Below are 284,804 nucleotides of genomic sequence, written 5' to 3'. Positions count from 1 at the left end.
TGATGCTGTATATCCAAATCTGAAGTTAAATACGAAACTCGTTTATGGATATCGCCCTAAAGAAAAAATCCGAAGTTACACAAACACAGCTGATGAATGCAGTCGTCATTATAAGTAGTTGCTGTACCAGCACTTCCAAGTACAGCAGTAACATTAATATGTGTCAAACCGCTATGCCTTTATATCCATCCCTGAGAAATATTTATATTGTACTGTAGGTTGAGAAGAAAGTGAAAATGGGCAGTTACATACACAGTATTAAGAAATTGCTTCATGCAGCTACTGGCAAAGCAGCTGAATTAAATATCCTTGACATTATGAGAAACAAGCTTATATGAGGGTCTGCAATGCAATCAACAATGGGACACCGCGCCTTTAAACTGCCAAGCGTGCAGTGTGTCAAGGTATTGCATCAGACGCAGCGCTTTGCACCGGCTGTGTGATGCAGTGTAGCACAGCTCCATATTTTGTGCGAATCAATAATTCCGGTGGCTTGCCAGAGCGGAACTGACCTGCTGTTGAATTCGGGACGTGTATTCAGCGATAAGGTCTGCCATTCTCTAGATTCAGCCGCACTCACAACTCACTCCCCTCTGAATCAACACACCGCTTAGCGTGGACTTTGATTTCCTCGACCGGCTCGACACTTCCTGCTCACAGTAAGCCAAAAAAGAGAAAGAGCTTTCCCCCCTCCAAACAAAGGAACAGAGCTCCACACTCTGCCCTCTTGTGGCATTTATGTGTACTTGCAGTGACTATACCTGTGCTATACTGCTGTCTAGCCTGATCATAACAAGTACTTACTCTAGTAAAATCTATTGCTCGGCATATTTAGAATATATTATTGCTGGTATTTAATATTAGGATGTATAATAGTTTTATACACTTAGACACGTATATATGTTAAGAAAATTATGTTTATGGTAACCTAGTCGCCAAGGCTATCTGAGGAAATATTTTCATGTTTATTATTAGTAAGACTAGGGAGCAGAAATATGAAGATATTTAAAACAGACCTCATCATCTTGTGCACTGCAAATCCGTGCTGCTCTTACACTGGTGCTGTCCACAAGCTTGTCTCGCAGGATTCGTATTATACAGACCCTTCTACTCCATGATAAAAGAAGAATCATTTCTTACTGGACTTAAAGTAAGGGATCTAGATCGGTTCTAATCAATACAACCTTTTACCAACAAAGGAGTACAAAGAAAACAGAACATACAGGAAAACAATTTATATATTTTTATTGGGTTTTTTTAACTACAAAACATTGTTTGTGCTGCTGGTGAAGTATTATTTACAGGATTGGTGAACGTACCAAAATTCACAGCTTCTACAAGTCATCAAAACAAAATCAGGACACTGAAATCCAAAAAGTGCAAGAAATCCAGCCTGGATCTGAGAGGAACAAGAAAATCCCTGGTTTAGTACTTTAGTTTAAAGAGGAAACAGAAGTTATACAAAGATGTCTCACATTAAGAATGAAACACACAAAAAACATTAGTACTGTAAAACCCAAAACATGAGACATGATTTACCAGTAAGAGGAAACTGCTCCTGTGAAACACATGGGTGCAAGTGGTCTGTTCACATGCTGTACCTCTGCATTACTGATTGGCTGCTGAAGATCATGTGTATTCCTTATGAAAACACAGAACACACAGGAAACAGCAGCAGCAGTTTTAAAAATTAAAAAAAAAGATTAGAAAATATATGTATTAAAGAAAAAGAGCCGCTCTGGTTGCTTAGCAGCAATGTAAGAGTCAGGAGCATTCCAAGTGTCTACCTAGGAGAGCTCTAGTGGCAGTAATCCTCTCCACAGCAGAGCTGAAGCAGAGTAAGAGAGGACAGTGCCCCCTCTCTGAGGGTCTGGCTCAGCTCCAGTATAAAGGTGTGGAGGGGAGAAGCATGCAGCTGAATCTGTTTGCACTCGGAAGGGCATCCTGGTTTACAAGGGGAACTCGTTTCATGAACTGTAAAGTTATTAGCACAGCACAGCTAGGCAAACAGACTGATGTGAAGACAAATACAAATGTGGGCTTAAGGCAATCACATGCTTGAGGAACAGCTGACATGAGGTTTATTACAAAAATAACATGTACATAAATACAGTGTCAAACAAACACACAAAATCAAGAAGGAGTACATCACAAAATTCAAGTGTAGCTTATATTTCAATATCTATATATATATATATAATATATAAACCCTATATATATTTATATTAACAGGGTGGAGGCTGGGAGCGAACCAGCGACCCTGCACACCACAAGTGCCTTAACCACAATGCAAAAGAGCAGTGCTCATCTGCATTCCTAGACTCAGTAGTGATTCACACACTGTTTAAGATTCACAGTAACCCCCGCTCCCCCGTTCCCATGCTCTAGTTCTGTAGCACTGCCTCTTCGATAAGAATGAGCAATTCGTTTGGAACGCAATGCTGGCGAAACAAAGCATTATTGTGCTTAGACTCTTATTATTGAAATATTATCGTCCTTCATTGGGAAAAGGCATACAAATTACAGGGGTAAAAACAAATGTCACACACATAGCTTGATAGAAAAGAAAACTGTGTCTTTGTGAAAGGGGCACGTAGGAAATAATACAAAAGTGAAACACTGACAAGGAATCAATCGAGTCCTACAACTTCAAAATCAAATCAACACAAAAACTAAATACACATGTTAAGAACACACAAAGATCATACTTCCTATCAGCACAGACACTCTGCTGGTACCAATAAAAGTGTTTTTCTTTGGAAAGCTTTCCCGTGGAGAATTTACCCAAATGAAACCGTAAAAGCGAGCCTCTGTAAAAGGTGCTTTTGTTCTGACACATGAACAGCAACACGAGGAAACTAACATTGAAAAAGTGCACGTCTGTTACTTCACAGTACCTGAGGTATACTGGTGTCCAAAAAACTAAACAACTACCTAATAAAAACAACTAGAAGAGAAACGGCTCTACAGTACAGTACTGAAGGAAATAAAACGCTAGGCACCTGTGATTCCCTTTAGAAAAGGGGTGATTCAATACCTAATAGCTTGTCCTGGCTTTTCACTAAATGCAATCAGGGATGGCAATACGACTACTATTGCACGACAGTTTCACCCATTCCAAGTTTTAATACAATCAGACACCGTGTATAGGTAACAAGCTGAGGTGTGTCGGATTAAACCAGGAGTGGATCAAACCGCCATGCAATGGGAGTATTATTTCTAGCCCAATGAAACACAGCTTTTATACCTACATACATGCAATATCGATAGCAAAGGCAATTCTGTATTTGTTGTGGTGCTGTACAGCAGTGTGATCATCACAGAGTCTTGTGCTTGCCAGTAGTTGGGGATTGAGAATGGTTGCTCCCTATTGGAACACTTGTGTATAGTTTTGCAATGGCTCAGTTTCATACTGTCCTGTAAGAAATTCCACAACACTGCAGATGCTGCAGCTCACTTCTCTCTCCTCTCAATTGAGATGCACATCACTGCTGCAGCTCACTTATCCCTCCTCTCAATTGAGATGCACATCGCTGCTGCAGCTCACTTATCCCTCCTCTCAATTGAGATGCACATCGCTGCTGCAGCTCACTTATCCCTCCTCTCAATTGAGAAGCATATCGCTGCTGCAGCTCACTTCTCCCTCCTCTCACTTGAGATGCACATCGCTGCTGCAGCTCACTTCTCTCTCCTCTCAATTGTTGTTCAAATGAGTTGGTACCAGTTTCACTTTTTTCTACAGTTAAATAAGACAGTGTGTAACTCTACCAATAATGTTAAAATAACATAAAAACACACAATAAAATAATTAGTACAAGTGACAAAAAGTAGTTCAAACTGGTTTTTGTTCTTCATGCATTTTAAACAAAAACTATACACAGTCTAACAAATGACAAATAAAATTATAACAAATCTGTACATTCAAAGGGTGAGCCTCGATTTCCAATGTACACATATTCTTTTCTTCATAAAACCACCACAAACAAAATCAGTCTGGGTATCTATGAAATAGAGCAGTTGAACTTTGAAACACAAAGAGTTTTAAACATCCTCCACAGGTAGATTGGGTATATTAATCTTCGCTCGGGTGAAAAATGCCATCTTCTCTCTAAAGCAGACAAGAAGAAAAGAAAACACACAAAAACAAATGAAAGTCTTCTCTGATTTGGGTAGTGTCTGCACAAACCAGTCTGCTGATACGCTGTGGTGTGCGCAGACAGCACCCAAACCAGTCTAATGATACGCTGTGGTGTGCGCAGACAGCACCCAAACCAGTCTGCTGATACACTGTGGTGTGCACAGACAGCACCCAAACCAGTCTAATGATACGCTGTGGTGTGCGCAGACAGCACCCAAACCAGTCTAATGATACGCTGTGGTGTGCGCAGACAGCACCCAAACCAGTCTGCTGATAAACTGTGGTGTGCGCAGACAGCACCCAAACCAGTCTAATGATACGCTGTGGTGTGCACAGACAGCACCCAAACCAGTCTAATGATACGCTGTGGTGTGCGCAGACAGCACCCAAACCAGTCTAATGATACGCTGTGGTGTGCGCAGACAGCACCCAAACCAGTCTAATGATACGCTGTGGTGTGCGCAGACAGCACCCAAACCAGTCTAATGATACGCTGTGGTGTGCGCAGACAGCACCCAAACCAGTCTGCTGATAAACTGTGGTGTGCGCAGACAGCACCCAAACCAGTCTAATGATACACTGTGGTTTGTGCTTTTCATTTTGAATAGAATGGCAGCGATGGAAGAGTTTGCACAGTGTTGATTGAAATACAGTTGTGTGCAAATGTCACTGATGTCCTTTATATACCTACCTGCACGAAAACCTTTTTCAACTTTCAACGAAAATTTCAACTTTCGTTCAGTAATCAGTGATATAGAAACAATAGGCACTAGTGTGTGAAAATGTTAGACCACTTTGTGCTTTAATTAGGCATCTTAACTTCTAGGCAACTTACTTCTACAAAGTATCAAGCATTTGATCATTTGAGGCTGTGTGTTAATTGTCTTACTATATTAAATGAATTGCATGTGCAGCCTATTAAAGTCATCAATGAAATTATCACTATTACCCCAGATTTTCAGCTTCCAGTGTTTTGATTTCATATGCACAACAAATCAAAACTGCGGAAGCAATGGGGGCGTTCTAATAACTGTATGAATTTTCATGATGTTAGAATGGGGTGAATGTGTATAAAAAGCACTCCAGATGCGCTAGAAGAAGAGAAGTCTTCTGAGTCTCTCCTGTGGGCTGGTTTTGAACACAACACACCCGTAGTCTTACCCCAGAGAGTCCCTGGCCTTACCGGAAACTCTGCACCTCCAGATCCCCCTTGTGGCTCTGTCCTCGTATCCTGTGCACGTCCTTAGCTGCAGTCTTCATCATCCTCTCCACTCGCTGCTCCTGCGTGTGCTCTCCTGGAGTCTGTGCCAATCAGAGCGCAGGGAATAAGTGCAGTGCTGTCACATTCACTTATAAGCACGTGAGGAGTGAAACGCAAACTAAAAGAAGGGCAGATCCACCTTCACACTGTCACCAAACAGCAAACAGAAAAACAGAAAACAGAAAGCAGGGGAACTGGTTTGATACTGTCACAAGGACGAAGTGCTCTGGGGGATCAGTATATATGTATAGAACTACATACTGAAACCTACACACTGCAAACATTCATGCTTAGATTTTGCCACTCAATATGTAATGCACACCGACACCAGTGTATCTACTAAATACAGTAATTATATAAGGGCTAAGGGTAAGGTGAGCCTCTCCCACCTGTTTCTCTGCTTATCGGAAGGTTAGGGGGAGGGGGAGGGGGAGGGGTAGCGTGGGGTACGATGAGCCTCTCCCACCTGTTTCTCTGCTTGTCGCAGCAGCAGTTTGAACCTCTCGTCCTCGTTGAACCACTCGGGCAGCTCCGTGTGCCCCCGCTCCTTCGCCTGCTCCAACTGCTCCTTCAGCTCCCGCAGCACTAGGATTTCCTGGCTGAGCCGGCTCTCCCTGGTCCGGGATGCCTGCAGGTCCAGCTCCAAATCCAGGGATGTGCGCATCAGTCTGCCCTCCAGAGCCTTCGCTTCAAGCAGAGGCTGGGGAAAAAAAATAAAGGAATGCTATTGGACCTTTGCAAAGTTTCATGTGGAAAAATCCTTTATCTTATAGCTTGTACATTCCCAGTTTGACTAGCTCAACACTGCAGACCTCTAAAGAGATACCAGACACAGAAGTGACTTGACAAATCAGACCCTGTCTCAGGTCCTGGCAATGTCTCTGTGTGCTTGCTGTGCCCCTGTGTGCTTTCTGTGCCCCTGTGTGCTTTCTGTGCCCCTGTGTGCTTTCTGTGTGATTCATTAACAGACATTGCCACTGTTTGTTCACTAATAGCAGGGTTTGCATTTGTTTTGCAGTCAGTTGGTGCTGAAAGAGGAAGGTATTGGAGGTGTAATAGAAAGTTCTTTATACAGTGAGCGACGGCCTCACCTTCTTCACCCGGACGCTGCGTCTCTCGGAAGCGTTTCGAACAAAAGCACCCTTCTTGGACAGGGTGGAGCTGTCGCTGTCGCTTCTGTTTATCTGGGAAACAATGAAGAAAAGAAAAAAGTCAGAAAAGTGTTGAATATTTCCCAGATATTTACCTCCTGTGTTTACACAGGATACATCCAAATAGCAAGGTAACAAATATACAGAAAAAGATATTCTAGAATAAGTTTTCTCTTTTAATTTATATTGAGGGGGGTATTGTATATCTCCAATTTGGTGGGCCAATTGCATGCGCTTACCTACTGCTACAAATTGTCTGTCAAACCAATCAGATTTATAGTCATATGTGCTTTCTCACTCAAACCAGCATATTGGTGCTCAGTTGGGATCTTACCCTGCATACATATCGACTCTGGGCCCCGGGAGAGAATGTTTTTGAGCGGATGATTGTGCTTCCTCTAACGAAGGGGTTCTGCTGGGCAATGGGGGCTCGTCTCTCCTTGGGGCGCACCACCGAAGCAGCCTGTGCAATGCTGTCAGTGTTGGTCTCTTTATCCACCTGAAGAAATCACACCCATACTGCTAATTACACACCAAATACCAGAAATGAGCACCCGGCAGTCGTTCAGCATTATCTAGCTTGTTGATTTAGCACTTGAACCATTTCAGACTCTTTCCTGACAGGCTTGCAAACGTGCAAAAGTTGAACTTGCCTTTTCTGAAGCTGTTTCTGCGCCAGACTCCTCCTCCTCTTGTCCCTCTTCTTCCTCCTCCTCCTCCTCACTGCAGCCTCCATCCTCCCAGAATTCAGCCTCCAAGTGCTGCCGGCGCCTGTGGAGAAGAAGGGACTCGTTATGAGATCTCTCTGGACAACGATTCTGTTCTTACTGCCATTAACACTTCATTCCCTCAGTCCTGAACCTCAGCAGTGTGACCACTCTACACAGACATGTGTACAGTCGCCCTCCCATTTCATAGCAGTTCCATTCCTCGTGTAATAAGACACACCTGAGCATGACGCCTAAACACTATGACTACTCAAGCTTGCATTAAAACCCGGAATGGGCGAAACTGCTATGCAATAGGAGTCTTATTTCCATCCCTGAATGGTCTTTATTTAACTCTGAAATACTGACCACTCCTCCTGTGCAGTCGGTGTGTTTTCTGGATCGTCCGCCCTTTTCTCTACAGCTTCCAGCTCTGCTGCAGTTTCCTCCAGGAGATCAGAGACAGAATCCTGCAATAAAGGGGCGAGGATCAATGCCTCCCGGAATGCACGATAATACAAATCAAGGTTAGAGCAGCATTGTCATGAAACACAGCCGTGGATCCAAGGTTTTTACAAGGTAGAACCACTACCAGCATGGCATAAAAACAATACATACAGATACAGGTACTGTGCCACACTGATCCAAGTGTCAAACCGCTGCATAATGCACTGCATTATCAAACAGCAGCAATTTGCAACATTTCACAAGAAAGGGATTCATTCTTGTGCAATAAATAGATAAACAGCAGTAACCATTAAATATGCAAAGAACAACAGTTAAAATCGGGGATGAACACCATTACCAGTCATGGCAGTTTTGAAACCCAACTTTGAAATGCGCTACCTTTCCCTCCGTGTCTGTGAGCTGCTTGCTGAGCTCCTTCACATCCTTGTAGTTGAGAAGGTTGTACCAGCTTGTAGACCTCTCCCCAAGGCTGCTCACTTCAGCAAGACTAATCTGAGCCCCAGCCTTTAAGAGACGGAGCACAAAGAGAATGTTAGTGGAACACCAAACCGGATGAAAAGCGTCTCAAATTGCAGTGCCCTCAGTCAGGCAAGCGGCTGAGCAACTACACGGCAGCGCAGGTACGAACCAGACAGTCCTCCCGATGAGATCGAGTCGTGCAGCAGACGTCCACTCGAAGAGTTTTCTGAAGCAGAGTACTGTGCGACAAAGAGACCCAGAACACCTCACTGAACTTCAGGTTCTCGCAGGGGAATACAGGCCTGCTTCGGAAGAGACAGCTGGTGGTTTCGGAACAGGGCAGCACCGCGGCACGGACATACCTGCACAGGGGCGACAGCAGCCAGTTTTAGGAGGAGATTACCGGACGAGCCTCATCTTGTCTCTTGGTTCAAGTTGTGTTTAAAAAGCTACAGGAAGGATCTACAGGTATGTATGTGTATATATATATATATATATATATATATATATATATATATATATATATATATATATATATATATATATATATATATATATATATAAACAAACATTTGATTGTGCGGTTATGTGTTTTGCACTAAGCACGCTTTTTACTTACACTTTCTCCTCCGGAGGCACTGCCAGCGCCTCGGCACTGCGAATCTGAATTAGAAGCAGTGCGAATCTCTTCTCTTTAGTGTCGTACTGCATTCCCAGTTGGATCTGCGCAGTGCCCCAAGATCCTCCTTCTTCACCACCGTGAAACACATTGGATGCCTGGCTGGGTCTAAGAAACAGGTAAGGGACGGCTTTAATCCAATTCGCACAGCGCTGTAATGGAAAGTATCAGTGGGCTTTGTCTTTTTAACAAGCTACTGCTGTTAAGTACCGTGTCTCTGACGGCTCACACACTCCACTGTCTCCGACCACTGATTCGTCAGCCACTGATGAAAAAACCCCTGGCTTTCTCAACACGGGCCCCAGCACCTTCGCTGGGGCCCTGGCTTCTGGAAATAAGAATAACAACATATAAAAACAAAAACAATAAAAAAAATAGTAAAGATGATTTCTAAAACAATTTTACATTAGACGTGCATATTTTATTGGGTGGCTTTTTAACAGAACAACCACTTACTTGAACACAAAAACACTGACCACTAAAGCACTGTTTGCAGAAGAGCGAGAACCATACAATAGTCGTGCAAGAGAGAAGCATGCAATAACCGTGCAGCACCTTTCAGTTGTTCTCGATGGACAGCATGCTGTTTGACCCCGGGCTCCTGGCCACTGCAGTGATCCAGGGGGATAGGTCCTGCATCTCCTCCCCGGCTCTCGTGGTTTTCCAAGCAAAGCTCTGCAAGTCTGCTCTGTGCTTCCTGACTGAGCCCAACGCCGCCCTGGCAGAGGAAGGCATCTCCAGACAAGAAGTGAGAGTCCGTCACCAGCGGGGAGCAGGGTGGGGACAGGGAGGACAGGGAGGACCTCGGAGACAACGAGCTCATCGACAGACGCAGAGCCTGAACCTGGGAGCTGGGGTCCAGGCTGGGGGTCTTTATCACCTCATTCTCAAGGATGGTTGTGATGGAGCTGGACGGACGGAAGCCAGCGGTCCCCTCCTGCAGCATGAAGTCTAGCTTGTACTGGTTGTCCCAGTCAGCTGGCTCCAGCTGCTCCAAGTACAGATCTGTGAAGCTGAGCGAGGAAGAGGAGCCCTGGCTTGAGGTGGCGAGGGAACCTCTGCTGGAGCTCAGAGACCCCCGACTGCTGCCCGAGGAACAGGACAGAGTGCTGGCAGAGAGGCTGTGAACAGATACCAGGAGAGTCAAACTCAGCAATCGCTACTCAGACAACAACTGCTCAATAAGAAGGCAAAACCCCCTGACCCACATCATTGAAAACAAATTATTAGAGCCTTTAGTTGCACAGCAGGGATGGGAATAAGACCCCTATTGCATAGCAGTTTCACCCATTCCAGGTTTTACTACGAGCTGGATTAGCTAGAGAGTATAGGCAGCAAACTCATGGCATGTCTTATGGTGAAAACCAGGAATGGATCAAACTGCTATGCAATGGGAGTCTTATTTCCATAACTGCACAGGAATGTTTTTCATTTGTTTGACTGAGAAAGTATGTATAAAAGAAAGTAATATAAATAAAATCTAAAAGGATGCGAGTGTTTCTCCTTGTGATACTGTCATGTTCCAGCCCCTGTGAAACCTTATCAGGGCTTTGTAACACTAACCCCCCAGATTCAATTAGACATGCATCAGACCAGTCCACCTTCAAGGGCTCCACAGGGACTACATCCACCATGTGAAAGACAGCAGGATAGCCGCACTCAAGAGTTTCTCCAAGTGGCACAGAACCCCTGGATTTATAATGATTTTATGGCTCACTTTCTCAAACCTAGAGATTATGAAGAATGCATTGTCGTTCAAATGGCTTTGGCATTCGCTGCAATTTGAATCCATTTATGTACAAGCACAGACACCATCACCTTTTCAGCTGGGAGTGGAGCGAGGAGGCGAGCCGCGCAGTTTCTTCCAGTTCTCTGACTAATTTACTCCTCTGGGAATGCAACTTCAATCTAAAAAAATACAAGAAAAATGAAGACGCTTTAAATCCTGATTCATTCTTTTAGTATTTCTTAATCTCGTCCTATTGAGTGTTTCATAGTCCTGGATCATGTTGATTTCATGCAAAGCTTGGCAGAACCCACAAATATTTAACACATTGAAATTCAAAGAGAACAGCAACAATAAGAAATGCCTTACACATTTTTTTGTTGTAATCAAAAGACAGAGGCAACCATTTGTGTCCAAACTGACCCCATGTTCCACAAACACAGACACACAGAGACACACAGACAGACAAACAGACAGACAGACACACACAAACCTTTCCGTCAGTGCTTTGCTCTGATTGGCCCTGGCTGTCTGCAGGTCCTTCTCCAGCCTCTTTCTCTCTGTTTGGAGCCACGCAGCGTCACACGGAGCTCGCTGGCGAGGCTTGGTGTACTGCAGCTCTTTCAGCAGCTCCTCTTTCTCGTTTATTAAGATCAGCCGGTCTCTCTCGGGATCCATTAAGCCAGGCCAAGCCTCGCTGTCCAGCTTTGCTATCTGCAACTCAATGTTAGCTATCCTACAAACCCACACAGAAACACACCTCGTCAGGTACAAGGCAGCACTCTAGGCAATCACAAGATGGGCACGATTGCAGACGCACAGGTTTTCCTACAGATTGCTACGCACATTTCAGAGATGATCTTGAGATGCGAAAGTAAACAGCACACACAAAATCCACCCACCTCGGACTCAAATATGAACTATGACTCCTACTGCATAGCTGCTTCTCCCATTCCAGGTTTTATTATGAGCTGGATTAGCCACAGTGTAGAAGTAACAAGCTCAGGTGTGTTTTATTAAACTGATAGCCGAAACTAGGAATGGATCAAACTGCTATGCAGCCAGGCCAGGGTATGGTCCTGAACAAACACATAACACAGCAAGGACACATGCACCAAATAACAGGGGTTTGTATCTTTACCTCCTCTTAGCATCTTCATACTTCAGACTTACTCGGACCTTCTCAGCCAGCTTATTGTTATTGACAGACACAAACTGCAACACAAACAAACAGCAGTTAGGAAGAACACACAAACACAATTCCTACTTTGCTTCAGGAACTGGACTATTTCTATTGAACAACTGCTGCTTGAAAATCATTGCTAACTGCAATTCCCATACTTTGAGTGTTTGGGGTAGCTTTCTGTGGTACGTACAGTTAGGCTGATAAAGAACCCCATGAAGCCATTCCCAGCGAGTCCCTCCCTCAGCACACACAACAACTCACATCTCCTGCGATGTCAGTCTGTGACCCTGCATCCGAGCAGAGTGCAGGAATGCACAGCTTGGAATCAGCTAGGGAAGAGCTGCTGGCCCAGAGGTGTGACTGAGACCCAGAGTCGATCTGGAATCCATGCTTGAGCCTGGCAAGGGTCTGAAACAATAAGAGGTTCAACAGCCTGGATCAGGGGTAAACCATGACAGCAAAGGGTTACAATCACAGACAGCAGTGTGGTTACTGTGCTGCAATATTACAAACGTCATTGCTTTGAAGGGTGTCACTGCTCAACAGACTGCAGCATTGTGAGGGTTAACGTTATCTTGTCAATGAAAGCTCTCTTTGTGGTGAGTGCTGGCTGTATTGATCAGTAAATTCAGTAAGACAGAGTCTTGTTACTCTGTGCCACGTTTCATTTCTTTACCTGCATGAGTTCATGCTTCTCTTTCTCCCCTGAACGGATTGCCTTGTTGATAGTTTTCACCTCGTTCAGAATGGCCTGCGCTTCGTCTAGTTGATAGCCACATGGAGCGCCGGACATCTTCTCATCAATCCTGTCAATGGGGGGAAAAAAGGAAATTGTGTTCTGAGGAAAGGGGGGTGGGGGTGTGGAATGAGAATGGCGGTTCATACGAACTGTGAAACAAGAGAGTGGAAAAAAGTGACTCTGGATGCCCTGTTTGCTGCTCTTGATGTGAATATAACAATGAATCCCACAGTAACTGAAGCAACAGGTTTGTCTGCATTCGCAGCAGGGAGAGCAGACAATGGACAAGCACTCCAGCATGAGGAAACAAGCTCTCCGTGCATTCCTCTTGAACCCCACAACATCTCCGCTATGCTTCACAATAGCGGAGATGAATTTGCAGAATTTTCGGGGGGGGGGGGGGGGGGGGGGCTAAATTCAAAGGAAAACCAGGTGTATCACTTACCCTTTCAGTGTTTCATAGCCCTGCTCTTTATACTGGAGTTCCTGACGCATACTGGACAGATCTCTCTTAAGCTTATTAACCTAGAAAGCAAGAAAAAAAATACAATCATCCTGTGCACGAGACTAGAAGATACAACAGTTAAGAATCACAAAGCTAATCGTTATTAATACAAAAAAAATATATAAACATTTAAAAAGGTACCAAAAACAGAAATAAACAGAAATAAACAACTCATGCATTTAATTCTGGGCCTTGTAAGAAGTCGAACGCTGTTCATTATTTGCTTTATATTGTAATTGATTGGAATTTTTGTACCTTTGAGAATATGCAGTGGACTTGTGGACAGTTATTAATTCGGCAGTCTAATTGAAGCCTGCATAAAAAGGTCCACACACTTTCATTGCAAAAATGGCCCAACTGAAGTGAGTGCAGGTTTAATCCTTACCCTGATTTTTGCCGTCACTATCTCAGCTTTGAGGATCTCAGGGTCGTACTTACTGCTGGAGGATGATCCTGAATTTACTGCAAGAAACATTTACATTTCTGATCAGCTGCACCTGATTAGAACATTTACATTTCTGATCAGCTGCACCTGATTAGAACATTTACATTTCTCATCAGCTGCACCTGATTAGAACATTTACATTTCTCATCAGCTGCACCTGATTAGAACATTTACATTTCTCATCAGCTGCACCTGATTAGAACATTTACATTTCTCATCAGCTGCACCTGATTAGAACATTTACATTTCTCATCAGCTGCATCTGACTGGGCAATATGTTTTTTTCTGCTTACATAGTGTTTGTGGTTTACAGAGAAGCTTACTTGCCAGTCCATGTTTTGGTTGGTTCTTGATTATTAATTCTCTCTGTACTTACAGCTGGTCCGGGAGGCTGATTTGTCCCTCCATGCCTCACTGAGCTGCCTGTACTCCTGCTGGGCGAGCTGCAGCCTCTGCTCCTTCACCTGGCAGATCTGCTTCTGAGCCACCAGGGAGTCCTGAGCCACGCCCAGGTAAGCCTTCAGCATGCTCTCCTGCTCCCTCTGCCATTGCAACCGTGGGTCCTCTATCTGAGTGCGCTCTGAGGACCAACAATAACCTTTATCATATACAAGCACACACAGCAGAGACACTGAAATCACAACGCAATCCCCTTCCAATCTGCAAGGAGTCCGCTATGCAAACACATTCTACAGCAGCACGTCAGCACTCACGAGTATTGTGGTCCACGTAATAGCTTCCGACTTGTGGGTCGTAGGCTTCTTCCCAGCCCACTGGCAATTCATCTCCGATGCAGTCGGCAAATGATAGAGGCTTGGTGTTCCTGTTGAGGGAAGAGAGATTACATAATGTCTTTATAAATATGAACAAAAAATGCCTTTGATTAAAATCTCATGAAACTTTTAGAGCACGTTCGGCAGTTTCAGTGTTGAAGAGCACAGTTTCAGCGTTGAAGAGCACATTGATGGCTTTTACTACACAAGTCAGTTTTCAAGTTGTTATCTACTGCATTCTTAAGCAAATGTTTTGCAGCACATCCATGTACCGGTATACATTTTGTTTGCCTTTTGACAGTGTGCATATAGCCTCTAGGGGGTCCCTCTCCCCTGACACCACACAGTTAAGCTTTTATTAGAACACTAAGCCGATCTACTGGAACACTTTCAATTTGCTGCAGGCGACCCACTTTTCAAACCACTGCCTGAGCCCTGGCATCAGGGAGCCCCACGCTGACAGTCTGGGCATGTCCTGGAGGACCCCAGACAATATTTGCAGAGCAAAGACAAGACAGGGAAATGAAACAGCAACAAGCAAGCAAACAAGCAAGCAGGCAAGCAGGCAAGCAAGCAAGCAGCACAACAGAGTAAAAGAAGTATTGCAGATGCTTTTCTTTTTTTCCGCCCCTTCACACTTCTTTTTTCCATTTTATCATTTAATATATGCTTTGATGGCTGAACAGTTTATTAGCCGTTGGTTTAATTTACAGTCGTTTAATTACTTATTGAAATGAGAGTCATTTAATGGATAGTAAGTAGTGCATTATAGACACAGTCAGAGATTTATTGATCTCCTTCAAATAAAAAAATATTTAATTACAAGATGCATCAGACTGTACCCTGCAAATTGCACTGTGGTTCAAGCTTCCTGGAAGACGTCATTGCCAAGGGGAGTGAAACTTACAAAGGGACAAAATCAACAACGATGCCTTTCTATAGAAAAGCATTAAATAAATGATACACACACATGCATGCACGAACGCGCACACACACAGACACACACACACTCACTCACTCACTCCCCAACACTTGCTACTTGAGACAATGCCAACTATATGACATTCCAATTGCAAGAAGAATCCAGCCGCAGCAGTCCTGCGAGAGAGTCAGTGCGAGTGTATTGTTATTTCATTGATTTATGTGGTGCCGAGGGTTATTCTGACACAAAGCATGTGCAGGTCCCTCCTGAGCGCCCAGTGTGCTGTGCCCAAGGTGATTCACGTGCATTCTCTCATGCCTGCCATTGCTTAAGGAACCACAGAATGCACTCCTTTCACCCGAGGGCGGCTCCACACAATACAGAGCTCTGCCCAGCATGTGCTAGGAAATAAAGGCATGCATTCCAGCAGTCATGCCTCCATATCTCCTGGAGATTGCAGAAGCGACAGCATTTCAAAACCCACACTGCCGATCCCTCCACAGCAAAGAAGAAACGATAACCGCTTATGTGTTTTTATTCTTTTTTATCTCAAAGACTAGAAGCCTATTTTAAGACTACTTAATAACTGAAATCAACAGAAAAGTGGTGGGAACGTTCCTGGTGCCTGGTGAACACTGGAGCTGGTATCAACGGCTACTGTACAACACCAGATATAGGGGATTTACAGTGGAGGTTCAGAGATCGAATAAGACTCCCATTGCACAGCGGTTTGATCCATTCCTGGCTTTGCTATGCGGTTAATAAGACACACCTAGCTTGTTACCTATATACACTGTGACTAATCAAGCTTGCAGTTAAACCTGGAATGGGTGACACTGCTATGCAATAAGTGTCTTATTTCCAGGCTTGCTGAAATGTCACTTTGCTAGTGTAATCCATTGCGGGTGGTTGTAAATACAGTAAGAGGTTTGTCATTTGTACAGATGTGCTGATCTTCCTCCCAAGGCTCAGATACAAGACATGCTGTAGCTCCAGCAGCTCCAGCACACAGTCCGGCTCTGCTGATCACATCCCATTGCTCTGACTGCTCGGGGCGGTCGTGACGGGGAAGAGACGGCAACACTCCCTGCGCTGTGCGCAAACATTTTAAAAGCCTTTCCAGGACCTATTGCAGGAGCATGTCCAGCATTAATACAAACTGATGCCATTACAGATCCCCTTTAAGAATGTCCACTTCACACAACTTCATCCTATCTTTTTTTTTTTTTTGCAGACAACCAAATATTTCTCCTCCACCTTTTCAAGGGGCAACCAAAAAAAATGATAAAAATTATAACAGTAACGCACGCCTGCCTACCTCGCTCTCTGTCTGCCTGCCTGCCTGCCTGCCTGCCTGTCTCTCTGCTTTACCTCTCCTGTAATACAGTTTGATGGACGTTCAACAGGACCAGGTTTAAAGAACACAGCACCACGCTGGCACACTGGAAAACAGGAGGAGCTGCAAAATCACAGACCCTGAACATGGCATCTACTGTAGATCTGGACCTGGCAGCGCCCGGAAGGATTACAGAATTATTTGATTCGCTCTGAACTTCTATCAAGGAACAATGGCGCACTGTGCTGTTACGATAAGCCAGGACTTATTTTAGCTTAGCAATGTCAAAACTGATGCTATAATCCCTCTTTCTGCACATTTCCCCTTTAAACTTCACAGTGTGCATCTCTAACACTTAGTCATTTAACTTCTGCAAAGGGCACTATTCCAGGGGAAGCCAGAAGCACAGTCCAGTGTTATTATGAATGCTGATTCTTATTACAAATTACACTGAGTGAAGTAAGAGACGGTTATCCCAATATAAACCACGTGCTGGGGTCTCATGTAATGACAGCTTCAGACAGTGAACAGTTATGTTTTTGTAATTGACTCTGTGCATTTGTCTTTCAGATCGCTCCTCATTCAAAGAAGATGCAAAGTGTAACTCACACAGCCATTAGACTAGATCTATGCAAACCCATTCAGGGAAGACACACAGCACATATTCAAAGTGGTTCCAGAGTGCTTACTGTTAATCCAGGGCAGGCAGGCTCTTCCAGTCCATGTCCTCAATTGCTTAACTGATTGCAATGTTACCAAATTGAACCTGAAATGGAACTGGCCATTCATTCTCAGCCTATTCCTTTGCAAACTAGATTCAAAGCCTGCCAAGCATGCGTGTGCAGCTCCCTCTGCACTCAAGCCCACTGCACTAGCATGTCCCTTTCTATGTTTCCTTCTTACTACTTCAAGCACACATCTGTGTCGGTGTGCAGGGACTCCTGTAAATACACACAGTGCACCCATGGAAGCGTTGCACAGACGCTGTATACTGGTAATGCAATATCAGAAACATGTCCAGCAGTTCAGCTTTCAATTCAGCATTATTTTTCCCCCCAATGTGAAATTGAGTAGACTGGGCCATTCCGTGATAATGGTACACTTGTCATGAACTGCATGCCTACGATATTTGTGGTCGTGGGTTTGTCCTTGTGATAAGATAGGAGTCTGATGATGACTAATTTAATGCAACAAACACTGCATTTTCATGGAATGCCCCTGAATGTGTCTGCCATGTTCCTTTTCAATTTTTCACCTACAACTTAACGAGTGTCGTTCCTTTGCCTGTAAATGATGCCGAGAAGCAAACACTGTGACCATCATTCCAATGCAGAGCAAGTGTTTCAATCATTCATGAGCCAAAGCTAGTGGAGGATTCTATGTGGAATGACAATAAAATCAACAGACTTGTCCGCTACAGTTCCTCAGGAGACTGAAAACAAGGACATCCAGTCCGCAGGACAAGTTCAGCTTTAAACTTCACAAATGATCATGACAAGTACTGGCCACAGTCCAAAACCTGCATGTCTTTCTAGGACTCCTACAGTGTTGATATGAAGCCACTTTATTATAATCTCACAGTGTCTCAGATAACTTGCATTCAATCTGAAAGAAAATCTAACCAAATAAAGATGCATTGCTGAGCACACAGCACAGTAATGAAACCTGCTTGTCAGATTATTACTGACCCCAGCACTGCACTGGAAACCCTTCTATCCAGCACAGTGCTGTCCCTGCTCATTCACACCGTTGTGTTTGTATTATTACTGACCCCAGCACTGCACTGGAAACCCTTCTATCCAGCACAGTGCTGTCCCTGCTCATTCACACCGTTATGTTTGTATTATTACTGACCCCAGCACTGGAAACCCTTCTATCCAGCACCGTTCTGTTTGTTTTGCTATGTTGTCATGCTCTGCTTCCTAGTTACCTGTAATGAAGGAGATGCTGTTCACATACCAGGCATATCTGGAGTTCACCTATAATACAGTCATTAAATGAATTACAGTACCACAGGAGGTATAACAGGTTAAGGCACAAAGCTCAAAGTCCCGCTGCCTGCCTCCTACACTGTAATACATTCCAGGAATGCAGCGCTGGTGTCTTGTTTATCCTTTTCACCTCTTCGTATCCAGGATACCAAGGTGACCTGCCACATTCCACCGAGCCAATACAAGCCAGTCTGTGTGCGTGTGTGTGTGCATGCATCTGTGTGAGCGTATCAGTGTGTGCGTGTGTGTGTGTGTGCGTGCAAGCATCCATGTGTGCGTGTGTGTCTGTGTGTGTGCGTGTCAGCTTGGTTTAAACTTCTCATTAATGAATACCAGACGTTTATGACCTTGGTTGAAATTGTTCAGGGGTTCTCCTTCACTAAGCAGGCAGGCAGACTCTGGAATTTGCTCATGATTTTAAGAATTCAGGTCTACAGTAAGCTCTTAAGCTGATCGGTCTGTGGGCACACAGAACAAGCATCCACGGTCATCTTTGCCAACTGGATTACACTGTGCAACTTCCTAACATTACTGCATGAACACTTAACAACTGTTACCACCAGCTGAGATCTACCTTATACACAGCACACGCTACCCAGAGCTGGGCAGATACATGAAGTACTGGGGTGGAAAGAAGACTCTTATTGCATAGCAGCTTCACCCATTCCAGGTTTTACTAGGCGCTTGATTAGCCCCAGTGTACAGGTAGCATTGATGTTGTTGCTTGGGTATTCCATACAGATGCATTAGGACAACGTGTCCAGTCTTTTAAAGTAATCATAACCCTTGAAGCTGTTCATGGGCACAGTGCGTTGCTACTCCCCCAAGACTTTGCATCCCTGCTCCAGATCCTAACTGAGAATTTTCTATCAGCACTGCTTTGATGTGCATGCACGAGGCAGGCTGGTGGGCACTATTCTATGCACGTCACACTATAATACACATTTATATTATTATTATTATTATTATTATTATTATGGAATTCCCTTTTGTTTTACAGCCTATAAAACAGGAATTAAAATGACCTTTTAAATCACCATCTCGATCAAACCCAGTTCGATTTCCAAACAGCGACGCTGAAAGAGGACGCTGATGCAGTCCGCTGTAGAGCGGTTTGGATCATCATTCCTGAGCAAGGTGGGGTATTACAATGAAAGATAAAGAGAAAGGGCACTTGGTATAAACCCAGTCCGACATGACAATAAAGCCGGTGATGACAACGTCATTACCCCGTGTCAGTTTCACCTGGCATTAACCTTGTCCACTGAAGTGAGACAGAGAGCTCTGTGTCTATTCAGAACTGCTGTCCAATAAAATCCACATTCTTAACTCACTCACCTCTGAGTCAAATGCAAATGAAATTTTTAAGACTCAGTTTTTAGTTAAAAAATTTCTGTATATAATATAATATATTATTATATATATATATATATACGATATATATATATATATATATAACACATACACATAAAGTGTAAGGTTTCCAAACAGCTGTGTCAATGCAGTCTCAGTGCGGTGGGGTCGAGGTTGCATATCAACACGCTTTCCCGATATTAGTGACGTCATCGCTTCGACCTGATTGGTCGATCATCGCTTTCGATATTCGTGACGTCATCGCTCCTACCTGTCTCTCGGGTCGATCCAGCTGGTGGCTTTGGTCTTGTGGTCTATGTAATAAAGTTTCCCGTCGAAATCCAGGGCCTCTTCCCAACCCTCTGGCAATGGCAACTCCTCCCTTGGCATTTCAGGAAAGTGCCCACATAGTCTCCTCTCTACTGCATCAGTGATATTACTTATACAGTCAGATCAGATCAGCAGCGGAGGGTACCAACCAGTTACAAATAGTGCCGGACAGCAACGGTCCCAGTTTGAAAGTGTGAATAACTTTCCCGTTTCATGAGACAAGCGATAACCGCTCTGCTTCACCACGACAGCTTGCTACTTTAAAATAATAATAATAATAATAATAATAATATCCAAAAAACTCCTTTTCTTCAGTGTATGTCTTCTGTTATGCTTTAAAAGTAGTGTTATTAATTTTTATTTTTTGAAGTGAATGTTTCTCGACTCCACGTCATGAAATCAGACACACACGTTTTTTACATGTAAATATTTTTAAAAATCCATGATCTTCCTCCATAATTTATTTTTTATTATTTCTTATTTCCTTAAAAAATGTGTTTTTACAAAGCATTGCTTCATATAAACGTATGTTCGCTCTTGTAGCAAGTAGATTGTGTTTCCTTTGTTACCCGCTTTTTTATATATATATAATGATTAAAAAAAAAAATTCTGAAATGCGTAAAAAAAAAAAAAAAAAAAAAAAATTAAAAATTAAAAATAACTTTCCTTCTGGTTTCTTTCAATGCATTTCTTGCTCGACTGTGACCTGCGTTGCTTGTGTTCAGCCCGCCCGTCTTGTCATTCATTCAGCCTCCCGTTCGTAATAAACTCGTTGATACAAACAACCGCTAAGCCACTGACAGTCTCACGGTGTGAAATGTTTGCCTTCAAAAGCGAGAAGGAGCTTACAATGTCTTAGCTTTCCCCCCACAGCGTCCACCATATTTATCATGCTCCCTCACGACCCAAATTCAACCATTCCAGATCAAAATCGGATTACAGGACTTTGCAAGCTAGCTAGACTTTGCACCAGCAACGAAATTCCTCAAATCCTTAATCGAGGGCTTTTTTTGCGTTTTATTTTTCTTTCTTTCTTTTTTCTTTTCTTTTTTTTTGGGGGGGGTTAAATGTTTTTCTTAAAGGGACAGCGTCTGTCGCTCTTTTGTCTCTGTGCCGGTTGCTTAGTCGTCGTGATGCGGCTGATACAATTACGTCATCCAGGTGATTACCGTAATTCGCATAAGAGTCTGGATTTAAATATTACTGTAAATAATGTAACAGAGCGGCAAGCGTGTTGGCGCTGTACAGCAGTATTATATTCGGTATTTTCCTAAGTAAGTATGCTTCTGAACAGGGAGTCAATAGTAAAACAAGCCCCTGTACATTCAGAGGTAATATAAACCAGCACTGGAATTGTATGTTATTATAAGGCTGGTCAATTATACCAAGGTTCATGGTAGGGGCGTGGCTTTAAACACTACCTCATTAATATTGAATAAGATAGTCCCTAACTAACACAACAGAATGACATCAGATTAGTAGCATTTTCTTCCTTTCTTTCTTTCTTTCTTTCTTTCTTTCTTTCAACACTTTTTTTTTGCATGGCACCACCTCCTGGTCACATATCGGAATTGCACCAAAAGAAAACCCATCTATGCAACTTTGAATGTGCTGAACAAATAATGTGTATACATAGTCCAAAGATATCACTTTCAATAGCTTAGCCAGTCGAGTACCAGTACTGATAAACACATACGATTAACCCGTTCTGCTTCGTGATTACAGCATGTCGCTTCATTCCACTCGAACTAAACCGCAAGTATGGTGCGTGCATACACTTCCCCTTTAAAAGGCATGTTCGCCGACACCAGCCCGAGGGGGCGGGGGAATGGGCGTGTGTGTGTGCGCGGTTCTGAATGGACAGTGCGGATATCACATGACGCGGTGGGTGGGTTGCATTGTTTTCCAAACAGAAGCTAGTCGGCTTGCCACATGAGTGTTTTGGTGGCCCGGGCGTTGATGACACACATGGTCCTGCTCCGGCAATTCACGCTGGCTCCCTGCTGTTCATCGGCTGGAACTACTTCTACACCAGGCGGTTACCGATATGTGACTCGGGGCCCCACTGCTCCGCAGTCAGACAGACGAGGAAGTCGGAGCCGGGGAGCGGGGTTGTTGGCTGAGGCAGTGGCTACTTTTCCATCAGCCGAGGCTGGAACTGATATACTAGCATATACGTCATTAAACTGTGGACCTTTTGACCCGAACTCGCTTTGGAATAGATACAACATGTCCGTATTCGTTCATGCAACAGGGGTTCTAACTGACCGTGTCAAAAAAGGTATCATGCGAAGGAACCCAAGACATGCAGAGATCTGAAAATAAATAACACCCATTCATTCCATCTGCGTTTGTTAACAGATCGTTTGATAGGGGAGTTTTTTTAAAGGTATGAATTACGCTTTCCTGCTTATTAAAAATTACCTTTATTTCACGATCTAAAAGGCATAGCATATGTGAATTAGTGAAGGGCGTATTACCGGAAAATAAAGGACTTTTACAACTGTTAACATTACACGGCCTGACCGTGAAATAATCAAATTAAGTCAATTATTGAACGGTGAAACTGGGATAGAAATAAGTGCTGAGTGCTGATTCCAGTGTGCAGGGTTTATGCAGTGTGTGTGAGTGCTGATTCCTGTGTGCAGGGTTCATGCAGTGTGTGTGAGTGCTGATTCCTGTGTGCAGGGTTCGTGCAGTGTGTGTGAGTGCTGATTCCTGTGTACAGGGTTCATGCAGTGTGAGTGAGAGAGTGCTGATTCCTGTGTGTAGGGTTCATGCATTGTGTGTGTGTGAGTGCTGATTCCAGTGTGCAGGGTTTATGCAGTGTGTGTGAGTGCTGATTCCTGTGTGCAGGGTTTATGCAGTGTGTGTGAGTGCTGATTCCAGTGTGCAGGGTTTATGCAGTGTGTGTGAGTGCTGATTCCTGTGTGCAGGGTTCATGCAGTGTGTGTGAGTGCTGATTCCTGTGTGCAGGGTTTATGCAGTGTGTGTGAGTGCTGATTCCTGTGTGCAGGGTTCCAGTGTGCAGGGTTCATGAAGTGTGTGTGAGTACTGATTCCTGTGTGCAGGGTTCATGCAGTGTGTGTGAGAGAGTGCTGATTCCTGTGTGTAGGGTTCATGCATTGTGTGTGTGTGAGTGCTGATTCCTGTGTGCAGGGTTCATGCAGTGTGTGTGAGTGCTGATTCCTGTGTGCAGGGTTCATGCAGTGTGTGTGAGAGAGTGCTGATTCCTGTGTGCAGGGTTTATGCAGTGTGTGTGAGTGCTGATTCCTGTGTGCAGGGTTCATGCAGTGTGTGTGAGTGCTGATTCCTGTGTGCAGGGTTCATGAAGTGTGTGTGAGTGCTGATTCCTGTGTGCAGGGTTCATGCAGTGTGCGTGATTGTGATTCCTGTGCACAGGGTTCATGCAGTGTGTGTGAGAGAGTGCTGATTCCTGTGTGCAGGGTTCATGCAATATGTGTGCTTGCTTGTTTGGCAGTTGGCGGCAGTGTGAACCTGCGCACCTACTGGACGCATTACCTGCAGCGCGCGCATGTCCTGGTCTACGTGGTGGACTCCGCTGATAGAGCGCCTCCCCTGGCCAAGGCAGAACTGCACCGTGGTGATGCTTTATTCTCTTCAAGCGTGATGACTTCTATAAAAAATATATTACTTAAAAAAAAGAGTTATTTAAAATAGCTTTAACAACATAACTGAGTTTGAGGAAATAAAGATATTGAATGTAATAAATCTAGAACACTATATAGTGTGCAGTGCAATAGAAACGGACATCCACTCAGACAGGTGCCCTCTAGTGGGTTCACAGGCCACTCTGACCTTGAGACTGATTCCTGTGTGTTTATATAATATATGGTGAAATCAGCATGCTTAAACAGTACAGCTCATTGTAATGTGACATTCCCATCTGATACAAAAAACAGTCACTCATTGAAAACAGTATTTGGTGCAAACTCTTTTTAATCGCAGTTGTGGATCCTGTTACTGATTATCCCTCCCCAAGATAGACGTGCAGCCCTCTGTGTCCCTGGGCGCTGTGAGGGACGAGAGGAAGTGCTTCCTGCTGGCTGTGCAGCTGGACTGGGACGGTGTGGAGCTTCCTCGTAGACTGAGGGAGCCACAGGAGCTGCTGCTGCAGCTGGTCTCCCTGCGCTGAGGTCAGGGGGCAGGGGGAGAATGAGTTTTCGGAGTTGTTCTCTGAATAGTTCGATACATAACTTGAAGCATCAAGTCACTGGCTGTTTTTAAACTGGACTTTCAACGCCCCGATTCGTGCATGTTGGAGTTAAGAAAATTACATTTTTAAATAATTTCACTTTTTTTCCCCTCAGATATTTATTTTAAACTTCAGAGCACAGCTTGTATGTGCAATGCTTTGTAGATCTAGCAGTGGGGGCTAGAGTGCCCCAGGGAGACTTGAGCTGAGCCCCTCCTAGCAAAGGAAACTGTTTCAGAACAGCCACACTTGCACGAAGCAGCCTGTGTTTAAGATGAAGAAACACATTCAAAATGTTAATTAAGGACTGCAAGTTTTTTTTGTTGTTTTGTTTTGCACATTTCAAAGTGAGTATGTAATTCGTTTTAGACACTGTGTTTAAACAGTTGTTTTAGACACTCGCAGGGACCCCATGGTGAATGTGTGAAATGTGTTTTTAATGTGTTATTCAAACTCGTGCCTATTGCTAGATCCCCATTAATATGCTATTCAGCTGCCCTAATATCTTCTTGCAACACAGTCTTTAAAGTACAATTCTGGGAAATCGATCGGCATTACATTATCATGTCTTTGTAAGACACATGGGCTACCTGATTAAACACAACTAGAAACTTCAACTGAGCAGAAATCTACCATCAGAAAAGATCTGCAAAATGTAAGATATTACTCTGAATTAACAGAGGGACTGGGACAGTGAACTGCATATCATTACTGAGAACTAGATACACACCAAATGACGTTCTACACAAAGAAAAAATCATCTATATTCCTCTCGTCGCACTCTCAAGTTATTTTACTTTTCAACTTTAATCACTGAATACATTGTATCGGTCTGTCTCAGTTATTCCACAGAACATCCCTTTTTCCCCAGTACCTGTCAGAAGTTTTCCGCGTTGGTAGCTAATTCATGTGTTGGTTGTTTTTGTCTGCTATGTATACTGTATACACTCCTTATTACTAACAAAGACTGAATGTCTAAAATCTTGTTTTTTATCTTGGTACATGTTGTCTTAACACTGTACTAACAATTTGGGGCTTCATAACAGTTGCAGCCAGGGCCGTTGCTGTACTTTGTAACGACCAACAAACGTGCCAAAGTCTTTCTGGTTGAATCCAAGCCACGGTCTGTTCAACAGCACACCAGGCAGAGTTCAACCTGTAACCAATTCCAGTCCAGGATATAGGCTGCGCTTTTGTTAACACTAATGCTCTGTATTTTTTATTTTTTTATTTGAGTATTTGTTTAAATTGTGTAGAGGGCATTTTTACGTGAATCACTGTATTTCAATCAGAATGCACTTTTCAAACTGTGTTATTTAATGATTTTAAGAACTCTATCCTACATTACCATGTTCCACTGCTTTGTTCAAATTGTTTTTATTGCCATTATTCTGTTTAAGTGTCAAAATATGAAACCGCTTCTACCTCAAACTTGGTGATGTACTACTTTAAAAAAAAAAGCATACATTGCTGTATGACTAACAGAAATTAAAATGAATTATTGAACGCAGTGTGTGTTTATTACTGGGTGTTGAAGCTATGTAACCTTGCAGGATCAATACTGACAGGAAGCACCATCTAGAATGGACAAGGCTTGTTTAATCAAAGGAGTCCTGTGCTGCTGTGGTCTGTTAGCAGAAACAGCACATTTATTTGGGGGGTTGGTGGAGCTTTTGCTTCTTGGTTGAGTTCCACGGTGAGTATCCAAAGGGAACCCCTCTAAGATGACCTTCTGAACACAGCAGAGAAGCACTTTGTGCAACACTGCAGGGAGAATAGCCACAGCCCCGGGCAGTGGAGACCAGGCCAGCGCCACAGCCCCGGGCAGTGGAGACCAGGCCAGCGCCACAGCCCCGGGCAGTGGAGACCAGGACAGGTCCATTTTCTTTTGTTTCAGGGACTGCATGAATGCCTCGTACTCCTGGGGGTGGTAGCGTCTGTACAGCTCCACTTTCCTCTGGGTCTGTCTTGGTAGTAATTCTTCTCATTCTTTGCCATTTCCTTCAAATCACAGAGAGAGAGAGAGAGAGGATGCATTAGCACATCAGGGTGCAATAAAACTGATTGAAGACACTGAGAAAAACTTCTTGTCAAAATGTTTGTCATTGAGGTTTCTTTGGTAGTTCTACAATAAAAAAAAAATATCATAACACATTAAAAAAAACTACAGCTACAGCACTGTGCAGTTTACTTACTAGGGGCATAACAATTCACTGTGTATCGATGAATCGTGATACTTTCTTTACATGATATTCGTACCATAACAGAGGTAACATTTGTATTGTGATCCAAGACTGCAAGCAAAGTATAGCTCATTGTAATTCTCCAAATGTTTCGTGAATGAAGAATAAGTGTGTTTTATAGTTGGTATGAATACAGCTCCTGATCTCATTTATTTTTTGTCTCTTAAAAACAGTCCAGCACTAAATGACCATTTGAAATGAGTGTGCTAACAGGATGATCACCCTCATACCTTGTACACTCAATCATGTCTCTGGATTTCGATTTTGGCTTCTTCTTTGGGAGACTGGCCTCCATGACAAGGGCTGTGGAACAGAAAGAACCATTAGGAAAGGGCATGAACGCTTCATAAGAGGCTGTGTGTATTGAAGAGCAGTACTAAACATTGCAGACACCGTGAACAACACACTATAGACTTCACACACCATGCACAACACACTATAGACTTCACACACCGAGCACAACACACTATAGACTTCACACACCGAGCACAACACACTATAGACTTCACACACCGAGCACAACACACTATAGACTTCACACACCGAGCACAACACACTATAGACTTCACACACCATGCACAACACACTATAGACTTCACACACCGAGCACAACACACTATAGACTTCACACACTGAGCACAACACACTATAGACTTCACACACTGAGCACAACACACTATAGACTTCACACACCGAGCACAACACACTATAGACTTCACACACCGAGCACAACACACTATAGACTTCACACACCATGCACAACACACTATAGACTTCACACACCGAGCACAACACACTATAGACTTCACACACCATGCACAACACACTATAGACTTCACACACCAAGCACAACACACTATAGACTTCACACACGGAGCACAACACACTATAGACTTCAAACACCAAGCACAACACACTATAGACTTCACACACCGAGCACAACACACTATAGACTTCACACACCGAGCACAACACACTATAGACTTCACACACCGAGCACAACACACTATAGACTTCACACACCGAGCACAACACACTATAGACTTCACACACCGAGCACAACACACTATAGACTTCACACACCGAGCACAACACACTATAGACTTCACACACCATGCACAACACACTATAGACTTCACACACCGAGCACAACACACTATAGACTTCACACACCGAGCACAACACACTATAGACTTCACACACCGAGCACAACACACTATAGACTTCACACACCATGCACAACACACTATAGACTTCACACACCGAGCACAACACACTATAGACTTCACACACCGAGCACAACACACTATAGACTTCACACACTGAGCACAACACACTATAGACTTCACACACTGAGCACAACACACTATAGACTTCACACACTGAGCACAACACACTATAGACTTCACACACTGAGCACAACACACTATAGACTTCAAACACCGAGCACAACACACTATAGACTTCACACACCATGCACAACACACTATAGACTTCACACACCGAGCACAACACACTATAGACTTCACACACCGAGCACAACACACTATAGACTTCACACACCGAGCACAACACACTATAGACTTCACACACCGAGCACAACACACTATAGACTTCACACACCGAGCACAACACACTATAGACTTCACACACCGAGCACAACACACTATAGACTTCACACACCGAGCACAACACACTATAGACTTCACACACCGAGCACAACACACTATAGACTTCACACACCGAGCACAACACACTATAGACTTCACACACCGAGCACAACACACTATAGACTTCACACACCATGCACAACACACTATAGACTTCACACACCATGCACAACACACTATAGACTTCACACACCGAGCACAACACACTATAGATTTCACAAACTGAGCACAACACACTATAGGCTTCACACACCATGCACAACGCACTGTAGACTTAAAATACACTTGGTTTAATAATGCAATTCCTTGTTCTTACCATTCACAACATAAGGTTTCTTCACTAGTGCTCCTCCATCGCCTCCGCGGTATTGATCTCCATTGCTGCCGCCTGCAAACAAAAGACACAATGGATCACAGCCACAGCATAACCCGTGCTTCCTGTAGCTCCACAATACATAGTCTAAATGAGGCATTACTGTACTGGGGTGGAGACCAGACTCCTATTGCATAGCAGATTTACCCATTCTAGGATTCAATACGAGGTTGATTAGCAACAGTGTGTAGGTAACAACTTCAGGTGTGTCTTATTAAACTCATAGTAAAAGCAGGAGTGGATCAAACGCAATAATATGTTTACACTACTCTATAATGAAGAGTCGGATTGAGCAGATATAAGTGGACGAAATGCGTGTGAAATAAGGACTACTGTACTGACATCGGCCGGAAGAGCCAGTTTGTAATCCAACACGTTGCGGTGGGCATTGGTTCGGTTGCCCAAAGTACTGTGTACGGAGACCTCGTTAGAGGAGCTGTAGCTGGACTCCGTAGAAGAGTAACGTGGAGCGCCTTATTCGGGTCAAACGCCAGGCCCATTTCTGCCAGGTTCTGAGCAACCGACTTCTTCTCATTCCAGGCATTCCTGATCTGGGCACTGAACAGAGAAAACGACAAGCAGTGAAACATGGTCAACTCATTGATAAACATTTACAGGCACCAGTATAAAAAAGAAAAAAAACTGTCGTCCTTATAAAATCAATTCAAGGAGCTTTCCTCGGTATCTGCGTTAGCCACCGCATCGCTGTCTGCCTCGTCAGTCTGAACAGCTTCCTCGACCCCTTGGTGTATTACTTTCATTCTAATGGCATTAGGAGGAACCTGGCGCTCTGTTGCAAACAAGCAGTTAATGAAGCTACAGAAAGCTCTCTGCAAAACGTGTTCCTTGCTGTGGCTGACAGGTTTTCCAGGAGGCTAGCGGTGAAAACTGTCTATGTCTATGCAGTTGCCTTTTTTTTTTTTTAAATGATTAGTAAAAAAAGAAAAACTATTCGATTAAATATTATCTTCTAAAACAAACAATATTTACATTTGTCTTTTTGTTTTTACAGGAATGTCTTTTTTTATGTAGCCTGTTAAAATATTTTTAATAAAGTTTTATAGCTCTGGTTTGTGATATAGTGTGGTAAAGGTGTTATATATTTGCTTGACACCGGAATAGACAGAAACCAACACTAGAGCTGTGAGTGAACCTTCCACTGCTTCATTGAGAATCAGGCGGCTGTGTCCACCTTTTTCAGATGATACCGAGGTACGATATAAAAACAGGTTTAGATGCAGGACTATTTGACCACAACTAGGAACTGAAAATGTGCAGCTTTGATGAAGAATGCAGTTCTGTTACATTTGGGTTCACTCTTTTTTAAATATCTTTAATAATTCTTGTTAATAAGGGACAGTAATTGTGTCGATTGATTGCTTTCTAGCTCATCCCTGTTTCCTGCAGATATCAGATTCATTCCAGCTTTAATACAGCCTATGCTCCATTGAAACGTGTACCTCCTTCATAGAGTGAACGTGTCTCTTTCACTTCTCATAAGGACGTCTTGTTGACTCAGACAAAAATCAGACCAGGTAAATATATATCTTATATATATTATATCTATATATATATATATATATTATATATATATATATATATAACTATATATATAATTTGCATAGCGAAATCACACTACGACAAATGTCATATAGTAGAGGACTAACCTGTACTTTCCGCAGATGTATATCCCAGTGGCCGTTTCGGGGGGAGGGGCAAAAGTGAAATTTCCCTCCATAATACCCCTCTCTCTCCCTCCCTCCCCTCTCTTTCCTTTATACAGTCCTTGCTATCAGTGTTTACCAGCATTTCCGAAGACGTCGCGCAGTAGCCGCAGCCGCTCAATGATCCCGAGTCGAGGGCGAGGCGGACACTGCTAAAACCCCACTGAAGAGTAAGTCCTCTCTCTATCTGATCTTTAACCGAGAAGCGTTTGAGTGGGGGGCTCGGCGCAGGGAGACAATCATTGGAATGTGCTTTATGGCGAGTGGAGTGGGCGGTATTATAATTTCTTGTCTGGTGTATTGGGAAGAAGAACAGGGCAGATAGATACATTGTGTGTGATGGTGCTGCCGAGCATGTATCTGAAAACACGTACAGCTAGAGATAATCTGCGAATTTATAACGGAATGCGCTTATTTTCAAAGACGTACTGCAAACATATACATAACTGACAGAAAAGAAAAACCGGCTGTTGATTTCGCTGGAAAATTTGCTTTACTAAGGAGGACGGTCTGATATTACATTCACACTGATATATTTATATATCTGTTTCAAATAGAAATACAATGCATGTTCACATTTAAATGGTTTTATAGATTTCTGGGGGGGGGGGGGGGGGGGGGTATTTATTTATTTATTTAGTGCGTATCTTCCAAACACCTTATCGTGGAAGCTGCGCGTAATACTAGTGTGACACGGTGTCCGCAACGAGAACCCGAAGGACAGGTGTGTCACGACGCTGCTGGTAACAGATCGTTATGGATGGGAGGCTGGAAAGATGGAGGGTGTATGCAGTGGGGAAGACAGCATGGACTCACGCTGGGGCAGGGAGGGGGGTCTTCGTCTTTCCTTTCCCAGGTGTGTTTTATCTCAGCGACTCCAAGTTATCGACGAGAAGCGCCATGGTGATTGTTAACGTGAAACGTTATTAATGTTAATAATTGTCAACTAAAGCAGTACCCATCATTGTCGAACAACGCTGGAAGACGGCACGAGGGGAATGTGATATGGTGATAAGCACATTCACATAGAGACAGGACGCAGGGGTGAGATAGAGGAGAGGATTAGAGGTGACGGGACTGTATTACACAAGTCACTTTGTGCTTTACACTAATTGAATGTATCAGTGCGTCTTTACATCCCGGTTTGTGCGCCCTTATTTATCAGCAACATACTTTAATGATTACCTCATTTGTTTACATCGCCTCATGTTTTTTATTTTTTTACATTTTTTTTTTTTTTTTTTTTGTTATTTTGTTCAGGTGAATAAAACGTAATAAATAAAATTCCCCACCCCACTGCCTATTCCCAGATCGCTCTTGCAACTGCTTGCATGAGTGGGAGGTTATAGCTCTGGAAACGAAGACTGCATTTTAATCTCCAATGGCAATTTTGTTAAATCTTTAACCTTTTCTAAGGGTTATGGTATTATACCGTAAGTCAGCAAACACGGTATTAAATAATAAATATATTAAATATGTTGCTATATGTGACACATATACTATTTAACTATACTACAGCTACTGCAGTAATAATAATAAATAATAATAATAATAATAATATAATAATAATAATAAATAATAATAATAATATAACTAATAATAATAATAATAATAATAATCAATAATAATAATAATAATAATAATGTGAAGAAGAGACAGACTGCCAGGGAAACCAGTAAACTAAAATGACAAGCATATGAAATGTACAGTTTAGTGTGCTGTACATATTGATCTCTTACACACTGCAGTCCTGCTTTTAGATCTCACAATAGAGGACAGACCTTGCCATGACCACCTGAGGGTGTTTCCTGCACGGCTGCACAGAGCTGGGCTGTGTGGTTCTGATAGGGAGAGCCTACACAAGGGTGAAGAGTCTGTGTCACTTACAGGGACCCTGTGTTTTTGCACAGCTGCACAGAGCTGATAGGGAGAGCCTACACAAGGGTGAATAGTGCTTTACCAGACCTCTCTGTGCTTTACAGTGTTTATCAATGCTTTACCAGACCTCTCTGTGCTTTACAATACCTCCCAATGCTTTACACCCCCCCCCGAATAATTTGAGAGGAGCTGCACAGCAGAGTGGGTTTGAATACATTGCATGCTTTAGATGTTTCTATGAGTGAGTGCACTGGACTGGACATTGCTACTCCCATTCAGGCCAAATCCCTTGTTATTACCAGGCAGCACCCAGCCACAGCACTGCAGTGAGGGGACGAACCACAGCACTACTGTGTCTGAGGGGATGATCCACAGCACTGCAGTGAGGGGATGAACCACAGCACTGCAGTGAGGGGATGAACCACAGCACTACTGTGTCTGAGGGGATGATCCACAGCACTGCTGTGTCTGAGGGGATGAACCACAGCACTGCAGTGAGGGGATGAACCACAGCACTACTGTGTCTGAGGGGATGATCCACAGCACTGCTGTGTCTGAGGGGATGATCCACAGCACTGCAGTGAGGGAATGATCCCCAACAGTGCTGTGAGGGGATGATCCACAGCACTGCTGTGTCTGAGGGGATGATCCACAGCACTGCTGTGAGGGGATGATCCACAGCACTGCTGTGAGGGGATGATCCACAGCACTGCTGTGTCTGAGGGGATGATCCACAGCACTGCTGTGAGGGGATGAACCACAGCACTGCTGTGAGGGGATGAACCACAGCACTACTGTGTCTGAGGGGATGATCCACAGCACTGCTGTGTCTGAGGGGATGAACCACAGCACTGCAGTGAGGGGATGAACCACAGCACTACTGTGTCTGAGGGGAAAATCCACAGCACTGCTGTGTCTGAGGGGATGATCCACAGCACTGCAGTGAGGGAATGATCCCCAACAGTGCTGTGAGGGGATGATCCACAGCACTGCTGTGTCTGAGGGGATGATCCACAGCACTGCTGTGAGGGGATGATCCACAGCACTGCTGTGAGGGGATGATCCCCAGCACTGCTGTGTCTGAGGGGATGATCCCCAGCACTGCTGTGAGGGGATGATCCCCAGCACTGCTGTGAGGGGATGATCCACAGCACTGCTGTGAGGGGATGATCCACAGCGCTGCTGTTTCTGAGGGGATGATCCACAGCACTGCTGTTTCTGAGGGGATGATCCACAGTACTGCTGTGAGGGGATGATCCACAGCGCTACTGTTTCTGAGGGGATGATCCACAGCACTGCTGTGAGGAGAGGATCCACAGCGCTGTTGTGTCTGAGGGGATGATCCACAGCATGTGTGAAAGCTTTAGTAAAGCCCTGGTTATTGTTATTTCTGTATACCTTTCTATAATAATATATTTTGATCTGTTTTGTATGTGTATTTATTGACTCGTAATACCTCTCATTGAGAGTGTGCTTCCTCCTGCACTTCTTTGCATGATGGACCCAGCTAAGAGTGAGTGAACACTCTCCACTTGACTGGAGGTAGCAGCAGAACACTTCTACACATACAATGCATGCAGTGTGAGCCTTGGAGTGGTGGAGTGATGGGATCGGCTGGAGGGCAGTGGCAGATTCACTCTGTTTGTTTACATGATAATATTCTCACAGGGTTTCCAAGGAGGCGGTCTGGGGAAACATCCTGTGAACTTCACTAGGGAGCTGCTGTCAGCACAGCAACGACTTCCAGATGATCTCTAAAGCTGAAGGGGGAACACGGAGACACTCTTACTGGAACAGTGGCTTGAAACCTGGGTCTAGGAGACCACTGGGAGGCCTAGTTTGAGGCAACTTTGCTGTATTAAACCCTAAGTCTCCCCTGGTTGGCCAGGTAGTGGCCTGAAACCTAGTCTCTTGAAACCAAGTTCCAAGTGTCCTCGTGTTCCCTCAGCTTCAGAACGTTGGCGGGATTGTGGGTTCTCTGCTGATTCAGTGCAGTTATCAGAACAGTTCCCCGACAGTGTTACTGGAGAGGTGGTAGATGGAGCAGCAGGGTCAGCTCTTCCCTATTCCCTGCTCCCTGCCCCAGTTCTTCCCTATTCCCTATATTGATGCTCCATGCCCCAGCTCTTCCCTATTCCCTGTATTGATGCTCCCTGCCCCAGCTCTTCCCTATTCCCTGTATTGATGCTCCCTGCTCCCTGCCCCAGCTCTTCCCTATTCCCTGTGTTGATGCTCTGCTCCATGCCCCAGCTCTTCCCTATATTGATGCTCCCTGCCCCAGCTCTTCCCTATTCCCTGTATTGATGCTCCCTGCTCTAGCTCTTCCCTGTATTGATGCTCCCTGCCCCAGCTCTTCCCTAGTCCCTGTATTGATGCTCCCTGCTCTAGCTCTTCCCTGTATTAATGCTCCCTGCCCCTGCTCTTCCCTAGTCCCTGTATTGATGTTCTCTGTTCCAGGGCTGCAGGTCTCTGGAGAGAGGGATGGCGGACGAGGAGAGCACTCCACAGGGGGAGGCCCCGGACCACACCCCCTCCTACATGATCTTCCTCCTGGTCCTGTTCTTCTTCCTCACCGGCTTGCTGGGCTTCCTCATCTGCCATGTCCTGAAGAAGAAGGGGTACCGCTGCCGGACAGGGGAGCCTGAGGAGGAGGAGAGCGAGGGCAAGCTGACCCGAGAGGACACTGGGGGTGGGTACAGGACATTCAAACAAGAAAGAACAATTCGAAATACTACAATGAGCAGTGATGTATCACTGTACTATATCATGAAAAGAGAGAATTCTGATTCACTGATACAAGTAATGCTATAGAGCTCTTCATGTCCTGATTCACTGATACACAGTAATGCTATAGGGCTCTTCCTGTGTCCTGATTCACTGATACACAGTAATGCTATAGGGCTGTCTTCCTATGTCCTGATTCCAGATTGTGTTCCAGATGATCAGGCAGAGGACCAGGACACAGTGGAGCAGATAGTGAAGTGCATCATTGAGAATGAAGGTAGGAGACCAGCCTTCATCACACCATTCCAGCCTCATGGAACTGCAAAGCAGGGTGTTGAAATGCAGCATTAGTCCTGTTGCGTTTCTCTCTCCAGCGAATGCAGAAGCCCTGAAGGAGATGCTGGTGAACCAGGAGCCAGTGGAGCGGACGGACCCGCGGTGAGGACTGTAACTTTACTTATGTGTGTCTGTCCATCTGTCTTTCAACATATCAGTGTGTTCAACAGGGAGGGGAGGAGCTGCAGACAAGTGTGTTCAGCAGGGAGGGGAGGAGCTGCAGACAAGTGTGTTCAGCAGGGAGGGGAGGGGAGGGGTGGGGCTGCAGACCAGTGTGTTCAGCAGAGAGGGGAGGGGAGGGGAGGGGCTGCAGTGATCCTTAACCATGGCTGCTGATCCCCGGATTAGAGCCCCAGCCTGACCTCAAGCTGCAGACAGGTATCGGTGTGCTGTCATTCATTAAAGTGACTGATTGAAATCTTCAGTCAAGTTCATAGCTGCCCGGGTGTGCTGGAGCAAAGCTGTTTATCAATAGATCAATTTGATTGTAAGGCTGCTGCATTAGGTTGTGTTGAAGTGTCCTCAGAAACACAGACGATGTAACCGTGGAGCACGCTTCCTGTGCATCCGTGAGCAAGCTGCTGGAGCATGACAACATTCTGGCAAGCTTCCAGGAGGATTAAGGGATTATCTACAAATTACCAAATTTAAGAAAACAATAAATTAATTCAAACTTTACAAAGAATTTTTCCTGTGACTTCATTTAGCACCCTCTGTCTCCTGCATTCCCAGAGCTAGACCTGCAGCGAGCCCTCCTCCCTTCCTCCAGTCTCTCCAGCTCTTCTCTCACCGGCTCTGTCACAGAGACAGGGAATCACCCTGGGGGAAGCAACTGGGATTAGGATTCAGTGTTGCCATGGCAGGGATTCAGTAGATTTTCCCATGCCACTTTGCTCTCTACTCACTCCATGAAGATGAGATGAAGAGAGGAGGGCATTGTCTGCGCAGGCACAGATACAGAATGCACTTCCTGCACCGTGAACCGTGTGACCAACTCTAAACCTCTGTCTCTGTCTGTCTCTATGTCTCTCTCTCTCTCTCTCTCTCCTCCCAGGTTTCCTCGACAGGACAGCGCTGGCAGCTTGCCACCCCATCACCACACGGTGCACTCCGGCAGTGACCGTACGGCCTGCCACCACTGCAACCAGAGCCGGGCCAAGAGAGCACGGGGGCGAGCGAGGGCTCCCCGGGGCAAGACACGCCCGAGAGAGACCACCGTCTTCTCAGTGGGGAGGTAACAGCACTGGGGGTTACTGCTAAGACAGAAATGACATCATAATAAACTAGCTATACTGTGTATCTCATTTAACTATATATGAGAGATTATAGTCTGTACTGTACATATTATAAACTAGGTTAATAAGATCTGGTGTCCAGTGTTGCTAACAGCAGAGTCTCTTCCCCATCCCCGCCCCGCCCCGCAGGTTCAGGGTGACCCACGTTGGGAAAAAGTCTGGCAATCTGGAGAAAACCGGCCAATCAGAACAAGCCGAGGGTGACACCCTGCAGAAGGACGACAAAGTCGGCCAATCAGAGACAGAGTTGCATGAGAAATGCAGCCTTCGAGAAATGTTCAAAGACACGCCCACTGATGACACAAATGGTGCGTTCCAGAGAGGGACTGAGCCAATGGGCGCAGAAGTCAGCATGGAGACAGGGGGAGGCAATGATGGGAAATCCCATGTGGAGGGGCTAAAGAATGGCACAGTCCAAGCAGAGAGCACAGACAAAGGCACATCACAAACAGACAGCATCCATAATGGCACAGCTCAAAAAGAAGACCCCAATAATGGCACAGCCCCAACCAAGGACACTAATAATGGCACTGCCCAAACAGAGCACATTGGTGGTGATGGTGCAGCACAAAGCAAGAGCCTTCATCATGGTACAGTTGTGATTGGTGGACCAGCCGGCAGGGAGTTCCGTTACAGCAGAGTCCAAACAGAGGACGAGGAGGTGGCACAGACAGAGGATTCGAAAGATGACATGGTTCAGATGGAGGACATTAAAGACTGTAAGGTGAGCCAGGAGGAAGGGGGGGAGGAGCCCCAGCGAGGCCAGTGTGTGGAGAGCAACAACCGCAAGAGGGGCGCCGCCCACGCCCCCCACAAGTGGTGAGGGCCCAGGTGTTCAGACTGCATGCAGCCTCCTCTCCCTCCCTCTCCGTCACTGAGGAAGGCAGCTCCAACACCAGCATCCCCACTTCACGGGAATGCACCATTCGGAATCTGCAGTTCATCTGCAGACTTTTCTCAAATGCAGATATGTCATCATGTAGATCGAAGTGACCGTTTCAGACAATCCTGTAGGTGCTGCCATGACTCTGAATCGGCGAGGTACCCCGAAAATAAACCCAAAACAAAACGAAACAAACATCCAGTCAGAGGCTGCTGTGATCCCAGCTTTTCTACCACACTGCAACGCTGGTCTGAGTTCATTACCCCTGTGCCTCTCCTCTGTGATAAACAGACAGCCAGGACATTCCAAAGCCCCCCTCTTAGAAGACCCTGTGAATCAGCTAGCTGTTAGCACTGAGCCGGCCGTGCTATCTGTCTGGAGTGCATCCCCTCTGCTATACCAGAGGTTCCCATTCCTTCAGCTGGCCTGGCACTGAGTTCATCACAGTGCCAGTGTGTCTGCTCTACCTGCCATGTGGCTTAAATTCTCTCTGGTCCCTTTGCTTTCAACAATAACAAAATGCAGCAGCTGTGAACCACGCTGTCTGGATTTCAAGGTTTAAGCCAACTTTGGTCCTGCTGAACAATGAAAGCTGAAAGCCACGTAGTCTGTTCTGTATCTGTCACTGCAGATAACAAACAAACAGCCCTGCACACCTGCCCTGGATTTACTTTGTTAGTGAAAGAACATCGCCACCTGCTGTGTGTGTTCACTATTCCATGGGCTGCACCAACCCTGCAGAGCTGAACTGCACGGACAGTCCTCTGTGGGTTTCAGCTCAGGAGCTCTGTCGGTCTGGGAGATTTTTGTTTTCTTACCATGGGTCTGGTCCTTCGCCTGTGCCACAGCAGACAGTTACCAGTAAGGGAAAGGATCAAACAACACCAGCTGTACAGACCCTCCGCTCCTGGTCTGAGCAAGTGGAAGGTTCAGTCCTGGGTTGAAGTTCATGTAACAGTCTTAGGGTCCTGGCATCAGTCAATAGGCCAGGTGCTGGACACCAGGCAAGCCTGTGTTGAAGCTGGTGGAAATTCTTACACACTAGCATTCTACTCACTCAAGGTGTTTTTCAATGTGCTGCAGCATCACACATTCTCAGAGGGGTAGAACACTGGTCCTCCTGCAGTTGGTTCCTTTTTCACCCAGATGGCATTGCTGTGCGCATGTGCATTGGGTTACCTGGGAGTAGACAGGGGGACCCCTGCAACAAGGCAGTTTTATAAATCATTAACGGCTGGTTTCACAGCCCCAGATTAGCACTAAACGAACTGCTATACCTAAAGAACAATCAAGATTCTCAAGATTAGTGGTAATCAGGGTCTATGGAAGCAGGAGTAAATCACTCAGGCGGGTCAGTTAATCCAGAAACGACAGCTCACTCTCGGACCAGAGCTGCCCGTCCTCTATCTGCCCTTAATAATGGCTTATAGGGTTCTAGAAAGAGAACAAAGAGTCGAGCATGACGGAGAGAGATATAGGAGGCTTTGAAGGAACGGCTTTTTAACTTCCACTCATCCTCAGCTCTGACTGTATGGTCAAGTCAAGCCGGTCCCATTCTGTTCCCTCAGCACTGGCTGTATGGTCAAGTCAAGCCGGTCCCATTGTGTGTGTAGTGGGCAGCAGAGCAGTCTGTCTATTGTGGCCTTACAATGAATAAGGATGTTCTTCTTGCATGTATTTATATTGATCTGAAACTATGGAAGCATAGGACTAAGATATTGGTTGAAAAATGAACTCTAATGATAATAACAATGGGTTGGATATACAAATCCTAGAAACCAAAACTGTGCACCCGAGAACATGGGAATTCCACCTGAGAAGATGCTGGACTGTTCCATTTTAAATTATACCAGATTTTAAAAGACAAGTTAAAAAGATAAAGCTATGCATTTTAACAGAACTTCACTCTGTTTTGGGTCTTGTGTTTGTATTAAAATAATGGCTTTATTTTTTATTTTTTTTGGCCCTCATATTCACAAACATTCCCACTCTGTACTTCAGCAAGAAGCCAACAACTGACAAAAAAAGCGTGATCCAGTCTCCCCAGACATGAAGAAACACACGAGAGTTCTGAAGTTGTCCAGCAGGTGTCACTGAAGAGCAGTACTGACAAAGGCTTCCTGTATAAATCAGAGCACAGGCTGAGATCGGGTCCATAAGTGAACATTGCAAAAACACGTCCACGGTTCACAGTACCAGGGTACGCAGGCATGTGCGCAGTGCAACAATTTGAAATGAGACAGACCCATTGACAACACACAGGGGAAACATTCAAATGAAAAAAAAAAATTCAATAAAACTGCAAACAAAATTAAAATAATTTCATTTAAAAATAATAACAACAACAACAACAACAACAACAACAACAACAACAACATGACCAAGTTCTGGTAGAGCACTATGTGTAGGTTTGCATTTCAATTGCTTACTATTTATGCCAATAAAATAAATAAAACTGCGAGACAAGTGTGGCAGCCGCCCCACAGAGCTACACATGCACATCCAGCTGCAAGGGACTGGTATGATTGTGCCAGGAGGTCAAAACTACACTGCAAGAATAAAGATGGAACAGAAAATACAATAAATAAACTGATAATAATAATAATAATAATAATAATAAAGTAGAATCTTCTTTTAACTATATTAAACGTGATTCCTAAGAAAAAGAAAATCCCCCAAAGAAAACTGAGCGGGGAATTTCTCTTCTAGATTTTCTAGTTCTCTAGTTCCAGGGTTGGAACGACTATCCAGCGCACACAGGAGATGAGAGGCATGGTGTGCAGCGCAGCCCAGGGAGAGGTGGATGTGTGGCTGCGCTGTGGCAGGCAGGTTCTACTCAGACAAAGTGCTCGTCAGAGCTGGGGCTGGGGGAGTGGCGCTGTCCGGGGGGGTGAGGGGGCGCACGAACCTGGAGAGAGAGGGAGAGAGAGAGAGAGAGAGAGAGAGAGAGAGAGAGAGAGATGTTAGGAGACCCAGCTCAATGATGCTTATGTAAAAGACAAAAAAAGAAAAAAGATCCAAAACAAGATACAAGCATCTTTCAAACTTAAAAAATAAGTACAAATCAAGAAACAGAAAAATAACATATAGAGTGCAGTGACACAGGAAGACTAACAGGAGGGCTTGTTTACAGCATGTATATATGCTGTGTTCAGAATTACTCTCCATTTAGTTGTTCAGTGCTCTTAGTCTTCGGTCAGCTCTGTGAATTTCGGGCATCACTGACTGCAGCTGCCTGAGCGTTCTGGAACTGGTCAGCTGTATGCTACACTGCCTGGGACACTTCCCCTGTTATGATTTTATTCCAAGCTGTCCAACTTGAGTATAGCCAGCAATGGACACACCACCTGGATGGAAAGAAAAGCACACGTACCGGCCTGGCCCGCCGGGGAGAGTGATCGGGGGAGCTGTGGGCACTGCTGCCGCTGCCTGGAGAGGGAAGAAAAAAGAGGCGCAGTCATTAAAAACCTTCAGAGCAAGAACAAGACACACACACTCACACACACAAACACAGGCACTTTCCCATCCCTCCCTCGCTAACCACACTCCTACCTGCTCTGCTGTCAGGCCGCCTGAGCAACCCCAGCGGAATCCCCTGCAGCCTGTCCTCCACTCCCCTGGGTGGCGTACTCCCCGGGACTGGCAGTGATGAGGCTCCAAGGATGGGGACCGGGGGGGAGAAGGGAGGAGGGCCAGGGGACAGCAGCTCCTGAAACCAGAACAGACACTTTACTTTTTTTATTATTATTTTTTTTAAGTCATGATTTTTGGTACCATGAAAAACTCTGCAATAAAAATGGTTGCTGTGTGTGCTCACCTTCGCCCCCTCCTTCTCCTCCTCCTCCTCCTCCCCCTCTCCCAGCAGCTCCACCACGAGAGAGGGGAAGACCCCGACTCTTCCGTTCAGCTCCCCCTCCCAGAAGCCGTCGTCCACCTGGACGTCTCGACAGCGCAGCAGCCGGATCACGGCCCCTTCCGGGAAGGACAGCTCCTCCACACTCTGCCCACAGTATGGGTAGAGCGCCCGGGCCAGGCCTGCGGGGCAGAGAGAGAGAGGAGCTATCAACAACACTGATACAATACAATACAATACAGCACCCGGGCCAGGCCTGCAGAGGAGCAGAGAGAGAGGAGCAGCCATCACCAACACAATACAATACAATACAGCTTGCTTTTATAAAGCACTCTTCAAGCACAATATCCCAGGATGCTTTACAATAAAATAAAACATTAAAAAGCCACCGGCCAATCCAAACAAGCCCACACCAACACACACGTTTTAAATTAGATTTCCATGGCTTGGGACGGATGGCATCTCTTTACCCCTCCTGATTTTATACAGCAGAGAGCAGTCGTTTGACTCTACAAGGAACTGATGAACCATCAGGCCAGCCTCATCTCTTCAGTTCTTTCATTCAAATTTAAAAGCACCACCAGCATCATGGTCTCGGCAGAATTTCAACAGGACTGGCTTCTATTTAGACAGAGATGTGGTGTCCCGACCGCAGATCTCCCAGTCTTTCAAAACTGTGCCTAAAGAAAACGGCTGCCACAGTCCTTCGAAGCTCAGGATGCAGCGACAGCAAGTGACGTGCTTGCACTAGAAACAAATTCTCACCTCCTGTGCGTGCCTGCGTGCCTCTCCCCCGGGACCCCAGCAAGCTCCCGGAGGGGGGGCTCCCCGGGACTCTCTGTGACACACCATCCCCTGCTGACAAGCACAGGAACTGCAGGTACCTCTCGGGCACGTACCCCACCTGCCCTGAAGCATTCCGAGCCTGAGGGAGAAATACAGACACGCACACAGAGAGTCAGACACAGACAAATATGCATACAAAGACAAGTAGAGAAGTGTCAAACCTTGAGCCAGTCCTCCATGTCTCCGTCCTCTATCACCTCCAGCTCTTCATCCTCCGTGATGGACAGCTCGTCCGCCTGGCAGGCCTGCGGACGGGACAGAAATGAGGAAGGAGAGAGGAGGGTGTGGATCTAGAGGAGGGCATCACTGCAGAGGAACAGTGGAGGGGTTCAGGGGAGAGGAGGGTGTGGATCTAGAAGAGGGCATCACTGCAGAGGGTCTGCACACAGAGCCGCTCTCTCACCTGGTAGCTGTAAAGGACCCGGCAGGGCAGGGGGTAGCTGCGGGGGCAGGGGCTCGGCGCAGACTCTGTGAAAATCTCACCGTCATCGAAATCGTCGAAATCAAACTCATCCCCCTGAGAGCAAACACACACTTCAATTATACATCAACACATTCATGATATAATGTAATAATACTCTCCCTGATTATACTGGTACTCACCAGGGGCGAGACGTCTCCATTGGAGAGCCGTGCCTCACTCAGCCGCCGCTCACTCTCCAGCTCCTCGCTGGCCTGGCTCATGGCGCTCGTCACCCAGGCATCCGTCTCCACGCCGGCCAATCGCAGGAGAGCCAGACGAGAGTCCGCCTTCACCCGGCTCACCTTGGGACAGGACATGGCAAGGGAACCCAACTGAGAGCCTCGACCCACTCTGCGCAACACCTCACCTTCACCTCACCTCACCTCGCCTTCACAGCATCTCACCTCAACTCACCTCGCCTTCACAGCACCTCACCCCACCTTCACAACATGCAATGTTAAGTGTCTGGGTAGAGCTTGCTCACACATGGGTATAAAAGCCACAAGAGGTTAGCGTGTCTCTCACTCTGGTTTGTGTGTCTCTGGTCTGCCCGGGAGGTTAGCGTGTCTTGTGCCTGATATATACCTCAGCCTTGCGGATGCTCTCCTTCACCTCCTCAATCTTAAGCTCCACGCCTGCCAACTCGTCTTCAGAGACCAACTTCCTGTGCTTCTCCAGCTTCTGCAGAACCTGACACACGGACACACAGACTTTGAGAAGGGAGCCTCCGAGAACCGTCGGGCCACCTTTCTGTTTGAGTTTAAAGGATCTTGCAGGATGGGACGGGGGTCCATCATACCATTGAAGACAGACAGACAGACAGACAGAAAGCAGGTATCTGACTGAGGGGGACTCTGGCTTGGATGCTAAAGATCTTGATTCAAGATGCTTTACTTAGAAAGCATGATTTAATTAAAGCTCTTCATGGTGTATTAAGATGCGATGGCGAGGTGTCTGTTTTACTGGACTCACCCTTTCCCCATGGGTTTTGATTTTATAGTCCTTGGCTGCTTTGGTCGCCCATTTCCGCGCCTCCTTCTCCAGACAGCTCTCCCCCCCACGGGCACTGTCCTGATGGACCAGACCGCATGCCTGCAACGGAAGCACAACATGAAAAAAGACGTCTCTGATCAAGGAAACAAAAGACTCCTATTAGTTAAACATGAAATCACCATTTACTAAAAACAGAGTTCTGTACATAGGACCCACCCAGTACAATTTCAGCCTCTGACCAGCAGATGGCGCTGTGCATCATATTAAACTCTCACAAGGGGAGCATTATTAAAAAAAAAAAAAAAAGTCCCCTAACATTTACATGATGTGTGCAAAAGTGCATTGAAACGAAAGACAGTCCTTCTGTGTCAGTTTTACTGAACGAACATGTGGAGTGTGAAGGACGCAGGGGTCCTCTAGGCGGGTACCTTGTCGCTGGATGCCCCCTGGAACAGGAAGACAGGTGCCTTTGTGAAGACAGGGTTCTCCTGAAGAAAGAGCTGGAGGTTGTGCTCTCGGGACACCTGCACACAGAATCACAGGAATCCTCCACCAATCAGTCACACCGACACAGAGCAATTCTTTTATCTCAGGTAGAGTTAACACAACCCCCGTTTCATCATTCCACAACTCATAGATATGTCAATAAGCAAGAAAAGTTTATTCATACCATACACCATATCACACCATACAAAAAAAAAAATCCCCCTTCAAATGAGTTGTGAAGGAAATGGACTGGGTGAAGCTGCTGTGCAGGGTGATCCTCTTTCCCTCTGTATTGGGTACCTGGCAGGAATCCTGCAGGACCCTGACGAAGGCGCTCTGCGTCGCCTGACAGCTGTCGATCTCAGTCTGGCTCAGTAGGGTGAAGTGCTCCCTCAGCCGCTCGTACAGATCCCCATCCAGGTCCTGAAACACAGCGAGTGGAGCAGCAAGTCAGCCACGTGGGGGCAACAAAGCATGCTGCGAGGAGTCCTGGGAGGAGAGGCAGACCCGGAGCACCCTGTGCTGAGGGCTGAACCCAGCCAGTGTTACTGAAACCAGAGATCTCTCGCTTTCAAGAAAGTGCGACTTACTAAGTATACTTGCACTCCGCTAACACTGCGAGAGACCTCTCTGACCTTGAGGAGTGAGAAATCTTGTTTGGATTGTTAAAATAAGACTCTCAACTGTAGCTAATTTGCTACATGCAGCACCACCTTTCAAATGCTGCATTTCCACGAGAAAATGCCACAGAAAACAAATTAATTGTAGCGTCAGGCTAATGGTCTCATCAGCAGATCGTGCAGAATCGCCAGCAACAGAATTTCCTGGAAACTAGGGCCCCTGTTCAAACACAGTAAGGGTTTTAGCAGAGGAGGGACAGATTCCAGAGTGACTGACTCAGCCCCATGGAGGTAAACACTTCAATGGAGAGAGGGCGCGCAAGAGGGAGGAGGATGGAGAGACAGAGGAGCAAAGGGAGAGAGCAAGAGGGAGGGAGGCAGAGAGTGAGGTGGGAGAGAGAGGAGAGTGAGAGAGGGAATGAGAGTGAGAGGGGAGGAGACACACACAAATGCAAACAAGCAGCCAGAGGGTCTGCCAAACCATAGGATGTTATACACAGCTAGAGGTACTAAAGGATCGGTTTATCGCCTTTAAAAAACAGACCTGCTCCTGCTGCTGTATGTACAGCACCATCAAAATACTTTAATGATAACATTTCACAGGAAATATCTAGGACAAGGAGCTCATATGTCAACACGGGTCACAAGGTGGCGCAATATCTGGGTTCCTTGATCACAGTGCAGGGTGCTCGTTAGCTGAATCATGTGCTGTGGTTCTCCCACGCTTGGTTTCTCTTCTCTTACAGAAACATGACAGCCACAGCCAGTCTCCAGCTACACAGGAAGCTGCTGAGCCATGTGACTCATCTGCTCATCGGGGAACGCTCCCACACTGACCACTGTCAGCAAAGCCATTTCCGCCTAAACCTCAACTTGAGTGTGGAGACATTTCGAAAAGGAGTTGTTAATACGAGGCCGTGCACAGTGTTGTGGGAGAGAGAGGAGACAGTTATACTGGTCCAGCAGACATGCTTGTTTCATAACAGTCACACAGAGGTACAAATAAACAAAAAACACTCCATTGATTTGTTCAAAGCACCAAGACTCAGACTCCCTCTCCCTTTATTTAATGTAGATCATATCAAGAAGAACCTGTTTATTTATACAGTTATTAATAAACTGTGAACTGTACTTGTCTGCCAGTTTGAAATAATAATAAAAAAAACTTTTCAAAATACATGTTAAAAGTCCTTAAGGTTTTGTGATTAGGACCCAAGTCAGACTGTTTTGGCGAATTCAACAAAGTTCATATGTATTAAATTGTTCCAGTCCAACAGCAGTTTATAAAAGTCTCAAGACTTTTTTTTTTTTTTTTTTTTTTTTTTTTTAAACAAATCAAAACAGTTTTTCCAGCTAGTCAGTGAAAACAAGAAGACAGCCTTCCTTTCTACCGCCGCTGGGGAAAAAAGTAGCACTGCAGCTGAGAGCAGAGACAAAGAGCCAGTTTATTAAAGTTACCAAGTGTTCGTTTATTTCTTTGAGCTGACTGGCTCGATAGAGGACTTCAGCATGTGTGTAAACAGCTTGCCTGGTGAGCCAATAAAGAAAACGGCTCCCAAGTAAAACAGCAGATGTGTTTGTTACTCAACTGCAATTCAAATTACTACAGAATTAGATTCTAAAAAGTTCCCTTTTTTAAAATGAAAGATAGAAAATACATACAGATGCCCATCAACAAGGATATAAAACATAATCGAAGGGAGCTTTTCTTGTGTTCCGTAGAAACTTTACAAAATTCAATGAAAATGATAACGTGCACCCCACCAATCACCAGCCTTAGCATTTGAAAATACTGCTGATCAACCGAATGAGAGGAGAGAGGGCTGAGAGCGTGACCTTGAGAGGGCTGACAGCGTTACCTTGATATAAAACACCCGAATGAGATCGGCGGTGAGAGCATTACCTTGATGAGAGCGGAGGCGAGTGTGTTACCTTGATGAGAGCCGGCAGGTCCTTGCTGTGATAGTGCTCGTGGTGCGAGTTCACAGCGGCCAGGGTCAGCAGATACTCGTTACGAGCCTCAGTGAGCTGCAAGTTGCAATCAGACAGCCGATTGCTCAGCTGCACGGGGTGGGGGAGGAGAGAGAGAGAAATTGTGATTTATTTGCAGCTTTTTCGCTAGACCAGTGTTTATACTGGGGACATGGTTAACTTACACAACCTGGACTCAAAGGGAAGCATACCTTTGTGTTTAACTTCTGCAGGTTTGTTCTGAAATGGAAAATCCCGTAGTCATTCTTTTTGGCTCTGAAAGAAGAAATGAATTCTATGAAAATGTAAATAAGATTGCTGGATCAATCATTGTGTTTTTATATATATATATATATATATATATATATATATATATATATATATATATATATATATATATATATATATATATATATATATTAGTTTTTTGTTTCTTTGCCAGTCTCCAGTGCCGGCTTTGCCCCGTCTCTCACTCACTTATCCCGGGTGAGCTCAGTGATGCGCTCCAGTTGGCAATATCGCTTCTTCACCTTGCTGAGTTCTCGCACCGCCTCCACCAGCTCACCCTGCATGCACAGCAGCTGCTCCGAGCTCTAAGGGACAGAGAGAGGGGTGTGAAACACTGGACAGGGGGATTCAAGGGAGATGTGTCTGAAAGCCCCCGCTCCCTCCCGGAGCCCCCACCTTCTTGGCGCGCTGCTCCTTGGCCGCTCGCAGGGTCCTGGCGGTCTCGCTGGTCAGGGCGCGGTAGTTCTCAGACGCAGCGACTCTGGACAGACTGGTGTGGACAGTGGCTTCAATCAGGGACCTCCACACTGTGAACACACTTCTGCGGGGGGGGGGGGGGGGGGGGAGCGCAGTTAAGTAGTTTAAATAAGGTTTGGTCTTCATGAACTATTGTGTCTACTGTCAAAGTCAAAGATTTCCTTTTTTATTTTATAAATAACAACTCGCAGCTCTACAGCTGGTCACTGACATGCAGGCTGAAATGTTTTGTTAAAAAAATTGAAATTTCAGATCCGCTCTTGATTATGAACACCCACTCACGTCTGCCGTATGGAACGATGCGGCCAAGTTATTGTACTAATAAAACATTGAAATGAGCCTGCGGAGCATGGAAGTCATGACAAAGACATCCTCAATGCTGTGGATCAGAGGGTACAGTACCTGCTATCACTGGGCTCCCCTTTCCCACGGAGCCCGTCCCTCTTCATGTACTGGGAGGCCAGTCTGTGCAGAGCCTGTGAGGAGACACCATTATTCCACAATGTAAACAGGGGGGTCCTGCAGGAGCGCTATTCTCAACACAGGTATTCCCATGCATTTACTTGAGGTAAAACCAGAACGACCAGGGCACATTTTCAAAGGATATGATCCTGTCTTATAACACGGATAGAAATGAGGCTCCCATTGCATTGATCCATTCCTGGTTTTATGGTGAGTTTTAGATGTCACATCTGAGCTTGTTATCTTCACCCAGTGGCTAATCAAGCTCTATCAATGCCTGAAATGCTGTGCATCAGGAGTCTTATTTGCAAAAGGTCTCAACTTAAGCACTCTTATATTATACAGTGGAGTAAGCTATGAAAAAAGTACTGGAGACTAACATGCCAACAGTGTTGATAACACACAATTAAAAACCTGTAGTACTGATCTCTCCCCATTAGGACAGGATTCAGAGCAGCTGAGATCCAGCACTGCTCAGAGCCACTATTCAGATCTACCAGTCAAATCTACCGCTTGCACTACTTGCATGGACACAGACCCTGTGAGAACTGACCCCAGCTGGATGTACAGTCTCTGCTAACACCGAGTTCCTGGTTTGCGGACAGTGAGGAGAGTGCATTGACCCCAGCTGGATGTACAGTTTCTGCTCACACTGAGCTCCTGGTTTGCCTACAGTGAGGAGAACGCACAGCAGCAACAGAAAACAAACAGCTAAACAAAGTGGCTTCAGTTTCCAAGCTGTCCGGCAAGATCCATCCCAAGTACTCGGTCACACATTGAGCCTGTCCGCTACATTCCAGTGACATCAGTCCAGGTGAGCAAACACTCTGTGTGTGTGTGTGCATGTGCAAACTAAAGTGAAACGGAACACCACCCCCTCGTTTAATCAAGCCAGTTTTGTCCAGGGTAAACCATGTTCATTTCAGCACTTGGGTTCCCATTCGAATTGTTACTAGCAGTTCTCCATTTCTTGGAATGCATGGGATGTTTACAAAGTTTCAAGTCAGATTCTTGAATACAGTTTTGTACAACTCACCTTTTCCCAAAGCTGTGTTGAAACCCCAGTTGCAGCCTAAACCACAACTATGACTTCCATCCCCAGATATGCAAGTGAAAGCAGCTGCCAGGCCAAGCCTGAGTTCAGCACACACACACACAGCTTTATTCATGTATAGTAACATTTCTATAGCTCAGCTTCATGAGTCTATAAGAAATGGGGAAACCAGTCACCCCTTTCCATCTTTCCATTCAGGGATAGTCAGCGTAGAGAAGTCTGGTTAGTGGGTGAAATCTGACAGGCGCCTCGCCCCCCCAGGCTATTCTATTGCTGACTGTAGACGGGAGCTCCCAAGGGGCGGCGCACAATTGGCCGAGCGTCACCCGGGCTGAAATAAGTATTCAAATTTAAAATCCACTACAGATTGCCAGCTGCAAACTGCCAGTGCTTTAACAGCAGTCTGTTCAAGAGAGTCTCAAATTCCAAGAGCTGCACAGTGTCAGGCAGAGGCCCTGCTCAGTCGCAGTGCTTACCTGGCCATAGTCTTTCTCAATTGCAGCTCTCTGTTTACTGAAGGACCTGCAAGACAAGCAATGAAACAGCTTCAGAGAGGCAGAGACCTACCCTTTAAAATGAAAACTGCATGAAGTACTATAATTTCACAACCTCTTATCTTCAGCTGTGTGCACCCTGCGCCTCTGTTCCCCATCAACCCTGCACCCCAGCACCTCTGCACAACAGCATCTCATCACCTCTGTACCTCCTCACCCCAGCATCCCATCACATTCATGATAAAGATACCATCGATACTGCAGGAATCACAGATTATACAGGGAACTGGATGGGGGAGCATCATTCACAGCAAACAAACAGCCACTGCAATCGAAAATAAGAAGAGGTTCCTTGTGCTTCGGGCACTAATGCTTTTTGGGTGGGGTACCACTCGATTAATTAAACACAAACAAACAAAAAAAGTTTTAAAAAATAACAAATAATGCCCAGAGTATCGCAGCAGAACTACCTGACTGCTCAAATATTTCCACAAATTCAGAGCCCAGCACTGACCTCAGAGGAATACTCCATTCATCCTTGGAATTGAATTGAAAGTCAAACTGCCTCCACCTCACTCACATGCTAGCAAAACTCTGACTCATGGACTACAGGTGCACAGTGTTTCTCCGAGATGTACAGCTGACTGGCAGCACTGTTCTTCACTCTGCCCACTATTCACCGAGATCTGTGTTGAGACCACCAGACTCACTGCACTGGTGACCAGAACCATTGTCAAACCCCAGTCCAGTGAATTAGCCGGCTGCACAGCCCACCCCCCTAAAGCCAGCATTGCAAGCCTGCTGCTCTCACCGGATCTCCTCCAGGAGCTCACTCTCCTGCTGCTGCTTGCTCTGAAGTTTGGCCGCTTGTTCAGCAAAGGTCACCTTCACCTCCTGGGTCACCTTCATCTGGTAAATAAAGGAAGAAACATCCACTCAATTCAGGTTAGCTCTTATAGCGTTACAAGGATGCAATAAAAACAAATAAAAAAAAAACACTGCCTTGACACTTCATTAGGATCCTTCAACCCGATTGGATCTGGCATCGCCCGGGTCTGTGACAAGGCTGGGATCAGGGAGAAGGATGATCGCCCTGGTGTGCGACAAGGCTGGGATCAGCACGAAGGACGATCGCCCTGGTGTGCGACAAGGCTGGGATCAGCACGAAGGACGATCGCCCTGGTGTGCGACAAGGCTGGGATCAGGGCGAAGGACGTCAGGGTCCGATATTAGGTAATTAAAGTGATCAGGCAGAATATAATAGAATCCACCCTCGCTAGAACACCCTTCATTATAACGAACCTGGCCCCTGGACCCCAAATAAAAAGAATTAAGAAAAGATTATGTAAACACACAACATCAAACACTGTCAACATCTTGGTCTGTATGCACAGGAAACAACTCTGCAGTGAAGTCAACTCTTCTGTCTTAATAAAAAGCATGTGCTGTGTACCTGTGCCTCCGAAATGAAAATCAATTCATGTTGCAACAAAGCTGGAAACTATATTGATCATTTGAAAAAAGCAGTAACGCAGGCATATCTCTGTCATGAATATAGGTTGTCAAAAACACTCTGTTTTTTGGCTTGTTCAGCAACCACGTGGCAAAGGAAAATCGATCAAAAAAAAAAAAAAACAACAAAAAGAACTTGTGCATTCGATACACTTTTCATGTCAGTTGATTTAGAATAAAAACTCAGTTTGGGATTCTTGCGTGTTGGATTAAGATTTGGTGCAGTTCGAAACAATTCATGTTAGATTGATTTTGAATAAAAGTTCAGCTTCAATTTGGGATTGCTGCTTTTTGTACTGCTTTCAATTCTTTAACAAATAGGATAAAGCAAAGGCAGAATACTGCATACATGAGAAGAATATGGAATTACTGTTTATTTTGATTGTCCTTTCGCTAGAACGAACCATTCAATATAACAAACAAGATGCTTGGACCCCAGCAGGTTAATTCGAGCAAGAGTGTACAGTGTATATAATTGAGAGGACTCCAGTGTTCAGTATTGAGATTGTGCTGTGTATATAATTGAGAGGACTCCAGTGTTCAGTATTCACGGTTCTGTTGTCATCATGTACTGTAGAGATGTGCCTGCAAGCCTCCTAATAGTTTATACAGACTGTGCTCGATTGTTTTTTAAGTTTCTTCTTCCAGTCTGAAGGAAGTCATTAGATAATTGCACAGCGGCCTCTCAGAGCACAGACTAAACCCCGAATGGATTTACAATGCAAGTAGGGCCATTATAATACAGAGTTCAAGAAATAAGATAGAGTCTTACAAACTCACTTTAAGATACATTTTACAAAATGCAATCAATACATTTTCAATTGAAGTCTGGATACCCAGATTTACGAATGTGCTGAGTGAGACATGCACACAGTATTGTAAAATAAACTGCAATACTATAAATCAGAGCAGGCGTGTCAGTGCCTTTCTTAAACATTATAAAAAGAATGCTTACCTAACAGAGTCTGCGTGCAACAGTGCAGCCCAGCACTGTCATCACTGAGCTGCTCAAACACACTGCCTTCCACACTGCAGCCCAGCACTCTCACCACTGAGCTGCTCAAACACACTGCCTTCCACACTGCAGCCCAGCACTCTAACCACTGAGCTGCTCAAACACACTGCCTTCCACACTGCAGCCCAGCACTCTCACCACTGAGCTGCTCAAACACACTGCCTTCCACACTGCAGCCCAGCACTCTCACCACTGAGCTGCTCAAACACACTGCCTTCCACACTGCAGCCCAGCACTCTCACCACTGAGCTGCTCAAACACACTGCCTTCCACACTGCAGCCCAGCACTCTCACCACTGAGCTGCTCAAACACACTGCCTTCCACACTGCAGCGCAGCACTCCAACCACTGAGCTGCTCAAACACACTGCCTTCCACACTGCAGCCCAGCACTCCAACAACTGAGCTACTCGAACACACTGCCTCCCACACTGCAGCCCAGCACTCCAACCACTGAGCTGCTCAAACACACTGCCTTCCACACTGCAGCCCAGCACTCTCACCACTGAGCTGCTCAAACACACTGCCTTCCACACTGCAGCCCAGCACTCTCACCACTGAGCTGCTCAAACACACTGCCTTCCACACTGCAGCCCAGCACTCTCACCACTGAGCTGCTCAAACACACTGCCTTCCACACTGCAGCCCAGCACTCTCACCACTGAGCTACTCAAACACACTGCCTTCCACACTGCAGCCCAGCACTCTCACCACTGAGCTACTCAAACACACTGCCTTCCACACTGCAGCCCAGCACACTAACCACTGAGCTACTCAAACACACTGCCTTCCACACTGCAGCCCAGCACTCTCAACCACTGAGCTACTCAAACACACTGCCTTCCACACTGCAGCCCAGCACTCTCACCACTGAGCTGCTCAAACACACTGCCTTCCACACTGCAGCCCAGCACTCTCACCACTGAGCTACTCAAACACACTGCCTTCCACACTGCAGCCCAGCACTCTAACCACTGAGCTACTCAAACACACTGCCTTCCACACTGCAGCCCAGCACTCTCAACCACTGAGCTGCTCAAACACACTGCCTTCCACACTGCAGCCCAGCACTCTCACCACTGAGCTGCTCAAACACACTGCCTTCCACACTGCAGCCCAGCACTCTCACCACTGAGCTGCTCAAACACACTGCCTTCCACACTGCAGCCCAGCACTCTCACCACTGAGCTGCTCAAACACACTGCCTTCCACACTGCAGCCCAGCACTCTCACCACTGAGCTGCTCAAACACACTGCCTTCCACACTGCAGCCCAGCACTCTCACCACTGAGCTGCTCAAACACACTGCCTTCCACACTGCAGCCCAGCACTCTCAACCACTGAGCTACTCAAACACACTGCCTTCCACACTGCAGCCCAGCACTCTCACCACTGAGCTGCTCAAACACACTGCCTTCCACACTGCAGCCCAGCACTCTAACCACTGAGCTACTCAAACACACTGCCTTCCACACTGCAGCCCAGCACTCTCACCACTGAGCTACTCAAACACACTGCCTTCCACACTGCAGCCCAGCACTCTCACCACTGAGCTACTCAAACACACTGCCTTCCACACTGCAGCCCAGCACACTAACCACTGAGCTACTCAAACACACTGCCTTCCACACTGCAGCCCAGCACTCTCACCACTGAGCTACTCAAACACACTGCCTTCCACACTGCAGCCCAGCACTCTCACCACTGAGCTGCTCAAACACACTGCCTTCCACACTGCAGCCCAGCACTCTAACCACTGAGCTACTCAAACACACTGCCTTCCACACTGCAGCCCAGCACTCTCACCACTGAGCTACTCAAACACACTGCCTTCCACACTGCAGCCCAGCACTCTAACCACTGAGCTACTCAAACACACTGCCTTCCACACTGCAGCCCAGCACTCTCACCACTGAGCTGCTCAAACACACTGCCTTCCACACTGCAGCCCAGCACTCTCACCACTGAGCTACTCAAACACACTGCCTTCCACACTGCTGCAGCCCAGCACTCTCACCACTGAGCTACTCAAACACACTGCCTTCCACACTGCAGCCCAGCACTCTAACCACTGAGCTACTCAAACACACTGCCTTCCACACTGCAGCCCAGCACTCTCACCACTGAGCTGCTCAAACACACTGCCTTCCACACTGCAGCCCAGCACTCTCACCACTGAGCTGCTCAAACACACTGCCTTCCACACTGCAGCCCAGCACTCTCAACCACTGAGCTACTCAAACACACTGCCTTCCACACTGCAGCCCAGCACTCTCACCACTGAGCTGCTCAAACACACTGCCTTCCACACTGCAGCCCAGCACTCTCACCACTGAGCTGCTCAAACACACTGCCTTCCACACTGCAGCCCAGCACTCTCACCACTGAGCTGCTCAAACACACTGCCTTCCACACTGCAGCCCAGCACTCAAAGTACATGTATTTCCTGCCACGCTACAATTCTGGCACAACGTTAAGAAACGGGATAAACCTAAGCCACCTTGTTTCTATATAAATATATCACACTTGCTCTGCGACCAATTAATCTATATGCACAACTCAGAGCGATGAATGTTTCTGGGCGATTCCTGCCAACTTCCACTTCCAATTCTTCAATCTATCCATACACTTGATTAATTTGTTTATTTATTTATTTATTTAATGTTCTACTCTATTTCTTAAGGATTCTCGACTCACGTTTTAACCTAAAGAATAGTTCATTCGCGAGCATAACAGAAGAAGTGTCCCATTCTTCCGCGAGTCTCGTTGCTTTTCTTTATGTATTTATTTTGCTCTGGTGTGGAGTCTCACAGCAGGCCGCTCGTAGTGAGGCGGAGTTGTATTTTCCTGGTAGAAAATGAGAAATGAAGAACTGTCTGTACCGCATCATAACTATATCAGTGTCATCATCGTCAACAATGTGAAAAGAACAAAAATGAATTCAGTGCGTCTGCTTAAAAAAAATAAACCATAAACTAACAGCAGCACTAACTTAGTAAGTTACATATCGATAAAGTATCCCGTTCGCACAGACCAGGACGCTGTGACAGAGTCAGTATCCGGCAGCAATACCTCTGAGAGTCTGCGCGTATTTATTTATTCAACTCCCGGTACCTTTCTCGGTGGAGGCTGCATTCTCCGTTTCTGTTCTGCTCTCCCCGGCGCAGTGTTAACTCCAGTTTCTGTTTCTGTTTCTGCCTCTTCCTCTCTCTCGTTTCTCGGTATCGAGGCAACACCTCCCCTGTTTCCGAATTTCTTTCGCTCTCTCCAACGCTCTGTTAAAATAAATGGTCTCTCACGGAGGCGGTGCCGCGGACTCACCTGTCAGGGCTCACCTGCAGAACAGCAGTGCCGACCTGTGGCCAGGACTCAAACGACTACTGAGAAGAATGCACTGAAAACACTGTGTCTGCCTTTCAGAGACAACGCCAAAGACTAAGATTACTCGTTAAAGTTACAAAACTCAGATCAGGTAGCAGGTATTTAATTCAAGGCAGATTCATTAAGATAGGTAGTTTACATTTTCTTTATTTTATTTATTTATTAAATTCCAGAAATATGTTTTATTTTAGTTTAGTTTACTGGTCATAAGTTTAGAGAAAGGAAAATGGGTAATTATTGTATATTAAGAATTCGTTTTGTGCAGCTAATCGTTCAACTAACTGCAAGACAATGCATAAGCAATTAGGGCGAATGTGCTGTACGTGTGAGTGAGGTTATTAATATTCAATTAGGTGGAATGTGCTGCATGTGGTGAGTGAGGTTTTTAATTTTCAAGTACAGTATAGTTCTGGAACTATGTAGAAAAAAACTTGTCCCAGCAAGCATGCGACCTCTAGCGGCAACTTACAGTCCAGAAACACAGCCCGAGCTTCCAGGTATGAAGCACTTCTGAGAAACTACGCAAGAAGGTTTTTTTTTGTTGTTTGTTTGTTTTTCGTGGTTGTCTTATCAAAGGTTTATTACAGCACTGCACTGAGACCAGGGTCAGCGGCACTATATCCAAGTCATAGCGTTGCTTTTTGGAGGCGTGCATGTTCTTGATCTGCGATCAGGTTGAAATCTGCTGTGGGCTGCAGTATATTATTAGTTGCGGTACTTTGGTGCGATGCACAAAGTCATGCCCATATCGGGGTCTCGTCCCTGAACGGCCTGTAACACTGTCATCCTGCAGGAGCATAAACATACCCTCTGCGTGCGGTGCTTGGGCGTTCCTCATGCCACTACTGCCCTTGAAAGGGACGTGGCATGTAGTGCCTGTGCCGCCCTTCAGCCTCAGCTGAAAGAGACCCGCTTGGAGAGAGCCAGGTGGGCGAGCTCCATGTCCTCTACAGCCGGACCGTCAGCGGCTCTGATTGCCACAGACAGCATGTCCCAGGACTTCCTGCTGGACGTTGCCAATGCGCAGGCCTCCCGCAGTCGCCCCCCATCTCCACAGTCGAGATTTCCATACTCCCCTGTCCCCTATGGGAGTGCAGAGTGGTTGGGGAGAGTCGCCTCAGCTGGAACAGGAGGATATGCTTTCCATAGCGGCCTCGGGGGACGTGGCTTCTTTCTCAGAGACTGGTTCCACCCCGTTGTCCAGCTCGGTCTCGGCTCTCATGGGAAGTGCTGCAGGCTGGCGACCTCAGACCACATTTTCGGCACAACAGCTGCAGTACTACCGCGCTTGCACCTCAGACTCCTGGGTGCTCTCCACCGTGCAAAACGGCTATGCTCTACAGTTCCGCTTGGGATCTCCTCCCTTTCAAGGTGTCACAAATACTTTTGTGACAGAACCGCTATTTCAGAAAGAAGTGGCTGCCTTGCTGTGCAGCCATTTGTCTCGTAGACCCCATCTCCCATGGAGAGGGGTACTACTCAAGGTACTTTGTGGTACCCAAGAAAGAAGACTGCTTTCGCCCCATCTTAGACTCGAGGCTCCTGAATGGGTTCTTAAAAGAAATGAGGTTTCGAATGCTGATGTACCGTCGCATCCTCCAGTCTGTCCGACCAGGCGACTGGTTCACCACCGTGGACTTACGGGACGCATATTTTCATGTTCCCATTCGTCCAGAGCACAGAAAGTATCTGTGCTTTTCCTTTCTACGAAGTGTGTACGAGTTTGTTGTGCTGCCATTCGGCCTCTCCCTGGCTCACCGTATGTTTTCAAAGTGCGTGGACGCTATCCTGGCTCCCCTGCGGCTGCAGGGTATCAGAGTAATAAACTATTCGACGACTGGTTGATCTGTTCCCAGTCGCGAGAGGGAACACTGGCCCACGCGGCGGTTGTGACGGATCATCTGGTCAGGCTGGGCCTCACCATAAACAATGCAAAGAGTCGGCCCACACCAGTGCAGTGCACCGCGTACCTGGGGCTCCGGCTGTACTCCACTATGATGCGCGCATACCTGTCAGACGACAGAGTTGCAGCTATCCAGGGCTGCCTCTCCCTGTTTCAACAGGGATCACAGGTCGCCCTCAGATTGTGCCAGAAACTACTGGGTCTGATGGCCGCAGCAATCTCAACCATTTAGCTGGGTTTGCTTTGCATGTGCCAGCTGCAAACGTGGCTTAATGCGTTTCACCTCAATGCCAAACGTGACAGACACTGTCGGCTGACTGTGTCTTGCACATGCTCAGCAGCCCTACCCTGGTGGAGGGTTCCCTCTCACCTGCGCAAAGGTGTGCAAATGGGAGTAGTACTGAACCGCCAAGTGGTGACGACAGACGCGTCCAACCTGGGTTGGGGAGTGGTCTGGGAAGGCAGACAAGTACACGGATCCTGGTCGGACCGCTGGTCATCCCTGCACATAAACATGCTGGAGCTGCAAGCGGTGTCCCTTGCTCTCCACCACTTTCTCCCAGTGCTGAGCGGCACACGTGCTGATCCGGACGGACAGCACAATGGTGGTGGCGTATGTCAACCATCAGAGTGGCCTATAGTCGCCGGGGTTGCATTACATAGTTTTCAAGCTACTGATATGGGCTCAAAGGAATCTGCTGTCCCTATGGGCGATGCACATTCCCGGCTCAGTGAATTGCGCAGCGGACCTCCTCTACAGGAGTTGCCTGCATCTGTCGGTTTGGCGACTCCACCCTCAGGTGGTGGAGTGCATTTGGGAATGGTTTGGGAAGGCGCAGGCGATCGCTTCGACAGAGACGTCGCATTGCCCCCTGTGGTACTTCCTCCACCACTTAGATGGTCGACTCAGTGCAGATACACTAGCGCACGAATGGCCAAAAGCAATTTTATACGCTTTCCCGCCCATACCACTGCTCCCAGCTTTTCTCGAAAAAGTCTGGTTGGAGAAGGTGTCAGTTCTCCTAGTGGCTCCCAAGTGGCCCAGGAGAATATGGTTTTCGACGCTGTGCCAGCTGTTGCACGGCCAGCCCTGGGAGATTCCACTTCGTTGGATCTCCTCAGTCAGGTGAAAGGCTCCTGCTATGGGTCTGGCCCCTGAAACGGACCGCTGGCTAGCCCTAGGGCTGTGAAACGAGGTTGTAGAAATGATACAGAGTGCTAGGGCAGACTCCACTAGGTTATTGTATACCTGTAAGAGGAAGTATTTTCAAACTTGATGTCTGGCTGGGAACCATGACCCCTTTACTTGCCCTATGCCAGTCATTTTACAGTTTCTGCAAGAACTGCTCCATGCTGGAAGATCGTCTTCCACCTTGAAGGTGTATTTAGTGGCTATCTCTGCTTGCCATGCCCCCATAGATTCTATTTCTCTGGGTGCACATTTTTTGGCTACCCGTTTCCTTAAAGGTGCACAGCTATTACGCCCTCCTAGGAGGACTGTTCTCCCCGAATGGAGCCTTAATATTGTCCTAGAGGCTCTCACGAAGGCCCCGTTTGAGCCCTTACACTCCATAGAGCTGAACTATCTGTCTATGAAGACAGCCTTCCTCTTGGCTGTCACCTCCACTAAGCGGATCAGTCAGCTGCAGACACTGTCTGTACACAGCTTCTGCATGCCCTCTTCCCAAATATGCAGTAGGGTGTCGCTGCACACCAACCCCGTTTTCAGCCTTCCACATCATCCAATCTGTGGAACTGGAGTCTTTTCATCCCCCTCTGTTTGCTTCTACGGAGGATGAGAGATTACTACCTAGTGCAGGCAATGAGATGGTGCGTGCATAGGACAAGAGCTCTACGTTAATCTGACCAGCTCTTTGTCTGTCACGGGACACGGACCCTAGGACAGCCCCTCTCTAAGCAGCGTCTGTCACGCTGGATTGTGGACACAGCCTCAATTGCGTATGATGGTCCTGGCTTGCCCCCTCCGAGTAGGGTAGCCGCACACTCCACTAGAGGGTTGGCCTCACTGGGTCCTTGTGGCTGCTGTGTGGGGAGCAGAGCGAGTGGTGAGAGTGTGGAGGGTTCCAGTCCTGTGTGACTGTTTCTCCCTCACTGGGTCCTTGTGGCTCCTGTGTGGGAAGCTGTGTTGAAAGCATTACTGCGTGGAGGGTTTCAATCCTGCTTGAGAAAGCTCACTGCAAACAGCGACCCCTGCTGGTCAGACACCACACGAGTCCAGGAGGAGACTTCCAGGCTGGGCCTCGTCTCCAGGGTTCCAGAGGGTTCAAAGAGTCTAGTTTCAGTGAGTGGGGCTGCAGTGAACTGAGGGGATATGAATTGAATCAGTGCTGTTGAATTATTCTCATCATGTTCGCTGTATCATGCATTGCAGTCTGCTGCTCTCTGATTGTTTGGTCTTGTTTTATTCAATGCAAAACCAAATAAGAGCAGAAGATTTACGCGCGGCTTGCATAAGGAGTGTGCTCTGGAAATGATTCATTTCCGCCGGGAGTGGGGCTCAGAGATAACGCTTGTTGTGCTTGACTCATCTGATGAAAGGCAGTCGTTTCTGACCTGCCGTCTCCGCGGTGCAGGCACCAGTTTTGTCCAACAGGGCTATTGTTTGTTTGCACTCTTGGCCTGTCCTACTTTGTCTCACAAACAATGCAATAAAAATAATTGTTTTGAGAAAATCACCTTGCACCTGATAAACATCACATATGAGTGTGACATTGTTGCTCTCTGCACCAGGCTGGAAGGAAATCTTTATCTGATCACCGCCCCTGATAGCCTTAAAACAGCCTTATCTGCTCAAGAGATGTTCCACTGCTAATAAAAGCTAACACCTGTGTCACTGCGACTATTAATACAACAGTGCCAAATTGTTCTAAAGTGCAGACTCATTGGAAAGAAGTCCTACTCATTAAGACAAACACACACACACACACACACACACACACACACACACAATTATACAGCCCACTGGAATTGCAGTGGGTAACACTCTACACTGTGTCTCTAATTATTGTGTATTTGCATAGTACTTACTTAATAAATGCATGTGTACTTATACATAATTGCAATGTTATTATGCAATATACTATTTGTGAACATCTTTTGCATGATATAACCCTAACCCTAACCCTAACCCTAACCCTAACCCTAGTCCCTCCTAACCCTAACCCTAACCCTAACCCTAGTCCCTCCTAACCCTAACCCTTTTCTGAAACAATTGTGCAAAAAGATATGCAAAGGAAGCCCATTGTAACCATGCCTAACAAAGTGGGTTTGTGAGTGTGAGTGCCTGCTTGTCCTGTATAAGTGTGTGGATCTCCAGGGAGAGAGGGAACTGCAACAGCAAGAAGCATCAAGGCCAGGCTGGTATGCAAAATATTTATTCATAAAAGTGAACTACATTTCTCTTTAGATGCAACTATAGATAGATATATAACTTACAAATGAATAAATAGAATAAATTATATAAATAACAACAAGTGCAATAGTTTATTGTCATAAAAAATCCACAGCCTAATTGTTTAAAAGAAGGAAGAACAGGAAGAATTGATCCATGAAGCCATTGGGACTGCGCTTCGGGAAGCTTGTGCAAGTGCAATTGTCTACTTCAATGGGAAATCTTTCCTGGAAAAAAGACAGAGTGTTTCTCAGTGGATGTGCTGCAGAGTCACTTCATTTCAATGCAAGCCTTCTTGTAGGGTGGATATCATCCATTATTTTTTCCCCTTCCCCTATCTGCCCTGGACTGAAAGACTTCCTTGTTCTATTCCAGTCATGTGATAAAATTACCTTTCACTCCTCACTCTATTTAAAATGCAGAGGCGGTTTGAAAAGTAACAGTGTCACGTGGTTTGAATAGAATGGGGTAGTCGGTTTAGTGCTAGGCAGTTAGGATTCTCCAGACAAGCACCCAGCAGGTTCAAAGACACATATAAAGAGAAATGGTAATAATTGACAACTGGTATTGGAGCTCCAGATCCCAGACCCACCCTGGAGGATGCAGCACTCCAGAACCCAGACCCACCCTGGAGGATGCAGCACTCCAGAACCCAGACCCACCCTGGAGGATGCAGCACTCCAGAACCCAGACTCATCCTGGAGGATGCAGCACTCCAGAACCCAGACCCACCCTCCAGGATGCAATGTGTTGTGTTGATTTCAAAACAAGAAAAGCTGTCCTCCCCTCACCTTTACAACTAGGGTAATTTCTATTTGAATCTCTGCGCTGGTGTGTATATTAAGTAGAGAATGCAATGAACATTTTTTTTTTGATTAAATGTATATTTCAACTGCACATGTTGGAAAAATGACTAAAAAAACTTAGTGAGAAGAAAAAGAACAGAACGGTGACAGCAGGACTATAATAACAAAAGATAAGGAGTGCAGAGAAACACCCACAGGGCACAGAAACAGAAGCAAGGGAAACTCATGATACAGCGCCAGACAGCAAGGCTGAAAACAAAGCACTTTTAAATGTACTCGGGCAGCTCACAACACAGCGTGAACTGCTGTCTCCTCAATCTGCTGAAACTGAACTACACTCACTATGCTGTTCTGTGGTTGCAATTAGTTAAGAATTGCACAGTTACAGTTGGAATTGACCTCAGGGCTGCTGGCTGCTGTGTGGTATATCCCCTGCAGACAGACCCAAGAAATGATCTGCTGTCATTCCCATGTCTTCCACTGCTTTTCATCAAACTTCTCCCCAACTTAAGCACCCCTTCCAAAACGTGTGTTTCCATTATTTATTTTCTAAATTCTTAGCATATTGTCCCCCGGCTACATTGTCTTTGATTGGTGATGCTGTGTGAATCACGTGGGTCCGGTCCACGTGGACAGAGGAAGGCTACAAAATCAGAGACTTACCACCTGCCTGTCCCTAATGAACACATTCAGTCTTTTGGTCGTTTTTTGCAAAACTCGCAAAACTTTTGCAGACACTCGGAGAGATGCCAGTCCTTGTTTAAAGCAGCTTAAAGTGCAATTTGCCTGCATAAAACAAAAAAAATGATAAAATTGAGGGATAAAGAAGACATGGGTGAAAATCTTTCTTTTTTGACACAACTAAACTGAAGCAAGCGGTAAAGGAGTGTGCTGTCTTCTCATTACATCTTATCAGAACACTGCTTCCAGAAAGAGGAGTCCAGAGCTTCTAGCTAAAATATTTGTGAACGCAAACTCTCCAACTATGTTATCAACAGCCACTGTTGCTATCCCTGTGTCTGGTTTGACTTCTCTAGCTATTGGATAATACTACATTGTTTTGTTTTGGTTTTTTTTGTCGTAAATGACAAATTAATAAAGTGCAATGCTGTCTGGTGTGACTGGACAGACACATTGTTGAAGATGGACTCGGAGGGGAACGATTAGATTGGTGTAACTTGGCACAGCCTTCTCCCTGTCAGTCTTTGTCTCTCACTGAACCAAGTGAACCATTAGCAATGGAAACAGGAAACAGATGAAGAATGCTGTTCGCTCTGTACTCCAATGCTTCATAGCTGGGGTCTCCTTTCTTTGTCCAAATCTCCTACTCTTAAACCCAGGTCAATCCAAATGTTTAGTCCAACCATATTGGTCTGTCCGGGGTGACTTCAAATGAACTTCTAGTTTTCTGTTGTTTGGCTCCTGGCATTCTTAACATGTTTTACCAGGAAGGCCCACATGATGCACAAAGACATACACAGCAATGTAACAACACGGTAATAGCAGGGTAATAACAACACAGTGGCATGCTATCAGTTGTATAGTAAATGTGTAATAACATGATCACAACTGGTTAATAACTACCCAGGGTCACTGCACTTACATGGCAACTACTATTGAAATACATGTCAAATTACCTGTGCCATGTTGCTGCAGTGTCATTACATTAACAGTATACAGCAGTATATTGTTACAATATGTTTACATGTACAACAGTAGTTACATGTGGGTAAATGTCAGTAATTTCCTTGTTATTACAAGCTGGTAATTGTTGGTAATTACCTCGTTATTATAAGTCGGTAACTGTTGGCAATTACCTATGTAGTACACATTTGTAATTACCTCATTGTTACATGTTGGTAACTGTTGTTAACTATCTCGTTATTACATGTTAGTAGCGGTTAGTATTTATGTCATTATTACACGCTGGTAAATGTTGTAATTGCCTTGTTATTACATGCTGGTAGCTGTTGGAAATGACCTTGTTATTAAAGCCACTACCTTTTTTGTGAATGTTTGACAAAAGTGGGTAAATATGACAGCACAGGTATAAAATGAAAGGATTTGTCAAAATGTTGTTACAAATACAGCTTTTCATTGAGAGGATTGGAATTGAAGCACTCTATTAGTGGAGAAAGCAAAGTGTGGGTGAGATGAAAAGTAACATGCACTTACATAAGCAGGCCCAGTCTCCGGCAAGCTGTCCGGTGTGTGTAAAGGCTCATTCTGTACAGAAGAACAAGAAAAAAAGAAAAAGGTTCATTAGTGTACACTGAGCGATTGTCAGCATGTCACCAATCATTTTCAATGTCCTTAGTTACATGCACAGACGCTCCCTGTTTGAGGAAACCATTCCCAGATCCTCACTCTATATATCCTGGATCTGGAATGGGGGTTTCATGGGATTCAATTGCACACAGATTCCGGATCACAGAGTCCCCAACCCCAAATAAACTCTGCACTTGTATTCAAAACAGACAACAACAAAAGCATCAATTCTCTATGCATGTAAAAGGAACAGTTGAAAGTTTTGAACAGTTGAAAGTTTTGGGTTAGGGTTAATATACTGCAATACCCTTATACAGCAATACTCTTTACAAAGACTGTAAAGGGTTAGTGTTAATATACTGGAATGCACTTATACAGCAATACTCTTTACAAAGACTGGAAAGGGTTAGTGTTAATATACTGGAATGCACTTATACAGCAATACTCTTTACAAAGACTGGAAAGGGTCTTTCTTTTTTGTTTCCATTCTTTTGTATGTTCAGCTTAACACCCACAAAACATTAGCATGCTATAGATGTTTGTTTTCTTTTTTAAACTGCAGTAATAGAATTAAACACACACACACACACACACACACACACACACACATATATATAAAACACTTACCTCTAGCATCCCTTTTATGATTTTTTTAATGTCTATTAAAGTTTCATAGATGTTGCTGTTCAGCGATGCAGCGCACTGTTGTACAATCAGGAAGGTGAGGAGGAAAGTCAGTGTGCACCTAATCATTGCTGCAGGAAGCTGAAGAGTACTTGAGTGAGCTCGTCTCTGTCAGGAGCAAGAGTGTGTGAGAATGTGCAAGGACTTGGAAACATCGCTTTAAAAAGACTTGAGTATAAAAATCCCAGCGAGTGGGAAACCCCATTGTACAGGTGAGAGCCCCGGCCGCGCACACACACACACACACACACACACACACACACGCCCTGAGAAGGAAGCACTCCCTGTGGCTAATGCTTTATCTCGGTGTCCTCTTGGAGGAAAAGTCTTTAGGATTCCTTAGAGAAAATATTTCGGTGGTCTTGATTTCGTTGTACCTCCTCAGAAACTCAGAAACTATGACAGCTAGGGCTGACAAATATACAGTATAAGTATTTGTTATATCAGTTAATATGCACAGCTGACCCTGTCTCATATCAGTTAATATGCACAGCTGACCCTGTCTCTCATATCAGTTAATATGCACAGCTGATACTGTCTTGCATATCAGTTAATATGCACCTGACCCTGTCTCTCATATCAGTTAATATGCACAGATAACCCTGTCTCATATCAGTTAATATGCATAGCTGACCCTGTCTCTCATATCAGTTAATATGCACAGCTGACCCTGTCTCTCATATCAGTTAATATGCACAGCTGACCCTGTCTCATATCAGTTCATACAGTATGTACAGCTGACCATGTCTCTCATACCAGTTAATATATACAGCTGACCCTCTCTCTTATATCAATTATATATACAGTGAGTTGACCCTGTGCCTTATATGTTAATATGTACGGTTGACCCTGTCTCTTATATCAGTTAACATGTCCAGCTGAGCATTCCTGTTAGTGTCTTCTCATGAACATTTTGGGAGGGGAAGGGCCAACTGATTATATATCCATATAACAGTACAGAATACATAGTTTACACGTATTCTTAAACATTTTTTACAGTACAGAATAAATCGTTTACACGTCCATGTCTTACATGTTTTATTGTACAGAATGCATATTTTACACATCCATGTCTTACAGATGTTTTACAGTACAGAATACATAGTTTACACGTCCATGTCTTACAGATGTTTTACAGTACAGAATACAGAGATGACTAATAACAAATACCGATGCCAACGATTTTCTCACAATTCATTCAGCAATAAAATGAAGTATGGAGCCTGGAAGCCATGCCAGTGATTCCATTAACACCATTCCAGCTTTTACTAAGAGCTTCATTAGCCACACTGTAAAGGTAACAAGCTCAGGGGTGTCTTATTAAACTCATAGTAAAACCAGGAATGGATCACTGCTATGCAATAGGACTTATATTTCCATACCTGAGACTGTAAAGTCTGTGGCTGATTTGTATTTATTTATGTAAGGAAAAGCAACCCTGGTCCTGGAGAGCCACAATCCTACAGGGTTTCTGGGCATCTTTAAATCGTCAATGTCTAAAGACCTGGAAACCAGTGTTGACCAATTCAGAAAATAATTGGTTCAATGAAGTAAATGAGAAGTGGTGTGGAACGAATATCAGAAGACGCTGCGGCTCTCTGGGAGCAGGGCTGGGGTATTGGAACTTTATTAATCAGTAATGAAAGAAGAAGGAAAGCGTAATGAGAGAGGCTTTGTGACTCATTGATTTCTATCAGTGTCACTTCTGACTTGGAGAGGTCACCAAACACTCTTCCAAGAACTGCCTGCCTCCTGAAACCTGGTTATCTGAGTGGGAAGGCAAGCTTCCCTGCTCTTTGTCACCACTGCTTTTTAATTCCCCTCTGGTTGTTCCCTCTGCTTATTTGTTCCTTGCCTCCGGAGGTAAGAACCTTATCTGATTTCTACTTTCCTAGAATTTCTCGGGAGGTTTCCGGGGTTAGTCTGGTGATTGATTCACTGATACAATCAAGCAACATTATGGGTTTGTGAATGTGATAAGATCAAAATGAGTAACTAAGCATGTATCACTAGTAAGTGGGGCATGCCTGCCTGATCAATCACCAACAGGACAGCGTTCACAAGTTGCTAAATCTGGCTAAATAAAGATATAGGAGCAGAATTGTGTGGCCCTGATGTATGTGTTGACTGTATTAAACACTCCATTTCCAATGTTGTCAGTGAAATTAACTTCAAGGAACTTCAGTATTTGTTTTCCACATAAACACATCTCCCCACACTTAAATATCTTGAAGCCCAGAAAACGCAGAATAAAACCAAGGAAGGAGTCGCATTTAAAATATTTTTTTATCATCATGCACTGAAATCAGTAGCAAAGCAATGGACAATGTAAATATGTATTCTGTCAATATATATTGAAAGAAATATGGTAAATGATATCCATGTATTTGTATTTCTTGCCTAGATGAGATGAAAAGCCTGTTCACGTGCAGGGTTTCACTTGGGCAGTACAAGCTGTCATCTGTTTCCATGTAATGGTTGACCTGTTTTACCTTTTTTCAATGTAATGAAAAGTAACATAGTTCTATTTGATGTTACCCATTACTTCCCAATGGTGGACACTGCATATGCTTTATATAGTCCAGTGGATCTCAACCCTGGTCCTGGGGACCCCAGTGTCTGCTCTCAATCATCTAATTAAACCCTTTAACCTTTGAACTGATCATCTGCTTAATTAGACCTTTTTAATTGTTCTCAGCTCTGAAAAAAATGCAGATTAAAGATATTACAACTAACTTGAAATCTTCAGCTGCTTAGAAAACAAGTAAAAAGGTCTAATTAAGTAAATGATCAGTTCAATCAAGAGTTCAGTTAAGTAATTGGGAGCTCAGTTGGAATATACAGGGGATCCCCAGGACCAGGTTTGAGGAGCCCTGATGTAGTGTAACAGGGCTCAGGCTTGGTGCGAACCCGCAACCCGCGCACAGCAAGCGAGCGTCTCAACCACAATGCAAAAGAGACAGGATTGTCTGCATTTGTGTTTATAGAGCTTTTAACCTCCACCTTACCGACAGGGGACAGGGTTCATAATGACAGTGCATCACGCAACACTGCCTGTTACAAATGATTTTCGTGTGTTAGGAAGCAGGTGAGAAGAAACAGTAATTTTGCTTGAGAAATGATTTTCCCCTGTTCTGAGCCCTGCTTCCATTTCTGTTCGATAGATCATACATCTCTCTGGCGGTGGCTGGATTTGGAAGTCAGAGTATTTTTTGTACTTTTATCTTCCAGACCATGACTCAGGTGGTGGAGCTACATTTAGAATTGTGCACAATTATTCTGCTTATTAAAATGATTCAAGGTTCAGTTAATCAAGCTAGATAGCCTTACTGCTTCATTCAAGCCCCCGGTTTGGAATTTTCTGGCAGCAGAGTTCTTGCCTGTCACAAACAGATGTGTGGCTGATGCTATTATTGTACAGCTAGTTCCCTGAAGTTAGGAGTGTGGGCTTGAGGGCCCGAGGAACTAAGAGCCCTGTTGGAAGCGGCTGTGAGGACCGGAGAGGAGGAGAGTCAGGGGAGACTGTCCAGGGTCTGCTCTCTGCTTTGGATTCAAAGTAACCTGCAATGGGCTTTCACAGTGCCACCAAGGAGCATCGCAGCTCCCCTGACTGTGCGAGAGGAGACCCTGGCAGGCATGGGACTCTGTTCTGGTCTGTTTGAGGGCTGAAGTGGCGAGCATGAAGGAGGGCAGCGGAGAGGTAGGATGCAGGAGCGACAGCACTGCCACCTGGGGCGAGAATTCTGCAGTGACTGAAGCCACCAAGACGAAAGAAGAGCCTGCGGTGTGCGCCGGCACCAATCCATCGTACAAGGGGTACTGGAGCTGGGAGAGCCGCAGTCTGGGAGAGGAGCAGACTACGAAGAGGAGGAGACAGACACCAATGAGCAGCCTGGGAGAGGAGCGGTCCATGAAGAGGAGGAGACAGACACCAATGAGCAGCCTGTGAGAGGAGCGGTCCACGAAGAGGTGGAGCAGACACCGATGAGCAGCCTAGGAGAGGAGCAAACTATGAAGAGGAGGAGACAGACACCAATGAGCAGCCTGGGAGAGGAGCAGTCCATGAAGAGGAGGAGACAGACACCAATGAGCAGCCTGGGAGAGGAGTGGTCCATGAAGAGGAGGAGCAGACACCGATGAGCAGCCTGGGAGAGGAGCGGTCTACAAAGAGGAGGAGACAGACACCAATGAGATAAAGGAGCAGGTCAGGTTCTCGGAAAGCGAGGGCAGCGAGTTCATCAACTGAGACAGACAGAAAACGCGAAGAAAGGCTAAGCCTAGCAAAATGCATTGAACCAGACTCCAGAATGATTCAGGAATGAATAGATGGACAGCCCTTAAACAACATCAACAAACAAACCTGAAGGAACATGTGACCAACAGGAATTAAACTGAGACTGCTCAGCTTCTCTGCCAAGGGCATAACATGAAGAGTTGAAATAGTGCTTCTCATTGATAGTGGTTACATTATTGCAAGGTCTGTGTCCTTCTAAATGTAAAATAGCATGGTCATATTCTTTTAGAACTGTGCACAGTAGTGCAGTAATAATACTATAAAAGTATGGAGCTTAGCTAACACAACCCTAACTCAAGTGCATGGAAGCCAGTGGTGAAGGAGCAGTGATGTGTCCATTGAAGTGCAGCATGTGTTAACGACAATAGGAGCACTGGCTTGTTGATCTTTTAAAAGTACTGACTTTTTATCTTTGTGCATAGCTGGTATTAGCTTAATATTTTTACCTTTTAAAAATTCGGAGTGAGTAAAATAATCTGAAAATATCTTGGTTTTCTTGGTTTGATCTGCTAATTTTTTTACATTTTTTATCTGGCTTCAATATCTCGTTTTTAATATTTGGTTTTCTCATTCACAGATTGGCAGAGTTGTTCAGGTCAGTTTCCTAGATGTTTTCTTTCAAAGAATAAAAAGAATAAGAGTCCCAGAAGTTGTGTTGAATAATACAGACGCGTTTCTCTTTGCGTTCATGCATACTTTGTTTGGCAGAGCCAGCTGGTTTCTAGTAACACAGACGTTGTGCTGATTTCATTTCCATTTGTCATTGGAAATGCATGGGGACACCTGGGATGCTGTAGTTAACAGCGAGGCTATCCACAAATCTCAAGTGAGGACCGTGCACACTGCGCACTATATACAGCATATATGAGACTGAAATCCCTTTTATACGAACATCTTTCACTCTGTTCAAGCCTCTTTCTTGTCCCTGAGGGATGTGTAAGAAGGCAGTCTGTTTCATTACCCCCATTCACTCTTCTTGAGATCAAAGGTACAGGTAGTCTCTAAACAGCCCCTCCCCCCAACACACACACAGCACAATAGGGGGCAGCAGATGGACTGGGTTCAGTTTATCAGTGTCTGATCCAAGTAAAAGCACTGCCATATGGGGTGCTGGCTGAGTCTTGCCAGCATGGTTCCAATCCTGGTGGTTCCCAGTTGGTGGGCTTGTCTGGGGATAGGGTTGGGGTCGAAAGCAAGATGGGAACCTCTTTGCCACGTGGAGTTCCAGAGAACACGACTGGGCGCGTTCTATCTAGGTTCAGTTTGGCGATATCCGTTGCTTGTGTTTGCATGACAGAATGCAGATTATCTAGACACAGGGAGTGTGGGCTGCATGTTGATCTGCAGTTCTCTCCTGCAGTAAGTGAGTTGTAGTGATAAGGCTATTGGTAAAATCTCTAACCAGCACAGAGTCCCCTTCCCCACACTCTAGCAGCTATCTACCAATCTATCACAACGCTATCAGCAAACTACTTGTTTTTACTCTGCCTCATGTTTATGGGGTTTTTTTATTCTTTTTTCCTTTCGTAACGAACCGCAAAGATGACTTGGTACTTTTCTATTGAAAGTGCAGAAGAAGAAGAACCAATAATAAGAGTCTAAATACGCTTTCATGTCCAACTCAGAAGACGCTGGGACATTGCTTTGGCTCATGAGTCTGACTTCAGATTATCGAAACACCTCCATTCATTTGGTTTTGACTTCAGTGTAATTAACATGCCCAGTGCCAGTGTTACCATGTTATTAACATCAGGCAAAATCAGCAAGTAGAATCTAAGCTGCCCCTCCTTGCGTTCCGACACAGGCAGGTGATATTGGGGCTGAAATCGAACAAGCACAAGTCTCAGTGGTCCTGGAAAAATACAGCAGCCTTGCCTCAGAACTAACACTTTACATTGTTTCTAATCGCTGTGTCAGTGGGAGATGAGATGAGGTGAACACTGCACAGCTGTCAGTGGGTCAGTGGGAGATGAGATGAGGTGAACACTGCACAGCTGTCAGTGGGTCAGTGGGAGATGAGATGAGGTTAACACTGTCCAGCTGTCAGTGGGTCAGTGGGATATGAGATGAAGTGAACACTTTTGCATAGTGGTTAAGGTACCAGGGTGTGGGGTGCAGGTCACTGGTTCGTGTCCAGCCTGCGCCCCGTTACACTTACAAATTAAGTGCTGGCTCTGACAGGGAGGGCTTGCCTGGGTTTCCCTGGGCTTGCCTGGCCGAGTCTGTGAGCGTAAGTGCAAGACAGATACACAGGCTCCGGAGAATGGTATGGTAACACAAGGCGTGCCTTAACTCACAGGAGATATCCGGCAGATTGTAACTTTCAGATTTATTAAGACTGTCATTTTTGTTTTCCATTGTTTCAAGCCAAACTCCTACATAGCGATGTTATCTGCGCTTGCAGTCATTTTTATTCACAATTGTCAGGTCGCTTATCTGATCGAGGCCCTTACTCTTTTTTTTTCCGCACATTGATCAAAACGTTTCATAGTGAAACAATGAGAAATATTACACCTGCTGCTGTTACTGAACAGGGACTTCCTCCTTTGTCTTTTGCTTCTTTCCCCAATGCCTATCTCGAGCATACAGATTAACCCTTCGACTCCGGCAGTTCTTCACTAGGAAGCTACACCACCGCCACACCTGGCTCACTCTTGCATTACAAACAGCAGATGCATGGGGCGGGGGGGTGGATGTTGTTCAAGCCCCTTATTGACCGCACTGCATGAAAATATAACAGAAGATGACACATTTTAAACCTGTCTATACAGGGAATCATTAGAGCCCAACCCCTGGCGCACTGGGGTTTATTGAGTTACAGGAGAAGCACAGGTTCATTATTACTGTGATTAAAGACAATACAAGTACAGTGGAAATATTGACATTAGGATCCACTGAGCTGATCACACTGTTTCATTAAACCAGGAGAGATCTCCATGTGTTCCTCTGGGCCGCACTGTGTAAGCAGAACAAGCCCCTTTGCGTTCCTGAGCTGTGGGTGGGTTACCCCCTCTGGGATGCCCTGGTAATTGGGATTGTTGTGATGCGCAGGGGATTCCCCAAGTAATCTACACAGCGGGCTTATCTACAATGCAGAGACAAGCAGGGGGACAGGACCTGCTTGTAACCTTTTTCTAAATGAGTGTACAGTCTTTGAGGGCTACTCTGCTGAAATACCTGCACCCCAGCATGTGGACACGGCTTCGCATGAACTGAAAACCAGTACTCAGAAGGGCTACCTTGCACACATGTAGTACAGCGCCTCGCTTCCCCACCTTTGCAATGCACACTGCGGGGAAGACAGGGCCTCTTCTGGAGAGCAACATTCATGCTGGGGCTTTCCTCAGCATGCTCAGCAATGAGAACAGCACATCCTTCCGTTTCCACGGTGATCGTTTCCAATTGGCAGTTTCAGAGAGTTGCTGCAGTACCAGCAGCAGAGCTCCTCAGTTCCTTGATTCACAAGCACAGAGGCACCGGCTCCAACCCGGTTTATCTCCTGATCAGGAACGCCGCGGCAAGCGGAAAGCAGATCACGTAGGTTTCCATCTCTCTCTTACTCACTCGTCTCCCAGCCACCAGGATGATTGCCATCACTGACGCTGACGTCATGGAGAACTTGAATCCAGCAAACAGCCCTCGCAACAACGACTTAGGATATGGAAATCATATATTGGAACCCATTAAGTACCAAATACATCTCTCTTTGAATAAATGAGAAAACACGCTGTATTTATTTATGTAAGTTTGATGCATTACATTTAGATTATAAGCAATGATATTGAAGGCACCGTATTACTATCATTATTGTGTGTGTGTATATATATATATATATATATATATATATATATATATATATATATGTGTGTATATACACAGTGCCTATAGAAAGTCTACACCCCTTTGAACTTTTTTTCACATTTTGTTGTGTCAGTCCCTCAGAGTTTCATGCTTAAATGAGGATTTTTTTACACACCACACTCCACACTGTTGACGGGGAAAAAAATTTATTGAGAAAAAGATTATATATTAAAAATACAAAACTGAAAGATCATAATTGGATAAGTCTCCACCCTCCTGAATTAATACTTTTTGGAAGCAGCTTTGGCAGCAATTATAGCTGTGCATTTGTTGGGATAGGTCTCTACCAACTTTGCACACCTAGATTTGGCAATATTTGCCCTTTTTTCTTTACAAAACTGTTCAAGCTCTGTCAAGTGTTTTTTTTGCGTACTTCAAACGGGATTCAAGGTGGGCTTTCTTGAGTAAAATACAGGCCAGATTTGTGGAGTGCTTGGGATATTGTTGTCACATGCACACTTTGACCAGTCTTGGCCATAAAAGTCTGTAGCTCTTGAAAAGTTGCCATTGGCCTCTTGGTAGCCTCCCTGATCAGTCATCTTCTTACTCGGTCATCCAGTTTGGATGGATGGCCTGATCTAGGCAGGGTCTTGGTGGTGCCACACACCTTCCACTTCTTAATAATCGTCTTGACCGTGCTCAAAGGGATATTCAAGGCCTTTGATATTTTTTTATACCCATCCCCTGATCTGTGCCTTTCAACAACTTTGTCCCAGAGTTCTTTTGAAAGCTCCTTGGTGTTCATGGTTGAGTCTTTCCTTTGAAATGCAATACCAAGCAGAGCGAACCTACAGGAACTGCTGAATTTATCCTGAAATCATGTGAATCACTACAATTTAACATCGGTGGAGGTCACTTAACTTGGTATGTGATTTTGAAGACAACTGGCTACACCTGAGCTAATTTAAGATTGCCATTACAAGGGGGGGTGGACACTTATCCAACCAAGCTATTTCAGTTTTTATTTTTAATTAATTTTCTACAGATTTCTAGAATTTTTTTTTTCGCTTGGAAGTTGTGGGGTAGGATGTGCAGATAAATGAAAAAAGAAAACTATTGTAATGCATTTTAATTCCAGGCTATAAGGCAACAAAAGGTAAACATTTGAAAGGGGGTGTAGACATTCTATAGGCACTGTAAATATATATATATATATATATATATATATATATATATATATATATATATATATATATATATATATATATATATAACACACACACACACACACTGAGTCTACAAAACATAAGGAACACCTTCCTAACATTGCACACCCTTTTGCCCTCAGAACAGCCTCAATTCATCAGGGCATGGACTGTACAAGGTGTCAAAAGCGTTTCACAGGGATGCGGGCCCATTTTGTCTGCAATGCTTCCCACAGTTGTGTCAAGTTGGCTGGTAATGGATCTCTACTCCGAATAGCTCATTCCATCTCATTCCACAGATGCTCAGTTGGATTGAGATCTCGTGACTGGGCAGGCCACTGCAGTAAGCTGAATTCACTGTCATGTTTGTGGAACCATTCCTGCACAATTCTAGTCTTGTGGCATGAAAACACACCCCATACCATCACACCACCACCACCAGCCTGCAATATTGACATGTGGCATGATGGATGCATGTACTCATGTCGTTTTCTCTATACCCTAGTCCTCCCATCAGTGTGAAACAGCAGGAACCGGGATTGATCAGACCAGGCAATATTTTTCCAATCCTCCAGTGTCAATCCCATTCGTGTCAAGGTACGACGAGTTGTGCATTCCTTTATGGGTCTTTAGGCACAAATGTTGTACTGGACTGTCAGTTGACTAACTGTAGTCTGTCTGTTGCTCTGCACAATTTGTGTCAGCCTCCTTTGGTCTCTTTCATCAATGAGCTGTTTTCGACCACTGGCCTGCCATTGGCTGGATGTCCTTTGGGTGGTGGACCATCCTTGAGACACACGGGAAACTGTTGAGCATGAAAAACCCAGCAGCGTTGCAGTTCTTGACACATTCAAACCGGCGCGCCTGGCACCTACTACCATACCCTGTTCAAAGGCACTTAAATCTTTTGTCTTGCCCATTTACCCTCTGAATGGCACACATACACAATCCATGTCTCAATTGTGTCAAGGATTAAAAATCCTTCTATAACCTGTCTCCCCTTCATCTACACTGATTGAAGTGGATTTAACAGGTTACATCAATAAGGGATCATAGCTTTCACCTGGATTCACCTTGTCAGTCTATTTCATGGAAAGAGCAGGTATTTCTAATGTTTTGTACACTCAGTGTATATATGTATATAGTATATTATTTATATATCACAGATATCAAATGTGTTCTCCTTCTGGCTGAAATTCATTATGCATCGTTTTGTGTTTCAGTCATTGGTTTATGATGATTTTTCAAAACTCAGAAGTCTTAAGCACCGCTGGTCTCAGAATCATTCTCAAATTATAATGTCATCATCATATACACCAGTATACCCCTGCCCCTGCAACGCCACACTGCCCCCGGTGGATGTAACACATACTACATCAGCTCTGAGCTCTCTTCTTAGCCAGGGTAAGGACCCCTTTATGAACACTTAGAAACACCAGGACGTGGGGACCACGTGTAAGACGTTACCTTTTTTTACTTTGTTTTTCTTGGTCTAGCTACCTCAAATAAGACTATTGAACAAAAAATGAAAACATTGTGTAACTTTTGATGGACAACTGCAAAACATACACCTTTAATTATAATGGATGCACTACTAATTTTATATTTTACAAGTGTATATACAAAACGCTAAGCCATGCCCACTACTGCAACATGCAAACTCATCACCACAACTGGAGGAGCGACTGGATCTCCCTGATGTAACTCCCGGGCAACTTGCCCTCTTTTATTCATGACCTTCAGGGCGACGTGTTTTATCAGGGCCCGGGTTGACCGTAAATGCGCCATACAAAAAAAATGACTCGGAAAATTAAATTACGAAATGGTAAACAACGATTGCCACTCTTTGGGATAGCAGTTATCCCTGAGCGTGTAAATGAATGCGTGCAAGTAATTGGACATGCTGTTTAAAATCCTGCGCGCAGTTCGGCTCAGGCGTCTCTCGAGCTCCCCGGGCGGGTCCTGTCAGCTGTGCATGTTGCAGGCCCATGTGGTTCAGATAGTTCCAGAAGCAGAGCGACTCATAGGGTTGTTTCAGTAAGGTTTAAAAACCGTTAAGAAACATTAACAGCCGGGGTGCTTCCTCATTCACAGACAGTAGTTGTTATTAAAAATTTTACAAGAAAACCAGAATCGTATTTATATGCTGTTCTGTATTGTTCTTTTGTTACGACACAGAATAATAACGCATCTGTCGCAAAGAGTCAAACGAGTGACGTTCTGCAACCTGCCGTTTCCCTTGCTCTTTTCAGCTAACCCGCAGACATGATGCTAAATGCGGCCAGGACTGCCTCCCAAACTCTCCTGCTGACCCGGGCAGGCTGCACTAGGAGCGTCGCCTGTCTCGCCAAGAACAAGGTAAGGGGGGCAGTTTTTCCGAATGAAAGTGTTGAAAACGGCTCCATGGCAGCCAGGAGTCGAGGACAGGACTTAGAGAAGCTCAGCAGTAGTTGTCATTTTTGAAGAATAGCAAGTAGTCGTGATGACAGCGTCCTTTATAAAAAAAAAAAAAAGTATAGTAATTGAATTGAAACGCGAAAGTCTGTTCATTATAACTTGTTTAATGTTTTGGCAAAGAGAATAAAACGGGGGTGGGGGGGGGCATTGCTGTCGATTGAGTGAAGCGTGTAGGCTTATTAAAATAGTACTTTATCCCACTACAAGCTAAATTAATGATCAGTTTAAAAAAAAAAAAATAATAATAACGAAATACAGTGAATGTCGGTGAGGCCTCGCAGGAGGCTGGTTTAACACAACGTGACGTTTTAGTTCTGACGTACCGGACTGTACGTATTCGGGGTTGTTTGCCATTATGTCTGTAGGCCTTAACAGTAATTTCTGACTATTGACAATAAAAACACTTGTGTCGTTTTGAATGAATGTGTACACCGTTCGTCTGTTTTTTTTTTTTGTTTTTTTAAACCGTGTGTACTAGCAAGCGCCCCTATCAGTGTTACATATCTCGTAGTGGATTGTGTAACTTGCGCTACCTGCGTAGTAGTCATAAAACGAGCAACGCTGCGGATCACTGTTTCTTTATATAAACCAGCTTGCTTAAAACTTTGTTTGGTTGTAGTGTTTTCTTTTTTGGGGGGGGGGTATTTATTCATTCATTCATTTTTTTGCAATGCGTTTTGAGGGGTTGGACAATTGCGGCTAGCTGTGCAGAGTCTGTGTGACCTTCACGGCGTGTCCCCGAATGTTCCCTGAAAGAACCGTCTTCCTTTATCGTGATGTATTGGGTGGTCTTTGATGCCAAGGTTAAAACCCAGCGCCTTGTCTGACGCACTACATGCACACAGTGTAACCTATGATTATGTATGTATGTACTGTAGTAAAACAAAAAGGGAGGGAGGGGAATGGGAGCAGAAGGACGGGCCAATTTAGAACTGTACTACATTCAGTCCGTTAGGGTTAGGGGTCATTTCAATCTTAAACTCCGCAGTTGAATTCTCTCAGCTGGTCTGTCTTTCTACACCTATGAAAAAAAAACAAAAACGTTCAATTGCAAAACCAGAGCGCCCGCCCAGTTTTACTCAACGACATACCTTACCTGCTGAAAAGAATTTGTTGGAGAACCTGTGTTACGGGCAGGCTCGATAATGTGTATGCCTGTATTTTTTATTTTGATGATGAAACGTAAAGTCTTGGGAATTTAAATTACGTGTGTTGCCGTGGTAGTTCATTTATTTTGGTGTTTTCATGTATTTTTATATTTTAGGGATGTTGGAAGGCACTGAGTCAAGATGTCCTCAGAACAGTAACCAGACGTGATTATGCGTAAGTATATATTGTCTTTAGGGTAGCTTTTTAATTTACTTGTAATTTTATGTATAGATTGCATATGTTCTGTTTAGTTTAACAATTAAATACCATTGGGTATTGTTTTTGTTATACATGTTTCCATCGTTCAGCATTCTTTACATGCTTTGCTTTTATCAGAAAGTAGACGTTGACAGGCCACTTTGTTTACATTCTCCAGTGTGGGTGTGTAGAGTGTCCAGCCTCCCTGTGCCGCTCCACTAGCATTGCATTTAGCTTCTCATTCTAACAGAGTAGAGTCTGAGGCTGCAGTTGTCTCTCTTCCTGTGTTGCAGGTCAGAAGCAGTCAAAGGGTCGGTTATAGGCATCGATCTGGGAACCACCAACTCCTGCGTGGCAGTGATGGAAGGCAAACAGGCAAAGGTAAGTGCTGAGGAACAATTACAGGGTTGGCAACAAGACTCCCATTGCATAGCAGTTTGAACCATTCCCGGATTTACTATGTGTTTAAGACATACCTGAGCATGTTACCTATACACACTGGGGCTAATCAAGCTGGCAGTAAAACCTGGAATGGGTGAAACTGCTGTGCAATAAGTCTTATTTCCATCCCTGAATTAGAAAAAAAGAATAGCAGCTTCATTCACTCAGTATGCGACCTGTTTAGTCCTTGAGCAATGCTAATAAAAACAGTCCATGTAGACAAACTTCAGAAGTTCTTTTTTAGTGTCAGCCCATCCTCGATTTGCTCTAACCCTGGACCCCCAATATCTCTGTCCTATCTCTGTACTCTGATCGGACCCCCAGTATCTCTGTCCTTTCTCTGTGCTCTCTGATCGGACCCCCAGTATCTCTGTCCTTTCTCTGTACTCTCTGATCGGACCCCCTCTATCTCTGTTCTGTCTCTGTGCTCTCTGATTGGACCGCCTGCCCTTTTCCCCACAGGTTCTGGAGAACGCAGAGGGTGCCCGCACCACGCCCTCCGTTGTGGCGTTCACTGCTGACGGCGAGAGGCTGGTGGGGATGCCAGCTAAGCGCCAGGCTGTCACCAACCCCAACAACACCCTGTATGCCACCAAGCGCCTCATCGGACGCCGCTTTGACGACGCAGAAGTGCAGAAAGACCTGTAAGTGCAGAGCCGCTTCCTCTCTGTGGAGAATAATATTGTGTCAGCGATGGAAGTAAGACTCCTGTTACATAGCAGTGTCACCCATTCCAGGTTGTGCTACAAGCTTGATTAGCCCTAGTGTATAGGTAACAAGCTTGGGTGTATCTATTTGAACTCCTCGTAAAACCAGGAATGGATCAAACTGCTATGCAATGGGATGCTTATTTCCATCCCTATAGATTAACGTTAAGAACAGTGCTGTTTAACCTTGCCCTCTCGTCCACAGTAAGAACGTACCCTATAAGATAGTCCGTGCTTCTAACGGAGATGCCTGGGTGGAGGCTCATGGGAAGCTGTACTCCCCCAGCCAGGTGGGCGCCTTCATCCTCATGAAGATGAAAGAGACAGCAGGTGGGTGCGTCGCAGCTACTCGCATGTCTGGCAGATATTTTGCTGTGATTCCTCTTAAGCTGAGGGCGTGTTGTTGTTGTTTCCCTCTTCAGAAAGCTACATGGGTCACAGTGTGAAGAATGCTGTGGTGACGGTCCCTGCTTACTTCAACGACTCCCAGCGACAGGTGAGGAACACGCTGCTTACAACCAATAGGCTGGCCTTAGGCCAGTGTCTGTCTGTCTGTCTCTCTCTCTCTCTCTCTCTCTCTCTGTCTATTCCTGATGGTGTGGTAAATTTAAACTTTGTAAATTTACTTGGTAAATTAAATTTTGTTTTATCTTAATATAAATATGCTTCAAAGTCTTAAACCATACACAGTCATGTGCTGTAGCAAGTTCTGAAAACTGAAGCAGATTGCTGCAATGCAGAAAATGAATTGTCATCCTTAGCTGGATAGTAGTAGCAATATGATTGTTTTAGCAATGGTATTCATATATTTAACGTTTACAGCAGAATGGGATAAGGTTAGTAATCTGTTGCACTAAACCTCTCTCTCTCTCCTTTTTCTTCCAGGCCACCAAGGATGCTGGCCAGATCTCCGGGCTCAATGTGCTGCGTGTCATCAATGAGCCCACGGCTGCTGCTCTGGCCTACGGGCTGGATAAGTCCCAGGACAAAATGTAAGTGTGGCGAACAGGACCCTGTTGTGTTGCTGGGTGCACAGTGAATACTACAACGGGACTGCAAACGAACCACACCGGCCGAATGCTGGGAACTGTAACCACACTATTTAATATCATGCCTTTCTGTTCCAGAATCCATGAACTTGATAGAAGTTGTGGGTGTTCTAGAATAGGGGTGGAGCAAGGGCTGTTGGGTATTCTGGTTGACAGTGATGCTGTTCTAGTTTCTTGTGTGTGTCTTTGGTACCTGGTTGACCCTGCCTCGCACTTTTCTTGCCTCTATGCAGCATTGCTGTGTATGATCTGGGAGGTGGGACCTTCGATATCTCTATCCTGGAGATCCAGAAGGGTGTGTTCGAGGTCAAGTCCACCAATGGAGACACCTTCCTGGGAGGGGAGGACTTCGACCAGGCCCTGCTGAGACACATTGTCAAGGAGTTCAAGAGAGAGGTCCGGTTGGCAGACACGCTGTTTGGTGTTTTTTGTGCTTTCCTTGTTCGCTTTGGGGCTTAATCAGAATAAAGCTGATTTATCAGTTTGCACGCAAGCAGAGATAACGAGCACAGAGTTGTACACTGTAATGATTTTATTTCCCCTACCCATTTTGCCAGTACCTATACCATATTACAGTTAATTCTAGATTCCATATATATATATTATAGATTATATATATATATATATATATATAGATATATATATCTATATATATATATATATATGTTATGTGTGTGTGTGTGTATCATATACATATATTATATATACACACACACATATCTATATATATATATTATATTTGTGTATATAATATATTTATATTTTTTTTATGTTGGGTTCTTTTGTCATTGCATCTAATTCATGTAAAACTGTAAGTGTATCTGTAACAGCTAACTTGGCCATTTGCATTGTGTTTTTTCAAAACTTTGTAGGTTTTACTATAAAGCTGTTCTGTTCTATTTCTCGTTAGTTTGAAGGAGACAACAGAAGCAGTAGCAGACACACAAGTGAGTTTGTGTGGTAAACAGATTTACTGTCTGCTCACTTTCTTTCTCTCTTGCAGTCCGGTGTCGACCTCACCAAGGACAACATGGCCTTGCAGAGAGTCCGGGAGGCTGCTGAGAAAGCCAAGTGTGAGCTGTCCTCCTCCCTGCAGGTACGGCACCACAAAGGCACGTGTAGAGTAGCTGTGGCCGGACCACCAGTGCCTGCTGCTGCAACAGCCTTCCCAGCCCCTTCCATCCAGACAATGATTTATCATCCAGGAGGACTCCCTTAGTTCTTGTGGACCACACCCCAGCGGTAGTCAACTGTCCAGGCAGCTCCCCGTGCCTGTGCCAGTGTTACACTGCAGGGAGAGGAAGGCGCGGCCCGGTAGCCTGGCTGTGGGAGACACTGTTTTAGTGGCTGCTGAAGCCGGGCTGTGGCCGCTCTGTGCACCCTCTGAGAGTGGACTGAACCAGCTCCCCTGGAGCAGCCCTTGTTGGGGTGCAGAGCTGCAGATAGTGACTTGTGTGGGTGTCAACTTAAAAGTCAAAGTTTACTTAAAACCTGTGCTTGAGTATACAATGTTTTAAATATTCTAGTATATTATTGCATATGTATTGCATCTAAAAAGTGTGTGTTTGATTGAAAAAGTATAATCTGATTCATTATTAAAGTTAGATGCATTAAACTCCTACTCCGTATCTGCTTTTGATAAACATTCCTCGGCCGCAGCACTGCATAGTCAGCAGCGAGTGTGGCTGTAGCAGCGCTTCTGTGTGTCTCCTGAACTCTTATGGTGTATTCCCCATGCTGAGCTCTCTCTCCTTTCCCCCGCGCAGACTGACATCAACCTGCCCTACCTGACGATGGACGCATCGGGTCCCAAGCACTTGAACATGAAGCTGACCCGCTCGCAGTTCGAGGGCATTGTGGGTGATCTGATCCGCAGGACCGTGGCTCCCTGCCAGAAAGCCATGCAGGACGCCGAAGTCACCAAGAGTGAGATCGGGGAGGTGCTGCTGGTCGGGGGCATGTCCCGCATGCCAAAGGTAACGTCCTACTGCCAGCGCCATTCAGTGCCTAAGCTACCTGCACTGCGCACGCTTTACAGGTGTGTGGGTATAGAGAGAGAATTTAAAAACAGCAAGCAGCTTTATATCCAAGGAGAATCAGGATCCAACAGTATTACTCCTCGATCGCTAGAAATACTTAATGAAGAAAGAAAGTAACTGATAAATTAAAAACTCACTATCTTAATTATTACAGTAGTTAATTTTCAACATATTTACTTTTTTATATATCAATCAGAAATTTTACACTATCAGTTGGAACTCTCACTGTTTGCAGTTGACACCAGTTGTTCCCTGTTCCACTGGCTGGTGTGTGCGTTTGTGAATGTTTCTGTGCGCTGTACTCCCCCAGGTGCAGCAGACCGTGCAGGACCTGTTCGGACGCGCCCCCAGCAAGTCTGTAAACCCAGACGAGGCCGTGGCCATCGGAGCCGCCATCCAGGGGGGCGTGCTGGCCGGGGACGTGACGGACGTGCTGCTGCTGGACGTCACCCCCCTGTCCCTGGGCATCGAAACTCTGGGGGGGGTCTTCACCAAGCTCATCAACCGCAACACCACCATCCCCACCAAGAAGAGCCAGGTGAATGAAGTGTCTGATTTATATAGTGTAATGAAGCCTGCTGGAAACTCAACAGTGTTTTTTGTGATGTGCATTAACACTGAGAGGGGCTGTAGAGCTGCCTTGTGATTGCATTGGCATACTGAGAGGGGATGTAGAGCTGCCCTGTGATTGCCCTGTAACGAGTTCCCTGTTTGTAGGTGTTCTCCACAGCAGCTGATGGACAGACACAGGTGGAGATCAAGGTGTGCCAGGGAGAGAGAGAGATGGCTGCAGACAACAAGGTCCTGGGGCAGTTCACTCTGGTAAGTTGCCCTGTGACTCTGAGCCATGATAATACCAGCTTAGCCCTTATCGGAACAGATAGGGAGGGTCTGCTAGAAAACTGCAAACAAATCACTGTAGTTGCTGTATTAGTATTCTGTTCATCTTCGTAGGTCCCTGTTTGCTGTGCTGCTGTGGCCAAAATGCCCTATTAAATGCTTTTTAAATCATATAGTCAGCAGGGATTAAAATCAGCCCACCCCCTTTTTTGTAATGGTATTAACAATTGTTACCTTTCCCACAGGTTGGGGTCCCCCCTGCACCCCGCGGAGTCCCCCAGATCGAGGTGACCTTTGACATCGATGCCAACGGGATCGTCCACGTGTCAGCCAAGGACAAGGGCACCGGCCGCGAGCAGCAGAGTAAGCAGGAGATTCTGCACGGCAGACTAAAGTAGATAGTGAGAGCTCTGGAAAGAGAACCCCACTCAACACCGCAGATTTGAAGGAATTTGAATGTATTGAGACGGAATGGGAAATTGAAGCGACAGTGTCTGGTTCTTCGTGGCTCAGCCGCCTTCCTTTTTTTCCCCAGTTATAATCCAGTCATCTGGCGGCCTTAGCAAGGATGACATCGAGAACATGGTGAAGAACGCAGAGAAGTACGCTGAGGAGGACAGGAGGAGAAAGGTATGAGAGCAGGGGGCTCTAGACAGTTTGCTAAACTTGAACTGCATAGATTTCATTACAAAGCCATGATGCATTCAGCTCTACCTTGCCACGTCACTGAAAACCCAATCCATTTCTGCATGCTGAGTAACTGATTTGTGTAAGGTGTAATTTAATGTTTGTTTGTTTGTTTGTTCATTTATTTTTATTTTTTTTTGGGGGGGGTGTTTGCCATATTGAAACAGGATTGGGTGGGTGGGGTGGTAGCAGTGAGCCGATCTGGTCTGACACTGTTATTCTCCACAGGAGCGTGTCGAAGCTGTGAACATGGCTGAGGGGATTGTTCATGACACAGAATCTAAGATGGAGGAGTTCAAGGAACAGCTCCCTGCCGATGAGGTGTGTATGCCTCGCCCACTCAGCTGCTGTGGGGTGAATACAGGGATGGAAACAAGACTCCTATTGCACAGCAGTTTGATCCATTGCTGGTTTTACTATGAGTTTAATAACTCACACTTGACCTTGTTACCTATACAGTGTGGCTAATCAGGCTTTTAGTAAAACCTGGAGTGGGTGAAACTGATGTGCAATAGGAGTTGTATTTCTTTCCCAGCTGTGCAGTGGAATTCTTCTATGCCTTGCAGTGTGTTCAGTGCTGGCAGTGATTGGAATGGGGTCCCTTTCTAGACTGTGCTCCTATATATTCCTATTAAAGCAACTATTCCAGCTGCATTTCCTGATTCGTATACATTACATTGAGATCTGACTTCAGGTAGATTATGGGAACCAGTGCACTCCTCCTGTAATTACTGAAGGCCCTTGCTGTTGTAACTGTAGTAACGACGCCTCCTCCTCCTCCTCTCAGTGCAACAAACTGAAAGAAGAGATCGCCAAAGTGAGAGAGCTGCTGGCCAGGAAGGACTCTGAGACTGGTGAAAACATCAAGCAGGCTGCGAGCACCCTGCAGCAGGCATCGCTCAAACTCTTCGAGATGGCCTACAAGAAGGTAGGTACCCTGGGTCCCCTTGACGTCTCTCCTCGAGCTGTGTGGTTACTCTTTCTGTGGCACAGCCTTGGGGTTTTGCAGTGCCCTTCCGGATTGCTTTGTGTCATTGTCGAGCCTCTCCGGGAGCACTGTATAAGTACTTAAACTTGTTTGAACAATGTGATTTTTAATATTGTTTTGTATTTCCAGATGGCATCTGATCGGGAGGGCAGTAGTGGCAGTGGTGGTAGCAGCGGTTCTGGCAGTGAAGAGAAGAAGGAGGGGCAGCAGTAGAGCCCCGCACCACGCTGAATTGCCCTGGGGCATCCACACCTGGGGCAGGGGGCTGAAGAAGCTTGGGAAGGCAACGCTCATCTACTCTCCTGAGCGAATAACACGCACAAGTCATTCTTGTATACTGTGTTTTTGCAGTATTCTATACATGGCTGGTTTTTCTGTTCTCTCATAATTTTGTAATTTAATAGTTCAGAAGTATATCTTGTCAGCATTTTTAAAGATGTGTTTTTTGTTTTGTTTTTTTTGTCATGTTGTAAAAATGATAAAGGTGATAATTATGATACGTTATCTGGAATGGCATTTGGCTGCTTTTCAGTGAGGATAGACCTTGCTTTGTCTGGTCCTGTATTTTGCATACCTTTTGATTGAACTTAACTTATTTAAAACCACCAAAAAGGACTGTACTGGAGACAGTGTCAGTAGCATCATAAGGTGTGTACATTTCTGACACTGTCCAGGTCTGAGTCTGCAGCAGCAGCACCATCATAGTTACAAAGAAACAAGAAAAACTTCCAGATTTCTGCCACATTCACACTTGAGCACTCTCAGCTGCTGGAGGACTGCCCTGTATTTAAATATGCAGTTCAGGTCTATTACAACCAAGTGTTCCTCTTGACCCGTCTCAGTTACAACACTCTTATTTATTGTACAGTGTAAGAAATTGGATTTATTAAAATGATTGTAATGTATGAACATCTGTCCACTATATTAATACTGGTGGGGTCTTTATGCAAAAGTTTTGCTTAGTGTCTGGCTTTTACTAAAGCAGGGCTTGCCATGTCACAGTTTGGTGGGACGGTGTCTGGGATGCCTGTTGTGGTTTGTGCACAGTCTGGCCTGTGATCAGTTAATGTTCTTGTACTTGTGGTGTGTTTGTAAATTGCCAGGTAGAAAAAAAGGGGTTCTGTGTGTTAATCTCAACACAGAATAATATTCTTTACTTTCCTGTGATCCCTCTATCTACAACATTTTATAAAGACAAAGCATGTGACCGCATTTAACATGAAAGTGAAGCTTGTATCTGCGACAAGAATCTGTTTAAAAAATCCATGTATATAATGTGCCGTTTTCAAAATACAGAAATCACTACTCAGAAGAAAGTGTTTTTCAAGTGCTAAAATAATTCCGATGTGAGTGTTTAAAGTTAAAGATGAGCAAAAATAGTACCTGATCTCTTGAGTTTTAGTCCCTGCTGCACACTCTACGGGACCCTGAGCTGCTAAAGGTTCAGAGAGGGGTTGCTGGCTGAGCTAATGGCTCTGGTTATACATTAACATTGACGAGGGTGTCTGGGAGTTCAGCAGTCAGAGTCACATCGTATTCTTGTGCAACATAAAATAGTAAGTTTTTTTTTTTTTAAAATAAAATCTGAGATTCAAACTCTTGATTGTTTGTGTGTTACTTTCTTTCAAGAGGCCTGTCTCAAAGAATCCAGTCACACCTGCAAGCACGAGCTGTCCTTTCATAGGCAAGTTAAAATATGGGGAAAATGGGCTTGTTTATTTAGAAACGGATCAATATTAATCTCACACTACCTTAACAAAATTCACATCAGGGGCTCTAAATAAGTTCCACTGAACTCTACCAGTGGCATTGTAGTCCAGGGCATCAGGGCCCAGTGTTATAATGATGGCTTATAAATATAAATAACGTGATAAATACGGTGAATATACACTGGGGCTGACAACAGACCAGAGGCGACTGTGCTGTTACAGTATAGCTGTTATATATTAAAATGTGATATCCAGTGAGTACAGAAGATATTTATTTAAGGCTACTGTAGAAATCCGGTGTGCATTGCAAACTCCAGCAGCTGTTTAATATTGATTAGTTCATGCACATGTGCTCATATGAGCCTGTGTGTATGAAAGAGTGCTTCCTTCTCACCGCTGTGTAGTACTAGCTCGCAACGGCTCAGAGCACTGCAGTTATCACGCTGAGGACAAGAATAACGCAACTGCACCGCTGGAGTTTTTACATTGACATAGAGATCTCTTCCAACAAACCTCCGGTGGAGAAGACAACGCTCTGAGCGTATCCCACAATGCATCAGCGCTGTGCACATCCCGAGAGAGAACTCGATGGTGCAAGCTGGAAGTATAAAACAGGCTTCCGACGCGCTTGCTAGGTCTTGCTGATACTGGCGGATGGAGGTTGGTAGGAGGTTAGTATTTATGAAAGTCAATCCGCTTCAATCTTGGTTTCAAACGCATGTTGTTTATCGTCCATCTATTAAATGCAACGAGTAATTATATCCTCTTGTGACTGCGGCTTACCCGATGCGAGTTTGGGGATGTTTTGCCGCATTGTTAAGGAGGCACGTCGACTGCTAGGAATCAAAGCGTGTGTCCGTGTTACGATTATTCGAGACGTTTTTCGCTTGGGCAATGCCGTTTTACTTATCTGATTTTAGAAACTCAGTTAATACGAGTTGCTTTTATTTTTAAAATTTGGTTTACGGAGGCGGTCGAAAATTATACCCGCTAAAATGGACACTGGAGTGCGGCCAGCGGTGTTGCGTTGGGCTTAGTTTAGTTATGACCCCAAACCAGTTGTGATGATTCCCACAGAAATGTGGACCTATCTCTCGAATCGTGTTGTCGCCCCAGCGGTAGTCAGCTGTCCAGGCGGCTCCCCGTGCCTGTGCCGGTGTTACACTGCTGGGAGAGAAAGGCGCGGCCCGGTAGCCTGGCTGTGGGAGACGCTGTTTTAGTGTCTGCTGAAGCCGGGCTGTGGCCGTGCTTTGCACCCTCTGAGAGTGGACTGAACCAGCTCCCCTGGAGCAGTCCTAGTGTGGGTGCACACAGATACAGGCTGATAAATACAGGTTTGAAGGATTACATGCAATAGCAACCTTACGGCAGTTAATACTCTGATCTGGAATAATTGTCAGTGTCCACCAATTTAATTGACTGAAATTTAGTGTGAAGTATAGAATTTCACGTTATCCTGTTGCATCCAGTCGGTATCCGTTTCTGTTTAGTTCATTATAATCACATTTACAACAGGATGGATGGATGGCTGCATTAGTTGGCTTGTGCACAGTTATATCCATGCCATCAATATATTGAACAAGTTGTGCAAGTCTGTACCTGGACAATACCACTTCCCAAGTTCTTGTAGAGTCTATGGGTAACATGGTGTTTTGTTGCTGTATGCTTTTGTAAACCATTTCTGAAGCTAGTTTACAAGCTGAGGTCTCTTCTCTCCACACAGACTGGTGAATGTGACGCTGCCTCGTGCAGTGACCCGGTCCCTTGCCATGCTGACAGGGATGTCCCCTGGTGATCACTCCCATCCGCATGCATGCAGTATTCCATACGCTCTACATCACCAAACCGGTCATGGTTCACATTGACTGCTTGTGTGAGGCATGAGAAGACTGAATTTATAGATGGACTGTCTTGTTAAACAGATGGGGAGGGTATGTATTCATAGCTAGAAAGCTCTTACCAGAATAATCGTTTGAGCTACAATGCGCTCTGTTGTATTGCATGCCTTGAGTGTGATGGATGTAAAGAAAGCATCTCCGTTCATCAATGTACAAAGTTGTTGCACCCCAGCGGTAGTCAGCTGTCCAGGCGGCTCCCCGTGCCTGTGCCGGTGTTACACTGCTGGGAGAGGAAGGCGCGGCCCGGTAGCCTGGCTGTGGGAGACACTGTTTTAGTGGCTGCTGAAGCCGGGCTGTGGCCGTGCTTTGCACCCTCTGAGAGTGGACTGAACCAGCTCCCCTGGAGTAGCCCTAGTCTGGGTGCACACAGATGCATAGATGAAAAGATTTGCAGGACTAGTTGTCTTTCACAGAAACCTCGATGGCAGTAACAGTGGTGCCTTACCTGCATGCTTAGTTTTTTATATTTATGAACTCCAGGAAAACCCTCATTGTATTTGCAAGGGAGCTCTCCACATTAACTTTTAAACTTGGGCATAATGGATTGAGTGATAATAAAAATATGAAATGTCTTTTAAAAACTTAACTGCATGTTTCATGCATTGGACATAATGCAGAAACAGAATGAACACCCAGTTTCATCGTTTGTTTTCATGTATTCATCAGGCATGGAATGTGTTGGTGAATCTCTTGAGTAATGAGACGGCTGCCTGGATGCCCAGGTATAGTATTGTCAGAATTTCAAGAGCAGCTCTGTGTGACCGGAAGCTTCATCACTAAACCAAGTCTGTACTATCATAGCAGAGGGCACTTCCTCGCTGTTATTCTTTAATCTTGGGATATTACTTGGCAGGAATTTAGCACAGGTTTACTCGGCTCCTTTCCACTCTGACCTGACTAGAAGACCTGGGACACGGGTGCTATTGGGGACATTTTAAATTGTTTTACTGCAAACAAATCCATATATTTTGGTTTTATTAAACCCTTAATACTTTAAGAGTTGGAGTCTGTCTTGGTCTACATGAACTGAGAGTAGATGTCTGTCTTTCCATTATGGAGCTTCATGTGTTAAGTTCCCGTTCCTCTCTTCCTTCTGATTTTTAGGAACTCTGTTACTGAAAGGGAGCGATGCTGCTGCATATGGCTATTGACTGGGCTGACCAGTTCCAGGTGAGTCTTTAATCCCAGGTGTGAAGGGGCCTCTCGTTTACTTTGAGTCTCTTTCACCAGCCCTGCTTGAATGCCTTCAGCAGAGAAGGCAGTTCACATGTTGCAATGTAACAGAGTCTCCTGTGCATTGAATTCAACCATGCTGCTCCTGGAAGTGTATCTGACTGTATGAGGTGCAGAATGCATTCAGACTGGGCTGGGCTGATCTGTGCTATGATGATGCAAATTCAACACATCATTCTGATATTGCTGTGATGAGAGCACTTTCCAAGCACTGAGCACAGAGCTATACCAGGACATTTGGGAGGGGCGCATATGAATAGTTGCTCACAAAAATGATTAGCAGCAAATGTAGATTTATACACTAAAGTCTGCACTTCAAATGTGTTCATCAGGCACTGAATCTTCTGTAGAATGTGTGGAGATGACATGACTGCACAGTGATGGAGCTGCTCCCTGTCCTCTCAGCCTTCCTGATTAGGTATTGTGATCTTATAATATAAAGAATAGCTGCATGACTCCTGTATGACCAGAGTTCAGTGTGATTGAAGATTCAGATCCAATAACCAAGTCTGTACTATCATAGCAGAGGGCACTTCCTCGCTGTGATCCTTTAATCTTGGGATATTAATCGGCAGGACTTTGGCACAGGTTTACCCGGCTCCTTTCCGCTCTGACCTGACTAGAAGACCTGGGACATTAAAACTCTTGCCGCAAACAAATTGTGCAATTGCAGCATGGTACCATCTCTACATAATTGATGTAATATGACTTGCCTAATGTTGAGGCAGCCAGGGTTAGGCTGTGTTTGTGTTCATTTTAAAATCATTTGAGGATGTAATGTTATGAGAATAGTCTACTATTACAATATAACCCTAACCAATCTGTTTGTCTTGTCTGCAGTTGATCAAGAGACACAGAGGCTGAAGAGCGCCCCCTTGCTACACATGTAGCTGCTGCTGTGAAACCATTCCATGTGTAGTGCTGGCTTTGGTGCATAATCCAATATGAAACCATGACATGTGTAGTGCTACGCTACATAATTGTAGCGCAAAGCAAATTTAATGTGAATGTTAAACATTAAAGCTACCGATTACAGCATTGTGACTTGTGTTCTGTTTTGAGTGATGGTGGTATCCTTGTTTGTAATGTATTTGTAATATGTAGGTTAACATTGGATCTGAGCAGGCATGCTGTTTGCTGCTGTCTGGCTTCAATATAAGCAGTGTGCATTGATGTGGTGGCCTGACTTGATCTGAAGGGTTTAGTCCTCTCCTTGTCAGTGCATTGTTCAGTGTATTGCATTCACCCCAGTTGGTATTGCTTGGAAATCTGCAACTTCATCAATGAAAACAAAATTTTAATTAAATATAAGAGTTGTGAATACTGCTGATTCCATTGCAATGGGCCTAGCAGTGAAAGAGACTATTTCTTGCATATACAGTATTTATTTCAACAGGGAATGTTAATGTCGAACTATTTCATTAGTCTTAATCCTTATACCTAGATACGGGTTTACACTTTTTCTGAAAAGCTGTATAATGTTTTTACATAGCCCTTCCAGTCTGGCCTGCTTGACTCTTTACAGGTCTTAGGCAGGCTTTATCGGGAGACCTCATTGAGATTAAGTGGATTGTGTCATCGTGTACTTGCTTGTACAGCACACTTGTAAACTGAGTCATTTTTAATTGGACCTGGCAGTTGAAAGGGAGTGCGCCAGGATGGCACAGAAGCACGCACGCACCAGGACAAGCCTGCAGCAGCTGCTGTTCTCTGTGTCTAATGGAGTTTGTCTATAAAACAGCTTGCCCTTGAACGAGGGTGTAAATAAACTGCTGGGAAAGAAAGTGATGTGTTTCAGTTTTGTTTTTGAATGAGGTATTTTTATACTATTCAAGTGTGTTTGGAAGCTGGGTTTTTTGGAAAGAATGAAGATCTCAGCCAAAGTAATGACTACCAGAGAAGTGGAATGTTGTTGTTTTATTTTTCCTATTTCATCTCGAAATGGAAAGAAGTGAAATCCGATGCTGTTCATCAATTGTGGTTATGAAAATATACTAATGAAACGTTACAGCAGATTTGAATCGCGTCTTGGGGTTTATTTTAGTTTGTTGAGAAAGCACTGCCAGTACCAAAGCTGTCCCATTGCACTGTAAACTAGTTTATGTAGAAATAAACTTACGTGTTTCAAAATCTTCCAGATGATTTGTGCTTCAGCTTAAACTATTCACTATAAACTATTAGTTTATCCAACGTAATAACAAACATAATAATAAGGACAATAAGTAATATTAATAAAGAGAAATGTGAAATAATGTTGACCATTAGCAAATGAAAGTATATATATATATATATATATATATATATATATATATATATATATATATATATATATATGATTTTGATTATGTAATTTGCGCATTCTTTTTTCAAATATAAAACATAGGTAGGCCCTGCATGATCCATTTAATAATAGGTCTCAAGAAGTAAACTCGACAGCCTTCACATGTGAACTTGTCTTCAGCAGATGAGTGTAGTACGTTAATCGTATAGGTCGCGTGTTTAAACCCTGCGATGAAAGCATGGTGCAATGGGAAACAGCAGCAGCAGTGCACGCTGTCTCGGCTGTTCTGCTTTATTCAGTGACCAGTTCAAAGCAAATCGTTTGGACGTGAGCCACATTTACATTTCAATGTGAACAATAAAAGCGTAGTGGTGTGTTTGAAGTATTTCGAAATACCAAATTAGTGTGACAAGGCTGTCAGGCGTTCTTCAGACTGATTAATTCATCTTTGCATGTTGAGAGGGGGGGGGGGGGGGGGGGGGGGGTACAGCTTTAAAGGTGAGACGAGAGAGAGGGAGTGCAGCCTGTGTTTTCATCATTGTGTATTGATGGTGGAAACAATTAAAGCATGGAGCGATATCGAGATGATTGCTAAGAAGCCACGTTAAAAGAAACGGACAGATGTCAGCAATATTTCTACTGTAAATTAAAAAGGGAAAAAACAACAACATAAAGCACACACAGCATAGAAGTGTTTGAGGTTTTGCAGAAAATAAGACAATTATACTACATATACCACTAGTAAAAATGATGCAAATTATAATAGGAATTAAAAGTATTGGATCAACCTACAATATTTCTTATAACTTTACAATTGAGTGTTTCATACCACGCATTTGAAACACTGTAATGCAGCCTTTAAAGAAAGGCACTGTTCTATATTTGCCACGAATCTAAGTTCCATTCGGGCTGTTCGGTGTATTTAAGGAATGTCAATGCGGATCTTGTTCCTTGCGGTTGTTGGAAGTTGAGATTGCTAATGTGTGCTCGCAGCTCAATGCAGACTTCTTTTTTTACGCAGCCTATCCGCCCACAGGGGGCGATCACGCTGCATGGCGCTGCAGAGGCCAATGAGCTTGAAGACTTTTCCTCTAGCCGGGCTGTGATTGGCCGGAAGCTGCCTACAGCTGCGAAACTTTTGAGGCAAAGTTTTTAGCTTGAAAAGGATGCGAGTGTGTATTGTGAGGTCAGAGGAGAATCGCGAGGGACCGGTTCGCAGTCAACATCATTAGCCCAATCAGCAATTGGCTTGCACAGCTAACCAGCTCGACTACCTACCCCGTGGACAACCGAGTGATAGACCAGCAGCCGAACAGGCGAGCACCTTATTTCAACTTGACCAGCGCTTTCTGAAACCACAAAACAGAAAAAGTTCTTAGGTATAGCAGACAGCACGCGTGTGGTAAATTCTCTATACAATATCAGTATATTATGATAGGCTTCTTTATTGCTTAGGAGTACTTTGTTTCAGAGTAAAGAAAGTGCGTTGCGGCTGTTGATGTTTTGAACAGCGGGTTCAGCATTAAACAGGTGAATTTGGATGTTTGGAGTTTGGGTTTTGGATTGCTTCTTGATATTACTGGACTCTCTCTCTCTCTCTCTCTCTCTCTCTCTCTCTCTCTCTCTCTCTCTCTCTCTCTCTCTCTCTCTCTCCTATATATATATATATATATATATATATATATATATATATATATATATATATATATATATATATATATAATGTGTGTGTACAGAATATTGACCGTTTTACATTTGCTGCTAATGGAGCTATTTGTCATGTTTACTGCCGGGATCAGAGTTTGTCCGCAATATTAATATATTTATTATGATGAACCAAGTATTCCATCGCATTTAAACACGGACAGTTCTGCACATTTATATATTTTTCTGGCTTAAAAATACACTTTAAAAAGTTTACTTTTCAAAACCCCCGACCAACGCATCAGCCAAATACAAATTGATATCGCGTGTGTCAGCTATGTCAACATGCTATATGCATATGAAAAGGGCATAACTCTAATAAGAGATTTCTTTTTTCTTTGCAGTTTAACAAGTCGAGTTTGTGAATTACTGTAACATGGGGATCACCTTGCACGTCTGTATGACTGCGTTCATTCTGCTGCTGACGTGCGAGGCCAGGGGTAAGTGTACTGCGACGAGTTCTGATTGTTTTAACAGAGTTAAGAAAACACATCCAACAAAACTAGCCCCGTGTTTCTAGCGACCCGCTCGGTTACAGTCTATGCTTTTAAAGCTCGGTGCTGAACAAGCGGCCGTTGTATAGGCGCTATAATAAGAACCAGCCGTACCGGCAGATCAAAGGTGTCTGAACTGTGCGTGGTGTGGGATCTACACGTTCACGGTTTTAACAATGGCCCCCTTATGTCTCACCTCAGTGCTGTGGTCAGAACGGTATATATGTTGGGGGGGGGGGGGGGGGGGGGGGTTGTAAAAATAAAGCAAGGGTTTTGATTGCATCGAGTAACACAAGCGATTACGTGAATACACACATCTGTATGCGTTTATACAATGAGTCCTTTAACGTTCTCCTACAATATAATATGCTTTTCATCCGCCGAAAAGTGGACTACAAATGAAAATTTTTTTCGTTATTATTATTATTATTATTATTATTATTATTATTATTAATAATAATAATAATAATAATAATAATAATAATAATAATAATAATACATATATGCGGGTGTGTGGTTCATTTAAACATTACAATCATTTAAAATGAAAATAAAAACTATTCTCTTCCTCTTTGGTGTTTGGTCCTGATTTTTCATCAGTGGAGAAGCTGTAGATTATTCAGCCTACATTGTTAAATGGGCAATTTGTGGGAGTAAGTGTTAGTGTAATACTCCACACTGTAACTGGAGCGGCAGGTTAGTGTTTCCGTGGTTCAGCACAGGAGGTGTAAATTGCGAATTGATTAGATTATGTTATTTAATGTAAATGCATATTCGCTGAATCCACAAACGTGATTGCAGCTATTTTGAGTCTTTTTTTATTGCACTGTCGGTCCTTGGGTGTCGTTTGTTGTCTGATGTAAATAAACACATGAATAAGAAATAAAAAAAGCCTTTATTAGCTGTGTGCCCCTCCTCTTTGGTGCGTTTCTTATAATTTGCGTTTCTATGTGTACACTAGTTTTTTTCTGTCACATTTAGTGGATTTCTGGATGATTATCATTTTTTCAATCGAGGAGTTTATTTTATTTAGTTGCATTCTTGAAGTTAGTTTACTGGTATATGTTGTTTTTACATAGACACTGACGACTTTGAATAAGACTTCTAGTGGAATGGATGTGGTTCTGACAGGGTGAAAGAAATGTTTCTTTGCATACTCTGATGAAAAGTTCGTTTGTCGCACATGACCTGTTCTGTTAAAGCCTGCCCTGTTTGCTGTCAAAATATACAAATCCAACTTCGTGAAAGTCAGGACCTTTTTAAAAATCACGAATAAACAAACAAAATGAAATGAAGCTTTGGATGGAAATCTCTCAAATTCACTGGTCTTGCAAAATAACAGTAAGAGCGGGTCAAAGAGAACTCGAGGGCTCCCTGGTGCACTCTGCCCTTTCCAATGGTCTCCTCACATTCCTCATCTCCTGGCTTCATGTGATCTTGTTCTGGTATTGAGCTGCACTGTTATCCCAGGGGCTCCAGCACTCTACCTTACAGTTCATTTTCGCTTGCATTTATTTTAAGGTGTTTCTTAAGAATATGCTGACAGTGGATTGCCAGCCCCCAGTTTGCTAGTTTAAGAGTCACTTGTATTGTAAGCTGAATGTGTGTGTGAATTCTGAATTGTACACACATCAGGAAACCACCAGGACCAAAACCTTCATGCCTGTATCGCGATGACCAACAGGGATGGAAATAAGATTCTTATTGCATAGCAGTGCCACCCATTCCAGGTTTTACTAAGAGCTTGATTAGCCCCAGTGTATAGGTAACAAGCTCAGGTGTGTCTGATTAAACTCATAGTGAAACCAGGAATGGATCAGGCTGCTATGCAATGAGTCGCATTTCCACCCCTGCAGTGGAAAAGGAGCTTTAAAAACCGACACATCAGTAAAACCGGCAACGACACAGGACGTTTCACAAGGAGTTGTGAGAGATTCACAGCTTGCCATGCATCAGGCCCTTATTGTGTGTGTCTGCAATGTGCGAGCTAAGGGCTTCCAGCAGACTTCATTAGCACTCTATAAATCAGACACTTCATTCCAGGGACCTTGCCTTTGTCTTCATGACCTTACACCCTGTATTGTATCCTCTATTTACAGAGGCACTGACAGTGTTTGCACTCTCTGAGATAGTGGCTCTGCATTTGTGAGTCAAACGCGCACACACACACACTCACACACACACTTTATTGTGCTTGAATTGCCCCTGTTGTAAATACTTTGGGGCCTAGCGAGTGTACTCCACTGCTTGATCACATGTTTCTGTGTCATGTTTATCATCCAGCCCCCGCCTTGGAATATGTGAAGGAGCCCCTATGTGTAACTCGTCACACAGCCCGTTATAACAGGAACGTGCCTGTTGATAGAGCAGGCTGCAGGAGGAATGGAGGGGTCACTCCGGGTCTCGTTCTTCTGATCCCAGACTGCTCTTACCGGCTAGCTTGGAGTACTGGGACTTCTATTATGATGACCTGCCTGCTGGCCACAGCAGCCCAAGAGACCTCCAAACATTCCCAGTGTGTTTCACATGCCTCTTCTAAAAGCATCTCATAGCAAAAGCATAGCAAAGTGTAACAGCACAGTGAAAGCATGGGCAAGCATTGCAAAACACAGAGAGGCATGGGGAAGCATAGGCAAGCATTGTAAAACACAGAGCGGCATAGGAAAGCATATTACAAAATATGCATTTAAAACCATAGGAAAGGCATGGTAAAACATGCAGAAATACTGATAGCACTCACTTTTGTCCAGGGCTTAGGATGAGTCGTTGTCATGCTGAAAGGTGAACTTCTGTCCCAGCTTCAGCTTTCTTGCAGAGGGCAGCAGGTTTTCCTTAAGGACTTCTCTATACTTTGCTCCATTCATTTTCCCTTCTATTCTGACAAGTGCCCCAGTCCCTGTTGATGAGAAACATCCCCATAACATGATGCTGCCACCACCATGCTTAACAGTAGGGATGGTGTTCTTTGGGTGATGTGCTGTGTTGGGTTTGCGTCAAACATAACGCTTTGCATTTAGGTCAAAAAGCTCCATTTTAGTTTCTTCAGACCACAAAACTTTTTGCCACATGGCTACAGAATCTCCTGAGTGTTTTCTGCATACTTCAAACGGGATTCAAGGTGGGCTTTTTTTAGTAAAATACAGACAAGATTTGTGCAGTGCTTGGGTTATTGTTGTCACGTGCACTCTTTGACCAGTCTTGGCCATAAAAGCCTGTAGCTCTTGAAAAGTTGCCATTGGCCTCTTTAGCCTCTCTGATCAGTCTTCTTCTTGCTCGATCATCCAGTTTGGAGGGACGGTCTGATCTAGGCAGGGTCTTGGGGATGCCATACACTGGAACTCAGACAGTGAGAACAAAAAATAGGATACATTGCAAGCTTTAGGGAGTCCACCATGAAATCCTCTCTTTTGTGCCATCGTTCTTGTTTAGAAGGTATAATTCTTCATGGGTTAGAGTAGCTCAGTGATTAGAGTTCTTGGCTGCAGTGTGGAAGGCAGTGTGTTTGGGTTGCTCAGTGGTTAGAGTACTGGGCTGCAGTGTGGAAAGCAATGGGTTTGGGTGTTAGAACAGTTCCGAAAGAGACCTCCCTAGTAATAGTAAGGATGCGAATGTGTTGAGTAACACTAACCCTACAAGCCCTAAAATGACATTTGTGAGCGTTTGGTTTTGCTTTGTAAGTTTCTAGGATAGCGTAGGGTGTCACAGTCCTTGTCAGAGGGTAGTGTGTCTGCCTGTATGTAAATGTGCAGTCCACATGCCTGGTTGTGTTTTCCAGTATTGTGTAATGCTGGATTTAGTGTTGTCATGCATGCGATGAAGGCTGCTCCTTAGAAGTCTCTCTGGTCTGAAATACCCTCGAGATTATTTTCAGCTGCAGAAAAAAAAACTGTTTTGTTTTGCCTGTTTTAATTGTATTGAAGCACGCAATCAGCAGCTTTGTTGTTGGCGCTTTGTTCATCTGGCAATATGTGCCAGAGTGACGGTGACATGCTCAACATGCCTCCTCCGAGTGCCAGTACCAGCAAACAGCCTTCCACAAGAAAACATGCATTATTCCACCTGCCAAAATGGATTTACCATTTAGAGTTTTGAATCATGAAAAAAAAAAATCCTGTTAAGTAAACTTTACGCTAGAATGAGAGTGAGTTAATTTGAACACGTTGTTAGTTTATTTGACATCAAATGCAGACCTGCCTGGAACAAGGCTTTCCGTTCTATTGGAAGCAATGTTAGCTGGATCTCAGAGACTCAGGCACAGGTTCTTTGGTTGGAGGGAGGGGCTGTTGTGTCTGTCTGGGTGTTGTGTAGCTGGGCGGTTGTTAATGTCCTTCCACCTGTACAGGACAGCACAGCGCTGGCTGGGGCCCAGGCAGAGGAGTGGATAGAACCAATTGGAGCGAGCAAAAGAACAAGAAATAACAAGAGCAGCTTGTTCACGGAATTTCGAACCCCTCCGATGGGAGCCGTCAGAATGCCATCAGTCTCGCTCTGTCTCCCCCTCCCCTCGTCCTGTTTGCACAGCTGGGGTGAGGTTCTGGGTGGGGGAGTAAGGTAGCTCGGAGACTGCATTGTTCTCTATCCCCTGTAGACACAGCGGAGAGGCGGGACCCCTCAGTGATACACAGGCAGAGGACATGGGAGATTTAACCTGTATGCGGGGGCCCTTTACTTTTACTCAGGGAGTCTCAATCCCCGGCAGCTCTTTGTCTCTCAGTAACGAGGATTACTGACCCCGGATAGGGATCACACAGCCCCCATTAGCAAGAAGAGCAGCTGCCTCTTTCACATTACAGGGGAAAGAGCTTCACAGGCCAGGGCCTTCAGCACTCATGATAAAGTGCCTTGTGGAAACATCTCCCAGCCGTCCGACTGGTCCTGAAACTCCCCCACTCCTCTGCATTCCAGAGTTCTGTGTGTTTTCATTGGGAGACTCCTCCATGTCCCAGGCCAGCGTTGAAACAATCCCATTTCCAATCAGGACTCTCTTGAAAGGAGATGTGTTAGGGTTCGGGTTAGGGTTAGGGTTAGGACTCTCTTGGAGATGTTGTCAGCTGTTCATCTGTTCAGTGTTCCATAGTGTTTGGCTGTGTTGACAGTAAAATTGTAAACGTTATATTTTACTGTAGAAGGGCCCTTTATTAATTCGCTGGGTTTTCGTTTTTTTTTTATTTAGATTGTTTTTATGTGCAAGTCAGATTGCGAAATAAAGACTGAACTGTTCATTACAAAACTATAAATCTCTTTGTTTTGTTTTCAGTAGCGTGTGGCCAGCTAACTGCCTTGCTTTGGCTCCTGAAGAGGCATGGCTTCCATTATTGTCAAGCACACCCACCAAACCAGCAATTAGAAACTCCCGAAACAGCTGGGTGACACCATTAGAAATGGCTCTTAGTGCTTGTAATAGTATCTGCGGTAATTAAGTTGTGTTTGAAAGCCATGTGAGTGATTCCCAGTCACTGGCTGTCCATTAGGGATGGCTGTGCTGTGTGAGCTTGATGTTGTCATTAGAGGGTTCTGATTGTGTTAATAATGGGAGAGTTGCCTGTGTGTGGAGATTGTACTTACTATGGTGTAGCTTTTTATTTATTCCTTGAGACCGAGGCCTCTTACAAGAGGGTCCTGGAAACAATTTAAAAAGACATACCACTTTGTAGTTTTCCAGATACGTAATGAAAAACTGTCAACAATTTAAAAAATGTGACATTTTGAAATCTAACATGAAATACTGTACCACTATTATGGCTTCCGGTAGACTTTTGCGAATTTTGTAGTATCTTTGATTACATTAAATAAAAGATCTAAATCATGTTCTTATCGTCTCAACCGTAACATTGTAGGCGATGCTAAACGCTTGCCTGTAGCTTTGTATTTCATAGGTTCTATCCTGGTTTAAATTAAAAAATCTGAATTTGGAAAAAAAGCCAGACTAAAAGAAAATCATAGCTTTCTGAGCTGCAAGCCTCTTTCATCACCAGCCACTGTATCAAAAGAGTGAATTGTGAAGGTTCTGTCAGAGATCACTGGCTCCTGTCTTGCAGAGAGCTTTTTCAGACACAGCGCTAGAAAATGAGTAGCAAAAACACGTCAGTCAAGGAGCAGGCTGGAGGATGAGCAGCAAAAACATTTGAACTGAAGTGTGCTGAGGTTCGCCCCTCTCGATCTCAGCATGGTTTTGTTGCTGTACACGTGCTTGCTCTGGCAGGAGGAGTGTCACTGTTAACTCTGCCCTTTTGCTCTCAAAGTTCCTGCTGCTGCTTCCAGCCCCTTTAGTAGCCAGGCTTGGGGTTTGTGGTTTCCGAGCCAAGCAAAAGACTGAAACAAGCTGGTCTTCGAGCCGAGCTCAAGACAGGAACAAGCTGCCCTTTGTGAGCCCCCCCCCCCCCCCTGCAGCTGTATGCAGCAAGCAACAGACTGAAGCGGTACAGCTGAGCTCCCTCCCCCAGCTCCCCCTGCAGCTTTATCCAGCGAGCAGCAGACTGAAGCAGAGCTCTGCAAGTGCAGAACATGAAGACACTTCAGTGCTGTCCTGTACCCATTGCAGACCCTCACTCATCGCAGCTATTGGAGTCCTCGCCCCTGTGGGCTCGTGTGAGCTGTGTGACGGCAGGTAATCCCCAGCCCGTCGGCGGGAGTTTATAGCAGTCCCCTACAGGCCTGTGACACACACACCCCCTGGTCGTCCTTGAACTTCCCCTCCCCTTGTTAATTGAGGGCCCTCTCCCTGTGTGCGGACTGCTGAAAGAACCAGTCTCCCTGTTAACAGCTGGGAGTCTATCTGCCCTGCCCTATCCCCTCCTCTCCACACCGTGTTTATCTGTCATCGCGAGCGCTGTGCTCTCAGACTCCACCAGGGTGACTTCAAAGCAAAAGGGGAGTGCTGCTTTCTTTCAGACAGCCAACCTGATCGCTTTCCTTTTTCTGTGGAAAGAGAAGCACTTGTGTACATGCGAGGGAGAGGGTGCTGTGCAGAGGGAGGAGAAAGGTCTTCGTTTATACTGGCTTCTCCTGGTTCGGTTTTGGTCTTCATTCCAGCAAGGTTGTTTCAATAAGTCTTTTAAAAAGCTGTATTGATCGGCTACCTTTTTTTTTTTTTTTTAGGTCTGGTTAGAGTTATGTGATGAAATGGTAATCTGATATTGAGCTCTGTGCTTGTCAATACTCACCTTTACTTTATTAAAACAAGGTTTCTGTGAAGTTGCTCCCCTGCAGAGCCTGTGATATCCCTGTAATGTTCTTCACAGTCAAGTTCAACACCTTGTGAAGGGGCTCCAAACTTTATACAGGGCGGCACATAAAGCCATAATACATGTTTACAAAAAACAAGACTCCCGTATTCACATACTTTGAACCTGTGCTGGCCTGGGCTGCTCCATCTGCAGCCGTCACATTGGAGTAGGGCTGTCACGATGCACTGATCTCATGATATGATTCCTATCACGATATGCAGCTCGCAATGCATCATGCATAAGACCAAATGGACATTTAATCAAATGGAATGAGCCCAGGAGAGCATGTATCCATACCAACTATAAAATACTGTAGTAAACGTATATTTTTGCTGCAAGCCTCCATTGTTAAAAATAAAGGGTTTTATTAAGTAAACACACTGTGTTATTGTCAGGGTCAAGTCAGCTGCAGTCAGCATGTAGTCTCAATTCTTTTAGAATCACGATGTTCCGTTTGAAGACTCACAGAACACGCTTTTTTATTCATGCTGTCATCTGTCATTGAAAGATCATTTTATTTTCGCTCCAGAATCACCAAATTCAACCCTTCCCCATGCTTTCTGTACAGGAGAACAGAGACAGAGAATCCACACTTTCTGTACAAGAGGGCATTAGAGACAGAGAATCCACACTTTCTGTATAAGAGGACATTAGATACAGGGAATCCACGCTTTCAGTACAGGAGGGCATTAGAGACAGAGAACCCATGCTTTCTATACAGGAGGACATTAGAGACAGAGAACCCACACTTTCTGTACAGGAGGACATTAGAGACAGAGAACCCACACTTTCTGTACAGGAGGACATTAGAGACAGAGAACTCATGCTTTCTGTACAGGAGGACAGAGAAGAATCAAATGGTTTGTTCTGTTTTTATTTTGAAAGTCTTGGCTATGATTTCTTTGACTGGCTGATACTGCGACAGGATGTGACAATAGCAAGTATGAACTAAAGCAGGGTTCCAATGTACACAATGAGTCGGCGCTGTGGCAGGGGGGCAGTGGCCAAAGTAAATGGAAAGAGTAGCTCTCCAGGAAGGCTGTCAGGGAAAAAGAGCTGCGTGCACGCAAGGAAGGCTGCGGAAAAAAAAGCTTCCAAAAAAATGAATAAAGCCTAGTTTCCATCTTTAGTTATTTGACAAATTCTCTAGTTGCCCCAGCTTGGAGTCCTGTAAACACTACCCCCACCCCCCTCCTCTGCCAACGTAAACAAGGTTTTCCTTCCTCCCCCCCCGGGATGGAAAACTGAAAAGCAGCTCCCTTTACTCAGAGCGGCAGTAAATCACGGCAGGAATGAGCTGCTGCTGCTGCTGTTTAAACTGGAGCAGTGCGGGCACACCTTGGCTGGAAGGGTTCAAACATAGAGACCTTCCTCTGAGATTTCCAGTCTCATTAGCAGCTCCCTTGTACTGCGTGTCTTACTCACTGTATGGTTTTTTGTTTCAATGATAACGCCGATGTTACAGGATAATCCACACCTCCAAGTCTGAGTGAGAAATAGCCTAGGCTGATCTTCACCCTGTCAGGCAGCCTGTAATGCCGGCTCTCTTGTTGTATACTGCGTCTCCTGATGTTTCAATACTAACACCGACTCTGTTGTTGTATATTGTGTCTCCTGATGCTTCAATGCTAACGCTGGCACTCCTGTTGTATATTGTAACTCCTGATGTTTCAATGCTAACGCCAGCTCTCTTGTTCCAGGACCCCCGCGGGTGACTCGCTGGGTGGAGGAGAGGCAGGCGGTCAGGCTGGGCAGGACGATCCGGCTGTCCTGCCCGGTGGAGGGAGACCCCCCTCCCCTGACAATGTGGTTGAAGGACGGCCGCACGGTGCACAGCGGCTGGAGCCGCCACCGCATCCTGCAGCAAGGACTCAAGATCAAGGAGGCGGAGCCGGGCGACGCCGGGGTCTACATGTGCAGAGCTACCAACGGCTTCGGCAGCATCACACTCAACTACACCCTGACCGTCGTCTGTGAGTACCACATGCACACACACACACACACGTTCACGCATGCATGCACACACAGGACTGTGCTCTGCTTTTGTTCTTCCAGTAATACAGGGTAGGTAGAGTACGCCCAGCAGCTAATTCACTAAGGGGCTCAATTTCATAGAAAAACGTTTAGTCCAGCCAGATTATAAGGCACCAGGGTGTGCAGGATTTCTCCAGGAATCCTGAACTTCCTTCCCTTGTGCTCTGTAGGCTAGGATCACAGAGCTGAGCAGAGCAGCTTCAGAGGCGTCTAAACTAGCACCCGGGCTACACATCAAACCTCAGCTTCTGAGTCCTCCTTCTAATAGAAACACAACCTGCCAAAAGAACACAAATTCTCCAAGATGAGCTTGCAGGAGTGTGGCACGGGCTTGCCATTCAGTTTGACTAGGTGGGAGTGGAGCAAGATGAGCCTGAGATCAATCTGTGTGTGTGTGCATGTGTGTGTGTGTGTGTGTGTGTCTTGAGTCTTGTAGTGACATAGCATTTGTATCTGTGCAGTACAGTTTGATGTGAATGGTGTTTCTGCCCCCAGCCCTCTCCTTAAAGAAAGTTTTAATTTAATCATATTAATGAGGGGGGGGTGGGGGGTTTGAAGGCAAAGGGACGGCTCTCGGAGTCCCAGTAACCCCCCAATAAGCTGTTTCCTGAGTGCTCCACTTTCTGCTCCTGAGTGCTGCACTGTCTGCTCCTGAGTGCTCCACTGTCTGCTCCTGAGTGCTCCACTGTCTGCTGCTCTGCTCCTGAGTGCTCCACTGTCTGCTGCTCTGCTCCTGAGTGCTCCGCTGCCTGTTCCCGAGTGCTCCGCTGTCTGTTCCCGAGTGCTCCGCTGCTTGTTCCCGAGTGCTCCACTGTCTGCTGCTCTGTTCCCGAGTGCTCCGCTGCCTGTTCCCGAGTGCTCCGCTGCCTGTTCCTCATGTATCCCTGGTGGTCTGGTTGATTTCAGTGCTCTGTAAACCTGCTGTTTTAAAAGCTAAAAATACACAGACCACATTGTTAGTGTGAGCGCCATACAGAGCCTGTCTGCCAGGAGAGCACATCTACTTCCTTCCCCTGTAACTATAAGTGGTTTCCAGCAGACCAGCTTCCAATCGGAGGCTGTGTCAGAGCAAAGAGCCCTGGAAGGAGGGTGGGGTGCAGAAGCAACCCTGTATCTGAGAGCGGTGCCTTAGAGTGAAGGGGGAGGGAATCCCACACTAATATCAGGGATGAGATGAGAAGTTCTCAGAGTGAGAGCAGAGAGAGATAGAGCCTGAGTGGATTGGTAAACAGCATGATGACTACAGACAGGATGAGAGCGGGACTGGAACCCTGCAACTAGGGGTGCGCTGCAGATAGGATGAGAGCGGGACAGGAACCCTGCAACTAGGGGTGTGCTGCAGACAGGATGAGAGCGGGACAGGAACCCTGCAACTAGGGGTGTGCTGCAGACAGGATGAGAGTGGGACAGGAACCTTGCAACTAGGCACAGCCCTGCCTACAACTCAGGGGCTTTGCTGGAGCCTTTGTGTGAAAGCAAGGGGCAGCGAATCACTCATGCTTTCTCAAGCACAGTAGCAGGGTCCCTTCAGCAACAGCAGCACAGGGGAGTTGAGATCTGGAGGCTGGGGATTCGGGTTAGACAGAGATCAGGACCGGCGGAACTTTCTAATTGTATAGGTTTGCTTGTGCATGAGCGGAAGCCAAGTGTTGTACTTTAATGTGGGGCGTCCTCAACACCAGCGCGCATGCACACAAATTCTACAAGCCCTTTGATTTGAGGAATACATGGCAGCGTGCCTTCGAGCTAGCAGGGAGTGATCACTGACACGGGGAGAGTGCTTAACTGCATGGTTAAAGGGTGTGAGAGGCTCAGTGCTGGAGCGCTGACTGGAAAAGGTAGAAAATCACATCCAAAAGAACTTGGAGGAGCTGCAGCTCAGTCCATTTGTGTCTCAGCCTCCTGTTGCCAGAGAAGCAGCTTGTTTTGAAACTCCATTCTGAAGAGCTCGGAGCCACTGTGCAAACCATGCTGTCAAAAACAAGGGACTTTTATTTAAAGGGGAATAAGTGACGGAAGTTCAAAGCACACACACACATATGGACGTAAATGAATCCATGCCGGAGCATGAGGGAAGAAAGGGGCTTATTAATACAAGTGAAAGATGAAAGGGAGCTTTTGTTTCAATATTTCAAACCGTTTCTCTCTGTTTTTTAACTTGACCCCAATTAAAAGACAAGCAAAACATTAGTGTGCCGTGATCACTGCAAAGATTAGGCTCTTGCACAAATGACTCCCCCGTTTGACCTCTGTCTTACCTTGAATTGAGTGCGTTGACTTCTTTGGCTCCTAGATGGCATGACCCCCAAAGTGTAGTCTCCCTTCTTCGCTTTTACTCCCACTGTCCCATCTGTAATTAGGGAGGGCACATACACGCACACACACACACACACTCTCACACTCACACACACATTCTCTCACACACACTCACACAGTCACACACGCTCATACACTCTCTCACAAACACCCACGTACACACACACTCTTTCTCACTTACTCACACACTCACACACACACACATGCAGTTTATTTCATCTCCAGGGTGGTTTTAATTGAACTCAGAGCATGCTAATCATCCACCTTCACTCTCTCCCCACATTACAGATCCCTCCAATTAGAGTTTAATACACATGTTCTCCACACTGCTTGTCACAGTGGCTTTTTCTTTTGTTTTTAATTCAAGTTTTCTCTGCTCGTCTGCTGCTCTGAGCCATTTATGGGGCAGTGAAAGAGCTGCTAAAGTAGTAATTACAGGTCTGTGCTTTATCCCTCTGCTCTGAAACTGCACTTATGTTAAAGCTCTTTCATTTCCACTGCTGAAGCTACAATTCAGCAATACCCAGTGTGAAGCACTTTCCCCAAAATAGATTGATTTTCTTTTTCTGTACATTGATCTATAAACCCTAAACGACCACAGAGATCAAATAGAACGAATCTTCAATACAGCCTTCAAAGTTCATTCAAATATATACATTTTAGTAAGTATTGATCTAGATATTAGAGTTATTAACTGTTATTTGGTCATTTGTACTACTTCTTGATGCTGCGTGCTTTAGTTCTGTTTCATCGACTGAGACAGAGTGGTATGCAAGGCTCTGTATGAAGAACATGTAAAGTGGAAAGATTGTGCTTTGGTAAAATCAGATTTCCAGATTGCACGATTATGTATATATTCAACCCCCCTCCCCAGCATGATAAAGGTCTTTGTATATTAGTACTTGGGAATGAATGGAGAATGAAGCTTTTGAGAAAACCCTTTAATGATGTCACAGTAGGACAAAAATAATCAGCTGTTGCTGGTAACCAGCAGCTCCGAGAACTGAGGGTTAGCACTCCGTCCCTGTGGGTTACTCTCGAGAGTTTCCTTTCAGTACAGAACCCTTGCAATGTGGATGAGAACCCCAGGAATCTCTCTCCATTCTGGGGGACTGGCTGTCTGGCACCGCATGCTCTTTCTATCAGCAACACTGAACACGTCCACCTAGCTCTGATCATCTGAAACTCAAGACCCGCCTAGCTGATAGGACGTGGAAATGGTTGTTTGAGATTCCTTAGTGTGTGTGCTGGAGAGAGGCGAGGCCCCGGGTAAGGTGCAGCACGGAGAGATTAACACTCAGGTGTGTGGAGTCAGGCTGCTTAATGAAGCCAGACTCTGCAAAGGGAATCTTCCTGGATTCCAGCCCTGCACCTGCTCTGGGAATGAGACCCTGCTAACACCACTTAGGACAGAGGATTTGCCTTCAATTCCACCTCACCGGCTCTGAATAGCCCCCGCTAGCCAGGATCAAGGAAGCCTATTTGAACCAGCAGTGCAGACTTACTCCAAAAGACTAAAGAGCCCAAAACCAACAGTAGAATCATGGTGATTTTCATCTCTGCCAATCCCTCTGTGTCCCGTCCCCACCCTCACCTCCTTTGTTTGGGGCCGTGGGTGTGTCATGCCAGTGATTACGCAGATTTTGGAGAAAACTGGGCTCGGGTTGCAGTCATCCATTCACAGCATTTTCATCCTGTTTACAGATTTCCATTGGTATATAGTGTGCATGTTACAGACAGGCTCAGTTAAGGGTTGCACCTCTAGAGCACTCTGGAGGGATGCTCTTCTATTGAAACAGCAGACATACTGTAGAGGAATACGCCCCCTAGTGGTTACATAGAAGTGACTGGGAGGAGTCACTTCAGAAACACATTCATCGCTTATGTATTATTATTATTCCTGAACTTGTTTGTGTGCTTTGTGTGTGAATGTGGGTTCAGACACCAACAAGCAAGTACCAACAGCATAAGGTCTGTGTGCTCATTGAAACGTGGGGCTCACAGCAGTGCACAGTATTAGTACCAGCAAGGGGAACAGCTTCAGTAACAAGGACACACAGAAGGAGGTGAAATGTATCTGTGCGGCTGCATGGAGTGCTAGAACAGAGACTCGGTGTGTTTCAACATTCATCTTCATAGCAGTAATGTTATCTTTGGGCGTGTATTCAGAGTTCAAGCGCAATTGCAAAACAAGCTGCACTCTATTCATAGCACAGTGCTGCTCGCTGCCAGCCTGCAGCATGAAAAAATCCAAATAGGATCAAATGGGAATTTGTTGAAGTGTCTGTATAAACAGCAGTAAATCTGCACCGTGCTTTTACAAAACCATACCCTGCTAGTCTTAACACCTTGGTAGAATATGCTAGAAACCACGCTTAGTTAATGTTTGCTAGGAGACGAAACTAACGAGAAAGAAAGATATTGGTGATCAGATATTGCACTGCCTATTACTTTTAAAAGATCAGTTTATCTTAAAAGACATGACAGTCATCTGCCTTAATTTAGTGCTCGTTTTTTTTATATCCTGCAGAATGAAGCCAGTGGACAGTCTGCAATAGTCTTGCACATGAATGGCTGAGCTCCGGGTGTAACCGTTGTGTTTGTGCTTCTCTCCAGATGACTCTGCAGTAAGGGGCAGCAGTGAGCCAGTCCCTGAGGACCCGAACCCTGAGCCGGCCAGCAAGGACCCCACCGGCATGCCCTTTGGTGAGTACCGGGTTCCCAGACACACATGGACACACACGCACACACACACATAATGTCTCTCATTTATCACAACAGGCTTTTACAGCAGCTCAGGGTTTGGGAATTAAGGCCCATTTTATTTCTTAAAAGCAAAGACAAAATTTAAGATTCCGATGAAATAACATAATTTATTGGACTGTCAGATATGATGCATTTAGAAAAATAGTACCCCTCTCCTCTCCTCAGTGAAGCCGCGGTTCACTCAGCCCACCAAGATGAGGCAGCGGGTCCTGGCCCGGCCGCTAGGCAGCTCGGTGCGACTCAAGTGCCTGGCTAGCGGCAGCCCACGGCCCGACATCGCCTGGGCCAAGGACGATCGACGCCTCCCCACCCCGCGGGACAGCCAGCGGCCGCAGTGGACACTGACCCTCAAGAACCTGAGGCCAGAGGACAGCGGCTGCTACACCTGCCACGTGTCCAACCGCGCCGGCCAGATCAACGCGACGTACAAAGTGGACGTCGTCGGTAAGAGCAGCCGCCACACAGATTTATAATGGGAGGCGTGTGGAGAAACAGTCACCACACAACGGGAAAAGTTTAGCACAGTGTTCTAAAACACAGGCAAGCATCGTAAAAGCACAGAGAGGTATACTGAATAGATTGTAGTGCCGTAAAAACATGCCTTTTCAAATAGAGTATTCTGATTTTTACTGAAAAAACTGTCTGGGTAACAAAATGCAATTGTAAATTAAATGTTACTTCATTTTCACTTGAAACGTGCTCCCAATGTGAATGAACAGAGTGAAAGCTGCCTGCTAAACTGTTCAAATTTATCAGAATACATCATTCCAGACAAGCATGTAGTACAACTACAGGGAACTCAGGGAAGTCAAGTGCTAGTGCTTCGGTACAAATATGACTAATCAACACCCCTCCCTCCTCTCCCTCTCCCTCTCTCCTCCTCCCTGTCCCTCTACAGAGCGGACCAAGTCCAAGCCGATCCTGACCGGCAGTCACCCTGTTAACACCACAGTGGAGTTCGGAGGCACCACCTCGTTCCAGTGCAAGGTGCGCAGCGACGTCAAGCCTGTGATACAGTGGCTAAAGAGGGTGGACCCAGGGACCGAGGGGCGCTACAACTCAACGCTGGAGGTGGGGGGCCAGCGCTTCGTGGTGCTGCCCACGGGGGATGTGTGGTCCCGCCCCGACGGCTCCTACCTCAACAAGCTGATGATTGTTCGGGCAAAAGAGGAGGATGCCGGCATGTACATCTGCCTGGGAGCCAACACCATGGGCTACAGCTTCAGGAGCGCCTTCCTCACTGTGCTACCAGGTGGGAGAGACAAGGAGCCCTCGCAGGGCAGTGGCAGGGGTAGGGGTAAGGGTAGGGGTAGGGGTAGGGTTTGGTTATCGGTTTATCCAGATGCATTCTCATTTACAATGACAGCCTGGCCAGAGGCTCACACCACCACAGCAAACACAATAAAAGGAGTACAAAAAAAACCCACAAAATCAATCATGAAACATAAAGCGTTTGTGTGCTGGACTCTGTGCTTTCTGCACTGGTACCTTTCTGACTGTGTTTTACAGTAATGGGAGATCACTCATTAATCCGGTGCCCCATTGTGTTCCCTGCAGACCCCCGCCGCGTGGAGAAACCGGTGACGCCGACCCACCTGAGCCCCGGCCTGCCCTGGCCCGTCATCATCGGAGTCCCAGCCACAGCACTCCTTATTGTGGGCGCCATCGTCCTATGGCTGTGCCACACCCGCCGCCGGCACAGCACTCTCCCCCCCCGGCCCCACCGGGACCCCCCTGCAGCCACGCCCGACTACCCCACACAGAGACTGCTCAGCACCACCCCCCCCACCCCGGGACTCCCAAGCAAGACCTACTCCAAGGTTTACACAGACGTGCACACTCACACACACTGCCACACAGACGGAAAGGTGCACCAGCACCAGCATTTCCACTACCAGTGTTAACCTGGGCTGCCCTGCACAGACCCTCCCCGCTCCCCAGGGCAGCTCCACAGCTTCACAGTCAGGGGGCGGTGTCTCGGATCTCCGCAGAGCTCAGGGTCACATTTTTTGTTCATTTCTACTGGTGTGAGAAGAACTCTAAAGACTAAAAAAGCATCAGATTGATTCAAGACTGGAACGGGTTTACCTCTAATCGAAAAACAAACAAACAAACAAAGACAGACAGACAGACAGGCGTTTATTTTGTTTAGAAGCCTGTAAATATTTTTTAATTTTTTTTTTTAACGGTGCCAATTAATTAATTAATATTCTTTGGGAATATCTATCGTAGATATATATAGTATATATAAAATTTTACAGCGCTCCCGTTTAAAACTGGAAATTAAACTGTGACGACCGCGCTGAGCCGAAGGCAGAATGTTTCTAAGCCAGCGTTCCTTTCCCCTCAGTGACTCTGCAGTGCTGTGTCTGCTGCGGTGCATCTTCGTGATGGGAATTAGCTTCACAGTGTTCAGGGAGGGAGGAGCTTCTCTGTGCTCTGCATATACTCCCTGTTGTGTTGATAAGTGAAGGGATATGAAATTAAAGGAAATGGACTGACCCTATATGGGTCAGACTTGTGAAAATGGGACAAAAGCCATAAGCTTGTACGTAAAGGAGAGCAACTTTATAATGCTTTCATTTCGAGTAAGGTGTCTCTGTGTGTGTGTGTGTGTGTGTGTGTGTGTGTGTGTGTGTGTGTGTGTGTGTGTATATATATATATATATATATATATATATATATATATATATATATATATATATATATATATATGTGTGTGTGTGTGTGTGTATATATATATATATATATATATATATATATATATATATATACACACATAGATATATATATATACTTACAGTATGGCACAAATTATGGAAACAAATGATTTACAGCACGACTAGGGCTGGGGATTGTATTGCACATTTTTACTAACTAAATACCCTGGTATCTCTGAACAGATAATCATCTCCTTTTTAAAAATATGTGAATATTTTAATGAGCAAGACACCTCCCAAGTAGAACGGTCTCCCGAAATGATGTTCTCATTCTAGGAAAGTAGTAGAACTGGGGACGGGGAGTTTGTTGCCCGATAACTTCACTCAGACTGCTTGCTCACTAAATATCTTGGTGTCATTGATTAGATATATATGTTATTTAAAATATTAAAGAAAGCTGGATTGTATTTTTATACATATTGTTTTGTACCTGTGATTTAATACAGCTGGGAGCAAACAGATCACCACTGGAGTCTGTTTTAATTGTGATGTAATTTCCTCTGTAAAATGTACAGAACAATCCCATTGAAGAATTGCTGCATGCAACATGTAGAATTCAGGAGGTACGTTTAGAAAAAAATTAAAAAATATATCTCAAATGTTTTATCTTGCGCTTCGAGTCTTGTGTGTGTTAACACTCTTCTCAGTACATTAGAGATTAACTGACAGACCCATGACACTTCATGCTGCCCCTGTTCAGTTCACTGTGTTTGTATCTACTGGAACAAGCCCCCAGTCCACATGCTGGTCCATGGTTCAGTTCCCTGAAGTCTTCAATTGAATTGAAATTTATTACAGCCATTCATTCATGTTGGCTCCATGGAGTCTGTAGCAATGTGCTGCACTGGGTTAATATTTATTCTACATACACTCCAGATCAGGGGTAGTCCTACTGTTGTCTAGCAGGACCCTATTGAAAATGCTTTATAAAAACATGGCTGTGTCTTTTTGAAGCACTGTTATTACTGAAACATGAACTTGTGAAAACAAGGCAAAACCCAAGTGAATCTTTGTATGCACTCTCTGCCCCCTGCAAACGATGCATCTCTAACATAGAGTGCAGTCCTGGACTTGCAGGTGTGTGTGTGGCAGGCTTTTGGGCCGGGTCAGCGGCTTTGCTCTTCAGAAATGTGCTCTTGACCCCTGCAGTGTAGGGGTCACTTAGCATCCAGGGTTCACTACAGCAGGCGTACTGTCTCTGCATGTTGGTTTAACAGTCCCGAATGCAGAGGAAAAAGCAATGATGCAGTATACAGGGATTCAGTGAGGCCTCTGAGCGTGCAGGCAGAGCTGGGGAGGCTGTCACGCAAGCATCCTGCGTGCCTGAACGAGATAAACACAAAGCTATACTGTATACATATATACATATAGACCACTGCAGCTGAACATCCTGGAAAACTGTCAAAATAGGCAATGGGTGATTGTTAAGATGCCTAATTAAAGCACAAAGTGGTCCAGCATTTTCACACGAGTACCTATTGTTTCTTTACTGAGTAAAAATTGAAATTCTCACCCCCAGAGGTTTTCATGCAGGTAGGTATATAAATGACAAAACTTGAGGTGTTCTAATAAATCCGCACACTGTTGGAAATAGTGTATATATGGATATGCATTTGGTTGTTTTAAATTATCCTGAAAAAAAAAACAATTCAGTCTATTACCCGCTGGTCATTTTGACCCTGTCCAGCTGAGGTTTCTCTCGAGCCCCGCCTTCACCGGAGGTGAGCGTGACGTAGCGGGGCGGGGTGGAAAGATGGCGGAAGTGCGTCCCTGAGTTGCAGCAGGAGAGAGCAGAGGCACACAGGTTTGCTTAAATTTTCTTCCGATGCTTTTGAAATGTGAGCCAGGGCGAACCATTGGAGACGTGGCAAGGGGTCTCTGTGCGCGCCTCCGGAGCGGGACAGGGGTCTTGCACCAGCCCGTGTGGTTTGATAAGCCGGTACCAGCCGCACGGTAGCGGGGAAAGGCCTTGTATGTTGAATTAAACACAGGGGTGCATCTGCTTGAGCCACCGGGGTTGCTTTTTAGTTTTCCACAAAGAAAAAACTCCACAAATCTAGTTTCAGTAAACAGTTTAGCAGCTCGGAACCGAACTGCAGTTTGCTAATATATAATTATCCCGCGTGTATCCTTAGACTTGGCCCCGTTTTGTTGAGCCCGGAATGTGATGAGTTTGTTTTGGGTGTTGGGTTTGTTGTGTTGTGTCGTTGTCATTGTATTGTCGTAGGAAAGACTGCTAGTGCTGGCGAGATTGTTTTGAAAATAAAGAACGATGTTCTTATTTTATAACGTGTCGGCTTTGTTTTATAGAGGCTGGGTTTCATTTAAAATAAAATACTGACCATACTGATCTCCAATACTACTGCTAGCTAAAAATGAAATGAACTAGCAGTAATCAACTTAAGCAAAGATTGAACCTGCATCGCATAATGGCAATAATGTGACATACGCGTTGTGGAAGCACGTAAGCGGAGTACTTCACTAAATTGGTTTAAATTCCTTATATGCGCAACAAAGCCTATGCCATAAAATGAATTGGAGTCAATAAATGCGAAATGGAAAAAAATCAATTAAACCCAGCCCTGGCTGTGCGGTCATGCGTTTTCTTCAATGGTGCCGCTGTGTACTTGTGCTAGTCCTTTATTTCGAATTTCATTTCCATTTAGTATGGATGGACTGTACGACTTGGATCGTCCTACTCAGTTTTAGTTTTTCTTCAATAAAAAGCATGCCTGTAGAAAGGTATAGCTGCAGCTGTATGTGCAGTCACTCCTTAACCAGTTTCATAGAATTTATTTTGTGTCATCAACCTCAATTCCAGTGTGTCAATTACCCCCCAAATAACGCATACAGAAAACAGCATAGCCTAAACCTACACAAAATGCATGCATGTTTAAACACAACCCAAATGTGTATTCCAGTGGCCAAGCTTAATCCAAGCCAGGGATGGAAATAATACTTCTATTGCATAGCAGTTCCACCCATTCCAGGTTTTAATACAACCTTGATTGACAGCAGTGTAACACACCCAGGTGTATCTTATTATTATAATCATAGTGAAACCAGGAATGGATAAAGCCGCTATGCAATGGGAGGTCTTATTTCCATCCCTGCAAGTACAGGCCATAAAAAGCAAGTTGATCTGTTTTTATTTCCCTATAATTGGGAACAGGACATCCTAGGGAATTGGATCTCGGCAGATCTTTATTGCACAGCTATATTTAAAAAAAAAAAAACTTTTACAGCACAGCCAAGTTGAATCGCTTACAGCATGCATTGTGCCCCCTTTTTGTTGCAGAAGTGACGAGTGTGTGATTGGGTGCGAGCGAGTGAAAAGCTCGGATAGTGATAGAAACAGAGCGTGCGGAGGAGCACAGCCTTTCCTGGGGAGAGTCTCTTCCAGCCCCCTGCCATGATGGTCCCCCGCCGGAAATCCACCAAGCCCCAGTGCGCAGGAGGGCCGGCCGACATGCGAAAGCAGGAGGAGCCCAAGGACTACATCAACGAACTCTCCCACGAGGTGCTCTGCCACATATTTAAGTGAGTTTCCTATAGTGGCGGATTGTAGTGAGATCAGATATTCAGGATACAGGGTTTGCAAAACTGCGTGCCATTGTTCCACGCTGAACATGATCACGATTCTCACCCTTTTTACACATGTCTACAAGTAGGCTAGTGTTCTTTTTTTGAAATCAAATAGTAATTGTGTAGGGCTGTTGATCTGTGACCCTGTCCTCTCTCTCAGGTACCTGCCTCTGCTGGATATCATGTGCATGGAGTGCTTGTCTCGGAAGCTGCGGGAGGCGGTTATGCTGTACCTGCGGGTGATGAAGGTGGTGGACCTGTGTGCCGGGCGCTGGTGGGAGTACATGCCCTCAGGTAGGCAGAGCCAGGCAGGTCCTTCTCTCTATCAATCCACCGTCCACCTGAACGTAAGCTGCAAAGACAGAAGCTGTTATAAAAAAAAGAATACATAAGTGAACAGATCTTGTTAGTTCTGCTCACACGGTTTGTATTTGCACAGCTAGCCTGGGCACAGACAGCCAAAACAAAAGTGAGCGCTGCAAACAACCGCTTGAGGGGAGCATCAGAAAGAGAGGTTTATACACAGAGGGTCTTTATATACAGGTAATTACAGTACACCTGGGAAATGCATTACACATGGGGATACGTCACAGTGGGCAGGCTTTTGAGTTGTTTTGTTTTAAAGAATGTTTTTTTTTTAAACATAAGACTAAAGAATTACTAAAACAAAGCCAGCCCCTCTCCCCTTCCCTCCTCCCCAGGCTTCACAGACTCCAGCTTCCTGATGCTGCTGAAGAAGATGCCAGACCTGGAGCAGCTGTACGGCCTGCACCCCCGATACCTGGAGCGACGACGGGTTCGAGGACACGAGGCGTTCAGCATCCCCGGAGTCCTGGAGGCTCTGCAGACCTGCCCCACACTGCTGGTATAAACACACACGCACACAGTGCATATACACACAGACACAGACACACACACACAGCACATAGACAGACAAACATACACACTGACAGACACACACAGTGCATAGACACGTGCACAGGCACATAGCGCATAGACAGATAGAGAGGACAGACGCACAGTTTGTTTAACTAGTAGATAAATGTTTCTCCAGAATTTTTTTTTTTTTTTAAATGTATTGCACATTTATGGCTGCTTATAGCCCAGTAATGGCTTCCATTGTTTTCTAGTGCATGTGTAAGTCCCTAATGGAAGCACAGTTTTTGCACTGCATGTGTGATCGAGTGAGGGGTGAGTCGTAACGAGCTGCGTTTCCTCGGCAGGGAGTAGAGACCTCCCACTTGGAGCTGGTGGAGGCCATCTGGAACTACATGCCTCAGGTGCACATTCTGGGAAAATTCAGGAACCGGAACGGGGCGTTTCCGATTCCTCCGGAAAACAAGCTCACCATTCCCATCGGTGCCAAGATCCAGACTCTCCACCTCGTAGGTAGGAGGCGAGCAGCAAAGTGAGGGAAGGCTCCCTCTGTCGTATTGGAGACCTTGAAATTGAGAACGCCATCTCTTGTTGCTGCTATTCTTAAAGTTTGTGTCTTCATTGAAAAAACCGCTAAGCATGCAGTAAAGAGAGTGTCTTTCACACTGGCTATCCAGTACGAACGCAGAGGGAATGTCTTGCACTCCCTCTGCAAATGCAGAATTGAGAGAGGCTGGCACAAGCCTGTAGCCTGCAGCACAGTCAGCTGTCAGGACCCTGCAGCAGGGCCAGTGTTTGCAGTGCCGCGTAGGTGACTGGTGCTGTTGTGTGTTTCCTGTGTGCTCCAGGAGTGAATGTGCCAGAGATCCCCTGTGTTCCTTTGCTGAGACACCTCTATCTGAAGTGGGTCCGCCTCACCAAGCCCCAGCCCTTCAAGGACTTCCTCTGCATCAGCCTGCGCACCTTCGTCATGAGGAACTGTGCAGGTGAGCCGTGCCTAAAATAAAAATACCGGGGCTGTGTCTTCTACAGGGGGAAACAAACTAGGAGTCTGGGATTCAGTGTGTGTGTGGGTAGAGATACAGTGGCTCTCAAAGGTATTCACCCCCACTTGGACTTTTCCACTTTTTATTGTGTTACAACATGGAATCAGAATTGATTTAACTGAGTTTTTGCCACTGATCAACGCAAAAAAAGTCCATAATGTCAAAGTGAAAAATAAAATCTACAAATTGTTCTAAATTAATTACAAATATAAAACAGAAAATAATTGATTGCATAAGTATTCACCCCCTTTGCTATGACACACCTAAATAAGCTCTGGTGCAACCAATTGTCTTTAGAAGTCACATAATTAGTTAAATGGAGTCCACCTGTGTGCAATTAAGGTGTTTCACATGATTTAAGGTTAACTCTGGGAGGTCCCACAGTTGGTTAGTACATTACCTAACCAAAACTACATCATGAAGATGAAGGAACATTCAAAGCAAATCCGGAATAAGGTTCTTCAAAAGCACCAATCAGGAGTAGGATATAAGAACATTTCCAGAGCACAGTAAGTCCATTATTAAGAAATGGAGAGAATATGGCACAACTGTGAATCTGTCTAGAACAGGCAGTTCTCAAAAACTGAGTATCTGGACGAGAAGGGCACTAGTCAGGGAGGCCAACAAGGGGCCTATGGCAACTCTAAATGAGCTACAGTCTTCCACGGCTGAGCTGGGAGACACTGTGTAGCCTGGGTGCTTCACAAAACTGGCCTTTATGAGAGCGTGGCAAAAAGAAAGCCATTGTTGAAAAAAACTCGCATCAAATCTCAGCTAGAGTTTGCCAGAAGGCATGTGGGAGACTCTGAGACCAAGTGGAAGAAGATTCTATGGTCTGATGAGACCAAAATAGAGCTTTTTGGCCTCAACGCTAAGTGATATGTTTGGTGCAAGCCTAACACCGCACATCATCCTGAGAACACCATCCCTACCGTGAAGCATGGTGGTGGCAGCATCATGCTATGGGGATACTTCTGTGCGGCAGGGCCTGGAAACTTCATGAAGATAGAGGGCAAAATAGATGCAGCAAAGTACAGAGAAATCCTGGTGGAAAACCTGCTGAAGTATGCAAGAGACCTGGGACTTGGGAGAGGATTCATCTTCCTGCAGGACAATGACCCCAAACATACAGCCAAAGCCACACTGGAGTGGCTTAAAAACAAAAAGTTCAATGTCCTGGAGTGGCCCAGTAAAAGCCAAGACCTCAATCCAATTGAGAATATGTGGAAAGAGTTGAAAATTGCTGTTCACCAAAGGTCCCCATCCAACTTGACAAAGCTTGAGCAATTTTGCAAAGAAGAATGGGCAAAAATTGCAGTGTCCAGATGTGCAAAGCAAAGAGACTTCTCCAGATAGACTCATGGCTGTAATTGCTGCCAAAGGTGCCTCTACCAAATATTGACTCAAGGGGGTGAATACTTATGCAACCAATTATTTTCTGTCTTGTATTTGTAATTAATTTAGAACAATTTGTAGATTTAATTTTTCACTTTGACATTATGGACTTTTTTGTGTTGATCAGTGGCAAAAACTCCTAATTAAATCCATTTTGATTCCATGTTGTAACACAATAAAATGTGGAAAAGTCCAAGGGGGGTGAATACTTTTGAGAGCCACTGTATATAGTCTGTAAAGCCTATCTATAGAGGGATAGAGATAGGTCGAGTAATATATTGATCTATTATATATGTATATACAAGCCATGTGATACAGACACGCTTCAGTTCTATTGTATTCCCATATCGATGGATGTCTAACGATGCCCTCCTGCTCTCCCCCTCAGGCCCCACTAACTCCCTGAAGTACGTGCCCCTGGTGACGGGCCTGGCCTCGGCGAGGAACCTGGAGCAGCTGGAGCTGGTGAGGGTGCCCTTCCTGGGGGGGCTGATTCAGCATGTGGTGGAGGACAGCTGGAGATCAGGTGAGAGGGCTGCTCTGGTGCCTTCCAAACTTCATTTCATTCATTCATTGATTTAACTTTTTTAAAATCTGAAGTCATTGGTCTTGTTTTTTTTTTTTTTTGGCTAGCTCAGGGTCATGCATTAAAGAGACATTTTAATCTAAAATTGTTTCTCTAAATTATCAAAAATAAATGTTTTATAGTTACAATATGTAGCCATGAAACACAGTTGTGCTAAATGTAGAAATACTAAAAAAAACTTTAATAAATTCAATGAGAAATGTTTAATCCCCCAAAAAGTGTTTTTCAGTGTCAGGGGGTATTTTATAGCTCTGGATGAGGATTGTTTTTGTAAAATCCCTTTTTTTGAGAGTCAACTCTATATGGAGAAATCCCTCTCCTGTGTATCAGTGTGTGCTGTACAAAGAAGTGCCTGTGCAATGGTTGTGACATTATTGAAAGAGCAACAAAACTACCAAGCATTTGTTGTTCTGTATTGAAGAACATGGAATTACTAGCCTGATTCCGTCTGTGTTCCAGGAGGGTTCCGGAACCTGCATACCATTGTGTTCGGAGCCTGTAAGAATGCACTTGAAGTTGACCTGGGCTACCTCATCATTACTGCTGCCCGAAGGTGAGAGAGAGAAAGGGGTAAAAGATTGACACTGCTGGAGGCAGTGCAGATGAATGATCCCTTTGTGCTGATTTCACATATTCTGCTAGCACTCTGGCATAAGGCAAACTGCACATGGCAGCACAGCGATTTTCAGAAGAACCAACGTGCCTCCTGTTTCACACCCAGTAAATGTAGAACCTTGTGCGTACCTTGTGCAGCAAGACGTATATAAATAAGGCAGGTAGGAAGTGCTGTGTTTTCCAGGCTGCATGAAGTCCGAATCCAGCCTTCCCTCACCAAAGACGGGGTGTTCTCTGCGTTGAAGATGGCTGAGCTGGAGTTCCCCCAGTTTGAGACTCTGCATTTGGGATACGTCGATGAGTTTCTGTTACAGTGTAAGCACTCGCAGTTATCCAACATAGTCAGCAAACCCATTCTTTATTAAACATCTGCTTGGTGGGGTGGCTGCGTCAGCAAGCTATTCAGTAATTGTAATTGCAGCCTGTGTAATGTTAGGTCATTTTAGAGTAGTGCTGTTCAGGGCCTGTGGAACCAGCCGTTAATGAGCTATGATATATTCCAGTTGACACGGCACTCTCCAAAATGTTGGTCACCTTGAGGTTTTTATGTGTAGCTGACATTGACATGATTAAGTAAAGATAACCGTAGCAGAGAGGGGTGGGCTCCCAATCTGTAGGGTGGTTACTGCTATTCTATATATGGCTTTACTGTTCCCATGCCTGGTCTGAACATGTTAGTTGATTGTTGGGTGATCATATTAATCCAGCCCTAAATCTACAAGGGGCTATTATGTTTTTCTTTCTCCGTTCTCAGGTAAAATGAGCCATTCTGACCTAGTGAAGTACGGCTTGGCAGACGTGACAGAGAACCCTGGCATCATCACAGACATAGGAATGAAAGCAGTCAACGAGGTCTTCACCTCTATCAAGTACCTCGGCATCTACAACTGCCCCCACCTCCACACCCCACACACCTGGATCACAGGTACACGCACACACACACACCCCACATACCTGGATCACAGGTACCCCTGCACACGCACACAGACAGACACACACGCACCTTGATCACAGTTATCCCCCTCCCCCCCCCCCCCCCCCACACACACACACACACACACACACACCTGGATCACAAATACCCCCTCCCCACTCACACAGTCTTCAGAAAGCAGACCTATGGTAATCCAAAGATTTATGTAATACACACAAGTCTTGGCTTCTCATAGTGTCTGCTACTGATGACATATCCATTGCAACAAAAGCGCAGGGTGCTTTAAAAAACACTTTGATATTTTTCAATTTTGAAGGTTGCCATTAAATGACAAAGTGCACAGGTTAGGACTGTAACCGGTGCGTGAGGCGAGTGCATCTTGTTTGAGTCGGGATGGGCATTAAGGATGCTCCCTGTTCCCAGATCACTCCCGCTGGAGCCGGCTGGTGGACCTCACCCTGGTGCGCTGCCATGCCATTAAACTGGAATCCTTCAGCCAATTCATCGAGACACTGCCCAGCCTGGAGTTCATCTCCCTGGACCAGATGTTCAGGGAGCCGCCCAAGGTGAGCTGCCCGCTCTGCCTCCTGCTCTAGGGCACGGGCTTCTGTATTGGGGTTCATCCATATCTGTTAGACTCAACAGTGTTGAATTTAGAAATACTTAAAGAAAGTTCAATTCAATGGTATTGTGCTTTTTGTTTTGTTTTTGGGAGAGAAAGACTTGTCATTTAAGTTTCTTTTTGTATTTCGAAATGTATTTCTGTTGGACAATAATGAAAATTTCAGTTGCCGATTATCGCAAAGGTTTCCCAATAGTAAAAGCGTAGCATAGTGTAATAAAGCACAGTGAAAGCATGGTAAAGCATGGAGATGTAGTGAAGCATATTTAAAAACGTGGCTAACCGTGGGTAAATGCTAAATGTACCAACCCTAGTATGTATTCTACTCTCGGAGGCACGTGATGTCTTCATTCCAGGTGTAATGAGTTGCGCTGGTTCTCTCTGCATTTCCGGGTGTAATGAATTGTGCTGGTTCTCTCTGCAGGGCTGTGCCCGCGTGGGTTTGAGTGCCGGCACAGGGATCGGAGTCTCCTCGGCTCTCGTCAGCAACCAGAACTCCAACAACAACGACAACAACAACAACAACCATCAGAACAACAACGGCAACATTGCGCCGCCCGGGAACGACGAGCCAAGAGAGGAGGAGGGTGCCCCCGAGCAGCAGCTCCACGCCGAGGGTACGGCACGGGGCCCGGGCACTTCAGTTCTCCTAGCTGTTTTTATTTTTTTAAACTAGAAATTGATTTTTCATTAAAGACAATATGCAGCTGTGTTCCTTTTTGCTGACGTTTCTTTTTCTTTTCTGGGTAAAGAGGTGCCCAGTTTGTGCTGGGTCAGAAGATGTGTGTGTGTCAGTCAGTGTCAGGTTTGAAACGCCCCCCTCACACTCTCTCTCTCCCCCTCGTCCTGCTGCACTCTTTCCAGAGCTCAATGGCATGGAGGAAGCCGTGCAGGAGAACATGGAAGCCGAGGCAGGGGTTGTAGCAGGCAGTCCACAGGACACCCCGGGACCCACACAGGCTGTCAAACCCATGGAGGTGGACGAGGAACAAGCAGGTACGACATTTCTGATTGTACAACAGCAAGGATTGTCACCTCGTAGCCAGAGCTCAAGCAGCCGTATATCAAATGAATGGGCAGTGTTATGCAATGCCCTGTCCACCTTTAAATCCAGGCATAAAACATATGTGTGTGTTTGTTAATAGCTAGCAGTCTAGGGCTTTGGTAGTTTGTTAGTGTTCCAAAGCTGTGTGTCTCCCTCAGGCCCCAGTGGAGTGCAGCCCGCAGTGAAGAAGCTGCCCATAGTGGTGCCCGATTCAGACAGTGAAGACGAGGAGGACGGGGAGAGGCCAGCCGGCACTGAGGAGCGGGCGGCTTCAGGATACACTGAGGAGCCAGGGAAATACAGCAGTGAGTTCACACACACAGATCCGAAAGCACAGCAGTCACTCCAGTCCTGGTTTTTGTTCCAAACCTGTTCTAAATTCTTTACTTGACCCAAATAAACCTCCATCCAAACCCTGAAGTAGTTAATGATGTCACTGTTAAACCTGGAGTGGCCCTCCTGGACACCCCTGCTCTAGAGCCAAGTCATTGTGTTACACTGTAATGGCGCAATGCCCCCCTTTCTCCCCCAGGTAAAGGGAAGACCCCCCTGCGGCGACGAGGGGCCCCCGTTCTGGAGCAGTGCTGTGAGAAGGGCTGCCAGGTGACCAGCGAGCAAATCAAGGCCGACATGAAGGCTGCTGTCGAGACCCCCGAGCGGGGAGGCAGGGGGGCGAATTCAAACATGGGTCGCACGGGGGACGGGCGATGCACGTGCTCCATGCGCTGGAGGGATGCCTCTGCTGCTAGTCGAGTGCAGCCAGGGGCAGGAGGCAGCAACGAGGGAGTGGTGCGCTGCACTTGCAGCAGGACTCGGCCCACTGTAGAGGGCAGGACTCGAGCCGGCGCAAACGAGCCTCCTGGCTGCATGGCCAGAGAGCAGGGGACAGGCCCTGGAACACTGCCCGGGGGGGCCAATGAGACCCCTCCCAGGACTCAAGGTGGTCCAGTGCCGCAGGGCAGCAGTAGGACTAGTAGGCACTCCTCTGAGGAAGGGGCAGGGGGCAGGGGGCAGGACAGGAGGCTGTGCGATGGTTACCCACACCGACCCGTCACCAGAGCCAGGAGCAGGCTGTCCCTCGTGCCTCTGGTCTCCGAGACAGGTAGGGTTCATCGGTACCTCTGTATTGCTGCTGTAGGACAACCAACCCACCGATGGCATCACATTTTACTTACTAAAATGCCTGGCTGCGGTGTGGAAGGCAGTGTGATTGAGTAGCTCATTGTTTAACTTTCCCAAAGTTGTTATATTCCTCCAAACTTTTAAACACCAAAACACCAAAGTTTGAACTCTTCCCTCGCAGAGCTCTCCAAACCAAAGCCGCGGGCCTCTGTGAAACGGAAACGAACCGCAGACAAATCCACGAGCACCAGCGACCCTGTCACTGAGGACGACCATGTGCAGGTACGAGAGCACTGACAAAATACAAAGTGATTGAAGATGAAAAAGAACTGAGACTACTGTGGGCTACAAGCTACTCAGCGCTAGCCAGGATGTTGTTATGAACCTCACAATGGAAATCCTATTGTGCACTTGAATCAGCTCTGTTTAAAAGAAGATGTTCTAGCATTGTGTGTCGTATTGTCCTGCCCCATTTTGTTGAATCAGAGGCAACCCCTGAAATCGGTGTACAAAGTTAAGCAGTACTGCTCTTAGCCACTGGGTGGCAGTGCATCAGCAGTATGCTCTGCTAATTTGTGTCTCTGTGCTTTGCAGGTGCTGACTCTAAAATCCAAAAACCTGGTGGGGATCACGTTAACAAACTGCGGAATAACGGACTTAGTGTTGAAAGACTGCCCCAAAATGATGTTCATTCACGGTAAGGTGGGCACGTATGTCTCGTGCAGCATTTCTGCATTTTTGTGTTTTCTTGGCCTGATCTCTTCTCCCTCTTCCCAGCTACCAGGTGCCGCGTGCTGAAGCACCTGAGGATAGAGAATGCCCCCATTGTGAACCGCTTTGATTACGCACAGTGCAAAAAGCTGAACATGGATCAGGTGCTGGACCAGATACTGCGCATGCCCCCCGAGAGGAACCGCATCATCTACCTGCGCCCCATGCAGCAGGTGGGCTTCAGACGAGCTGGCTAGCACAGAGAGTCTGGCATGGGCTTGTGTTGTGGAACGTTTTATTACAACGAGACTGTATTACAACAAAGTTTCGATTGGCATTAACACCTGTTTCTTACGGTGAGGTGGCAGCTGCACGTCTTCATTTATAAAACCTATAAAGAAATCTTGCTGCAGACTCCTCACACTGATGATGCAGGTATTATGCTGAAATGTTGACTTGACATTGCAGGGGTGCACACATCTTGTCCTTGGGGTCCAGACTGCTCCTTGTTTTATCTGTGTCTTTAAACAATGAAAGACCTGGAAGGAGGTTGAATTGGATCATTTCAGTAATTCGGGGTGCAGGTGGAACAAAGTGCATGGGTGCTCCGGACGCCTCCAGGACTGGGACTGTGATCCCCTCTCCCCAGACATTCTGCTCTTACCTCTCGCTGGTGTTCTCTGCAGGTGGACACGCTAGCCTTGGAGAAGAAGATCTTCTGCGGACCCTATCCCTACCACGTGTGCATCATCCACGAGTTCAGCAACCCCCCCAACGTGAGGAACAAGGTGCGCATCCGCAGCTGGATGGACACCATCGCCAACATCAACCAGTGAGTCCTGTGAGGGGCGAGGCAGCACAGGAGAGCCAGCAGCACGAGGCTGTGGCTGCTACTGTTCACATAGGTAGATAGGGCTGCATTGTCATGTGCTGGCTTCTGTTCTATTGGATTGTATTGTAATGCGTGCTTTAAAAATGCAAAGTTCTCAGTAAGTGCAAGAGTCTCAATGGACATGTACACTAGTAAGTGCAGTGAATAATAAAGAACATGCCGCACATTTAAAGTCTTGCAGTTACTGTACTTTCCCTCAGGTTCCCCTAATTTTGTTTTTTATAAAAATAACAAAAATTAAAAATCCCAACTTTACAGAGATTTTAGGATTTGTCGTATTTAATTGATACATTAATACAAATTTAAAATGTATTTACCAAAAAAAAATTAAATCAGCCGAACATATATTTTAGTAAACTATGAAATTGTTTTAATCCATTTGCTCACGCATTATACTTTTCATAAAGACAGACGTCAGGGCTCGTGTTTAACAGTGAACGCTGGCTTTGACATGAGTGTGTGTTCAGCCAACCAGCAGATGGCAGTGTCCTCTCAGCAGTTTTCTGAGATGTCCACCATGTGGAGGTGTGTGCTTTCTGTTACCATTCTTAACTGTTTTTGGCATTAAAAGCAATGGCAAAACTCAGTGCACCAATAGTGCACTACTGTCACATTGTCACAGAATGGATAAATTTGTTAATAACATTTGACATGCTCACATTTGACATGCTCTTAAAGGGTTTAAAGATTCTTGCTGGGGGTATTGTCTAGCTGTCTCTGCATTGCTGCTGTGACCTGCAGTGCTTGTTAGTTTGGATGCTCCAGAGCTGCCCTTGCTGTGGCCTCTGTTTCATTCCTGTCCTTTTCTCTTTGCTCTTCACAGAGAGCTCATCAAGTACGAGTTTTTTCCAGAAGCCTCCCGGACGGAGGAGGATGTAAAGAGGCACCCGCACTACCCCTGGGGGCGGGACATCTACACTCTGGAGGGTGAGTGACAGCCTGCCTTCCAATCAGATTCCAATCAGCCCTTCATGTGCAGTCCCTGGACTGGTTAATGCTGGCTGTGCAGTTAAACAATTAGCATGTGTATTTCTCAAGTATAAATCTGCATCGTGGGCTTGGTCAACAGAAACAGTCGCTCCTGACTTCAGCCTCTCAGCAATCATTTCTAGTGAGAAACTAGAAGAAACTAAATCAAGCAGAAAACAACTAGAAGGGCATTTGCCCAAAACAATTCTCAAACTTCACTACTACTACTAGCTATTGTTGTTTTTAAACCTATAAACAAACTAAGTTTCCTTTAAAGACAATGTGCAGCCAAGTTCCCTTTCTTTTTCTTTTCTGGGTAAAGAGGTGCCCAGCTTGTGCTGGGTTAGATGTGTGTGCCACAGTGTCAGGTTTGAAATACCCCCCCCCCCCCCCCCCCCCCCTCCCTCCCTCTCTGTCTGCAGGATGGTGGACGGTGCCCCCTACTCGATGATCACAGACTTCCCGTGGCTACGATCGCTTCGCACTGCAGAGCCCAACAGCTACGCACGATATGACTTCGAGGATGACGAGAGCAGTGAGTCTGCCAATCCCAACACTTCCTCCCAGGGCCAGTCTGCAGGCTTGCTGAGAGAGCTGCAGTGTGGAAGACAGTGGGTTTGATAAGCTCAGTTCTTAGAGAAAGCGCTGGGCTGCAGCTTGGAAGGCAGTGGGTTTGAGTAGCTCAGTGCTTAGAGAAAGGTCTGAGCTGCAACGTGGAAGGCAGTGGGTTTGAGTAGCTAGAATTGTATTCATTTAATGCCCTGTAGAGAGATGAATTGCCGTTTTGCACTGCTTGTGCGTCCCTCTTTCTCCTAACCCCTCTCTCTCTCCGATGTAGCCACCATCTACGCCCCGCGGCGGAAGGGCCAGCTGTCTGCAGATATCTGCATGGAGACAATCGGGGAGGAGATCTCGGAGGTGCGGCAGAGCAGGCGGGGCGTGTTCCAGAGAGTGGTAGCCATCTTCATCCACTACTGTGACGTGCGGGGCGAGCCGGTGGAGGACGATTACATATAGCCAGCTGCAGGACCCTCCGAGAGCGGGGGAAGACTTGCCGAGGACACCACCCCCCTACCCAGTCAGTGGAGCGTCTCTACAAAGCTAAACAAAGGGAACACACACATACACACACACACACACACACCCGAGTATCTAATGCTGCTCTTCACAGTCACACCTGCACGTGTTTCAACCGCCTTCCTGAGGTACTTTTCTATCTACAGCAATGGTGTGCTCAAGTCTGCCTTCCCCTTCACCCCCTGCTAAAACTGGGTTGTGCCTGCATGCTTTCTGAATGAAGCGTGCCCTACGAAGGCATTGGCCTTGTTGCGTTGTTCAGGAAACAGCGCATGCGTGTGTGCATGCATGCATCCAAACAAGAAGAGTGAGTGTGTGGATTATGCTGCTTTTAATGTGTATGGAAAATGCTGCTCAGTGGTTCTGCTGAAGAGGACAGGATAGTGATGTACGGTGAATGCACTGCTGTTGTAGATTGAAACTTGTGGAGCAGCGCACTTTCCTAAGAGCAGGGGACATAGAGCAGGAGGCCAATACAGTGTTGCTATGGGATGTCTGAATGTGAGAGTGACGACATGTTGTTTTCTTGCCTCCTACCTCTGGTGCTCACAGATCGAGTCAAGCTTTCGAAAAGCACCCAGTTCCAGTGCTAGGAGCACACGAGCCTCAGATCTTCCAGTGTCTCTGCTTGTTGTGATGATTTACTGTCAACCTGCATGTTTCACTGGGGTTTAAAGTTGCGTGTTTTTTTTTTTTTTTGTTGTTGTTGTTGTTGTTGTTTTTTTGTTATTGAGTGCTTTACTGTTTTTCATGTCCCTTTTCTTTTCAGACAGGAAGGTGATGTCAGACCTCCCCTTTAAACCCCAGCCCTGTAAAGTCCTTCACTCGAATGCTTGTCCCAGTGACCCCTAGATTTCACTGTAGAAACCAGTGAGAGCACTGCCTAGAACCGGGTCCAGGTGACATCCCCTTCCAGCCTGGAAACGAAGGTTATGTCTGAGTGGAGAGAGAGTAAAAAATGATGTGTGTGTGTGTGATTAGCAGCACATAAAACATCACAATAAAGTCAAGGCATTAATGAATGATGATAATACAAATGAAAAAGCCATTAACTTTTCTGTGCTTCTTGCTCGTAAGCATCTAACTATGCCTGGGTGTGACTCATCCCCTTCAGCCCCCAGTCACAGCTAGGCTGCTGGGAGACAGTCTCCCTTGCCCCCCCCCCCTTTCCCCCCCACTGACCACTTAAGCTGCACAGATATACAGATATATGCATTATGACTAGCCGCTGGGATTTTGTATTATTTTTTGCTCTTGTACGTTTTATAAGAAAAAATACATAAACGATTTGAGTTATTGATAAAAAGGAGAAGAAAATGAATGAATGAGTGAGGAAATGCGTCTTGATTGTACTTGTTAGCCTGACTTGCGAGCAGATAACTCCTCTTAGTGTTCTTCTAGTAGGGACGACAGTTTACCTTCAGCCTTTGAGATCAGAGGCATCATTTACTCCTCGTTTCTGTACCTTTTTTTTCTTTAAAACTAGAAAGTGTTTTTTTTTTTTTTTTTTTCCCCCCCCACCTAGCGCTTGGGAAAGACGTCATCCCCAGAAGGTGATTTTTCCAGTTTATAATGGGGAAGTAACCTTCGTGATGATAATGACATGCCCAGGGTGACTGGGACATTATTGAGGTCCAGCTGCATTTACTGCTAGTTAACCACACGCTCCTGCTTGCCTTGTCTGAGTGCATCGAGAGAGACCCTCTGATTGGGTCATTGTTCTCTATAGAGACTTCAGAAGAAGCGACCACGGGAATGAGAACATAGCGGGCTTGGCTGTGCTCTTCTCATGAGGTCAGGCACGTGGACGCACACACTAAAAGAGAGCTTTCTGTACACTTGCAGCCCAGCAAACTGCTCAAGATCATTCAGAGACCACCTGTCTGTCACCAGAACTTAGAACAGACCCACAAGGCTACGGTCGAGTAGAACTGACCTGGATCAGGTACCGACTTGGGGGGAGTGTGTGCTCAGAACTCCTGGTGTCTCTGTCCCTCTCAGCCGTGAAACTGGAGAAGCAGCAGCAGAGCAGTCCAAGGAAAAAGAAGGGGCTCCTGAAAATATTGTCCAGTTAACAGTGAAATAAATGATAATGCTATATATCTGCAGGCCCTGGTTCAGAGGATTTAGATCATTCCGGTGAAGGTTCTAAGCAGGACACAGAAGGGGCTTGCAGACTGAAGAATTGTTCTATTGCACAGTGAGGTTTCTTGTTTCGGAAGGGAGTTTCAGACCCTGAAGTTGAGTCTTTTGACCGTGTTTTACTGAGTTCTTGCAGAGAAGCAAATAGGAATTACTTTCTGTTTAGTTTTTTTGTTGTTGTTCTGTTGGTTTTTTTTTACACAAAATTGAGAAATTTGTTTGGAGTGACTGTTTAATACCATGTGATGCTAGGAAATTTCTAAAAATAAAACATATTTATTTCTACATTATATGTTATATTTGTTATTTCTCAAGGAAATAAACATTTACAAGAAAATATTTCCTTCCAAGTACTTTTTTTTGTCTGGGTTCAAATAATCTCATTTCCAACACAGTAAAATTTTACAAAATTAACTTAGTGCACACCCCCAAATAGTTTACAAAGATTACAATGGGACCGCACTGTCCCAGTCTCTCCACTCTGAACACTGGACCACACTGTCCAAGTCTCTCCACTCTGAACACTGGACCACACTGTCCCAGTCTCCATTCTGAACACTGGAGCACACTGCCTCCCTCACTCCTCAGAAACGCTTCCTTGTGAGAGAGTCAAGATTATATATGGGTATGGTTGATTGTATCTTTGAGGGATTGGTTAAAATTAATAAATACAAATGAATCCCTTGGAACCCTGACCGATGGCGCGCTAAGTATTCTCTCGGAGTTTTAGTGTAGTACAATGCTTTGTAGCTCAGAATCTCACAGCTGTACCTTTGTATGTGACATAAAGGGAGAGTATACAATGTATTAATCCACATAGTCAATTGTGTGCCTAGGATTTTGCAAGGGAACATTGAACAAAGTGTTGCATGTAACCCTGCCTGGGCCACCGCAGTTGCTATGGCAATAACCTGTTGTTCTCTTATCAAAACTGGCCCCAATGTTTTTATTTATTAATTTTTTTACTAAGAGTGCGTTTCCCTTTTCACCAAAAAAGATGAAAACCTTGTAATTGGCCGCAGTGGTAACATACCTCTTAACTGCGTTCATGTGTAAACATCATTTCCTATTGCTGATAGAATCCAGACGTGAACCACAGTGAAATATCTCAGGCATTCTCTAAACTGAGATTACCAAAACAGGCCGGGTAGAGCAGGAGGCTATTTTTAAATGGAAGGGGACGATAAACCTTCTGACAAAAAAAAAAAAACACTAGCTGTGTGCATGACAGATTTAGCAGGTTATTTAAACTAAGCAGTGCATTAAATAACAGATGGGGGTTGCAGTTTTCCATCACAGCGAGTTAGTTGGCGACCCTTTACTTTTCCTAGCTTGTTAGAGCAAGCTCCTTCATGGATCTCTGCTCGCTCTCTTCACTGTTTCCGTCTGAAAGGCAGGACTGCCACGTGGTGCTTACCCAGCCATAATCCTGCTGTCTTCATAGAAATAAAGAATTGCCTTTTTTGGGTAAAATGTAAGAAAGGATGCATACAAAAACATTGCTGCTTCAGAATGTCAAAACTCCCAGGAAAGTCAATAGGCAAACAACTCGCTGGTTGAAATAGATTAGCCAATTCAGTAAATACTGTCATAAAATGAGCACTGTGCAGATACACAGAGAATTGGAAGAGTGTACACAAGTCTAGTGTAAGCCGCTCCACTGCCAGGGCTGGAGTTTCTGGCTTTGATTGGAATACCAGCGTGCAGGAGGGGAATTACATCAGGCAGAAAGTATTGCGATTATTAGGCAATGCATATATTTCCCTGGAAAATGAATTATGCACACAGCATACAGGCTTGGACAAACAGCACGGCGTGACATTTAAAGAGGGCAAAGCTACTATAAACAACCAGAAATAAAAAATGAAAAGCATCTGACACCTTAACAATGCTCTTAGACCTGATTTCTACCTTCCTGAAGGAGGTTGCAGGTCATGATTTTAAATCTTTCAGAAAGTTTTCCTGCACCTGTTCCATCAGCCGCTCAGTCTCTCAGGGTACTTACAGAGGGATAGTGAACGCCAAGCAAGCCTTGGATCTGATTGGCTGAAACAGTCCTCTGAGTTTATGAATAAGTATACTACAGCCAGTCTACAGTGCTTTAAAAAGAAACAAGACAAAAGGGCTGACATGATAGTGACTAAATTCAGTCAGGTTTAAAAATAAGCAGTGAAGGAGCAGCATTTGCAAGACATAAGAAATCTATAGAATACTTCAAAGTGCCGTAGGCCCAGCAGTGAGCGTATAGAAATATGTAGCGGTAATATCCTCCATAGCACTGACCTCAACACTGTATTGTGACTGCATATGCATCACATCTATCAGGGTGTACAGTTGTTGACACTGCAGTGTAAATCATATCCACTTAAAAAAGACTGTAGGTAAGTAGACAGCCAGTTCGTTACCATAGCTACTGGATCAGAGATTTGCATCGATTTACAATGCTATGTTTATTTTATTTTTTAATGTATGCTATGAATTACATCCTAGCTGTAAATGTTTTCTATGTGTTTTTTTTAAAAAAAGGAACCATTTGTATTTGATAAGATAAAGAAACAGACTATTTTCAGAACCGTAACAGTTAACCAGCAGGCCTGGACTCAAACAAAGGGAATTTAAAAAAAAATAAATAAAAAAACACACAATCTGACTCCAAGGCAAGTTTATTAGAACTGTCGCTATTTCCAAATAAGGGCTGGGTTTGCTCCCGCTGTAGTGGGAGGCAGGCAGGGAGTCTACTGGAAACTCAGGATAGTTCTCGTAGACAGCCAGGGCTTGAGTGCAAAAGACAAAGGGCGCTCCATCACCCTGACATTCTAATCCTGGGCTGCTAGACAGCAGAGATTTAGCAAGGTAGAGCTGCATGCTTGAGAGCTCTATATCAGGGCAGGCAGCCTTGCCATTTCCAGCCCTGGGCTTTTGTTCCGAACACATTCTTAACCCATGTGTGGAAGGGGTGTCCAGCACAGGACCCTGCTTAGTGTACAAATATAGGGGCTTGTTTGAATTGAACGGCTCATTAAAAGACAAGGTGCTGCATTAACATTTACTACGCAATACAACAAACACAAATAACACACACACACACACACACACACACACACACACACACACACACAAGGCCTTTTTCTTAGCAGGCTTCTGAAGGAGTTTCACATCTTCTACATACCTGCAGCAGAGTGAATAGCTGCTGAGGGCTGCTAATATGGTGGAGCTGAGCGGACAGTTACTGTGGCATTGCAGCGGGGCTTTGTGGAAGTGTTGATCTGAACACAGGACAGCTACAGCGCTGCACTGTTACCTCATTGGAAACATGTCCACGTTTGACATGACGAGCCATTGCAACCCAGTTTTGTTTGCAATCTTGTTGATATTCACAGGAAAGAGATTTCAGCTCAGCAGTAACATCGCAGACCTGTACAGAGAACATGGGCATAGGAAAGACGACCAGCTACCAAAAGCTGCAGAGGAGGAAGAGATAACATGGAGTCCAAAGAAGGACAAGTAAGACTCAATTACAAAAATAAAGAGGAATCTACTTAGTTATTAATGCTGTGGCCAGCCAGGCTCTGAGATACTCGCTGACAGCTGTTTTTTCTTTCTTTCTTTTTTTTCAACAGCCCCAGTCTGCAGGAGATGTAAACAGAGATTCTTCCCCAAACATTGCCTTTTTAAGGCTTCTCAGGGAGGGAGAGCTTTGACCTTCCTGGATCAGCGAGCTAACCAGTGGCCCAGTTAATGAACAGCTACACTAACATTGCCTCGCTCGTTTGTATCACCTCCCACCCTCCTCTAAATGTAGTTTCTCTTTAAGTCTGGCAGCGGTTTTGAGCAGGAGACAGTACCTTTAAACACAGAGAGGATGGGCTGATGAGACTGCACAGACACTGAGGAGGAAGGAGAGGAAGAGAGGGGGGCAGGGGGAGAGAGGGACAGGGGGAGAGGGGGCAAAAAGGCAGTGGTAAACTTTACATAGAAGTGTGATTTTCCCCTATCAGCATGCATTTCATTATGATAGCACAGACTAGCATGCATTTCAAACTGCAGCATCGCCCAAGCGTTCAGACAACCTTGAACTTCATCACAAGTCTTACTGCAAGTGCAAGGCAGGTATCCAGCTGAACTCTTACTATAACTTAAACAATCAGCTCAGAGTCGTCGTTACTGATCTTGTAATGTGTGGTTTTTCTTTTCACATTTGCACTCTGTCGTATTTCCCTATTGTTCTGTCAGGAGCACATGCTTCTCTTTCCTCTTCTCTCTGTATTCTGAATCAAAGGGTTCCCTTCAGGAAAGGGTTAACAGGACCTGGTCTGGCTCCCATGGTTTTTTTTCTCCCCCCCCATTCAAAAATAAACATAACGAGACCTTTTCTTTTTTTCTTCTCTTTCTTTGTATACTAATCCCAGCCTGCCGTGAGCAAGCGCTTTCCCATATGGGTCAGTCGAGCTGGGAGAGGAAGTTGCTTATTCCAGATAACTGTGTCTGAGCAACCTTGTCATGTTCCCAAGCCCGGTGCTGCCAGGAATCCCAAAGCTCTCAGTCTTTAATGGTTTCCACATGGGCATCTGGGGGGGGTGGGGGAGGCAGCCAAGACTCCAGCCTAGGCAGAAATCTCCAAATTTAGAAGAAATATGAAAATTGTCAAAGGCGGCTTCCTTTGCTCCCCCTTCCCTCCTCCCCTCCCCTTTTGACAGGTCACAGGGTGGGGGTCGCAGGGGCCCCCCCTCCAGCCAATCACATGGCTCTGTGGGCTTTCCCAAACATGCCGCTCTGTCGCTAGGCCTGCCTCTGAGCTCATATAAGGGAAAAGAAAAGTTTGCGCCCCGTGCTGCCCAGGCTTCAAAAGGGAGCCTCGTCTCAGGAAAGACATCCAGATTGTGAGGCTCCGGAGGGGTGCCCAGAAAAAGAGCTGCCCCCGTCCTCATCCCCCACTCCCAAAACCCACCTACCTGCCCCATGAGTGCGGGGAGACAGCTGGAGCAAAGGAAACAGGTAAGTCATTTATTTTTTATTTTTTTAATAAAGATTTTTTATATTAAATACAAGACAGCACCTGTAGATGAGTGTGTGTGTCTGTCTGGGTGTGTGTGTTTGTCTGTCTGGGTGTCTGGGTGGCTATCCTCTAAGTATAGTACATGAATCAAATGAAAGCATAGGGAATGGCAGCCCTTGGGGACTTCAGTCCTGCTGGTAATGTGAAAACCATGATAGTGGAGCAAAAGATCAAAGCGTGGTTCCTGCAGTTCATTAACTTACAAAGCAGCTTCGGTGACAGCGAGGCTGAGCGGCAGGTATAGGACAGGTAAACAGCAGCCTGGAGGTTTGGTTTCGGTGACAGCGAGGCTGAGCTGCAGGTATAGGACAGGTAAACAGCAGCCTGGAGGTTTGGTTTCGGTGACAGCGAGGCTGAGCTGCAGGTATAGGACAGGTAAACAGCAGCCTGGAGGTTTGGTTTCGGTGACAGCGAGGCTGAGCTGCAGGTATAGGACAGGTAAACAGCAGCCTGGAGGTTTGGTTTCGGTGACAGCGAGGCTGAGCTGCAGGTATAGGACAGGTAAACAGCAGCCTGGAGGTTTGGTTTCGGTGACAGCGAGGCTGAGCGGCAGGTATAGGACAGGTAAACAGCAGCCTGGAGGTTTGGTTTCGGTGACAGCGAGGCTGAGCTGCAGGTATAGGACAGGTAAACAGCAGCCTGGAGGTTTGGTTTCGGTGACAGCGAGGCTGAGCGGCAGGTATAGGACAGGTAAACAGCAGCCTGGAGGTTTGGTTTCGGTGACAGCGAGGCTGAGTTGCAGGTATAGGACAGGTAAACAGCAGCCTGGAGGTTTGGTTTCGGTGACAGCGAGGCTGAGCGGCAGGTATAGGACAGGTAAACAGCAGCCTGGAGGTTTGGTTTCGGTGACAGCGAGACTGAGCGGCAGGTATAGGACAGGTAACCAGCAGCCTGGAGGTTTGGTTTAGGTGACAGCGAAGCTGAGCTGCAGGTATAGGACAGGTAACCAGCAGCCTGGAGGTTTGGTTTCGGTGACAGCGAGGCTGAGTTGCAGGTATAGGACAGGTAAACAGCAGCCTGGAGGTTTGGTTCTCAAGGCACCTCTGCTCCTCAATGCCCTGAAGAGGAGGCCTCTAGGGTTAAAGGGGAACTTGGGGTACAGTAGCTAAAGCACAGGGCCTCAGTTTAAGAGAAAAGGGCATCTTTGGTTTGCAGTTGAAGAGTGAATGAGTAGCTCTTTTCTGCTCCGAATCAGAGACATTGTTTTATTGTCATTTCGACTTCTTGATACTGCAGGCTTTTTTTCTGTTTGAACCGACATGTGAAGCGCTTTGAGATGTTCTGGGATGAAAGGCTCTGTGTAAATAAAATCCAAGTTGGAAGTTCGCAACGCTGCGGTATTAGGCCACACTGTATCCACAGAGTTTCTTTTCTTTTTCATTTGTTTTTTTATTTAAAGGCTGTTTTAAGATTTCTGTACTGCTGTACTGTACTGGTCCTGTGTGTGTACACAGCTCTGCTCCGCTGTACTGGTCCTGTGTGTGGACACAGCTCTGCTCCGCTGTACTGGTCCTGTGTGTGTACACAGCTCAGCTGTACTGGTCCTGTGTGTGTACACAGCTCTGCTCAGCTGTACTGGTCCTGTGTGTGTACACAGCTCTGCTCAGCTGTACTGGTCCTGTGTGTGTACACAGCTCTGTTGTACTGGTCCTGTGTGTGTACACAGCTCTGCTCAGCTGTACTGGTCCTGTGTGTGTACACAGCTCAGCTGTACTGGTCCTGTGTGTGTACACAGCTCTGCTCAGCTGTACTGGTCCTGTGTGTGTACACAGCTCAGCTGTACTGGTCCTGTGTGTGTACACAGCTCTGCTCCGCTGTACTGGTCCTGTGTGTGTACACAGCTCTGCTCCGCTGTACTGGACCTGTGTGTGTACACAGCTCAGCTGTACTGGTCCTGTGTGTGTACACAGCTCTGCTCTGCTGTACCTGTCGTGTGTTTTTGAAGACTGCCTTTCTAGTTTTTATTTTCAGGTCAAATTATAAAAAATACAACATATAGGATCAAAACATTCAAATGAACAGAACTTAAAGGGAACTGTAAATCACCAGCGATGTTACAAAGAAACAATAGCACTCAATAATAACAATAATGTCATTCTAAACAATAATGCATAGATTTTAAAACAATTGGGGGGGGGGGGATAAACACAAAAGGTTTAAATGATGAAATCATTATTAAAACACCTTCTCATTTCTTTACTTTTGTGCTCTGCATTTATACCTCTTTCCTTTTTGAAAAAAAACATATATATATATAAAACAAAAATCTGATCTCTCTCTCTATATATATATATATATATATATATATACACACACAACTAAATTAAGCAATGTCATTCAATAACGTTAATGTTTTAATTACCAGTAAATATTCCTGTTTCTAGATGAGCTGAAATCAATCAATACTATACAGCAATGAAAACCTGTTCCTATGCTTTCTTTTAGAGCGGATTAGATCGTGTAGTAAGTGGGCTGTTTTTCTTTCTAACATGGGAAAGTTCCAGAGTGACCAAGGCATGGTTAACTTGTCCAGTTCCCCTCTGTGAGCGTGCGCAGGAAATGTGACCCCTCTGTCAAGCCGGGCTTGCTGCCGCTCCGCTCTTTCTTCCTGGGAATTTAAAGAGCGGGAGGGCCGGGGCTCCAGATGTGCCCAGCTGTTGTGAGCATAGCGCGGTCTGACGGAAATGCCAGGTCCAGAATTGAAAATGACCCTCTAATACCCCTCTAATAGTCTTAATGTAAAGCACTGGGGGTCCAGGCAGTGTAAAACATAGGTCAGGAGTCTGGGTAACGGTAAAACTGTAAGTTTTTTGTGGCTGTAAAACTGATAGATTATCATGTCAAGGGCTTGGCTTTAAAACTCTGAAGAACTCCAGGGATTAGAACTAAGGGACAGGGAGGGAGGTAGTGTGGTCTAGTGGTTAGAGCTGAGGGACTGGGAGGGAGGCAATGTGACCATATATTTTGAGCTGAGAGAGTGTTAAGTTCTCTGGTGTTTTTATTTATCATGAAAAAATAGTTCGAAATTTATGTTTCAAATTATAGATATATGAATCTATATTATATATAAAATGAACAGTTTACACATACCAAATAGATAGATAAATAAATAGAGAGATGGGGGATAAGGAAACAGTTTATTTTTTAAAGACCAGGGTGTCTGGAAGCCATCAAGTTAGCGTTCTTTCACATGACCCCACACTGCCCCTCCAGCCAGCAGCCTCTTTATCTGGCTCTGTCTGGAGTGGTCCCTCATCTCTCTCTCTCCCCTCTCCCCTCTCTTCCCTCACTCCCAGGCTCTCAGGCTCCGCTCTCAGATCTGCTGTCTCACAGGACCAGGCAGCAGGGTGTTCCCAGGACCCGGACCACACAGCGCAATGAGGCTGCCACTCACACAAACACACACAGCATTAACATAAATAAAAACACACACAAACACAGCATAACAACAAATACAAAAATACACACACAGCATAAACACAAATCCAAAAATATAAACACAAATGCAAACACATGCATATACACGATGCACACACACAAAGAAATAATGACAGCTCTATCAGGGCTTCCTGTTAAATATCATTAGTATAGTTATATAGTATTGTCTGTACTGAGACAGGACCAGCTGATGACTACAAAAGATTTAGAAGTGAGTAGTTTTTCGAGATTTACAATTATACTGTATTTACACCTCACCTAAATCTCACCTAAATCTTTTGTAGTCATCTTTGTATTACTTTAGTATAAATACATGTTAATTTGGATTCATATGTTGTTTTTTTCTGACTTTATGTGAACGAAAAGACATACATTTGCCCATTTTCCCATTGGAAACAGTGATATTTTGAAATATCACTGTCCTGGTCACAAAAGCAAAGTTTGTGGGGAATAATAGCCATGTTCTATACTTTTGAGGCATAAGCAATTAGGAAATAACACTTACTACCCAGGAACAAAAAAAAAATAAATAAATTGTTACACAGTGTAATCATAGCATGGAAACTGGGAGAGAACAAGAGCATCAACAAGCTGTCTGTGGAATGTGAAACTTTCCGAAATGGAATTCAGACCAAGAGGACTGAATACAGGGACTGCTGTAGAGCTGTAACTCTGAATACAGGGACTGCTGTAGAACTGTGACTCTGAATACAGGGACTGCTGCAGAGCTGTAACTCTGAATAAAGGGACTGCTGTAGAACTGTGACTCTGAATACAGGGACTGCTGCAGAGCTGTAACTCTGAATACAGGGACTGCTGTAGAACTGTGACTCTGAATACAGGGACTGCTGTAGAGCTGTAACTCTGAATACAGGGACTGCTGTAGAACTGTGACTCTGAATACAGGGACTGCTGTAGAGCTGTAACTCTGAATACAGGGACTGCTGTAGAACTGTGACTCTGAATACAGGGGCTGCTGTAGAACTGTAACTCTGAATACAGGGACTGCTGTAGAGCTGTAACTCTGAATACAGGGACTGCTGTAGAACTGTGACTCTGAATACAGGGACTGCTGTAGAGCTGTGACTCTGAATACAGGGACTGCTGTAGAGCTGTAACTCTGAATACAGGGACTGCTGTAGCACTGTGACTCTGAATACAGGGACTGCTGTAGAGCTGTAACTCTAAATACAGGGACTGCTGTAGAGCTGTAACTCTGAATACAGGGACTGCTGTAGAACTGTGACTCTGAATACAGGGACTGCTGTAGAGCTATAACTCTGAATACAGGGACTGCTGTAGAACTGTGACTCTGAATACAGGGACTGCTGTAGAACTGTGACTCTGAATACAGGGACTGCTGTAGAGCTGAGACTCTGAATACAGGGGCTGCTGTAGAACTGAGACTCTGAATACAAGGCCTGCTGTAGAACTGTAACTCTGAACACAAGGACTGCAGTAGAACTGTATCTCTGAATACAGGGGCTGCTGTACAACTGTGACCCTGAATACAGGAGCTGCTGTAGAACTGTAACTCGAAATGCAGGAGCTTCTGTAGGGTTGGGGGGGGGGGTTGGGGGGGACAGAGAGACAGAGAGATGGAGAGAGGCGTGGGTGTAGGGGGTGGGGAGAGAAAGAGACAGAGCCCCCGCCCCTGCCTCACGTCCTGTTTTTCAGTAAGATGAGGGAGACCTTAAAAGGCAATGTTTAGCAGCTCCAGAGGCCCCCCCCCCGCAAATCACTAAATGTAAAGATTTATTCAGTCTGCTCCCCACAGCACTCACTACGGCCTGTGAAAAACTCAACGGCCCAGATGCAGGTGCTTCAGTAACCATAACACAACACGTGGGGACTGGCTGTGGTGAAAGAACAGACCGCTGCTTATTTCAACTCATCTAAGCACTCGGCTTCCTTTCCTTGAGGTTAGCAATTCCACTTCTGAATGTTGTAAAAATCCTATTTTACTTGTTGCTGGAGAAGGTAGTGCAACAGGGCTGTGCCTGGGCACGAAGCAGAGACTTAACCACTATGCAAAAGAGCCGGACTGGTCGTGTTTATAGAGCTTTTAACCTAGTCTCATCTAATAGAGAGGGGACAGTCCATAACACTGGCGCATTACACAGCACTGCCTGTCACAGTAGCAAGAGGGGAACAGGGAGGCACAGACTTTCAGACTGGTCTGGTAATCTGGGCTGGTCCCCCCTCTGCAGGGCAGCTCTGAGATAAACAAGCAGTGCTGTGGTTTCCTGAATGATTCTCAGGAGGGGATGTTGGGTGGGACAGAGCTAAAGCAACTGCAGTTAAACAGGGGGGTGGGGGGTTCCTGATTCTGATCTCTGGCTCCTGCATTGGGCTTAACTCTTATTCTATAGGCTCCTGACCTGTTCATGTTAACAGGGCAACAACTAACTACCCACTGTACCACTTGGCGATACTGCCCAGGTAATTATGCAGACTTTCATTGGTTCACCCTGGGTGATGTAAATTAGTGTGTTGGTGAATGCAGGGTGATATAGATTAGCATGTTGGTGAATGCAGGGTGATGTAGATTAGTGTGTGATGGTGAATGCAGGGTGGTGTAGATTAGTGTGTGATGGTGAATGCAGGGTGGTGTAGATTAGTGTGTGATGGTGAATGCAGGGTGATGTAGATTAGTGTGTTGGTGAATGCAGGGTGATGTAGATTAGTGTGTTGGTGAATGCAGGGTGGTGTAGATTAGTGTGTTGGTGAATGCAGGGTGGTGTAGATTAGTGTGTTGGTGAATGCAGGGTGGTGTAGATTAGTGTGTTGGTGAATGCAGGGTGGTGTAGATTAGTGTGTTGGTGAATGCAGGGTGGTGTAGATTAGTGTGTTGGTGAATGCAGGGTGGTGTAGATTAGTGTGTTGGTTCTGAATGCAGGGTGATGTAGATTAGTGTGTTGGTGAATGCAGGGTGGTGTAGATTAGTGTGTGATGGTGAATGCAGGGTGGTGTAGATTAGTGTGTGATTCTGAATGCAGGGTGATGTAGATTAGTGTGATGGTGAATGCAGGGTGGTGTAGATTAGTGTGTTGGTGAAAGCAGGTGGTCTAGATTAGCATGTTGGTGAATGCAGGGTGATGTAGATTAGTGTGATGGTGAATGCAGGGTGGTGTAGATTAGTGTGTTGGTGAATGCAGGGTGATGTAGATTAGTGTGCTGGTGTCTGGTGTCTGGTGCAGGGTGTCTGATCCCTTTGTTTCTGCTCCTCTCTTCAGTGTAGACTGTAGTACCTGGATCTGGAGCCACATGCTTCACAGAGTCAATGGGATGAAGGGGGTGCTTCTCAAGCAGCAGCACAGCCAGGCTGGGAGCAGTAAGCTCTTCTGCCATCACCAGCTGCTTGCTTTGGAGCTCTCAGCGGCTCTATGGAGCAGCAGGCAGAGACAGCTTTTGAAGGCCTTAGGACATTGCTGGACCGAGAGAGGGGAATCAAATCTAGCAAATAACGTCCATCCTGTCACAGACCGCAAGGATGCTATAACATCTGCTAGCATTCAAGTGAACAGGTTGTTCCACTTATTTGTGTTGTTGTTATTCTTATTTATTTCAGCGTGCAATAAATCAAACATCTGGAGGAAAAAGAAAAGCAGGACTGCGAGGAGGAGGAGACCAATGTAACCGTAGCTTTGTTTTATACTGTACTTTACTACGGTATGCTGCACTAGAGAGCTGAGGGGAGCAGACAGGTGGCATTTTCACACTGACTCTGGAACAAGGCAATAGTTAGAAGTTTAGTTGAAAGACGGGTACATTCAGCTAGAGGGAGAAATGACTCCAGAGAAGGAAGGAAGGGCGTCTTCTCTGGAGTCTGTCTTTCTCTCTCTCCCTCTCCCTCTCCCTCACTCCCTCTCTCCCTCATATATACAGCACAGTTTGCAGCAGGGGGGCTGTTCTCTAAACAAGCTGTGTGTTAACGCAGTGCTGAGGAATGTGCCCTGATCGCAGAGGGCAGAGATGCAGGAAACAATAAGACAAGCAGGCATTTCCTGTCCCTGCACTGGGATTCCACATGCAGCGTTGCACTCACAGGGGGAACAATCTCTGTCATGGGATTCCACACGTAGCGCTGTGGTCAGAGGAGCACAGGACCTCTCTGTCATGAGATTCCACATGCAGCGCTGCTCTCAGAAAAGAGCAGGACCTTTCTGTCATGAGATTCTACACGCTGCGCTCAGAGGAGGAAAGGACCTCTCTGTCATGGGATTTCACACACAGCGCTGCCCTCACGGGAGGACAGGATCTCACTGTCATGGGACTGCTGTTCGGGGCTAACTGCATAGTAATAATAACTGCTTTATAGGCTGGCTAGAACTGCTTCTAATGGATCCCTGGACTCTGGTGTTACTGGATAACCAGCCTCCCCCCCACGGTGCAGTGCTGCATCTCTGGTCAGTTGGGAGTCTGAGATGAAGCACTGTAGCTCGGGAAGGGGGCGCTGTCACAGAGGGGCGCTGCCACAAGGGGGCGCTTCATAGAGGGGCGCTGCCACAGGGAGGTGCTGTCACATGGGAGGCGCTGTCAGGTGGTAGGAGCTGTCACAGAGGGGCACTGTCACGGGGGTATTGTCTGGAAAGGTAGATCCGTTCACCTCGATGCTGGGTCAGAACCAAGGACAGTCCTCTGGTGTGCTTGGATTAAATGAACACACCGTCGTTTTGAAATAAAACGAGTTTAGTTCAGCGCACCTCCTGCATTAATTGCGCAATCAGCACACACTGTAAACCAGCTGAAACATTATATTATAGTTAGTTTTACCCATTAGCTGTATAAACTTATCAAATCACACAAAATCTTCTTCCACATCACTGAACCAGCCCCTGCTTTCCTTCCTGTCCCTCCCTCACCTTGCCCTCGGGGTCCAGTTTTCCCAGGAATCCCTTGGGCACTCACATGGGGATTCCTGGCAATACTGTTCTTGGGGGCGAGGCTTATCAACGTGACCTCACACAGAGGGGTGGCTGTGACCTCATCGAGGAGAGCTGATCCTGGAGCACTGGAGAGTGCTGGATGAATCCTCCATATACAGGAACAGGCATCACTGTTACAGCACTGTTGCTTTTCTCTGTCAAATGGTTGGGAGAAGATTTTTCACTTTTTTTTCTTGATACTTTTTGTATTGTGTACATTTTAAAATTGGCCACCAATGCAATACAAAGTTATGACGTGGATGTGATTATTGGTTGCAGGTACTGCTGCGGGCTTTGTGTTAATAAAACCCGACAACCTGATTCCCTCATCGCTCTGTCCTTGTGTTCTGGAATTCATAAGGAAGTGTCCGTTTTGCTTTTATTTAGGAATGCTAAATGGGAGTCAGTCTCATTTTTTATAATACAAACTGCACATTATTATAAACACAAAAGCTTTTTTTTTTTTTTTTTTTTTTAATCTAAAGTAAATCTGTGATGAAACAGAACAACAATAAACACATTGAGCACCATCTACTGCAGAAAGACGGCAGTGCAGTCGCAATGCAGGCTGATTTAAGATCTTCCAAACCACTCTACATCCCTCATCTCTAACAGCCCTAATAATAATCTTAATCCCAATGCAAATCATCCATGCACACACACTCTCAAAAACGCTAATACTACAGGTGGAAGAACCCCTCAGGTTTTAAAAAAAATTTTCTGCCTTTTTCCATCACCAGAAAGAACAGCAAAACTTGCTAGTATGTAGCGTGAAAAAAATGGAATCTATTAAACCTGACGCTGCGGTATATACCAAGAAAAGCCACCAGATGGCACTAAGAGACTTGCATCATGCATTTTAATAATCTCATGCTCACCTGACATCCATGCCATGTACACAATGATAAGTGGAGGAGTGAAATGGCAGTAATGGAGGGGTAGGGGGAGTTATCATTTTTTATACAAATAATGTGTCCATATATATATATATATATATATATATATATATATATATATATATATATATATATATAGATATAGACACACACACACACACACACTCTGTAGTTATAAAGTTGATAGAAACTGTTCATAAGGAAGATGTTTTAAGAACAGAGACAGAAACCCAGAGAGGGTTTCCTTACTGGAGGAAGGCTGGGATTCACAGCAGTGAGTTCTCAGCTCTGATGCGTGTGTGCGTGTGTCTCATTGTGTACGTGTGTGTTTGCAGCACTGACATGAACACACACACACACGGAAATCCCCCCCCCCCCCGGGACTGGCACACTGCCAGCACAGTGATTCCGGGTAGCATGTCACGTGGCTCAGACTATTGCAACACTGTACCATGTAATGCGCAGATCCTATTGATTACATCTCAGGGTTCTGGTGTCACTCCAACCACTCGATTGCATCCGATTGGAACTGTTTCACAACAGTAGCACGCTGGCTCGGTGTCACGCTGAAATGTAGTGTTTATTTTAGGGTTCTTGCAGTTAAACCAGGCACAGACTTGTCTGACAGTCAGCGAGTCAGCTGGAGAATCAGAGCGCTAAGGAGGATTCTCTATGAAGCATTACATACCGATTAGTGTATCAGTTTCCTGCTCAGGTTTCTATGTGAAGGCCCTGTAGTGTCATCACATAGTCACACGGGGGCAGTGGCTGATCAAAGCGAGCAGAGTTCAGGCGAGTTAAGGCTTGTTACACGCAGGCGTTTCTCTATAGAAGGCGTCCCCATAGAAATCTCTCTAGCTGCTCGGCTGACTCATCGCTTTGGCAAACGCGCCTCCCTGAGCAACTGTCCATTCTGCGTACAGACTCAGAGGTCTACACGCTCATGGGACTCATTCAATGTATTCATTCAGCTGCCTGGAAGGTTATTTTATGCTTCAGCTCCTCCTTTTCCCTGGAGAAACAGCTCAGAAATAAGCATGTGACTAGCTCCGACATTGTCCTAGTGTCCTCTATTCGACAGCACCGTGCTTCATCTGAGAGTGCCACTTTCATTTTATTGTGATTCACACGGGCCAGGACTTCCCTTAGACCTTCACCACTGTAACTTAGTAATTGCTAGTGTAACGTTCAAACCCAGCAGGCCTAGCTGCAACTCCTGGAAAGCATTGTCCCGCCCCACACCCATACCCATCAGTCTCTCTCCATTGTCCCGCCCCACACCCATACCCATCAGTCTCTCTCCATTGTCCCGCCTCATACCCATACCCCGCTCTCCATTGTCCCACCCCATACCCCTCACTCTCTCCCTTGTCCCACCCCATACCCCTCACTCTCTCTCCCTTGTCCCGCCCCATACCCCTTCCTCTCTCCATTGTCCAGCCCCATACCCCTTCCTCGCTCCATTCTCACCTACCTCTCCATTGTCCAGCCCCACAACCCTCACCCTTCCTCTCCCTCCATTGTCCCACCCCATACCCCTCTTCCTTCCATTCTCCCTCCCCATACCCCTTCCTCTCTCCCTCCATTATCCAGCCCCATACCTCTCCCCTCCCTCATCCAACCCCATACCCCATCCTCTCCCCTCCCTTGTCCAGCCTCATACCCCTCCCGTTGTCCTACCCCACACTCCTTCCTTCCCTCCCTCATCCAACCACATACCCCATCTTCTCCCTTCTCCATTGTCCCACCCCATACTCCTTCCTTCCCTCCCTCTCCCGCCATTGTCCCACCCCATACCCCACTCTCCCTCTCCATTACACTCCATTTGTATCAAACTGTGAATTCATCATTTAATAACACTCCGGGGTTTAGTTTTTTCTTCGAGAACGGTTGCGCCAATGACCCTTCACCCTTTTCTGTTAATAAACCTTACCTGTGAAATGCAGCGTCATCCTACCGCTGAGCCTGGTGCATTGTCCTACCTGAAATCACACCCACGCTGAAAAGAACACTGAAATACGCAAGGGTTAGGATCACATGTTCGATATAGTTGTAACAGTAAATCAACTTTCTATTAATAAAACCCATAGTGTGATTAAGAGATAGTACGGCCTATGACAAGCACTGAACAGCAAGGACAGTACGGGAGCAACGTTAAAATGAAAATCTTATTACCAATATAATTCATTACCAAGTAGACTTTTCTTTAAATAGAACTGTTGAAGACTTTTAGCGCCAACCATATTCTTTATATTCAGAGTGAATATTTTAATTATGGCAAGATGGATTCTCATGTAAAGAATCTATCTTGTATTCATTCAAATTTAATGAGAATGACCAGATGTAGTGTACTGTTCCAAATGACACCACATTGCTACAAACGCAGAGCTTAATAATACAAGCACAAGTGCAAATGTGGCATTAGACTCCAGTGCCAGGTTACCTCACTTAGTACTGGCAACGTTAAAATCGGTCTCCAGGAGACATCTTTAGTTTTTTATTCCTTAGTAACCATCAACCATGATGATAGTTTCCCTGACTCCTAGAAGACAATGTTCATGTCTTGAGGGAAGTTTAACTGAAGAGCAGGGTTTGATCATTTAGCACCAGTAGCCTCTACTGCTAAACTTTCAAAACAATGTAGATGAGTGCTTGGCTTATTTCATTCAGAGAACCTCTGTGGACTATTGTTATTTATTAGAACAAAAGTTAAAGCATTCAAACAATACCTTCCACACACGCTAAAGAATAGCTTGATTTGGAGCTAGGGGCAAAGAAATGCATTGCCAAAGAGATCTGAACACCAATCAAATCCATTGTGTGGTAGATTTCCGATGCATTTATTTTTAAGAGTGAATGAAAGCAGGCCCGTGCCGGAGGAATCCTCTGCAGTCCCAGTCTGTTCTGAGCTGGGTGTGTCTGAATCCTTTTTTTCCCCCCAGGTGCAGTCGTATAAAACCACTTGCCAGTACTCCATGCATAAACACGCTGGTGGATTAAAGACACTCATTAGTCACTCCACAATAGCTCAGGAGAATCCTTGCACTCTGAATCACACCCTGCCACTAACATACTGAACTCCATTGATCAGTTAGACTGCACAGAACCAGAACGCTTATTCTAGGAGTGGTGAATTTTGAAGGACAACAACACTGCTATTAATGATAAAATAAAAATCTAACAGCAGTATTTATAATACCACTCTTAATAAAATTGCACCGGCACAGGAATCAATTCATTAACTTTGTTATTTGCCTGTTTTAACTGCTGTCTGTCTTAATTTACTGAAATCAATAGGAAGGTTTGGTCTGGCAGTACTCCTTTCCCAACACTAGCACAGGCACACACAATCTAACAAATGTCTTGTTTTTCATTTTCGTCAGACTAAACCACAGAATGACTGGACTGACTGATGTCAGACCTTCTTTCACAGCTCAAACTTCAGCAGCGTTTGCTCACTTCATGTGACGGTACTAACTGATTTTAGACACAGAGTGATTGGGTGGAAACGAGGCTGAATCACTTCTGAGTAGGTGTGTCTGACAGAGCTTCGAAAGAAGCCGGGGCACTTAATTCCTTTGACTGCTTTTGGGTTTTTAATTACACAGAAGACTGGGACAGCAGTTCTGACAAGTCATTTTAATTTATTCTGACATGCTAGAGGGAATAAATGACATTGTTAGAGTATGTCCAGCACAAAGATACTTGAAGCTGGGTCAGAGGAGTAGTAATAGGGAGAAAGTCAGCCAGCTAGCTCACAGGTTACTGGTGTGCACACTGGTTGTTGCTAAAGGCAAAGTGACAAGAAGTTCTTTCACATTTCCTTCTGCTTCACAAGATTCAAAAGTAAATAGAAAAAAAACCAAAAAAAAAACCTCCAACACATTTTCTTTGAATTATATATTTTTAAAAAAAGCCACCAATGCAAACAGCTGCTTTGCTATTCTCTCAGCTGTAGAGACACAGTCCCAGAGAAATTTACACAAAGGTCTGTTTTAGCGCAGGAAGAACCAAAACGCACACCACCCTTTCGCAAAAATGAGAAAATAAAAATACAAAATGAACATCTTATTGAAAGAACCACAAGATACATTTCTACAAATCTAAAAAAGAAAAAGCTGTAAAGGAAACATATTGAACTTGGACCTAAATGATTCTTGAATCTTTACTGATAAAAATGAAAATAAAATTAAATCCAGAATGGTAAGGAAGAATTCTCTTTACATTTAAGTGTTATCATCACAGCAATAAAATAAACCTCTTTGTTTAAACAGAAACTGTTTGTTTACTTTTACAGTTTAACATGTACACAAAATCTTACGTTTCCAGAAAAAAAAAAAAAACAGATCATGGAAGTGTACAATTATGTGTAAGCAATTTTACATACAGGTTGAGTCAGGAAGAAATGCCTAATATGTAATGAAGATGCCATTTCAATTCTTTATACCAAGTATAATATACTTAATGCAGCGCTCTAAAGAGAAACCTAGTAGTCACTAGAATGTCTGACTTATTTAACTAATTCTTCACATTAGACGCTCTTTTCTAGCACAGATCAGCAGGCAGTCTTGTTTACCCCCCCCAAAAACACTAAGGCCCCCAGCCCCATGTTTGCGAACTATTCACTTTGAATGAAGATGCAAACCATTCCAGGAAGTTTTACAACTTTTCAATTAAAAAAAAAAAAAAAAAAAAAGCTTGGCAGGAGAAATAGAAAAAAAAAAAAAGGTGCTTTTAAAAACCAATACATCCAACTGCAGCGAGATCGGAGAGAGGCACGCACACACACTGCTCATACAGTGCCTCTGTGTGTGTGTGTATGTGTGAGGGGAGGAGACTGGGAGAGGTGGAATCCAAGCAGATCAGTCCAGAGATAAGACAGTTCTCCTTTGTGAGCCAACCATTGGTAGTTTTCAGTTTGAAGAGGAGGGGGGACTAAAGGAACAGGACAATAGAAAAAGGCTACAGCTTCAAAGGCTCCTTACACAGCCAGCTCTTTTCTGTGTATAATGTATATAATATATACATACTCATATATAGATACACACTGTGTGTAAATATATATATATATATCAAATATATATATATATATATATATATATATATATATATATATATATATATATATATATATATATATAACAAAAAGTTCTTATACAGAGAAACAAAATGGTTGCCCACGATGCCTGGCAGGTTCTTGTGAATTAAATCCTAGATGCCGGGGAGCGATTAGAAGGCAAATCCCACTACGACTGTTCTGCTCTGCTTCATTACATCGTCTTAATGCTTAGAAACCTGTGAGACAAAAACAAGAGAGGTTAATAGCCTGTAGCTGCTTGTAGTGCTTTCATCCAGGAAGACGACTTAAGAGCAGCACAGCTCCCACTTAAGCGCACCTTCTCCACAGAGCCTCTTGCACAATGCACACAAGGTCTGAGCTCATTAGTGCTGTCATCAGGTTACATAAAACATTCAAATAAACTGCTAAAGATAGAACTTCTCGGAAATGCACCACTATTCCAAAGGACAGGGAGGTCGTATACCTGCTCATGGATCAGCCCAAGCAACAGCGTTTACAGTCTCCAAGGTGGAGGACAAGGGACAGCTTCGATTAAAAGCCACTCGAAAAAACAGCTATAGTTTAGCAGGAGACATTGAGAGAGCCTGTTGATCAAACAAAGCACTGCTAATCCACATGCCCCTCCGATTACCAGCATGGCAGTAAAGCCTGGTTTCCTTTTTTACACCCGGCCTGCCAACAGCTGACAGCCCTGCTCATCCCTAAAGACAGCAGAGCAGAGATGCCACGCCATGCCTGGGGAGGAGTCCAGCTGTAGCATGCTAGGCACATATCTGCCATAGCTGTGTGGTGTGGACACATACTGTACAGCGGCTGTCTGCACAAGAACACCAGCGGGAAGGAGACAGAGGGAGAGGGAGCCTGGATACACAAATAGCAGCAGCACAAAACTGGAGTCTCTCCAAGTAACAAACTGGAACTGCTGTTTTGTGGAGAACTCTAATGGGTTTCACTGACCTCTGGCATTGCAGCAAGCCCCTCCATACACACAGAGCTACTGAATACCTGCTGTCCATATTGTCTACTGGCAAGATAGACAACCAGGTGGTCAATGCAGTTTTAATATGCAAGTGCTAGTCTACCTGCCAGCTCACCTCTGTGTACAACTAGCTGGATCCTTAAAAACTAAAGCGTTAGACATTTTCACTCGCAACATATCCAGTCACAGACCCAGACTGACAAATCCGACATACAGAATGTTGCCTCAAAAAGCCAGTAGACGCCACGTACAATATGAACATATTCCAGTGCAAAGGTCAGCTATATGCGTCTCCAACATGCCGTTCTTAATGTAGAAGCCTTTAGAAGACAGAGGAACCCAGGAGTAGTGTTATTTGAGAACTAGCACACTCACCATTCAAAACCACCACCTCCACATTATCAGACCAAAAAAAAAAAAATTTGTTAATCCCCTAAAATCAGTGCAGAACAGCCTCACTGCTGCGAAAACGATTGCTCCAAGTCATGGATTTGTTCCCAAATAAGGGGAACACGTGTCATGTGTTTCCCTTTTGCACAGATTCGAGCCCCTACATCTGCTGGGAATCTAAGAGAGTCTCTGAATGCTTAGTTTCACACAGCAGACCAAACGTTAACAGCAATAACCAATTTAACCCTTTGCGGTCCATTTAAAATCAGTGCTTTTTACACACGCTCTTTAAAATATCCCCCCGCCCACCTGAGTAAAACAGGTTTAAAAGGCACGGAATTGCAAAAGTACACTCAGTGCTGCATCTCCAGCCAAACCCCACCCCTTGTTAGCTGTATTTTTCACATACCTCTTTTCAGACATGCATACTGATAAATCCTCTCCTGATCAATCATTTTATCACCAAAAACTCCTCAATAATGCGATCCAAGTCATTATTTTATTACTACATCTCAAAGAGCTCTGCTTTGAGCACTGGATGCAGAAGCAGCCATCTCCTTTGTTTATGTCCGTGTTATCTCTGTGGTGCATGGGGCTATCAGATGCCCCCATTTTTCTGCGTCATTCCGGCTCCTATCTGTCTCACTCGGCCACTGAAAGGTTTTCTCTACTTTTTCTGGAGAAAAAAAATGACTAGAAACCTGTGCTTTACGTCTTATTGATGATGTCGGGCAGGGTCCGACATCAGACTGGAAAGGGAAAATTGTAATGTCGGACCTGGTCTGACATAGGACCACAAAGGGTTAAGGACACTGTGCTGTAGTAGTTTGCTCTGAACAAGTTTAATGTAGTACCTCTCCTTTGTGTGATTATGCAGCAGGGTTGTAACACAAACCAGCATTAACAATGGAAGTATTGTTACCAGACAATCTGATAGAACTGGGAAGCCAACTTGGTTTCCAGGATACCAGCAATACATTCCAAACAAAGCGCTTTCAAGCTCCAATACTCCGAGGCTTGCCATTAAATTCCCTGGCTGAAAGTCTTCCTCATACACTGCACTGGGAAAGCCACCTCTTAAAGTGACCAAGACATTCTCTAACAAGGACGGAAATAAGACTCCCATTGCAAAGCATTTCACCCATTCCAGGTTTTACTATGAGCAGTGTATAGGTAAAAAGCTCTGGTGTGTCATTAAAATCAGTGTAAAACTGCTATGCAATGGGAGTCTTATTTCCATCCTTCTTTAAAATGGTGTAGGTCAGTAAAGACTTCATATCTTATCCTCCATCACTAAATCGCTAGAACTCTCAGCCCTGTCACACACATGCAAGCTGTCACGATGCATCACAATGGGGGTGGAACTAAAAGACCTACAGCTCTGAAATACAGCCGTTACATTTCATTTGACCGCTGGTTCCTTTTCCAGCATAACATCCTTGTCATACGTCACCAGGACACAAACCAATTGTACTGTACGCCACACTGGTAGATGGCAATTTGTTAAAATCAATCCCTAACATCCGCCAGAAGCAACTGTTTTTTAAATTGGCCCTGGTCGCCCTACGTAGTCTATGCAGAAATCAGACTGGAAAAACACCCCCAGAAAGAGAAGAGCAGGACTGCACTTCTACCCAGCGATCACCACAGGGCGTCTGAGGAAGACATCTCTAAACACACTGCACTTCAACTGCTCAGAAACCTGGACCAAAGTAACTGTTCTGTATTGAAGCGTCGGGTTACATTTTCTACTACATCAGATCTTGTGTGCATTCAAGTCTTTATGGTAAATATACAAGCAACTGCATAGAATAGGACCCACATTATTACAGATCCATATACAGGCCAAAACAGACACATTCCTAAGGGCTGATCTATCCCCAGGGTGCGTGACATCTCCTGCAGTCCGGCAGAGCAGGTCTCTTAAAAAGGCACACATTTGTCAAAGTACAGTTTACAATAGAATAACTAAAAGCCTATTTATTTATTTTTATTAATATACATCTCAGGAAAAAATTGAGACCACTGCAAAATTATCAGTTTCTCTGGTTTTACTATTTATAGGTAAGTGTTCACAAAGACAAATCTGCCTGATTGCAGCCAAGTACAAGGTTCTCCTGGAAGAAAACTTGCTTCCTTCTGCCCTGACAATGTTCCCAAACTCTGAGGATTGGTTTTTCCAGCAGGACAATGCTCCATGCCACACAGCCAGGTCAATCAAGGTGTGGATGGAGGACCACCAGATCAAGACCCTGTCATGGCCAGCCCAATCTCCTGACCTGAACCCCACTGAAAACCTCTGGGATGTGATCAAGAGGAAGATGGATGGTCACAAGCCATCAAACAAAGCCAAGCTGCTTCAATGTTTGCACCAGGAGTGGCATAAAGTCACCCAACATCAATGTGAAAGACTGGTGGAGAGCATACCAAGACGCATGTAAGCTGTGATTGAAAATCAGGGTTATTCCACCAAATATGATTTCTGAACTCTTCTTAAGTTAAAACATTAGTATTGTGTTGTTTAAAAATGAATATGAACTTATTTTCTTTGCATTATTAGAGGTCTGACAACACTGCATCTTTTTTGTTATTTTGACCAATTGTCATTTTCTGCAAATAAATGCTCTAAATGACAATATTTTTATTTGGAATTTGGAAGAAATGTTGGCAGTAGTAGAATAAAACAAAAATGTTCATTTTACCCAAACATATACCTGTAAATAGTAAAACCAGAGAAACTGATAGTTTTGCAGTGGTCTCAATTTTTTCCAGAGCTGTGTATGTATGTGTGTGCATATATATATATATATATATATATATATATATATATATATATATATATATATATATATATATATATATATATATATATATATAATTTATTTTTACGTCTTATGGGTTTATGGGTGGTCCAATGTTAGTTCTAGCCCCAATACCTTATACACCACAGTTAGTGTTTAGTTACAATCTCACTTCAATACCATCCAACATGGATCCTCATTCCAAATAAAACAAGTGTTAGGTCCAGGATCATTGATAAGACAATTTCATTTCAAATGTTACCCCATTTTAGAGAGAGATTCATTCACCTTTTTGTACCAAAGAATACCACTTTGGATCAAAGTTAGTAGTCAAATTTCCCAAGGACGCTTCAGCAAGACTTGACCAATTGAATTTCTCCTTTTGTGTTACAGCAGCCTCCTTGAACTAACACAAGTTTATTATTTAAATTAAATTTATTCAACAAAAATTAATTTGGGGGTGGCAAGAGAGAGAGAGAGAGAACAAAAGAAAAAAAGAAAGAAAGGAGAGCTCTGTCCAAATTTCTTTTTGGCTGGTCTGAAGTAAAAACAATTGGTGCACTCAACGTCGCTTGGCTCTTTGCTACTAACCTTTCATGTTAGTCTTGGGTTTGTCAGTTTGCTTGCCTGTAGGGGTTACTACCTGCTGCCCCTGCCCCCCTGAGGAAGCGGCTTGCTGGGCCGCTTTCTGCTTCAGCATGGTCCAGTCGAACGTGTAGTCATACTGGTGATTCAAGGTCCTGGGAGAGAGAAGACAGTTTGATTGGGCCCTACAGCAGCAACAGCAGAGACACACACCTTGTTTCCATGCACCACTGAACCCGGGTTGAAAACTCTGCTGCCCCCGATACTGCATTTCCATGGTAATTTAGCCAGCCCACACTGGCTGCCAATCCGAGCCACCCAATTGTTTTCTGACCCAATCCCAAAGCGAGTGGGTAGAAGTACATCACAACACTAACCAATCAAACGACGAATGGGCGTAAATATTTAATCCACATCCGGGCTTAGCAGGAACGAAAAACTCAATTATTGTTAACACTACTGGAAGCAAAGCAATAGCATCCACCATTTCAGTTCTGAAAACAAATGAATGCTGGTGAAGAACCGCCAAAATCCGTCAAACTCAACTAGGATAGACTATCAACGGTGGTTCAGGGGGACTGCAGGAGAACCCTGATCAGCTCAGAATGGCGTTCAGTCTGTGCTCATGGAAACAAGGTCAAGGTATTTCAGGTCTATACCACAAAGCAAGAGAGAGAAGCCAAAAGGGAACATCACATATTAGCATTTCGATTTTGGCAACACAAATACCCAACATAGTTGAACTACTGGACTCATTTTATATGAAATGCATTAAATTAATTAAGATTTCAAAGTGATACTGGCGTGGAAAATGCAACCTGCATTCTTGAGACTTACATACTAATTCAGTTTCATTTTAGCTAAAATGGAACAAGCAATAAGTGGTTTTCTAATAGATATGAACCCATCCCCAGGAAACAGGCTGTACAGCCAGTTACTATAAGTGTAGAGCACCTGAAAAGAATGCGGAACAGCTGCCTCAGGTACATGTAGTCAGGAGCCTCCTCAAACCGCAGCCCACGGCAGTAATTCAGGTACATTGCAAACTCTGCTGGGAAACCCTAGCGTGAGACAGACACACAGAGATTGTGGGGGGGAAGAATAACGGTTAACATATATAGGACACAGATCTGCTGATATAATCAAACCACAAAAGACTGGAGAGCCATCAGGTTCTATATCCAGAAATCAGTACTGATAAAGTACTGAGTCCCCCACCCTACAAACCTGCATCCGTTATCAAATGGATTTAATGCCACTCTGAGAAAAGATTCTATTTACCATGCAGTTGCGCAATCCTTTACTTTCGATTCTAACCTGGGGTGGATCACAGGGTTGTTTGCTAATGAAATACCTGCATGAGCCACAGTACAATGGTTTGTCTTAATCAGAACACCCTGCCCTACCTCTGTCAATTCCATTAAGGGAGCTCCACAGTGTTGCAAAGCTTTGACATTACAATGATAATCACTTCTACCCACAGCAATTTCCCTTTAAATCCCCACACAGTTGTGTTTGCTTTAGGACCAAGGTCAAACCAGGCCTTACCAAAGCTGCAGACATTTGGGAATCATGTTTAATCTCAAATGACCCTTTAAACCAAACTCAAAACACGTCATGAGGTTACACAATTCTTTCCTCTGGGAGACCCAACTGGAGCTGTGCAAAAACAAATGTTGGTGCATTTCCTTCACATAAAGCTTAGGTACAGCACATCAGATCACGTACCTTACACAAAATCTCGACAGGGGTTGACATCTTCTTCTCACTGATCTTCTCGTACTTCTGTTTCTTCGTGGCAGCCTGTGGAACATGTGGACGAGAATATAAAATGTTGTGCAACACCGACTGAAATGCAGGTAGGAGATTGCTACAGAACCCTCGCTCAGCAGGGATTACAGCTACCCTCACATGCACCGTCTGTGTGATTAAATCACGTTTTATAATCCGATCCCTCACATCTACTCCTCAGGGGTTTCATTTACCATTTTTCAAAGTGGTCTTCTAGTGCAAAAAATAAATAAATAAAAATGCTTAGCACAAGGGCATTTTTACAGTTTAGGTCTTTGCAAAAATAAAAATAGCAAATATTCCACTTAATTTATTCCACAGTCACCATGAAGACACTAATACCAACGTGCTTAACCTGGATTCAGGTCAAGGAATGAGTAACTTACGCTAAGTGAATATGGACATGAAGTTCACTTTGGCATAGAGTTCCCCATATAATCCCCGTCTCTGCATTCAGCCATGTGTTCACCACTAAAGCAGCTGATGCTACTGCTAACCAGCAGGTTGATTCCCAGCGTGCCGTCACTGGGCAGAAACGAGTCCACCTCCCCCAGGGATACTACACAGAGCTGCAGGCACTGGGAAGTTCAAGCCTTCGGGTCTCTGCCTGGCTTACCTTCAGACCCTGCCAGGGAAGGCTGGTTCTGTTGAAGTACATAAGCACGTATCCTAGAGACTCCATGTCATCCCGGCGACTGAGAAAGAGTGAATTTGAGATTAGGGAGAAACAATCAGCATCATAATTCAACAACATTGTTCTCCTCAAGTACTAACCCAATCACTGATTTCATTGCTACAAAAAATGATTACAGTCACAATTCAAAAGAAACTACTTTATAATGCAGTAGGGTTTGAAATAACGAAGGAATCGAAGGGAGGTGGCAGTTTGTTGTTAAGTTGGGCACTGCTTGACAGGAGTGCGTGACTAACAAGAACTAATGGGACAAGAACACCCCTCCCTATCTGCCAGATCAAATTCCTTCACAAGCAGCTGAGACCCTCGGATCTGGCATTCCAGGACAGTGGCAAGCGAAGAAACAAAACAAGCTGTTGCCACTACCAGCTGTGACCAGCCCAAACTCAGCAGCATATGAGCTTCTCCTCCACAGAAACCCAGAAGGGAAGTAGGGGCTCCTCCACCACCCACCATGCAAGGGGACAGGCTATTGCCAGCAGACCTGGGCTCATTTACAATTGGAGATGTGCCATTCGTAATTCCAATGCAATTAGAATTGTAGTGGAACCTGCGTAATTGTAATCATATCATATAACTGATAGATTACAGTTCAATTACACATTTCTCATTCTATCACTATTCTTGTATTTTCAACCACTTTTGTTGACCTCACTTGTAAAAGTTGCATAGCCTGTTTCTGCATTTGTACCTGTGATTCTTGCTTGGTTATTTAGAATAAACACACTAGTATGTAGCTGTTTGTTACTTTTTAGTGCAAGTATAATTACAGCAGCATAACTAATTGCAATTGAGCAAAGTGGCACTGGAATTGCAATTTCAGCAAACAATCCCACCTCACCTCTGCTCAATGCCCAGGTGTGCGTTGATGCTGGCATAGCGAGCTGTGCCCGTCAGGTTTTTGTCTTCTCTGTAGGGTATGTGCTGTCTTGTCCTGTTGTCCCGATATTTTTTGGCCAAACCAAAGTCAATAAGAAACAACTGAAAAAAGAATAAAAAAATCGATGCATTAAAAATCAATGCAATTCTGTATACAAAATGCACTGTGCTTAACTTCAGGTTGACATCAATTGTTGTTACCTGCAGCCTTGCTATATCAACATGCAGCAAACTTCCAGGAAGAGAGACACAACCCTAGTACAGCAATTACCCGGTCTTGTGCTTCCGCCAACTGGTAATTTATTCCTTGAGTTTAGTTTCTCGTTCTCCAACACAGCTGGCTAGAAGACTGTAGAATACATGCATTTGTACTGCTTAACAGCTTGCTTTATTTTTTAAATAAAAACCACACAACCTCCAACACCCACACCATTGAAAACGTAAAGGATTTTTCGTTTCATATGCTTGCCCATGTCATGGCACGCAGCATCCAAGATGAACCTATGAGACGCTAGAATTGGAAACTTGTTACGTGCCACTGGGCTAGTGTGTAAGGTAACAAGACAACATTTAAAAAGCGGCTGGACAGAGAAACTTTTGATGCTTTAAAAGCCTCAAATTCACAAATGGCAGGTTTCATTTATAGTAAAGGATATTAATAAGTTGTACACAGTGTACAAGGGAAGCATAGATATATATGTCCCCAAGACTCTGCTCTAACCAACACTGCCGCCCAATCCCTCAATTCTAACCACAGGATCACACTGCCTCACAGTGTCTCTGCTCTAACCACACTGTCTCTGCACTAACCACACTGCCTCTAACGTGGTTGCTGAACAAAAGCTTCAGTCCCGATTTGGACCCAAGTAACAGAATTGCCAGAACAGAAAACATCGAACATAACGCATACAGAGATGCACTACAAGCAACACCAGGATTCGCGCAAATAATGTCCCACGACAAGTTTCTTTCGTCTTGCAAACCTGTACTTGAACAAAAACCAAAAGAAAAAAAGATGAACCTGGTTACGACAGTTTATTCAAAGTGCGACCAGTACTTACTAAAAGTAGGAAGTACTAAGTTTTAAATGAATTCATTGCAATCGCCGAAAGCCTGGTTGGATTGAAAAAACGATCACTTATGCAGTTTCTTCCAAACAAAAAACATCACCGATTTGGAATAAAGCTGTGGGTGCTTGCTGACAGTACAAACGGGTACGTATACAAATTAAAGTGTACACGGGTGCTTCAAACGACAGAGAAGAGCGAATTTGGCCAGCGCTATGACGTTGTCTCTCATGGATAGTCTGTTGAATAAGGGACATACTTTGACTACTAACAAATTTTTACACATCCACACTACTCGCTTCAGTTTTCACTTATCAGCACGAAACCCAGCTTGTTGGTACACTGCGTGGCAACAGAAAATACTTACCTTTGGTTCCAAAACACAAAGTTGTTGAACAGGTGGTTTACAGGTCAGGGAGATTGCTGTTCTTAAACAAAAGAGAAGCCAGTTCTCTTGCTCAGCACAAGGAACACAGCCACTGAAATAAGTGAGAAGTGCAGGTAAAGATGTTACAGTACCAGAGTGTGTTGAAATGTACAATCGAAAAGTGGGAGGTGTAGATTTGGCAGACCAGAAGATTTACTCTTATGAGAATGAAAGGTAATCATACAAGTGGTACATGAAAATCTCATTCAATCTGATCAACAGGTTGGTGCTGAATAGTTACATCCTCTATCAAGGAACAGTTCAACAACAGAAACAAATGGTAAGTGCTGTACACTTGACCCCACTCGGAAAGAAATTTTTAGTCTCACTTGATGACTTCTGCAAAGGTGTGTGTGACAATGAGAAAGTTGCTTCAATCTCACAACCGGTGTGTTCTGGATGCAAGATAGAAAAGTTAGGAAAAAACCATGTCTTCTGGAGGGAAACATCAGTTGGAGAAAGAGTGCAGTTTGCAGTAATCACAAAGGAAAGCAAACAACATACAAATGTGCTACCTGTGACAAGGGTGTGTCGTGAATGCTTCCACACTTCCATCCTGAGATTAGAATTTTTTTTTTTTTTTTTTTTTTTTTTTTTTTTTTTTAAGGCCCTCACATTTTGGATGTACCCTAGCTATCAAACATGGCCGTGGACTTTTTTTTTTTTTTTTTTTTTTTTTTTTTTAAACCAAGTACAAGAAATATTACTACACAAAAACTGACTTCAAACTGGATTTACAAACCACAGAAATAAAAAGGACTTTAGAGAATAAGCTTCCCTGTGGCAATTCAGATGTCCACACAACTCAGTTACATTTATTAATAAGAATAATAATAACAATAAGTAGTTGTTGTGCATATGCTTTTATAGTTAACATTTGCGTTGGTATACATGTTGAACAATCTTTATATAAAAGAAAAGGCTTTCGAGGGCAAGTAAGTTTACTGTGCTGTGCGGTTCTGATCTGTTTGTATAGATAGATGTGTTGCTTACAAAACTGAATATATCTTTTGATTAGTTGTTTGTAAACATCCGCGTTTTTTTACATTTTAAAAAGAACATTCTAGGGATTTACATGTTGTATTTTGAAAGTGTTTATGTGCACGGTTGTTTTTGAAAAGAATTGATGTTTTGATGATAGAAAATACCGTTTGTATAACAAACGTGTCTTTGCCAACACATTTCTATATTCAGTCCAAAAATAAACATTTCTTGTGATATATAGGTTTCATACAATGTATACATTTTTGGGTGTAAAATTAATTTACTATGTTATCCCGAGCGCTGTTATTTGTGTGTGACAGCTGTAGTCCTGTGGCATAGAGCTCTCTGTGCGACGTAGTACTCTGAGGGTTAACTACTTTGTGCTCCATCTCGCAGATGATGTTAAATATGTCCCATTGTAAGTGACTACCTACCTCTGTAAAGAGCTTTGTGATGGTGGTCCACTAGAAACGGCGCTATATATATAAAAAAAAAAAGTTTACCCAGAGCAACTGAGGTCAGTGGGTCATATAGCTGCTGAAGTAGATGCATTACAGCTGGAGTTGAACATTTTACAATACATCACCAAAATTAAGTACAGACTGCATACGCAGGGTAAGAAACACACTAATCTTGCACCTAGCCCCTGGGTTTCAGGGCTCTGCTCCAGACAAGCTTTGACACGTCAGTTTCAGAAGATCCGACATCAAAGTTTACACAAGAAAGTTAAGCCAGCTGCTGTGTGGTTTTGATGAGTTATGAAAAGTGAACATGTACAGTATGTTGCACCGCAGACAGCCACCACAGGGTCACTGAACTATCACAAAGTGAAACTTTTCACAAGTCAAGCAAGAACAACAACAACAACAACACTTTCCTATAGCTTGCCTACAACAAAGCTTACAGCCAACTTCCAAAATAGTAAACACACTGTTTCCTTGCATGGCAAACATCTAGCTAGTGCCCAATATCCTACCTGCACTCATTTCAGGTTTAACATGAAACAAGAATCCAACGGAATCGTGCTCGTTTGTTTCCACACCCCCTCCCCCTCTGGTCAGCACTGTGGTTCTGTTTGCTCAGGCTGTGCATTCGGCTGCAAGCCAAGGCACTGTTAGCTACCCTCTTCCTCAGTCTTGCATCAATACAGCTTAATCTGCAAAATCCAGCACAACACTATAAGTCGATTTGTTATCTGCTGAGTAACCAAACCTGTAAATTGGAAAGAAAAAAAAAGTAAAACATAGATCCCTCTACAATGCCATACAGGCTACAGTTTTTCGGTATATCATAAATCCTTTTAAATAAACATATCTTATTTTGCTGCACAAATCCCTGTAACAACATGGATTTGTGCAGCAAAATAAGATATGTTTATTTAAAAGGATTAATGATATACCGAAAAACTGTAGCCTGTATGGCATTGTAGAGGGATCTATGTTTTACTTTTTTAAACAGTCTACATCCGCTCAGATCTGAAACTGAAGAACTGAACCAATAGAGAGTGATACAGCTGAAAGTGGGGTTTTATCCTAAAACCTCTACACAGATATTAGCGTTTCACACACACACATTAGCTCTATTCACAGTTCATGTTTACCTTGAGCAGACCGTGACTTGACTGTCCAACTACAAGATGGACAAGACTAGGTGATTTTAGTGAATTAAATAATCAATTTTATGCAAACCCACTCCTACCACACTGCAGCCCAGTCCCTCTAACCCACTGCAGGGATGGAATAAAGACTCCTACTGCACAGCAGTTTCCCCATGCCAGTCTTTATGAAGAGCTTGATTAGCCAGTGCATAGGTAACAAGCTTGCGTGCCTTATTAAAAACTCATAATAAAGCCAGGAATTGATCAACCACACTGCCTCCCCAGACTGGACCACTATTACTCATCCAAACAGAGGCAAAGAGTTTTTTTTTTTTTTTTTTTTTTTTTTTTTTTTTAATAAATCACCAGTTCATATGAAAATGACAGAATTTTCCAATATAAGTTATCCATGGAAAAAAAACAGCAACAAATCGCACAGAGAGATCAACAAATTTTATATATATATATAAAATCACACCCCCACCCATCGTCCTGTAGTAAAAAGAATACTTATCTTTAGGGATGGAAATAAGAACCCTATTGCATAGCAGTTTCACCCATGCTAGATTTTAACAAGCTTGATTAGCCCTGTGTACAGGTAACAAGCTCAGGCGAGTCCTACATTAATTGTAAAATCAGAACTGGATCAAATTGCTCTACAATAGGTCTCATATCCCATTCAAGATCACTGGATTAGTCCTAGTTATAGCATCTGGACAGTGGAAGCAATTTGCCCAGTTTTACCACCCCCTCATCCCTTGTGTTCATGGTCATCCTTGCCATGACATTCAAGGTTTCCCCATTTAAAATTCCAGGAGAAACAAGTCTTGTCCTGCAGTACCAGCAGTTTCCAATCCAATACTGGGCTGCTGCCAATCCCAGAGGAGAATCTGAAGCCACTGCTCAAGAGAACCTGTGGCATGGGATCCTGGAGCTCCAACATACCTCCCACTCCCCACCCTACGGGACAGCCCCTTAAACATCAACACACCCCACACACACAGCCTCCTGTAAACCTGGGCAGATCGCTGCGCTCTGGACAGAGTGCTGTTCATTGTCTAGGTCCGTTTAGCATGTGTGTCTGGATTAAATGCCAACACAAGAAGTGTGCTTCTACACAGTCAAAATATTGGTTACTGATAAAAAGGGAGGGGGGATTAAAGAAAGAAAGCTGAAAGCAAAAAGAAGGTTGGAGGAGGAGGAGCAGTATAGTAATAGGAGGAGGAGCAGTATAGTAATAGGAGGAGGAGACAGTAGTTGTTTCAGACCTTGTTTAATCCTGAGAAAGATGGGTCCTGAGAAGAACTAACAGCCAAGCTTCTTTTCCTCTTCCCCACTGGAGATTCTAAACACTGAACAAACGATAGAGGGTGCAGTGCATCAAACAGTATTGCTGACAATCCAACCAGGCCAGCGCAGACAGGCAACACCAAGGCTCAAGAAAAAGAACGGAGCAAGGAGTAGGAGGAGCAGGAGAAGGAAGCCAGATACCAGCCTTCTTCATATTACAACAGGTAAGCTAGCTGCACCAGGGAGGTCTCTCCCAACTACTGGAACGAGCGAATCGCTAGTAAAAAAAAAAAAAAAAAGGAACAGTGACCCTGTACAGACCATTTTGCTAAAATTACAAGATATATTCTGCCTGAAAAGTACATTTATTTTTGATAAATTGTTCATGGTTTTGCCTAAATGATTAATGGTTCTGCAGTCCCAAAGCCCTCCTTGTTCGATGGAAGTATAACCACTTAGTGCAGCCTGTTTCTCTTGACTTGGCAAAGTCTTAAATAATTCAGCATTTACACTAGCATTGCCAATGGCCAAACACAAAGTGTCTCAAATTCTTGATGCAACTTAAAAGAAAGAAAGAGAAATGTTGAGCGTTGGAGAGCTTATGAGCTGAAGCGTGAACTAGCTGACACTACGTTTTCTCTTTAAGCATCTTATTACACAATGGAAAGACTCAGCTGACATTTGCCAGATTCTGCTTTTAAAACAGAGGATGCTACCATCCCCACAAAAACAACTTCCTTAACGCTGAAACCATGTGTGAAATGATGCCCTCGTTATAAAGTCTGTTTTGAATATCACTTCAGTAAGGAAGAGGGCAGAAGGCATATTGGCACCATTCAATAGGACCATCAGGCTAAATCTGCATGCAAGGAGAAGGAGCACTGGAGAAAACAAATACAAATCAATAAAAAGAATAGCACACAACACAAGCAGGGAGTGCAAATTAATTAGAAAACAATTCAAAAGGCAGACTGGGAACGTGTAAGCAGATGGATCACCATCTAGGAAAAAGTCTTGGCTGCAGCGTCTTAAACTTAACAGGTGCAGCACAGGGAAGATCAGGAAGATCCACATTCAGCATAAAAAGGTCACGTACAAATAATTCAGAATCTATCATGGAACTGCTATTTAGGTTGGTTGTTTGCATTGGTAGAAGGGGATCACTTAGGGCCCTCGAAGAAATTAAATGCACTGATCTTGTCTGAAAGGGTGGAGTGTGTTACCTGCCCAATTCCAGTCATCATGATAACCACAACACACAAGAGAACTGCTACCCCTATTAGGTCACCTAACACCCTAAACCCCCTCAAAAACACATCAGGAGTTACAGCACACCCTATTAAATAAAGGCATAGCTAGTATGAAGGGCTCAAACCCTACTCTCCTCCTGCTCTAGCATGTACCAAGCCTGTGCCTTCCAGAGAGGCTGGACAAGTGCAAAGCGTCAGGATTTAACCATCTCTTTTAAATACATCGTTAAGCAGGGATTTAAAAAAAAAAAAAAAGGGACGAATGGTTGGGACCCATTTACAGACCCTAATCCAAATCACTCAATCGGATACTGACATTAGAACAGAGGGAGGGGGGGGATAAAGTAAATGAAATAACTGTCCCAATAAAGAATCAGCACCCCATCATTGGAACTAAAGAGAAAATCAGGGGAGAAAAAAATAAAAGGGAGTGGTTGGGTGTGAGAAGCAGGAGTAGTGTGATAAAGTTGGCACAGAGAAGCCGACGACCCCAGCCGGGGTAGAATCAGGTTTAAGAGCATGTGAAAATACCATCTTCACGTAGGAGTCCTGCTGTCTCCTACAGCGTAATCTGCTTGAAGCACTTCAAATCAGGAAGCCGATGCACAGGTAGGACGTCCTGTGCAGGACTAAACACAGACTCCTCAGCCCTCACGCGCTGCTGCTTGTTCTTTTTTGTAGACAATTGTTAAAGTTCAAATTACAAATAGATATATATATATATATATATATATATATATATATATATATATATATATATATATATATATATAATATAAATATATAAAAGCTTGAGGCTGGCATTCACACAGACACACAATGGTAAACACTTGTTTGAGGTAGCAGTGCCAGAAATGGTAATACAGGCTTTGATGGTACATAATGCGACCAGTCAGTCTGATTTTAGAGAATCAAGGCTCGATAACCCCAGTACTCACTGCTATCCTGGTACTGGCAGGTCTAGACCCAATATGCATCATGCTTTAACTTTGCCAATGTTGCCTGTCTGCAAGGGCTCAACATAAATATTTGTAACTTTAAAAATAAAAAACAGGCAACTTTCAGTATTACAAAACAAATAATAAAAAAAAAAACACACAAAATACCTCAAATGTTTTTCTGCAAAAGTAAAATCAGATATGGATTACCACCAGTGAAGAATCATGTAGTAGCATTATTTAGCACTGGAGGAGCAGCAGCTTTTTACCTTGTTTAAAAGTGATTGGTTGGAAGCATACCTGTTGAACAGAAATGACTAAAACTCATGGAAGTTCCCTTCTCAAAGAACAGGATTAGTTGTGCAAGACACATACGTTGGAACTGAATGCATCACATACTGTATAGACTGATCAAAATGGGATACTGATCAGCATGAATATACAGATTAGGTCAGAGGAAATACCTTCACAAAAACAGAATTCACTACACAAAAAAAATCTTTATCAAGCTTTCCATCAACTCCCAATGACTGCTTGTGGGTTTATACATTAATTATACTGGACAGGCCCACAAACATGCATACTGTTGTGAAGGGGAAAGAAAACCTTGTAAATTAGGGAGGTGGTCACTTGTTTTGTCTGTCCACTTTCCAACAAGATAAACCTCCTTGTTGCTCGAATGTAAAAGTTTATTAACCTCATGGCATTAGGGTATCTTTTTTTTATCAAAACTGTCTTAATAGTTTCTTAACACCACTATGGTAAGGTCTAAAACACAAAAATAATCCACTCTGAAGCAAAGATTAACCGTACACAAGTTTTGTATTTTTAAGTAACGGAGCCAGCACTTAAGCTGTAGTTAACAGAAGAGCAGTCATTGCTGTCACTGTGGCTCCATGTACTAAAGCCTCCTGGCTTAGCTCAACGATTCTCTACACTGCAGGGAAGAAAGCTGAGCAACCACAGGAAAAGCACTGCGGACCAGAGGAGTGCTGCAGTAGAGGGAAGGTGTTCACAGACTGCAACTGTGGGTGTACATGTCAAACCCGAAATACCTTTCACTAGGATTTGGGATGCAACATGGACGAAACAGTTCTGGATTTCATAACTTCTGTGCACAACGACCCTGTCATTATTTAGGGCGGTTTGTGATAGAGCGGGTGTTCAGGTAGCATCCAAAATCCCACACCACTGTGTTAGACACCCCCACCCCCCAAAAAAAAAAAATTCAGACTGACCCATAATCTAACGTCCTTGTCCGCGCCAAGTAGTCAGACTGTGCGCATAACAACTAGCCCCTTCAGGCAGCCGCATTAGTAGCCCACGCCTTACCTTGTTACAGTGCCGCCCGATGCCCATTAAGAAGTTGTCCGGTTTGATATCTCTGTGGATGAAGTTTTTTGTGTGTACATATTCAATTCTGCTGATCATCTGTAGGAAGAGCGAGTTAAAAATTAATAAGTTACTGGAATGACAGCAGACCTTTAAAGGGGTCCTTGAGGTCCCATTCACTGTACCATCTCACTTTTCCATAGCAGATATGAAATTTGAAACGGGACTACTGGCATTTACATGATAAGCAAGATGTATTAACAGACAATCCTTTTTAAAAAAAATAGCTACTGCTTTGCAAACTGACACATCCTTTAAATGAAACTATTCCCCCATGAGAAGTTATTGTGTGTTGTAGGATCTCCATTGCACATTATATCATCATCTTCAGAAAGGGCAATGCTTGCTGTTTATAACCACTGCTGATTGGTTTTATTGAAGGGGGATATATGCCCTGCAATGGCAAATGCATGGTCTTACTAGAATGAGCTTAGTCAATTATACCAGAGCTCATCACAACGGTTTGATATCTCTGTGGATGAAGTTTTTTGTGTGTACATATTCAATTCTGCTGATCATCTGTAGGAAGAGCGAGTTAAAAATTAATAAGTTACTGGAATGACAGCAGACCTTTAAAGGGGTCCTTGAGTTGAATGGTTCACTCAGCTAGATTAGCAGTACTACCCCTCTATGGTACACCTAACTGCTTGTGCCTTTTAACTGCACAGACTCTCGATGCACTACTTTGACTCACGAGTGCAATGCACAAATGTTCAGCTGGCAGTATTGCAGTTTCAGGCTCTGGGGTATTTAAATATTTAACCCACAATCAGAGGCAATTTCCACTGGTATAGCAAGGCAAATGCTATACACCATCAGCCCTCCCATGACTACACGATTGACTTTTGCTCTTCTTACCTGGTCTGCTAGCATAAGCACTGTTTTCATTGTGAATCTGCGGGAACAAAAGTTAAAAAGGTCCTCCAGACTGGGCCCCAGAAGATCCATGACTAGAACATTGTAATCCTTCTCTTGTCCATACCACCTGGGGAAAAAAAAATAAAAGATACAATACAGGTCAAACCAACAAACAAGGCAAGAAGGAAATCATGAAAATTAAGCCAGCTTCCTCATCTAGCAAGTTCTGGAAGCATGTCACATTTTCTTCTAAAGGAAGAAAATTAAATGTTGTATTAGATATCACTTAGGTCTAAGCGATCAAGTGAATATATACTGAAGTGAAATTTGAACACGACCATTAGTCATATTGCAAAAGGCAATTCAAGTACAATACTAAAGAACTGACACACCGGTTCATGTACTAATCCATGCCAACATCAAATTACAAAGCAACACAGTATTACACACCAACAAGCAACAATGTCCTTGTGTGGGTCAAGCACTACAGGCACGGGGGAGTTGATGCAAAAGCTTTTAGAAGCTCAGGGACAAATCCTTCTCCTACTGTACTCTGCAAAGTAGAGAGAGCGAGAGAGAGAAAGAAATACTGTGTCTCGTCAACCCACTTGCAGAAGAGTTAATGAGATTACAGCAAATGTGCCTAATAAACTCCACCTATTCCACCATTGAAATCAGTGTTAGAGGGGAACAGGCCTGGGAAATATTAAAATGAGTTTGCGTGGGCAGCAGCTGTGGCTTAGTCAGCACTGTGAGGAGTACAGAGAGCAGCCCTCACACACACACACAAAAAAGATACAGTAAGAGCTATGAACAGTGTTGCACCCTTGATAAATATACATTACAACCACTGAAATCCTGGCTAACAGGTATATAAATCAGCATGTTAATTAGATTCCATGTACTCTGAACCTGAATTGTAGATTCTCTGGCTGACCATCACCGTTTGCTGATCATGAACAAGCACTTTCATTTCCCAGGCGGTTTCCTCCAGAGAGGACTTGTCTTCACTCCCCACAGCAGCGGCTGCCTTATCGATACAAGACGACTACGGGCATGTCTTCTATATTGAGAAAATTCCACTTATGACGACTTGGGAGTAAAATCCCACCCTAATTTGAAAGGATTATAGATCTGAACAAGAGAGACGCACATCTGAAACTACTGGGACTGGAGCAATCTGGCTGGTTTGCTGTTCAAACGCTCCTTTCTCAGATCCACTGCAATCAGTAGCAGAAGCAGCTAAAGTGGATTAGGGAGAGTAGAAACAGGAAATCAAGTGACGAGTTAAGACAAAACCACACTGATCATTTCTAGCAAAGTTCACAACCCCCAACAGCAGCTGTCTACAAACTACAACTAATCTCTCCACTGCCACGGGAGCCAAAAAGGGAAGCCTGTTCTTGAACAACCCCCTCCTCGTCCCCAGTCACAGCGGGAGGATACTGGAAGGAAAAGAGCAAATGACAGAGCTCCCATGATGAGTTACACAGCAGAACAGATTTAGTTATAAAGGGGGTGCACTGCAACACCTTACAGAATAAATTTAACAGCAGGTAACTAAGGTGAGCATTGCAAAAATAACGAGACACGGACATGTTTAAAACAGGACACCCTTGAATCAGAGCAGTGGAAAAATACAACAATTAAAAACACACAAACTGCATCACTGCCTATTGACTCTGCTTACACAGTCATGTAGCCCAGTAGCTGAGAGATCCAGCCACCCAGCCCCTCTGCAGCAACCACAGAGTCTCCCAGTCTCTCATGGGGTTCTCTCCTTTCTTGAATAAATGAGAAGCCCATACAGGTTTTACTACGGGCCTGGGCTTGAGTAGAGCTCGTGCAAACCCCTCCCAGTGAACGCAGAGAGGAAAGCATAATTGAGGGGGAGGAGTCACACCCCAATGGAAGAAACTAGGGGTTCCATTACACAACTCCCTTTGAAACAGCCTCGCACACTGACAGAGCTGACAAACCTTCTGCAGCACTGCCTCACACACCACTCTGGGTTTTCCATAAACTGCAATATGCTGCAATTACAGGAAAAGAAAATCCCCCAATCAAAACCCAATCAGGTGTACCGGTTTTATTTTTCAAAATTGCTATTAAGTTTAAGTTTATTTACAATGCCCAAAACAGGAAGTACACAAAAAAGCAGCACAAAAGCAGAGCGGTTTCTTTGGGCTCAATGGAAAGTTTCACTGCCATTGTGTCTTTGTTGTGCCTGCAGGCAGGGGAGAGGCTTGGCATCATTCACAGGCAACTTGCTTAACAAGTTTCACCCAATTCTCCCCACCACTTTCCAGAAAAGGACAATTAAAAAATGCAGGATGTCTCAAGCAGTGGTAAAGTTGCTATTCACAACTTAGCCCATAATACAGAAGAAAACACACCTGGAAGTAATGCAAGTGAACAGAGTAAAGGTTACGGCACTTGACCTACACAGCCACAGGACAGGCAAAAAAAATGGCAGATCAGTGTCTCAACTTCCAAACTAAGTATTTTAGAAGCAAACCATGACCTTCTAAAAATAGTGATTCAATGGTAGCTTCCCTATCCAAACCAAGGTGTTTCCACCAGCCTGCACTGCATATACCTTGCAGTGTGCAACTAAGAGCAAGGACTTCTGTTAGGAGAATGAATCCCTACACACATTCAAAAGTGAACAGGAGCTAAACTCTTTCATCACAGATTTCTTTGAGCTTTTAATACAATGCAACACTTGAATGCCCGGAGCAGTATCACACAGTCCACCTTGTTTTAACAGTGTTCACAATGGGTTCCCCACACCTCTACTCAACACAGAGCTACTCTGCCTTTTGAAGCCCCACAAACTGTACTGTAGAAGTCCATATTCATCATCAATATATTTTCTTTGGTGGCCTGCTGGATTACAAAGCATACTGTACCATGCTGGCCTACAAAGAAAGAGGCTTTGGCTAAGTTAGTTGCATAACTATACAGTAAGCTTTTTCCGTGAAGTTGCTACTCTGTTCTCCTTAGAGTGGCTTTGCTGGGTTACTGTACTTGCAGCTTCCTTCTTTAGAGCTTCCTTGTGTAACCAGCGTGGACATCAATAACCAATTCCAGAATGTTTGATTGTTTCCTCAACAGTTATACTGAGTTTTAAAATACACACACCTGTGTGAATGGTTTGCGTGTCTCGGGACACTGGGAGGAATAGAGAGCACAGGCACTGGTTTGAATGGGGATTTCTTCAGGTGGTCAGCAGGTTCAAGGGCTTGCTAATATACGGTCATCAACAAAGAGAGGGCTGCAAGTGAAAGAGGAATGATTCTCTGTTGATAAAATCATGATACTTCCCTCCATGATGCGTACTGCGATACCAAATACACAGCACAGCTAACTGTCCTTAAAAGAACAAGAAGAACATGTGATCTTGTTTGTTTTTCTTTTTGGCATGAATACACATTGGCTCTTCATTTTGTGACCTTACTGCTGTTCTGTATGCTATAACACTCAAAATAAGTTTAGGACTTAAGTAAACAAGATAAATGAATGGTACACAGGTCCAGTCTACATTTCCCTCTCTTGGCACACTGCTAAACGAACACATCTCCTAGTTACACTCCATTCCCTCCATCAATAAGCCTGATTGTTGTGTTTACTCTTTAGATTAGTACAATTATCTAAGGCAGCAACAACATGGTTTCTGAATCCACTGAGCTCTGTTTATACGCATTTCCTCCTCAGCCATCACAGGTGTCTGGGGGTTTCAGAACTGCTCCATTCCCACATAGCTGCTGGGAACAGGAAACTCACAAACCAACCCACAAGGACAATCTTCTGAGGCAGTACAGAGGGAGGAAGCCAATTGTATTCTAAGACGACTACGGGTGAGATTCAAAGTAAAAACAGGCAATCCAATCACACTGTTACCTGCATTTTAAAAAGGTAGTTTGTTCTCAGAATGCAATTTGATCCTGCGATGAGTTTTCTAATTCAATTAAAGGGTGATGCTTTTAAGTGGTTTTCACTGTATGCAGAACATTACCTAATAAACAGAGGCACAACTTGTTACCCATTCACTGTACCATCTCACTTTTCCATAGCAGATATGAAATTTGAAACGGGACTACTGGCATTTACATGATAAGCAAGATGTATTTACAGACAGTCCTTTTTAAAAAAAATAGCTACTGCTTTGCAAACTGACACATCCTTTAAATGAAACTATTCCCCCATGAGAAGTTATTGTGTGTTGTAGGATCTCCATTGCACATTATATCATCATCTTCAGAAAGGGCAATGCTTGCTGTTTATAACCACTGCTGATTGGTTTTAAGGAAGGGGGATATATGCCCTGCAATGGCAAATGCATGGTCTTACTAGAATGAGCTTAGTCAATTATACCAGAGCTCATCACAAACAGTACAGGTCACAAGCTCACAGCAACACCTTGAACGGCTCAAACGCTCTGCAGCTAGGATCTTATTTCCACCCCTGCTGTAATCTGAAAGGGCTGCATGCTGAGCAACACAGTCCAGTGAGTGTCCTTTTGTGAAATGATTGAGCCAATATCAAGCCAACAGCTCTGTCCTCCTATTGAAAGGCTTACAGGACCCAAAGCAAGCCATCTGAGTGAAACATCTCATGGAACTCAAACCTGCTGACTGACTAGGCTTTAGCAACAGATCATTTGTCAGTAAGGAAATAAAATAAATTCGGCAGGATGGCCGAGCAATGACATTTATTTGGGCTCCTACGCGCATTCAAGTTTATTCATTTTTTTCCACAACCCTCAAAGATTCTATATTTTCAACACAGCACCAACAATCCCTGATGAAAGGCCCAGCATCAGAGCTACTGTTTAGAGCTGTAATAGAGCTTAATAATTAAAACAAGTTAAGCACAAAACAAAGAAAAACTGAACAGACTTCTGAAGCTATGGAGGGCTCCCATGTCAAACTAAAACGCCCTTGTGAACATGGCAGTTTTAGCTGCATGTTTTTCGAGCTGTGTGCTCCTCAGTAGAGGGGACTGTCTTTAACTTGCACTCTCTGCCACGCAGCACAAGTGCCAAAACAGCATGTGTGTGAACTCAGTGACAAGAGTGTGCTGTGGCTGTCTGCACTGGCTTGCTAACTTAGCCTATAAAAAAAGCTTCTTTGGGTGGCTCCTGTGGAGTCGCACCAGGCCCATTGTAATATACCTGCAAAATGGCCTCTCAACCTGCTGAAGTGCATTACGGGGCATTTCTTGAGCTGCTCTACCACAGCAAACTAGCATTAAAGCAGTCTAATGTTTCAGGCCAGGCTTGTATCTGCCACATTAATGAGCTGCCTGGAAGGTTATCAGCTGATAGCAAAATGAAACCCTGGTAAGTACAGCATGGATCCCAGCTCATTCTGGGACCTAAACAGTATGTATAAGAAATGTACCTGGTACAGGATAGAGTTACTCTACCCATGCATTCAAGATGAAGCTTGTATGTGGAATTTAAATTAGGCTACCACTGTTGACTTACTGTACACATTTATATATACACACACATGATTATATATATATATATATATATATATATATATATATATATATATATATATATATATATATATAGTGTATATATATAAAAATTACACACACACTTTAATTCAAGCTTGTATTTTACTTATTTGGAAGGTCTTGACTAGGTTATAACCCCGACAGATCAAATGCACACCAATAGCTATTTCTCGCTGCTGGTTTATACATTTGTTTACACCGTGACAACACTTCCTTATTTTTATTTATATATCACCCCCACGTTGTGTTTTGTATAATTATTATGACGACACAAGAGCTGGGATGTCGTTCTAATCTCCCCGGAGAACAAAGCCCAGGAGGGCTTAACAAACTTGTTTTCACTTGACATCCATCCGCCATTTTCTAACAGAGAGTAGGCAGACATGTTGGAACAAAACAAAAGAGAGGAGCGGCCATTTCCAACTCGCACGAACCCCCTACACCAGCTCCGTGTACGAAAGAACACATTCACTATATTATATAAAATATATTACACTACACACCATTTTCAATATCGACAGCTTTTAGGGTTCCTCTGATCTATACAATGCATCATCCATTTAGAAAAAAGTCGCTATCAACTTTAGAGGAATATTCGACCTAAAAAAGGAGTCTGTTTTTCTACAGGTATCACCTCCCTCAAACAAGATATCCCCATTGATCACAAATCAAACCAGGGGGCGTTATAGTTGATGAATGCTAGGGTTTTACCTAAAGTGTGCTAGATGAGTTTCTTCAGTCGATTGTTACGTTACAATGGTCATGTGCCATTGTGCTGTAATAAAAGTCCCAAGAAAGAGCCATTGATAATTTAAAAACCGGTGACGGTTTCTTACCGAATGTGAGGAATTCCGACACCGCCCTGGAGGATTTTGTACAGTTTGCTTTCATACAGTAACTGGGGATGTCTGGCTTTTTGGGATTCCAGTTTAACTGCAACTTCCTGAAAATACACAATGCACAGTATTTGTTAGCCAGTTTTATTATTTATCTAAAAACAAAGAAATGTGTTCCAAATACAATTACATAAATAAAAGAACAATAACTACGCTACCGTGGGGAATGGAAATTACACGACAGGTCTCATAATAAGTTTAAAAAATACAAAGGCTGCCCCACCTTTTTCACAGAGACATGTCACATTTCACATAACTAGCCATGATACAAACTACTCCACTTCCATATACCAAAAAACACCCCAGAAAGCTGCAGTGTGTAATTACAGCGTAATAAGCAATAGCAACAAGCAAGCTAAACAAGGACGAACCAAACTAGAAAATGGCATCCGTCAACGTTTCTGTACAACCTTCTGTAAGAACTCAGCCATGACATTGTTACTTAATTAAAACGAGGGGTCGTTTTTTACCTCCCCGTTTGTGATATTGATGGCCAGGTAAATGTCCCCAAAAGACCCGGATCCGATTTTCCGGACGAGTTTATACTTCCCACCGACGATGAACTCGGCCTTCGAGCCGCTACTGCTAGCCATGTCCTCTGAATCGCCGGCAACGCTCGAACTGAAAAAAAGAGGTGCTATTCTGCGATAAATCCGCCGCCCTTTTCCGTCTTTCGCTACAATAACATAGAGTCCCGGTACAGCCGTCAGCGACCACGTACTTCAGGAGGAAACATAAAAAATAAAACTAGCCAGCGAGAGAGCGAGCCGCTTTGTTTACCGACTAGAAATGAAAATCATGGATTTCTTGGTAAGTGTTTTTTCGGGAGAAAGGGGGTTAAGCCACACGGTATTTCCTCCTCTATACCTTCGACCTCTCTTTCTCTATCATCAATCCTTATATCCAGCTAATTTGTTATCGCCTTATGCATGTCCTGGCGATGTTGCTTCCTCCCCTCTCTCCTGGGTCGATGGTATTATTTATTCGTGGTTAGTCTGTTCCGAGTCGAAGCTGCTCGTCTCCTCCTCGGCAGTAGTTGTCTTCTTTTTCTCGTCTCTGCTTCAGCTGTACAGCTCGCTCACTCCGCCATTTTGTCGTTCCTCTCTGCCAGTCTCGAGGCGCAGTGGTTTCTTCACAGCGCGAGGCACTCTGGGGGAGCGAGCAGCTGCGGAGAGGCGGGGCCATGACGTTAACGCCAATCTGAAAAACAGCCAGGCAGCGGGTACGCGCTCCGAGCCAAAAGCGGACGACGATGAGGCGGGCACGGGCACACGCACACAAACTTTTTGGATGTCCTCACGTTAATACAAAGGTAGTATCGAAGTGAGAACCCCTAGCAGACATTTTATCAGGCTTGTTTCTTTTGTAAGAATGAGGTTATTCAAGCTCTCACATACATCACACCAACGTGATACATATTTGAGGAGTTCTAGTATCTCGGCCCCCCTTGAATGGAATACAGCAATGTATTAGCCTTCTTGCGCTGGTAACACTCTGCGCACCAGAACCATTCTCGGGTGCATAGGCCAGCACTGCACATGATGGCTGCATGTCCTCCTCATGCTGCACTAAGACATGCACTGACAGTCTAAGAGTTACTACATGATGAAATCTGAATGTCTTTACACAGGGCAAAATGTGTGCCTTACAACCAATGAATCTTCTCAACACAGTGAGACAGGCCTTTACTGTTGAGCGGTCTAAGACAAGCACTCTCTCACACACACACACACAACAGTAACATGTATAACTGGAGTCAGGCTTGAGGGTAGAGTGTTTATAGATACAACAGAAAACTGCTTTTCTGCTGAAAACATGATGTCCACAAAAGGCGACAGTACTTACTGTAGGGAAATCTAAATATAGTAGAACAGCTTCATATTTTTGGTAAAATAACCCTTGTCCATGGATTCAATGCAACACATTGTACTGCACAGCAAAGGTGTAGCTCAGTCTAGCCAGTGAGCTCAGGGGTGCAAGACTAAAGCACTGAAAGCAGTGACTGCAGGGTCATTCAGGCGAGGCTTCATCACAAAGGCTTCATCGCACTGCCTTCTATCTTTGTGAGGCATCTTGGCTTCATTCAAGTCCTGAGCATATTTGTAAACAGGAGACAATGATCTATTCAGGGGACACCAAGATATTTTGCGAGCCAGCAGTCTGAGTGAAGTTATCTGGCAACAAACTCCCTGTCCCCAGTTCTACTGCTTTCTAGAACAAGGAGCACATTTCAGAGGACCATTCTACTTGTGAGGTGTCTTGCTCATTAAAATATTTCAAATATTTTTGAAGCGGAGACAATTATCCCCAGCCCTAGTCTTGCTAGAAATCATTTGTTGTTGCCATAATTTGTGCCAGTACTATATAATGATGAAGAAAAGTAATGGATAAACTGAGAACCGTCTATTTTAATAATTAGCTATGCTTGGACTTCGGTCTTCGTCAGATAGCATGGTAACCGTAGCTTGCCATTCTGCACATGTACACTCTGTTACTGTTATTACTAACACTGTGCTGCCACCTTGTGGTTATGATGTCGCATTACACGGTAGAGGTTGACTAAACGTCAGTTTGTATAACGTCATGTGATATGTGATTACATAGCCCGGATGCCCTGTCCAGAGTTAGTCTTCACTATAGTTTGTAAAATGACAGAAGTTGTGCCTCGTTCAAAAAATAAGAGTTATACTTTAAACATCCAAGTAAAACGATTTGAAAATATTGCCCTTACTGGCCTCAGCCATGGTCAGGGGCACTGGCAAACAAAACATGACTCGCTGCTTACACCAGGGGGCACTACTGAGCTCTCAAACAAAAAGTTGAGAGGGAGTTAGTTGCGCAGGTACACGGATAGAGTCCATACACACTCACACATCACTCACTACGTGCGCAGCGATGAAGACCGCTTGCCGCCTTCTCACCCTGGCCCTCCTCTGCCTTTCTGGTAAGCATGCTACTTTCTGCTGCTATTAACACTGAGATGCTGGACAGGTAGGCAGGCACATGACTAAGCAGTTCTAGAATTCTGCATTGTTCCCAGGGTTCTAGGCTAGGCAGCTGGTCCAGTCTGGGCAGAACTTGTTTTATTTTTCTTTCATTGAGAAAAAAGGAAAACAGTAAGGTTTCAAAACAGAAAACTAATAGCACTTGTTGTTTGTCGCCTGCGTTTGAACATTGACAGTGTTGTTTCCCATTATCTGTTGCTGAAACTTAAACTGAATCACTGGAATGCTGGTTTTTTGCTTGTCTATGTGAAGCTGTGTGTGTGTGTTTTGTTTGTGCTTGCCAGTATTAGAGCTATATTTTGGTGTTTTCTTGTCTTGGTTGCTGTTGTAATGAATCTCTGTGCAGCTGATCAGTGAATCAGACTGACCCGTACTTTGCTCTTGGGTACAGAGCTGCTTCTTCAGGGGTCGCTAAGCAGGGTTGGGCTCAGTTCCGTTTTCCTAAAGCACTTGGAATTGGAATTGGCATCTGAAAATTAAGCCCTTGCCATCCCATTCAGTTCAATGGGCGGAGGTGTTAATTCATTCCACTGAGCTCTAAAACTAGCAGAGTGTGGCGTTCCCATGGATCCCTAGGTGGAGTCGATGATATGTGAGCCAGAGACTTCCAGGTAACAGAATACCAGGCTCGCTCCAATCTTTCACTGAGTATCGAGTGACCAGGTAACATGAACAGATCTGCACACAATACTGGAAGAGTTTCAAAAGAAAAGGAGGAGACACATGCAATCTGAGATCAGGTTGTTTTAACCCTGTGACCAAAGTGCACTAGAACAGCTTATTCACAGCATCTCAAAGGACAGTCCTGTCACAGGGAGTAGAGCTTCTTATTCACAGCATCTCAATGGACAATCCTGTCACAGGGTGTGGAGCTCACTGCAGTTACAGTGTCGTTGGAACTGGAGCAAAGAATACCAGTGCTCTTCAATGAACAGAGGGAGATAAAGCACAACTCAATACCGAACATGCAGACAAATAAACAGCAAGAATGCAGTGAAATTAGAGAGCTGCTCATTTCTAACCCTACAGCTGATAGATAATGGAAACCCCTTGTATCTGATTTTTTCTTTGTTGTGCACAATGGGCTACATTACAAATTATAAGTTACAATATTAAAATACATTTATAAATAGCTTTAGATCACTTACAGTGCAAACCCTGGCATTAAATGCCTGACATGTGTATTCCTGATTTGTAATAACATAGTTAAATGACAAACATTTTGACTCAGTCTGTGTCGTGTTTGTTAGCACGGCTAGATTCCTGGCTTGGTAACTTTTCTTGGGTGATTTTCCTCATTGTAGAAGAGCTCTGTTGCTCTGTTAGTGTTTGATAAAATGACTAGATGCCAGAAAGCAGCCCATGTCAGATTTGGCACTCTTCTCACTCCATGGTGGCTTATTCAGCAAGTGATCAGTTCAATTGACAGGGGTCATCTATTACTGGTTCTTCATCAATAACCAATATACCATTTATTGGACATATAGTAATTGTGTTTTCATGTTCTTTTTTTATTGTTTCTTACAGAATTCAGTTTGGCTGAACAACCTTCTGGCCAACTGTTGTGTGAAATTTAATTACTTTAAATTTAAAAGGAAGTTGATGTGGAGGTAAATAAGACAATTACTTCACAGAGTAATTTCAAAAGGTCCTTTATTATTTCACACACACACACACACACAGTTACATACACAGATGCTATACTGCGAATAACGATATCCCTAACGGGACACAACCCAACAAGGTTACATACAAAGATTATATTAATCACAGATCAATACAATCCATGAGATGCAACTGAACTAATTCTTACCCTTCCAAGCATATCGGGAGAGCCCTTCGACCCTGGTAAGAGAAGGCAGCTGTCTCCAAAAAATACCGAGCAGGACTGCGCGCTAATCCTCACGGCTGACTCTCATCAGAGCAGGGGAGAACCCCGTCCTTTTATAACTTACCAAATTAGGCTTCTGTGTGCGAGAGAGTAATTGGCCAGATCACTCCCTCGAGGCTCGGCCCTCTGAATAAACCATCCCTTTCCCTAGAACATTCTGACAAAAACAAGTTATATAAGCATAACTAAGGCTTAGTTATATCGAATACGGGTTATTATTGGGCAAGGGCACAGATGAACTCGAACGCATTTCTAGAGCTTTCTAGAACACACCCTTTTTTTTATTACACCAACCAAAGGAGGTGAGACCTCTCTGTGCACACTACATGCACTGGGATGCACAGCAATGATTTATACACACTACATGCAGAGAGCACACAAAGCAAATTAATTGAATTGAATGTTTGTCTTTTTGCCCTGGGATGACACTGTAGAAACTATGACATTATTATCACCCGTATTTCACACACACTAAATCATAACTTGTCACAAATTCACTTTCTCAGCTCCTTGACATATCAGAGATCTGCATTATTATACATGAAATATGTAAAAATGTAACAATGTCAGTATGGCGAGGGCAGAGCTGCTCTGCAGCCCTGTTGTTCAGAGGGCTGTGGTCTGTACTTCAGCCACTCTCGTCTCTCTCCTCCAGCCTAACTGTGCGCAGTACCCAGATGCTATGTGTCCCAGGGACTACAATCCAGTGTGCGGGACCAATGGCCAGACTTACGCCAACAAGTGCATACTGTGCATGGAAAACAGGTAGGACATGCCCCCCAATGAAACGAGGGGGCTTCGAGGCTGCAGCCAGTGTAATCTTTAACCCGGAGCATGGAATCCTGGGGGCAGCATGCAGCTGGTCACCTTGAAACCTTTATGATGCAATTCACCTCAATCTGTCCGTTTCAACAGCAGCCCTGCAACACTAACGTGCCTCTGTGGTTTGCTAGCCCGGGTGACTGAAAGGGACAGCATCCTGTTAGAGTAAAAGGTGCATGAGGTCACAGCCCTTGCCCGATCCCAGCCCTGTTTGTAACACAGCACTCTGTATAACCCAAGCTGAGCTGTGATCTGTCCCCCACAATTACAATGAAATAATAGCAGCTGTTCCAGATTTCTCCAGTGTGTTCTTATTCCTTTTTTATTTAATGCAAGTATCAAACACCAGCCAAGGCATTTGTAGCTTTCTACCCACATCAGATCTGTCTTCATATTGCAGGTTGAAAAACATGCACATCCAGATCCAGGGTGACAGGGAGTGCCTGGAATGATCCCGGAGTGGGAGGAGCCCTGCAGCGTCTTCATCAAAACTGTCCACTCATTTCTGAGCCGACACAATAAACGATTCAGCATGCCCCGCTCCGTCTGCTTGTCTCTCATTGGCAGCGAGGCTCTGCAGCTGGTAATTCTATCATACACTCAACAGACTGTGATTCCACTAATCTGAGACCCCCTTACTGCACCTCAGTGTGTACATAACTTCCCTGTTTTCAAAAGCAGAACAGCCTTGTTAACGAGAGGACTCTGAATTAGCCATCTGGTTATCGTAAAATTGGCAGAATGGTTTTCCACTTTTAAAAAAATCACCAGCTCAGGATTAAGGATTTAAAACATTTCACTATGAAATCAATTACACTGCCATCACCCTCGCGTGGCGGGAGTGCACGACGACCACATGAGAAACACAAACATCCATACGTTATTTTATTACTTACAAAAGCTTACACACAGCTGTGTAAATGAATTCCTGTTTTCCACAGAAAGGCAAGTACTTGATACAGTATGCAGGCGCGGTGCACAGTTCATACTATTGAGGGTGTCCATTGAGTCCACAGGCAGGTTCAGCCCTGCATCTTTTATATTTCAGTCTGATGAAACCCAGCTGTCTCAATGCTGGTTTCTAGAATTGCTTTCTGTTTGTATCACTGACTGCTTCATAATAACCTATTTCAATCTTTGCTGCATGAGTGTAAAAGGAAGACAAACAAGTTTTACAATTTCATGGGGTTTTCATTACTTTCATTTCATTACTTCTATCTCATGACAAAACTCCCCACCTGCACCACGGGGTTACTGCAGAGACAGGGGCACAGCATAAGCAGAGAAGTGGCACAGAGACAGGGGCACAGCGTGAGCAGAGAAGAGACACACAGAGGGTCACCCTGACAGGGGCAGGAGTGTGTGTTACCTGGAGAGTGCAGAGCCCAGCACCAAAGCAGCGTGTTCCTGCAGCACTGGCTCAGAGCTGTTCAGGGTGCCGATGACCAGCTGCAGCCCCCCAATGGTGACGAAATCCTGGGCATTGTCCACCTGGCAGCGGACACAAGGCAGCCGTCAATTATACAGGAACACAAACCAGAAAAGAAGCTCAAAGCTAGTGGCAGAGCAAAAAACCGAAGTCAGAATGGTTTGAAAATTTGAAAAGAAGCCCTTTAGTTGCGCTGATTGAATAACAGACATGGACAGCGAGCTGGCTCGGATGCATCACATTCCTCCCAGTAAGAAAGCCCCATCATCAGTCCAAGCAGAGAGGAATGGAGCATTTCAATAAGGAATGATGCACAGGCTCACCTGGTGTATGAGGTACTCCAGCTCTCGCAGTGCAGAGATCCTCTCTTCCAGCGAGGCTGCAGAGCTGTTGAACTGCTGTAGCAGGCGAGACATGATCTGGAAGTCTGTCTCCATCATCAAACTGAGCACCTCCATGTCTCTCTTGAGCTCCTCCAGGGGGTGGAACTGAGCCCTTGACGCCTCTGCCGCCTCCTGCAGACAGACACAGAGTCATCAACTAGTACATTCCCCCCTCTGTTAAATGCATGGCTTTAGACTCACACTGGCCCTGCTAGCCAGGGTGTCTTGAATACCAAATCAAATGTTTTGAGAGAGTGAGAAGACTTTAGTCTATCCAGCCACAGCTGCAGGTAGAGTCAATATTAGTTCCTGTGACAGTGTGCCTCAGGAATCAATGACCCCTCCCTTTACCTTCTCCTCATCAGTGGGCACCACGGCAGCTTCTTTAAAATGTTTCAGTGCTTTCTTTAGCTCCTGAGCAGTGAAAGTCTGAGACTCTGTGTTCTCCGTGCCCTGCCTGCAATGAAAGCAGAGAAGCACTTTGTTTGAACTGTTCTTAAAGCCTCTTCAGAAACACCCTTTCCTCCATGCTGGTCAATCTGCTAAATCGAATTCACTTCCATAAATAAAATAACACATTGACCTTTAATCATATAGACACGCCGAATGGATTTCTACTCCACTTTAAAATCGTTCTCTCTGAACATTTGTTTTTCGAAACAGGAAGACGGCTTGCTAGCTAGCAGCGTGGCCCCTCGCTTCCTGCAGATGTACCTGCCCACCTCCTTCTCCTCCTCCTCCTCCTGCTCGCCCGGGCTGGCCTGCAGCTTGGCTTTTCTCTTCCCATTCTGAAGGTCCAGGCGCACGTGGGATCCTGCTGGCGCAGCCTGGCCTGGGGAACACAGCGCAGTTAACAGCCTGCCAGCCGGGGCTAGAGCCCTGCAAACACATCAGTGAAGAAGCACACAACTCGGGACATGCAGGGCAGAGTGAGCCTGGATTTAAAGAGACACTGATGCTGGACAGGACAAAGGGGAGCATAGCAGCCAAAACCCAGCTCTGTACGGGTTACTGTGTGTGTGTGTGTGTGTGTGTGTGTATATATATATATATATATATATATATATATATATATATATATATATATATATATATATATATATATATATATATATATATATATATATATATATATATATATATATATATATCAGGGACAGGATACTCTGTGGAGGCGGTCCGTACTGGGTGACATGGGGGTGTACAGAATGTCTATGACGTGCTTAGCACGATAAGTTTATAAACCTCCCAGTGCAGATTGGCCCACATCATCTCAATAAAAAAAACAAAAACTTGTACCAAACAATCTATCATACAGCATCAAAGCAAGCACACATGATAAAAAGTGGACACATACCTTATTAACAACAATACAGAAACAAAGAAGTGCACAAGAATAAGAACAGTTAAAGCAAACATCTACATCAGAGAGTATATGGGTGTACTCGCATCTGTCAAAAAAAAATTGCACCAATTTCTATCTTATTATAAGGACTCCTAAAACCAGTCCACTATTATGTATGGTGCCAGAATCTCACGCTTAATCCAAGAAATTGGTTTAAGAAGGCAACAGGGTCTCTACAAGCACACAATGCTAAGGGACCCTTAGCAGCTGCACAGGTCCTGATGACCTGGTACCACCCATCACTACAGTACAAGCAGAGACGGACTCCCTAGTGCTGGGTGTACTGATTCTCTAAGGTGGGCTTAGATGATACGTGGATGATGGGGTGAGCCCTCTGCCTGCTCATTCTCGCTGTCCTCGGCTCCTATCTCAAGCTCCTCCTCCTTATTGATTTTAACATCCACTGGCACAGACCTACAGGCAAACCACCCAATCCAGATTCAGCTTTACAGAGCTGGCCACAACAGTGAAACACCTTGTGTTCGGTCAGCACTTTGAGAATGGTATGTTCTAGTGTCTACACACACAATAGAATATTGGCATGAATTACTTGAATACAGTCTAACATTTATTTTAATGCATTAAATAACTAGTAAAATATTTTTCACACAAACATTTAACAAAAAGATCAATGAACAATAAACAATAAAACCTCCATTCCAGACGTGCAGTTGTGAAAGAAACAAATGTACAGCAAACGCATTGCAGGGTTTCATTGTGAAACATCATATCTGCTACACCACTAGAATAAAGACAGCTCTCCGCTTCCTTGCCTTATTGCTCACCTCCCTCGACCCTTCCATCTCACAAGTGTCTTTGGGATCAAAGCGTGTTACTGACTGCAAGCCTTGTCAGTCAACAGGGGAAGCAGCTGGTTGGTTAAAGACAGATAAGGCGGCACTGAAGGGATGGGGGCAATTTCACTGAACAATTGTTCCTTAAAGGGCTAGCAAACAGAGATTTCTTTAATCAAGTTTTAAAATAAAAATAAATATATTTTTTCTTCAACATGACTTTCCTTTAAAACATCTATAGCGAATGAGAGCGAGTACAGCAGGTATGATGCATGAAATAATTAGCATAGCTACAACCACTTTAAAAATGGTTAACACAAACACACATCTAGAGAGAAATATACTGTGTATCTCTATCTCTCTCTCTCTCTCTCTGTCCCCTTTCTCCAGCCCCTCTGGTGTTCTTTACACAGACATAATATTCCAGAGGCTAGCGAGAGTCCTTCCTGCCTATGGCTTTTCTGAAAGGCAGACTGAGCCGTGACAGGCCAGTGCGAGGCAGCAGCGTGCGCACAAAGCCCAGGAAGAGAAAGAAGAAACAGAGGGTGTAGTTCATGCAGCGATGGAGGAGAGAGAGAGAGGGGGGGTTGGCTGGAGGGCACTGACCTGGGGGGCTCCTCAGAGATGCACACATGTTTAGTTTAGCGGGGCAGTTGGCTGGCTGGCTCGGGCGCTGGCACCCCCTGCAGTAGGGTGGCGCTGGGCTCTGTCTGTCCTGCCTCCCCATTCACAGCAGGCTGATGTTTTCCAGGCCCCTTCTCCATCAGCTCGTCTGCAGGCATGTCAACTCTCTACTTCTCACACCTGCGCTTCTTAATGCGATCCTTATTCACCGCTGAGAAACAACAAGAGCAAACTTGTTTTGTAACTTATTTTTTTAAGATGTTATAAACTCTCATAATTCTGAGAAATAACAAGGACTACTATAAGTCTGTGCATTTATTTACAAACCGGTGTCTTGTTTCACTCAAATTTAATTGTTAGTTGGAAGTTATGAACTGTCTTAACCAGTAGGTGGCATCAGTGACTGCTAATTTATTACAGGGAAATACACAATGCTTTACTATGCGCAAATCAATATTAACTGATGCCTGGCTCACAAACACTCAGATTCATGTTGCCACTTACACCTCACTGTACATGAAACAATTTATTGATCTGTCTCATGAGAAGCGCTCTGCAGCTCGTCCAGTCTGACCCGCAGTTTCATGTTCTCTCCCTGGCACAGCTTGAGAGCCCTCTCGCTGCCAAGGAGCTTCCTGTACACCTCCAGCACCCTCTGACTCTCCGCCAGAGCCTTCGTCCTCTGGAGGGACAGTTCCTGCCTGAAGATCACATATACACAAACACCAATTAACTTTGTACACCTCCTGGTACCCCTCAATTCAATAAAGTACAATACAATACAATACTAGCTGCAGTAATATAAACAGGTCACTTTATAACCAAGCTCAAATTTTCCAAATTGGTTCTGCATTTCTTTACTTAATCCTGCTTTGGAGTAGTGAAATGAACAGCTCTCATATTGAAAAGAAGAAAGTAAATAAAAGGCTCACTTGGAAGCAGTAAGCTGCATTTTGAGCAGTTCTGTGTAGTAGGCCCCATCAATATAAACTTGCTCTCCTGCTGAAGCACAGCTCAGCTCAGCTCGGCTTTGTGGGTCATCCATAAAAAAAAACAAATTACCCTTCCCTTAATAAAATGATTGCAAAGTGTAGGTATCACATTGTAAGGCACGGTAAAGCATATCTTTAAATATGGCAATCTATGATGAATGCATAGTAAAACTATAGGAACACACGATGCCCATTTTCCAGGCAGCTTGTTGCTGTACAGTAAAGTCCAGAGAGATCTGCTTTTTGTTTGCGATCTGATGGACAAACCCCCCCCCAAAAAAAAACATTGCATTGTTGCACAATTAAATCTTTAACAGTTTTTTATTTGTGAAAACTCACCAATGTTCTTTACATTTAAACAAGAGCAGGCGTTTGTACATAAAATGCGTTATTCAAATCGCCCAGTAACAACTCTTGAACGAGGATCCAGAGGTTGCCTAATTATTATCTGTATCCTCGGCTCATGCCAACTCAGGGAATGGAGGCTGGAGCATGTGTCCTCCTGCCAATCCATCATTTTTCACACTGCGGATCCACAGCGAGGCCACCAGACCTACAATGCTGGAGGACAACACAGATCTGGTGGCTCCACTGCAGAGCCACAGGTGCCCTATCGGCCACAGGGGTTGTTAACTTGCGGTATGCCGTGGATTCCCCTGCCATCCTAAGCCCTCCCTACCCAGGCAGCGCTCGGCCAATTGTGTGCCACCCCCTAGGAACTCCCAATCACAGTTGGCTGTGACATAGCCTGGACTTGAACCTGCGATCCCCAGGCTATAGGGCACTTCCTGCATTCCATGTGGAGCGCCTTTACTGGATGCGCCACTCGGGAGCCTGCCCCCAGGATTATTATTTTATACTGAACAGCAAATTAGGTACAAAGGTCCAGCTGGAAGCAGAAAGGAAGTCGCAGCCTGGGTTAGTTTCAGCTTGTCAATGGCAAAAACATGCTTAAAAATCACCAGGCTTGTGACTAGCTTGCACGAATTGACAGTATGGTAATTGTTTTTTTTTAATATTTTAGCCGCCACCACCATACCATCTTATAATCAGTTACACAGCACTGCATTTAGACTTCTCAATAGGTTTGGACAAACATCAGAAAGAGGACTCAAATCAATCTCAACACCAGAGCCCCAGCTGTGTGAAGCTCAGAACACACACGGGAGAATTCAGCAAAGCTTAACTCACAACAGCAAAAGCTGTCTCAAACTGGAGTGCAACCTGGCTTTGCTGGTCCTGAATGCATGGTTTAACTAATTCAGTGAGTGGGATTACTTCTCTTCCATTACCCTTTAAGACCTTTAAAATCCTGAAATAGCATGCACTGGCCATCTGTCTAATTATGTCATTCACTACATGGGCAGCTGCTTAGAAAATGAAGTGCAATGTAGAAAATTGCACAGACACACTGTAGACTGGCCTGCAGTTATTACTGTACTGGGGCAAGCCAAAGGGTTACACAGGCATCAGGATAGATTGTGATACTGGTTATTTATTTATTTTTTTAACAATGAAACAACATTTTATACGTCTAGAATGTGCTCAGCAGTATTGCATAATAACTGGTGGACTGAATCAGTCCAACAGTCAAGAAATGTGTTACTGAGAGTGAACTGTACTGTACAGCACACAGTACAGAGCTGCTAAGCATTTCAACAGCATTGTTATCATTACTAAATCATGGCTCCATTCATCCTCAAGTATAGCGCTAAACAAGCCGTGGTCTTCAGGGGGGCATTCTAATACAGAAGCAAGGGAATGGGAAGTGAGGGAGGCTTGGGAATGCTCAGCAAGAACAGCCCTGAAAGGCTGCACAATAATGCAGTGCTCTCCAAGGTAACTGGAGCCCAGGGGAAGGGGTTAGAGATAGGGGAGCCCCTTTCAAACACACAACGCGTTCCTGGAGCTTCTGGGAGAGCTGGGCGCAGAGGGAAACACTGAACTACCAAGTGAATCCAGTGCCCAGTGAGACGTTTAAAGAGAACTGTCTTTGTGGTCTAAGGCATTCAAAACGCATGTGGATATAGACTAGTCTTCACACACTTACTGAGATGGGATTCTCATCCTTTTTTTGTAGGTTTGTTTTTTTTTTTTTTGCAAAAGACTTAAAGTCAACATCACTTCATTTCTACTATTTTCTTATATAAAAATGACTTTTATAGTATAATGACAACTTGTACAATGTTAATTCTTAAAATTGCCCTCCTATCTTTTCAGTATCGTCATGAATAAAAAGTGTTTGAATAGAAGATGAGTCAGCCCAGTAACAAAACAGTGCCAGCTTGTGTGCAGAATATTGATGATCGGTTTAACTCTTCATGCGGTGTTTATTACAGAATATCCCGCTGTTGCAACCTTGGCATGTCATTATTAGCCATGACGAAATCTTAAGTAAAAGATAATAACATTCGGCTAAAAAACAGCTAGGTATTTTAATCAGATGGAAATACAGTATTGTACCTTTACACCCGTCTCGTCTGTCCACATATGCCTGATTTTAGAATTGATTTTAGAATACATTTCATATTCGGAATGGAGTCCAATAATGTAGTCCACGACAGGAGACATGTATTTATTAAACTACTCTACACAGTAGTGTAAACTGGATTAATTTAGCAAAGCGCCAGCGATATCAAGCACACGGTGTTTGTTTTGCACTGAACACTTCTGCACTGTACCCTGGCTGTGCAATGTGTACATCGTCGCATTTCCGAAAAGAAATAACTTGTAGGTCATTGACCCGACTCTTGATTGATTTAGTTTAGCTTGTCCATTGAGACGCTTCACAAGAACTAATACTATGCACGCATATTTTGCAATCATTCATAAGACACTGCAATTTAAACGAAGTAACGTTTATAATAACACACACAAAACAAACCACTATACTGGAAAAGCAATATGCAAAATGTGTATGTATAAGCGGTTTCAACCTGAGTACAAATAAGATCAATATGGTACACGTATATAAATATATTTCGAAAACTGTATATTTAGCTCCACATGTTTTAGTGTAGTCTCCAGTCTAGACCCTTGACGCCGGATTCACACACAGCGCTGTCTTTATAATGTCCGTTAGTAACGAGCGGCGCAGATAAACGCTGCCAATGTTTCTCCTTTTCATCCGGGAGACATCTATTCTCGTGCAGAGGAGCCCAGCTTCAACCCGGCTCGAGCTTCAGTGTTAGTTACCTCAGAGATTCAGAAACAGAGCTGAAGACAGTGAAGTCGGTGCGCGATTTCAACTAATTAATCTTAAAAAAAAAAGTGCATTTAGGTTAGCATAACTTCAATACCAACATACCTAGGTAAGTTGAATTTAATTGTAATATTTGGGTTTAAACAGATCATTTGAGCCTTCGTTTTTATTCTAGAACATACTGTGGACAGTCATAATGTTGGACATCAAAGTCCCACAACAGCAAACAGCGAGTACTGTAATTTTACTGTAAGGCAATTATTTATAACCCTGTAGATTCTGTCCAATCGTTTTTTTCCGTTTAAAAAACAAACAAACAAATAAATCCAGAATCAAGTGGTAGGTTGTTTTCCGTTTTTAAAAGTATGATAATAATAATAAAAAAAGGTTTCGTCTTGTTTATCTTTTTTTTCTCATATTGCTTGTTGCAAAGAGTTATATACAATCAACCCCGGTTAATATAACCTAAAAGTGACTTCAGCGTACATTGTGACAGTAAGCGGAGTTAACCAATAGCAAAACAACTAGTACGAAATTAAACCAATGTAACCAGTGTTTGACTCCTACTTTCCTCTTGCACTTAGTAGTAGAATCCACTTCAGTTAATCATTTTGTACATGCTATGTTAAACAGATTCATGTCAATTTTGTACAGTACGTTTTTTATTTAACCCTCCTTAACTAGCGCGACGTTTAAACAGCTTCAGTGTTCTGTATGTTGTTTAGCGTTATGAGATGTGATAAACATTAAAACATGTTATTGCTTAAAGATGGCAAACTGCTATGTATTTGGATTCTGGAGTAGGTGTTTTTTTTTTTTTTTTACTTCGTTTTGTAAATTATTGTATAAATCTGCCATCGCCTTGTTCCGGGTTACTCATCTCAGTAGCTCATCTGATAAATTCACTTTAATTAAACAAGGTTACATAATTTCTAAAATGTTATTTAAGACTCTTGTGCCCCCTGTGGCCGCTACTTGTCATCACATTACCTCATTTTACGCACACCACACACACGCATCCTCCATTTTAAGGTAGTTAGCTTGATGCAGCACAGCATTGCCATGCTGTAGAGAACTGCAGCTTGCAATTGTTGATGCTCTGCTGAACCAAACAGAAGACAAAAAAATATTCGAACTAGCCTCTACCTCTTTTTAAGCGATTTTTTTCAACTAGCAGACGTGTAAACGAGCGATTAAATAATACAACAAAAATAACTACATGAATAACATGCTAGTAAAGGGGGGTTACGATACCATATTTTATGTTTAGTGGGATTACCAGTTTCAAAAATATCCAATGGCGAGAAAGAGAGAGATAGAGAGGGAGAGATAGATAGATAGATAGATAGATAGATAGATAGATAATGCCCTGCTATCCACGTGTGTCTATGTTTGTACAGGAATTATGCAGGGCTGCCAGAAAACAAAGGCAGGGCTCAGTTAACCGGTAACTGTATCCATGTTAATGATAGTCTTCTTCAAATCAATTGCACCAGTCGTTCCAACGCTTCCTAAATAATCCCAATAGACACCTATATAAAATGCTGTGCAGCATTACAACATGCGTGTGCGGAGTGTGATGTATTTAAATGTCAGGATGTAAGAATAATAATAATAATAATAATAAACGTATGTAAAGTTATAATAACTGCTTTCCCGAAACCTCGATCAGAACTCACCTTGTATTTATCTGTGGACATTTATACAAACGGATTATGAACATCATTTTAAATAATTCTCTCAAAACTATGATTTTTTTGTTAGTTGCAACTGGGTTTCTGAGTGAAATTGCAACGCATTTGACAGAAGTGAAGAGTCGCGTTCGCATTTTTCAAATTTAACAGGAAGTACCCAAATCAGATTTTTAAAAACACATAAACTCCTCCTCAATTTATTGTTGTGAATTGATTGAAGTTAAAAAAAAATCGGAAACCATCCATTTACTGTTTATGCAAGTCATGGGGGGAAAAAACAAACAAACAATAAAAAAAAAACTCTGCATTTTGTATGTATTCAGTCTCATATAAATTCTGTACAGACTATCTACAGTAAAAAAAAAAAAAAAAAATCAACACAGTAACAATTCTATAAAAATGTTTAATAAATTCCAGTCCTTGTTTCCCTGCTCCCCATTACCCTTGCATATTGTCTTTATCTGACACACACGAGGGCCGGATTAATAGGAACCCCCATAGTCCCCACTACCTCTGGAGTAAGGGGCGCTGCTTCTACCAGAGTAGTTACTGCCTTTCATCGCCCCGTAGCCGGAGGGCTGCTGGCCGTAGCTACTGCCAAAGTCACTATAGCCGTTTCCGTAGCCATAGTCATCCGTATGTTCGCCGTAGCCGCCGCCGCCCTCGTAGCCTCCAGTGATCCCGTAGCCACCTTCGTTCCCGTAACCTCCACCGTAAGAGTCAGAATTGTCCCCGTAACCACCGCCATAACGGCCATCATTGCCCCCGTAGCCAGCACCATAGCTGTTGTATCTACCGCCGTAGCCATTTTGACCTCCTCCGCCTCCGCGCCCTCCTCTGCCCCGGCTTCTCCTGCCGCCGCCGGCCTGCATCTCCTGCCTGGAGAGGGCCTTCTTCACCTCCACTTTGTGCCCGTTGATGGTGTGGTACTTGAGCACCACGGCCTTGTCGGCAGAGTCGTTGTCTTCAAAGTACACAAAGCCGAAGCCTCGCTTATTGCCCGTCTGCTTATCAGTGACCACTTCTGCCTTCTCCAGTGTACCGAATTGGGAGAAGTAATCTACTAGGTGTTTATCCTCCACGTCGTCTTTCAGGCCGCCGATGAAGATTTTCTTCACTTTGGCGAGGGCCTCGGGTTTGCCGGCGTCCTCCCGAGGCACGGCTCTCTTCAGCTCCACGTTGTTGCCGTCTACAGTATGAGGCCTACCCGCCATTGCTGCATCAGCCTCCTCCGCAGTCGAGTAGGTCACAAACCCGAAGCAACGGGATCTATTGGTCTGCGGGTAATGCACAACAACGCAGTCGGTTAGCTCCCCATACTGCTCGAAGTGCTGTCGCAGTCCCTCGTCCGTCGTCTGCACGTTCAACCCGCCGATAAAGAGCTTGCAAAGTTGAGAATTCTCCATATTTCTTTTCTCTCTCTGATATTTTAACAGACCGGCTATATATACCTAGGGCAGACAGTGCTATAATCTGATTTTAACTTTGCACTTTTTAATGGTAAAACCGGGGAGTGTCTCATTTCGTGACGCTGTAGAAATAGACAGGCGTTAGGTACCACCTCTTTCCATCCCCTCCCCTAGCCTAGTAACCTATTGCCTATTGATCACATTATCGTTCAATCGCGGAACCTCACATTGGGGTCTCCTGTGTGGTCCCCGCCTGCAGAGAAATTTGAGATGTGTGTGTGTGTGTGTATATATATATATATATATATATATATATATATATATATATACCACACACACACACACACACACTAAAAAGTCTAATTAAAATATCGTAACCCTGTTCCATGTTTAAATACTGGAAACTACAGTATGCAAAAACTAATAAAACCAGCGGTGCAGCAGAAAAGTTATAGGCAGAAAAAGGGCAATTACTGTTATGACACCATTGGCTGTTATTCATTTGGATGGAAAATATTATTTAGTTAAGAAATTTTTACAATGTGATGCCTAAATATCTATTTTGTGTTATTTTAATATTCCCCATCTAACAGTCTTTGTATAGATACTGTTCACATATTCAGCTTGTCCAGAGCTCCACTTACCCTGCATTCTGCTGTGCTAAGATTCTAGACCACTACGGTTTAGAATAACAGCAGTACACTGATATTGTAAACTGCTCCCATTTTGCGTCCAATGGCCCAGGCAGAGGGTACACTGTTATACCAATACACAAACACACATTAAGATTTATTCCATGTTAAATCTGCAAAGGAAAATAGGTTGTTAGCAGTCTTGTAGGCAAGAGAACTCTTACTGTAACTGCAGACAACCACATTGCATTCCCCTTGTTTTAAACTCATGTCTTGGCACTTGGAATGAGGCAGGGGTTAGGCAGCATGTTAAAGGGAATTGAATATCAAGACACTGCAAGGTGTTGGGACATTAACTTTACAGCAGATCCATTAACATAAAAGATCCCCCCCCCCCTTTACATCTGGCAGGGGGGGGGGGAATACTGTGTATATTTGCATCTAAATTGAAAGCAATACCCCCCCCCCCCAAAAAAAAATAACAAAAGGTCCTCTCCTGTCTAAGTCTGAATTGTAAGGCCATTTGAGAAGTGTCTGTGTGCTTAACCCTAAATACTACTTCTGCAAAATGTACATTGGTGTTTGTAGCATACTTGGATTTTTACACCCCTAATTATATCCAGCAAACCACTCGCGAGAGGGTGTATCGATAGAAAATGGTGCTTAAAAAGGAAACTAACACAGCCAGCCAACTACAAACACAAGTCCCTCCACTAAATGCCATGTAGTGATAAGCAAAACACTTCATTATGCAGCACACATTTATGTATTTTTTTTAAATATATATATAAAAAAAAGGGGGGTGTAGAAACTTTTTTTTTTAAATCATTTTATTACAATTAAACACAAAAATCAATGAAAATACTTCCCACTTCTTCATTAGGAGTGCATTGCTTTTCCACTCCAGCACAAGTCCAATCAAAGTAAAATTCAGCATACATTTCTAGTCAGAAATTAGCCTTAATGTAATTTATATAATATATACAAAAAACCCACATGACAGCATTAGTCTGGACTATCTTCAAAGTTATTTTTATTTTTTTTTGCTTTACCACATTCTGTTCTGCACAACACACATTAAAACCACAATATATATTTTAAAAAGTAAATCAGTCTCTCTAGTGAGCTTGCATTCACAAAACCGAGGCCGAAGCATGATATTTCCATCATTTCAAGAAGGCGGCAGCAGCTTCAAGAAGCAAGCTGAGGCAAGTTGCTGTACTGAATCTGCGTTGCACACAAGTCTTTTACGGAAGCGCCGTAGTCCATACAGGTAAAGATGCCTAAAACCAGACTACCTGTACCAACAGAAGGGACAGAGACAACTGGGAGTAGTTCCTGTGAATACCAAGCAAAATAAGGAGGTACTGTTAAAGGATACTGCTAACCAAAAATCAAAAGAACACAAACCATTTTAAGTGAGCAAAAATAAAACTTACCCAGTGTAAGACTCAACTGAATTACTCAAACCCCCCCCCCCCAAAAAAAATAAAATAAAAAACATGCTGCTTTATTAAATTGTTTTGATTACATGCACAGGCCAAATTATATTTTGTTTACTGTTTCAATGCACAGAAACATTCACTGAATCCTAATGACTGTGGACGCATTTTTGCTTTGCGTCTGTGGGGTTAAAAGCAGGTTGGCTTGGTGTAAAAACTATGGACATTTGAAGAGATGGATGATAGACACACATTATATATATATATATATATATATATATATATATATATACACACATATACATACATACATACACATACTTAAATTGACAAGTAACTACAGGAACATTTTAAATGGTTGATTAGTTCCCATGGCAGAAAAAGTTTAATGTGGTTTTATTAAACAAGTGTGAAATCAACTGATCATAGAGGATTTGTTAATTTCATTACCAAATGATTAAGGCCAATTGTTTACTAGCCATATGATACACCTTGGTGGTTTCACCTTCTGCCACAGTTAACAGCTGATCCCTTTACCTCGGCAATACTGGCACTTTAAGGATCTCCACAAGCAGCGCCTCTTCTCTGAACTGTTGTAGATTGTTCCCAGCAAAGTGGTTGGACAAAATCTGGAGATGGGGGGGGGGGGGACAGGACACAAAATAAAAGAATGAAGCCAGACTAAGTCATGATTGGATTACTGTAGCTGATGCTACTGAAAAGACAGATGCAACACATATTTGAAGGGATGGGAAATTGGGAGCATTACTGGGAAAGAGCTTTAATAGGTTATCCACTTTCAATATTTAAATCTATTTTCTAGAAGCAATGCGGAGACCACTGATTTATAAGTCAATATATAGTACAGAGATGCTCAGGTTCTACAAGTAATAAGTAACAGTAATAAAATAGGCACACCATTTAAATTGTGATCATGAACTGTATTGTAAAATATAACTAAAGTCACAAACCTTGCATGTTAGTGCTCTGTTCTCCTGGTATAAAATCTGTGGTGCTCATGCAACAAGTCACCCCTGGAACGCATAGCCACAATGGAACTCACTATTTAATACTTGCTGCAATAGGGATGCTCTTGGATACACAATGGTGTTAAGATACAGCAAGGCTTTGTAGACCGTGCTTAACACAAAACAAAGACTTGACGATTAATAAGATACAGTAAGGAACCGTCTATCCTGGCCATCCAATAGTTAGCTAAAGAAATGAGAGATATTCTGGTTAAACATATAGCATAGTGCACAACAAAACCACCATAATAAGAATGTAAAAAACAAACATGGGACGCATATGTTTTTTTATTCATTTAAGCATGCAAGATCAGGCAATTCTCTCCACCTGTTAATTGGGAGGGGTTTGCTAGTTGTCTAAAGCAATTTTCTCCTTCCAGAATTCAAAACATACATTGTTTTAAGTCAACACTGTGCTAGAATGGAATTTGAGGAGCTATTGATCATGCAAACACAGCTTTTCCTTCCCTCATTTTAAATTCCATAGAACAGCTTCAGAAGTGTATTTAAAACAGCTTTAGATTAAGTTTTTATAAAAAAAAAAAAAAAAAAAAAAGTGTTTAGGGACTACTAACTAGGGCACATTTCAATGTGGAAAGATGCAGTGGATTAGGGGGCCGGTATGCACGCAAGACAGACTCCTATGCTTATAGGAACATGAGCTTCCTCAGTAACTGCAAGCCTCCTCATAGAGTCGGGTTTGGGGAGAACTTCTGATCAGTGGTCAAAACCCCTTGCACCCATAGACTGCAACTTAAGATTTGGAGCCAAGGTGGTGCAGGTGTCTGTGACCAGAAAACTACTTTATTACCGGTATGGTACAAACAAAGCTGTTCTTTTCACACTATGTATTTTACCACTGCTTACATAGAAAAATTGAAATTACAAATGTCAACAAAATCTATTTAAAAGGTCTGTCACTGTATTTCTAAAATACCAATTTGTATAAAAGGTTAAACTTTGTGTACAACTTGCAATGTCAATGTACAAAACCTGTATTTGTCATGGAATGTACAGCTTTGTGAAACACACTGATGTACTTTCGCTGTGAAGGAAATATTACCTACCTTTGTTTCCAATATGCACCAATTTAAAAAATGTCATAACTCAAAGCATGCATAACTGAAAACATGTCAAGGCTGAAATAAAGTTAACCTTTCTATTTGTCGATTTAATAAAACGTTTATTTATTTATTTTTTTTAAATGGGGGGGGGGGGGGGGGGGGGGAAGAGACATACAATTTACCAGTATTTCTTATTAACAATACTAAGAGATTTTGTACTAAGAATTATACAAGGAGACATTAAAAGGTGTACGAAGATGAATTGCTCTTACAATTGAATCCCTCGAGTCCATTTTGTTTAAATGATTTAAGTCTGTGAAACTTTGAATAAGTCTTGCCATAGTCTTGCCAAATCCTCTGAATTGTTTGAAGCTCGGGTGTGCGCAGATACAATACACCAACTACTGTCCATGTAAAAATTAACTACTGTTGTAGCAAATATTTAAACATACATGCTTTAAAAGGAAATAAAATCACATTGTTTAAACACCGAGAAAAGTTAAACATTTTTCGTAGTTTAATCCCAACGGCAGTGAACCCAAGTTTCTAGACACAATCCTTAGTAGATGAACATAAAATTACACGCTGCACGGACAAGTTCAAATCAATTTAAGCCATTAAATACTATTTTAAAACGTTTTTCGCAAAGCTGGTATCCGTTACCTGCAGTTAGAATTAAGAAAGCACAGTATTCACCCGAGAAATCTCTTCTGGTACTACCGTACTAACTGCAACCGAATTTCGTGCACAGCTAAGGACTAAAACGTTCTCAAGTTCACTGCAATTGACGCATTAAGTACTTTGAAAAGGGTCCTGGAAATTCCACACGTAATATGCTTAAATACAAAAAGAAAACCCAATTAACTATAAGATAGAAATACACTAAAAGGTGAATAAGCACTACTAAACAAACGAGACATCTAATCTCCATAAGATGTATTTATTATAGATATACAAAAAAGGTTAATTATGGTCTGGGACGATTACAAAAACTCAGTAACGGAGGCGCGGGGGTTCAATTATCTATGGTCAGGGACTGATTAATGTTTTACTCAGTTAATTGCCCCCCCCCCCCCCCCCCCCCAAAAAAAAAAATAAGAATAAAAATCCAAGCGGTCAGATCTTAACCCTGGACGAGGAAAAGGTCTAGCGAATTAGGAAAGGCGACGACATCTGCTTCTACAGCTTTGTAGCTTGTTGTACTGCTGCTAAACACTGGTGGCCATTTTAAGTAGTCGGATTGCTGGCAAGGATTTCCCTACCTGTTAGGACCAGCCTGGGATTGTGAGGTCTCCTTTTTCTCAGTGCTACGACAGGGTGTTCAGTGTGCCCGTCAATCCCATTCCAGAATTCGGGCAGACATTTAAAGTATCGAGTTATGTTTGTGGGGAATCCAGTATATGGCCGTGGGCTTTGCTTCTGGCTTGGTGATGGAGCCGCTCTTTGTGTAGCCACACAGCGGGAGCGACGCAGGCCTCGCTTTAGTAGGAGCCTCCATAGCCCCCCCTGCCGTAGCCGCCGCCACCTCTGGAGTATGGTGCGCTGCTTCTGCCGGAGGAGTAGTTACCCCCTTTCATCGCCCCGTAGCCGGAGGACTGCTGGCCGTAGTTGCTGCCAAAGTCACTGTAGCCGTTTCCGTTGCCATAGCCGCCCATCTGGTCTCCGTATCCTCCTCCGTAGCCGCCACTGCCCCCGTATCCGCCGCTGCTTCCATAGCCGCCACCGCTCCCATAGCCACCGCCATAGCCGCCATCATTGCCCCCGTAGCCGCCGCCATAGCTGTTGTACCCGCCACCTCCCCTGCCACCGCCGTAGCCATTCTGTCCTCTTCCGCGCCCTCCTCTGCCCCGGCCTCCCCTGCCGCCGCTGGCCTGCATCTCCTGCTTGGAGAGGGCCTTCTTCACCTCCACTTTATGCCCGTTGATGGTGTGGTACTTGAGCACCACGGCCTTGTCAGCAGAGTCGTTGTCTTCAAAGTACACAAAGCCGAAGCCGCGCTTCTTGCCAGTCTCCTTGTCGGTGATCACTTCGGCTTTCTCCAGTGTACCAAACTGGGAAAAGTAGTTTGCTAGGTGTTCGTCCTCCACGTCTTCTTTCAGGCCGCCGATGAAGATTTTCTTCACCTTGGCAAGGGCCTCGGGTTTGCCGGCGTCTTCCCGGGCCACGGCTCTCTTCAGCTCCACGTTGTTGCCGTCTACAACATGAGGTCTACCCGCCATTGCTGCATCAGCCTCCTCCGCAGTCGAGTAGGTCACAAACCCAAAGCAACGGGAGCGCTGGAGCTGCTGATTTTGGACAACAACGCAGTCGGTCAGCTCCCCGTACTGCTCGAAATGCTGGCGAAGGCCGTCATCTGTGGTCTGGACGTTCAGACCGCCGACAAAGAGTTTGCAAAGCTGGCTCTCCATTTTGTATTTCTGGGATCACAAGACTAATGCTAACTTCTTCTCTGAGCTAGTACTGCTAAGCAATCTAAAACGAGGCTGCCACTGCGCCTATAAATGGTTGACGTGAGTGTCTCTCTCTCTCTCATGACGTCACAAAGTCCCTCCATTTTTACAAACCATTCATTGGTTGTATTTTGTTGCGTTCAAAGATCCCCCCCCCCCCCCCCCCCCCCCCCCCCCCCCCCCCCCCCCCCCCCCCCCCCCCCCCCCCAATTTTAGAATGGTATACACGGAACGTGCCAATGTTTGAGTAGTAGACGAAGTTTAAACATTTGTAAATGTAATAGCTATATATATATATATATATATATATATATATATGCTATATATATATTATATAGATTTACTATATATATATAAAAAAGGAAAATATATTTTTCTTACCAAAAAGGAACAAGGATTGGTTTTCTCCTGTTTTAGTTTTCTTTTTAGTCCTGACAATAACGATTACATCCCTGTTTGGATGTTATACTAATTATCGAACTGGAATTTTTATAAATCAAATATATATATAGACTCCTATAGCATAGAAGTCTATATATATAAGCACTCCACAAATCTGGCCTGTATGGTAGGGTGGCAAGAAGGAAGCCATTACTCAAGAAAGCCCACATTGAATCCTGTTTTGAAGTATGCAAAAAAACACTCAGGAGATTCTGTGGCCATGTGGTAAAAAGTTTTGTGGCCTGACAAAACTAAAATTGAACTTTTTGGCCTAAATGCAAAGCGTATGTTTGGCGTAAACCCAACACAGCGCATCACCCAAAGACCACCATCCCTACTGTGAAGCGTGGTGGTGGCAGCATCATGTTATGGGGATGTTTCTCATCAGCAGGGACAGGGGCACTTGTCAGGGTAGAAGGGAAAATGAATGGAGCAAAGTACAGAGTCCTTGAGGAAAACCTGCTGCCCTCTGCAAGAAAGCTGTAACTGGGACAGAAGTTCACCTTTCAGCATGACAATGACCCAAAACACACAGCCAAAGCTACACTGGAGTGGCTAAGGAACAAAAAGGTAAATGTCCTTGAGTGGCCCAGTCAGAGCCCCAACCTAAATCCAATCGAAAATTTGTGACATGACTTAAAGATTGCTGTCCATGAACGCTCCCCAAGGAACTTGACAGAGCTTGAACAGTTTTGTAAAGAAGAATGGTCAAATATTGCCAAATCTAGGTGTGCAAAGTTGGTAGAGACCTATAACCAACAGACGCACAGCTGTATTTGCTGCCAAAGGTGCTTCCACCAAGTATTAACTTATCCAATTATGATCTTTCAGTTTTGTATTTTTAATATATAATTTTTTCTCAATAAAAAAAGTTTTTCTCTTTAACATTGTGGAGTATGGTGTGTAGATACGAGGGAAAAAATCCTCCTTTAAATGCATGACACTCTGAGGCACTGACACAACAAAATATATATTTATATATGAACATTCCTCTGTAAGTCAATGTGCAGCTTTAAAACTTAAAGAACAGCATCAGTCTGCCTAGCTATTTCTACCATGCTAGCTGAAGAAGGCAGAAGCCAAAACATTGCAGTTAATTAAATGTCAGTTTGCTAATTACTTTTCTTCCTCATTATATATCGGTATATATAATTTAAAATTTGATTCAGTAATAATATAATGCACATATCTTTGTGTCAGATTATAAAATACAATACTTAAAATATTTAAAAAATAAGAAAAAAAATACTGTGTGCTTTTCCACAACAAAAATGTGGAGTGTTAGGTGGGTTTACAAAAAAAAAACCAACATAGTACAGTCATTTTAAGATAATAAAAAGTGAACATGTCAAACCCTATTGTTACAAAGGGTGTTTCTAGTTTTGAACCCCGTCTTGTGTACCAGCCATTGCATTATGATGTTCAATTTGTATAGTTTATAAAGATATGCTTTATTTATTACATTGTTAATGCATGTTCTTACCCAGTATAAATTATCCTCAAAGTATTTAGTTGGGTTGTGGCATATTTTTGAATGCCTGTACATTGTAATTGAAATCAAAGTGGTACAATGATTGATAGCTAGACAGAGATAGATAGATAAGAAGACAGACATAGATAGATAGATAGACAGACATAGCTAGGCATTGTAGCATGTTTTAAAACACACCAATGAGTGGTGGGATAGTCAGTGTTTTCTGACAAAGGTGTCTGTCTTTTATTAGATACAATTTGTATCTTATAATGTATCATTTTTTATCTTATAATGTATTTTTATCTTATAATGTAATCTGTTGCAGTGGGCCTGGTTTTCAACTTAATTTATTATTATTAAATCAATTTCGTATTTAGCTTTTATTCTTGAATAACACTAGATTGTACATGTTCCATAATCTGGGTTATTTACACTTTTACGCAGTTCAGCACAGGCACACAAGGATTCAGATTTTGCTTTGTCATTGTTAACAACTGTTGCACCAATCAAGTGGAAGTGCGGGGTGAGAGGCTGGGTTTTATGTTGGTACATTAACACAACAGCGGCGAGTCATTGACAGATATGATCTTTCACAGAAATGCCCTCATTCCTTTAGTCTCCCCTCCCTGCAATTGAACTAAAAATTTAAACCATTTTCTGAGATTAAACAGCATCAGGTATATTATATATTTACTAATATAAATAAAACACTCACTTTATTAAGAATTTTATGAAGAAAACATATTTTCCACTGTCTAGTACTTGTGTTTTTTTCCATGAATCTCATTTTCTTTTTTTCATTTGACTTATTTAATCTTTCCTTAGATACCTCTTCGATTGATAGCCTCACCAGACCTTTACTAACCATATCTCATAAACAAAGGCATATCAGAGAGGAATAAAATAAATGCAACAATATAAAATTACCCCAACAGTGGCTAGTTCCCTTTCAATTCAAAGGCAGCCACCACCAGATAGTTATGAGATATTCCTGCCCTTTGGGTAGGTATTGATGAGCTCTACCAGAGCTGCCGAAAGGCCGCTTCCTGTGATGACGCATTTGGTCCCGCTTACCGAGGGAATAAAACCATCACTCACAGGAAGAGCCTCCTCTTTTTCCCTCTCAAGACGGATTTCCTGGAATAAACGACTTAAAAAAGATAGTCCTTTATTGCTTTTCTGTCTTTCCTAGGCCTCCCCGCTTGCGTGGGATTTTTATCTGTCTGTCGTATTTGTGAGCAACTGTCTGTGCAGTCATCCGCGAATGATTGTCTATTCTTTCTGAGAGTACATGTGTCCTCCTCGGGGCTAGGCTTTGCTGCATCCCTACTGTCGAGTAGTTCTGCTGGCACAGACCCGCTGCTATGGTGGTTAGGGCCTTGTACGAAAGGTGTACTCTCCCTCCCTTTGCAATCTTTCTGTGTTTTGCTGTCTGCTTAAACTTTCCCACCATGGCTTTGGCCTTGTACCCCCACCCCCCCCAGCGGTGCATGCTACTCAATGACCAGGTGTGCCTGTGTGGGTTGACCACACAGTAGGGTAAACACCTTGCGTAGCGGCCGTCCCAGTGCTGCGGTACCGCGGCGCGCGCAGAGCCCGTGAGATAGTTTTCCTGAGAGTACACATTTTCTCCTCAGGGCTAAGCTTTACAGTATCCTGCTATCGAGTTACCCTTCCATCCGTGTTCTCCTCCACGGGGCTAGGCCTTGCCACATCCCCATTGTCAAGTAGTTCTGCCGGCTACAGGCTCGCCACTGCGATGAGTGAAGAAGGTGTACTTTCTCTCCCTCCTCTATCTCAGAGGTCAGGTGCTTAGAGTAGTGACAGACGGTGCCATCTCCTCTACGGTAGTGCACAATACGCTACAAGGTATGTGGCGCATTTAGTGCCCTCGGTATGCACAGTGCACCTAGTGCACATGTGCTAGTACCTCTACCACTCTAGTGCAATTACATTCGGTACGCAGTTCACATAGTGTAAAGTACCTGGTACGCATGGCGTTTGGGACGCACAGTGCAAGCAGTGCACGTTGTGCACGTTGCGCTAGTTGCGTAGGCACTGCTCAACCTAGCTTATAGCTCACAGTGCTGCACAGTACCCAGTGTATGCAGGGTACTCGTTGTGCACGGGGCTCAGCATACATGGCACGCGCGGTGCACGTAATGCACTATGCTCACATAAACTGGTACTACTGCTCATAAGGTGCAGCACGGTACGTGGTGCAGAAGGTGCCCATGGTACTCGGCGCACGGTGTGCAGTGTTAATACCTTTCCTGCAACTCTAGTGAATGTACACACTACGTTAACACTTTACAGTGTTCAATGCAGTGTAAACAGTGCTTCAGTGCTAATGCACAAAGCCAGGCCTATGTCGGGGTCCCATCCCTGTACGGCCTGCATGTAGTGCTTATGGTACTCTGTGCGCATGGAGCTCGGTAGGCAGGTGTCTAGTACGTCAGTCCACAGGTGCCTCGTTGCCCTCTGCCTGTAGACGGTGCTCACTCCGCTGTAGGCTATGCGCTGCCCCGGGCGTGTGACTGCACATAGTCCAGGCTAGACACCCCTGTCCAGTTACTACGCAGTGTTTACTCTTTTTCTGTGTAACAGCCTACATCGCGTTGTGATTGCAATCTGCTTAAAACCTTATATTGTGAACCTCCACCGGAACCTGGTTCTGCCATGCCTCGCTGTGGAGTTGACTGCTGAACTGCCTCAGCCCGATCTCTCTGCGCTTAAAAATTTCAGTTCACCCACGTTGCCGTGGTGTCTGTTGTACTACCCTCACAGCTTGCTGTTGTGTACGTGTTTGTGTGGTTTTATTTCACTGCCTCGCAGTTTAGAAATCAAAATAATATAAGCGCGATTCCTCCACCGGGACCCAACTCTGCTGCATCCTTATGTTGAGTTGCTTACACCAGTTTGTTTCAGCCTGCCTACTCGGTGGGCTGATAAAAACAAAAGAAAATCAGTTACCCACGTTGCCTTGTTTACCTGCACAGCTTGCTCTGGATTGTGTATGTATTTGTTTCTTTACTGCCTTGCAGTTTAGAATTAAGAATAATACAAGCATGATTCTCCACCGGGTCCCAGCTCTGCTGGCCCCGCTGTTGAGTGGCTTCCGTCGGCCTGTTTCAGCCCGCCTAATCGGCGTGCTGTTTTTAAAAACTGCTATTTTACCCTAACAACCTTGATGTTTCAGCCTGCATACTCGATGGGCTGGGAAAACAAGACAAAATCAGTTACCCGCATTGCCATGGTGACTGTTATTTTTTACCTAGAGTTTGCTGTGGTGTGTGTGTGTGTGTGTGTGTATTCATTTCTTTACTGCCTTGCAGTTAATAAATAAGTAAATAATAAGCGGGATTCTTCCATGGAAACCCAGCTCTGCTGTGTCCCGCTGTTGAGTTGAATCCGCCGGCTTGTTTCAGCCCTCCTACTGCGCATGCTGTTTACAAAAACAAAACTGTCACACGCGCTGCTGTGGTGACTGCTATTTTACCCTCACAATTTGCTGTTGTGTGTGTATGTGTGTTTTTCTTTACTGCCTTGCAGTTTAAAAAGAAAAAGTAATAGCAGCGTAATTCCTACACCGGAACCCAGCTCTGCAGGGTCACACTGTTGAATTGAATCAACAGGCTTATTTTTGCCTGCCTACTCGGCACGCTTGGTCACCCGCCTGGCATGGTGAATGTATTTCTCTCATAGCTGAATGGCTGTGTGTATTTTTTCCTATTACTGCCTTTGAAGTTTAAAAAAGCAGTACACTTTTATTCCTGCCTAACATCCTTGAGCCTGTGCTCCACTCTGGCATATGTTATGCTCTACCACGTTGTGTGACTGCACGTGGTCCAGGACCAGGTTATCGCCGCTCTGCACCATAGTGCAGCACCATGCACTCCCCTGTACTGCTCTCCTGATTGCCTACCGCAGCCACTCTAGCCTGTGTATCCGCCCTGGTATATGCTATGCGATACTCCGGGTTGTGTTGATGCCTCGGTGCACCATTAGTGTATTCTACCTCACTCAGTGTCCTCGGTGCATCTGTACCCTTGGTGCCTGAATGCTTCATACACAGCTGAGCCGTATGCGGCGTTGGGAGTCCCTGGCCAGTCAGCAGGCTCAAACCCTCACTGTGGTCCAAGCTCAGTCGATAACACCCAGAGCTGACCCCAACCCTGATGGTCGCCCCGGATGTTACAGAACCGGATTTCAGCTTTTCTGAGGAGGACCATTGTGATTATATCACGGCCTCATGGGAAAGTGGCTGCTTCCTTCAAAAGCAGCCCCTACCTCCCCTGACCATTACTTTGGACCAGCGGTTAAGCAATTGCTACAGCGCTCCCACTGAGAATACAAGGCGCCTCGGCAGGTAGAGAACAAGACACTGGCGTCCGCTGTACTTGCCAGGCCCGGGGAATGGTTTATCACACTGTCTGAAAGAACGTGAATTCCACGTTCCTATGGGTCCAGCGCAGAGGAAGTAGTTTTCCCTTCTGTGACTGACGGCCACGGCTTCGTTACCCACCCAACTAAGGTTACTCCACACGCACCTGATCCAAATGTGGCTCAGTGCCTTCAGCTCCACCCCAAGCTCGAAAGACACCATCAGCTGACCATGTCTCTCCTATACTCGGAAGCTCTACGCTGATGAAGGCAAGCCTCTCGCCTGAGGGAAGGCGCAAGGATAGGAGTGATACACAACAGTCAATTTGTGATGACAGACGCACCCTACTCTAGTTGGGGAGGGGGTGGGGGCAGTCTGGGCAGGTAGAGGCGTTTGTGGACCCTGGTCAAATCGCTGGACATCACTGCACATAAATGCATGGAGCTGACAGCAGCCCACGAGTGGCCTAAAGCGTTTTTGTACGCTTTCCCGCCTATACCGCTGCTCCCAGCTTTTCCCGAAAAGTCAAGTTAGAGAAAGTGGCCCAGGAGAGGTTGATTTCCGACCCTGTGCCAGCTGTTGCATGGCCAGCCCTGGGAGATTCCACTTCGTTGGATCTCCTCAGTCAAGTGAAAGGCTCTATTTTGGCACCCGGAACCAGGCAGGTTCCGACTATGGGTCTGGCCCCTGAAAGGCACCGCTGGCTAGCACTAGGGCTATTGGATGCAGTTGTGGGAACAATGCAGAGCACTAGGTCTTTGTATACCTATAAGTGGAAGTATAGTGTGTCTGGCCGGGAACCATGACCCCATTACATGCCTTATGCTAGTCATTTTGAGTTTCTGCAAGAACTGCTCGATGTTGGAAGGTCACCTTCCACCTTGAAGGTGTATTTAGTGGCTATGTCTGCTTGCCATGCCCCTGTAGATTCTGTGTCTCCAAGTGTGCATTTTTTGGCTACCCATTTCCTTAAAGGCGCACGGCAATTACGCCCTCCTAGGAGGACTGTTCTCCCCGAATGGAGCCTTAATATTGTCCTAGAGGCTCTCACGAAGGCCCAGTTTGAGACTTTGCACTCCATAGAGCTGAAGTCCATGAAGACAGCCTTCCTCTTGGCTATCACCTCCACTAAGCGGATCAGTCAACTACAGGCGCTGCCTATACACAGCTCCTGCATGCGTATTTGGGAAGATGGCAGTAGGGTGTCACTGTGCACCAATCCCGCTTCCCTCCCCAAGTTGATTACAGCCTTCCACATCAACCAATATGGGGTCTTTTCATCCTCCTCCATTTGCTTCTACGGAAGATGAGAAATTAAATTTCCTCTGACAAGTGCTGGCATTGAGATGCGACGTGCGCATGACAACTGCTCTGCGTCAATCTGACCAGCTCTTTGTCTGTCACAAGACACAGACATTAGGACTGCCCCTCTCTAAGCAGCGTCTGTCACACTGGATTGTGGACACAGTCTTGACTGCGTATGATGGTGCTGGCTTGCCCCCTCCGTGTAGGGTAGCCACACACTCTACTAGAGGGTTGGCTACATCTTGAGCCCTTTTCAAGGGCGCTTCGATGTCAGATATTTGTACTTTAGCTAGCTGGGCTACACCGCATACTTTTGTCAGGTTCTACTGTATCAATGTGGTAGACCCTGCACTGCCTTCTGTAGGCACAAGGGTCCTTGAGGGTGTAAGTTCACACCACTAACCCCTGGGTTAGACAGTGTTGTGCGTCCCTCACTTGCTGCTGTTCCTTCTCCTTCGCGACGGCTTTGCTATAGGTTATCCCATACCTATCTGGTGGTGGTGGTCTTCGAATTGAAAGGGAACATTAGGTTACCTACCATAACCCTGGTTCCCTGAAAGAGAAGACAACCACCACCCGCGAGGTCTCTTCAGTCACCCTCACGGGTTGGATGGAAAAAGAGGAGGATCTTCCTGTGATTGACGGTTTTATTCCCTCAGTAGGCGGGACCAAGTGTGTCATCACGGGAAGGAGCCTTTCGGCAGCTCTGGTATAGAGAGCTTAGCAATACTTACCCGAAGGGCAGGAATATCCCACACCTATCTGGTGGTGGTCATCTTCTCTTTCAGGGAAACAGGGTTACAGTAGGTAACCTAACGTTCTATACTTTACCATTGCTTTACCTCTGCTCTTATAAAAGTTTCCCACAGTAAAAGGAAAGTGTAATAAAGCATGGTGAAAACATGACATATGTAAGAATTGTAAAAATTAGAGAGACGTGGTAAAGCATAAAAATAAAAAAAAAAACATAACTAATTTTGGTCAACTACAGTAAATGCATAGTATAACCATGAGAAAATCACTGCAAAATTACTGTGCAACTTTTATAATGGTGCACTTGCTGCAAAATCAGACCCTAAGACATGGATCCAATCAAATAATATCTGCTTTATTTCCTGGTTCAATGGCGTCATTGAAATCCCACTTTCCATAGGCGCAGTAGATATGTGTTTTTTACCTTAAGGACTGATGTTTTTTGACACCTTTATAACTGGAAGTCTGGCAGTTTCATTGAATAGTGCCATAAAAACAAGAAATGTGGCACAGTATACACTAATTGTGTTCTTAAACTTTATATGACCAAAAATAAGCCCAAATACTAAAAAGTACAAAATTGTATTTACTGGATGTAAGTCAGATGTTATCTAAATACTGTGCCATGGGGCTCTCTATAAAATACTTGGAAACCAAACACTGCAATATAGTTAGGTTTGCGTTTACACCCCACCCCCTTAGACCTTGCATTAGTTCAACTGTAAACCATACAGGGACATTTTCTAGTGCTGCAAACTATGTGTGATGCCTCCAGTTAAAAGCTGTGTTTGAAAACATTTGCAAATTAATAAGGATCAACTTTGCAAGTGAACTAACCTCAATTTTCTTCTGAAATGCTGCAGACTCGTCTACACCAATAGTAATTAAACAAAGTAATAATTAGATAAACCTCAGATAAAATGAACCACTTTACTTGAACAGTCTCAAAGAGACAATAAAGAGTTTCAGAATGAATGAAGTAACACAAGGCACTGTCCTGCACGGTTTATTATTATAAAATAAAACTGTACAAAAACCAGGACACGGCACTTGATGCCAAAATAAATACACAAACAAAACGGACTAACACTTAAACCAACAGTGCACTAACAGACAAACACGGTGAGTCAAAACAACGGTTATATATTTACGTTTAGTTATCGTTTTTCTTTCTCCTTCTCCACACCTGTTCTCCACTCACCGAACACACAACCCAGAGTGAGTGAAAACTGCTGCTTTTATGCAGCTGTACCGAGACTCGATTGCTAATCAATCATTCAATTGGAGTCTCGGTACAACTGCACATGAATTAATAAAGTGCAATTCCCTGAGTTCACATATTATTACATTTTACTTGCCTGTGCAATCCTCGTGCCTAAATACAAATATACTTTTTAAACACTCATGTTACACAGACACGTTTATATCCTGTGTACCAATGACTATACACCAACATTAACACACAACATACAACACAAAATACACACAGGGGCGGGACACTTTGCCACATGTCTTCAAACAGTTAATTTCAATACCTACTCTACTATTAAATGTTGAACACTTTTATTTTTATGAATTTGGCACAATCAATAAGAGTGCAAGTTTAAACAGTGTGGTTTTGTTTCCTGTAGTCAGTTTATGAATTATGAATTTTATCAATGCAACAATGCTAAATGTAGTTAGTGTTGGAGCCCCCTGCAGTGTTTACAAGCACCACATTATCTTTGCTTTGTATTTTCTGATTTGGTACTTAAAAAAGCAAGTGTACCATCAATGTGGTATTTCTTTATTCAAAATATTTAGACCAGGACAGACCCTAGAGGGAGCATGTTGTTTTTGCAAGAGACAGATGCCTTATTTCAGCAGAAGGGTGGTTCAGTTTGCAAGAGCATGAAAGCTTGAATGTAGGTGGTAAGAAAAGTTGTTGAATGCGACAAGTAGCCTGGCATTTGCAAACGCTATTACAATGACTTAGTATCACTTTATCCCCGTTGCCAGGGCTATGTGCCGAGCACCCCTACCACACACAATAATAACTGGTGCTAAAGAATGTCCTCACCAAGTATTTTTTCTATGTAAAACTGTGATGTATGTATGCAGCGCTCCAGATGGTTTTGGGTAATTTACTCTCCAATTTAGACACTATGTGAGTAAAATGTATCTTGGATGAGTACAATGAACATTACCTTGAAGTCATGAACACTGTACATACTTTAATGCTAACTTATGGCGTATACATTAACTGCAGACTTGTATTTTAACTATGTTACAATACAGCTGTGAAACAAACATTTTTAATTCCAATACCGCAGATGTTATATACTTAACAAGTCTGCATGCACATAATAGATATTAAAACACCCAGTACACAGCTTATGTTGAGCGCTGTATGCTGTATGACAGGTAAGCATTGTCATTGTCACTGGTGCAATTGATTTGAAGAAGACTAACATTAATATGGATACAGTTACCGGTTAATTGAGCTCTGCCTTTGCTTTCTAGCAGCCCTGCTTAATTCCAGTTACGTTTGGTATGCATGTCTGTACAAACATATACACACACGTGGATGACAGGGCATGACTGAGTTGTTCACAGCAGCCTGCTTGAACAACATCACTCACATGATGTTTTCAGGTATCAGGGTTACAAACTAACAATATTATGCTACTAGTCCAAAGGACTAGTACCTTTATAAACTTGCTAGTCCTTATGTGAAGTGCCTAAGTTGGAATCAATAACGACAGTTGGGGGTCCTTAATGTAGACTTAGATTTTATTTAGATAAAAAATAAACAGTTATAATTATTATTATTATTTTTAACAATTAAGTACCTTCGTAAATGCTCATACAGATCGATCAATCACCTGTTTGCACCTTGTTACTGAGCGACTACTGTCTGTCTGTACTATGTGCTGAGAAACTGACACTGACAGCACCAGACTGGATGACAGAGGAAAAAAATTCTCTCATCTGTGTTGCCTTGCCGACCACAAAGCTCAGCCTGAAATTGACACCAATGACACAAATAAAATGTTTATTTTATTATATATTACATGTTTTGCTATTCACAAAAACGCTGGCTGGCTATGAATTACTGTCTACAATAATTAATGTACTCACGTACACTTGCAGTCTTCACTAAAGTCCCAATTTAAAGACAGTACGTTTTACTGTAGCTCTCAGGATGAAATTGTTAGCTAGGTGGCAATTAATTTTTTAAATTAGCAGTACAGTAGAATCTGCCAGCACTGATGGACGCTTTATCTACTAGATTTAGATACTAATGAGAGTATTACAAATACAAAAAAAAAAACCCTGAGGGAAATGCAGATCTTTAAGAAAGCTGGGAGACTTTGTATAAAGGGATTTTATATTTTTAAACGCTGGAATAACAGTTCTGCTTGTGAAGCATCCACACTAATTTGACAGAACAAGTGATTTATTTGCACAATGCAAGACCTTATTTTCCCCCATTGGTGCTTCACGGCCATTTTGGCTGCAGTGTTTTTTCAGCTACAACATAGATGCTTATAGGAAGTGTTTGGATCCAAACATTAACATGATTTCGTGGTTCAAGCGCTATCAGTGGGAAAATAACAACAGCAAACACCCTTTCAAGCACTTGGATTTCAACCGTGCGTAATAATGCCATCTCAAGAATCCAGAATAAAAGTAGAAAGCCTTGCTAATCTGCAAGACAAATGTGCAAAACTTGTAGTTCAGAAATGTTTATTGATACTTACAAGAAATTTTGATTCAGGTTTTAAAAATATATATTTACTGTAACTTAAATATGCTTCAATTGCAGTTATCCTCTTATTTTAATGAACTTATTTTTAACCACAAAACCAAAATGGTAGGAAAGAATATTCTACATTGTATTACTGTGTTTTTAATCATTATTTGTCCATTTTACGTAGATAAGTTTTAGTAGTTTCAGTTCATCCATAAATAAAGCTACCAACCGTCCCGATTTTCCCCAGGACAGTCCCCTTTTTAGGTAGCACATGAAAATCATCGTAGAGTCCAAAAATGCAAGAAATCACATTCTTTTGTCTTTAATATAGGATCATACTGCTGTAAATAGCTCTTAACTTTGACTTTATGTATGCTAAACTAATAGTGTGAAAAGTAATGTATTAAGCATATTTGTATAATGCCTAAATATAATTAGCTGGAATTTATTGTGGTCTAAATGAAGTATTTTGAGATCTATATTACATAGGCATAATAGGAAAGAAAATTAAATTCTTCTAACTGGGCGTCAACATGTTTGCAGCAATAGTTTGTTTGGGAGACAATACAAGAAGGATTGGAGCCAAAGAGAATGTTGCTGCCCTTCTTTCCTGCTCCCAGACAGAAGATCTCTCTGTAAACTTTATGTTGCATTCACCACTCAATCTGGGTGTCTATCACCTAAATACAATTATTGGCTTGTTTTTTCAGGGCCATAAGATCATCAGTAAATTTTGTATTACAGCTGTGGTATCTTGCTAAACTGTGGTTGTCGGTCACAGGCTGTATTGCTGTTGCACCTCACACACCTTATGGCTAGTTGTCCCGTTTTCATGAATGTGTTTTCCCATAGCTCTACAGTAATTAAACACTACCCTACTGGACTGAGGTAAACCTAAAGATACAAACTGGCTCCATAATGCACAGGACAGGACAGGCTTTTAAAGTTGGCCCTAAATGAAAGAAATTAATCTGTAAATGAAGCATTAAACCTTTGATAAATTTATATTGTTGTTTAATTACCATGAGGCAGCATGACAATACATCTTAGATATTTTTATTACATATTTTATACTGGAGCTCAGATATACAATAAAATGCAGAACTAGAGAAAGCAAGTATTAGTTAACTGCAGCACTGCTCCACAACCCTTGCTGCAACTGTCCAAAAATAAATAAATACATAATTCTGCCTACCCAACCAGCATTCTGTTTCCTGATAGTCAGCTGACAGCGGCTGTTGTAGACAACCTCCACGCACTTTATTAAAATGAGTAAGAGTTTATTGAAAGAACACTGCGTACCTGTATTTGCAAATTATGACATTGCCTGGCTCCATAAAATTGGTAACTTTATCCATAAATGCACCCCTGCATTTTGTATGTTACCAGCTGCAGCAAGATTTCTGAATTTAGTTTATGTTGAACAGAGTAGAATATGTTACTCAAATTTAACAAAAACAGTCCCATGGATTAGCAATAAAAGCCAACGTCTGGCTTCAGCAGAGGGAGCTGTGTCGTCACAGGCTCCAATCCAAGCTATGGCCAAAAGCTTTGCATCACCCTATAGCATAAACTCATTTTGCTTTGTAAAAGGAGAATATTACAGGAACATATTGAATTACAGACTGGTTTGTAGTTTTCCCCACAATACTTACTGGAAAACTGACAATTGGAAAAATGTGACATCAAAATCAAACTGTACTAAATTCCAGTAGTCTGTTTTGATTTGATTTTTGTAGTGCCTTTGATTACCTTAAATACAAGCTCTAAAGTATGTTGAGATGGGTTTTTGTTTTATTTTTTTATAAATGATCTCAAACCTAAAACTCTTAAGAGCTGCAAAACTTTTGACCACAGCTGTAGGTTGACAATACAAAAGCAGCATTTGCAGAATAAACAGTGATGCAAGTTAAGCTGTGTTTCTTTCTGTGGACAATAATTAGCTTTATATATGAATTCTAAGCAAAATTACACAGCATCAGACACTGGCTTTGATACAAGTTTAGTGTCCTTGCCGCACTCTTCAAATGCAGACAGCTGAAGGCCATTTTGGCATTGCCCTTTGTGTTGCCAGTTTATAGCCCTGCAATACTATAGTTTCAATTTCAGGACAAACTAGGAATCTTACACTACCTTTTTAAAAGTAGAGAACACAATCCTCCAAGATCTTGTATGATATTATACACACACACACACACATTAGGTTTGCTTTTTTATTGACAAAATAAGATCCAGCATGTCCTAACCCAAACTTTAAAAAGAGAAACTTAAAAAGGTTAGGACCCTTGGAAAAACTGAACTAGGCTCATTGGCCAGATGGATTGGGAGTTGCAGTATCCCCAGGCAACCGCTAAACCCAGCAATGCCAGATTTAAATCTGGCCTCCACTGCGGCACCTAGTGTTTTATATTAGCAGCACAACACACAAAATGGGTACCACACAAGTAGCACGTGGAGTATGGAAATACCCCCTCCCCCCATACAATAAAGAATACCACCGATTTTCAAGGATTAAAAAAAAAAAAAAGAAAAAAACTTTATTACAATGAAATGGAAAAACCAATTAAAGTTTACAGAAGACTTCTGTTCCTTACAGTAATTTTTCCAATCCTTCAGGGAGTCACATTGATATCAATTTCCATTTACCACAAACATTAGAAGTCAGACAACGAAGCAGTCATGGGAGAGAGAGAGAGAATCAAAATACGGTTAAGTTTAAGAAAGGTTTGTGTTGCACGTAAGAAAAAAAGGCTAATACAACGCAAAACATTAACTGCAATGTTTATTGTTGTCGATTTCGAAAAAAAATAAAATCCATGAAGAAATGCAGTAACAGGAAACTGAAGTACTGCAATCTTCCCCTGCATAGCAAGACGAGAGGCAGTTTTTTTAAAATCCACAAATATTTAGGCAACACATTTGGTTTAGACTATATACTTGGTACCCTGAGTTATTACACAATACAGTTAGCATAATAGTACAATCTTTGGGTATTGAATTTGTACAGCTCTAACTGCTACCAAATGTATTACCTAAAAAACCCGGACTTAATTGGGTTCACTGCAGCACCACTCAGTAATGCTCAAGTAAAAAAAGACAGACAAATAAAAAAATAACCCCGTCACACAATACATCCAACTAAAAACATGCAGGTAAAACAAATAAACATGACTAAACCTCTGAATGTATGGTATCATAAACCACTTCTGGACCTTTATTACAGAAATAAAAATTCGGGAGACATGCCAATACAGTTCAAAAGATTTCAGGATGACCCCCACCCCCACTACCCCCTTATTTTTCGGGGGAGAATGCAAATCTTGGCGCCTGAAATTCCAGGGTGGATTGCCACCAAAAAATGGACGGGCAACCGCGTGGTGTTACAAAAAAAAATAAAAAATACCCTACAGGTTTCTAACTGCAACAGTTAGTGGCCATTATAAAGAGTGATTTGGCTGGATCTCCCCACGTGGCAAAAGGTATCTTGCACAAAACTTTTGGGGGAGAAAGATGCCAGTGCCCCAGTCAATACTACTCTAATTAGGCCAGATAATTAGAAAAAAAGTTCTGAGTTCTGTGTTTGAAGGAATCCAAATGGATCCGAAGATCTCTTACCGGCTACGTGATGGGGCCGCTCTTCTTTGTGTAGCCACACACAGCGGGAGCTACTCAGGACCCGCTTTAGTAGGAACCACCGTAGCCCCCCCTGGCGTAGCCGCCGCCGCCGCTACCACCTCTGGAGTAAGGTGCGCTGCTTCTGCCGGAGGAGTAGCTACCCCCTTTCATCGCCCCGTAGCCAGAGGACTGATCGCCATAACTACCGCCAAAGTCACTGTAGCCGTTTCCGTTGCCATAGCCGCCCATCTGGTCTCCGTATCCTCCTCCGTAGCCGCCGCTTCCCCCGTAGCCGCCGCTGCTTCCATAGCCGCCGCCGCCGCTCCCGTAGCCACCACTGTTGCCGTAGCCGCCATCATTGCCCCCATAGCCGCCGCCATAACCGCCGTTGTTGTAGCCGCCGCCGTAGCCATTTTGTCCTCTTCCGCCTCCGCGCCCTCCTCTGCCCCGGCCTCCCCTGCCGCCGCTGGCCTGCATCTCCTGCTTGGAGAGGGCCTTCTTCACCTCCACTTTGTGCCCGTTGATGGTGTGGTACTTGAGCACCACGGCCTTGTCAGCAGAGTCGTTGTCTTCAAAGTACACAAAGCCGAAGCCGCGCTTCTTGCCCGTCTGCTTGTCGGTGATCACTTCGGCTTTCTCCAGTGTACCGAACTGAGAGAAGTAGTTTGCTAGGTGTTCGTCCTCCACGTCTTCTTTCAGGCCGCCGATGAAGATTTTCTTCACCTTGGCGAGGGCCTCGGGTTTGCCGGCGTCTTCCCGGGCCACGGCTCTCTTCAGCTCCACGTTGTTGCCGTCTACAACATGAGGCCTACCCGCCATTGCTGCATCAGCCTCCTCCGCAGTCGAGTAGGTCACAAACCCAAAGCAACGGGAGCGCTGGAGCTGCTGGTTTTGGACAACAACGCAGTCGGTCAGCTGGCCGTACTGCTCGAAGTGCTGGCGAAGGCCATCATCTGTAGTTTCCACATTCAGGCCGCCGACGAAAAGCTTACAAAGTTGGTTTTCCATTTCTGTTGCGTCTGCTTTGTCTTTCTCTAAACGACGCTATTTGAACGACTCACACGGTCACGATGGCAATGATGTAATTTGAATAACGCGTTTCCTCTTATGAATGTTAGTACGAGGGCGTGTCAGTGTAATACGTCACAAACAGAGAGGAGTCGGATTCAAAGCCCGTTCCCCTTCCACAAAAACCTTTCAATTCATTCATTGCTGATTCAGCCCCGTCCGTCTCCCTCACCCTGCATACCCGGGCAGATCTTCTTGCCTATTGTTATACTGAGTTTTCCGCAGGTAAACCAAACAAGTAATAAAATCGCATGTGGCTAAAAGGGATTTAATACATAACCAAACCGTATATAATTATATACGAGTTAGTTTGTGTATGGGGGTTTTTCATCTTATGTTTAACACAATATTGTACAGGGAGGGAAAAACTTTTACAAAATCAGCTAATGTAATCACTAACAAACTACTGCAAAAAGTATTCCACTTAGCTAAAATTATTTTACATATAGTAAAAGAAACAGTAAGTTTTAACTTTCTTCTCCAACAAAAACAAAAGCATTGCAGCCTGCAGTTCTGTTACATTACAGCAGTGCAGGTTTGTTTCTCCATTTAAAACAAGTGCAACCTTAGCTTAGTGAATATGATCTGTAGCTTTTCAAAAGGTAAAATGCTAGGGGTAAATCTATTTTTTTAAAGCACAAATTTGGCCAACAACTACATTGATATAGGACCAAATCTTACTTGGCTATAAAATCTTTTTTTTTTTTTTTACTATAAATTATAGCCAAAGACCAAAATATGGTCAGCTGTTTTGCATTTTTGTATACATCAAATATGTTTTTCTACCACCATCCTATGCTGGTTTAGGAAACTTCTATTAAAAGCATTTTCAATATGTATTAATAACAGCAATGTAGTTCTTGGAGTTTGAACAAATATTTGTGCCCCCACAGTAGACAATGCTGTGGGGTAAAAAGTATTTGTGATCCACAGTAGACAATGCTGAGGGGTAAACATATTTGTGATCTACAGTAGACAATGCTGAGGGGTAAACATATTTGTGATCTACAGTAGACAATGCTGAGGGGTAAACATATTTGTGATCTACAGTAGACAATGCTGTGAGGTCACATTCGGAAGTTTGTTGCACTCTGAAATGGAATGTATGTTTTGTTTTTTTTATTACATGTTGCTCAACTCTCTTAATGCTAGAGTTGACCAACAGAAATAGTAGCACACAGCAGCTAATAGCAGATATAAGGCTTAAAGAGCATGGAAAACAAAAGAGAACAGGTGGGTCTTGAGAGTTGATTTAAAGCGAGCAACAGAGAGAGCATCACACACCAAAGCTGGGAGAGGTCCAAAGAGTTGGAGCTATGAAGCTAAACAAGCGTTCTCCAAGTGTGGTGCACTTTTGCTTGGGGATAATAAGCAGGCAAGAGTTGGAGGACCTCAGCTTGCGGGCAGGGACATAGCAATTCAGCAGGTTGAGGAGGTACTCCTGACCTGTGTGATGAAGGGCATTGTAGGTCAACAGGAAAGTTTTTTAAACACAGGACTGGATGTAACAGACAGGGAATAAACAATGAACTGTGTTTCAATCAAGGAGATGGTATTGAAATGACTGACCATATATAAAGCGCAATTAGTTACGTATAAGCATACACTAGATAGTGTTGGTGTCAAATTTACATGCAAAAATACCACTGTACACATTAGTATATTTCTTAAGTTCACTTAAAACACAATGCATTTGTTCCATTGAGATTCGTGTACACGGAGCCATGGTCCTTATGAAGATTACAGAATTGTTACTGATATTTCACAAATGCTGAAGCCCAGAAGCAATGTCTGGGGAGTTTATCCTAGAGCTACCATAGCTAAATTGGATCGCAATAATTCAGACTAATGTTCCATTATATTTTTCATTTTATTTGTACAACTTAAATTTACTAGGGTTGATTAAATGTGTGTGTGCGCAGCGTGTGTGTGGCTGGAACTGCCTATTGCATTTCAGTGATTTAATTACAGGCTGGTGATACTCAGGTAAGTCATTGTTCACATTAGCACAACAGACAAGCCATTCACAGTTGCGATCTCTCACAAACTGCCCCCCCATTCCTCTCCAGTCTTCCTCAGTTGGCAAAAAGGAGTACAAATCTGTGCATACTTATCACCTTTCTACAGAAGCGTGAAGGTGTACCTCTGCTGACAAACACAAAGAAGCCAATTGTTGACTGAAAGGTAGAAAAACAGTATCAAAGTATGCCAGGTGGCTGTAAATGTTTCTTTTTTAAATCAATCACACTTAAGGTCTGTTATAACCAGTGCTATTTGCTGCTTTCTACAGGGGTAGTTTCACATAAACTGTGTTAGGGGATGAATATATAAAAATGGTGCAATATTTCAAGAATTCAATAACTTTTCAGGTGTGCAAATTCCCCCAAAAGTACACAATGTCAGATCAGGAGCTGCATTCATTCAAATGTACTTGTTTTGTAGCATTATCCCAAAGAAAACTACCAACAATTTTTAAGTTTAAATAAATTAAGTTTAATTTAATATTTTTAAAATTCATTCAGTCATTGCAAACTACACTCTGGTTTCTTAGCTTTTGGAAACCGCCAACAACATTAGAAAACTACTTCAAAATACATTTTAATTAATTCACAATGCAATACTAAAGCTTCCCAAAGTGCTGTACACGACACAGTTATAATCCAGGACCAGTTGGTACACTCAGTTTAACAATGATCTGAACTCCTGTGCTGAACCCGAGCCAAGTCTTTAAGGACGGCGTTCCATGGTGTTGAGAATCGCTGGGTAAAGATGCACTCCAGGCCCATGGAGACCAACCTCAGCCCACTTCAGGGAGTGACGGTATACGAAGACCAACCGCTGACGCTGTAAATAAAAAGGTTTGTAAGCAAGAGCACGTGCCAAACAAACATGCATTAATACATGTACAAATACTTAAAACAGCTGAGCGCAGCCATTTTACAGCAAAGAGCTAGGATATTTCTTATGAGGCATGGTGTATCTCTAACTTCCCTTGTGACCTTGGGGCAAGTTACTTGACCCATTTTGTGAGGTTTTGTGTCACCATACCAGCTGCAATAGTAACTATGTTAGCTTCATTCCATGCTGAAATTGTAGAAGAATTTGCTAGTAGTACAAAACAAAAAAGGTGCCTCCTACAACCCCAAATTCTGAAAATAAAGACTACATAAAGAACAGGCTATCTGTTACATATGCAAGTGTGACACCAAAAGTCAGGCACAAAACAAAATCAAATAACACAGCATTCAAGTCTAAAGCAGTGCTGGGTGGGTCATCTGAAAAGCTCTGCATGTAGTTGTGTTGTGAAGACCCAGTACTTTAACCTCTACCTTTGTGCATGAAAATACAGAGCTGCGCAGGTATCACAAGATAACCACACACACCTCAAACCTGCCAGCCACTCAGACAATCTTTTCTATGGGTTTTTGTATTTTACAATGCAACTGATTAGCCAGTAGTCCTTTTAAAAAAAGTCTAACTGGATAAGGGGGGGGTCATTAGATTTACTTGAAACCAGGGGCACAGTGCACAAACAATGCTACGGGGACCTAAATCTGTATTTGTTTTTGTATGAAAATATCCTATGGTCAGTGTGGGTTTATTTAATCAATAAGCGCAACACATTTTATGGATTCTTTAGCGTTGTGAAACAATATTAATGACTCAAAGCATAGAAAACACAAAAATATAACTAATAATTCAGCCTGACAAGAGTGTGCTTACCCGAACAAGTGAATCCTGTGTGTACAGTCTTTCCTCTAATGACTCTGGACCTGGGCCTGAGCTCATCTGTCAAGGGATTACCATCCAATCACTGAGTGCTGTCTGGAGACAAAAATAACAAATCTTAGACTCCAAACTAACAGTTTAAATGGGCATCATGTTTAATAAAACATGCTACTTAATAAAATGTTTCTCAGCACATAACACTAGCCAGAATTTAATTTTAACAACTTGACCCACATAGGGTAAAATGCAGAAGCAAGTTGATTGACAATATTTTGTTAGCTTCTTTATAAAACATACCCTATTGAAATCAAACGTCATGGCAAACTTAGGTAAAGTAATGCGTGAGAAGTCACAAACCTTGCTTCTGCTCGCTTATCCTTGCACAATATGGTTACATCCCCTGCAAACACTTCTGTGCGGTTTCAGTAACTATACTGAAAAATAAAGGCTACAAAATGTTGCTTACATAAAGAATGGCAATATAAATCTAGTACAGTTCAAATAAATAAAACACACACACGTCAAACAACTATCAAACACGGCAGGAAGAGGCTACCACGGCAAATTGAGTTTCAGGCTCCAATTGTTTTTAATGCAATGAATTACCTATACATATAGTACAGGGTACATTCATTTAAATATAATATATATATAATATATATATATATATATATATATAAAAACTGCCTCCATAACCAAAATATCTTATTCATAGTTTAGGACTTTAGAATAGGGTCACGCCCCAAAACAGCCTTCTGCACCCGTCCCATACCCCCAAACTTGAGTCCCCCATTCTCCCATAGGTATCTGTTCGGTCCTAGTCTCGAACAATAGAGCTGGTAGTAACGGGAAAGTTACTACAGCACAGAACCAACTGAGGCTCAAACATGGTGCAAATAAACATGGATGTGAAGATAGATAGTTTATTTTACATACCTAGTATTGCAGGTTGTGATCCTAATGAGAAACTTTTCAGAGTCCTATCACAATGTCGAACCCGGGTACTGAACAGGGTCCCCGTATAAACAAACGTCTACAGCTATTTGTGAGGTACCAGGATTACAAAATGAATACCTGAATATAGGAATCAGAAATAATCAGAACCCTTAGAACAAGCCAACCACTCCTCCACGAGAAGGCATCCTATGTAGTTTACTCAAGCCTACATAGACACCAGCTGAACACCCTATTAAAATATTGAGCATCAAAAAAAACAATTAAATTGCTGTGTGACCAGTTCAAGCCACTCCGCATAAATGAAAACACACACTTGACATTTTTTATACTTATGAAATTGGATATTATAGTTGCTACTGGTGCTTGCTCCATCCTTATAGGGCAAGTCCGAAGCAGCCAGACCCCCATTTTTAAACAGGATTTGCAAGTTTGAATGCATTTTTATTCAGCTATGGGACAGACAGCACAAAGTTGTAAATAGTTTTAAAAGGTACTTCAACTTCACAGGTCGATTATTTATATTTTTTCCTAGTGTGAAAACTAAATTATGCAAGACCAAACCTGCATGATAAAAAATAAGATTTAAAATATTAAGATTATAAATAAAAATTTGTACATAAATATTGGATAAACCAAAACTTTATAATCATGTGTATTCCTAAATAAGTTTGAAATGTTTATATATATATATAGCACCCATATTACACTTCACCTATAGTTACATCAGCTCTTCAGACGGAACAACTGCAGGCATTCCAGAATATAGGGAATGAAGATCCACCCTGAAGCCCTGACCACGGACTGGTTTGGCAAATTGGAAGTTTTAAACTCTGTATAGTCATGTTACAAAAAATATTTAACCTGCTGTCAAAACAGGTCACAGAAACCTTTATTTTGAAATACTACAGGATTGGTTGAGCTATTCAATGTTGGAAGCTATTTCCCTTGTTTTGAGGGAACTAGAAAAACGGTTTGGATACCAATGTATTAATTTACACCCTTGGTAGTATGGGGGAGGGTGGGGTGGTACTAGGTGTGAAGTCTCCATAATGGTCTTCGGGGTGGGTGGGGGAGATCCCCCTCTTCATATTCGAGAATCTGGGGAGCAGAATGTAGGCTACCATTTGAAGACCACAAAATAAAATGGTCAGTCCACACATCAAAAAGGTAAAAATGAAATTGTTGCAAAAAAACGTGTAAAGGATCATAGGGGCCTTACCTCTTATGTTTCCTAAGCTGGTTGATTTAAGTCGTGTTGGGTACTAAATACAGCATAAAGTAAGATAACCTGTTTTTTTTTTTTTTTTTGCTTTATTTAATAAAAAAGAAAATGTGAAGAGAAACATACAATTGTATACCAGTACTTAACAATGCTAAGAGGTTAAAACGTGCACCAGGTGTATCACACAATGGAAGGCATGACAATAAACTTGTTGTCTTCTAAAGCGACCACTCCTCCAGAACATCTCGTTTGAATTTTTTTATGGGGTGTAAAGATTATCTGCAAAAAAACTTAACCACATACAATGCCTCAAAACACAGCTTTATTTCTTCACTAGCTGAAGACTACACTCCCTCGCTCCCACCCCCTTCTTCCAAAATACCAGTTGCTCCAGATATCACTTGTAGCCGAATGGTTTCCATGCTCTTATTTCAGAATTCCTTTTACTCCATTGCCCTCCCCCAAAAATACCCCGCTGGAAAATTTAAAACACGCTTCTGGTCAACTGCAGTGAACATGCTTGCTAAGGTACACTGAGCTCCTACAGGTTCTGAAATTAAAAACAATGAAATCTAGCGAATTGCGCTTCTGTATGAAGCTCCTGCAAAAAAAACAACTATCTATATTCACAGCAATAACAATGTTACTTTAGCATATAGTAAATGACAAATGCAAGTTAAGTACTGCATATCAACAAAATATATATAGGCGGCTGCAACATTTAGACGTGAAGTGAAACCAAGTTACCATACATTACCACATTCCAGCAACAATCCTGGCAGTGCCAGTTCTAAAGATCGAGGTGAATTTGAAATCAGACATTCTTAAATGCATTTCTGAAGACTCCTAATGTACCCCTCCCCCATCTCTGGAAGGTACTATTGGATTACATTTTCACGTTCACTGCATTTGACCCAGCGAATCCTAGGACTAGAGGGGAAAAATGCCACAACGCTAATTTATGCTTAAAATTACAGTACGTTTGTTTAAAAAAAAATAAAAAAAAAAAATAAAGGGGTGGCGGGTGTGGGTGGGTGGGGGAGAACTAGATATATACAGACATATCTAACTACACTGGACAAGATCCGTGCTATTTGCTCCAAGTATGGAATCTCATATTTATATATAATGAATACAGAACAAGACCATATGTTTTTACCTAGTCCAGATAAGTTTGTAACAGACTCTGGGTCGTTTACAAGAAATAAAAAAAGAAGTTAAATAAAAACACGTGCAATCTAAACTGGTTTTAAACTGGTACTGCAACAGTTAGATGTGGCCATTTAAGTTAAGTCTGTCTGTTTTGCCGGTAAGGATTTTATTACCTTTTTTGAACCAGCATGGAATTGTGAGGTCTCCTTTCTTAATGATAAGGCTGGGGTTCAGCGTCCATAATTTTGCCAGATATTTCAATGTACAGTGGTACTGTTCTGAGTTCTGTTTTTGGGGAATCCAATAGGATCATAAATTTCTTACCGGCTAGGTGATGGAGCCGCTCTTTGTGTAGCCACGCAGCGGGAGCGACGCAGGCCTCGCTTTAGTAGGAGCCTCCATAGCCCCCCCTGCCGTAGCCGCCGCCACCTCTGGAGTATGGTGCGCTGCTTCTGCCGGAGGAGTAGTTACCCCCTTTCATCGCCCCGTAGCCGGAGGACTGCTGGCCGTAGTTGCTGCCAAAGTCATTGTACCCGTTTCCGTTGCCATAGCCGCCCATCTGGTCTCCGTATCCTCCTCCGTAGCCGCCACTGCCCCCGTATCCGCCGCTGCTTCCATAGCCGCCACCGCTCCCGTAGCCACCGCCATAGCCGCCATCATTGCCCCCGTAGCCGCCGCCATAGCTGTTGTACCCGCCACCTCCCCTGCCACCGCCGTAGCTATTTTGTCCTCTTCCGCGCCCTCCTCTCCCCCTGCCGCCGCCGGCCTGCATCTCCTGCTTGGAGAGGGCCTTCTTCACCTCCACTTTGTGCCCGTTGATGGTGTGGTACTTGAGCACCACGGCCTTGTCAGCAGAGTCGTTGTCTTCAAAGTACACAAAGCCGAAGCCGCGCTTCTTGCCCGTCTGCTTGTCGGTGATCACTTCGGCTTTCTCCAGTGTACCGAACTGGGAAAAGTAGTTTGCTAGGTGTTCGTCCTCCACGCCCTCTTTCAAACCACCGATGAAGATTTTCTTCACCTTGGCAAGGGCCTCGGGTTTGCCGGCGTCTTCCCGGGCCACGGCTCTCTTCAGCTCCACGTTGTTGCCGTCTACAACATGAGGCCTACCCGCCATTGCTGCATCAGCCTCCTCCGCAGTCGAGTAGGTCACAAACCCGAAGCAACGGGAGCGCTTGAGCTGCTGGTTTTGGACAACAACGCAGTCGGTCAGCTCCCCGTACTGCTCGAAATGCTGGCGAAGGCCGTCATCTGTTGTCTGGACGTTCAAGCCGCCGACAAAGAGCTTGCAAAGCTGGTTCTCCATTTTTCTTTTTTTTTTTTTTTTTTTTTTTTTGCGCTTGTTCTTAAAGAAAGCAACGCTGTGGAACTTAAAGCGATCTTTGCTTTTCTATAAATGGCCGCCTTCTCAGGACGTCAGAAACCTGACGCCCAGCACCTCCCCCCTCCTCCCGCCATTTCCGCAAAGCTGTTTATTAGTCGTTATTTTTCGCAGGCTTAGTACAGTCTCCCGATCTTCTATATTAATGCAAAAAAATAAATAAAAATAAATAAATAGTAATATTTACACTATTTTTTGTTAACTTTTGTGTTACAAAGTTAAAATAAAAGCATGCGCGAATGAAAACACTTTAGATGTCATATTTTTTGTCTATATGATCAATAAAACGCAGTTGTATTAATATCATGTTTTAATTTACTCATAAAAAATGGACCCCATAATTAAACTGATTAGGAAATTTTAATTAGTAGTTGAGGCACATGATTTTTGTTTTTATATTTGTATATATTGGTGCGTGAAGTCTTGTGGCAATGAAATACGAGCTTTAACTAGTCGGTTTGCAGTGTGTTTTGCATTGGTAGCGGAACATCAGCAGTTTATCTTGAAAACTAACCGAGGTAACTTAGCAAAGGATTCAGAAACGTGTTTCAGAACTTATATTTTTAGCAAGTGTGGCTGATTATTAACAGATCTGAGCAGCACGTTATTTTCTTCTATATCGTTTACATTGTTCCTGTTTGGATTTGGAAAACATTTTATTTTACTGAGTTACAATTCGTTCCTGAGTCTTTGTTCGGGTACAAGTCGGTGTTACCAGCTGCTCTACAGTTCCAGCTGCTTTTGCGACAGATACTTTAATTTAGGACAGACTAGTGAATGTCATACATAATGCAAGGGCACTGTAAAACTAAGAACATGGTATTGAAAGCTGTTTTAAACTCTTGTGAGGGAGGGTGGATAGATGGTATTGAAAGCTGTTTTTTAAGGAACAGCTCTTACAAAGCTTTCTAAATCGAAAGGTTTGTAAGTTGATATAACATAAATGAACAACTCTATCCAAATCAGTGGCTTCTTTCAGCAGCCAAGTCAAAAAAAAAAACAAAAAAACGCCTCCACATGTGAACCAATTATTTGGAGAAATGTTTTTGCAGCAAAACCCCGCCTCCTTTCCATGGTATACCAATCAGATTGGAGATGTGTTATTCTGCCTGCGGGGCAGATCTGCCTCCAGAACAAAATTAATCGCAAATAACTAAACTGAACCCTCTAATGGACAGAGTCCCGCACAGTTTCTTTCTCAGAGTACATGCGCCGAAGTCTACTTACTAAGAGAGTCACCGCGACACATGCAAACCCATGCATTCGCATGGGGGACTGAGGGTGCAAGGTTGTCGTGGCGCAGTTACTATAGCAAAGCTTATGTTCACCTTAAGTGCACCAGAATGAATGACTTATTAGCCATTTTACCATTGTTTTATCAATACGCCACTCACTAGCCATAAACAGAAAAACACAACGTGTTTGGGTTTAAAACCGTGCGCAAGTTTATCTCAGTATTGCCCTACGTATGCCTTTCACTGTGCCTGTCACTGCAGCTCCTGGAGAGAGAAGCGTTTCTTGCCTAAACATGAAATCAATCCATAACTATTTGCTTTCTCGTTGCATTTTACTAGACGCGAATCTGGTGGTATAAGAATGCTATGCTGCGCTGTGTAATAAATGTGCTGAGGACTTGTCGTGTGATGCCCGTAATAACAGCAGGCGTGTCGTTACCAGGCAACGCAGCAACAAAATTACTGGAGAAAAAAAGGAGGGCGGGTAGGCTGTGGAGCAGGGAGACCTGGGAAAGAAGAGGGATGTCAGAAAGAGATTCTGTTAGCTCAGTCTATTGCGTGCTAGTACAATGTAGAGAGAGAGAAGGGGAGAAAGAAAGAAGAGCGTGTATCAGTTTGCAATCACTTGTTTTTTTTTTTTTTTTAAACAACGCTGATTTCCAAGACTGCTACTGAAGCTCAACCCGTATTAGTAATATATTAATGGCACCGTGAGGGAAACAGCCGGGGGTACATGGAACACTGCCGGACCGGGTGTGGATCTTTTGCGCTAGAAACGGAACCATGGACGATGAAGAAGCGTGAGTACGGACATATCTTACCCCCCCGCCCCATGTTTAGATAAGCGTGTTACTAACCAATTAATTGAGGTAAGCAGGGTGAGAGATGCGAGTAGCAATCTGTTCACTATTTCCAGTCCTCTACTGCACGGCGCAGATTCCGTTCTTGTTTTTTTTTTGTATTTGCTTTTTGCAAAATCATGCAACTGGCAGGTGTAAAACCACAGCCCTGTCTGGCTGTTGTAATATACTAGTCGCTGTTACTGCAAGGCACTGACAGCAAATATGAAAGAAAAAAAAAAACCCGGTTCGCAACCTCCCACAACCTACCAAGTGGAAATGAGTTGAATTGATGAAATTTGTCACTGTTATGTTTTCGTGTGTTTATCTCTTGCTGGTGCAATTGTCAGACGCTGTGACGGTGTGTGTGCACGGTATTCGCTAGTCATAGTTTTTAATGTTACTATTATGATTTATGAAAACTAAATTACAATGGACACCTTAAAGAAACGGTTAAGGCAGCTGATTTCACATCAAGCTTGCGATGGCCTACTGTACAGTACTACATACAGCCTACAGTATTGCAGTCTGTCATATTTCTGTTTAATGAATAATACCTCTTAGAGTAATGGTCAAGTGCACACCTCCTAACAGTTATCCACGACTTGTTCTATAAAAATGTCAATACAATATTCGCCATATCTTCAGTATTTAGCAGGATACAAACTGAACATATTACGTCAGGGATAAGACTCCCATTACATAGCAGTTGTCCATTCCTGGTTTTACTATGAGTTTAATAAGACACACCTGAGCTTGTTACCTAGACACACTGTCTAATCAAGCTTGCAGTAAAACCAGGAATGGGTGAAAGTGCTGTGCAGTAGGAGCCCTGTTACTATCCCTGTGGCATGATTGAATGTGTGGGTTTATTCATGAGTGAAACAGAGTAGCGCATGCTCCTCGGCTGCACATTGCTCTGCAAGAATACTGTTCTGCTAGGGATCTAAGCCCAAGCACACAGCACTTCATAACAGTGGTAAGAGAACGTGTGTGATTGGGTTATTAATAAACCAACGTCTGTCTACCTATAATTTTATCGGTATGCCCCTCTGGTGGGCATACATGTCTGACATAAAAACTTAATAAAATGTACATTTACAAAATGCACATGCAGTACGCGTGCTGTCCAGGTACACCCAGGATTGTAATTTTTCCATTGCGTAAACAAGGGTTTCACTGTACTGTAGATGTACCGTACCCTCAGGGCATGCGCGCATTCATGCAACTCACTTCATTAGAAACTTAGAAAAGAAAGCCCACATGACTCTGTGCCGGACCACCCGCACAGTTAAACATGTTCGCTAAACAAGCCACATGATGCAAGGGGAAAGGAAAGTGAACTTCTCATTCTGCAGTGTCACGTTCTCCCCTCTCCAGATCACACGTTAGGAGGCTGCATGCTAGAAAGAGTAGAAGGAAAGCTCCCATTGCATCGCAGTCTGAGCTGTTCCTGGTTTCACTATGAGTGTAATACCTGAGCTTGTTACCTATACCCTGGGGCTAATCAAGCTCGCAGTAAAACCTGGAATAGCTGAAATTGCTATCCAGCAGGAGTCTTATTCCCATCCATGTGCTGATATGGGTGCATTTTTAGCACAGACCTGTTAAAAAATTAAATACATCAAATAGTTTTGTGAACAATTACTCGGAGACAAGGCATCGAAGTGATGGTGTCAATCTGTACATGTATTTCATTGGGTATAGTCAGATAATAATGCTGTGTAAAATCTGAACCCTCATTTGTAGATTACTAGGTAGAATGCAAAAGAAACTAAGTCATTTACAGTAGTAGTGTTCCGTCTAATGCCTTCATCAGTGTAATGTCGCCTTGCTGCCAAATACTTGACTTGAAAAGTTGTATCACAGATGTGGCAAATCTGTATCCGGTTGTTTGTGGCAAGATCGGTTATACCATGAACATGCTTCTAAAATAAAGGAAGGCACTTGGCAGACAGCTGAGATGTGCACATATCCCATCTCTCCCCCTTCCCTTTCTCCTCATCCTCCTCTCTCCTCTTCTTTTTCAATCTCTTCTTTTTTCTCTCAAGCATGTAGCTAATTGGATGCTTCTAGCGACCATCCTCACAGCTGTCAGTTTCTATGGCAACAGAACAGCTTCAGCATTTAAATCATGTTTCATTGAATGCTAGTTTGGGCATGAGACACTGGTTTGGAGTTGGATATGTATGTAAAAAACTCTGCTTTTCATTTTAAGCTAAACTAACTGGCAGTACTGCTGCTTGTACAGGCTAGCGCTGCACTGACCACCTGCTACAGTATATTCCCAGCTGCTGTGCGCTATAGTGATGACCGGCCTCTCTCCTTCCTGTCCCGCTCCCTCACCCAGGAGTCGAAAGTCCAGCCCGCAGCCTCCCCTGGATGCCGAGGAGGATGGGCAGGAGCCTGGGAGTGTCGCTGTCAATCACTCCCACACCAAGAAAGCCTTCCGGGTGATGAACGAGCTGAGGAGGTGACCAATGTTTCAGTCAGTCAGCAATCAAATTCTTTATAGCACCTTTCACAGCAAAGCCATCTCAAAGCCTGTGAAACGAGACCCATCTGTAATAACATGCAGGTCAGAGGTAGATGTTAGCTTTAAGTGTTTACATAGCAGCAAGCAAGGATACAGTGTGCTCCCATTAATTTCACAGCCAATATGTCTTTTCCTTGATCCTTAAGTTTGAACATTGAGGAGCTGAAGTAACTGAAGCCTTGTCTCTGCAGTAAGAAGATGCTGTGTGACGTGACGCTGGTGGCGGAGGATGTTGAGATCTGGGCTCATCGCATCGTGCTGGCTGCCTGCAGCCCCTACTTCTGCGCCATGTTCACAGGTACAGCCAGCAGGGTACTGATCCCGCTCCGTGAAACAGGCTTCTAAAGAAAGTTTGTAGCCGCGCTGGAGCCTTGCACTGATCGGGCTGTTTAACTAGCACAGACCTCGAGTAAGCTGTTCACACGAGTGGAACTAGCAACGCAGCAGCCAGGGGGAATTGTGATGGGGCAAATGGATCTTGTTATCTTGTTATCTCGCTGTGTATGTTCGGCAAGCTGGTATCTTCTCCAGTCTTTGTGCACAAGCAGCACAGGCACCCAGCCCAGCGGTGCAAATGCAGTGGTGTTGCCATGGAAATGGTGGGAACAGCTTTTCTATTTTTTTATTGAAACTGTACACCTTTTGCATGCAGAGATGAATTCCACGTATTAGGCTGCAGGCTGATAGACAGCCCTGTGAAACGGCCGGGTTCTGGCGCAGTTCCTTGACCCTGAGATGCAGCTGTTTAACCAGAGCATCCTATTTTGAATATCATGAATTTGTTTATGTACACCAACAAGTGGAGGACCAGAAGATTGCCCACGCAATAAAATGAGACCAGAAATAACCATCGTAAAGGGGGTCCCATTATAAAGTCTTAATGAAGTGTGTGTGTTTCTGTATGTGCGTGCGCACAGGGGACATGAGCGAGAGCAAAGCGAAGAGGGTGGAGATTAAGGACGTGGACGGGCAGACCCTGACCAAGCTGGTGGACTACGTTTACACTGCCGAGATCGAGGTCACTGAGGAGAACGTCCAGGTAACTGAGCACCGCTCCGAACATCCTGACACTCTATAGAGAGTGCATCGTGACTACAGCAGAGCAGGGGTGCACAGTCACAGTCCTGGAGTTCCACCTGCGCACTCAATTACTCAAGTGATCCATTTAAACCTCCATGCAGGTGTTAATACCTGGAGGACTACCTGGAGGACTCCTGACCTTGTGTCCCCCTGCCAGTCTGGACCCCGCTGGTCTGAACTGGCCTTCGGTCCGGGTCACGCTATAATGACACGCATGCTGACAACAGCTGAACAAACTGAGTCTTCTACACATGTGATTGTTGCTGCAAGCAGTGACCTGCACATGTGTAGTGTAGTGCAGTTCAAAAAGTTCAAGTTAAAACACCACTTTAGGTTTCATTTTTAGATTTCACTTCTTACTATGAGAGTAGCTTTTGCACTGTTCACTCACAGCATGTTTTATTGATCCTGCTGAGTTCGCTGAGCGACAGGATAACCAGAAGACAAAGAGGAAGCAACAGGAGAAATGTAAACAAACTAGTCATTCACAAGGTCTGTGTGTGTGTAATACAGTGGAGTGCACAGTACACAGACTGGGAGGAATTGTATTGTACTGCAAAACGATTGAGGGACTATAGCTTTAAACCCCCTGCCCTCCTCCCAGTCAGGTTCTTGGGAGCCTGATTGCCCTGCTGAGCACGGACTGCCGCCCCATTAACAGGCAGGGCATTTCCTCTTGTTGTTGCAACAGGAAGCTAGGTCTGTGCAGAGGGATATCCTCTCTGTGTTTTTGACAAGCTTGTTTTGATGAGGCTTGTAGAAAAACATGTACACTCAACGGCAGCCGGCTGGGACATCGCAGGCTGAGGAGCCTGGCGCTAGCAACTCGAGGGAGAAGGAGAGGGAGCTGCTGGTTAACTTCAGTCTGTTTTGTAGTCTGAGGGCATAATACCAAGGCGAATAACACATCTTTGTGTTACTGTTTCTTAAAAACAAAACAAAACAAAAAATCCTATCTAGTTAATAAATGATATACTATTAGTAGAATATTACTCTCTCAACAGGCTTTGAGGTTTAGGCAGAAGTTGTAGTTTTCTTTCCAGAGTTGCACATTATGCTAATTTCTCTTCTCTTCTGTGCTACAGAACAGCAGGGGACTACATTTCCCACAGTGCTCGTCTGCTGCAGGCAGCAGTTAGAAGCAGTGGCTCAGTGTGCACTTACGTGTGAAGGTAGTGGATTTAAGTCCTGGCCCCTGGTTAACTGTGCTCAGTGTGGGGAGCTGGCAGTGGCTCAATGTGAAGGTAGTGGGTTTGAGTCCTGGCCCCTGGTTAACTCTGCTCGGAGCGGGGAGCTGGCGTTTCCAACGGGCTGCTCTTGAACTATTTACAGTGGGAGCGCTGACCTTCAATCACAACCAGAGAGTTTGAATGAATACGTGTTACCTACAGTACAGCTCTTGCCTGGAGTGTGAATGCTGTCCTCTGTTCAGTTGGTTGCGTTCTCATGTTTTTTTATGGCCTTGGATAGGCGGCTCAGTTGTTAACACACAGCAGAGGAGGTCTGAGGAATGTTTTGTTTTAATAATAGCTGTGTTAACGAGTGCTCCTGCCCCTGCATCAGGGCAAACAGCTTCGTTCTTGCCTTAATGTTTTTTTTGTGCAAATGTGTCTTACATCAGGGTTGCATTTTGACACGCTTGCTGTTCAACCCCTGTGACCTGTTAGTGAAACAAGCAGAAACAACACGTTAGCAAGTTGCTATTAGTGTTTTTTGTGTTATAACTGTAATTGCAGTACTTAAAAATCAGGACATTGCTAATAATTAGCTACAGGCTGCTTAATCAGCACATGCTTACTGTTTGGAATAATGAAGCCCTTTGTCTAGTTTTGTGATAGTTTTTAGAAAGCAATCTTGCTGAAGCTGGTAGGAAGGGGATTTTGGGCACAGTTTGGAGCTGCTGACAATCATTTTTTCTAAGAATATCCAAGTGAAAGATATATTGCTCCTTGGCAGTTTTTAGCCAGTGTTTTTGTTTGAACATGAATGTGTTGTGTATGAACCAGTGAAGCACATCCTTTGTATCACGGTTGAATATGCGCTGTAACCATTAAAGCAGTGTGCCCGTGTTCCAGACCCCCAGTGAGAATACACTGGGGTAGAGCTCTCTATCTCTCTCTCTCTCACTCGTCTCTCCTCCCAGGTGCTGCTACCTGCTGCCAGTCTGCTGCAGCTCATGGATGTGAGGCAGGTGTGCTGTGAGTTCCTGCAGTCTCAGCTGCACCCCTCAAACTGCCTGGGAATCCGCGCCTTCGCAGACCTGCACACCTGCACGGAGCTACAGAGCCAGGCCAACGCCTACGCAGGTGAGCCACCTGAGCATCCACACTGATCCGGCTCCTCATAGTATTGGGAATACAATGACTAGCAGTGTTGCACAATACAGTGACTAGCAGTGTTGCACAATACAGTGACTAGCAGTGTTGCACAATACAGTGACTAGCAGTGTTGCACAATACAGTGAATAGTAGTGTTTAAGGTATCCATAAACTTGAACCCGGCAGAGCCACATTGCGTTGCATGGTTCTGAAACTCTCTGATGATCAGGGATGGGAATAAGACTCCTATTGCAAAGCAGTTTCACCTATTCCAGGTTTTACTTACAAGCTTGATTAGCCACAGTGTGTCACTAACAAGCACAGGTGTGTGTTGTTAAACTCGGAGTAAAACTAGGAATGGATCAAACTGCTATGCAACGAGAGTCTTATTTCTGTCCCTGCATAATGCATTTTGAGCAGTGTACATGCCCAGGCTGCAGATATAGTGCAGAGTGTGTGTTTGCCCCGGCGCTGTGCTGTGCCCCCGTGTCTGACTAGGTTGTTGTGTTGAACAGAACAGCACTTTCCGGAGGTGATGCTGGGAGAGGAGTACCTGAGCTTGAGCCTGCAGCAAGTGTGCAGCTTGATCTCCAGCGACAAGCTCACTGTCTCGTCCGAGGAGAAGGTAAGAGACTGGGCAGGTACAGGCTGTTTGACTGATATTTGCCCACAGTGGAAAATACAGGCCAGTGTGTTTCCTGAGAACACAGACAAGTTTGCTGAATGCAAAGCAGTTTTCCTGACGCAGTTTCAGTAAGATTACCCTTGACTCGTGATGTGGAGCAGGTCCGTGCATGGTTCAGCCCTGAGTCCCAGCACCCCGCCTCTGCCTCTGAGTGAAGGTCATCTGTGGGCTCTCTGATCTGCTGTGCTGTGGAGGCTGCAGGGAGTGCTAGCTGCTCCCTGTTTTATTAGCAGCTGAAATGGGCTCTGAAAGGACAACACTTAACCTTTTCCTCAATGCTATAAATCGCTGGCACCCAGCCTCCATGCACATGCCCCCTGCCCCGTGTTTAACAAGCCCTTCCTGTGCCTTTTCTGCTTCGGTGACTCTAGTTGATTCTTATCAAAGGGCTCCAGCTCTCTGTTGTGATATTGCTCTGATTGGCTCCTGCAGTAAGCCATTGGCTAAGCACAAAACAAAAAGTAACAAATAACAAATGAAAGGAAACAGTTAATTCTGTAATTCCACCTGATTCAGGGATCTGATAGGGATTCATAAAAACCTATACACTTGTTGCAGTTATGCCCAGTGGAATCACAGCACAACACTTCTCTGCATGCTGCCTGTAACTGAGCAGCGCAGGGGTGTGATTGAGGTTTGATCCCTCGAGCACACACTTGGAGCATGGGGTTTGCGTGAGTTAAAGAGTTCCACAAGACAGTGCAGTGTTTACAGGGAGCACGCTGCATTTCTCCTTTCTTGTTTGTGGTGCAGCATTATCATTTTGAACACAATCCACGTTTGTGTGGATGTTTTTATTCACACGTTGTGTGTCAGAAATCACTTTGGGATTCCCTTCCTGGAGAGCATAGTGAATTGAGACGAGACTCCCTCCTGCAAGACTGCTCCCTCTCTTGTAATCACTGCTGGCTCTGGGTCTGGTGGGGGGAGAATGCCAGTCTTGTCTAGATCTGCAGCTGTTGCTTTCTAGTTTTTGTAAACTCGTGTGCATGAATACTGTGCCATGCTACCCCTGCTCCTCCTCCCCCAGAAATAGCTCCTATATTAATATTTATGAGGAAGCGCTGTGCACCTGCACTGAGAGATGAATGGCAAGGTCACATTGAGTCAGGAGCTAGGCTTGAGTCCAAGCCTGATACTTCAACTCTCATGATATTTAATAAGGGCTTTCTTTACAAGGTGCTAGTCAGAGTTTGCAAACTTCAGAACAGGCTCCAAGTTTAAGCATTTTATTTATTTAATTTATTAAGCTGTGCAGATGTTGGTGATGCACTAGTAGTCAGAGTGCTGGTGTACTACAGATGCACTGCTGGTGTGTATGTTAACCACGTGTTAACCCCCTGTGCTCTGGCAGGTGTTTGAAGCCGTGCTTGCGTGGATAAAGTACGAGGAGGAGTCACGTCTGGAGCACATGCCCCAGCTGATGGAGCATGTCCGGCTGCCCCTTCTGCCCAGGGACTACCTGGTACAGGTAAGGGGGGCACAGCCCAGCCACAGTTTACTGCACGTTGTTAGGAAATCCAGTCAATGGTAAAGTGTGTTGATGATTCAAATCCCAACCCCCCTGTGCAGGGTCTGTTTGGACGGGGTGAATGAATGAATGATAGCTCCCCTGTGCAGGGTCTGTTTGGACAGGGTGAATGAATGAATGATAGCTCCCCTGTACAGGGTCTGTATGGACTGGGTGAATGAATGAATGATAGCTCCCCTGTACAGGGTCTGTATGGACTGGGTGAATGAATGAATGATAGCTCCCCTGTGCAGGGTCTGTGTGGATGGGGTGAGTAAATGAATGAATGAATGAATGATTGTTCCCTGACCTGCTCCCCCCCTCTCCTAACAGACGGTGGAGGAGGAGGCCTTCATCAAGAACAACAACACTTGCAAGGACTTCCTGATCGAGGCCATGAAGTACCACCTGCTCCCACTCGACCAGCGGCACCTCATGAAGAACCCTAGGACCCGGCCGCGCACCCCTGTCAGCCTGCCCAAGGTACCCAGACACCCGCCGGAGCAGGGTCAGGCTCCCTGTAGACCTCAGAGCAGAGGCAGGCTCTCTGTAGACCTCAGAGCAGGGTTAGGCTCCCCAGAGCAGGGGCAGGCTCCCCAGAGCCCCCTGAAGCAGGGCCCCACCTGCTTTAGTTCAATACACACCCCATGAACCACAGGGACGTTTGAAGAATCACCATGCACTGGAAAAGGGTGAAGTACTATAACACTGTTAGCACTCTTTAGAGTCTGGTGAAAGATTACTTTATTAATACCACAGTCAGCTAGTTGCTTGAAAGTTGCCTGGTGCTTCATGGCCTCAGTAGAATCTCTGTCTGCCTTGTTAGATGGGAAATCCATGTCTCACTATCTATCTATCTATCTATCTATCTATCTATCTATAAAATAAATATAATCTAGGATATATAGCTGAACTGAAGAAGGCATTTTCAGCAGAATAAATGGAAGGAGGGTTACAGTACTGGCTGAGGTTCTTTACCGGCCTGAATGAAGTGCCAGGGTTACTGTGTGTGGCTCCACAGCTGACTCCTCCCTGTGTCTGCAGGTGATGATGGTGGTGGGGGGACAGGCCCCGAAAGCGATCCGCAGTGTGGAGTGTTATGACTTCCTGGAGGACCGCTGGTACCAGGTGGCTGAGCTCCCCTCCAGGAGGTGCAGATCAGGTAATCCCTGCTGGACGAATCGCACAGAACAGCATGTGTCTCTTAGCTGCTATAACTGCATTTCTATCGTTCTCTCATTTTGTTAAGCTCAGTTTTAATTGTAGTGTGTATACACACACACACACAGAGACACGCACACACACTGGACTAGCTGCACTATGCTTATGTCCCCTGCAGGTGTGGTGTTCATGGCGGGGTGTGTGTACGCAGTGGGGGGCTTCAACGGCTCTCTGCGGGTGCGGACGGTGGACGTGTATGACGGAGCAAAGGACCAGTGGACCTCCATTGCCAGCATGCAGGAGCGACGCAGCACGCTGGGGGCCGCTGTGCTGGGGGACCTGCTGTACGCAGTGGGGGGCTTCGATGGCAGCACGGGTACAGCAACTCGGGGTGTAGCGATGCGCTGACGGCACGATATGATCTGTATTACGGTGCAGGGCCAGATGGGCTACTCTGCACGATGCAGATGATGATCAAATGGTCATTCACTGTGAACTGTTTTGTTAAAAGATCAAAATGAAATGAGATAGGGAAGAATATGTGTTCATAATGACTATGCATGCTCTTTGTGTGTGTGTTTGTCTCGCAGGGCTGTCGTCGGTGGAAGCCTACAGCTCCAAGACGAATGAATGGTTCTTTGTGTCTCCCATGAACACAAGGAGGAGCAGCGTGGGGGTCGGAGTGGTGGAAGGTCAGTGCTGCAGACCAGAACCAGCCCTGGCTGGAACAGGGCTGGAAATAACATATCCATTCCTGCTTTTACTAGGAGTTTAATAAGACACACCTGAGCATATTACCTACACACTGAGGCTACTCAAGCTCCTAGTGAAACCTAGAATGGATGATAGTGCTATGCAGTAGGAGTCTTATTGCCATTGCTGTAGTAATATCGATCATGACACTTTCATAAACGACACTGATGATATTAACGGGGAGGCATGGCCTGACGCCAGAAAGTTTAGTTACTGGTAAAGTTTTGAGTGAGGGACAGCTTGATGCATGGCTAAGAAAGATGCCTTTTCTTTGTGGTCTTGGTATTGTTGCTCAGCAGCTAAGCTGCAGTCAAGAGACATGGAGCTGAGTAAGTCAGGTTAGATGTGGAAGTGCTGTAACATCGTCCCTCTCTCAGGGAAGCTGTACGCTGTGGGAGGATACGATGGCGCCTCGCGACAGTGCCTGAGCACGGTGGAGGAGTACAACCCCATCTCCAACCGCTGGAGCTTCGTGGCAGACATGGGTACGCGGCGCAGCGGAGCAGGTACAGAGCCAGCTTGGCGCGGCCTCTGTTTGTTGTGCTTTATTTTTATGTTTACATTGAAAGTCATTCTTCACAGTGCTGGGCGTGTTTACCCGGCTGTTCAGCTTGCTGTAGATACACTGCAGTTCTATTCTGGAGGGTAGGGTTCCCCTGGTGGATTGAGTGCAGTGCAGCAGCTCCTTTTCCAGTACTCCAGTGTTGTTGGGGTTGCTGTGCATCAGGAGCTTTTCTTAGTGAGTGCCCTCTTGTGGCCACACCTTAGTGAGCGCTGTGCTGTGTTTGTGTCTGCAGGAGTGGGGGTCCTGAGCGGACATCTGTACGCCGCGGGGGGACATGACGGGCCGCTGGTCCGAAAGAGCGTGGAGGTGTACGACGCCCACAGCAACACCTGGAGGCAGGTGTGTGACATGAACATGTGCCGAAGGAACGCAGGTGAGAGCATGGGCTGGGTACTTGTGTTTACAAATGGCTTGGGCTACAATTTGGTCACTTGCACTAAATCTGCAACTGTAAAAGTGTACATACAATTACATGTATTAATGCATGCCTTTATTATGCTATTATTAAAATGAAACTTATCAGCAACTGAAACATTTTGGTCTCTCCCACCTCTGCCCAGGTGTGTGCGCGGTGAACGGCATGCTGTATGTAATCGGGGGCGATGATGGCTCGTGTAACCTGGCCTCAGTGGAGTACTACAACCCTGCCATTGACAAATGGACCCTCATCCCCACCAACATGAGCAATGGGAGGAGCTACGCAGGTGAGTGCAGCCAATCACTCTGGGCTTGAATTCACTAAGTCACACAGCAGACTGGTCTTGAATTCACTGCTTTCAGTTGAAAGGAATTAGAGGCGCTGTGAGGAAGCAGTTTGCTCGGACACTTCGTTAAAGGTCAGTCCAATGTATGCAGGAAGAGGATGCATTATTAAGGACCTCCTGTCTCCTTACTTTTAAATGCAAGGCGCAGATGAGAACTTCAATTAGCATGTGGGGAGGTCTGCGATTTAGAAGCTTGCACTTTAACACACACCTCTTTCCCTCTCCCTCTCTTCAACCCAGGGGTGGCGGTCATCGATAAGCCGTTATGACCAGAGACTCCGGTCGGCATGGCAGCTCGGCCGGGAAAGCAACCAAGATCGTTTCCTAGGTGATGGAGCCACACACATCACCAACAGTGCCAGGACTGATCAGGCACTACGGGTGCCTCCCCAGAGCAGGACCCCTCCAACTTGTTTGTGTGGGAGAGTGGAGGGTGGGTACAGGGGGAAGTAGCTGCCTCTTTTTCCAGCTTGTGTTGCCTCCAGTCTGGGGCATTTCAAACATGAAAAAGCCTGATGGTCTGAGAGCAGATCTCTGGAGCCTGTGTGCAATCTGTTTCTTTGTGAATGGCTCTTGCAGTGACTGATAAACTAGAGCGGAAGAACATTGAAAAAGGGTCTTTGAACAATGTACATAGCATTCTGAAACAATGTACATTCCGATTCAGTACTGCCTGAAGTCTAAAAACAAAAAAAAAAAAACCTGAAAGCTGGAATTCTCTGCCTTTTTATTATTCTTATTTTTTATAACCCTAGTACGCCAAAGTGTGATTTTTGAATAACAACATGGGGCGTGTCTCAGTGCCAGCTCTTGAAGCAGTGCTGCTTCTTCCAGTGACACTTAATAGAAGGTGGTACTGTACACTCCCTCGTACTAAAATGCATTGGACCAGTTTGCCATTAAGAGCATTCTCTGAACAGAAAGACCTCCCACGACGAGTCCTGCTTTTTAACAGCTGTCATGGTGTGTGACATTCTTTTCTAAATACGTGGCTCTAATTTTATAACTTAAAAATAGTTCCTTTAACTATGACTGGGAGGCTCCTGTATCTGTTTTTTGTACCCTTAATAGTGTTCTTGCTGTAGGTCACTGTTGCCTTCAGTTCAGATACAGGATTTAAAAAAGCCATAGCCCTGGTATAAATTTAATAGTGAATGGGAAGCTATACACTGCTTTTCTACAGAGTATGTCACTGTGTGACATTGCACAGTAAAATGTGTGTAATAAAACCCATTGTCTAATAAGCACCAGCCCTGGAGCCTGCATGACACAGAAGCACAGTGTAGGGACAGCATGTTAAAGAGATTACGCAACACAAGGAATTGAGATAATTTTTCTGTTGCTTGGAATAAGTGACAGATTGAGAGACAGAAAAGGGGGCTACTAACACAGCAGCCAAGAACACTTTAAAAGGGCTTGAGAAATGCTGGGGGTGTACATTCTGCTACATGTGCAGTGCTTTCATCACATCTGAAGTGCTCTGCTCACACAGAAAATTATAATTAAAGAAAAAAATCTAACCCACTGGCTGTGGCATAATTAAAGTGGAAGCAATGAATGACATGAATGACATCTAGCTGCTCAGAGGGGACACTTCATTTGCGTTATGAAATCTGCAGATCTAATTAGGCAATAAAAAGGCTCTTCATCAGTCTCACTGTCTTCATGCCATGTGCCTGGCTCAGTTAGCAGGTTATTTTTTATGCAAAGCGATGAACCAACTCACCTGCACTTTTAAATGTTTCAGTCCTTCTGCAATGTGTGGAGGGAGAATGATTGACAGGAGACCCAACAGGAGCTTTAAGGAAAGCAGCTGCACATGAACACAAGCACACCAGGATTGCATTGTTCTAGACAATTATTCCTTCAGTAATTGAACAACATGATAATCCACGTCTTGAAATCAACATCAAATCAGAACAATTCTAATAAAAACACCACTTGAAATGCTGGGCTATGACGTTTTTTCCACTCTACCTCTCAAGACAGAAATGGGAGCAAGAATCCTTGCGGATTCTATACTTCAAACCATCACCATTTCTCAGAATCACCATCAACCATTTCTCAGAAGAATGAGCTGCACAAGTGCCAAGGAATAACTATGAACAAGTCATTTATTAGAGGAGCACACATGCTGGAAAACAAACAACAAAACAGGCCTTTCTTGCCCTCAAAGAGGCATCAATGCCATTTATTGCTTGCTGATGATGGCACAAAAATAGAATCAATACAAGTTTGCCATGCAGGTCCACCACAGTGAGTAAAGAGAGCAGACCAGTACATCTCTAAACATTTACACCAGGGTTAGTTCAGAGCATAAACAGCTTCAAAATGAAAATACAAAATAATAATAACAATAATAATACTACTACTACTACACTGGAATCATACAGATCACACGGTTTAAAAATGGGGCAAAACAGATTGTATAAAAAAAGAAATTATGAACAGTTTTACAAAACCAGTCTTAGTACTTTGAGAATGGGGGCTGCATTCCCAGAATACTGTGAAATAGTCAGACGACAACCCCTACGCTCTGTGTCTTGTCCTAGCCGCACTCATCAAGCAGGTCAGCAGTAAACAGCAAAGGTTTGCCGCCACGTTGAGGAATGCTGCAGGAAAGGCACGAGGCTTCAGAGCAAGTCTATAAGAATGCAATGTCTGTTTCATGCAGGATGATATCAAAGGGCAGGGCCAATACTTCTTAACACCCAAACCTACCACACACACAATTAAATGAAATTAAATAGAAATACAAAGCTTTGGCTGATATTAGTCTGATATTGCAGACTTTCTGTCAGTTTCACTGGTTCACTCAGGAGCATAAACAGCTCACAGAACTCTGGGTTCTGATGAAAGACCCTTTCAATGTTTGAAGTAAAATACACACTTTAGTGATTGAAGAATGTTTACACAGGGTAGTCGTATTCATGCTGGTTTCTAGAGGTCCGGTCAGCACACTGACTGAGGAAGTGAAGCCTCATTAAAATACTTCCATCAGAATGACCCCAGTGTATCCCATCCCAATGACTAGAGCTGTTACTCAAAACACTGGTCTCTTACCAGGCCCTTCAAGCAAGACAGCAGACAGAGTCAGGCTCTTGTTCTGACCCTTCTATTACCGATTTGGCTTCATGTGTGTCTTTCTTCATTTTCTCTAGTACATAACAAAGGCATGCAGTAAAAACAGAACCCACAGCTTATCTATCCAATCAGCAGCCAACTACAACACCAGGTGCATGCAGACATGGTCGCAATAGAAAGTAATACATCAAAAAGCACCAGAAAAAGAGAGAGTAACATTGTTATTACAATTTGAAAAAACTAAACTAAGTGTTCATTTCCAGGGTACAAAGCACACCCGGCATGTTTCGTTTTTACAAACCAGAGAGATGAAGCTAACACGCCTACATTGATAAACATTTCGACTCTGGAATTGAATTCCAGTAGTTTCAGTATGACTGTCCTCAAAGAATTTGATTTGAGACTTAATTGGTTGTAATAAAAATGACAAATTCACGTACCTGCCAAAAGTGGAGGAAAAACAAGAGAGTACTGCTCACTGCCCACACACCTCAGAACACACCAAGCACACACAGAGAATTCTACAAGCACAGCACAATCACCATCCGGAAACCAGCAGCATCCCTGTTCAAAGTCATTCAGAAAGGCAGGAGAAGGGCTTTTAGTATGTGAGGCTGCATACTGTGAATCCCAGGTCCAAATCACATCTCTCGCTCTCGTCTATGTACTTTTCAACAGTGGTGTGCAGAAAATTCATATTTGATCTTCCCTTTAAGAGAAACACTGAACTTCTCTTTACAAATCATTTACAGTATCTGGCCACCAGGTGGTAGTACACACCACGTTAAAAATATATATATAAATAAATAAAAAGCAAGCATGAACAGAAACACCACCACCTTAAAGGGGAAGCTAATTTGAAAATGTTTTGCCCATCTTCACTAACCAGTGACAATGACATCATAGGACCTGAAAAACACGGCTGTCATTCAAGTAAATGCAGGATCTAACCAGCTGAAAAGCAGCGATCCCAGGTAACCACATCCTCTGTGTGTCTGGATAGCGTACCCCAGTGGAGGCACGGTACACTGCTACCAGTCATATACCCTTTCAGTGATGGCGCTCGGTTCATTCCGGATCTTTCCATTGCAGTGACTGGTCTTGATGAACAGACTCTGGGCAGGAAGACCGATTGTTGCTTTTTACTTTAGCGATTTCTGAAGGGTAATACCAGGTGGGACCCTCACCCCCTCCTCCTGCGAGACATCATGCAGAGAACTTGCACACATTCGGTTCTGCGGTCCCCCTCTACAGAAAAACAATCAGGGCTCTTTTCATACAGTGGTTTTACTCCTGGTTTACTGAAAGGTAAACAAAACTAAAGAAAACAATAACTGTACAAAAATAGAACTAAAAATCAGCTCTACAGTTTAATTCAAGGTCCATTAAACACTTTCAGTATTTGCAACGCAACAGAAGATTTTTTGAAATACAAAAAAAAGAAAACAAAGTCTCATCATTACAGACTTGAGTAAGTGCCCTTATGTCCTGGAAACAGCCAGCAGTGCACAGAGACAGACACAGAACAGGTGGCAAATCAACACTGACTTCCACCGTCCTTGTTGCTCTCTCGGCAAAAAACAACAACAAAAAATCCTCCTGTGTGCAAAACGGCTTCAGTTCGGTCGGTAGCAAACCGTGTTACTAGGGAAGATAAAAAATGTAGTATGCTTAAACACACACACACAGGTTTTGAAATCATGTCTCCAAGTCTTTTTGTTTATGGTGAGTTGAAAGATTCCCAGGACTTGATTCCAGAAGTAAAGCTCTCAAGTGTTTCCACATGGATACGATTGTCAGGAGCGATGCAGCCTGTTGTCTGGCATTTGGGAGAGTGCTCTGTGTCTGTTCAAATACAAACTGTCTCATTCTGTTTTCATACAAAACCCTCAGCCCCCGTGTGCACACTGCAGTGTTAGAAACTCCCCGGTGTGATAAACTAACTACAGTTAACATGAAAGTATAATTTAAAATAAATGAGATAAAATTCAAAACAAGTTCTGTTGAAAAAAAATAAAAGTTCCCCTTCTGGCTCTTAAAGTTACAGTCCTTTATTGTTTTAACAAGATGCATGTAGTCAGCAGACAAACATTGAGAAGGGTCTTAAAAAAACGAGGAGGAGGAGATCTCCACACATCTGGCAGAGCAGGGAAGCTTTGCTATTCCATGCCACTCCTCCTCAGGCCAGGCTGGCTCCAGTGTGATAGTCAGTGGCTGTGTGGATAGAGGGGTGCAGGACACATGTACCCCAAGGGGGTTAAATGGATTTGGAAGAATCCTGCTTGCTGATTAAAACTTCCAGCAGTCGGAGTTTGGCTTTGATCCGCTTGTATTCCTTGTACTCCACCCACATCGGAGAGCGATCTTCCTTCTGCACATTCCTGACAGGACAAGAGAACAGAACAGGGAAACCATTAGACTCCCAAAGAAGCAGCACACAGACATTTTCAAAAATTATTTCAAGAAATAATCCACTCAGAACAGGAATCTAAATTCAAGAGGACCCGGAGGGGATTAGAATCTTGTTTTTTTTTCTCCACAATAGGCTCATAATTTTAATGCTTCAGTTTACCCCCCCCCCTTTTAACCAGAGCGATGGCATTATGAGGCACAAGGGAGCCAGGACCATGTCTCTTTATAACCCACTCTGCGGTACTGAGGGCTGTTGGGAGTGATCTGGCCCCCAGAAGATTGTGAACACCCTCTCCACGTGCTGGCTGAGCTCAGAGCACTGTGAACTGCATGGTCCTCCTCTCATAACATGCTGGCTGAACTGACCTGCCATTCTGCTGATAGAAGTCGTCCTCGAAGTCTCGGAGGCTCTTCCGAAGCTGCTTCTTGTCAGCCCTCGCCTTCCATAGCTGCTCCAGGAGCTCCGGCCTGAGAGACGGAGAGACACAGTCACTCCAAGAGGCTTCCCTCACACACGCAAAGCATTTACTCAAGACACACAACCTTCAGGGGTTCAAAAGAAATTGACAGATAGATAGATAGATAGAGCTTAATCTGACAGGTTTAAGCTTGGATAACACAGTGCATTGGAAATGCGTGATATGTAACACTAAAAAACCCCCCTTTAGTGAATGCTATGACAGAAAATCGCTTCTCTCTGCTCCTCTCACGCTTTCTAAAGGTGCTGCAGTGGAGTGCTCTACAGTGGATGCTGTGTGTGCACAGTTTGAAAGGAAGGCTGCCATGCGCTTCTTGCGTGTGAAGGAAGCTGAGCTCTCACATGGATGTAGTGTTGGTGTTAGACATGCAGAGGTCGCGGGCCAGCCTGCCCGAGCTCTCCTCCAGCTTGGGGTCCATCTTCTCTCTGTCCAGGTGAGCCTGGAAGGAGTGGGGGAGGCTGGCTGGGTCCAGCATGATGGTGAACGTTGTATCCTCACTGACCTCCTCCTCCTCCTCCTCCTCCTCCTCCTCCTCCTCCTCCTAGAACAGGACAGACAGAAACGAAGCCAACTGCATCAGCACTCTGAACACAGACATCGCTGGAGTAACTCATCTGATTTGTTCTCATGCACTTAAGAGACTGGTTTGACTTACATTGATCTCATCACAGAAATGGGCAGTTACCCCCTCAATGATTGGCTGCAACATCTGTCCCCGCCTCTTGGATGATGGAGAACCCTAAATAAATAAATAAATAAATAAAATAAAAATAAATTAGTACGCTAGAAGTAAAAAATAATGCTGGTTGACATGACGCTATCCTATTGATGCATTCGAAAACTTTGCCAACGAGACCAGAGCGCCGATTACATGAGAAGAGCATTAGTCTGAAGGCGGCACTAGCCGGAATGTTGGTCTCCTTTACGTTCCAATTGTGACGGAGCGTTCCGCAGTTCTGCATGATTAGAATGCAGTGAGAGCAGGGCTGACTCACGATTAGGGTTGTGATGCTAGCTCGGGTCAGCATCTGCTTCACCAGCCGGTATCTCTCATAAAGAGGCTTCACAATCTGCCTCTCCTCGCGGGTGACCTGTCAGAACCACAGGGTCAGTTACCATCGAGTCATTATAAGTACCAGCAATTCAGTTCACAGAGTCTACTCAGACATAACATAGAAACAAACAGCAACAAAAATTCATACAGAATATTAACAAAAACACATGTAAACAAACATCAGATAAAATACTACATCCTAAATAAAAATATAACAAAGACTAGCGCTAGCAAATTAATTCTGTCACAAGTGACCAGTTTATAGTGGCTCTTAGTTTGCTCAACAGTAAAGTGTGTTAAGGGATTGATGGTAGTGTGAACACTATCTAGGTAGATGAGTAGACTCGTAGAGTACCGGGCGCCCGTGGATACTCTCATAGTACAGCAGGTTCTTCTGCAGTGCCGTCTTCTCACAGAGCAGGTTTTCCTTTGTCATTTTCTGTGAAACAAACAACCAACAACCCCAGGTTTAGGAGTGGGAACACAGCCAGCACATCTATAGATCTATAATGCACTAAACATCATTCATGTCAGACTCACAACTCAAATCCCTTAATCCTCTTGGCCACATCAGTGGACGTTAAGTGCGATCCCAATCTTTACCTTCATGTCCTCTGGCCAGCTCGCCTCCTCCCTCTTGTCCCGGAGCCTGCGCAGGATGAGATCCACTGTGGATTCTGGGCTGGGTCGCCCCAGCGCCACCCCCTCAGACTCCCCATGGTCCAGCGTGGAGCCGAAGCTCTTCGGGAGGGTGTTGCTCCGCGGCCGGGGCAGGGGAGGAAACTCTCCGTCCGAGGACTTGCACTTAGTGTCTGGGAGGGAGAGCAGAGACAGCTGCATGGGTTAGTGTGTGATCCCCAAGTTGTGCAGTCAGGCTCCCTCATTGCTAAAGGTGACAGCAGGGAGAGCAGAGACAGCTGCATGGGTTAGTGTGTGATCCCCAAGCAGTGCAGTCAGGCTCCCTCATTGCTAGAGGTGACAGCAGGGAGAGCAGAGACAGCTACATGGGTTAGTGTGTGATCCCCAAGTTGTGCAGTCAGGCTCCAGCACCACGGCATATGCTACCATTGTGGTTGATGCACAATGTTTTTCTCAAGAGTAATATCAATTTTGGGTGGGATGACGTATTTCAATTTTCTTCCATGCTGTTGCAGATTGATTTTAAATCAGCCAAGGTTAAAACACATATTACCAGCGCACTAAAGAACTTTGCTTTTTTTGTTATTATAATCTGGTAACAACGCATGTTGTACGAGGCTTCAGATACCAAACAGCCGCGCCCGCTTTCCTCCGGGTCGTACGGATTTCAATCTGTCTTGAAAGCAAGAGGGTGAAACAGTTACCTTTGATTTGCTTGCGTAGTTTTGTGAGCTCCGTCATCCATTTCAAAACCTTTGCATTAGCTGCCTTATCACTGTGCGAGGGCTGCAAAACAAAATGATGTGTTCTCAAACAGAGGCTTCTTTAAAGAAATCCTGCTGGAGCGCTGCTCTTCCTCTCACACCTGTAACTCACCTTGTAGTTCCTCTCCTTCTCAAACTGCTCCTCAAACTGCTTGATCTTCTTCTTGAGGTTCTGCAGTTTCTTGGCGAGTTGGACTGAGACGGCATCCCCCTTCCCAGCCTCTCTGGTGCTGAAGGAGGCTCGGCGAGGCCTGGAGAGAGGCAAGCTTTATCATCAAAAGGCATGACACGCTGATATCCTGCGCCAGCTACACCGTGTCCCTCTACTCAGGAAGGACAGCTAGAATCCAATAGGATCAACAGTACTAGGCAGTTCAGGATTTAGACTGAATGCATAACTGGAAGTATTGTGGTTTATTATAGTTATTACAGCGTTGTCCATCACACCTCCACATGATCTTGTACAAGCACGTTACTGCACATATTCATTTACTGACTGTATGTGTTGCCATGTGTTCAAGCAGGCATCACACCGCTGCATACAAAGGAAAGGTTTCAGTGCTCGGCTAACCCTATTACTATTTATCTAGGGCAGAGCAGGACGCTGGCAACAGCTCTCCGCCGAGCAAAAGCTGACGCAAGCAGTGCAAGGTGCTTCCCATACCTCCTAAAGGAAAGTGCTTTAGTGGGGGGGGAGGAGGATGCGTCGGGGGTCTGCAGGAAGCGCTGGCTGTGTCCGAAGTCCAGGAAGCGGCGGGCGAGCAGGAGGTGGGAGTCTTCTTCCAGGGGGTGGTGGACCATGCGGCCGGCCAGCGGGGAAAGCTGAGCCTCCCCAGACTCACAGTCCTCCTGCCAGGACTTGAATGCAGGGACGGGGTCTGCAGCAACAAAGACAGAGAAAGAGCTTATAACAGCAGCGGGCAAGATGTGGTGTATGCGGGTGTGTGGGATGCAAAAAGACTGGGACCGCACATAGAAAACAGAGCGACACGGTTATCAGCTCCCGACAATCCCACCCTTTCAAGTGCAAGCTGTCCTCAGTGACCAATGCAAGGCAGTTAGGTTTTTGATTGACTCTCAACTGATTGAAGAAACCACGTTTAACACGATTCAAATTGATCTCAAGGGGATTTAAACATAGATGCATTTAACAATCTAAGGGGGCCCAATTTAATAAGCTTAAAAAAAAAAGTTTGAGGAAAACAAATATAAATGCAATTAAACTAAGGTGGCGAATAATTTCAATGAATACATTTGTGTGTTATATTTAATTTAAATGAACTGGGTCCTTAAGAGAGAGGAGAGACAAAACACAATGATACATACATGCAGGCATACATACACATACATAACCAAAAAACCCGAAACCTGGAAACAAAAAAGATACAATAAAATAAAAATGAAAAACAAAACGGACTGACTGACAAATGAAACAGGAAGACGAGCTCTTGGGAAAGGAGCTGGGGTTAGTCTGGCTCAGCAGGCATGTTGTAAGAGTGGCACTGGGGACAGGGAGTAGCAGGTGAAACGGTTCAGCGCAAGGGAGGTGTGGATGGATAGCACAGCAGAGCAGAGCACAGCACAGCAGAGCAGAGCACACTTACCTTCCCCGTCCTTCTGCAGGTGCATTGATTTGAAGTCAATGAGGGGGAAAGTGAATGGACAAGGCGCTGACAAAAAAATGGGGAGAAGAAATGGTAGAAAAAACACTACAGTGAGCAGACAGCACAAACGAGGAGAAACTCAGTACTGACAGAGCACAAGAGCGAACCAGGGTGCGTCTCTCCTGACAGCTACCCTCGATCACACACAAAGTCTCCACACATTACTGTGTCAAGAACAAGCACTCATTTCTACAGACTAGTCCGTTTAAGCCAGGTTCTGCATTTTAATTCACTGCTCAACAGGTATTTCTGTTCACAAATCATTTCCCTGCTCTGCCATCAAACATCTAAAGTAGCTCTCTTGTAATTCTTCATTCACTGGAACGAACAACCCTGCACACTTGAAACAAACGCCTGGACCTGCTTTGGCCAAAAAGGATGTGAGACTGAAAACCAGACCCTAATGCAACTGTTGTACTTTAATGACTGAATACGACTAAGCAAATGCTATTCTGAATGCAGTGAATCATTCGGTTTGAATGCAAGGTTGAGCAGAGATCTATTCACAACCTGCCCTATAAAACACTGAGCACACTGGGGAGGTGGGCCGGAGAACACAGAAACACAGGCTTGGTACAGACAGGCAGGCACCTCAGCTCAAACTGCAGGCGCTTAGTCTTGCTGTGTAAGTCGCTTTGATTACTGGCACCTGGCATGAATGCGTCCTGCATCTCCACCACCTTTCCCTGGGACACACTGCCACACACACACAGCGGCTGAACAGCCTGCTCAGTGCAGAGTGTGTGTGTTTTGGGGAATGCTGATCACACTCTCTGTAACCCATACCACAGCACAGCGGAGAAATCCAGATAATCAATCATTCAAGATGATCTGTCATGGAGATTACCTTCCAACCCTTGGAACACTCGGTGCAGGTCGAGGTGGGGAGTTGGTCCTGGCTGGCCGGGACGGTCTGACGACTCAGAGTTGGTGCTCACATCAAACCCTTCGCCACCGGGCTTCTAGAGAGGTGAAGAGAGCCAGGGAGTGAGAGCAAGCCTCAGCACTTATGTAGGTTACATTCAGGGCTCCTTTGTCTTGTTCTTTCCCTGTACAGTGCAGTGATACCCCATCTGCAGAACAGACTGCTGGGGCAGCTCGTACTCCCATTACACACATGCAATGGAAACTACAGGAGAACACGATGTGCAAAGAAAACCAAGAAACTCTTAGCATAGGAGCACATAGCATGAACTGTGAATAGAGAGAGAGTCACAGGGTTGGTCTAAGTATTTAATATCTCAGACAAACACAAATTCTATTACAGCTTGGTACCTGCATCAACTAAACCTATCCTCTGATCTGAAGAGGAAACCATTAAACCTTTATAAAACCATGGTAATAACAATAATAATAATAATCTATTTTTATATAGCGCCTTTCATAGTGGACCACCATCACAAAGCGCTTTATAAGATACGAGGCTAGGGTGTGTGAACTATGCATCAGCTGCAGAGTCACTTACAACAACGTCTCACCTGAAAGATGGAGCACAAGGAGGTTAAGTACGGTGGCCGTGAAGTGCAAAACACAAACACAAAAAGAAAAGCAGAAACACAAAAAAAAAAAACAACAACATTAAGAAAAACACAACAACATTAAGGAAGACGCTGCATATTAATACAATATAATTTCCCAGCGCATTGTCCTTAATCTCATGTAAGGTATTATATATATATATATATTCTCTATATATATATATATATATATATATATATATATATATATATATATATATATATATATATATATATATAAACACGTAAGTGATACCTGTGTGCTATGGACAAGGAAGAATCGTGCAAGAATGAGACAATTACATTTTAATGAATATTATAATATATATTATTCATTAATAATAACTAAAGATAAGGAGGTATGAAGATTGTTCTTGTTTCTAAGCTTGCAAGGAGGAATCGACTGATGCTTGTTTAATGACAATTGGAGCAGGTTAAATGCTTTTACCCATTCCCGAGTAGCACAGTGATTGACAAACAGTGATGTTGTGTTTTCTTAATGTTGTTGTGTTTTTCCTTAATGTCGTTGTGTTTTCCTTTTTGTGTTTCTGCTTTTCTTTCTGTATTTTGCACTTCAGGGCCACCCGTAGTTAAGTGACTTGCTCAGGGTCACACAATGAGTCAGTGGCTGAGCTGGGGTTTGAACTGGGGACCTCATGGTTACAAGCCTGTGTCTCTGTAACCACTGTATATTTATAAAGCCATGGTAACCATTGTATATTTATAAAACCATGGTAACCATTGTATATTTATAAAGCCATGGTAATCATTGTATATTTATAAAACCATGGTAACCATTGTATATTTATCATCCATTGCCAAACAGAACAAGTTCTTATCGTACCAGCCTTGCATGTAGTTATTCTGGGATTAATCCCGTTGAGACAGTAACACGGGAAGGCATGCATTATTCTTCACTACTTTCAACTGCTACAGGAACCTAATAACAACATTAAAAACTCACACAGGTGATGATTTCAGTTTCATAGTCGTTCTTGGACACCCGACAGTCTTCTTGTCTGGAAACAACAGAAAGGAAGCCCATCTTGAATATACAGTTTGTATTTGTTTTATATCAGCTGTGACTTATGAAAGTACCAGGAGTGTTGTGATTTCAATAGAGGGTGTGGATAGGGGATTACACAGACAAGCAATCAAAACTTTTTATTTGTTTTTTTAATTTGATTCTATGTTAATTGGTATCAGACAGATGTTTTTTCTGTGGGTTGCAGTGCCTGCCTGCATCAGCGTGGTGATTTTAACAGCCACATGTTGTATCGATTGTCTACAGCTGGCTGATCTTCAAACAGAGACGCTGCTGGCCTGACAGCGAAAGTCGTTCTTTAAATAATTACACTAAAACAATGACAAAAGATTGTGTGCAAACATTACAAATCAGATTCATGTGAATCAGTGCAGAACCAGCCTGCAAAAGAAGGCTAAACTCCCTCTGGCTGTGCTTGATAAAGACACAAGTCCACTCTTTGTAAGACAGTGGTCCTGGGAGCTGAGTTTCCAATCTGTAGAGCCAGTTATTCTGCACTGTAAACACATAAGCAGGGGCGCAGTGTGCAGATGCAAACTGGGGCCGGTGTTTAATGTGAAAACACATCGAATCAGTAAGAGCAAGCACTGCAGATTCAGACGAATAGATGTGTGAAATAAACACTTAGTAAAACACTGCAATGCTCACTAGGTGGCACTACACATCATGAGTCCTGTCTTCACAGAGATCAGCTAGTAGCAACTGATCTGAAGGACAACAGAATTGAGTTACTTTTAATTCCTTAAAAAAGCATTGCAATTGACTGCAAAAAAATAAATCATATATATGTATATATGTATATATATATATATATATATTATATATATATATATATATATATATATATATATATATATATATATATATATATATATATATATATATATATATATATATATATATACACACACATATATATATATAGACACACAGAGAGAGAGAGAGAGAGAGAGACAGAGACAGTAAAGATGACTCCTGCTCCCTCCCTCCCTCAGGATGAAACTAGTTTTTAGTGTAACACACTAAAAAAGGTCAAAATTGTACATATTATTTTTAGGTCAGAATTGCAGTTTCTAAACATCTTAATTTCACTAATCTACTGATGGACTTTCTTCAAAGAGTGACTTAAAAATCTTATAATGGCAACATAAAAAAAAAAAAATCTGATAAAAGTGAAATGCAGCCACTTCAGGACAGCCAATGGGTAGCTAAGCGGTTAATTGCTAATTTCATAGCATGTGGTGGAGCAGTAAAACCCCTTCATTTCTAATGCAATACGTGCATGCTGTTCCACATTGTAAAACCCCTTCATTTCTAATGCAATACGTGCACACTGTTCCACATTGTAAAACCCCTTCATTTCTAATGCAATACGTGCACGCTGTTCCACATTGTAAAACCCCTTCATTTCTAATGCAATACGTGCACACTGTTCCACATTGTAAAACCCCTTCATTTCTAATGCAGTACATGCACGCTGTTCCACATTGTAAAACCCCTTCATTTCTAATGCAATACGTGCATGCTGTTCCACATTGTAAAACCCCTTCATTTCTAATGCAATACGTGCACACTGTTCCACATTGTAAAACCCCTTCATTTCTAATGCAATACGTGCACGCTGTTCCACATTGTAAAACCCCTTCATTTCTAATGCAGTACGTGCATGCTGTTCCACATTGTAAAACCCCTTCATTTCTAATGCAATACGTGCACACTGTTCCACATTGTAAAACCCCTTCATTTCTAATGCAGTACATGCACGCTGTTCCACATTGTAAAACCCCTTCATTTCTAATGCAATATGTGCACGCTGTTCCACATTGTAAACGGACAGACTGCATGACACAAACCTGGCTGTGTTGATGTTGTTTTCAGCTTCCACCAGTGCTTCAGCGTCAGCATCACTGCCAGAGTCTTCCAGCAGGGTGGCGCTCTCCACTTGCTGGGGAGGCAAAAAAGAAATGTAATGATGAGATAATCAGCTACCCAACAGGTACATGCTACTGCCAGTTCAACACCTTCTGTTCTGGATCAAATTACTGAACCACAATTTCCTGTGAAGTTTCCTTCTCCTCTCTTTGTTGCATGCCAAGATGGTCGTGCTTACCTGCCTGCTCTTCTCCTCCTCCTCCTCCTCGTCCTCGTCACCACTCTCTTCTGGACAGGCTTTAGGCTGCGTTTCTACTAATCCAGGCTGGGAGCTGTCCTTGTCTCTCTCCACTAGTCCAGTGCCAGCCTCCCTACGATGACACACAGGAGTGTTAGCTGGAGGGGCAGTCAGGCAGGGCCAGGTGCACTGAAAAGATTAGCAGCCTCGGCGCAGCTCAACGAAAGGACAGAGGCAGCACTAGAAATTCAATGGGACAGGGCCCTGCCTCAGGAGCTGGCAGCAAGACACCTTTATGTTAAATACAAATAACCATAAAAAGGAGATTATGAAGTTTAATTGTTTAATTTCATTTAAAATGTAAGAGTAATAATAACAATAATAAATCAGAAACCGCCTTTTTTTTTTTCTTTTTTTTTTTTTTCTAAAGCTCAAAGTTTGATACCCAATTTTCTCCCTCGGTCAACTCAAATTGTAACAGATTTTCGGTTTTATTTTTTGAGGATTACACAGCTCTGAACTTTAAAAAAAAAAAAAAGTTTTTTAAAGATTCTACACAAAACGATAAATACATCAATCTATTAACCGCACTAAAGAATACAAACATGTACATTTGAAAGTTGATGAATATATATGTTCTGTCCAACTAATTTCCCCCACTGTTTAGCAGGAAATATCTGCTATGTTATCACACAGAGTGGCACAAACTCACAATCAACGGCTTCACAATGCTTCAATCAACAACCCTCCCCCTCGCCCTGACCCTCCCACCTGACCCAGTTCACAACAAAAACTTTACTCCAAAGGGGAACTGAAAAAGACCCTGTAATCCATATCTATCTGTCTATCTATGTAGCAGTGTGAGTGTGTCTGTGTGCACAGGGCTCTCACCCCTGCCCCAGCCCCTCTGCTCCCTGCCTCTCATAGCTGCAGATCTCCTCTGCTCCCTGCCTCTCATAGCTGCAGATCTCCTCGGCTCCCTGCCTCTCATAGCTGCAGATCTCCTCGGCTCCCTGCCTCTCATAGCTGCGGATCTCCTGCTCGATGCTGCTCTGCAGGTCAAAGAGATGCTGCTCCACCGCAGCGCGGATCGTCCTCTCGAGGATGCTGGAGAGAGACAGCATGGACGTGAGACACAAACACACCAAAACAGCACAAGACAACCCACTTCAAACTGCACACATCTTCACTAATATATATATATATATATATATATATATATATATAAAAACATGGCTAAGTCTGGCTCCTGAAGTCAACATCAAATCCTATGTTAGAATTCCCAGCTTTGCCTAAGATGACCTGAACTTGCCCAACCCTGCCAATTTCAATTATGCCACGAGAATCATATTAGCGTTTGTGTAAATATTTAATAAGACGTTAAAACAGGAGGAAAAATAATAACTATAACCAGATCCCACGTCGATAATTTGCCCTCAGAGAGTTTGTTTGTGTTCTTGGATTTTCCAGCCCCGAATCCAGGAAACTCCAAATATTGGATTCAGTTTTGTCTTTTTTAAATAGTGATAATTTTATTGAACTTTAGAAGTGTTTAGGGCAACTTTGTCAAGGCGAGGAAACACAGAGCCACATTGTGGCTTGGAACTTGGTTTCAGGAGACTAGGTTCCAGGCCACTGCACAGCACAACAGGGGAGACTTGGGGTTTGATGCAGCTTTCAAAGCAGGTCTCCCTGTCTCCTGTAACCAAGTTTCAAGCCACTGTTACTGAAAAAGTGGTTTCATGTTCCCTCAGCTTTAATCAATCAGAGAATCAATACCGGGCAATAACAAATATGTATGAATAAAACATGTGCATACAGATCAAAAAAGACAAACCCAATCACATAGTACACCACAAACTAAACGAGCTACACAAGACATGGTCCAAGATGAGATACTACCGATATTGCTCTCCCTAATCAGTAAAAACAGAGCTTTACTTACTCTGCAGAAGCTGGCAAAATACTAATGGGAGTGATGTGAGAACTGGAAGAAAAGGGAAAGAGAAAAACACATGAGATCAACGGGATTAGACAAAGACACAGCACAATGGGAGTTGGCTTCACCTTAACTACTTTCGCTGCAGACTACATAGAAGAGAGAAAAAAAAATACCACAAAACACCCCAAGGCGCTGACCTCTTGCTCACGCAATGATTTAATACAAAGAATATCATTAAGGTCTGAATTTGAAAGGCAGCATCCAGCCTGACTGTCTCCATCAGAGAGAGGACGAGATGGAGAGGGTTTTTTTTTTTATTTGAGTGAAAACACTACAGCAGCCATTCCTGCTGTTTAGAAGCCTTGCTCTCTGCAATGGTGCGGCCAAGCAGAGGCGTGGGTGAGAGAGCAGGGCTGCTGCTGCTGAAAAGAAAACTAATTACACAAGACTGCTATTAAACCAGGCTGCTGCTGGGGTCCACACACAGTCAGACAGACATGAACACCGAGATGAATCAGCACACCTTCTGAGCCCGTAAACAAGGACTAATATCTCAGGACTGCTGCGGGTGGGGGTCAGCATTCTCCAGCTGTAACCGCTGGGGTCCCGTTCAAGAGTCTCTACAGGACAGTGTTGAGGTACAGCTATTTACAGCAAGTAATGCGCTTTACACAGATGTCAGGGTCACATTGGAGCCCCGTTGAGATAGCAATACCTGTGCTCTGCTGCATATTACATACAGTTTGTTTTACTTTGTAACCCGCATGTGTTCTGCTGTTAGAGGTACCAGTGTGTATTATATTAAATGACCACAGCAATTCAAAACCATTTTGAGTAAGAGGGTGTTTAGGAACAGGTTAGCTTCAATACAAGGTGTAACGTTGCAAGATGCTTTGGGAGTTTATTTGAAATATTAAATGCATTTATTTATTCATTCATTCAGTCATTCATAGACTAAACAGCAGCACTCAAAATTAGTCCAAAGATTGAGGCATTTCCCCCTTTTGTTTCAGAGATATTTACACCCAAAAATGATCAACACCAGCCTCTGTAAACCACAGTCAGCCCAGGCTGTTAGTAAACACTGCAGCGTTATTGTTGTAACAGGAAGTGGGGTCAGCACAGTGGGGCTGACTATTACACTGCATCGGCTTCCATCTCACTGAATTGCCTCTGGTTTTGCCAAACTAAAATTGACTTCACACAAGCCCTTCAGCTCTAGAAAACACTGTCTTCTAGTCCTCAGCCTCACACAAGCCCTTCAGCTCCAGAAAACACTTCCATTCCTCCGCTCAATGCACCAGAATGCTCAAACTCCCTGCCTTTAACTCTTCAGGATAACCAGCTTCCCAAGAAGGCCAACCAACGGCCAACCAAAGGCCAACCAACAGGCCACGATGCCTTAGAATATATATGCCTAGCTCCCTCTTCCCTCTCTTGTCTGCTCTCTCACCAAGGTCAGCGTTAAACAAACAAATCAAAATCTATCTGAGGGGGCTAGCGGGTGAGTGAAGCGATAAGAACGAATTCCTGGAACTGTTTATAAATATGACCAGAGAGAAAGAAATAGGAGACTCAAACATACCTGGCAACCACTTCCTCCGATCCCCACTGCTGCAGCATTGCCACATTGTAAAGAGGGAGCACGTCTGGGTAAATAACACACAGACACAGGCACAGCTACAGACACACAACAGCAACCTCAGATCAAATCAACCAGGTTAATAAGTAACAAACTGCTCCCCCCACACACAACCTCTCTCTAAAAGAGACCACACATGTTTTAAAAGGGACTGCCACATCATGTCATATACTCTACAGCTGTAGGGGATATGTGTATTAATGCTAGTTTACAGAAGATGATAACATTGCCCTGAGCTGTATTTATTAATGTCTCAAGACGGTATTTACTCTGAAACTGTTTTGGGAGGTAGCGGGTTAACGATCAGCCCCAGCCAAGTGCACAGCAGCACAAACCTATTCATGGATTATTCACACTGAGCCCTCCATGGAGACAACTGAAGAAACAGCAGCTTGAGTGTGTGCAGATTGCTGCTCTCCACAGAAGCTAGGGAGAGCCACAATCAGCACACATTTAAGTAGCTGTTTCTTCACTTGTTTAATTAGAGTGGTGAATTAGTCCAATCAGCACCACCGATGCTCACCTGGGTGTCAGAACCTGTTTGCTGTGGACCGCTCAGCACCAACAGTCACTTTGCAGCAGCTCTAGTCTGTAACATTTTGTTTTTGATGAACACCAATTACCCTCACCTGGAACTTATTTAAAATTCCATCTCAAAATTATTTTTAACTGAAGTAAGGTCCAAACAACATACCGTGTAACTGAACTCAGTCAAGTGAGACAGTGAGAATGTTAGCCATTGGAAGCACATGACGGTAGTACAGTGCTGTGCCTCAACCGGTGTGCAGAAAGACTCTAGTTAGCGTGGAATAACTTGTTCCAAGGTCAAGGAGTATCTTTCTGTTAAAAACCTGCCTGGAACCTGAACACAGTAGAGGTGGGCAAGGGAGGCCCTTCCAGTCCAGCTCTTAACAAACCTGCTCTAAAATTGTTTCATTGACCGGGTTGAACTTTCACCCAGGTCTTGAAGCAGTTAATTGTTTAAATCTTCCTCTTAACCCTGGAGAGGCACAGACCTTCATGAGAGGTACTGGTAAACCCTGGACGAGGCAGTTTGGGAATTCCACAGACAAAGGGAACTTCAGAGCTGTAATACTGACACATTGTAGCATACAGGACTGACACAACAATCGCTAGCTAGACCACTGGAGTGGAAGTGAGCACAGAAAAGGGATTAGAGGCCAGGAAAGAGCTGTACTTGCATGCAAGGTATAAACCACGACAAAATAAGATAGGCTTGAGTAACTGAATAAAAAGGAAGTTGTTAAGCAGTGATATTAGAACCACTAAGAACTGGTTAATAGGCATACATTGCTGTATTGCCAATTTTTCTGTTGGAAAACTGCTGATCAGATATCTTTCAGCAACTCGTTCTACTGACGTAATAATTCCCCCCAGCAATATGGCAGAGTGTGACGGATGGCCAAAAACCTGTAATAAACGTTTCTCTTGCCGTTTTCCTTGGACACGATTGCTGTCAGAAAACGACGTCATTGACGTCATTCTCCAGAGAGGAGAAAACTGCGGCTTTACAGCCTAACTCAACAGGGAAGCAAACTGAACAGTGCTGATGCTTTATTGAGATGGATAGAAAATAGTAAAACAGTCAAGAATTATACCATTAAAAAAAACTAACAAACAGATTCTACAACACATACAGAAGATAAGCAAGAAAAAGCACACAGGGTTATTATACTTACGAAGGTCTAACAGGACTACAGACGAGCACTTTGAATAAAGATCTATTCTTACTACTGAAATGAAAAAACATGCCCTCAACATAGTGCATTAGATTGTGAGGAGAGCTGCATCAAGCTGGAGAGAGTACCATGCAGCAACTGGTTAAGCAGGGAAGATCCTGCGACACACACACACACGCAGCCATCACAAAAACAAAAAGCTATACTCTGATACTACTGACCCTGGCACATCACAATCAGTGACACCCAATTCTAAAATCGAGCTGTGCTCAAGCGCCAGAAAACAAATAAATAAACCAATATCAATCAACACTGATGGCATGCACCAAAACAAATAGCAAAGCAGAGCCTCGGACGAAAGGGTTACCTGTGATGCAGAACTTGGCAGGCCATTCTGCCTTGTGCGGCTTCTTGTTATCCCGACTGGGCACTTTCAGGTGGTAAGGTCTGTATGAATATGTTAAACTGCAAGCCAATGCTGCCTGGGCACATACTGTGGACCGGATTGCTAGCGCTGCTGCGTGCGGGGTTCAGCACTGCTCAGAGTGCTGCAGTAAACACCTCAGACACCGGGGCAAATACAAGGCATGGTGATACAACTGCTCACCCAGCCAATGATCTTGCAAGACACGACCAGCACTGTTCTTCCAGCTGTCCCCTAGCTGTACTGCTAAATCAACAGCCCCCCCCAACACCCCCCCCAGAGTCTCTGCGTAGCTCTCTATGAATCTCAATTAGGAGGCTGTCTGGTCCAGTAGTTAAAGAAACAGGCTTGTAACTAGCAGATCCCCGGTTTAAATCCCAGCTCAGCCACTGACTCATTGTGTAACCCTTAGCAAGTCATTTAACCTGTAAGTGACTCTGCAGTTGATGCACAACTCACACACCCTAGCCTCATATCTTGTAAAGTGCTTTGTGATGGTGGTCCACTAAGAAAAGGCGCTATATAAAAATAAAGATTACTATTATTATACCACCTGGATTATATAGGCGCTATATAAAAATAAAGATTATTATTATTATTATACCACCTGGATACCACCCAGCAGCAATGTGTCCGTTTCAATATCTCTTGCTTTAATCCCTCATTGCATTGTTGCTTTATAGTCACTCGGCACAGTAGGCGCTTTTCAACGCTTCTCGTAATCAAAAACAAGCTTCCCATTTGAAAAACAAAAACAAAAAGAGAGTTTGTGTTTCTACAGCACCGTCCCGGTGCAGTTCATCTAGTTTGGTTTCTTTTTGTACGACTTGCTACAGTTTGGCACGCATGCAAGCATAAAGCAGTCCGGCCTGAACGAAACATTTGATCTTTGTTTTGTTTTTGCTGCTTAGTTGAAGAGTGCACTGTAATGTTAGACCGTCAGAATGAATTATGAGACGCTGTCGCTGAAGCTGGAACAGCCTGTGGGGTTGCAAGCAGCTTCATAAATAACAGCAGCAGGCCCTCTCAACGTTAAACAAATATCCCCAAATATATCCACTGTGCCTCTTAGTAACCTCTCGGAGAAGTCTGCCTGGCAGCCCAATCCCCTCAGCTGCTACAAACAGACACTGAGTCAGGGCAGCTTAGCTCGTGCTCTGGGATGCCTGCAGCTGTGTCAGGGCAGGCTAGCCAGCGCCGTATTGGGGTACAAACCAGACCAGCACTCTGGGACGCCCGCAGCCCGCCCAGAGGATATTCATTTGGAAAATAACAGCGTGTATTCCCAGCCAGCTTCTTGACACACAGGCACACATGGATACTGACGTAGTGACACAGCCAGCAGCATGCTTCAGAGAAGAGGTGTTCACTTCTCGGCTGTGAAGAAAATACTTTCCACAGCTCAACGCAGACTCAAATATTACAGTGTATATTTAGCTTGATTTGTTTGTCGATCGCTCAATCTTTCAGTGTATGTGCATCTATGAGGCAAGTACTGAGCCGAGAAACATTTTACATTTCAACGCTGCAGGATAAGTCAATGTCATTTTAGTGTGAGAAAAAGTTCTGTAACAATGTGGCACGCTTTCTCATTGGCTAATAGTTAATGAATATCTTATCTTCCTCCCTTTCTTAGTGTACTATATACCACAGTGTGTTACAGAAGAACCAGCAGTTGACCTTTTCTAGAGTGTATTAGTTCATTATTTATTTTAATAAATGGCACATACTTCTAATTACTTCTACTGGATATAAAAGGGCTGGTGTTAAGATGAGCAGAACAGCCCCTATTGGATTGTCTTAACTGCAATAAAATAGGAGAACAACCATGGGGTATGAAATGAACAGCAATACCAAGCCGATTTGCACATCCTTGGCTTGCATGAAAAGCAGTGCGATGACTGATTCATGATGTTTTTGAATATGCACAGCAAGGACGAGCTGCTGGCTCATTAGCTGTCCAGTTATTTGGGAACATGCTTAACTAAATTATTTTTGAACAGTGACAGCTTGCTTTCAATTCCTGCATCATCTTTCCAAGGCTCAAGTTCTCACCAAATCGCAAGCATGGGTTTTGTATGAATTTGGTCACTCATCCTGCCAGGTTTCATTGCTACACAGCGAATGTTTTTGTTGCAACAGAGGCACAAAGTGTCCAAGTGTCCCAGCTCCCCTTCCCGGTGTGCGCTCTACCGGAATAGCATCAGAAAGCAAATTATACAGCCGGGCACTCTTCTAGCGAGATCCAGTCCCTCTGCTGTGATTTTAACACTTCTCTACTCCAGTCAATGTAGGAACTGCACCGTGGACACATGGGGTCCCCAGTCGTGAGATCGCTCGACGCATCACAAATTGGGAATTTAACCAAAGCGGATTAACTGTCCTCTGGTGTGTTTTTACTGCAGCTGCACAGAGGCACATCATGAAATCCAGACCCTTTGTGTCCCTACCTACAACAGGCTCATGTCTGCCAACCTTACTGCACTTCTTTCAGATGTACTGCTAATACCTGTGTGCTGATGTGTGTGTGTTTCTTCTTTGTGGATTACAGATGAATTCACTTTATCTTAATCCTCAGAGTAACTGGACCAGGAGAGACCCACCAGGAGGAGCAGGAGCAGAGGACAGGAGCCCCGTGCAGTATGAAAAACAATTCAGATACAGGCATAAGCTTAATATCTGCAAGTGGCACCATATGGTATAAGGAAGGCAAAATTAATTGTAACAGCATGTCTAGGAAAGAGATCTCCACTCCAAGCTGCACAATGCTTAATCTGGTTTAGGAAAGATAACTCCCCTCAAAACTGCGTTCACAATAAACTATTACCTTTAGTTGCCCATCTGCACAGTAACTTAGTGCCGAGCTGTGCAAAGTTAAAAGTAGTCCCTGGTATTAAGACATACATGCAAGGACCCCACTCTGCCCTTTAGAAATGTGTTTTTAATATAATTAATGGTATGTGCAAATGGTATGAGAGCTATGGTATTGTTTTTGTAAGAGGCCCAGCATCATTCCTGAACAAACAATGTAATCACAACGTACACACTGCAAACACGTTGGTGTATCTCAATGCAAAGCTGGAGCACATCCTGTACAAACCCCGTCAGACCCTCGCCTATCTCAGCTGCTTCAGTTTGAAATCAGATGGTTAAGGGAAACAAGTCTTGCCTGTCTATTTCTAGGATGGCTTTTAGATATTTCACATTCCAAACTATGTTGATATTTACAAACAGTGCATGCCAACCCCTCTTAATCCTATCTAAATAGAAAATCACTTGGTTCCACAGATAGCTTTATTTACCATTGTCTTTGTTTTTTTACTTGCGCAGCAGTAACTGCAGGTCTCTGAACCCTTATCAAGCTCATACGGATAACCCTTGATGCCCAACATTTTTTTTTATACTTAAAAAAAAAAAAAAAAAAAAAAAAAAAACATTTCCTCTGTGAAAACATCTCTCAGACTGCAGCAGACTTATTATGTATGTGACCCGAATCAGAGACTTTTAAAGCTAAAGTAAGATTTCAGTTCTACAGTATAGACAAACCCTAAATACTAAACGGATTGCCATGTTACTGTGCATTTTACAAAATCTCAAAAGCCTTGCTGAAGCTGCTGCTGCTTAGATCTGCTTTTTGATTGAGTGCCAATGGCTGCAGAGGAAGCAGGAGAAGCGTGAGCTGTGGAATGAAAGCCCTGGGTGCAGAGGAAGCAGGTGAAGCGTGAGCAGTGGAATGAAAGCCCTGGGTGCAGAGGAAGCAGGTGAAGAGTGAGCAGTGGAATGAAAGCCCTGGGTGCAGAGGAAGCAGGTGAAGCGTGAGCAGTGGAATGAAAGCCCTGGGTGCAGAGGAAGCAGGTGAAGCGTGAGCAGTGGAATGAAAGCCCTGGGTGCAGAGGAAGCAGGTGAAGCGTGAGCAGTGGAATGAAAGCCCTGGGTGCAGAGGAAGCAGGTGAAGCGTGAGCAGTGGAATGAAAGCCCTGGGTGCAGAGGAAGCAGGAGAAGCGTGAGCAGTGGAATGAAAGCCCTGGGTGCAGAGGAAGCAGGTGAAGCGCGAGCAGTGGAATGAAAGCCCTGGGTGCAGAGGAAGCAGGTGAAGCGCGAGCAGTGGAATGAAAGCCCTGGGTGCAGAGGAAGCAGGTGAAGCGTGAGCAGTGGAATGAAAGCCCTGGGTGCAGAGGAAGCAGGTGAAGCGTGAGCAGTGGAATGAAAGCCCTGGGTGCAGAGGAAGCAGGTGAAGCGTGAGCAGTGGAATGAAAGCCCTGGGTGCAGAGGAAGCAGGTGAAGCGCGAGCAGTGGAATGAAAGCCCTGCGTGCAGAGGAAGCAGGTGAAGCGTGAGCAGTGGAATGAAAGCCCTGCGTGCAGAGGAAGCAGGTGAAGAAGCAGTGGAATGAAAGCCCTGGGTGCAGAGGAAGCAGGTGAAGCGTGAGCAGTGGAATGAAAGCCCTGGGTGCAGAGGAAGCAGGTGAAGCGTGAGCAGTGGAATGAAAGCCCTGGGTGCAGAGGAAGCAGGTGAAGTGGAGCAGTGGAATGAAAGCCCTGGGTGCAGAGGAAGCAGGTGAAGCGCGAGCAGTGGAATGAAAGCCCTGGGTGCAGAGGAAGCAGGTGAAGCGCGAGCAGTGGAATGAAAGCCCTGGGTGCAGAGGAAGCAGGTGAAGCGCGAGCAGTGGAATGAAAGCCCTGCGTGCAGAGGAAGCAGGTGAAGCGCGAGCAGTGGAATGAAAGCCCTGGGTGCAGAGGAAGCAGGTGAAGCGCGAGCAGTGGAATGAAAGCCCTGGGTGCAGAGGAAGCAGGAGAAGCGTGAGCAGTGGAATGAAAGCCCTGGGTGCAGAGGAAGCAGGAGAAGCGCGAGCAGTGGAATGAAAGCCCTGGGTGCAGAGGAAGCAGGTGAAGCGCGAGCAGTGGAATGAAAGCCCTGGGTGCAGAGGAAGCAGGTGAAGCGCGAGCAGTGGAATGAAAGCCCTGGGTGCAGAGGAAGCAGGTGAAGCGCAAGCAGTGGAATGAAAGCCCTGGGTGCAGAGGAAGCAGGAGAAGCGTGAGCAGTGGAATGAAAGCCCTGGGTGCGAGGAGGAAGTGCTTGTTTACCTGGATGAGGCGGGGTCCTCGTTCTGGGATTCCTCTGGGCTGTCCTCACTGTCCTGGGGTAGATCCTCACACTGCTCCAGCTTCTCATCGTCCAGCAGCTCTGTGATCTGCAGGGGGCACAGACAGAGCCAGTCAAGCAGGGCGGGCATGCTGTGCAGGTCCCGGGAACGGAGAGTTACCCTCAGCACTGGTGAACTGTCACATCCCTTCACAGATTAGAAGAAATAGTTTCTACTGAGGTTCATGGCAAGTGCACCCAACATGGATGCACTTGCAAAGTGCAATATGACACACAGCAGCTACAGAACAAAACTATACATAAAACAGGGGTGTCTCCATGTTAATGTCTTCCCTGGGACTTGTTCTACACATATGGCAAGTTACACACTAAAGTCTGAACGCATATTTAACCTGTTTAACTCCTCATGCATTGCCCTTAAGTGCAGAGATCTATTAGCAGAGTTCCCACTAAAGGTGCATAGTTATTAGAACAGTTTACAGTTCACTCTATTAAAGTAAAACACAATCTGTCTCTTACGATTTCAATACTGTAAATCGAACTTCCACAAAGATATACACTGGACTGCTTTCTTCTTTGCCGAAGTAAAGGAAACACATTAGAGATTTATGAAGTGAATGACTTTGTAGTTGTGCTCAACATACTAAACTGTAGTTAACTACCGAGACACAGGGAAGACTACACAAGATAGGCCTTGGCAGTCATAATCAGGTAGTGCTGAGGGCTGCATAGATGGAAAATCATCACATTGGGGATTATTCATTTACATGGCTTAGCACAGACCCAAATACACAACACAAAGTGCATGCAGGGTCCTGACAATCTACTCCTTTTCCTACTCAATGGAAAGACCTCTTGGGTGCCAATCTTGCTGTCAAAGCCTAAAGAATACTTCTGTCTAGACATTCATTTTTCTCAGCAACTAGTTCAGACTAGACCCCCTCTGTACGCCAGCTGCATCGGCACAGTTGTGTGTAGCCAAGGAAACCAGCTGAATATTGCCGGATTGGATTAAAGAGCCCATGGCTCATCATGTATGCAGACTAACATGAATAAATCTCACAGAATCCACTGCTGACTGGCTTGCTTTCCCGAGGGTGGCAATGCGAGCTGGACAGACACACTCTCTAACAGGGAAGTCAATCGGCAATGCCAGGGACTTCTGAATGTGTACAGGATATTCTTCCCTTTTGATATAGCACCTCTCATTAACTGATCTCTACACCCAGCTCTCCTATTAACACAGTGGGAGAGAATTCCCCTTGGGACACAAACATATTCATTACACACAACCTCAGAGACAGCAACCAGGCACCAAAGCTGGGAGTATCACAGCCTCATCAAATACTATACAACAGACAAAATAATTACACTGCTTGCTCAACTGTCCCCATTTGAAAAACCAAACTAAAACGCCACCATCAAAACAAAGCTCATCTGTGTATGTTTCTCCCTAGAAAAAGCCCTCGTGAACTGAAGAACAGTATCGTAGCTTTCTTCCTGAGGTCACATTAAAAGTATGAATATAACTTCTGAGCCGTAAATGTGTTTTTTGTTAGGAAGATGAGCTGCTGTTTCTATGCTTAACATAGCTGGTGTATTTGGATACCGTGGTTATGCAAAGCAGACATAAAAACCTTAGTATAGATACCAGCCATAGATTCCTGTACTCAAACACTAGAAGGTTCCTGTCTACAGTCACTGGGGAAAAATGGCTCTCGTTTTAGCTTGGAAAAGGCTATCTGCACAGTTGACCACCAGGGGGCAGTACAAATAATAACAGACACTACTAATGGCAAAGAGCACCGTCATGGCTTGAGCATCAGGGAAGGTATGCAGAGAACCATTCAAATACTGGACTTATGCAAAACTGAAAGAGCTGGAGCTGCCCTTTCTGAGGAGCGGCTTGTACATACGCCCAAATGGAAATGAGACTCAGCTAAAGGGCAGCGACAGAAAACTTTTCCTGAGGTTTGCATATGAAAATAAAAAGACAGATCACTTCCCTTGGATCTATGCAACAATGAAAGCAAAACAGCACGGCTTTGTGGAGAGATGCCATGGAAACGCGGGGGGTGGGGGGGGGGGGTCACTGAACTTATTCCATTGCTTCAGGTCTTCCCTTAATTCAGCACTATTAGGTGTGTTGTGGTTATAGAAGTGCCGTGCCTTTCCAAAATCCTCAGTTCAGTTTCCTTGGTGAAGGGCGCTCTGGTACTGCTGTGGAGGTCTGGTACGGTTCTCATCAGGGTTTCTCAGCAAAAGAAGGTTAAGCTGTGCCCAGGAAAGGATTGGTTTACTGGGGCAGTAACTGCATGTGTTTCCATGGCAGGTTCTCAGACATACAGTGATGCTGTTTATTTCTACTCTCTACTCTTCCGCTTGACTGAGAATGTTTTGCTGAATGCTGAACATTACCTGTTTAACCGTTTCAAGTAATCGCAGGCAGTTTATTAACAGAAAGCAAACACCCGTCACCTCAGCAACTGCGTTTTGCTGTACGTGACCTTGCCAGTCTCCTTATTTGGTCCCACGTCCTCCACACACACCCAGGTGCAATAACAGAAGCAGGTATTTCTATAGCTCGTCTCTTCTGGTGACATGGCTCTCAATGCTTAGCAACCCCCTGCAGTCAATGCAGTAATAAAGAAACTAATCAAGCCAGGCCTGCAGCAGAGTACATGCGATTAATAGAACAGTGCGTGTCCATGTTTAACCCTTTCATGCACAGCGACCTCATAAAGGGACAGATAAAAAAATTTAAAAAAAATTAAAAACTCCTCCAGTCTGTATATGGGGACATATTGAAGAGACAAATGCATGGTGACCTCATATATGGATGCCATTTTCCCCTCACATAACCCAATGAAAAAAAAACTGAAAACGTTTCAATGAAAAATATATTTATTAATGGGAGTGGACCATATTAACCCTAACCCTTCAGCTCTTCAATGATCACAGGAGGGGAGAGGACCGTATTAACCCTAGCCCTTCAGCTCCTCGATGATCGCAGGAGGGGAGAGGACCATATTAATCCTAACCCTAGCCCTTCAGCTCCTCGATGATCGCAGGAGGGGAGAGGACCATATTAATCCTAACCCTAGCCCTTCAGCTCCTCGATGATCGCAGGAGGGGAGAGGACCATATTAACCCTAACCCTAGCCCTTCAGCTCCTCGATGATCGCAGGAGGGGAGAGGACCCCAACAAGAGCTGGAGCAGCTCCACATTCCATTTTCAACTGCAACAATATTTTCAGCACATAGTTTCCTTCAATCCAGCGGCCACACCTCCATTGCTCGGCTGTCTGATCGAATCAGATTTAACACTTCTCTTTTCCGCTGCGGCTGTAATGATTTCAAGCAAGTTCACTTTATAAAAGGGTCTTCTGCAGTGAAATGTTACCATTACCAGTTATATCATACAGTTATGCCTGTCAGCGATTACTTGTGTACCCCTGGCCAATTAGTCACAATGCAAAAATCACATGAAAGGCATTTACAGCTTATCAGAAGTTAACTGTATGTACACTTAACTGCGCAATGTTTGCAAACATATAAAATGTGGCCAAAGGGCGATTACTTGTATTCTTATACTAACTTCTTATCTAAAACAGACACGCGAAAAAAGTTTGCAAGCTAATAATGTTAAGATACACAGTTAGTCTGGACTTATTGTTGAGGTCAATATCAGTATCACCAACTTCTCGTATTGGAAATATAACACAAATCATTTATAACTATGAAATTCAATACTGAAAAAAACTTTTACATGCCGCTCCACTAGTGATAAAACCCAAGGCATCACAAATGAAACGTAGCAGTTCTTCAGAGAGAGGGGTCTTACTTGTCCTGTGACGGAACTGTAGTCGTTTGTAGTGGAGAAATCCTCCTCTTCACAATCAAACAAGTCCTCCTGGTTCTCCAGCAGGTCAGCCAAGATCCTGGCCATTGATTCCTGTTCCTTCAGGTCCTCCACTTCTGTATTGATGCTGTAGCAACAATGGGAAAAATGACAGGCTGGCTTCTTCCACGTCTTACACATGAGTCAGAGTGCACCGCTCTTACTTAAAGACCAAAAGCAAATATTGCTAAAGGAAATAAAAACAAGCACTCCCCCTGAGGTACAATTTCCTGAGCTGCTATCAAGTGATGAAAAAGCAAGGAGAAGGAAAAGCAGAGGAGCCTGCTTACTGGAAGACGTCGGGTCCGAAGACAGCGGCGAGGGAGCCGGCGCTCCAGCTCTCCTCCTGCAGCGACGCCACGCTGCACAGGAAGCGACACAGGAAACGCAGCAGGCTGTAGTTGGCCTGCGGGAGCTGCTGCAGGAAGTACTTCATGTTTCTGGACTGCTCCTCCTCCGTGCTGAAGTCTGACAAACACAAAGACAAAGTTTACCTTTTAAACCGCCTTTATATTATTCAGCAAACTACGTGTAATACACAAACTACGTAATAAAATAAATACAAATGTCCAAGCTCCAGTGAGACTGTGATAGACTCCCCTCGACAGGGTGCTGTGCACAGAACCTTGATGCAGGTGAAGAGCTAGAGAGTGTGACAGTGTGAAACTGTGATAGACTCCCCTCGACAGGGTGCTGTGCACAGAACCTTGATGCAGGTGAAGAGCTAGAGAGTGTGACAGTGTGAAACTGTGATAGACTCCCCTCGACGGGGTGCTGTGCACAGAACCTTGATGCAGGTGAAGAGCTAGAGAGTGTGACAGTGTGAAACTGTGATAGACTCCCCTCGACAGGGTGCTGTGCACAGAACCTTGATGCAGGTGAAGAGCTAGAGAGAGTGACAGTGTGAAACTGTGATAGACTCCCCTCGACAGGGTGCTGTGCACAGAACCTTGATGCAGGTGAAGAGCTAGAGAGTGTGACAGTGTGAAACTGTGATAGACTCCCCTCGACGGGGTGCTGTGCACAGAACCTTGATGCAGGTGAAGAGCTAGAGAGTGTGACAGTGTGAAACTGTGATAGACTCCCCTCGACAGGGTGCTGTGCACAGAACCTTGATGCAGGTGAAGAGCTAGAGAGTGTGACAGTGTGAAACTGTGATAGACTCCCCTCGACAGGGTGCTGTGCACAGAACCTTGATGCAGGTGAAGAGCTAGAGAGTGACAGTGTGAAACTGTGATAGACTCCCCTCGACAGGGTGCTGTGCACAGAACCTTGATGCAGGTGAAGAGCTAGAGAGTGTGACAGTGTGAAACTGTGATAGACTCCCCTCGACAGGGTGCTGTGCACAGAACCTTGATGCAGGTGAAGAGCTAGAGAGTGTGACAGTGTGAAACTGTGATAGACTCCCCTCGACAGGGTGCTGTGCACAGAACCTTGATGCAGGTGAAGAGCTAGAGAGTGTGACAGTGTGAAACTGTGATAGACTCCCCTCGACAGGGTGCTGTGCACAGAACCTTGATGCAGGTGAAGAGCTAGAGAGTGACAGTGTGAAACTGTGATAGACTCCCCTCGACAGGGTGCTGTGCACAGAACCTTGATGCAGGTGAAGAGCTAGAGAGTGTGACAGTGTGAAACTGTGATAGACTCCCCTCGACAGGGTGCTGTGCACAGAACCTTGATGCAGGTGAAGAGCTAGAGAGTGTGACAGTGTGAAACTGTGATAGACTCCCCTCGACAGGGTGCTGTGCACAGAACCTTGATGCAGGTGAAGAGCTAGAGAGTGTGACAGTGTGAAACTGTGATAGACTCCCCTCGACAGGGTGCTGTGCACAGAACCTTGATGCAGGTGAAGAGCTAGAGAGTGTGACAGTGTGAAACTGTGATAGACTCCCCTCGACAGGGTGCTGTGCACAGAACCTTGATGCAGGTGAAGAGCTAGAGAGTGTGACAGTGTGAAACTGTGATAGACTCCCCTCGACAGGGTGCTGTGCACAGAACCTTGATGCAGGTGAAGAGCTAGAGAGTGACAGTGTGAAACTGTGATAGACTCCCCTCGACAGGGTGCTGTGCACAGAACCTTGATGCAGGTGAAGAGCTAGAGAGTGTGACAGTGTGAAACTGTGATAGACTCCCCTCGACAGGGTGCTGTGCACAGAACCTTGATGCAGGTGAAGAGCTAGAGAGTGTGACAGTGTGAAACTGTGATAGACTCCCCTCGACGGGGTGCTGTGCACAGAACCTTGATGCAGGTGAAGAGCTAGAGAGTGACAGTGTGAAACTGTGATAGACTCCCCTCGACAGGGTGCTGTGCACAGAACCTTGATGCAGGTGAAGAGCTAGAGAGTGTGACAGTGTGAAACTGTGATAGACTCCCCTCGACAGGGTGCTGTGCACAGAACCTTGATGCAGGTGAAGAGCTAGAGAGTGACAGTGTGAAACTGTGATAGACTCCCCTCGACAGGGTGCTGTGCACAGAACCTTGATGCAGGTGAAGAGCTAGAGAGTGTGACAGTGTGAAACTGTGATAGACTCCCCTTGACGGGGTGCTCTGCTCAGTACCTTGATACAGCTGCAGAATGTGGGCCTGCAGGGCGGCTGGGATGACAGGCTCGGGGAGCTCCTGAAGGAAAAGTCTGAGCAGACTGACGGCAGAGGCCAGGTCCGCTTCCTTCTCCAGATCGACCTCCTCCCCGCTCTCATAGCGCTGCCGCAGCCACTCCACTCGCTCCGCATTCCCATTCACCAGGAACAGGCCCTCCAGGTCCAAGCCCCCTGCGGAGAGACAGACAGAGGGGGAGGGCATGACTCCACCGGTGCACCACACCAGCCTCACACAGCAGAGGTGCTGCACAGGCAATCCACTGCATCAGATTAATAGCACATTAATACAGAAGATCAGCCAACACACTTCAAGTCTTGCTGGAAGGACCCTGTATTTATTCCGTCCAAATTGTTCTTCAAATTTTCAGCAGTAGGGCGAGACCACCAAATGCATTCAAACTGCGAAAGCTGGATCAGAAAAAGCAGTGCATTAACCCTGAAAGGGCCGGATGCTGTAGTTTTTTTTTTGTTTCTAATTCTTTGTTTATTTAATTACTGTTCTGCAAAGTTGCTCCAAATCATCTGCATACAATCTTTTCTTGAACAAGATGAGCTAAGGTGTGTCTGTTATCTTCTAAAAGACCCATTATTGATACTAGTTAAGCTAGTTACATATCTGTTGAACATGTGCACATCCCAGAATGATTACTAAAGCATTTCTAAACTGCAACTGAAATGCCGCTTGTTAGGTTACCCCCGTAAGCGTTCACGGCTGCACGTTCATACTGCTTTCCGGGAACACCTACAGTTTGTTATACACTCTACACCAACAGCCCAAATGGACCCTCAAGCAACAGACAAACAGGGGTTGAATGTGTAAATCAAAAGAACAGTGGTCAGTTCCAGCCCTTTCTGCATCACATTAATCGTGGTGTTTATCCCCACGTACAATATTCCCTGGCAGACTAATCCCAGGGCTTAAAGGAATGAGCTATGAAGACCAAGCATAAGGGACCTGGATTTATTTAGCCTGGAACACTTGCTTAAAATCTTAGCCCAGCACAGAAACCAGGACCAGAGGACACACAGTTGGAGATGAAGTGGAGACAGCCTTGGGACTGACATGGAATGGGTTACCGAGCCACACTGTTAATGCTGAATCACTGGGGTTCTTTAACAACTGGACTTGAAAAAAGCTTTGAGATTCCCCAGCTGCTTGGACCCGTGCAAATGGTTCTGATAGTACACTCACCGTGCTCTTCGATGTACTCGACGATGCGTTTGACCAGGACGGGGACCTCCTGTCCAGGCTGTCCGTCCTGCTGCAGCTCCTCGAGGGGAACCCCAAATACCCTGGCCGTGCTGAGGGAGTCACAGGTGCTGAGGGCAGGGGAGAGGCTCTTCCTCATAGCTTCCACAGCACGGCTGTTTCCTTCTGGTGGAGGAGCACACATCCCACTTTAACAGACAGTACTTACTGCATTGGCACTGTAGTACCAGGTGTCAGCATGGCAAAGCTGTCTGAGCAATGCTTCTGCTTTAGCTGCATACAAGTACAACAACAAAAGATGAAAAAGAGCACGGTGTAGCAGGGGTGCAACAAAGCTACTGTTTCACTTGGGATGGCCCATGCAACTTCCCCTCCCTGTTCATAGAACTGCTATCATTCAGCTGTCAACAAATTCTAACACTTTTACATTTAATGCCTCTTGACACCACATGTTTAGGTTAAACTGATCAGGAATAAGAAGGGTCTCTGTAAAATCATATTAAATATAATCTAAACAAAATGCAATCAATGAAGGGCTGGCTAATAGGACTGCAACGCCAGCTAGTGAACAATGTGAAACTACCATTCCAAAACATACATTAACAGCCTTGTGCAAGGTCTTTCTAGAGCTTCTAAACGAACAGTGTAAATGATCTATCCAGGATCACAGGGTGGCATGCCGGACACACAGCACTCCATACACAGCAGCAGTCAGTGTCAGCCCTGCTTACAAACACATTACAAGTGCCCGATAACAAAAAGCGTAGCTCTCAATTACAAAGCTGTGTAGAGAACAGGGCTCTCACACAGCATGCTGAAGAGTTGCAGTAGATTACACGACTCACTTGACCATAGGCCCTTAGATCAAAAACAGCAGTGACTTAATTCTTTACTGGAAAAACCAAAAAAAAAAAAACCCTCTTCATTAATGCTAGATAGCGAAAGCCTTCTTTACCCTGCCATCAGTTTCCCTATCGGTTCCTGTCAACCCTCGACTAGAACAAGTGGTGCAATTCATTACAGAAACTAAACCACACAAACGGTGCTCAGCCAGTGTGTGACACTCACAGACTCTAGCAGCTGGGACTGGGGAATACAATGACCAGGCTTGCTCTTAACCACTAGTAATTGCTTGGAATAAGGCAGTCAGGGTTCAGTAGGTTGAGCAACTGTCAGTGGTGTAAGCAGCAACACTGGCACATTCGCTTTGCTGTTGCACTAGTCCAGTGTAATTGGTAACAGCTGGTTAATAGTGTGCACATAGGTGGACTTCATATGTAAAGGCGATGGGGTTATGCATTGACAAATTAAACAGAGCACACTGACTCGGTTATTCTGCATCATCGAGCTTTCAAAAACTATGGGTTAGATTCTCAAAGCTTCTTACACCATTCTGTTTCAGAAAGGGGAAGGGAGGGTGGAAAGCACCCAATAAAGTTATCAAACCGGAAATAAAACAACTCACACATCCCATTTAGAGGCTTGTAATGAGTCCGGACTGAATGCGTTGAGATTGTGTTTTCTTCCCTAAAATGTTGCATCTGATAAAACTTGCTATTTCTATCACACTAAAAGTGAAGCGGGGGGGTGTAAAGGAACATGGAACATACCTTTGAGCACAAAGACACCCAAATGTACAGCTTGTCTACTCCAGTCACTCTCAGTGAATAGGCATTCTTTGCTCATCTAAGGCTGCTTCAGGTTGTGGCAGAAGATGAGCCTGTAGTTCCTCATTGAAGAAGAGCAAATCCTGATCAGGACTTCAGTTGTTAAGCTGAAAAAGAAAGAAAAGATGAGCTTGTGTCATTCAACAGTGGCAAGCTGAGCCTGTGCTCTTAAAACAGCTGAAAGATTCATTACAAAATATGTTTAAAATAGTATCTGGAATTTTTTTTTTTTTTAAAAAGTTTTCTGCGATGATGTCAGAACGCAAAAGAAAAGAACAGTGTCACCATTAGGGTTACTGGTTTTGTACAATCATTCTATTCACCACAGGCATCTCTTACTGAACTCCACTGCTCAATCCTGATGAAGCCAAAACGTACCCAAAAAAGTGTGTCTGTTTCAGCAGAAGCAGAAACAATGCAGTGATCAAGTGCTGTAAAGCAGGGAAGCACCTAGAGAGCATAGTGCTGGCCTGCTGGACTGGATCACATGGTCTCCCTCTGGGGAGCACATGAGTCTGGATCACGTGACCCTCGGTCACCTGGCAACACAGTACAAGTAATGAAGGACAGTGTATTTGGTTGACCTGCTTTTTATAAAAAAAAAATGTATGAGTGTGCTGACTCTACTGTATACTTGAGTACACACACACCCACGTGTTCAATTAATTAAATCTCTCAAATTGAAACGTCTTCTCCAATGTCATTAGCAGGAATCCTACATTTAATTGGCAATTTGGAGTCTTAAGCCTCTGACTTCTTTAAAAAATAAATAAATAATAGGTCAAAGCTGCTCTCTCCAGTCTTGCAACTCCCATTAAAAAGGTGTCTGTACCGAGTGTACACATTGTTGTCCTGCCACTTCATCCCCCAGCTACTTAAACCGACTACATTAATCCAGCCCTTATCTCATTTTCAACAATGACAGCTCTGTGTTTGCATTCTGTACAGAACACAGACTTAGTCGAACGACAACCACAAGCAGGGAGAGAGACAGGACTGGAACACAGAACGACACTGTCACCCACAAGCAGGGAGAGAGACGGGTCTGGAACACAGAACGACACTGTCACCCACAAGCAGGGAGAGAGACGGGTCTGGAACACAGAACGACACTGTCACCCACAAGCAGGGAGAGAGACGGGTCTGGAACACAGAACGACACTGTCACCCACAAGCAGGGAGAGATATGGGACTGGAACACAGAACGACATTGTCACCCACAAGCAGGGAGAGAGACAGGTCTGTAACACAGAACGACACTGTCACCCACAAGCAGGGAGAGAGACGGGTCTGGAACACAGAACGACACTGTCACCCACAAGCAGGGAGAAAGACGGGTCTGGAACACAGAACGACACTGTCACCCACAAGCAGGGAGAAAGACGGGTCTGGAACACAGAATGACACTGTCACCCACAAGCAGGGAGAGAGACGGGTCTGGAACACAGAACGACACTGTCACCCACAAGCAGGGAGAGAGACAGGTCTGGAACGCAGAACGGACAAAAGGACACCCACACCCACAAAGGAAAGGAAAAATAGATGTGATTTAGTATTTACATTTATAGTCTTCTTTATATTTTACTTTTGTGTTTTTCACATTCAGTATTTTATCAAAGTGCATCAAGATATTATTGTTTTGTTTTTTTTAATTGTGAAAATAAAATTAGACAGCTTTCCCTTGCTGCACAGTATGGCTGCATTCATTGTGGCAAATCCAGTCAAGCAATACTGTGAGCTATATAAAACAGAGCCTCATCAGAGATCTACTGCACAGTAAACTGAACTCCACTTTCATACAAAACAGAGAGCCTCGTCAGAGATCTACTGCACAGTAAACTGAACTCCACTTTCATACAAAACAGAGAGCCTCGTCAGAGATCTACTGCACAGTAAACTGAACTACTTTCATACAAAACAGAGAGCCTCGTCAGAGATCTACTGCACAGTAAACTGAACTCCACTTTCATACAAAACAGAGAGCCTCGTCAGAGATCTACTGCACAGTAAACTGAACTCCACTTTCATACAAAACAGAGAGCCTCGTCAGAGATCTACTGCACAGTAAACTGAACTCCACTTTCATACAAAAGAGAGCCTCATCAGAGATCTACTGCACAGTAAACTGAACTCCACTTTCATACAAAAGAGAGCCTCATCAGAGATCTACTGCACAGTAAACTGAACTCCACTTTCATACAAAACAGAGAGCCTCGTCAGAGATCTACTGCACAGTAAACTGAACTCCACTTTTATTAAATGCATGAAAATGAACTCCATTACAAAGCAGCACTACGCCAATCTGACTCATGCTCTTCATGCTTTTGGTAATTGTCCTGGTTTTTGCATTAGCTTAAGATAATGCAAATCAGCTCTCTTGTCAATGCTTCCTTCAAAGAAAAAGTTAAGTCCTAAAAACACACACAACACAAAAGAATCAGTCTGAATGGGCAGTGTGCCTATTTCCAAACCATGCAAGACTCTTCAGTGGAAACACTTGAAATTTCCTAATACAGAACTTCTTAATCAAAAGCTCTGATCCAAAAAAAAAAAAATTAAAAAAAAATTAAATAACCAAGACACCGGCATTCTTTTTGAGACAGCTTTGCCTGAAGATCTGTCAACAAATTCAAGCAGAAACAATGACCTTCCCTTTAACTGGGTCATGCTGTGCATTCCTGATTCCACACTAACAGTTCTGGTTTTCTAATTCCACCCACTGAAGGAACAAGGCAAACAAAAAACAGCATTCACCAAACCGATGCTTTTTCAAAACGCTAAACATGTCTTTGAATGCTCAGAACTGCAGCGGCTCGACGCACCTTTGACAATGCCATGGGGATGCTTACTGAAAATGAGGGCAGGAGCAATGACACTGATGTAAAAACACTTGCAGTCGACCCAGTTTGATAGCATGTCAGAGGCCCAGTACAGTACAGGATTAAATCGATACGTTTAACGCCCCAGTGTGTTGAGACAGATCGGAGACTAGCTGCAGCAGGATGTGCAGAAGCACAATCCCCATAATGAGACAGCTGGGGACGATTCATAATCTACAGAGGACAGGGTCAGCATGTTTCAAGGGCACACATCCGTTTCCATGAGAACATGCAGAAGCTTTTTTTCAACAATAAGACTTAAAGTAGACCAAATGTCATGTAGCTTACAAAAGGTATAAGGAAGAAACAAAATGTACAAAACGTATGCTCTTCTCTACAAACTGAAGTTTCTGTACAGTGTTCAATCATTTTACAAAACGATTACAACTGGAATAGATTTTCCCCTCTCTTACAAGAGCATTGCTTTTCACAAATCTACCGACAGTACTAGCAGGTTTTAACAAAACAAAAAATCAGGTTTAAGAATTAGCTTCTGCGAGCGGAGCTCGTCTGCTCTGGATGTTTCGAGTGCTGTCTCAGCTGGCAGAATGCTTGCCGCGATATCAGCAGCCTGACAACAGGTAATGCAAGAATGGGATTTAAACGAGAGCAAGCTAGCATAGTCCAATTTAAATAAGCTTGTGAAAATGGTCTGGCTTTAACAGTGATCTACATAGGCAACAGCACCTCTGTGTTTATGAAGACAGCAACCCTGCGCAAACCTTTAACAAGCTATAAACTCATCTTTGCAGTAAACGTTACAAATTTCAAATCGGGAATCTTGCAACCTGTTTCCCCCAGATTATCACTTCAGCCTCATTGCTTTCTATTTAAAATGCCAGAATGTTTCTGGGATTTGTATGAATACGTATTGAAAACGCCTTGTTTTTGCTTCTGGTCGTGATTCAGTTCCTGCTCTGCTATTCTAGGTATATCCACACCAAAGCCCCTTGAAATATCATGCTGGGTTGAAGCGTGAAACAGAATGCGAATCAACCAGCCACATCACTACACAAATGCGCACCTTTGTGTACAGCGAGCAGAGCAGCTTATACTGTAGAGGGCTTTAGTTTGAACATTTTCTACCTCCTTCAACTGTTACATTTACAACAAGGGTTTAAAGACGACCTGCCTTAGATATGTCTTCAAGTACAAATGCACAACTTTCTTTTTGTGCAGCTTCACCATCCCCAATGTGTGATTTATATTTTTAAAGTCTTTCTGTTTTTGTTAATATAGTAGTCGGCAATTGTTTTTTTTTTATCATTTTCTCCCAATTTAGAATAGCCTATTATTTTTAGGCTCAGCTTACCGCTACCACCCCCGTGCTGACTCAGGAGCAATGAAGACGAACACACGCTGTCCTCCAAAGCGTGTGCCATCAACCGACCACTTCTTTTCACACTGCAGACCCACCATGCAGCCACCTCAGAGCTACGGTGTCAGAGGACAACGCAGCTCTGGGCAGCTTACAGGCAAGCCTGCAGGTGCCCAGCCAGACTACAGGGGTCGCTGGTGAGCGGTGAGCCGAGGACACCCTGGCTGACCTAATCACCCTCAGAATTGAAAATTGAAGTGAAAATCGGATTAAGTATTAGATAACTAAGTCTGTTTGTTGGTATTAGTAACAGGCTGAGCTTAGCTAACTCAGTCTGCGTGTTGGTATTATTGTACTGAACAGCACTAGTAACAGGCAGAGTGTAGATAACTGAGCATGTGTTGGTATTATTGTATTGAACATCACTAGTAACAGGCTGAGCGTACATAACCGAGTCTGTGTGTTGGTATGATTGTACTGAACATCACTAGTAACAGGCTGAGCGTTGATAATTGAGTCTGTGTGTTGACGAGCTGCTCTCAGGATTTCTGATGGTTGACCTACAATGAGGACAGTCTAAGGATACTGTACTGGTGGAGACTATGAGCATGCCAGGAATACCTGAGCATGCCAGGAATACCATATGAGCATGCCAGGAATACCTGATGATATTTCACGTGGCTCAGAGGGAAACAACTAGGAGGGACATTCTTTTTTCTTTTGCCAAGTTCGCAGCCTCTCAACTTTGTGGGTGTTTAATTTAGAGGCCAACAAACCAGTATGTATGAACCAGCACCTAGAACTCTATAACAAATGATTATTCTTACAAGTACCGCCATAAATGAAACTTGCATGCACATGCACACACGCACGCACACACCTAATCAAGTAAAACAATACAGCTGCAAGTTTTGGTTGCCCAGTGAGTCCAACGATGACACAATCTAGCAACAGACAACAAGCAGCCTCAAGACTGGCCGTTTACATGCCATTTGAAGAATGACTCAGCCTGGCGTACCATGTCATAAATATTAAACACCCAGTCCAGATTGCTTATTAGATTTCAAATGCAACCACCACAATTCTTAATGTGTATTTATTCATTTTGCATTCGATCAGTAATAAATGACTAACTTCTTATCATATATAAATAAAAAGGAAAGCCAACTAAGCTGCAGTTAATTTGCTTACCATCTTAACTACTTTGTCAAGCCCTACCTCGGGCCCTTAACGTAGCGTCAATGAATAAAAAGGAGATCTCCAATACAGACAGACCCATGGACTGTTGAAAGCTTTATGTCAGGAGACAGGGAATACAGTAGCACAGAACAAGCCATACTGTGTGTCAGCAGTCAGCTTCACTTGAAAGGGATCAAGTACAATATACTGTACTAGCCAAAGATGGATTCCTTTCAAAATGCTTTTGAATGACTGCTGAATAAAGAAATAAAAAATGACAACCAAATTGGCCATATACTGTATTCATTGCAAACTCTTTTCTATATCAGAATTAGTTTTTATAGTTTCTGGTTCAACTTGGAAAAACGTGTTGCAAAAAGGCCCAGACAGCCATCAGTGCCAATGCCCACCAACATTTGGAACAGGGGGCTGACCTCTCTTATAAAAAACAAACAAATAAATAAAATGTTCTACATCAAGTCCAGTGATGATCAAAGGATGGGCTGATACTGCAGGTAAACAGTGTCACGGTGCCTGCTTTCCAAAGGATGGGACACAGCAAAGGGACAGACTTACTCGGGGAGGAAAAGATAAAGCAAACCTTGCTCATGACGTGACAGGAGACATCACTGGACCTACAGCGGCCCTGCTCCCAGCAAACCCTTCAACCCTTTTTAAAACAGAGATCACTGCTCTAGGATATGGTGTTATTGGAGAGCTATCTCAGCTTGTAGTGCTGACTTTCAAACAGTGTACTTTCTGATTCCCTGGTAGTTCCACTCAAACAAAAGATGGGTTCAGTGCTGTGTGTGGAATGCAATATAACAGACACAGAAACAGAACCAGGCAAGCAGGTTTATCCAGGATTTCCAGGAGATTAACAACATGTTTTTGCTGTTACTTTAGACAGGGGAGGCTGAAGGGTTAACTATGGTGAATGTAAAAGTGAATCAGTCATATCCTCCACACCCTGGATCAACGTTTGTTGATTCTACTGGAGCCTATTGTAATTGATTACACTATGTAACACAATTTTTGTTCCTGGATAGTAAGTGTTATTTCCTAATTGCTTATGCCTCAAAAGTATAGAAAATGGCTATTATTCCCCACAAACTTTGCTTTTGTGACCAGGGCAGTGATATTTCAAAATATCACTATTTCCAATGGGAAAACGGGCAAATGTGTGTCTTTTCGTTCACATAAAGTCAGAAAAAAACAACATATGAATCCAAATTAACATGTATTTATACTAAAGTAATACAAAAATGACTACAAAAGATTTAGAAGTGAGTAGTTTTTCGAGATTTACAATTATACTGTAAATACAGTATAATTGTAAGCAATTAGGAAATAACACTAACTACCCAGGAACAAAAAAAAAAAAAAAAATTATTACACGGTGTTATGCGACAAGAGCGAGATCTCTGATATACATCCATTCCATCTTTTCTGCGGATGTAGTCTGCTAAAATGTCTGCTGTAGGATAGCACCATGCACTGGTATATTCTGGAAGGGAAACTATGTGCCAGCGCTGACCAAGAGTAAATTTCATTTTGCATGCTGCTAAATTATTTACTGATATCTATTACAAATCAGAAATGCCTATGCACTGTACATGATGCAAACGGCAGTATTAGGAAGCTCTAGTTTAGCTGCAAGTTCACAGGTGATTTTCAACACTTTTTTGAATCGGTACATCGAAAATAAACTCGGATCAACTGGAGTGTCTTTTGCGGCAAACATCCCACTTTTTTTTTTTTTTGTGGCTTGTTTTTAAGTGATAGAATACGGATCCGTGTTTGCAGACTGAGAATGATAAATTCTGAGCACCCCACCCCAGCGTTAGCAGTACACTGACACTTAATGTACTGTAATACAACACAGAGCGCGCTAATCGCAGCTAGTGACCGCTTTATGCGTTTGTTCCGTACACGTTTAGACTGGACAAGGTTTTAACCTGGCGCCCTAACTCGCGTAGCACGGGAATGTACTAGCTGTAGGCAACCACAAACTAAAAATAAGTACGCTTTTTTTAAAAATGTATTTATTTATTTTTAAATAACCCAAATGATACAGAGCGCACTTCGGACAACCTGTAGTTCTTAAATGTAGTAAATAAACATATTTGCTGTTTTCATACACAGATACCGTGTAACACATTAATGAATTAATTACTTAAAATATGTGCTATGGGCATATTAAATAATTTATATGTAATTTAGATATCTATATTATTAGAGTCTATAATGGCTGTTTTCAATCGTTGTCCTAAGATTTAAAAAAAAAAAAAAAAATAAATTGAATAAATAAATATACATCATATTTTCCACAAATTGAAACTTAAATACTCAGGTACTGCTGTGTGTAAGCGAGTGCTCAACTAATTTAGCTAGCGACAGTAAACGAAACCAAAGAGGGCAGAGCAACTCCTTGTTTTTCACCAATACAGAAAGCAGTAGAAGGTCGGTCTGGACGAACTGTAATACAACCAATACACTGAGCGATTACAGAGTCCATTTATTTATTTCTATTTTTTCTTGGTGTAATGGTTTAATTCAGTCTATCTATCTATCTATATCTATACCTATATCTATATCTATATCTATATATATAGATACACACACACACACATATATATATATATATATATATACACATAGATACATACACACACACACACACATATATATATATATATATATATATATATATATATATATATATATATATATATATATATATATATACACACACACACACACACACACACACACACACAACCGTTTCCATGGTGCATTGGAAAGCCGTCGCCAAAAAAACGTAAGCAGAAAACATGTATGACTTCCAGCAGTATAATAAATAGGTTAATAATTTAAGTGTGTGCACCTACCGGTTTAAATGCAAAGCAATCCCGAACAGCAACCATTAATGTGTTAATAACGCGATGGAATCGGTGTAGTGAGACGACTTCTTCCTTTTATCATATTATGTATCATCGGAGTCTGAGACGTCCAATGAACAAAAAACACAACGGACAAGAGAATAGCAGCGTTTTTTTTTTTGTTATCCCAGTTTCGGAGATGCTGTTTACTATTCGATGCAACTGATGGGCGATCTAACACACCCACCAACCCGGAGAAAATCTGCTGAATCCGCCCTCCCCCCCGCACAAACCCAAGACAACTTCCTCTTCGTCTAGTATATTCTTTTACCGAAACCGGGGCCGGCCATCAGTCGCACTGCACGGCATAGGCCAGGGCTAAAGAAGGCGTGCGAGTGTGGAAAAGCGGCTACCTCCTTCCCATTGTTTATCTAATTGAATCTACAGTACATTTCTGGAATATTCTATTCACACAGAGACGCAACACGGACAGACAAGGCCGCAAAACAATAAAAAAAAGATTGATTGGGCGTTGTTATCTGACTGTCTTTTTCAGTTACAGTACGCAAACTCGTAAAATGCTCTTCCATACTAATTTCATATCAAAGCCACATAATATGATTTTCACAAGAGTCGCATGTAAATTAGGCCAGGTCACGTGGTGTATTGATGTCATGGAGGCAGAAGGAACGTGGAATTTAAAGTGTCAACAAACCATGTATTCATGTCCAGGGACCAGGGACTAGTCACCTCAGGAAACATTTCGCAAGTTACAGGATGCGTACTAAATACAATATCACGTGGGTTTATTAACATTTGACACTATCTATAATGTTCTTCTTATATATATACATACATACATACATATATATATATATATATATATATATATATATATATATATATATATATATATATATATATATATATACACACACACACACACACACACACACACACACACGCTGTTTGTGTTAGTTTAAATCTATTTTAAATTACTGCATATGTTATTATTTCAAGTATCCAATGAAATGCTGTGGTTTAGAGCTGCAAAGAAATAAAGAACTACACATCTATTACAGGATACTTTCACAATCCCATAGTTCCCAGTACGTGACTGGTTCTCCTCCAGCACTGGCGGTTTCACTTTAAAAAGCTAATGTGAGTACTGGGCGTGTCCGAGAGGGCTGAGAGCTGTGAGATAGATACAAAGCAATGTGATGCACAAAGAGACAGTTATGTAAACACAGGGTTCATTGCTATTTTGAAGAACAGAGCAGTGTGTGACCTTATATAGAAGACTCCTTATTTAGTATGCATACGCACTTCCCTTGTCCAAGATGATGGGGTTTCTGCATGACAAGGCAAGATTTCGTCTTTTGCTCCTATTTGGCTTGTTCGCATGATGTAGATGTGTATATATAAGACAGATAGAATGCTGACCTTGTGCTTCACCTAAATCATCATCATCATTCAACTGGATTTCACAGTCTGAAACAGTTGCCTTCTTTGTAATAGATATAGATTTATAGAAGATTTCATGCATAGTTTAAGACATGAATAAAAAGCACAAGATCTTCGAGAATGCCATCCCTGCTAATTCACAGCTAATGTAGATTTAATAAATACCTACATTAATAACATGCCTGCAGAAGTAAAGCACAGTGAAAGGAAACAGCACACTGCTCCTGCTGCTGCTGCTCTTCCCAGGGAGACACTTGTGAGATCTGTCTTACCCCCTCAGGAGAGGAACTCCTGGCCTGGGGAGGCATGGGGCTGTGAAGGTCATGTCTCTCACTGGAAGAATCACAAGAAGACCTTGTTCTCAGAGGAGAAAGGGCTTCAGTCTGCCACCTAGTGACATGGGCATTTCACTCTGAGCAAACTGCCACTCCTAAAATACTGTGACCACATTATAAACCAGATGTGTGTAGACGATACTGAAGTCAGACACAGTTAGATGAGCTATAAGCAATGCATTAGTATAGCACACTGTAGTGCAAGGTGCATACTGTTCTAAGAGATGCACATTCACACCGAGATCAATGAATGAACTCTGGATCATTTACACTATCATGCATAACTAACTAAGCCAAGCAGACGAACGTTTGGTGCCTTCTTCAGGGTATCTTAGTATATTATAGAAGGCACTAGTCGAAATATCTGTACAATAAAACTACATTGTAAGAAGAACTGAGACGGAACCCACGTCAGCTTGTATGTATGCTAGCGAGTTGACGCGGCTTTATTAATGCCATGGACAAGGCCTCAGTATTGGAACATAGAATAACTGCATGACTGTAATAATAATAATAATAATAATAATAATAATAATAATAATAATAATAATGTGGCATTCCGTTACAATACATACTATTTCAGCAGATTGACACATGCTAAGCACGTCACAGTTCAACAGCACCTTCACTGGCAGGTCCCTCTGCCTGCGGCGCATGCTCGCCACAATGACACACATGCGCAGTTAGCTCTTACCTGCCCGTCATAAGACGGGGTGATGGGGAGATAGAGCGACTGCCTACAGTCTCCTTTTACTGTGTTTGTTTCTTAACGACGACTGATACAGACTTCAGATCCGCTTCTGTGAGTGTTCCGTTAGACGCTTATGTATAGCTGGTTTCAGTCACTCTCGTCCCATTCAGTGTTCGCTGGAGTGAAATAACGGAAACTGACAGACAACAAAAGCGCTAAACGCGAGGCTTGGCCGAGATGAGAGCGGCGCTCTGATTGGCTCCTTCGATAAACATCCTCGCTGTGACAGGTGCTGGTCGTAGCTTGTTACGTGCACCGTGGTTGGCTGTGGTATATCGCGTGGGGGTGTTTCTGATTGGCCGCTTTAGTGACTGCAGTGTTACAAGTCGACTTTGCTGTGTTGGATCTGTACAGTATTATTGTAGCCGGAATGACTTGCAAAATTACAGTTTTCGTTTTAAAAGGGTAACGCTTCTCCCGTGATGGTTCTAACGTAGTCGGATTAAAAAACAAACATATAAACTAACTTAGGTGTTATATAGGTAAGCACAAATTAAGTCAGATCTTTATATTGGAACCATACGTGCTAAAAATCATATTTGATAGCATCTACGTTCACTATGTCCATAGTTTGCCCATAGCTAAATATAATATAACTTGTTAAACCAGTTATTCCACCCTGTCATGTTCACCATTTAAACAGGAAAATGTAATTATTTTTTTTTTCTATATTCGTCTACGACAATTTCCTAACTATGAGGTGCCATCTGGTGTTCGTTTTGCGGTACTGCAGACCACACCCGACTTCGTCTTTATTCAGCGTTTGCCCAGCACGTTTTCTTTCTTGGAATTCCAGATAATAACAACATGATGTGATTGGGATGGGATTTTTAAAATGTGGGCACTTTGACACATACAGCATCGTAATTCTGTTATGCTACAGAGAGGGAAATACAACTCCCATTGCACAGCAGTTTGATCCTTTCCTGGTTTTACTATGAGTTTAATAAGACATACCTGAGCTTGTTACCTATACACTGGCGCTAATCATGGTGGTAGTAAAACCCGGAATGGGTGAAACCGCTATGCAATAGGAGTCTTATTTCCACCTCTGTGCTGTAGTTTTGCAGCAGTTCAATAAGTTGGTTTGTAAGGTAACTTGCCATATTCATGTTGTACTCTTGCTATATAATTCCAAGGTACTACAGGGGATTGACTGGGGTATTCATTGTAAACAGTCAGCAGTATCCCTTCTTTCATCCAACAGCACCTCACTTTCACTTGGTGCAGTCGTTTTAATAAATGCATAACATGCTGTATTAGGAACATTTTCTTCAAGATCCTTTCCACACCTTTCACGTGTTTGCAAGTCAAAAGGAACTCCACTTCCAATGTGGCAAAGTGCACTCAATGCATTTCTGCAGCACACCTCTGCGTGTGTGCGTTACGAACATAAACACACGGAGAAGCAACACACCAGCGTGGTCTCTAAATCAGCTTGTGTATATTCCCAGAAACAGCCATATGAAATGAACCATTCAGAGCAGCAATTTAAGAACAGGTCACTATCCTTTCAGAACTTTGTGAAACAGGTGAACCTGAGAGAGTGCAGCACCCTCAAGGAGCAGGAGACATGCTGTATGAACCTGGGAGAGTGCAGCACCCTCAAGGAGCAGGAGGCATGCTGTATGAACCTGAGAGAGTGCAGCACCCTCAAGGAGCAGGAGATATGCTGTATGACCTGAGAGAGCGCAGCACCCTCAAGGAGCAGGAGATATGCTATATGAACCTGAGGGAGAGCAGCACCCTCAAAGAGCAGGAGATATGCTGTATGAACCTGGGAGAGTGCAGCACCCTCAAGGAACAGGACATATGCTGTATGAACCAGAGAGAGTGCAGCACCCTCAAGGAGCAGGAGATATGCTGTATGAACCTGAGAGAGTGCAGCACCCTCAAGGAGCAGGAGATGGCAGACTTTACTGATGAAAAAAAAAATTGCCTTCCAAACACACACACAAGCATGCACACGCACACATACACACGTTTCCTATATTTGTGGGGACTTTTCATTGACTCTCACTATATTTTTATTTACTATTTCTAACTCCAGTCAGACAAAACTCCACACAGGGTGAAAATTGACAACAAACTAAGTATTTTGGCCCCTTTTTTTAAAAAGGCATATTTAGTTCTTAAAAAGATGTTTTACAAAGTTGGGACGTCACCACAACATCGTTTTTTCAGGAGTTACTATCTTTGTGAGGAAACTTTCTCAAATTTTGTCTGCACATTGATAGTAATACCTGCCCACTGACACACACACACACACACACACACACACACACACACACACACACACACCCTGACATATGCACACACGCAAGCATGCACTTCCCATTGTTTACTGTAGTTTGCGTTATCATACCTCCCTGGCCTCTGCAATGCTTCCACTGTGCTTTACTACACGCTGTTATGCTTCTGTAAGGGACAGAGGGCCAGCTCATTCATCCAGGACACCACTGCAGTAACACCTGTGTGAGTGACCATGCAAAACTCATTCATCCAGGACACCACTGCAGTAACACCTGTGTGCGTGACCACACAAAAGTCATTCATCCAGGACACCACTGCATTAACACCTGTGTGAGTGACCATGCAAAACTCATTCATCCAGGACACCACTGCATTAACACCTGTGTGCGTGACCACACAATGGATTTTCAGAGGATGTGTTTGATTGAGTAGAGCAGCAGAAGAGGCTGCTGCACTGGATTTCCAGAGGATGTGTTTGAGTAGAGCAGCAGAAGAGGCTGCTATGCTAGATTTCCAGAGGATGTGTTTGATTAAGTAGAGCAGCAGAAGAAGCTGCTGCACTGGATTTTCAGAGGATGTGTTTTATTGAGTAGAGCAGCAGAAGAGGCTGCTGTGCTGGATTTTCACATTGACTCCAGTCCTGTGTTTCACAATGCCCTGCCAAGTCCCACAATAAAGAACACAAACCAGGACTGTAGGGTTCAAACTCTCTTATTGCCAGGGAGCGCCACTAGATTATATTACATACACTCCTGAACACTTTAGAAAGACGTGCAGAGTTATATACTGTGCACAAAAACAAACAAACAAAAACATTGTTTTGTAACATTCAAATTTAAATAGCAAAACAATAATTTAGCAATACAATGCATTATATTAAGAGGTAATAAATGTATGTTTCTATATAGTATTCATTCTATTTACAAGCAGTTTATGTATGCATATATATAACAAAGTGGAATGCACAGTATTAAGCTGTACATTCAGGCTGAGACACAAACACTGTGCAGCGCAAAGCAAATCAAATAGGGTTAAAAACAAACACAAGGGAAGGTTCCGGGAAAGAGCGTTTACTTTGAAGTGGAATTAAACACAATGAAAACAAAGCTGCTGTTATACCCTCTAGTGAAGCCAGTTCCACACCTCCATGGGTAAAGCGTCACACTGTATAGAGTCTGTATGGTAGCCCCCAGCCAATGCTTCTGAAAGGTTTCAGAGGTCACAGGCAGTAGGCAGGGGTCTGAATTGAGAGAGACTTTGCCTTAGGATTTATTTACATGCTCCCAAATGGAAGGGAATTGTCTGCAATAAGCTGTTTGTCATCCTCAGGATGAAGCAGTCTTACTCTCATCAGGACTTATTTAAAGCTGGGTCCACACCTGAGCGATCAGTTGCATGCAACCAAGTCTCTTATATGTGGACGTCCCTGCAACCAGTTGCTTGAAGTAGAGCCGGGCTCTACTTTCCAAGCAACCTCCTGAGCGACTTCTGTAGACATAGCGATCAATTCGCAAACTCTGATTGGTTCTTATAATGCTGTCTGCACGGCTTGCATATTCTGTCTAAAGAAGCTCCAATTTAAAAAATGTTGGTGGAAAAATTAAACGATTTCGTTAGCTTTTACGTGGCTTTGTTTTTTCTTTAGGGAATATGGCATTTAAAATAACAACAGTTGAAAAAATAATAACAGCCAACTCTACCTTGTTAATTACTGGACACATTACGACCTGACCTAAAAAAGTGTCACCTCAGTTGTCAAAAAAT

The 284,804-nt window shown here is 44.1% G+C and overlaps 15 protein-coding genes, 4 long non-coding RNA genes, 4 other non-coding genes and 1 pseudogene across 46 annotated transcripts in view; 12 read left to right on the top strand and 12 right to left on the bottom strand.

The window, feature by feature from the left end:
- The window catches only part of rars1 (arginyl-tRNA synthetase 1), a 9,337-nt gene extending 8,665 nt beyond the window's left edge, over positions 1-672 (bottom strand). Inside the window, exon 1 of the mRNA XM_041266728.1 lies at positions 513-672. Within this exon, the coding sequence (XP_041122662.1) occupies positions 513-557 (45 nt within the window). The 5' untranslated portion in view covers positions 558-672. The remainder of the gene's footprint in view (positions 1-512) is intronic.
- Positions 673-2,359: 1,687 nt separating this feature from the next.
- LOC121324808 (protein KIBRA-like) lies at positions 2,360-21,326 on the bottom strand. Of its 2 annotated transcripts, none has more exons than XM_041266995.1 (22): positions 20,111-21,326; positions 14,178-14,287; positions 13,841-14,044; positions 13,405-13,481; positions 12,960-13,039; positions 12,452-12,581; positions 12,037-12,183; positions 11,731-11,804; positions 11,083-11,325; positions 10,682-10,771; positions 9,419-9,984; positions 9,074-9,191; positions 8,804-8,971; positions 8,354-8,546; positions 8,104-8,229; positions 7,627-7,727; positions 7,204-7,321; positions 6,885-7,049; positions 6,491-6,583; positions 5,866-6,099; positions 5,322-5,440; positions 2,360-4,108 (listed from the first exon to the last, which is right to left on the bottom strand). In XM_041266995.1, the coding sequence occupies exons 1-22, from the start codon at positions 20,227-20,229 to the stop codon at positions 4,042-4,044; spliced, it is 3,342 nt and encodes a 1,113-aa protein (XP_041122929.1). In that variant the 5' UTR covers positions 20,230-21,326; the 3' UTR covers positions 2,360-4,041. The 2 variants fall into 2 exon arrangements, with proteins under 2 accessions (XP_041122929.1, XP_041122930.1); XM_041266996.1 differs by having other exon boundaries at positions 9,074-9,188.
- Positions 21,327-23,784: 2,458 nt separating this feature from the next.
- Positions 23,785-30,409, bottom strand: LOC121324888 (annotated as a pseudogene).
- Positions 30,410-30,441: 32 nt separating this feature from the next.
- LOC121324097 (RELT-like protein 1) lies at positions 30,442-39,402 on the top strand. 2 transcript variants are annotated; one of them, XM_041265564.1, is made up of 6 exons: positions 30,442-30,565; positions 34,731-34,962; positions 35,212-35,274; positions 35,372-35,435; positions 36,388-36,567; positions 36,758-39,402. In XM_041265564.1, exons 2-6 carry the CDS (start codon positions 34,755-34,757, stop codon positions 37,449-37,451), a joined length of 1,209 nt encoding a protein of 402 aa, XP_041121498.1. In that variant the 5' UTR covers positions 30,442-30,565; positions 34,731-34,754; the 3' UTR covers positions 37,452-39,402. The 2 variants fall into 2 exon arrangements, with proteins under 2 accessions (XP_041121498.1, XP_041121497.1); XM_041265563.1 differs by having other exon boundaries at positions 35,200-35,274.
- A 91-nt stretch (positions 39,403-39,493) lies between these two features.
- LOC121324096 (F-BAR and double SH3 domains protein 1-like) lies at positions 39,494-55,372 on the bottom strand. 4 transcript variants are annotated; one of them, XM_041265561.1, is made up of 22 exons: positions 55,159-55,372; positions 54,742-54,891; positions 50,521-50,697; positions 50,330-50,427; positions 49,501-49,546; positions 47,911-47,984; positions 47,428-47,572; positions 47,221-47,336; positions 46,956-47,019; positions 46,705-46,833; positions 44,453-44,575; positions 44,095-44,190; positions 43,646-43,765; positions 43,259-43,363; positions 42,814-42,975; positions 42,614-42,727; positions 42,372-42,455; positions 42,130-42,289; positions 41,329-41,546; positions 41,064-41,220; positions 40,885-40,940; positions 39,494-40,419 (listed from the first exon to the last, which is right to left on the bottom strand). In XM_041265561.1, exons 4-22 carry the CDS (start codon positions 50,425-50,427, stop codon positions 40,348-40,350), a joined length of 2,139 nt encoding a protein of 712 aa, XP_041121495.1. In that variant the 5' UTR covers positions 50,521-50,697; positions 54,742-54,891; positions 55,159-55,372; the 3' UTR covers positions 39,494-40,347. The 4 variants fall into 4 exon arrangements, with proteins under 4 accessions (XP_041121495.1, XP_041121493.1, XP_041121494.1 ...); XM_041265559.1 differs by lacking the exon at positions 50,521-50,697; XM_041265560.1 differs by lacking the exon at positions 54,742-54,891.
- A 20,406-nt stretch (positions 55,373-75,778) lies between these two features.
- LOC121324105 (stress-70 protein, mitochondrial-like) lies at positions 75,779-85,079 on the top strand. Its single transcript, XM_041265576.1, has 17 exons — positions 75,779-76,156; positions 77,520-77,578; positions 77,896-77,983; positions 78,506-78,687; positions 78,956-79,080; positions 79,173-79,246; positions 79,636-79,742; positions 80,033-80,195; positions 80,803-80,895; positions 81,566-81,775; positions 82,149-82,376; positions 82,556-82,660; positions 82,924-83,041; positions 83,214-83,308; positions 83,594-83,686; positions 84,153-84,293; positions 84,483-85,079. The coding sequence occupies exons 1-17, from the start codon at positions 76,064-76,066 to the stop codon at positions 84,564-84,566; spliced, it is 2,058 nt and encodes a 685-aa protein (XP_041121510.1). The 5' UTR covers positions 75,779-76,063; the 3' UTR covers positions 84,567-85,079.
- On the top strand, positions 81,035-81,238 carry LOC121325066. Its single transcript, XR_005951303.1, has one exon. It is a non-coding gene; the product is annotated as a small nucleolar RNA SNORA74 (small nucleolar RNA).
- Positions 85,080-86,646: 1,567 nt separating the features above from the next.
- LOC121323783 lies at positions 86,647-90,228 on the top strand. The gene is made up of 6 exons (XR_005951178.1): positions 86,647-86,733; positions 87,786-87,993; positions 88,627-88,682; positions 89,065-89,130; positions 89,526-89,611; positions 90,034-90,228. It is a non-coding gene; the product is annotated as an uncharacterized LOC121323783 (long non-coding RNA).
- Positions 87,174-87,377, top strand: LOC121325064. Its single transcript, XR_005951301.1, has one exon. It is a non-coding gene; the product is annotated as a small nucleolar RNA SNORA74 (small nucleolar RNA).
- LOC121325065 lies at positions 88,128-88,331 on the top strand. The gene has a single exon (XR_005951302.1). It is a non-coding gene; the product is annotated as a small nucleolar RNA SNORA74 (small nucleolar RNA).
- Positions 89,339-89,413, top strand: LOC121325067. The gene has a single exon (XR_005951304.1). It is a non-coding gene; the product is annotated as a small nucleolar RNA SNORD63 (small nucleolar RNA).
- A 2,277-nt stretch (positions 90,229-92,505) lies between the features above and the next one.
- Positions 92,506-110,184, top strand: LOC121324030 (fibroblast growth factor receptor-like 1). Of its 2 annotated transcripts, none has more exons than XM_041265416.1 (7): positions 92,506-92,853; positions 93,523-93,618; positions 102,599-102,871; positions 107,865-107,954; positions 108,180-108,458; positions 108,913-109,266; positions 109,572-110,184. In XM_041265416.1, exons 2-7 carry the CDS (start codon positions 93,555-93,557, stop codon positions 109,916-109,918), a joined length of 1,407 nt encoding a protein of 468 aa, XP_041121350.1. In that variant the 5' UTR covers positions 92,506-92,853; positions 93,523-93,554; the 3' UTR covers positions 109,919-110,184. The 2 variants fall into 2 exon arrangements, with proteins under 2 accessions (XP_041121350.1, XP_041121352.1); XM_041265418.1 differs by lacking the exon at positions 92,506-92,853 and adding an exon at positions 92,878-93,004.
- Positions 110,185-112,461: 2,277 nt separating this feature from the next.
- Positions 112,462-128,428, top strand: LOC121324391 (F-box only protein 38-like). Of its 4 annotated transcripts, XM_041266178.1 has the most exons (22): positions 112,462-112,538; positions 114,033-114,274; positions 114,480-114,613; positions 115,021-115,184; positions 115,543-115,708; positions 116,044-116,181; positions 118,025-118,162; positions 118,682-118,775; positions 119,022-119,152; positions 119,592-119,762; positions 120,195-120,337; positions 120,818-121,010; positions 121,258-121,389; positions 121,597-121,743; positions 121,971-122,540; positions 122,742-122,842; positions 123,155-123,257; positions 123,338-123,504; positions 123,958-124,103; positions 124,987-125,094; positions 125,555-125,667; positions 125,971-128,428. In XM_041266178.1, the coding sequence occupies exons 2-22, from the start codon at positions 114,147-114,149 to the stop codon at positions 126,147-126,149; spliced, it is 3,366 nt and encodes a 1,121-aa protein (XP_041122112.1). In that variant the 5' UTR covers positions 112,462-112,538; positions 114,033-114,146; the 3' UTR covers positions 126,150-128,428. The 4 variants fall into 4 exon arrangements, 3 of the variants coding, with proteins under 3 accessions (XP_041122112.1, XP_041122110.1, XP_041122111.1); XR_005951236.1 differs by lacking the exons at positions 125,555-125,667; positions 125,971-128,428 and adding an exon at positions 124,571-124,688 and having other exon boundaries at positions 124,987-125,072; XM_041266176.1 differs by lacking the exon at positions 125,971-128,428 and having other exon boundaries at positions 124,987-125,090; positions 125,555-125,661.
- Positions 128,429-138,775: 10,347 nt separating this feature from the next.
- Positions 138,776-142,094, top strand: LOC121325004. The gene is made up of 2 exons (XR_005951293.1): positions 138,776-139,287; positions 140,082-142,094. It is a non-coding gene; the product is annotated as an uncharacterized LOC121325004 (long non-coding RNA).
- A 10,411-nt stretch (positions 142,095-152,505) lies between these two features.
- LOC121324387 (casein kinase I) lies at positions 152,506-173,246 on the bottom strand. Of its 2 annotated transcripts, XM_041266163.1 has the most exons (10): positions 172,567-173,246; positions 172,037-172,143; positions 165,672-165,798; positions 164,754-164,852; positions 161,212-161,295; positions 155,831-155,970; positions 154,912-154,990; positions 154,233-154,307; positions 153,459-153,565; positions 152,506-152,659 (listed from the first exon to the last, which is right to left on the bottom strand). In XM_041266163.1, the coding sequence occupies exons 1-10, from the start codon at positions 172,687-172,689 to the stop codon at positions 152,506-152,508; spliced, it is 1,095 nt and encodes a 364-aa protein (XP_041122097.1). In that variant the 5' UTR covers positions 172,690-173,246. The 2 variants fall into 2 exon arrangements, with proteins under 2 accessions (XP_041122097.1, XP_041122098.1); XM_041266164.1 differs by lacking the exon at positions 161,212-161,295 and having other exon boundaries at positions 172,567-173,244.
- Positions 173,247-174,790: 1,544 nt separating this feature from the next.
- Positions 174,791-177,663, top strand: LOC121324648. Its single transcript, XR_005951257.1, has 3 exons — positions 174,791-175,040; positions 176,629-176,711; positions 177,648-177,663. It is a non-coding gene; the product is annotated as an uncharacterized LOC121324648 (long non-coding RNA).
- Positions 177,664-178,390: 727 nt separating this feature from the next.
- Positions 178,391-180,243, bottom strand: LOC121324647 (nucleotide exchange factor SIL1-like). Its single transcript, XM_041266752.1, has 3 exons — positions 179,978-180,243; positions 179,567-179,758; positions 178,391-179,305 (listed from the first exon to the last, which is right to left on the bottom strand). The coding sequence occupies exons 2-3, from the start codon at positions 179,699-179,701 to the stop codon at positions 179,180-179,182; spliced, it is 261 nt and encodes an 86-aa protein (XP_041122686.1). The 5' UTR covers positions 179,702-179,758; positions 179,978-180,243; the 3' UTR covers positions 178,391-179,179.
- Positions 180,244-188,577: 8,334 nt separating this feature from the next.
- Positions 188,578-189,862, bottom strand: LOC121324646 (heterogeneous nuclear ribonucleoprotein A0-like). Its single transcript, XM_041266750.1, has one exon. The coding sequence runs from the start codon at positions 189,741-189,743 to the stop codon at positions 188,820-188,822; it is 924 nt and encodes a 307-aa protein (XP_041122684.1). The 5' UTR covers positions 189,744-189,862; the 3' UTR covers positions 188,578-188,819.
- A 1,532-nt stretch (positions 189,863-191,394) lies between these two features.
- Positions 191,395-194,909, bottom strand: LOC121324619. The gene is made up of 2 exons (XR_005951249.1): positions 192,358-194,909; positions 191,395-191,716 (listed from the first exon to the last, which is right to left on the bottom strand). It is a non-coding gene; the product is annotated as an uncharacterized LOC121324619 (long non-coding RNA).
- Positions 194,910-194,968: 59 nt separating this feature from the next.
- On the bottom strand, positions 194,969-196,387 carry LOC121324774 (heterogeneous nuclear ribonucleoprotein A0-like). Its single transcript, XM_041266948.1, has one exon. It carries the CDS (start codon positions 196,318-196,320, stop codon positions 195,394-195,396), a length of 927 nt encoding a protein of 308 aa, XP_041122882.1. The 5' UTR covers positions 196,321-196,387; the 3' UTR covers positions 194,969-195,393.
- Positions 196,388-210,654: 14,267 nt separating this feature from the next.
- On the bottom strand, positions 210,655-213,163 carry LOC121324516 (heterogeneous nuclear ribonucleoprotein A0-like). The gene has a single exon (XM_041266497.1). The coding sequence runs from the start codon at positions 213,076-213,078 to the stop codon at positions 212,137-212,139; it is 942 nt and encodes a 313-aa protein (XP_041122431.1). The 5' UTR covers positions 213,079-213,163; the 3' UTR covers positions 210,655-212,136.
- Positions 213,164-215,607: 2,444 nt separating this feature from the next.
- LOC121324517 (heterogeneous nuclear ribonucleoprotein A0-like) lies at positions 215,608-221,595 on the bottom strand. 2 transcript variants are annotated; one of them, XM_041266499.1, is made up of 4 exons: positions 217,804-221,595; positions 217,225-217,301; positions 216,862-216,963; positions 215,608-215,982 (listed from the first exon to the last, which is right to left on the bottom strand). In XM_041266499.1, exon 1 carries the CDS (start codon positions 221,499-221,501, stop codon positions 220,584-220,586), a length of 918 nt encoding a protein of 305 aa, XP_041122433.1. In that variant the 5' UTR covers positions 221,502-221,595; the 3' UTR covers positions 215,608-215,982; positions 216,862-216,963; positions 217,225-217,301; positions 217,804-220,583. The 2 variants fall into 2 exon arrangements, with proteins under 2 accessions (XP_041122433.1, XP_041122432.1); XM_041266498.1 differs by having other exon boundaries at positions 216,862-217,301.
- A 1,588-nt stretch (positions 221,596-223,183) lies between these two features.
- LOC121324995 (kelch-like protein 3) lies at positions 223,184-236,984 on the top strand. 3 transcript variants are annotated; one of them, XM_041267272.1, is made up of 15 exons: positions 223,184-223,615; positions 226,001-226,123; positions 226,378-226,484; positions 227,104-227,225; positions 229,410-229,572; positions 230,100-230,209; positions 231,624-231,740; positions 232,113-232,262; positions 232,824-232,941; positions 233,119-233,316; positions 233,531-233,632; positions 234,071-234,178; positions 234,491-234,631; positions 234,819-234,962; positions 235,263-236,984. In XM_041267272.1, exons 1-15 carry the CDS (start codon positions 223,545-223,547, stop codon positions 235,289-235,291), a joined length of 1,803 nt encoding a protein of 600 aa, XP_041123206.1. In that variant the 5' UTR covers positions 223,184-223,544; the 3' UTR covers positions 235,292-236,984. The 3 variants fall into 3 exon arrangements, with proteins under 3 accessions (XP_041123206.1, XP_041123207.1, XP_041123205.1); XM_041267273.1 differs by having other exon boundaries at positions 223,187-223,611; positions 234,071-234,199; XM_041267271.1 differs by having other exon boundaries at positions 223,187-223,615; positions 234,071-234,199.
- A 134-nt stretch (positions 236,985-237,118) lies between these two features.
- LOC121324994 (protein FAM13B-like) lies at positions 237,119-280,975 on the bottom strand. 11 transcript variants are annotated; one of them, XM_041267263.1, is made up of 24 exons: positions 280,731-280,975; positions 269,923-270,086; positions 268,295-268,477; positions 267,061-267,273; positions 264,792-264,969; positions 264,445-264,589; positions 260,582-260,688; positions 251,736-251,777; positions 250,682-250,897; positions 249,791-249,923; positions 249,534-249,625; positions 247,600-247,654; positions 245,966-246,077; positions 245,059-245,124; positions 244,119-244,332; positions 243,567-243,705; positions 243,395-243,476; positions 242,655-242,863; positions 242,407-242,490; positions 241,993-242,088; positions 241,653-241,736; positions 241,339-241,538; positions 240,885-240,986; positions 237,119-240,487 (listed from the first exon to the last, which is right to left on the bottom strand). In XM_041267263.1, the coding sequence occupies exons 2-24, from the start codon at positions 269,996-269,998 to the stop codon at positions 240,364-240,366; spliced, it is 2,952 nt and encodes a 983-aa protein (XP_041123197.1). In that variant the 5' UTR covers positions 269,999-270,086; positions 280,731-280,975; the 3' UTR covers positions 237,119-240,363. The 11 variants fall into 11 exon arrangements, with proteins under 11 accessions (XP_041123197.1, XP_041123193.1, XP_041123195.1 ...); XM_041267259.1 differs by having other exon boundaries at positions 245,966-246,080; positions 280,731-280,974; XM_041267261.1 differs by having other exon boundaries at positions 241,339-241,535; positions 245,966-246,080; positions 280,731-280,974.
- Between the last annotated feature and the right edge of the window lie 3,829 nt (positions 280,976-284,804).

The sequence above is a fragment of the Polyodon spathula genome, chromosome 12 (assembly GCF_017654505.1).
Source record: "Polyodon spathula isolate WHYD16114869_AA chromosome 12, ASM1765450v1, whole genome shotgun sequence".
NCBI classification, from domain to species: domain Eukaryota; kingdom Metazoa; phylum Chordata; class Actinopteri; order Acipenseriformes; family Polyodontidae; genus Polyodon; species Polyodon spathula.
Note: the sequence above shows the minus strand (reverse complement) of the source record. Positions and strands in the feature narration are given on the sequence as shown.

Excerpts from the sequence above, each read along its gene's own strand:
- LOC121324030 (XM_041265416.1), top strand. The coding sequence starts at position 93,555 with ATGGGGATCACCTTGCACGTCTGTATGACTGCGTTCATTCTGCTGCTG. Across the intron at positions 93,619-102,598 it reads GCTGACGTGCGAGGCCAGGG|GACCCCCGCGGGTGACTCGC; the intron begins GTAAGTGTACTG and ends CTCTTGTTCCAG. Across the intron at positions 107,955-108,179 it reads CCCCACCGGCATGCCCTTTG|TGAAGCCGCGGTTCACTCAG; the intron begins GTGAGTACCGGG and ends TCCTCTCCTCAG.
- LOC121324808 (XM_041266995.1), bottom strand. The coding sequence starts at position 20,229 with ATGCCAAGGGAGGAGTTGCCATTGCCAGAGGGTTGGGAAGAGGCCCTG. Across the intron at positions 10,772-11,082 it reads AGCAAAGCACTGACGGAAAG|ATTGAAGTTGCATTCCCAGA; the intron begins GTTTGTGTGTGT and ends GTATTTTTTTAG. Across the intron at positions 7,322-7,626 it reads CCGACTGCACAGGAGGAGTG|GCGCCGGCAGCACTTGGAGG; the intron begins GTCAGTATTTCA and ends TCTTCTCCACAG.
- LOC121324097 (XM_041265563.1), top strand. The coding sequence starts at position 34,755 with ATGGCGGACGAGGAGAGCACTCCACAGGGGGAGGCCCCGGACCACACC. Across the intron at positions 34,963-35,199 it reads GACCCGAGAGGACACTGGGG|ATTGTGTTCCAGATGATCAG; the intron begins GTGGGTACAGGA and ends TCCTGATTCCAG. Across the intron at positions 35,275-35,371 it reads GTGCATCATTGAGAATGAAG|CGAATGCAGAAGCCCTGAAG; the intron begins GTAGGAGACCAG and ends TTCTCTCTCCAG.
- LOC121324774 (XM_041266948.1), bottom strand. The coding sequence starts at position 196,320 with ATGGAGAGCCAGCTTTGCAAACTCTTTGTCGGCGGTCTGAACGTCCAG.
- LOC121324995 (XM_041267271.1), top strand. The coding sequence starts at position 223,545 with ATGGAACACTGCCGGACCGGGTGTGGATCTTTTGCGCTAGAAACGGAA. Across the intron at positions 229,573-230,099 it reads CCAGGCCAACGCCTACGCAG|AACAGCACTTTCCGGAGGTG; the intron begins GTGAGCCACCTG and ends TGTGTTGAACAG. Across the intron at positions 231,741-232,112 it reads CCAGGGACTACCTGGTACAG|ACGGTGGAGGAGGAGGCCTT; the intron begins GTAAGGGGGGCA and ends CTCTCCTAACAG.
- LOC121324387 (XM_041266163.1), bottom strand. The coding sequence starts at position 172,689 with ATGGCTAGCAGTAGCGGCTCGAAGGCCGAGTTCATCGTCGGTGGGAAG. Across the intron at positions 172,144-172,566 it reads TCAATATCACAAACGGGGAG|GAAGTTGCAGTTAAACTGGA; the intron begins GTAAAAAACGAC and ends GTGTATTTTCAG. Across the intron at positions 153,566-154,232 it reads CTGTCGAGATTTTGTGTAAG|GGTTTCCCAGCAGAGTTTGC; the intron begins GTACGTGATCTG and ends GTCTCACGCTAG.
- LOC121324391 (XM_041266178.1), top strand. The coding sequence starts at position 114,147 with ATGATGGTCCCCCGCCGGAAATCCACCAAGCCCCAGTGCGCAGGAGGG. Across the intron at positions 118,163-118,681 it reads GGAGGACAGCTGGAGATCAG|GAGGGTTCCGGAACCTGCAT; the intron begins GTGAGAGGGCTG and ends TCTGTGTTCCAG. Across the intron at positions 121,744-121,970 it reads GGAGCCAGGGAAATACAGCA|GTAAAGGGAAGACCCCCCTG; the intron begins GTGAGTTCACAC and ends TTTCTCCCCCAG.
- LOC121324646 (XM_041266750.1), bottom strand. The coding sequence starts at position 189,743 with ATGGAGAATTCTCAACTTTGCAAGCTCTTTATCGGCGGGTTGAACGTG.
- LOC121324096 (XM_041265558.1), bottom strand. The coding sequence starts at position 55,179 with ATGCAGCCTCCACCGAGAAAG. Across the intron at positions 46,834-46,955 it reads TGCAGAAGTTAAACACAAAG|CTGAGCAATCGGCTGTCTGA; the intron begins GTATGCTTCCCT and ends CACCCCGTGCAG. Across the intron at positions 41,547-42,129 it reads CACGCAGGCACGCACAGGAG|GCCTGGCCCGGGCGCTCTAC; the intron begins GTGAGAATTTGT and ends TCTGCCCCGCAG.
- LOC121324517 (XM_041266498.1), bottom strand. The coding sequence starts at position 221,501 with ATGGAGAACCAGCTTTGCAAGCTCTTTGTCGGCGGCTTGAACGTCCAG.
- LOC121324516 (XM_041266497.1), bottom strand. The coding sequence starts at position 213,078 with ATGGAAAACCAACTTTGTAAGCTTTTCGTCGGCGGCCTGAATGTGGAA.
- LOC121324647 (XM_041266752.1), bottom strand. The coding sequence starts at position 179,701 with ATGGAGGTGCTCAGTTTGATGATGGAGACAGACTTCCAGATCATGTCT. Across the intron at positions 179,306-179,566 it reads TGGAGTACCTCATACACCAG|GTGGACAATGCCCAGGATTT; the intron begins GTGAGCCTGTGC and ends GTCCGCTGCCAG.
- LOC121324105 (XM_041265576.1), top strand. The coding sequence starts at position 76,064 with ATGATGCTAAATGCGGCCAGGACTGCCTCCCAAACTCTCCTGCTGACC. Across the intron at positions 77,579-77,895 it reads GTAACCAGACGTGATTATGC|GTCAGAAGCAGTCAAAGGGT; the intron begins GTAAGTATATAT and ends CCTGTGTTGCAG. Across the intron at positions 79,247-79,635 it reads TCAACGACTCCCAGCGACAG|GCCACCAAGGATGCTGGCCA; the intron begins GTGAGGAACACG and ends TTTTTCTTCCAG.
- LOC121324994 (XM_041267259.1), bottom strand. The coding sequence starts at position 269,998 with ATGAGCAAAGAATGCCTATTCACTGAGAGTGACTGGAGTAGACAAGCT. Across the intron at positions 247,655-249,533 it reads AACAACATCAACACAGCCAG|ACAAGAAGACTGTCGGGTGT; the intron begins GTTTGTGTCATG and ends TGTTGTTTCCAG. Across the intron at positions 246,081-247,599 it reads AAACTGAAATCATCACCTGT|AAGCCCGGTGGCGAAGGGTT; the intron begins GTGAGTTTTTAA and ends TCACCTCTCTAG.